This window comes from Oncorhynchus masou, chromosome 31 (assembly GCF_036934945.1).
Source record: "Oncorhynchus masou masou isolate Uvic2021 chromosome 31, UVic_Omas_1.1, whole genome shotgun sequence".
Taxonomy (NCBI): domain Eukaryota; kingdom Metazoa; phylum Chordata; class Actinopteri; order Salmoniformes; family Salmonidae; genus Oncorhynchus; species Oncorhynchus masou.
Genome location: NC_088242.1, coordinates 73,729,451 through 73,962,645, shown reverse-complemented (window position 1 = coordinate 73,962,645; position 233,195 = coordinate 73,729,451). Strand labels below are relative to the sequence as shown.

Sequence of the window (233,195 nt, the reverse complement as noted above, 5' to 3'; positions counted from 1 at the left end):
TTGGCACATAGAGCCACTGGGACTTTTGCCCATTCTTCAAGGCAAAACTGCTCCAGCTCCTACAAGTTGGAAGTGTTCCGCTGGTGTACAGCAATCTTTAAGTCATACCACAGATTCCCAATTGGATTGAGGGCTGGGCTTTGACTAGGCCATTCCAATATATTTAAATTATTTAGGGGCTTCTTAGCAAAGGGGGTGAAGACATATGCACACACCAATTTTCCATTAATATTTTATTTTTTACATTTTTGAAACAAGTTATTTTTTTCATTTTTGATTTCACTTCACCAATTTGGACTATTTTGTGTATGTCCATACATGAAATCCAAATAAGGTTGTAATGCAACAAAATAGGAAAAATGGCAAGGGGGATGAATACTTTTGCAAGGCACCTTGTGATCTTGTCTCATCACTGCAACTCCCCTACGGACTCAGCGAAGGTCGACAGCCAAGCCGCACTGCTTCTTGAAACACTGTCAAACTGATGACTGAAGTGAGCTTGCAGGCGCCTGGCACGCCACAAGGAGTTGCTAGAGAACGATGAGACAAGGACATCCCAGCCGGCCAAGCCCTCCCCTAACTCGGACAATGCTGGGCCATTGGTGCACTGCCTCATGGTTCTCCCGGTCACAGCCAGCTGTGACACAGCCTGGGATTGAACTCGTGGCTGCAATGACGCCTTTGCATTCATTGTTGAATTTGCAATTTTCAACTTGTTGTGTAATGTTTATGTCCAACGGCCGATGAGCACCGATACGTTTAATCCATAATTTCTCTTCATATGACAAGAATTGAAAAGGATTGCCAGTAGATTGCCGACTTGACGCATGGTGTGATGACTGCTTGTCTAGCTTGATAGGTAAGATTTTGAAAGTATGATGTTGACATGATCAGTCCAATCAAAGCTACAGTAGATATAACGTGATTTGGCGTCATTTGATCTGTGACCAATGACCTTGAGCCTTCTTGGATGGGCACTTCTAATTAAAGTCTATGACAACAGTCAAGGGGATTGAATTTAAACTTTGCAGTGATATAGTGTCCCCATAAGTGACAGAACACTGAGCCAATCATGGCGCAACTAGAGAACATTACCAGCCCCTACGCTCTGTATTCTACGCTGGCTGCCCCACCACCACAGAAAGTATTGTATTGCGATAATCTGTCACGCCAGCTCCCACACTCTCTCTCTGGCGCCAGGCTGCCCTTCATTACGCACACCTGTGCCCATCATTACGTGCATCGGCGCTCATTGGACTCACCTGAACTCCTTCACTTTGTTGATTGCCTTCCCTATTTCTATCTGCTCCTCAGTCTGTTCCCTGTGTCAGCATTAATGTCATTATGTTTTCATGTCCAGACGCTGTCCTGTCCTGTTACATGTCTGTTGTTAATTAAATGTTCACTCCCTGTACTTGTTCTCGTCTACCAGCGTCGATCCTTACAGAATGCTGACACCACCATACGAAGCATCAGGGAGGTTTGTGTTTTGTTGTTTTGTTGGTGACATCGGGTCCGGGTGCCACCGCTGATGGAACCGGGGGTGCCTCAGCTGGCTCGTCAGACTTTCACACCTTAGCTGGCTCGTTTGGGTCGGCAGGTTCCCATCTCATGTCATGCCTCAGCTGGCTTGTCGGGCTCCTACGCCTCAGCCGACTCATCAGGCGCCTATCCCACATCATGCCTCAGCCAGTTCATCGGGCTCCCACACCTCAGCCTGCTCGCGAAGCTTCCATGCCTCAGCGGGATTGTCAGGCTTTCAAGCCTCAGCAGGGTCGTCAGCTCCCATGCCTCAGCCAGCTCGTCGGGCTTCTACGCCCCAGCCGGCTTGGCCGGCGCCCATGCCTCGGCCAGCACGTCAGGCTCTCCCAGGTGGGATGCCGGGTGGCGCTCCTAGAGGGGGTGGGGGGGTACTGTCTTGCCTGCTCCCGCTCTCCCTCTCTGGCGCTTGAGGGTGCCAGGCGGCCCTTCAAGATGCGCAATAGCGCAATGTTTTTTTATGTCCAGAAGCTGTCCTGTCCTGTTCCATGTCCGTTGTTATTTAAATGTTCACTCCTTGTACTTGCTTCTCGTCTACCAGCGTCGATCCTTACATAAACGTGAATGCTGTGACACTCATCTTTTCCCATTGACTGCAATGTATTCAGAAAAAGGTCAATCCTGTGACATTCATATTTTCCCGTTGACTCCAATGTATTGAGAAAAACATCAGCTACTGTGACATTTTACCTTTTTTCAAAAACATGCCAGGATGACATTTTCAGTATGTCAATAAGCTGCTTATTAACGTTCTTCAAGAATATAGGCAAAATGAAATGATTGACTATGAAAAATGTTTTTTTCCCTTGTCATGACCCCTGTTATATGTTTGCAAACATTTGCACATTGCTAAATTATCTTTATGGAGTCAGATACACATTTTAATAGGCTAATTGCACATAAGTGGTTTAAATAATATGAATATATATAAAATATAACCCCACTACGGTAACATGCAATTTGTTTTTGACAAAACAAAAAGGAGAACAGACGAGGTACTTGAGCTAGCTACCGAGCTAGCATACGAACTCAGTAGCACCACTGAGTGCATTTTACTATCTGTATTTTTTCCCCTAAATATATTCCATAATCAGTTATTTGGCGCATTATTATTGGGTAGGCTAGAAAAGCTGCAATATGTGTAGCCATGTATGTGATAATATCACTCTAGGAACTGCTCCATCATCAGTATTGTGGAATAATTATAATATTAAAATAAGATTTGAATGGAGAAAGCATGTCTAAGACTAGAGATTCTATCAGTAGGCCTATCAACACATGCTGCAATGACGCATGAGTGAACGTTCTCCCTACATGGTGTTTTGGGAAACACATGTAAGTTGTTTGGCTGTTATATATCACTATAGGAATGATATATTGTTAAAATGCTATAAGTTTAAATTCCATTGCTATCAGGAAACCGGGCCCAGATTGTTATCATACTGATTGTGGTCCTGCAATGTAAAACTCTACTTCTGAATTTGTAGAGGGCTATCAGATCTGTATCAGGACCGTGTTCATTAAGGAAACGTTTCAGAAAGTTGCATTCCAAAATGAGCCGACGTGATTATTCTACATGTCAAAGAGGCATGTTTGTTCTACATATATTTCTATCTGAACTTAACAAAACGTTACGCAACTTTCATTATGTAACAGGGCAGGCGCCTTTTCTCAATTAGATTTGCTCAACTCGTGTGTTCTCTCTCCTCCGTCCTCTCTCGCTGTCTCTGTTGTCGTAAGAACGGGACGCAGCGGATATTGAGTTCCACGTATTTATTCCAAAAGTGAAACATAAGCCCAAACAATAAATTAAATAAACAAACAACAGAAAGTGACTACCTGGTGCACAAACACAAAATAATATCCCACGAACACAGGTGGGAAAAATATCTACTTAAATATGATCCCCAATTAGAGACAACGAATACCAGCTGCCTCTAATTGGGAATCATACAAAACACCAACATAGAAAACATAAACTAGAACACAACATAGAAATATTAAACCAGAATACCCCTAGTCACGCCCTGACCTCCTACACCATAGAGAAACAAGGGCTCTCTATGGTCAGGACGTGACACTCGACTCCTTTTGAAAAAGGTCAAAGGTAATGGTTGAGAGAGAGGAGAGGAAGAACATGGAGGAGAGAGGAGAGGAAGAACATGGAAGAAAATGCTCTTGTATGAAATGAGAAGCTCCTCCACTTGTGTGTCATCAAGCCAATTACGTTTACTGGGGTGTATCCCCCAAAATTTAAAGTGATAAAAATGAATAAGTTAGTTGTGAAAGACAATTTATATTGTAGATAAAAGGATAAGTTCCATATAGTTTTTCATGTGTGCATGCTTTTCTCCTTCAAAATATACAACATCTGATTCAAAGGGGGTGTGTAAAATACCAAACAATTAGGAGGATACACTTGTGCTTGTGTAGGATACACTTGTGCTTGTGTAGGATACACTTGTGCTTCTCCACTAAAAGGAGGCCATTGAGGAGGGGAGGACCGGCTTCTGTTTGCCTACTAATGAATTGACACACTCCTCGACCAATTGACCACTTATCGTTTCTGAGTCACGGAGGAGAGAGGACAGAGGAGAGAGGGCAGACTTTTGTCCAAACGTGTCACGGGTTTCTTCTGTTGAAGGAAAGGCGGACCAAAACGCGGCGTGGTTTGTGTTCATCTTGATATTTAATTAAAGAAAGAACTGAACGCTGAATACAAAAACAATAAACAAATGACGACCGTGAAGCTAAATGAGAACTGTGATGACACAAGCAATCAACATAGACAATCACCCACAAACAAACAGTGCAACCCAGGCTACCTAAGTATGATTCTCAATCAGAGACAACTAATGACACCTGCCTCTGATTGAGAACCATACTAGGCCGAAACATACAAATCCCCAAATCATAGAAAAACAAACATAGACTGCCCACCCAACTCACTCCCTGACCATACTAAATAAATACAAAACAAAGGAAATAAAGGTCAGAATGTGACAGTACACCCCCCCCCCCCAAAGGTGCAGACTCCGGCCGCAAAACCTTAACCTATAGGGGAGGGTCTGGGTGGGCGTCTGTCCGCGGTGGCAGTGGCGGCTCTGGCGCGGGACGTGGACCCCACTTCACCATAGTCTTGGTCCGCCTCATTGTCCGCCTCCGTGGCTTCCAAATACGGCGACCCTTCTAAATGACCACATTGAACAGAAGGACAGCTCGGAACAGAGGGGCGGAAGCTCTGGGCTGAGGGGCTCTGGCGCCTCTGGGCTGAGGGGCTCTGGCGCCTCTGGGCTGAGGGGCCGCTCGGGACAGAGGGACAGCTCAGGACAGAGTGGCAGCTCGGGACAGATGGGCAGCTCGGGACAGAGGGGCAGCTCGGGACAGAGGGGCAGCTCCGTACTGGCTGACGACTCTGGTAGATCCTGGCTGACTGGCGGCACTGGCGGCGCTGGGCAGACTGGCGGCACTGGCGGCGCTGGGCAGACGGGTGGCTCAGACGGCGCTGGGCAGACTGGCGACTCTGATGGCGCTGGGCAGACGGGAAGCTCCGGCAATGCTGGAGAGGAAAGCTCTGGCAGCGCTGGACTTAGGAGCTCTGGCGCCTCTGGACTGAGGTGCGGGAGCTCTGGCAGCACCAAACAGGCGGGAGACTCCGGCTGCGCTGGAGAGGAGGAAAGCTCTGGCAGCGCTGGAGAGGCGGGAGACTCCAGCAGTGCTGGACAGGAGGAAGGCTCCGGCAGCGCTGGACAGGCGGGAGCAGCTGTAAGGATGACACGGAGAAACAGCCTGGTGCGGGGGGCTGCCACCGGAGGGCTGGTGCGTGGAGGTGGTACCGGATAGACCGGACCGTGCAGGCGCACTGTAGCTCTTGAGCACCGAGCCTGCCCAACCTTACCTGGTTGAATGCTCCCGGTCGCCCTGCCAGTGCGGCGAGGTGGAATAGCCCGCACTGGGCTATGCAGGCGAACCGGGGACACCATGCGCAAGGCTGGTGCCATGTAAGCCAGCCCAAGGAGACGCACTGAAGACCAGATGCGTAGAGCCGGCTTCATGGCACTTGGCTCGATGCCCACTCTAGCCCGGCTGATACGCGGAGCTGGTATGTACCGCACCGGGCTATGCACCCGCACTGGGGACACCGTGCGCTCCACAGCATAACACGGTGCCTGCCCAGTCTCTCTCGCCCCCAGAAAGCACCGGAAGTTGGCGCAGGTCTCCTACCTGGCTTTGCCACACTTCCTGTGTGCCTCCCCCCAATACATTTTTGGGGCTGACTCTCGGGCTTCCATCCGCTCTGCCGTGCTAGCTCCTCAAAATGCCGCCTCTATGCTTTCGCTGCCTCCAGCTCGGCTTTGGGGCGGCAATATTCCCCTGGCTCTGCCCAGGGTCCTTTCCCGTCTAGGATCTCCTCCCAAGTCCATTTCTCCAAATAGTGCAGCCTCTCCCACTGCTGCTGCTGCTGCTCCTGCTGCTGCTGCCTCTGTTGCTTCTCCTGCTTCCGCTGCCTGTCACCACGCCGCTTGATCCTGTTGTGGTGGGTGATTCTGTCACGTGACAAAACGAGAAATGGCTTGGGTAGGATCCTTAATTTTTGTCAGTGTTTCTCCTAGGACCCTAATTAGAGAGGGACAGGTCAACAAGTATAAATCTGGAACAGACTCTTTTCAAGCCATTTAACCTGGTGGGCGATGCTACAGTGCCTTGCAAAATTATTAATCCCTCTTGGTGATTAATAAAAATAAAAATAAAAAATTAAGAAGACGTAGGTGCAGGAGAGCAAGGAATTCCAGTTTGCACAGCCGTTTATTTATAAGTCCCAACCCACCAACAACAGGCGGGGAAAATCACGAAACACAAGGAGGAGAAACCTCTACTCCTAACACAGTACCAACGGTACAACGACTGTGATGGAAAAAAACCTGTGGCGCAAACACGCACCCCTAACAGAGCTCACACAGCAAAATAATCCCGCACAAAGACTAGCAGGCAGCGGAGGTTAAAAAACCCACCGAAATTAACTAATCAGACATAGGTGATAACAACAACAGACAGAAACAAACTAAAAGGAAAAATGTATCGGTGGCAGCTAATAGGCTGGTGACGATGACCGCCGAGCACTGCCCAAACAGGGAGAGGAGCCACCTTCGGTGGAAGTTGTGACAATCCATAGGACTACTTTAAGCTGTACACTCCACAGAGCTGGGCTTTACGGAAGAGTAGCCAGAAAAAAGAAAAAAATAAGCAAACACGTTTGGTGTTCGCCAAAAGGCATGTGGGAGACTCCCTAATATAGAAGAAGGTTCTCTGGTCAGATGAGACTAAAATTTAGCTTTTTGGCCATCATGGAAAATGCTATGTCTGGCACAAACCCATCACCTTTCATCACCCAGAGAACACTATCCCCACAGTGAAGCATGGTGGTGGCAGCATTTTCATCGGCAGGGACTGGAAAACTGGTCAGAATTGAAGGACTGATGGATGTCGCTAAATACAGGCGCTAATGTTTCAGTCTTTCAGAGATCTGAGACTGGGACGGAGGTTCCCCTTCCAGAAGGACAATGACACTAAGCATACTGCTAAAGCAACACTCAAGTGGTTTAAAGGGAAACATTTACATTTCTTGGAATGGCCTAATCAATGCCCAGCCCTCAATCAAATTGAGATTCTGTGGTATGACTTAAAGATTGCAGTACACCAGCTGAACCCATCCAACTTGTAGGAGCTGGAGCAGTTTTGCCATGAAGAATGGGCAGAAATCCCAGTGGCTATATGTGCCAAGCTTTTAGAGACATTCCCCAAGAGACTTGCAGCTGTAATTGCTGCAAAAGGTGTCTCTACAAAGTATTGACTTTGCGGGGTGAATAGTTATGCACACTCAAGTTTTCAGTTTTTTTGGGGTCTTATTTCTTTTGTTTCACAGTAAAAAATATTTAGCATCTTCAAAGTGGTAGGCATGCTGTGTAAATCAAATGATACAAACCCCCCAAAAAATCTATTTTAATTCCAGGTTGTACGGCAACAAAATAGGAAAAATGCCAATGGGGTGAATACTTTCGCAAGCCACTGTATATGTCACGGTGGATGTAGATTTCAGCATGCATATGGATGCACACATTGTGGAATCTAGTCAACACTACATGACTCAAAATCCTAACATCGCTGAGCACCTCACATTAAATGACAGTCTTTCCTTTTGTTTTTTTGTCTTGTAATGGATGTTACTGTTTCATCAGGCAGCTACAAAGATGACGTAAACAAATGTCATCATATTATGTTTGCTATTTCAAATGATTTTGTATTCAAATTTGACATTGTTTAAGGTTGAGAGATACCATTCACGCAAAGTAAGGGACTGTACAACGAGACTGTGTGTGTAAGTGTGGCTCCAGGTTAATACGGTAAAGTTTTCCTCATGTATAGGCCCTGAACAAATAAATAAGACCAAGGACATCCAAAATTCATCATATTAACAGTTTTTAATGAAGGCAGCAACAATGATACCAAATTAATTTCCTAGAAGAGGAAAAAGTTGTCACATTGGGAGAGACAGAGAGAGAGAGAGAGAGCGAGAGAGAGCGAGAAAGAGCTTCATCAACTTTTTAGATTTTTTAGAGCACCGATAAAATAAAATATGCTAACTGTGAAACATTTACATTATAATCAGCAGTTCACATGATCACATCACAGCGGGGGTCTCCAAGAGGTTGATTGTGAGCTACCAGTAGCTTGCAGCCCACCTATGAGAGGTTCACCAAACAATTCTGAAAGTACATGAAATTTTAACCACCGCATACTGTCATGAACAAATATTACAAGTTGATATCAGACACTGCAAGCTCACAGTTACTATTTAATCTAGTGGAGGCTGCTGAGTGGAGGACCGCTCATGATAATGACAGGAGCGGTGCAAATGAAATGGCATCCAACACATGGAAACCATGTGTTTGGTGTATTTGATACCATTCCAATTATTCCACTCCAGGCATTACCATGAGCCCGTCCTCCCAAATTAAGGTCCCACCAACCTCCTGTGAACAATTTTGGGAGATTCTCCCAATCTTCTTTGCAGATCCTCTTACGGTCTGTCAGGTTGGATGTGGAGCATCGCTGCACAGCTATTTTCAGGTCTCTCCAGAGATGTTCAATCGGGTTCAAGTCCGGGCTCTGGCTGGGCCACTCAAGGACATTCAGTGACTTGTCCCAAAGCCTCTCATATGTGGTCTTGGCTGTATGCTTAGGGTCGTTGTCCGGTTGGAAGGTGAACCTTCACCCCAATCTGAGGTCCTAAGCCCTCTGGACCAGGTTTTCATCAAGGATTTCTCGATACTTTGCTCCCTTCATCTTGATGATGATGCCACCACCATGCTTCAACGTGGGGATGGTGCCAGGTTTCCTCTAGACGTCACACTTGGCATTCTCGTTCCTCATGGTCTGAGAGTCTTTTAGGTAAATTTTGGCAAACTCCAAACAGGCTGCCATGCGCCTTTTACTGAGGAGTGGCTTCTGTCTTGACATTCTATCATAAAGGCCTGAATAGTGTAGGCCTGCAGAGATGGATGTCCTTCTGGAAGGTTCTCCCATCTCCACTGAGGAACTCTGGAGCTCTGTCAGAGTGACCGTTGGGTTCTTGCTCACCTCCCTGACCAAGGCCCTTCTCCCCCAATTACTCAGTTTGGCCGGGCGGGCCGGTTCTAGGAAGAGTCTTGGTGGTTCCAAAATAGAGGCCACTGTGTTCTTGGGGAACTTCAATGCTGCAGAACATTTTTGGTACCCTTCCCCAGATCTGTGCCTCAAAACAATCCTGTCTCGGAGCTCTGCAGACAATTCCTTCGACCCCATGGCTTGGTTTTTGCTCTGACAACTGTAACCTTATATAGACAGGTGTGTGCCTTTCAAAATAATGAACAATCAATTTAATTTACCACAGGTGGACTCCAATCAAGTTGTAGAAACATCTCAAGGATGATCAATGGAAACAGGATGCACCTGAGCTCAATTTCGAGTCTCATAGCAAAGGGTCTGAATACTTATGTAAATAAGGTATTTCTGTTTAAAAACAAACCAAATATTGCAAAGAAAATGTTCAACCTGTTTTAGCTTGGTCATTATGGGGTATTGTGTGTAGATTGGTGAGGAAAAAAATATTTAATACATTTTAGAATAAGGCTGAAACGTAACAAAATGTGGAGAAAGTAAAGGGGTCTGAATACTTTGCAAATGTACTGTATATAATTTGTATTTATTATTATTTTATTTTATTATTTATTTTATTTCCCCCATATATTTTTTGGTAAATGTATATATCCATACACGCATGCATACATATACACATATATACATACACATACCTATATAGACACACATTCTTTTTAAAAGAATATACAGTGCCTTGCGAAAGTATTCGGCCCCCTTGAACTTTGCGACCTTTTGCCACATTTCAGGCTTCAAACATAAAGATATAAAACTGTATTTTTTTGTGAAGAATCAACAACAAGTGGCACACAATCATGAAGTGGAACGACATTTATTGGATATTTCAAACTTTTTTAACAAATCAAAAACAGAAAAATTGGGCGTGCAAAATTATTCAGCCCCCTTAAGTTAATACTTTGCAGCGCCACCTTTTGCTGCAATTACAGCTGTAAGTCGCTTGGGGTATGTCTCTATCAGTTTTGCACATCGAGAGACTGAAATTTTTTCCCATCCCTCCTTGCAAAACAGCTCGAGCTCAGTGAGGTTGGATGGAGAGCATTTGTGAACAGCAGTTTTCAGTTCTTTCCACAGATTCTCGATTGGATTCAGGTCTGGACTTTGACTTCTAACACCTGGATATGTTTATTTTTGAACCATTCCATTGTAGATTTTGCTTTATGTTTTGGATCATTGTCTTGTTGGAAGACAAATCTTCGTCCCAGTCTCAGGTCAGAGTCTCCCACCTCAGCTGTAGATCTCTGCAGTTCATTCAGAGTGATCATGGGCCTCTTGGCTGCATCTCTGATCATCAGTCTTCTCCTTGTATGAGCTGAAAGTTTAGAGGGACGGCCGGGTATTGGTACATTTGCAGTGGTCTGATACTCCTTCCATTTCAATATTATCGCTTGCACAGTGCTCCTTTGGGATGTTTAAAGCTTGGGAAATCTTTTCGTATCCAAATCCGGCTTTAAACTTCTTCACAACAGTATCTTGGACCTGCCTGGTGTGTTCCTTGTTCTTCATGATGCTCTCTGCGCTTTTAACGGACCTCTGAGACTAACATGTTTTATCTTGCTATTAGTCCCACCCTTCAGCTCCATTCAACCGCTCCCATCTATCTTTCAACATCATCCATTTTGGATTTCTATTTGCCATATATTTTTCAACTGTGCTGTGATGCTTCACAAACGAATTGAACCTTTCTTTTCTCATAGCTTCTACAGATTGTAAATTAAAAATATATATTTTTGCTAAAATAGTTATTATATTATTGATTGATTGACTATGGCTTTTCAAATCACCCAGTATTGCTATCTGCAGCGTTAGTTCTAGGCAAATGTTGCAATTCTTCAGCCATTCCTGCACCTGTGACCAAAAACGCGCTACATATGGACAATACCAAAATAAATTATCTAATGACTCTGCCTCCTCACAGCAGAATCTGCAGAGCTGGGAAGATTGTATACCCCATATATATAATATTCTATTAGTTGCAATAATTTTGTATAGTAATTTAAATTGAAAAATTTGAATTTTTGCATCCGGCGTTGTTTTGCGTATCAATTCATAAACCATGTGCCATGGAACATCGAAAATCTCTTCCCAACTATTTTGCAATTTATATGGCACAGCTGTCAGTTTTTATTTATCACACTTTTTTAACCATTTATGTTCTTTAATACAGGGCCGACATACAAGTTCCTTACCTTTTTCCCCTTCTACTTGCCTCTTCCATTTTTGTGGTAATGCTGCAATTAATTGGTTGTAATTTTGGGTAGAGCAGACATTTCCACCAGCCCTATTTATGATATCATTCATAGAAATTATACCTTTTTTAAACATTTCTTTTAAAAAAAACATTTTTTTTTTAATCAATGAGTATTTTTGAATTTAACAACAACATTTGTTGGATTATATGTTCTGTCTTTTCAGGTGGATTAAACTGAAATTGCAACCAACTTTCTAAGGCTTGTTTAAAAAATTAAGATATTTTGGAGATTATTTCCTTTTCAAACAATCGAAAGTGGGCAGGTGTAATCTGAATAAAGGGGAAAATGCCCTTCTTGAACATAGGATGAGACATTCGTACCAATTTACTAGAGAGCCAGTTTGGATTTAAGTATAACTTTTGTATGACTGATGCCTTTAGTGAGAGGTCTAATGCTTTAATATTTAATCATTTCTGCTCTCCGAATTTTAATTTTATTTGGCTTGCCGTTACAAATAAAACTGAATATTTTATGTTCATATAATTTAAAAAGCATGTCATGAGGTGTATGCATAACTATAAGCAAATAGGTAAACTGTGATATGACTAAAGAGTAAATCAGGGTGATTTTTCCACAAATAGACAGGTATTTGCCTTTCCATGGTAGCAAGATCTTATCTATTTTTGCTAACTTTTTATAAAAATGTATTGGAGTGAGATCATTTCTTTCTTTTGGGATTTTTATACCGAGTATGTCCACATGTCTGTCAGACCATTTTATTGGTAAACTACATGGTAATGTAAAATATTTATTTTTTAGTGATCCAATATCGTACATTTATCATAATTTGGTTTTAATCCAGAGAGAATAGCAAAAGTATCTAGATTCTCTATTATTCCGTGGAGAGACTCTAATTGTGGTTTTAAAATAAAACATGAATCATCAGCGTATAATGACACCTCAGTTTTTAAGCCACGGATTTCTAATCCCTTCATATTATTGTTTGATCTAATCTTAACAGCTAACATTTCGATAGCAATAATAAATTGATATGCCGATAGTGGACAACCTTGTTTACCTCCTTTAGAGAGTTTTAAACTTTCTGAGATGTAGCCATTATATACTATTTTACACCTAGGGTTATTATAAACAACTTTAACCCATTCTATAAGAGATTCCCCAAAATTGAAATATTCTAGGCATTTATATATAAACTCCAGTCGTACTTTATCAAAAGCCTTTTCAAAATCAGCTATGAAAACCAGGCCTGGTGTCTCCGATATAGTATTCATAGTATTCTATTTTTTCCAGTACCTTGTATTTATAATTTGCAAACTTTGCCATGAAATGAGCAACAGTACAGAACCATGGCTAGACCGGAACATCAGACTGCACAATCCTCACTTGCAAGATACACAATTGAAGGGGAATTACAGATTTAAAAAAAATGCGTTAGTTTTCTTCCAGACCTAAAAAACGTTTTTCTTCTGGTGTGATTTAAGCATTGGCATGGACTCAGAACTTCCAATGTTCTTGTTTCTCTGTAATTTGGAGAGTGAAAAAACAGCAAAAAACAGAATTCGGGAAAATATAAAATATAATTTTGGGTTCTGCGCAGGGGGAACAAATCACAGATTTTATATTTAATAACCCCCCCCAGTGTTTTTTTATTAACCGTTATCTGAGAAAACCAAAAGTAAAAGATGCAAAAACTAAACTTAAGAAAGGGAAGCATAGAAATAGGGTACATAGAACCGATCTACTGCTTCTTAGACTTCAATGAGAATGACACACATTTCTATGTGAATTTGGTCGGGTAGCCCAAAAAGTTAAATATTGCAGCTTTAATCTGATTTTGTTGATCGAAAAGCAAATAGAGCCGCGACGCTTGGTTGGAACATTAACAAGGATCGCTTACAGTTTTGCAAGAATAAGGACCTTATCTTTCATATCGAAGAGAAATAATAATAATAAAAAAAGGTGACATTTATACCTTTAGAAGGTTAAGGTTTCCCAAATGGCCGTTATTCCATGTACAGTGGAAGACAGAGTGGACTACCTGTTCTACTTAGCTATATGCGTCATCGAACACCTGTGTGTAAACGGAAGACGGATGCCACAAAATTGTTGTCACTGAAAAATTGTTGACTGCAACTATGTTAACACTGGTTTAAAAAATGTACAGTAAGTGTGTATTTTGCATTTCTGAAATGATTTTGATGTGATATTAAAGTAGAGGGATTTATGTTTCTAGAACCATACCACTGCAATTGAGAATTGATTCACATTTAGACTTACGTCCTCCAATCTATCAGAGCTCTTGCAGCGTGAACTGGCATGTTGTCCACCCAATCAAAGGATTAAAGAATGAATCTACCGTAATTGCTGGACTATTAAGCGCACCTGAATATAAACCGCACCCACTGAATTCTTAAAAAATATGTATTTTGTACATAAATAAGCCGCACATGTCTATAAGCCGCAGGTGCCTACCGGTACATTGAAACAAATTAACTTTACACAGCCTTTAAACGAAACACGGCTTGTAACAAAAATAAATAGGCTTTAACGAAACACGGCTTGTAACAAAAATTAAACAGTAGCCTACCAAGAAAGTCATTGGTCACTATCTTCCTCCTCCTGTGCACTGAAACCACTGAAGTCATCTCCTTCGGTGTCGGAGTTGAATAGCCTCAGAATTGCTTCATCCGATGTTGGATCATTTTCATTGTCGCTCTCGTCACTTTCATCCGGAGGCAAATACCCCACTAAGCTCATGCTGCCCCTTCAACACGCAGCAGTCCAGCCTTTCGAAACCCGTTGATGATAGTGGATTTTTGACAATGCTCCACGCTGTCAGGACCCACTGGCAGACTTGACCATAAGTTGCTCTTCGCATGCGGCCTGTTTTAGTGAAGGATTTCTCCCCACTTGTCATCTAAGCCTCCCACTGAACACAGAGCGCCACCTTAAATGCACGATTTACACTGATGTCGAGTGGCTGCAAATACTTTGGGCCATCTGCTTTTCTTCCCTCTGAAAGCTTTTGTTGTCTTTTTGCACTGAGTCAGTTCCTCACGCTGCTGTTTCCAACGTCTTATCATCGACTCATTAAGGACAAGCTCCCATGCAGCAGCTCTATTTCCTTTTCCAACAGCCAGATCGATCGCCTTGAAAGCTGCATCATATGCATTTCTCCGTGTCTTTGCCATGATGAGGGTGACAAAATTACTACCGTAATAAGAATGATGGGAAGTTTGAGCGCGCTCGATTTACGTCACATTATGTGACGGTGCTCAGTTTTTTGGCGGCATGAATTAGCCGCGTCATTGTATAAACCGCGAGGTTCAACGTGTAGGAATAAAGTAGCGGCTTATAGTCCGGAAATTACGGTTGTACTGAAAGTATAAGCTACAGCTGGCTAGCACTGCAGTGTCTGAAATATAGTTGACTCAAAGAGTGAAAAAGACAATAGTTGAACAGTTTAGAACAAATGTATTTATTTTAAAATTAAGGAGACGCAAGAGAGAGAGAGCAAGAGAGAGCACTAGCTATATTTCGTTCTATTTTTTTTCACTTTGACTTTCACTGAATGCAGCTAGCTAGTTTAGCCTACTCAAACACCCAGCTCAAGCAGAAAGGGATGCTGTGTTAGTTATCTGGCTATGGCTATCCAACACTCAAACTCTTCCAAGTCAAGGTAAGCTTTTAGTTTTATACATTTATTGCAACCGGGACCCATCGGTGTAACTGCTAAACTTCTTGCTGACTGTACACTGTACAGTGATTTTAGTGGGTTTACTAATGTGAAAGTTCAAGTAGCTATGTTGACTATGACGTTAGCTAATATGGTGACAATGATGTAGGCTGTGTATAGCGGTTAGCAGTTATGATATGAAAATTTGGCTTAGAAAGGTTTTTTCACCTAGTCACAGACAGCTGATGTGCTGTGCACTAAAGTCCACATGCAAAGGGAAAAGGTGAGAGGAGGAGAGTGCGTAGACGTGAGAAGGAATTATACAGCAAGCAAAATGATCATACTGTTTGTATGAGGCTGCTATGAAAGTGAACTATGTTGGCGTGTGATCAGGGGTGTATTCATTCTGCCGATTCTGTTGAAAAACGCTTCTTAAACGTAAGCAAACGCACCAAAATGGGGATAAACATACCTGAATTTGACCAATAGAAACTCTTGTTTGCAACTGGTGGACTAATGACTACACTCTAGATCAGTTAGATGCACGCAAGAGTGTGCCAGTTGGTATTGAATGTGTCACTGTCTGTCACATTGATTACTCAAATTTTTCTCTCAACCTGTGCACCTATGTTGTAAACTTTCATTCATAGGCTAGGTTGTAGCAACCTCATGATGGGTATAAGGAAAATCCGGGTATCATAGAGCCTAATGAGATGGGTGAATGGAATATGATTGATAGTCATCCAATATGGCTTAATAGAAATATGGCCATGCTTATAAACAAAATAATCGCCATCCCCATCTTAAATGTCACCGACCACCACTGCTGCATACGGGTCTGAATACCAACTACTGAGAGGTGCTTAAATCAAACTGGCCTAAATTACTTTAAATATGCACTCAGAATACTGAAGGTACATAAAGTAGTTAGGCATAGTGTTTAAGTTACTGTTGGCAAGTATGGATTCAGTGACAATTATCCATTAACATGCTCCAGATTTTTTGGGGGATTATGATTTCAGAACTGTAATTTTTTTTCTCTCCCAATCATAACTTCCTAAAATGTGTTTTCTCCTGCATGAGTGCAGTGAAGAAAAAACAGCCACTCATTAGCATATGTGACACCCTGGTGGTAAACACTTATTTCCACTTGAGTGCGAGGGCAGAATGAAATCAAACAAGTGGTGGTCAAGGTAGGTAGGCCATGCCGCCACTCTTTATGGGAAACTGTTTACAAGGATTTATCAAATGCAAGTGGACAGGCAGGTCAATAACTGGAGACCAGGGATAATTATGTAGGGATGACTCATCATATCTGCAGTCTGGGTGGCCAGATATCCTCTGCTTGTTTTTTGTAATATTTCTCAGTGAAAGGCTTAATCTCTTTGATACAGTTTGATTTTCTGATACAAAGGTTCTGCAGACACGCAAACAAATTACCAACATAAAATAAAGTATTTATGTTTTCAGTCATTACAACCAGAACTACTGTTTAACCTTTAATTAACTAACATGACCTTGGAATATTTTCCTTCAAAAGCTACTTCTACCTATTTGTATAGATTATTGCAGCCTCAGAAATCCTCCAAATAGAAGTGTTTGGGCCACACTACAAAGCTTCTATACACCTTTTCACAGGTTCTAGTTCGGATCAAAAGAACAAAGCGAGAGTAGCCTAGATTTATGACTGATTGACCATTTGGTCTATTGGCTTGCAATAATACTTGCAATACAACGGGGTTTCAGACAGAACAGACTCTGAAAAAGCTTTGACAGAGCAACACAGTCATGTACCCAACACAGTTTCAAATACCCTAGCATGAAAGTGCATTGTCCTCAGTGGTGCGTCAATACTATATTTGAAGCAACAGAGGGCGCCAGTTATAAAAATTGTGCATGGACAGAGCTCCTTGATTGCATGGCATAGAAGTGATCTAGACATATGGCAAAACAATACTGAAATGAATGGTTTGCAAATGTTTATAGGAGCAGTAGTTGACAGTAACATCAGTAGTGGTGGTATAATAGGGGCACAAGAGTGCCAGTAAAATTGCTTTCATTCTGTGTCTCATTCACTGTGTTATTCTTTTGGTTTAGAGGCATCTTTAAAAAATATATACAGTTGAAGTCAGAAGTTTACATACACCTTAGCCAATTACATTTAAATTAAGTTTTTCACAATTCCTAACATTTAATCCTAGTAAAGAATTCCCTGTTTTAGGTCAGTTAGGATCACCACTTTATTTTAAAAATGTGAAATGTCAGAATAATACTAGAGAGAATGATTTATTTCAGCTTTTATTTCTTTCATCACATTCCCGGTGGGTCAGAAGTTTACATACACTCAATTAGAATTTGGAAGCAGTGCCTTTAAATTGTTGAATGTTTCGTGTAGCCTTCCACAAGCTTCCCACAATAAGTTGGGTGAATTTTGGCCCATTCCTCCTGACAGAGCTGGTGTAACCGAGTCAGGTTTGTAGGCTTCCTTGCTCGCACATTCTTATTCAGATCTGCCCACATATTTTCTATGAGATTGAGGTCAGGGCTTTGTGATGGCCACTCCAATACCTTGACTTTGTTGTCCTTAAGCTATTTTGCCACAACTTTGGGAGTATGCTTGAGGTCATTGTCTATTTGGAGGACCCATTTGCGACCAAGCCTTAACATCCTGACTGATGTCTTGAGATTTTGTTTTAATTTTTCTTCCTCATGTTGCCATCTGTTTTGTGAAGTGCACCAGTCCCTCCTGCAGTAAAGCACCCCCACAACATGATGTTGCCACTCCCGTGAAATCACGGTTGGGATGGTGTTCTTTGGCTTGCAAGCATCCCCCTTTTTCCTCCAAACATAACGATGGTCATTATAGCCAAACAGTTCTATGTTTGTTTCATCAGACCAGAGGACACTTATCCAAAAGTACGATCTTTGTCCCCATGTGCAGTTGCAAACCGTAGTCTGTCTTTTTTATGGCGGTCTTAGAGCAGTTGCTTCTTCCTTGCTGAGTGGCCTTACAGGTTATGTCGATATAGGACTCGTTTTACTGTGGATATAAATACTTTTGTACCTGTTTCCTCCAGCATCTTCACAAGGTTCTTTGCTGTTCTGTGATTGATTTGCACTTTTTGCACCAAAGTGCGTTAATCTCTAGGAGACAGAACGTGTCTCCTTCCTGGGCGGTATGATGGCTGCATGGTCCCATGGTGTTTATACTTGTGTACTATTGTTTATACAGATGAACGTGGTACTTTCAGGCATTTGGAAATTGCTCCCAAGGATGAACCAGACTTGTGGAGGTATACCATTTTTTTTCTGAGCTCTTGGCTGATTGCTTTTGAATTTCCCATGATGTCAGGCAAATAAATCCACAGATACACCTCCAATTGACTCAAATGATGTCAATTAGCCTATCAGAAGCTTCTAAATCCATTACATCATTTTCTGGAATTTTCTAAGCTGTTTAAAGGCATAGTCAATTAAGTGCATGTAAACTTCTGACCCACTGGAATTGTGACACAGTGAATTTTCAGTGAAATAATCTGTCTGTAAACAATTGTTTGAAAAATTACTTGTGTCATGCACAAAGTAGATGTCCTAACCAACTTGCCAAAACTATAGTTTGTTAAACAAGAAATTTGTGGAATGGTTGAAAAAAGATTTTTAATGACTCCAGCCTAAGTGTATGTAAACTTCCGACTTCAAATGTCTATGTCTGTCACAATACATTTGATCAGACAGTATGTACTTTATGTTTATACAATTGTTAAATTCATATATCATAAACAATTACTGAATTACACCTGAGCAGTGGCATCATGCACCAACGGTTTTGGAGAGGGCACTGATGTTCACTGTGCATATACTGCTTAGGTGTAATTAAGTAATTGTTTACATATTTAACATTATTGGAGGTTTGGGCCCACCCAGATAGCTTATGATAGCAAAATGTAATGAATTGCAGGGAATTAGCTATAAAACTGCAACATTCTCTCTCAGCATCATGGCAAAAAATGTAGAATTGCAGGAAATTAGCTTTAAAACTGAAACATTTTCTCATAGCTTCTTGACAAAATGTTTAGAATAACATGATACAACGGCACCTTTTTCAACAACCTGGAGGTTGTTTGACCGGCCCTGATTCTCCACATTATTTATTTATTATTGCTGAACAAATATGCTATAAAAATATTTACTAATATTTCGTAAGTAACAAAATATGCTGCAAAATTAAATACGTTATGTAACAAATGCAAACAAGTGAAACTTTGTGAAACAAAAAGCATGCACCTGCAACATAGATGTCTCAGAAGTGCAAGTGCCTTTTGAATTTTGAAACAAAAAGCATGTCATGACGTATCTATAAGCTAACACCACAAGTTAAAAATAAGAATTTGTGACCTGTTTTGTTATTTGTATCCTATTCAAATTATATTGTTACTTTTGCAGAAATAACATTAATTATTTGAGCCCTGCCCATTGCGCGCTATCAATACAAAACAAGCGATAAAGAGAACACAGATGAATGAACGCTAATATTGAGTCCAATCCGTGCATTTGAATGATACGCCATGGCGGATTTTACTACTCCCTTTGGGCTATCGTGTGTCAGGCAAAGTACTGTACGTGCACATCAAAAATGTGGAACTGGGTAAGATTATCTATTTGAAAATGGTCAATATAGGCCATACAACACATACGGCAGTCTATTATAAGACTAGAATCAATAATCATATACATTTAATTCCAAACATAAAGGTAGGCTATATAAACCTACATTTCCATCCATGTACAACCAACATATCCCGAAAGAATCAAACGGGCACTGCGGAAAATAGACTAGCATAGGCTAGGCTATTTATATGTTCGGTGTAAATTTATAGGCCTACCAATAATCTAATATAACAAATTCTTTTGCATTGTAAAGACAATGCATCCAATAATAAAATGTTGTAGCCTACTGTGATTGTAATGATTTGCTTGCTAAATGTTTATCCCGAACATAGGATTTAGGCTACCTATTTTGAATTCAGAGGGAGCTGGATTCTAAAATGTTTTTACATTTCAAATAACGTTATAACTGTTAACTGTTATATAATTCACTACTCCCAGGGAATAACAAATCCATGAGCTCTTCTTCCATATATCGCACTTAGGCTACTACAATTAGGCTACTACACAAAATAATATATGGAAAGTAGATATAGCCTGTAGGCAGAATAATGTATATTTACTTTGCTTTTATTACCCTATGGACGAATATGGAACGTTATAACCCAATGACCACCAATCATACCAAATAGCTTAATTTAAGGCAACATCGTTGGCTACGTGATTTAACGTTATAAAGGGTTTAGCTGTATGTAGATTATAAACTCTTAATTACTAGTTAAGATATTATAAATGTAATGTAAATGTAATACACAGTTATAACACATTGGTTGAAACTGTGTGTTTGTTATCGTGCGTGCCCATGACTGCACGGGCAATAATAAAAGTAGCCTAATAATGAATAAAAGTAGCCTGGTCATATATCAACACACAATTTGGCAAATTCAGAAATAACGCTCTCACAAATGTTTATTACAGATTTACAAGTGTAGCCTATACAACGGGAGCTATAATTAACCGTTTACAAACGATGTATAACCTTTTGTTACACTTGTTTTGGAGGGATGCATCTTTTTAATAGGCTAAATTACATTTAAAATTACCTTAACATTGGTTATCCATGTCATTGGCTGCTTGCTCCATTCCAGCTTTTCTCCGTGACTTGCCGTATGCTTAGTGCTATGTGTTTCTGTGTGAGCGGAGCTTACTCTTGTTTACAGCAGTGATTCTACGGACTGGAGACCGACAACGAGGGCAAGTGATAGGATTGCTGCTTACTGGAGCTATACGGGAAAACAAAAAAATACACATCATCACCCATAAATGGCTCACAGGACATAACGGATGCTTGAGTTTGGTGCAAGTATACCATACTACACCCCAACCGAAGCTCTTAAACTTGATAGTCTACTGTTGCGTGGCATAAGTATTTTTTTTCAGCCGCAAAAGAGACGATTGACTGCGTTAACGGCGAAAACAGACAGTGCAGGGGGCGGGAGAAAAGGGGGGTGAGATTGGTGAAACAATTTCTGTTGTGGAGGATATTTTGGATTGCGCCCTGTTGGAAAGGCTCATTGAACGGAGTTACGTTCTCATTCATTTCCCATCTCAGCCACCACCCTGTGGAACTGGCCGTAGATTCTCCTTCTAATTCTCATCACTCAGACGGAAATGAATGATAGAAGATTGGAATTCCCTTTGGTCTACTACAAGTGAACGTTGTTCGATTGCGAGCCATAAAAACTCCTGCGCACAATTACTGGGGTTTCAAGAAATGGAGACTGAGGATGCGGATTACCATCATCTGTCGAGTGAAATCAGTGGCACGAATGTCTTGCCAGCAATCCTTAAATCATTGTGTCGTTGGCAAGAATAACGAATTGTTTTAATTTATTTAATCTTATATATGTATATATATTTTTTTTAACTATATAGGCCTAGGCTATATATAATTCCACCAAAACACAAAACTTGGAAAAATAGTAGGCTATACTCTGAACACGAATTTGTATCAACCTGTCAAACAGTGTAGCCTATTTGCTGGACCACGTTTTGTTTTACTTTTTTACTTTTTGTGAACTCGGTGGCATCATCTCCCTTTTCCACTATTTTGGAATTAAGTTATTTGCTTTTTAGAGAGGTGAATAATTAATTGATCAGGAATGAGATCTGGGACAGAGAGGAATACTTTGACCTTGTTTTGGGGTCTGACGCTATCTGTCTCCACTATCTACTTATGGACGGCAAATGGAGAAAGTAAGTGCCATTGTGATGTCCTACTCAAAATAATACGGTATACCTTGTCAGGTTTCTTCGGGTTTATCCTCATTCATGCGAGCCGTTACAATGCAACAATGTTTTACCGCCAATGGTTTAACATTGTAGCTATTTTATGTTATTATTATTTAGTTACAGCTGTATTGTTGGTCTGACTACAGTAGTAGTATCTTGTTTTGGTCCACATGACTGTAAAGAGATACATAGGCCTACATGCTAGGCTACATGTTATTGTAGGCTTCATCGCCAGGCTCACGTCAGTTCAGAGATGAATTAATTTGGGAGTAGGCTGAATAGCAAAAGCAAATTGATGATTTAAAAAAATCTAGCTTTATTTATATATGGAAATAGCTGAAAATATGGTCACATTGCACAATGTAAACATATATCACATTAGGCTTTGAGATTGTTGATTTTTCCACAGTAGCCTATATGTTTTTGATTTTGATTCAATCTTACAGGCTCATATATTTTAGCAATGAATTAGGCTTACACCCGTAAAAATGTGAGCCTTTATAATGATGCTTTCCCGCAAACGAACGAGGATGAATCCATGGATGAAGGTTAGCCTACTACTTTGACCATGTGGCCATTTTGCATTCGTAGCGGTGGTGGTAGCGCGCGGTTTCCGAGTCCACCAATGTCATTATGTGTATGCACATGCACGCGCAAAGTATAGGTAAATACTGTCCTATTGGTTTATCTTTGCTTTTGGCCTTTTATTTTAGCGACAAAAAATGCATATAGGACCTGATGTCACATCCTGGAGGACTGTGTTAAATTAAATAAGCCTAGTTTTTCTCCAGTTTACAATAGCCTATACAATGGACTAGTGTGTCTTTATCCACTTCAGTGCCTTCAAATAAAGGTACAGTCTTAGAAGAAAAAAGTGCTATCTAGAACCAAAAAGGGTTCTTTGGCTGACCCAATAGAATAACCCTTTGAATAACCCCTTTTGGTTCCGTGTAGAACCCTAACTGGTTCCACAGCTGTTTTTTTTAGTTTACTCAACTTTTGAATCAGTCTTACCTGAATGTAACATTTTTTTGTTGGCCCAAATTTAGCTCCACCTTGAGAAAATGTTGTCGATTTAAAGTTATGTGTTTGCTCAACTTGTCTCATATGCTTGCTCAACTTGTCTCATATGCTTACTCAACTATAAATTATTATTTGGGCATCTTCACTAAAAAATGCTGTGGAACAGGTTATACACACACAGTGCTTTTGGCATGCAATGTTTTCAACATACATGTTTGACACACTTTGACATACATGATGACATTGTGCATGTTCATTTATACAGTAATTATTATTCAATATCTCCTCACCTGGGATTTTAACTCATAATCTCTTGGTTCACGGCACACCGATCTTCCTGCTATGCCACCAATTCTGTGTCAATGACTGATTTCATCTGTATTGCTATACTTTGCACTTCAAAGTAAATCTCAGCTCTGTTAAAAGTACACTCAAGTAAAAGTATTATTAAAGAGTAACATTAAAACAAAGTAATATTCCCCAACAACATTAGACAACTATACAGGGAAAAAAACAAATTTCATAAATAAGTCAATCAAATCAATGATGAGAGAATAGTCAGATTAACTGCAAATTGACACAGACATGGTGGCGTAGAAGAAAGATCGGAATGCTGTGAACCAAAAGGTAGTGAGTTCAAATCGCTAACATGTTGAATAATAATTACTGAATATGAACATGCACAATATAATCATGTGTGTCAAATATGTACGTTGAAAATATTTTATGTCAAAAGCACTTTTTTGTCTGAAAATGCCCAAATAATATTTTTCTAGTTGAATGAACATATGAGACAAGTTCAGCAAACACGTAATTTTTGCCTAAGTTTTCTCAAGTTGGTGCTAATTTTTAGCCTAAAAATGTTAAGTTCAGGTAACACTTTGACCAAAAAGTTGATTAAACTAAAACAGGCTGTGGAATCAGTTACTTAATAACAATTAGTTGAAACTACTATATATATTTTTTGCAGTGTATGCAACCTCTTAAAAGGGGTTCAGTAGGCCTTTTCAGAAACAAGGATAAAGTCATTGGATACCCATGTATCCAAAATGATTGTTTATATGCCATGAGTAGGCAAACAAGTGGTGGAATGCATATGAAATGCAGACCTTCTCTGCTAAATTAAATGTACAATTGAGCTGCTACTCAGTCCTATTTCTATTGACAATGCCTCCAGTCTATTCCACATGCATGTTCTATGTCAAGGAAGTTTTCAACAATTTTCTTCAAAGAATTTATACATAGTTCACACAAGTGCACCACAATGACTTTGAAGGACTGAGCAGCTTGTAAAGATGTGGATTATTTTCCATAGCATAAAAATATCAATGTTTTGAGGACTGTTGCTGTTGTCAGATCAGCGTTATTCTTTACATTTCCTGTACCTCATCTGTCTTGCAATTATTTTACATTTTAGTCATTTAGCAGATACTCGTATCTAGAGCGACTTACAGGAACAATTAGGGTTAAGTGCCTTGCGCAAGGGCACATTGACAGATTGTTCACCTAGTCAGCTTGTGGATTCAAACCAGCAACCTTTCGGTTACTGGCCCAACACTATTAAGCGCTAGGCTACCTGCCAGCCATTAACTATTGCTTGCTCTAGTGGTTACCCTCAACAGCTCAGGGAACCTGGGCACCTGGTTCCTGCAACCTGTTATAGCATCTTCCAATTGTGCTGAGTTATGTTAATAGTGTGCTTCATCATGTTTTGAGAAGGCTATGAAAAGGCAATGGCTTATTAGTTAGTGGAGAAGACAACTGGGCTTTGCTATAGTTTCTGACATCATCATTTGGAGCCCAGTTTCCAGCCAGCCTTCAAGAAGGGTCAGGTGTTTTTGGAGAGTGAATAAAGGGTCAAATGTAATAAGGTTTTGGAGCAAGCCTTGCAAGGTTTGCGCAGTATCCAATTTTCTTGTCTCATTCGTTTACACCAGTAAAGACAGGTGGAGGTGTCTAACTAAATAAAAAATATAACAAATGTAATCCAGTCATGTGTTATCGGAATGGGAAAAGTCTAATGAGGCTCAATGCATTTCTGAAGACTGTGTCCCCTCTGAATTGATTATATGCCCAGTTTGTGACCATTAATAACATTTAGGCTACTGTAACAGCTCACTTTGATCATGTTTGATTTTGACTGCTGTTAAGCAACTTAGTGGAGTCTCTAAGGCTAAACACCATGTGGTGGAGCAAAGTGACCCAACAGTGACGGAATCATGTCTCCTGCAAAATCGATTAGGGGTGTAAAGGTACACATATTTGTACCGAACACGGGGAGTCAGTTCAGTCCGCACTGGGAACCCGAATGAATGCATAAAAAATATACTGAACAAAAATATAAATGCAACATGCAACAATTTCAAAGATTTTACTTAGTTACAGTTCATATAAGGAAATCAGTCAACTGAAAAAAATGAATTAGTCCCTAATCTATAGATTTCACATGACTGGAAATACAAATATGCATCTGTTGGTCACAGATACCTTAAAAAAAAGTAGGGGCGTGGATCAGAAAACCAGTCAGTATCTGGTGTGACCACCATTTGCCTCATGCGGCGCAACACATCTCTTTCGCATGGAGTTGATTAGGCTGTTGATTGTGGCCTGTAGAATGTTGTCCCACTCCTCTTCAATGGCTGGTTATGGAAGGAAACTGGAACATGCTGTCAATCCAGAGCATCCCAAACATGCTCAATGGGTGACATGTCTGGTGAGTATGCAGTCCTTGGAAGAACTGGGACATTTTCAGCTTCCATGAATTATGTACAGATCCTTGCGACATGGGGCCGTGCATTATCATGCATAAATATGAGGTGATGGTGGTGGATGAATAGCATGACAATTGTCCTATGGATCTCGTCACTGTATTTTGGTGCATTCACATTGCCATTGATAAAATGTAATTGTGTTCGTTTTCTGTAACTTATGCCTGCCTATACCATAATCCCATCGCCACCATGGGTCACTCTGTTCACAATGTTGACATCAGCAACCCGCTTGCCCACACAATACTATACACATGGTCTGCAGTTGTGAGGCCGGTTTGACGTACTGAAAAATTCTCTAAACCGACACTGAGGGGGCTTATTATAGAGAAATTTACATTAAATTATCTGGCAACAGCTCTGGTGAACATTCCTACAAAAAGCATGCCAATTGCACACTTGCTCAAGACTTGAGACATCTGTGGCATTGTGTTGTGTGACAAAACTGCACATTTTTGAGTGGCCTTTTATTGTCCCAGGACAAGGTGCACCTGTGTAATGATCATGCTGTTTATTCAGCTTCTTGATATGCCACACCTGTTAGGTGGATGGATTATCTTTGCAAAGGAGAAAGGTTCACCAACAGGGATGAAAACAAATTTGTGCACACCATGTCTGGGATCTTTTATTTCCGCTCATGAAACATGGCACCAACACTACATGTTGTGTTTATATTTTTGTTAATATAAAAACTAAAAACACTAGGCCTATAGGCTATGCTTATGCTGTGTTGTATGCCTTGAGTAAATCTGAGCTGACAAAAAATCAGGCTATTCCTTTAAAACAACTCGAGCCTATGCGCACGTTGTTATCAAAATTCAAATCTTAATTGGTGCATTTCATACTGTCCTTTTGTGAGGCGCAGCCGGGAACTAGTTCTGCACGATGGTGAGTGGTGGGGTCGATGAACCAGGAGGATTCTCTATCTTTGTTTAAATCTCCAGTTTGGGAACATTTTGTCTTCCCAGTAGATTTAATAGCGTTGGACAGAGAGTACGTCGCCACTGCTCAACGTGAATAACCTATACAGCTGCCAACACCTCAAACATGTTGATGCATTTACACCGACATCACTCTAATTTTCCTACCTGTGGAGCAAGATGGAAACGCAAAAAAATAACACAACTACGTCTCCCCTCTGCACTCAGGCAGCCATTCACAGCTGATTCTGACCCGGGACAAAGAAATTACAAGAGCAATATGTATGTTTATAGCTGTGGATATGCACCCATTCTCGGTGGTTGAGAAGAATAAGGGGTTTCAGCACCTCGTGAAAGTGCTCGAGCAACGTTACGAACATTGTCCTCACGGACCCATTTTAGCATGCATGTAGTACCTGCTCTATATAAGCAGGTTAAAGCCGAAGTTGTCAATGAATTGGCCAATGCATCCTGTGTTGCGCATACCACAGATGGATGGACCCTCAGGTCTACAGGGAGCTACTTAACAGTGACCATCCATCAACAACAAAAACAAACAAGTAAAACTACAGTAACTGTTGGCATTTAATTTCGCCCCTGTACCAGAACCGAACTGAACTGTGACCCCAAAATCACAATACCTACTGAACAGTGGGTTTGGTGAACCGTTACACCCTAAAATCAATACATGAAGGCCCTTCAGAAACTAATGTTCAGAATTGCTCAATAAGGGTGTGCCATTTTTGTATTAGTTAAACAATGACATGACAACTCACAGATTATACGTAAATACAGTCTTTATCGCTACTGTCTGTTAGTTGCTATTTATTGGTTGCCGGTTGTTTATTTTTGATAGAGGCCTATATCTGTAGTACTTTGGTGGTTGCATTTACGTTATATGTGAGTATGGGTATCTATCACAAATTAAACTTACAATTGGCTTCTTTAGGAGCGGTGCTTGTTTATCTATGTGATGTCTGGTTGATTTTGTATAGTTACTAGCTAATGTGTGTAGCCCTTTGGATGTAATTGATGAGAACGGCTGTGTTTTGTGCTACGAGGAAAGGAAGGGGATGTGGGATATTGCAGATGATTGTGACATGGAAAAGAAACAGGGAACAACCTCAATTAGCATTACAAAAGGAGGAGGACTTAAACAACAAACAATTGAGAGCTATTGTCCAGTGTGGTCAGGCCAGTGTCCTCGCCACTGTGAATCACAGAGTGGGGCATTTCTCAGCATCCTGCTGAGCACGGCAGAGTCCCACCGCCTCTGTAGGGGCATGACATTTTTTTACTCTTGAACTTTGGGATTCCATTGGACTTCAGTCCCTCAAGCCATGGGTGGAGTTTCTCAACATATAGCTCACGATCATGTGTAGGAGGACTGGAGACAAGTTCAGAACTTTCAGGTGTCAGACCAATACAGCCAAGATAATGTACCATTTCACTTAGAGCAACAAACCTTGGTCACTTTCATTTCATGGTAAACGTTTTTTTTTACCCTAAATTATTGTTGATGCCGGCCAATCTTTTTTTTTTTTACAATATACAGGGTAGAGGTCGACTGATTATGATTTTTCAATGCTGATACGGATACCGATTATTGGAGGACTAAAAAAGCCAATACCGATTAATCGGCCAATTTTCTATGTATTTATTTGTAATAATGACAATTACAACAAAACTGAATGAACACTTACTTTAACTTCATATAATACATCAATAAAATCAATTTAGCCTCAAGTAAATAATGAAACATGTTCAATTTGGTTTAAATAATGCAAAAACAAAGTATTGGAAAGTAAAAGTGCAATATATGCTATGTAAGAAAGCTAACGTTTCAGTTTCTTGCTCAGAACAAGAGAACATATGAAAGCTGGTGGTTCCGTTTAACATGAGTCTTCAATATTCCCAGGTAAGAAGTTTTAGGTTGTAGTTATTATAGGAATTATAGGACTATTTCCCTCTATACCATTTGTATTTCATTAACTTTGACTATTAGATGTTCTTATAGGCACTTTAGTATTGCCAGTGTAACAGTATAGCTTCCGTCCCTCTCCTCACTCCTCCCTGGGCTCGAACCAGAAACACAACGACAACAGCCACCATCGAAGCAGCGTTACTCATGCAGAGCAAGGGGAACAACTACTAGAAGGCTCAGAGCGAGTGACATTTGAAACGCTATTAGCGCGCTAACTAGCTAGCCATTTCACTTCGGTTACACCAGCCTCATCTCGGGAGTTGATAGGCTTTAAGTCATAAACAGCGTAATGCTTGGCGCACAAGGAAGAGCTACTGGCAAAATGCATGAAAGTGCTGTTTGAATGAATGTTTAAGCGCCTGCTTCTACCTACCACCGCTCAGTCAGATACTTAGATACTTGTATGCTTGTATGCTCAGTCAGATTATATGCAACACAGGACACGCTAGATAATATCTAGTAATATCATCAACCATGTGTAGTTAACTAGTAATTATGATTGATTGTTTTTATAAGATACGTTTAATGCTAGCTAGCAACTTACCTTGGCTTACTGCATTTGCGTAACAGGCAATCTCCTTGTGGAGTGCAACGAGAGAGAGGCAGGTCATTATTGCGTTGGACTAACTGTAAGGTTGCAAGATTATTTCCCCGAGCTGACAAGGTGAAAATCTGTCGTTCTGCCACTGAACGAGGCAGTTAACCCACCGTTCCTAGGCCGTCATTGAAAATAAGAATGTGTTCTTAACTGACTTGCCTTGTTAAATAAAGGTATAAAAAAAATATTGCCAAATCGGCGCCCAAAAATACAGATTTCTGATTGTTATGAAAACTTGAAATCGCCCCTAATTAATCGGCCATTCCGATTAATCGGTCGACCTCTAATACAGGGTACAGAATATACATGTATTTTACTATGATATTGCCCATTTCCCAAAGGTTTAAAAAAATCTGCAAAATGTAATCAAGGGCTATATTTTATGCATAGAATATACAATTATTCCGGGCATAGCAAATTAATGGCCATGCTCCATTAAGTCTTGTATACTTTCTACCCTATGCATTTTAATAATCTGTCCACGCTAATAAAATGTAATTAAGCTCGCTTTTAACTCTCACCACAGTAAACTTTCCATGCCATTGCTTCCAAGTATACATCAAACAAGGCTCAATGATACATTGAGAGGGAGGGAGAGAGAGAGCGAGCGAGCGATTTAGAGCGAGAGAGAGAGAGAGAGAGAGAGAGGGAGAAAAGGTGTGAGTGAGAGTTAGAGAGAGGAGAAAGTTGGTGTTTGGAAATAGAATGTGCAAAAATACTCCCACTAGGGAAACAGACATGGTTTTGTTGATTGAAAGAGTAGAGAGTTTGTGAACTGTTTTATTGGTCTTTGCTGTTCACACGGGCGGTCTCTGGACAGCCTGGCCTGGCAGCAGACAGATGCTCCTATCGAGCCCCAGCCACACTCTGACACACACACTATTTGAGGTACTCCTTTTGGCTAGCATGACTCATCATTTTACTCAGCTGCTTCCTTGCTGGAGCTCAAGTAAAGGTTTAAGTGAAGTGTGGGATTCAGGGCTAAAATCACAATTTAGAGTAATGACGCTATCCTCAACTGGATGGCCTTGAATGAAGACAGATCTCACTGTGTGCGTATTGTTAGACTCAGCTTCCACTGTTTGTTCATGTCCTGTGACTGCTCGCTCTTGTTTAACACAGACACACTGGCATTTCTATTGCATAGTTACGACAGGACCCATTCCTCCTGGAAAGCAGAATGGCATTAGCTGTCACCAAGGTTACACAGAATGGGGGTTAGATGTTCCTCTGCACTTGACATCCACGCTCCCTCTCTACCTTTGGCTGAGTGGTACAGAGGACTGTGATGCAGTGGTCCTCGTGACTAGGGCTTGGACTAATGACTCAGACCTGAATGCATCCTCTCTCTCTGTCTCATGGGTGAGACAGTAAGACTCAAGGGATGTAATGATTAACCAATACGCATCAGTCCCCGGTTCAAATGTTTAAGTTGCAAATGCATTCGGTTTGCGGGATCCCAAACTGATCCAAAATAAGCATGCATCGGAAAGAAACCCGAGTCAAACGTTACAAATCACCGGTTTATTAATGTTTTTTACTTCTATTGTTTTATTCTGAAAATAAATCAATTTTGTGACTGAATTGATGCGTCCTCTCCTTCAGTTCAGTAGCCCAGGGGTTCCAAAGTTTTCACTCACACCCCCCTTCCAGCATTGGGGAACATCCCACGCCCCCGCTGCGTGAGCTTGTGCCATATGGGCGCAAGCACTCTTCATGACATAAATTGTTCACCTTTTGTTGGCAGAAAGAAAATGTTGCAGGTTTAATGCTTATTTCCTGCAATTATGCACATGTTGTCATGGGGAACATAGAAAATGTTGCAGGTTTAAAATAAATTTTCTTGAAATTCTATGTATTTTGCCATGTTAAATGTGGATTCATGTGATATTTGAGTAACTCAAACATTACTACAAAATCTACGGGCTAAAAAGCCTAGCTAAAAAATGTTAGCTGACATGGGCTAGTTGATCTGGACATTTCTGACTAGTTATAAATAGCTCTCTGCGGTATACAATGACTGACATGACAAGAGGAATACTGATGTACTACTCAATTTAAAAATGTCATCTTGTGCGTTCTACTATTACAACGTTCAAGAGTAATTTAATGTACGCTACAGTCAAAAGTTTGGATACACCTACTCATTCAAGGGTTTTTCTTTATTTTTACTATTTTCTACATTGTAGAATAACAGTGAAGACATCAAAACTATGAAATAACACATTTGAAATCATGTATTAACCAAAACAGTGTTAAACAAATCAAAATATATTTTATATTGTAGATTCTTCAAGTAGCCACCGTTTGCCATGATGACAGCTTTGCACACACTTGACATTCTCTACTTTGAAGAATCTCAAATATAAAACATGTTTTAATTGTTTAACACTTTTTTGGTCATTACATGATTACATATGTGTTATTTCATGGTTTTGATGTCTTCACTATGCCCAATAAGGCAGTGCACAATTGGCCCAGCGTCATCTGGGTTAGGGTTTGGCTGGGGTAGGCCATCATTGTAAATAAGAATTTGTGCGCTGCCCTATGGGACTCCCAATCATGGCCGGTTGTGATAAAGCCTGGTTCGATTCCAGTCTATAGTCTATAGTGATGCCTATAGCAGTGAGATGCAGTGCCTTAGACCGATGCTCCACTCTGGAGCCCAAAATGTATAGAATTGTGTTATAAAACAGCAATTTTTGTCTCTGCACCATGCTAAAATGTGTTGAAATGCAGTAAGTTACCTGATATTTATTTTTAGGATGAATAAATCCCCTCCCTCAAAAACAATATAAACCACAAGCGATAGTACTGTCCTACTAATTTCTAACATGCTGACCGCACCACTTGCGTTGCAAAGTAAATTTAAACGTACATGTTATTAAATTTTTGCACCCACATTGCTCGTGCGCGCCAATGAGCGTCTGATTTGCCAAGCCCTAAAATAGAAGTCAGTTCTATTTGTGAAGCTGAACGCGATGCAAGTCCTGCCTCTTCCATCTCCTCATTGGTTTATAGAAGCAGATACCTACGTGCCATCTCCTCATTGGTTATTCCCCCGTGGGTGATTGAAAGATGACCTGAGTTCGGTCGGAAGTCATGGTAACTATGAAAGTTAGATGCCAATCGCCATAAAAGTCCAAAGAAGAAAAAGCCTGGAAGGAGGAGAGATGACTAGAAAATATTTGGTTTACCATTTTATTTGTGGATTAATTGTCAGAGTAGAGGACCTTGTGCATTTCAGATAAAATAACAACTCACGGTTTATATCCTAGGACAAATTAGCTATCAACAGCAAGCTAGCTAAATAGGACAAGTTAGTTAGCTAAATTGCCATAAATATTTAATGCTTTTCGACCTGTCCCCAAATGAATATAATTGGTTATATACATGACCTGCGTGTCATGATCGCGTTTGATGTGGGGGGACAAAACCAATTTGCGCAAGATGGCGCACGCGCGCGGCCGGTTTAGGTTCGCTGTAATTGTAAATGTTGACATAGTACTATCTAGAAAAAAAATGTATCTGCAAAAATGAAGAAGATGATTTCAGATGAAAGTCGGGTGGTATCTGATAGTGGGGTGGTAGATGCTCAGTCTGACCTATGGCTCAGCTCAGGTGCCTACACACACCATTGACATTGACACACACACACACACACACACACACACACACACACACACACACACACACACACACACACACACACACACACACACACACACACACACACACACACACACACACACACAGCTTAGAAAAGTAATCTCAGAACGATCCAGCTCAGAGAGGCCCAAGTCCTGAGCTTCCATCAGCAGCAGATATTAATTTAAAATGGAAAGTAATGTGTTCATTCAAAAAAATTGTGTGCATCGAATTGAACCGAATCACATCAATTCGTTCCCCTAATCAAACCGAATCGTACACTGAATCGTTTCAGACTAAAACGTATTGTTCCTGTATCGTATCAGAGCCCATGTATCTAGATGCGTATCAAATCATTCATGAAAGGAGAGATGCACATTCCTTTAAGACTCCCACTCTATCTCGTGACTGGAAGTGCTCGGTCTTTCCCACTGTGCCTCTGCCCATCCCTCAGCCCTGGTTCCGCTAAGGGGGCAATGATGCCGAAATATCGTGTCTCACCCCCAGCGAGGGAGTCAGCGCAGTTTGCATGCCTGTGTGTGTGTGTGTGCCTTGTGCTCAGCTCTGCTCTCTCACTGCAGTCCACACAGCATGGTAGGCAGCCTGACAGGGACTGTGCAGGCAGGGATGGGAAAGCGTGTCACTGTGCTAGTTTATGAGAGTGCAGTCAAATCCTCTCCTACGGCCTCTCCAGGCCACCAGCTGAGGTTTACAATGCTTAATTAAACACTTTATTTAAAGTGGGCTGTCAAGAGTATTTGCTCATATGCAATCTCTGGCCAGACGCATACATGATCATGTACTGTGGCCCACAGGTTTAATAGCCCATGGAGTATTGTACAATTTGCAGTATGATTGCAAATGGTATCTCTTCTAATAGATTGCACAGTGACAGGCTGCAGATCAAGAGACTGGCCAGATCCATATTGAAACAGTGACTTTCATAATGTTTATGATTGTTCTGGGGGAACATCCTCTCTTTGGTAATGTGCAGCTCTTTGATTTGTAACACTTGATATGGACAAACCATATAAATAAGCTGCAACATACTGTGGATGTCGTTTCAAATGGCTGGGGAGGTAATGTTTCAGCCTCAATAGCTCAACTGCTAAACTTAAGTGGTATTGGAATGTGACCTGATTGTGCAAACCCATTAAACGTGACTATAAACTATATTTAAAAGACGGCAGGTATGTGTGTGTTTACCCCTTCTCTGCCATGCTGCAGTCGGGCTGAGGTAAGGGTTTGGAGTGTGTGTAAGGGGGTGACAGTTTTGTGTTACTCGTCTGGGTCTGATATCTGAACCTGTGCTTTTGAAGTGAGGACCATGCAGGGGAAGTGGCCCACCAGACCACTGGTCAGATGACTTCCAGCATGTGGGGGATTAAGTCAAGTTGAGGTGTCAGGTGTGAGGGACAAGTTTCAAGTTTCATTAGTCGTATGTACAGGATACACCTGGTATACACCGTCCAATTAAATCCTTACTTGCACGTTCCTTCTCAGCAATGCAACAGCAATAAGAAATAAGAAAAGATAAGAATATGACCATAAAGTACATGGCTCAGAATAGAATAAACATCTGAGCACAGTATAAAAAAACAAACCAAGGTTGAGCAGGAACCGGCAAGACTCGTGCCCTCCTCTGCGCTGCCATCTTACATTAAACTCGGAGGGATGGAGGTGACCTGGTCCACTGCATTTGCAACTGCTCATCAGGCTCTCACATTTGTCTGCATTAGAGGTCGACCGATTATGATTTTTCAACGCCGATACCGATGCTGATTATTGGAGGACCAAAAAAAGCCGATACCGATTAATCGGACGATTTTTATATATATATTTGTAATAATGACAATTACAACAATTCTGAATGAACACTTTTATTTTAACTTAATATAATACATCAATAAAATCTATTTGGTCTCAAATAAATAACAGAATATGTTCAATTTGGTTTAAATAATGCAAAAACAAAGTTTTGGAGAAGAAAGTAAAAGTGCAATATTTGCCATGTAAAAAAGCTAACGTTTAAGTTCCTTGCTCAGAACATGAGAACGTATGAAAGTAGGTGGTTCCTTTTAACATGAGTCTTCAATATTCCCAGGTAAGAAGTTTTAGGTTGTAATTATTATAGGAATTATAGGAATTCCATACCATTTGTATTTCATATACCTTTGACTATTGGATGTTCTTATAGGCACTATAGTATTGCCAGCCTAATCTCGGGAGTTGATAGGCTTGAAGTCATAAACAGCGCAATGCTTGAAGCACAGCGAAGAGCTGCTGGCAAATGCAGGAAAGTGCTGTTTGAATGAATGCTTACGAGCCTGCTGCTGCCTACCACCGCTCAGTCAGACTGCTCTATCAAATCATATACTTAATTATAATATAATAACACAGAGAAATATGAGCCTTAGGTTATTAATATGGTAAAATCCGGAAACTATCATTTCGAAAACTTAACGTTTATTCAGAACTGTTCCGAATTTTATCGAATGGGTGTCATCCCTAAGTCTAAATATTGCTATTACATTGCACAACCTTCAATGTTATGTCATAATTATGTACAATTCTGGCAAATTAATTACAGTCTTTGTTAGGAAGAAATGGTCTTCACTCAGTTCGCAACGAGCCAGGCAGCCCAAACTGCTGCATATACCCTGACTCTGCTTGCACAGAATGAAAGAGTTAAAATAAATTCATGTTAGCAGGCAATATTAACTAAATATGCAGGGTTAAAAATATATACTTGTGTATTGATTTTAATAAAGGCGTTGATGTTTATGGTTAGGTACATATTGGTGCAATGACAGTGCTTTTTTCGCAAATGAGCTTGTTAAATCATCCTGTTTGGCGAAGTAGGCTGTGATTCGATGATAAATTAACAGGCACTGCATCGATTATATGCAACAAGGACAAGCTAGATAAACTAGTAATATCATCAACCATGTGTAGTTAACTAGTGATTATGTTAAGATTGATTGTTTTTTATAAGATAAGTTTAATGCTAGCTAGCAACTTATCTTGGCTCCTTGCTGCACTCGCATAAAAGGTAGTCAACCTGCCACGCAGTCTCCTCGTGGAGTGCAATGTAATCGGCCATAAGCGGTGTCCAAAAATGCTGATTACCGATTGTTATGAAAACTTGAAATCGGCCCTAATTAATCGGCCATTCCAATTAATCGGTCGACCTCTAGTCTGCATATCTGAGAAAAACAAACTATGTAAAAAATAGACTAGAACTGAAAAGTGTACAGGATAGCATAATGTGTTCTGATGGACAGAAACTTGTGGGTGAGTAAATTCAAAAAGGTCCAGCCCAATGTTTTTTCCCCATCACATTACATTTCAGAGCCCAACAAATACTTCCTCCTCTTAACAACTTTTCTGGAGTTTACAGCGGGAAAATATACAATTAATCCCATTCTGAGAATGGTCTCATAACAGTCTTTTAAATGGTTTCAATAACCTCTGATTAACAGATACTGATCTTGAGTTGGGACTGACATCCTCTCCTGTTATGGGACGCAGCTTAACCGTAAAAGTTCAGTTAACACAGAATGTGCATTTTTTTATCTGTTAAAAGATTGCGGCTGATATATTGTGATAGTCAAGTGGTTTACTACACTTGGATTTTTTCTTTGTTTGAGGATAGCAATATGCTGCGAAATGGCCATGTCTTGATTTCACTCTTTCACAGGGTCACCTGTGTGTGTGTTTGTTTGTGTGTGTATGACTGTGTGTGGAAGACATTCCTATGTAAGGTCAGGGCAAGGTTATCAATCATAACCATGAGCCGCTGGATTCCATTACACGTTGGAGATACGTGTGTTTACTCAGCAGTGTGAACAGTGCAAAGGGACAGGAAGAAGCACTTTATTCTATGTGTGCTTATCCCACTGTGAGGACAGTGGCCAGAGACAGCTGTTACACAACAATAGGAAATGACTCCTGTCATGGTTGGCATTTTATTAATTTCCTCCATACTCTCTGTTCAAATGAATTTGGACAAATATGAAGATTGTTTTAGATATAAAATAGAGTCAAAAGGGATGTCAGTGTAATGCACCTTAACTCACCTTTATTGCTTATTAAGTGATAGATATCACAACATATGGACCAGGCTAAGCAGGATGCACAGATCCCCGATGGCTTTTACCTTTGAAGCAGATCCACTCAAGCTTTTTCCAAGGAAATGATTGGAATTCCTGGTGCTTAACACAGTTAATGACTATAACAAGTGTGTGAGAACGGAGGGAGTAGGAGTCTCTTTCTCCTGCTCTCTCTTTCCCCATTTGTTGGCATTATGTGGGAGAAGAGGATGTGGTGTTATGTTGGTTTGAGAACAGAGATGTCGCGACATGTTCAAGTGGAGGATTGACACAGGTTTACTAGCACTATTAGACATTCTGCTAGTGTGGTCTTTTGTCAATCAATCAATCAATCAATCAATCAAATGTATTTATAACACCGTTTTTACATCAGCGGTTTTCACAAAGTGCTTATACAGAAACTGAGCCTAATACCCCAAAGAGCAAGCAATGCAGATGTAATTGCCACAATAGCGTTCCAAAATAATTTAATTCACCTTCTCTTTTTATCGCCGACGGGTTTTACATCAAGAGCAAGGCCTCAGATAGTCTTGCCTGGCAGAAACCCTATCTCCTCCGTTGCCACAACCACTGCCCCTGCTCCTGTCTCTTCCCCACCAGACTCCCCCTGATTCTATTAATGCCTCCAACAGGAAGTGAGGCCAAGAGTTTCTCTTTACTTAACAAACAAATTAGTCTTTGTGTTTGAGTTGCTCCACCCCTCCTCCCCTCTCTCTGGCTGGTCGAGGAGCAGGGAAATTCTCAATGAAACAAAGAGGACACGCAGCTTGGTGGCTCAGAAGTGGATCCCCAGAGCTTTAGTGTCGATAGGAGAAAGCAAATACTATTTTCAACGGGAGTAATCATTTCCGTTCTAAATTTGAAAAAAGACTACCACACTGACAGGAGAAAATAAAGTCCATTCATCCTGATAAACAATGTGCTCACTATTTTTGGCAGGATAGATTGAAAAAGCAACTTCAAGCAGGATATTTTGTCATTACTGAAGTCGAATGTCTTTTAGGCTAGCCTACTGCTAGAAATCATTTGAGAGTAAAATGTTTGGCCTGTGGTGCAGTATGTGTTCTATGGATGTCATTCATATGAAAGTAGAGATGGCATCTTTTGGCTTCCATTCAATTTCAATAAAATTCAAATCTAAGTAGCAGTAGATCAACATGATTCAACTGGGAAGCTTTTGTTATGGTCATTAATGTGAGGGTAGATACAGTTTAGCTCATTGTTCAACTTTGTGGAAATTAGCAGAAAACATAGCGTCAATTAAATGATGTGTTGACATGGATCAGGACCGGGCGGTTTAAAGCAGGACTATTTGTCACTGCACAGGCCCTGTGACGCTGACACTCATTGAGAGGGTGTCCTAAGCCTCTGTAAGAACATTACAGGTTTAGCCAAAGGAGCTCATATGTCAAGACATTTCTCCTACTGATTACTTCACCTTCCAAGTAGCATTTCAAACCTCTTGTAGATCTGTCGGGTTTTCTATGTTTTTTTTTGTAGTGTTTAAAATGTTTATATCACACATTACTGCCTTGACCAATACCTGTCTTGACCAATACCTGCCTTGACCAATACCTGCCTTGGACAGTGAGTTGCCTGCCTTGGACAGTGAGTTGGTAATTAGTGTAGCAGGTCTCCCTCCTACTGTGAAAGGGCATATGTTAATACTGCTTGTTTTGTTTTGCCTTTGTACTACAGTCCTGAGAATCTTAACACATTCCATGGTATGTCATGGCTACAATGTAGCTCTGCTTCCCTGGTGTGAATGGACTGTTAGAAGAAATCATCATTACATACTGTACGTATCAATAAACCCAGAGGAGATGGCCTGCTCCAAGTGTTACAGTGAAAGGATTATCTTGGGTTTATAGGGAGACAGGGGCCAAGCAACAGCCAATACAGGTAGATGTGGGACATATAGTTTAGTTTACATTCTGACAGTACATTTAGTGTTATCCATGAAACACTTAGATAAACAGGGACTGGGTTTTATTTGGTTTGTTATCATAGCAGTCTTTCAGTGGTGATATCCCATTATGTATGCTTGTATCCATTCCCACTTGGAGTAATTGACAGACACAATTAAAAGCAGAGATGATTGTCATTAATGAATAATAGATCAAGGTGTCTGTGTGTATGAGTGTGTATGTATGAGAGAGATAGTCAACTTCGGGGACTTTGGTTTCGTGTGTTGCTTTTTGTGTGCTGAGCTAAGATGGATGGGATCTTTTTAAACACGGGTTATCCCGGTAAAGGAGAGGAACCTAGGATCCCAGATCTTACCAAAATATATAGCAATAGAATCTCAAAATATTGACCCTTGTCATTGAGAGAGAACTTCCTACGCCTGCTCAGAATGAAGAGCACACTCTCCTCAGATGACCCTGTCTGTTTGTCTCTCTCTTTTGTCACAGTAAAATGAATAGTTATATCCATAAAACAAAAGCAAAAATAAACTTTTGTACATGAAGAGAACAACATAACATAAGACATCCTGTTTTAAGCACTTTCAAGTCCAGATATTTTCAGAGATGATCTCAAGAAGATTAGATTACATCCTATTAATGGCTGCTGTGCTTGTTATTTTGGTGCTGTCATCTTACAGTATGTCTGGGACTGGCTGACAGTGAACCTTTAAGCCAGGTCACTACCTGAAAATACTTGAAATTGGATTTACATGATAGACATGGTAAACAGATTAACACAATGAATAGGTATGCAGACAAATTGATAAATACATTCTAAAATCAAATTAAATGGTACATTTTATTTAGGTACATTGAATAAAGGAAAAACAAATACTGTGTTTTAAAATGATAAAATAAGATGTGTAATAATTATGTCGTGTGATTTTTCTTTCTCTTTCTCTCTCCAGTCTGTGGTCCAAGTATTGACATACGTAATGACATCAGTGAGTTCAAGCGTCTGGAGAACTGCACGGTGGTGGAGGGCTTCCTGCAGATACTCCTCATCGGAGACAAGACCAACAACCTCAACCAGGAGCTCTTCCGCTCCCTCAGCTTCCCCAAGCTGACCGTCATCACTGACTACCTGCTCCTGTTCCGCGTCTCTGGCCTGGACAGCCTCAGCACGCTCTTCCCCAACCTCAACGTCATTCACGGACGCAACCTCTTCTACAACTACGCCCTGGTGATCTTCGAGATGACCAGTCTGAAGGACATCGGCCTGTACAACCTGAGGAACATCACGCGAGGGGCCATCCGGATCGAGAAGAACCCGGAGCTCTGCTACCTGGACTCTGTGGACTGGTCTCTCATCATGGACGCAGAGTTCAACAACTTCATTGCGGGGAACAAGCAATCCAAGGAGTGTGGTGATGTGTGTCCAGGCATCACGGAGGACAACGCTCAGTGCATCAAGACCAGCTTTAATGGCAACTTTAACTCTCGCTGCTGGACATCCAACCACTGCCAGAAAGGTAAGGAGCTCTGAGCTTTTCTCTTTACAGTGTGGGCAGCAGAGACCCAGTCAGGGTCACAGAGGACAGCCTGTACACAGAGCTCCTGTTTATTGCTAGCTATTTTTTTTACGATCTTTGTTTACACCTGCAGAAAATGAGATTTAAAAAAAATATTATTTTAAGGTTTTAAGGTAGATTATTTCCCAAATACCTGGGATATTTGTCTATCCCACTTGTGATGCAAGTCTTGCATAGGTCTCTGACATCAGTAGGTGGGTTCCAGTCTGGCAAACATTCTCAAATTGTGCATTTCTTCCCCAGTGAACAAATTCCATGAATCTATGTAGTGTTTTCCCTTCATATTCAGCAGGGAGAAGGATTGTCCCATGTCCAGTAAAAACCTTTCCTCTCTATTTATTATGGAGGCATTTTCTTTAGATCAACCTATTTGCTGAGACAGAACTAAGGATGGGTGCATTATACAGCTCTTGGTATTAAATACATGTTGAGTTGAGGTTACTTTTGCTCTTCCTGTCTGGACTATATCAGGTCAATATTTACTATATCTTACCTGATGTGATGAATAAGTTATGACACACCACACTACACTAATACTAAGTATTTAAAGGCTATGAAAAATGAAGGATACGTTTCAGGTAGCCTCTTTATAGTTATATTATTAAGATGTATATCTGTCTATTACTCACAGATATAACATTTGAATTTAGTAAATACATATAATTATATTAACAGCTAACAATTGACTTATTTAGGACTGGACTCCTTAATTGGTGAAACTGACATGCCTGTTTGGGATATTGCAACAAGAAAGATGTTTCTACAAACAACAAACAGTCATCATTGCACACACGATAGGACAGCAAAATATGCGCTGCAATGCTCCTCTTCTTTCTTTTCATCAACACAACAATAACAAAGACACTGGGCGAACAGTGGTGCTGTTTACTCTAATGCGGATTCCGTCTTTAAGGGCCAGGCATAGTGGAAAAAGTTGTTATGTTGTCTTTCTTAGGCATAGTGGGTGTTGTTGTTGATGTTGATGTGTGGGTGAGAGGGTGACAGCATTGACCAAACACACTCCCACCGTAACGTATTTATTTGTTTAGTCTAGACTATTAGTGAGAGCTTGATGGAGATGGCGCCTGTTCAAAGCCTGTTTAGAGTGTCTCTCTGTGTGGACAGTTTCTGCAGAATCTCCCAGGTCCAAATCAAAGGGGTTCAGATAAATTTGACAGGTGAAGAAGATGAGGTCGACCTTGACTCCCAAAAGGTTGGGAGGAAAACAGGGCTTCTAGGCTGCTACTCCTCCTGCCTGCCTGTCTGCTCCCATTTCCACTCATCAACATGGAATAATGGTGGGAAAATGTCCCTTCAGCCCTGGCCTTTTGAAGACCTGTCTACAACTCCCATGGATAACTGGTAGTTCTAAACATCTCCCCTTCCCTTCAGACCCAGAAAACAAATAGAGGAAATCAACCTCTAGCGACTTCCTTAGTGACCATTTATGTTTCTATAAACAAGGAATTGTCTTTATTGTTGTGATTATTGTTCTTTGAATGCAGAATTAAATTATTCAGGATGTTGAAGTTATTTGTTGGGCCTCTGGTGTAGCTAACAGTATAGACAGTCGTGACTGGCCGTGATGGACAAACAGTTGAAGTCGGAAGTTTACATACACTTAGGTTGGAGTCATTTAAACTTGTTTTCAACCAATCCACACATTTCTTGTTAACAAACTATAGTTTTGGCAAGTCGGTTAGGACATTTTTCCAACAATTGTTTACAGACAGATTATTTCACTTATAATTCCCTGTATCACAATTCCAGTGGGTCAGAAGTTTACATACACTAAGGTGACTGTGATTTTAAACAGCTTGGAAAATTCCAGAAAATTATGTCATGGCTTTAGAAGCTTAACACAATTTGAGTCAATTGAAGGTGTACCTGTGGATGTATTTCAAGGCCTACCATCAAACTCAGTTCCGCTTTGCTTGATATCATGGCAAAATCAAAAGAAATCAGCCAAGACCTCAGAAATAAATTGTAGACCTCCACACGTCTGGTTCATCCTTGGGATTAATATCCAAACACCTGAAGGTACCACGTTCATCTGTACAAACAATTGTGCGCAAGTATAAACACCATGGGACCACGCAGCCGTCATACCGCTCAGGAAGGAGACGCGTTATGTCTCCTAGAGTTGAAAGTACTTTGGTGTGAAAAGTGCAAATCAATCACAGAACAACAGCAAAGGACCTTGTGAAGATGCTGGAGGAAACCGGTACAAAAGTATCTATATCCATAGTAAAATGAGTCCTATATCGACATTACCTGTAAGGCCACTCAGCAAGGAAGAAGCCACTGCTCCAAAACCACCATCAAAAAGACTATGGTTTGCAACTGCACATGGGGACAAAAATCATACTTTTTTAAAGAAATATCCTCTGGCCTGATGAAACAAAAATAGAACTGTTTGGCCATAATGACCATTGTTATGTTTGGAGGAAAAGGGAGGAGGCTTGCAAGCCAAAGAACACCATCCCAACCGTGGCAGCATCATGTTGTGGGGGTGCTTTGCTGCAGGAGGGACTGGTGCACTTCACAAAATAGATGGCATAATGAGGAAGAAATATTATCTGGATATATTGAAGAAACATATCAAGACATCAGTCAGGAAGTTAAATCTTGGTCGCAAATGGGTCTTCTAAATGGACAATGACCCCAGGCTTACTTCCAAAGTTGTGGGAAAATGGATTAAGGACAACAAAGTCAAGGTATTGGAGTGGCCATCACAAAGCCCTGACCTCAGGGGGGCAGAACTGAAAAAGCATGTGCGTGCAAGGAGGCCTACAAACCTGAGTTCCACCAGCTTTGTCAGGAGGAATGGGCCAAAATTCACCCAATTTATTGTGGGAAGCTTGTGGAAGGCTACATGAAACGTTTGACCCAAGTTAAACAATTTAAAGGCAATGTTACCAAGTACTAATTGAGTGTATGTAAACTTCTGACCCATTGGGAATGTGATGAAAGAAATAAAAGCTGAAATAAATCATACTCTACTATTATTCTGACATTTCACATTCATAAAATAAAGTGGTGATCCTAACTGACCTAAAACAGGGAATTTTTACTAGGATTAAATGTCAGTAATTGTGAAAAACTGAGTTTAAATGTATTTGGCTAAGGTGTATGTAAACTTCCCACTTCAACTGTACTTAAGTGACCATCCACTGGGCACAGACATCATTTCAACATCTAACTTTGATTTACGTTTGCTGGAGATGTCAACAGAAAATACAAAATTCCCTTACATTGATGACTTTTTGCAAATCCAATCAGCTTTAGATGTTGATTCAGCATCATCAGATTTCATTTTTGGCTGAAATAACATGGAAACAACGTTGATGCAACCAGTTTTTGAGCGGTGGGCTATGTGGAACGAACATCCCTGATGTACAAAGACGTGTTTGTGCTTCACCTGATGTTGGTTGGAACCAATGGACAACATCTTTGTTTTTCATAAGATTTGTAACAGAAAGTAGACAAAGGGCATTTTTGATTTGCTCTCATAGATCCATTTTCCCACCTTAAAGCAGGATAAATCATCTGAGCTTTGTGGTCTCAACTCTGAAGGTAAAGGCTATCAGAGATAGACTGTGTTGTGATATCACGATAGAATGGCTTATTTAGAGGGTGTGTGATTGTGGTTTAGTGGTTATACTGCTAGATTTGTAGGCTCAAGTCTCACCCATACAATGGTCAAGTCTTTGAGTCTAGCAGAGATGAGACTTTCTCTGGCCCTCACTGAAGGGTAGATACTCCACTCTGCATAATTGCCTTGTTTTTCTCCAGTACAGATGTTTCTTCAAGGGCATGCAGTGCAGTGGTTTCCTAGTCAATCCAGACCAGTCCTCTACTTTGAATGCCTCTCTTTAATTACAGTACGTGACTAGGAGATGCTTTTTGCTAGTAGGACTAGTTTAGCCTCCGGCGGATGTTTTTTGGAGCACTATTGTTTGTCAGGTCAAACAGGCCTTTACTCTATACTTGCCTTGCCTGCTTGTATATACACGCTGTGTACAGATTTAAACAACACCAACACCATAATGTTAGATTAAAAGGAACAGATAGCCTCAGAGATGCGCATGAAAATAGCAACACATGACAGGTTAATTCCTGGCTCTATGGCTGGGCGTGGGTAGGATAGGATAGGGTTACCTGGCTGGTATTTGGCTCTTTGTCTGGGATAAGGCAGAGCCGGGCCGTGGAGATTACTGAGTTCTCTTTAGTAGCAGGCTGCGGTGTGTGGCGAGGCGCTAACGGAGGGCTTATATGAGGAGAGGGTTGAGGGAAAAATGTCACAGAAATGTCAAGTGCACAAGCACAATGGCAGGTTCTCACTAACACCCCGGAGGAGGCATAACACAGCCCAGCGCCCTCCTCCTCCAATGTTCCCCCTTTCCCTCCTTCCCTCCCTCCTTCCCTTCATCAGGTTTGGTCCAAACGTCTTCTTTTATTGCCTTCTTGATAGTTTTTACCAGTAATTTCCCTTCTTTCTTCTGCCAGCCTTTCTTCTGCCAGCCTTTGACTGTGCGATATCTCTTGACTGTTTACACACTCCAGCCACCATACAGTGCAGTTGAGTGGTTTGGCTGGCCATGGCCCTGTGATACTGCGTGTTGTCGGTGTGTGTTTTTGGGTCTTGTGACTGAGCGTGCTCTCTGGCCTGCTTCAAATGGGCCCCTCAGGTTGCTCTGTTCTAGACAAGCATGTCTTCCTCCCCCAGAGGAGAAGGGAGCAAAGCCAGCCAACAGGAGAGAGACAGGTAGCATACAGGTGGGTAGGCAGGCTGTCCCAACTAGAGCTGTTGCGGTGACCGTATTACCGCCACACCGGCGGTCATGAGTCATGAAGGCAGTCAAATTCTACATAACCGTTTAATCACAGTAATTAGGCTTCTCCAAACTCTGATGCTGCTGATGGTCATTAGTAGCCTACCAAACTTGCTAACTGCCTGGTACTCAGCACTCTATTGTCCCTCTAATCACTCTGACAACAATGCAAATGTAATCGGAAATCTAATAAAACACTTCACGAGAACCCATGAGTTCAGGAGTATAGTCTACCTGGCTGGCATGAAAATGAACCACAGGAACAGCGTCCTTCATGCTAGGGGGCAGTATTTTGACATCCGGATGAAAAGCGTGCCCAAAGTAAACGGCCTGTTACTCAGGCCCAGAAGCTAGGATATGCATATGGTAGATTTGGATAGAAAACACTCTAAAGTTTCTAAAACTGTTCAAATAATGTATGTGAGTATAACAGAACTGATATGGCAGGCGAAACCCCCGAGGACAAACCACCCCCCAAAACAATTCAGCTTACCACTTTTTCCAATGGCTATTACTTTAATTATAAGGCCAAGTCCTCCCAGATTGCAGGTCCTAGGGCTTCCACTAGATGTCAACAGTCTTTAGAAAGAGTTTCAGGCTGGTTTTTGGAAAAATGACACAGGAATTGTAGTTTTTCTAGGTGGCTCCTATTTTGGCTGCAGTGTTTCCAAGCGAGTGGAAGAAATAGCGTTATTTGGTATTTTCCTCCGGTAAAGACAATAACGATTCTCCGTCTTAACTTGTATAGTTTATTTGCGTATTAGGATACCTAAGGTTTGATTATAAACGCTGTTTGACTCGTTTGGAAAAGTTTATTAGTAACATTTGGGATTAATTTTGTATGCATCTTGATGGAGGGAAAATGGGTGGATTATTGACTGAAGCGCGCCAGCAAAACTGAGTTTTTATGGATATAAAGAAGGACAATATCGAACAAAATGACCATTTGCGATGTAACTGGGACCTTTTGGAGTGCCAACAGAAGAAGATCATCAAAGGTAAGGCATTTTTTATATCGCTATTTCTGACTTTTGTGTCGCACCTGCCTTCTTGAAATATGATTTTCATGTGTTTGTATGCGGGGCGCTGTCCTCAGATATTCGCATGGATTGCTTTCGCCGTAAAGCTTTTTTGAAATCGGACACGGCGGCTGGATTAACAAGAAGTTAAGCTTTATTGTGATGTATAACACATATATTTTCAAGAATGTTAAATATTTTAATTTAGTATTTTTGTATTTCGCGCTTTGCAATTTCACTGGATGTTGGCCAGGTGGGATGCTACCGTCCATTCAAAATCATAACAAATTTCACACATATATTATTTAGTATATGTAAAGACAAGATTAAATCCAGAATAGTCTGATGGATGACAATATTAGCCTATCACTTGTGAGTTATATATTATCACTTGTGAATTATGCCCAGCATAAGAAACAACATTTTTTTGTGACTTTTTCAAATCTTAGTCACACACCTCATGTAGCCTAGCCCATAGGCCTATATGTTTTAATGAGGTTTGTATCAAAACGAAAGTGACCAAATAACTTCTTAACATTAAGCACGTTAATCCGCTTTACAAGTGGTGTAGAGCCTAAATAAGCAGTGCGTGAGGTTCAAGTTTGAGGAAGATAATATAACCATAAAAATGCACCTTTATAATAAAAGCATTACACGCGTAATCACATTTGCGGTATCTTTTGATAATGGTGTTTTGTCACTCATCGAACATTCGCTGTTATACTGCCCTAACAAGCAACAAGGCAGTAACTGCTCATTTGGTCGAAAAATTAGTTAATGTCATTTCTGCTACATTAAATACATGCTTAATCATGTGGACAAGTATCCTGCCTCTATTGTATTTTGGAGCAAATGGGGGTCATGTTTGCAGTAACTGCACTCGGTTACTGTGAAACCAAGGTTAATAAAAGCCATATTTCTCAGTTCCATGATATGAGCAGTTCCTGCCTTTTTGCTTGGTAGGGCAGTATAGCCTGCTGCCATGTGCGGATTGCTGTGCTTATAATGTGAAGAAATAGCCAAATAGTTATCAATATTTTAAGCTAAACGTTCTGATCTGTTGCGTCAGCCACATTGAATAAAACATGTTTTTTTTATGCCAGTGGTTGTATTCATTTTGGATTTATTGCACCGCACAACTGTCCCAGACTATGTTTGGGATATTTATTTCTCACACAGGATAAAATAGGTTGACTTTTGTACTATGGGGGATAGTAGATTGACATAGGCTAGTACTTTTGCTGTTCATTAGGCCTACTTATCTTGTTGGCTGACGAAAAGTAAATGTGGACAGTTCTTCCAATATCTTCAATATGCACCTCGGAATTGGATAAGGACGCGCACAGTTTCGTCCCCGATGTGTCTGTCTTCACTTGTAGCCTGTGAGATAGACCCGATCATGTGACGGAGAGCCATGTGAGTGAGAGGCGCCTCAGATTGTGCAGCACTCAGGGAGAAGGGCACAACACAGCACTCCGGGCCGCAAAAGGCATGGATTTTTTTTTAGGGTGCATTACGGCCACAGAGGGGATGCCGCCATGAAATTCGATGTGTACAGCCTTTGCAAAAAACATGACAGAGCTCATACCTTTCAAGTTACTATTTTCAAATCATCATTAGAATCTCATCATGCAGCCTTACAATGTATTAAAAATCAAAACATATTGTATTCTTCATACTATAAAATAAAATAATGCCACAGAATTTTAAGAAAATCTTGTCTGCTAAATTACCTAGTGTAGCCCACAGCCATTTAGCATAGCCACATCAGGAACTAACTCCAGAGTATGCTATTATTTTCTTCTGAAATAGAATACATTTTCTTCATATCATGCTTCTTTAGACCTGTCTAAAATACATAATGGATTTATTGTGAAGGTGAAGGTGTACATGGATTTATTATACTTTTAAAAATGTAAATATTCCAAAGGTCTGCATCAGTGGAAGCCAGGAGATGATGGAATGTTTTAATGTTTCCATCATCTGTCAATTACCGTGAGACCGACAGTTGCTTGACAATCACCGGCGGATGAAATTTTGTGACCGCCACAGCCCTAGTCCCAACCAGTGTTGCTCTATAAGGGCAGGTCACACCACACAGCTCTGGAGAAAACTACTGAGTTACAGTAACAAGACACTCCTCGTCTGACCTCACATATCTAACATATTTGTGTTTGAATAATTACTTAAAAATTGCTCAGCTCCAATGAAACTCTGTTGTCTGGTCTCTTAACCACACTGCCCTTGACTTACATATTATTATGCAATAATGCCCGTGGAGGTGTGGTATATGGCCAATATACCACGGGCTAAGGACTATTCATAAGCATGACGCAACGCGGAGTGCCTGGACACAGCCCTTAGCCGTGGTATATTGACAATATACCAAAAACCCTCTAGGTGCCTTGTTGCTATTATAAACTGGTTACCAACGTAATTAGAGCAGTAAAAATACATGTTTTTTCATACCCGTGGTATACGGTCTCATATACCAAGGCTGTCAGCCAATCAGCATTCAGGGCTCAAAATACCCAGGTTTTAGCACCTGATAACACCCTATTGGTTTGTATCTTTCATTTTTTCCAAATGTGTCAACTGTCCATGGCAGCTGGTTTGTGATTTGTGATAAATCATCTGTGTGTCTACATGTTTCTACTATGCCCCTTTAGTCTGCATCTTGCAAGACTGGTTGTGTGCTTTCCTCAGTCTACGTAGTAGTAAAACTAGGCACTTGCCTTTCCTCGTTTGATGAGAAGGTTGATAAAGGGTCTTTGTGTGAGTTGATATGAGGGTGGGTCTTGGGGAGTAACTGTGGTATTAACTCAACTAGTGTTGTTGTGTCAGTGTTAGGGTCAAGGTTGGAGTGACTGGTCACAGAGAAAAAAATCAAATGGCAGCTGATTTACAGTTTCAAAACATCATCATTTCTAAACAAAATACCTTTTGGGGGGATTCTAAATGAGACTACAATGCTTTTTTGGTTCATTGTTTGAACAGTCACTGAGATTATATTTGGTTATCAATTAAAAAATAGGCTACTTTGATGCATGGGCTATATAGATCAGCTTAAGGAACCAAGCGAGTTGGTGGTAAAATACAGCGTCATTGCCTACACAACAACTGCCTCCACTGCTGCGCAAACAATTATACGGTGCGTTCCAAATGTAATAGCACTTAGGAGTACATAGAATGTTTGCACGTACTACAAGTAGCCACCCCTTTTGTGACGAAAAACGACATTGCAACACTGCGCTACGCCCCCATACTTCCGTCTCCATAGGGTGTAAATACTCCCTAACAGAGTAACAGACACTCATCCTCATCTGACCTCACATAGCTAACTTTTCCCTTGAACGTGTTTGAATATTTACTTACAATATGCTCAGCTTCAATGAAACTCTGGTGTCTGGTTTCTTACATCTGGCCCTTGACTTTCATATAACACCTGATAACAAACACCCTGTTGGTTTGCATCTTTTACTTTGCTCCAAATGTGTCAACTGTCCAAGGCAGCTGGTTTGTGATTTGTGATAAATCATCCCTGCATGTGTGTCTACACGTTTTTACTATGCCCGTTAGTCAGCACCTTGCAAGACTGGTTTTGTGTTTTCCTCAGTCTACATAGTAGTAAAATAAAAACGGTGTCAACTTTTTAGCACTTGCGTTAATAAAGGATCTTTGTGTGAGTTGATATGAGGGTTGGTCTGTAAGAGTAACTAGTATTAACTCAACTAGTGTTGTGTCAGTGTTCGGGTCAGGGTTGGAAAGGGAAATTCCTAGACAATTGTACATCTGAATGCATTCAACTGAAATGTCTTCCGCAGGGTGGCCTAGTGGTTAGAGCGTTGGACTAGTAACCGAAAGGTTGCAAGTTCAAATCCCTGAGCTGACAAGGTACAAATCTGTTGTTCTGCCCCTGAACAGGCAGTTAACCCACTGTTCCTAGGCCGTCATTGAAAATAAGAATTTGTTCTTAACTGACTTGCCTAGTAAAATAAAAAAAATAAATCTCTGAATCAGAGAGGTGCGGGGGTTGCGTTACTCAACATCCATGTCAGCGGCGCCCGGGGAACAGTTGGTTAGCTGCCTTACTCAGGGGCAGAACAAAATATTTTTACCTTGTCAGCTCAGGGATTCGATCCAAAAATCTTTCGGTTACTGGCCCAACGCTCCTACCAACCAGGCTACCTGCCTCCCCTAGTGACTAGTGTTGAAAAATGTATATATTACACATTTAACCAAAGTAATGCGTTAATTTACAAAATCACTTTGCATGGAAAGGAATGCCTTATATTACTCGTTATATTACTTTGCCTTACTTTCATGAAATAAATCTCAAACCTCACCTTCTTGACTGTCTGAGGGAGTGAGGCACACTCTATCAACGATAAGCTACTTACTAACTCAGGTTTGATCACTAGTTTCTCTTTCCATCTGTGGTGCTGCTTTCCTGTGCTAAAGTGCTGCACAATCATATGGGCTGCATAATTAGACATACTGTACCAGTCAAACATATTAACCAAAAAAGTATTAAAAAATCAAAATATATAATATTTTAGATCCTTCAAAGTAGCCACCCTTTTTTGCCTTGATGACAGCTTGGCATTCTCTCAACCAGCATCATGAGGAATGCTTTTCCAACAGTCTTGAAGGAGTTCCCACATATGCTGAGTATTTGATGGCTGCTTTTCCTTTGCTCTGCAGTTCAACTAATCCCAAACCATCTCAATTGGGTTGAGGTCGGCTGATTGTGGAGGCCAGATCATCTAATGCAGCACTCCATCGCCCTCCTTCTTGGTCAAATAGCCCTTACACAGCCTGGAGGTGTGTTTTGGGTCATTGTCCTGTTGAGAAACAAATGATAGTCCGACTAAGCGCAAACCAGATGGGATGGCGTATCACTGCAGAATGCTGTGGTAGCCATGCTGGTTAAGTGTACCTTGAATTCTAAATAAATCACAGACAGTGTCACCAACAAAGCACCATCACACCTCCTCCATGCTTCACGGTGGGAACCACACATGCGGAGATCATCCATTCACCTACTCTGCGTCTCACAAAGACACGGCGGTTGGAACCAAAAATCTCAAATTTAGACTCAGACAAAAGCATAGTTTTCCTCCAGTCTAGTGTCCATTTCTAGTGTTTCTTGGCCCAAGCAAGTCTCTTCTTCTTATTGGTGTCCTTTAGTGGTGGTTTATTTGTAGCAATTTGACCATGAAGGCCTGATTTAAGCAGTCTCCTCTGAACAGTTGATGTTGAGATGTGTCTGTTACTTGAACTCTGTGAAGCATTTATTTGGGCTGCAATCTGAGGCTTGTAACTCTAATGAACTTATCCTCTGCAGCAGAGATAACTCTGGGTCTTCTTTTCCTGTGGCAGTCCTCATGAGAGCCAGTTTCATCATAGCGCTTGATGGTTTTTGCGACCGCACTTGAAGAAACTTCAAAAGTTCTTCAAATGTAACGGATTGACTGACCTTCATGTCTTAAAGTAAAGATGGACTGTCGTTTCTCTTTGCGTATTTGAGCTGTTCTTGCCATTATATGGACTTGGTCATTACCAAATAGGGGTATCTTCTGTATACCCGCCCTACCTTGTCACAACACAACTGATTGGCTCAAACGCATTAAGAGGGAAAGAAATTCCACAAATGAACTTTTAACAAAGCACACCTGTTAATTGAAAGGCATTCCAGGTGACTACCTCATTTAGCTGTTGAGAGAATGCCAAGAGTGTGCAAAGCTGTCATCAATGCAAAGGTTGGCTACTTTGAAGAATCTCAAATATAAAATATATTTTGATTTGTTTAACACTTTTTTGGTTACTATGTGATTCCATATGTGTTATATATGTGTTATATATATATATATATATATATATATATATATATATATATTTCAAAATCTTTCCCTCGAGCCTCCAGTTCTGGTTAGACCGCACGTACACGGACCCATAAAGATGTATAGATGGCATACTTGCCACTGTACGGGAAAGCCCTCTATGCGGGCTTTGCTATCAAAGAAGTGATCAATGGCAAAGATCAGATGTGCGCCCTCTATACATTTTTATGAACAGCAGCTGTCATGACATTTCTCCAAACACTCTTTCTCCTCTCGCTTGAGAACTAAATGAGGAAGCAAGTCGAGATTGGATCCTGGACACATGCACCCGGTAGAGATATGATTCTGAAAGTAACACACGTGTTACTTAACAAAGTAACTATAATTATATTACCCAGTTTTCAAAAGTAACGCAATAAATTACTAGTTACTCATAAAAAATCATCCGATTACATTACGTGTCACTTTTGTAACAGGTTACCCCCAACACTGGGAGTGACTGGTCACACAGGGCTGATCACAGCATGTCCCAGCCCTGAACCCCTACAGAACCCAGAGGAACATCATTCGGAGCCTTGGCAGTTGGCACCATTGCTCTTTGCTCTCTCCTGCTCTGGGAGACTTAATCTATTTACTCCCTGGATGCCAGAGACACACTTGATATCACTGCTCTGTGTGCTCTGACCTGAACTAGGCCTATGGTACAGAGGACAGACTGTGGGTGTCATTGTGGTTAAGGTTTTTAAATTAAATGTTTAGTTTGTGGGATCTGATACATTTAACCTACCTCTACAGCAGACCTAGAGGGTGTACTGGACAGGAGTTGGGAAAGGGGCTTGTGACTGTCTCTTGAAGTGAGTATATAAGTTAGGAATTCCTGCTGGGTAAGTCATTGCAGCTCTGAGAGGATAAAGAGGGGAAACACACAGAACAGCCTGTATGAAAAGAGGCCATGTGGTATGGTGGATAAAGAATGTTTGTGAAAAACCAAGAGATCACTGAATGGAAGTATGGATGATGATGGGGGTGGCAGAGACAGGCGCTGGGAATGTGTTTGTGTGTGTGCACAGCGTTAGGTGGACTGTGTTATGCGATCGGTTGTCTTGTTTTTGTTTAACCAACGTAATACCAGACCTTTGCCTCGACATGCAGGGAAGGCTTTTCAATTTTTAATGGCTTCTCTGAGGCTTATCAAAGGGCCGTGGTGAGGGACAAAAAGCAGGAAGGGCTCCAGTTTCAGCAGCCTCGCCTGCCCTGGCCTCCAAGAGGCCTGTGCTTTCCTGGGGGTATGGTATTGCTGCTGGTGACTCACTGCCTGGATCCATCTCCCTGCACCAGGCCTGCCTGGCTCTGCTCAGGCAGTGTGCCACAGTGACGACAGAGCCATGCCACTCTGTTGATCAACCTCACACCGTGAACACTCCCTCTCTCTCTACTCCCTCCTCCCCCACAGTAAAGTCGGCATAATCAAATCCATCATCTTATTCTCCACTGCCCTCAGCCCTGCAGCATTCTCAATGGGTCACGACAGTGAAAGAGGGAAAAGCCATGGGAAACTGGGTCTGCACTACACACATTAGCTAGCTAGCCTAACCGCCATGTTTGTGTTGTGCCTCAAGGACCTACCCACCAGTTTATCTGAGAGCAGTACAACAAAGCATTACAGGAGAGGTTCCCCATATGGAATCTATCCCCGATAGGTGTGAGAAGGGGGGTATTAATCAACACGTGAGACACAGTCCTCCTGTTCAGTTAACCCTGGGTCTACTACTGCTGTGTCTGCCACTACACCCTTGTCTTTATTATTTTCCCAGAGGACTGAGCACGGTTGATTCCTGTTGCTACTACATGGTGCCATTGAAAATAAATACGTAGAGAAGGTAGACAAGTCCCTCCCTCTATTTGTTTTCTCAGACTGTCTTTATAAAGAGTGGTCGGGGGCAAGCACACTAACAACAGGCTGTAAATAGGGTTATATGGTAGCATAGAGAGCTGCTTTATCAGTGGACCGAGGTTCTCCTCCCACCTCACTACTGCCCCCTGTAGACAATAAAATCAACACCGTCAACTTGACGACAGTGAGACACTACAACTTGTATCTGTATGAACACAAATATATTATAGAGTGCTTATTAATGTTTAGGACTTGTGCAGGCACAAGTACAAAGTTTTGTTGCCCTAGAGTGGCTCTGCGTGTGTGTGTGTGTGTGTGTGTGTGTGTGTGTGTGTGTGTGTGTGTGTGTGTGTGTGTGTGTGTGTGTGTGTGTGTGTGTGTGTGTGTGTCTGTGAGTACATTCCATGCAGCTCTTCCCTCCCTCTCACCCCTCGCCCTTCGCCCCTCTTCTGGCCTCTGACACGTTTTCTCTCATCTAGGTCACATTCATAAATGTCATTCTTGAGAAATGTGAGCAGGAGATCTTAATATGTTTAGCTATTACAGAGCCGCTCTTCAGTCGACCCCAAGAACCTGAGACCTCTGAAACCAAGGGAAAAATCTATTTGGTTACAAATAGTTTTTCTTCACAATTGGTTTTATAGTTTTCCTTTAGACTTTTGCTAGCCATAGAGGTTGAGTGGCGAGTGTGATTGGTCGGACAGGAATTATTTTACCTTAGTGTTTAGTATGTTTTTAGTTCTCCCCAAAAGCATAAAAAAACATATTATATACTGTTTCACTGCATTCACTGTTTGTAGTGATGAGGGAAGAAATCAGTAGAGTAACATATCGGGTTATTATTTTTGATGATGTCTTGTATCGTTTTGACAATATCGCAATATTATGTTTGCGCTAGTTGGCTGTACCTGTACCTGCACCAACACTTCAGTATTCTTCCTTCGTAGATTGTTCTTCATTTCCTTTTTAAATAGGGAGCCAATTTCTTTTCAGCACTTTTATTTCCATGACTGATCAAAACTTGTTTTCTCATGACTCTCTCATCCCTCTGCAGCAGACATACTGTTTGGACCATTGGATCACAGATAAAAGCACAGTATCGAATCGCAATAGATTTAGAATGGTGAGAATCTCAATACATATTGCATCAGCACCAAAGTATTGGGACAATCGTGAAGTCCCTACTAGTAAGTCCCTACCACTTATATGCCTGCCATGGTTGTGTCAACAACAAGTTTACTACAAAGTATTTTGAACATTAATGTCTTTCAAGTTTTATCTGCTGTTTATTTGTCAAATGTGAATACTTTTTTAAATCAAAATACTGTCCTCAATGCCCTTCTAAAGATATTAAAAAGCTGGACAGTGTAGCTTATGCTGCCACTCCGGAAACACACACACACACACACACACACACACACACACACACACACACACACACACACACACACACACACACACACACACACACACAGGCACACACACACACACACACACACACACACACACACACACACACACACACACACACACACACACACACACACACACACACACACACACACACACACACACACACACACACACACACACACACACACACACACACAGTGTTTGCGAGCCACTCAGTGCCTGTTCTGATGGGCTGCCTTCTGGCCGCTCCGCGCGGCAGCTGTGACTCATCCGGCGCTCTCAACACTCATTCATAAATCTGTGTGAATACTATAACTTCCTCTCTCAGCGCCATGGGGCCTCCGCTCCGTGGTATATTCCGCTCAATCCTATTGTAATGGCAGGAAGGATGAGGCCTATCTCGTCTCCGCCTGTTAGCATTGCTACTTGCTAGCTGCTCCATACAGAGGTGAAAGGAGTAGCCGTGCCATGCCACCCTGCTCTGTTCCTCTCCACGCTGCTGGGACTGCCTGCCTGAGCTCTCTGCCCGCTGTGGCCACTACTCACTGCTGGGCAGGCTTGGCATTGCCAGTGAGATAATGCGTCATGCCCGCAAGTAAACTCTTAAAGCCCAAGTTAATTCCACCGTTAGAAAAATAATATCTCATGCCGACAAATCTCTCCTGCAGAATTGAGGGTGTGTGCAATGTTGGTGCCTTGCAAAAGTATTCAGACCGCTTGGATTTCTTCACATTTTGTGTTACAAAGTGGGATTAAAATTATTTAATTGTAATTTTTGGTGAACAATCTACACAAAATACTAGGTAATGTCAAAGTGGGTTATTTTTTTGGGGGGGGGGGATATATTCATCCCCTTTGTTTAGGTCAAGCCGAAATTGGTTCAGGAGTAAAGTTTGGCTTACCAAAATCACATAATAAATTACATGAATTCCCTCTGTGTAAAATAATAGGAGTTGACATGATTTTTGGATGACAATCCCTTCCTCTGTCCCTCATACATACAACATCTGTAAGGTCCTACAGTCAAGTATTGAATTTTAAGCAAAGATTTAACTACTAAGACCAGGAAGATTTTTGAAAGCCTCATAAAGAAGGGCAGTGATTGGTAGATGGGTAACAATAACAAATCAAACATTGAATATCTCTTTAATTATTATGCTATGGATTATATATTAAACAACTCAGGTACAGCAAAGATACAAAAGTCCTTCTGAACTGAACTGTAGGAGACGAATGAAACTGCTCAGTAATGTTACCATGAGGCAAATTTGTGAATTTAAAACAGCTACAGAGTTCAATGTCTGCGATGGTAGAAAACTGAGGATGGATCAACAATATTGTAGTGACTCCACAATAATGACCTAAATTACAGTGAAAAGAAGAATACAAATATACGGAATACAAAACTTGCATCTTGTAAGCAAAAGGCACTAAAGAAATACTGCATAAAACACAGCAAAGGAATACACTTTTTGGCCTAAATGCAAGGCCTTATGTTTGGTTGCAAATCCAGCACAACACATCACTGAGTACCTGCCTCTTTATTTTCAAGCATGCTGGTGACTGCATCCTGGTATGGGTATGCTTGACATCAGAAAATATACTGGGGAGTTTTTCAGGATAAAAAGAAATGGGATGCACAGTCAAAATCCTAGAGGAAAACCTGCTTCAGTCTGCTTTACCCCAGAGATTGGGAGAGGAATTCACCTTGCAGAAGGACAATAACCGACAACACAAGGCCAGATCTACACAGGAGTTTCTTATTAAAAAGACTTAGAATGTTCCTGAGTGGCCAAGTTACAGTTTTCACTTAAATTTGCTTGAAAATCTATGGCAAGATTAGAAAATTGCTGTCTAGCCATGATCCCCAACATCTTGACAGAGTTTGAAGAATTAAAAAAATAATAAAGGGAAAATATCGTACAATCCAGGTGTGCAAAGCTCTTAGAGACTTACCCAAGATGACTCACAGCTCTAATCAATGCCCAAGTTGTTTCTAACATATATTGACTCAGGGAGCCGAATACTTACGCAACGACTATTTTTTTGTTATTTAATTTCTAATCATCTAAAAAAAAATAGAATGCTTCCACTTTGACATTACAGAGTATTTTGTGTAGATTGTTGAAAAAAATGACAATTAAATACATTTGTCCCACTTTGTAACACAATAAAATGTGTAAAAATACTTTTGCAAGGCATTGTATTTGACATACCGCAGAGAAGGAATATTTTTCTGCCATGGTTGAATAGCTAGTTTCAAGGGGCAACAGGATCAGATACGTCTCTCTGCTGGCATCTTCCCCTGCTCCCTTTATGGTGTGTGTGTTTGTTTATGCGTGTCACGCCCTGACCTTAGTTCCTTTTTTATGTCTCTATTTTGGTTTGGTCGGGGCGTGAGTTGGGGTGGGCATTCTATGTTGTTTTTCTATGTTTTCTTTTCTATGTGTTTGGCCTGGTATGGTTCCCAATCAGAGGCAGCTGTCTATCGTTGTCTCTGATTGAGAACCATACTTAGGTAGCCTTTTCCCACCTGGTGTTTGTGGGTAGTTGTTTCCTGTTTTGTGTTTTCACCTTTCAGGACTGTTTCGATTTTCATTTCTTACGTTCACTTTGTTATTAGGTATTTTCGTGTTCTGTTATAAGAAATAATCATGGACACTTACCACGCTGCGTTTTGGTCCGATCCTTCCTACTCCTCATCCGATGAAGACGAAGATCGTTACAATGTATGTCTTTTCTGTTCATGTATGAGCCCCCTCACATTGCATAAATGTGAAGGCAGAAGCTTATGACAGACGCACTGAAGGGACAGTGTGTGGATGTGGAACGTGTGATAACTGAAAAGCAGGTGGGTCCATCCTGAGATGCCCAGTGGAGCTACATGGATCTGGGCCCTGACCCAGTCCCTTTGGGTAGTGAGGAGATATCAGGTGGTAGGTAGATGAAGGATGAGACCCCAATGATGTCTCAGTTCCAGAACAATGTTGATCGCTCTCTATCCTTTCTAATGTCTTTTCTAATTTTGCTTATTATTTTAGCTAGAGTTTTTGTTACTCTTTACAGCTGGATGTGTGATAAGATAGGGTAACAGAAATCACTGGTCAATGCCATCATGAGTTCATATCATGAAGCAATTTGGCGAAGGAGCAGTAAACGGACACTTTAGGAGTGTGGGGAAATTTAAATAATGCTCTTCAATGACAGTAGGCCGCCATTGTAAATGAGAATTTGTTTTTAACTGACTTGCCTAGTTAAATAAAGGTAAAATCAAGTTTAAAAAAATTGCTGTAGCTGGTCTTCATCGATAAATCATAAAAGTATGTACATTTGTTCTATCTCTTTCAGAATGAAGTGGGAAGGAACTTCTTTGAAATAACAGAGGTTATTATAACAACTTGCTCTGTCACTTCTTAAGAGTTAAAGAAAAGCCACATGAAGGAGTGTGTGGTGTGTGTGTGTGACAACAGGCTGCAACGTGACAGCAGCACCAACGTTTATTCTTATGCTAGCTTGTACACACTGAGGAGATGAAACGGTGTCATAAAATTACAAAGGGAATCTTATGGAGTTACTCAGCTCATTGAAATGCCTCTTCACTCTCTTCAATGTGAAGAGAGAACAGAATACCTTGTTGATATAGACAGGGCTCACTCAACATTTATAGGTAGCTAGCCTCCAGAGTCCTTTAGGTTCTAGCTTCAAATCAAATCTAGCTTCTGTCTATCTTAGCATTGTAATTCATGTGTGCTCTGTCTGCGATTTGTTGGTGTTCGAAGGATGATCTTGACACCATCTGGGAGGAGAAGGAGAGTGCTTCCTTTTCCTCTGTCCCCCGGTCTGTTTGAGTGTAATCCCTGAGCAGTTGTTAGCACCCTGGGTAATATGCTCAGGTGTCTGGGGCTCCTGTGGTCTGCTGCTGCTGGCCCTCATTCTTGGCCTGTCTGTCTCTCCTGGTCCTGGCAGGCCCACTGCCTCTTGGCCAGACGCCCCACAGGGCTACTCCGACAGACCAACAGGCCTATAACCAGTTGGCGCTTTGCTAGCACCAGGGTGGCCAAGGATGAAATATGTGATCTTCAATGCTCTGAGTTGCTCCTGTTCAGAGAACTCTGTAGGTGTCTTTGGGCATACAACATTTTTTCTTGAGGCAAGCCGAAGTCAGTAGCTGAAGTCTACGCCCCTTCGTGGGTGATTGGTCAACAGTAGGGATTCGTCAGTAAAGTCTTTGTTCTCATTCAACGAGAGACGACTCGTTTTCATGTACATTTTTTAATTGAGAAATAATGCACCATAATTTCGTGACTAAGATCTCCTAAACTCAAGAAATCTTTTTTTTGTTGCTATCTTAGATTAATTCTGATTATTTTGAGGAAGGGTATACAGATTACAGCATCTCAAAATGGACAAACAGTAGTATTGCCATTTCTCTTCTCATTTTTCATGCGAAGGTCTTTTAACGGAGCGTGCAAGCACAACTTTGGGTAACTGCCAGCCGAACTGAAGCATGCTGACTCCTTAAAGAGGAGTTAGACAGTGCTGCAGTTTGTTTCAATATAATTTCAGGCTGATCTTGTTGGAGGTGTAAGTGCTCTTCATTTTTGGAGGATGTTATGTTATTTGATATATGTTTATGTCTGGGGTGTATTTATGTGCCATATCCTCACCCCCGTTCTCACCCCCATCCTCACCCCTTGCTGCATTACTGTAGTAAGGTCGGGGGGCTGAGGAGGTTCAGCACAGCTGCACTCCAGTTTCATCAGCAGACGGAAGGACGGCCAGTGGGCCGTTACTGTGTCAGTTAAATATAGACCATCTCTGGAGCAGCAACAACAGCAGCTCTATCTCAGCCTGTTAGGAGGCGAGGGAGAGGCCACGCCACCTAGGGAACCTCCCTGTCCTCATTCATCCAGCCGGCTATACACTCATTTAGTGTTCCTTATTGTCATTTTAAGGCTGTAGTTTAGGGTTAAAGAGGGGGTAAGGTTTAATATAAGGTGACACCAGGGGATAGTCTCTCTTTTTCCTGTTACGTTTTCCATATTTCCACAAAGTATCCGAAGGTCACCCCTGGTATCACTACTGGTAAATAGTTGGAAAACAGCCTATTTGTAAGTGACATCATGGAGATGGACACTGTTCATGCCATGTGTGGCCATCTCTCTACCATTCCAAGATGGAGTTGTCTATTGGGTATCTGTTCGGATGTCCTACTGAACCCCCCCACACTGTCTGGCCTGTTTCCCTATTTCATGTCGTTATCTGGCTCCCATCCCCAGGCCCAGTGCTGAAAGAGCATAGTAGAGTGTAGCTTTGGGAGCGAAGGTGCATTAGTCTTCCTTTCATCTGCCCGTCCTCTTGTGTCTGAGGAGAGCACGTTTGTTGATAAGTGTCCAACAGGCCTTTGAAGTCCCAGCCTCCGTTACTCTCTCCCCAGCCATCCCCAACCCCCCTATCCCTCCCATTAGTGTATCAATTACTGAGACATGACCAGCCGAGCCAGGCTTGTTTGCACTTGAGTGTGTTTTAGGGTCCACCTCTCTCTGGTCTTCTGATAAACATGACAGCGCTAGCCCACAGCGTTCATGTAAACACCTCTGATTCTCATTCATGTTTTATTAGGCCACATTACTTACACTCATTTACACAAGGCTGCCTCATGTTGCTAAACAATGTTTTTGGAGGGTTTTTGTTATACTTGCCTTTGGATATAATTGTAACATTGACTGCACAAACATGAATTATTGTGGATACATGAGTTAGAATGGTCTTTTCCGTCACGATACATGGCATCATAATCTCCTCTGCTGTGTGGTCCCATCTCCCATCTCTCCAGTCAGGAGTTTTTCTCATGTACTGCAGTTAGCTCTGTTTCTTGGCCAGGCATGTACTAACGTGTTAAAAGGCTTGTTTTTACATTCCACCCTCTTCATTAGGTGATATATGGTTTATCTTGCTGTTTTGTTTAGTTTTTCCCTCCATCCACATGTGGTAATAATACTGATGCTCCAGTTGAGGAAAGCCCCTGGAATCTCAGGCTGGTGGTTTTAGCTGTTACAGTTATGTAACTGCTCTGTCTGTCTACCCAACCAAACTACTGCTCTATCTGTCCATGTACTGTATCTGCTGTTGATACTGGCACTGAGGGTCGTTAAGATGTTTCTGAAGAATTTAAAAACAATTATGAAAAGATATGTTACATAAGGTTGCTTTAGGGATGCACAGTATATCGGTTAACATCGGAACCATCGGAACACCGGAATCTAGTTTAACGCCGATGTTAAAAACCGATGTCAAAGCTACTGTGCAAACCTATATAACGTAGGTGTTATGCCCTGGCCATAGATGCTTTAATTCTCTATTTTGGCCGAGTGTGGTTCCCAATCAGGGGCAGCTGTCTTACGTTGTCTCTGATTGGGAATCATACTTAGGCAGCCTTTTTTCCCACCTGTGTTTTGTGGGTAGTTATTTTCTGTTATTGTCTGCACCTGACAGAACTGTTTCGTTTTTTCACTTTGTTATTTTGTTTGAGTGTTTTTGAGTAATAAAGAATCATGAACATTAACCACGCTGCGTTTTGGTCCATGCCTTCCGACAAGAGACTTAACAGTTCTGGTACATGACGTAATGTACAATTTTGCGCTATGTGTTGCACGCAAAATTGTACATGGCGTCATTTTTTATTTTTCCTTTATTTAACTAGGCAAGTCAGTTAAGAACAAATTCTTATTTTCAATGACGGCCTAGGAACAGTGGGTTAACTGCCTGTTCAGGGGCAGAACGACAGATTTGTACCTTGTCAGCTCGGGGATTTGAAACTGCAACCTTTCGGTTACTAGTCCAATGCTATAACCACTAGGCTACCCTGCCGCCCCATTATGTCATGTACCAGAACTGTTAAGTCTCTCGTCGGAAGGCATGGACCAAAACGCAGCGTGGTAAGTAAAAAAATAAAACATATTTTTTCTCCCCAATTTCGTGGTATCCAATTGTTAGTAGTTACTGTCTTGTATCATCGCAACAACTTCGTACGGGCTTGGGAGAGACAAAGGTCGAGAGCCATGCATCCTCCCTGAAACAGCGACGGCTAAGAAGCGGCACTGCTTCTTAACACAGCGCGCGTCCAACCCAGAAGCCAGCCGCACCAATGTGTCGGAGGAAACACCGTACACCTAGCCGCCTGGTCAGCATGCATTGTGCCTGGCCCGCGACAGGAGTCACTAGTGCGTGATGAGACAAGGATATCCGTACCGTCCGACCTAACCCGGACGACGCTAGGCCAATTGTGCGCCGCTCCATGGACCTCCCGGTCGCGGCCGGCTGCGACAGAGCCTGGGCTCGAACCCAGAGTCTCTGGTGCCTTAGACCACTGCGCCATCCGGGAGGCCCGCAACACAGCATTTCTAACTTAGCCCACACAATGTCTGCAGTGTGGATCGAGCAGTCAACAAGTCGAGCAGTCAACAAGTCGAGCAGTCAACAAGTCGAGCAGTCATTTGAAAGAACATTTCAGTGAGACAACTCAAGGTGAAATCCATTAAAGCCAAGATAATGGAATTCATCTCCCTTGACAATCAATCGTTCTCTGTCGTGGGTGATGTTGGCTTTCGCCGACTAGTCGAGCACTGGTACACACTACCAAGTGGGCTACTTTTCAGGTGTTGCCCTACTGGAGTTACACAATATTAGCGTCACTGCTATTAGCTTCACGACATACATACTATGGAACGCCGTATGGGTCTTTGCATGTCAAAAAAGATACAGTAGCAGAATCAAAGATGCACAAAAAAAGTCTGCAAACAAGAAAACCCTGGACACGAACGATGTGTTTACAGTACCGCGTTGGTAATAAAGCATCATTTGTTTGACCGCAACTTCTGGGGTAGCTAGCTAACCTTGGTACCTTGCTAGCACCAATACAACCAGACTGAAATCAATGACCAGTAGAAACTGCAGTCATTTTCATTATTCTTAGCAATGATTTAGGAATCCTTGTGAGTAAGTATTAGCAATGTTGCCACCTATTGAAATTGAACTTCAGTTCATGAAAATATATAGCTAGCCACCTACTTAACCCTGTTGCCCAAAGCTAACGTTATAATCAGCCAGCTAGCTTCATCAAATAATAACTGTCTTATAAATTAGGGTTATTTTAGACGATGACACGCTAGCTAACTATAGGTACTGACACATTATGTCATTTTGCTGTGTTTTTGGGAAAGAATATTGCTTACATCCATCAGCTAGCTATCTTTTTTTATGACCAGCACTGTAGGTGTGTGAGACAGTGATAGTGTAATCAATGTGTAATAACTACATAAATGTATGAACACGTTAAATTACTATGTGATGTGCAGTCATATTCAGGTCCTGATTGGTCAACAAGCTTATTTGACACGCCAAATAGTTGTTTTTTTTGACACACCAAAAACCCAAACGGCATTCCGTAGAAATCCTGGTTGAGGATGAAACGACTAAACAAATGAACAACGAAATAGCACAGCATGTAAGTGAAAGAAATAGGTTTTGATTATGTTTTACTGGTAATGGGAACATACGTAAATGCCAACAAAATAACTTTTCGGTCAGCGCGTGTGTGTGTGTGTGTGTGTAACCTTTGTTTAACTAGGCAAGTCAGTTAAGAACAAATTCTTATTTACAATGACGGCCCGGACTACGCTGGGCCAATTGTGCGCCGCCCTATGGGACTCCCAATCACAGCCGGATGTGATACAGCCTGGATGTGAACCAGGGACTGTTACGCCTCTTGCACTGAGATGCAGTGCCATATACCGCTGCGTTCACGTGTGTGTGTGTTAACTATGTAACTGTACTAGAATGCTTAAAAGGCTGCAAAAAATGTTAAATATCGGTTATCGGTATTGGGTTTTGTTTGGCAAGGAAAATATTGCATATCGGTATCGGCCAAAAATGTCATATCGGTGCATCACTAGTTTCTTTACACAATTATTTTGTTCAGAACCACATTGTGTTCTCTCCGGCCTGGTGCAGTTGAGAGCTGACAGACCTTTCGTCTGTTACCAGCTTGAGAGTGGCTGTCTGAATAACTCTAGGCCTACATACTGGATGCATGTGTTTAGACAAATACGGCCTTAAACGTCAAAGCCCAAAGCCCAGCTCCAGATGTGTGTCCTCCAGCTAGCTGGGGTTTGGAGGCGTGGTGTGATAGGAAGTGTGTGTGTGTAGCATGCCTGTAGCATGCAGGAACACAAAGTGGCTTTTGTTCAAGGGGATTGCAGCATTGCTACTCTGATGTTTTTTACTCTGCATACGAAGTCATTCATCCGCACCATGGAATGCTGTTTCCTCTAGGTCATATTTATGCGTGTGGAGTTATTTTCTCTCTTTCGCTCTATTTTTCTCATTTGCTAATTTTTCAAAAGACTGGCTAATTTTGTTTATATCAGAGTCATTAAGGGTGAATCGTGTCCCCAGCACCGAAGAGGGTCTGCATTGTGCCACACAAATGGCCAATTGTAGTCGATGTTGATTATTAGATTAAGCACTTAGTTGACCCCCCTTTCCAATGTGTTTTCATCTGTTCTCGTTAACTGTGGATTCATTCACTCTCTGCTTCCATTGCTCTGCTTTGTGTTTTATACATGGGCAGAAAATGGAATCCAATATGTTTTTAACTGTGGGCTGTCCCACAGGGACTGTGAATATCACTGGGCTGTGTGAGAGAACGAGACCATGCAGTATAGATGGAACTGAAATAAACCATAAACAAGGCTGTCTGTCAGTCCAAGAACTCTGCTTTCCTTTGTTTGATTACCACTGGCTGACAAGATGCTTGATCAAATAAAACTGATATGAGAGGACATTGAGTTTCATTGGCTGGCAGTGGGAGGATTATATTACGTACAGTACCAGTCAAAGGTTTGGCCACACCTACTAATTTTTCTTTATTTGACTATTTTCTACATTGTAGAATAAATAGTGAAGACATAAACTATGAAATAACACATATGGAATCATGTAGTAACCAAAAAAGTGTTTTAAAATATATATATTTTATATTCTTCAAAGTAGCCAACCTCTCTTTGCCTTGATGACAGCTTTGCACACGCTTGGCATTCTCTCAACCAGCTTCACCTGGAATGCTTTTGCAACAGTCTTGAAGGAGTTCCCACATATGCTGAGCACTTGTTGGCTGCTTTTCCTTCACTCTGCGGTCCAACTCATCCCAAACCACCCCAACTGGGTTGAGGTCGGCTGATTGGGGAGGCCAGGTTATCTGATGCTGTACTCCATCACTCTCCTTCTTGGCCAAATAACCCTTAAACAGCAAGGAGGTATGTAGGGTTATTGTCCTGTTGAAAAACAAATGATAGTCAGACTAAGCGCAAGCCAGATGGGATGGCGTATCACTGCAGAATGCTGTGGTAGCCATGCTGGTTAAGTGTGCCTTGAATTCTAAATAAATCACTGACCGTGTCACCAGCAAAGCACCCCACACCATCACACCTCCTCCTCCATTCTTCACAGTGGGAAACACACATGCGAAGATCATCCGTTCACCTACTCTGTGTCTCATAAAGACACGGCGGTTGGAACCAAAAATCTCAAATTTGGACTCATCAGACCAAAGGAAAGATTTCCACCAGTCTAATGTCCATCGCTCGTGTTTATTGAACCAAGCATGTCTCTTCTTCTTATTGGTGTCCTTTAGTAGTGGTTTCTTTGCAGCAATTCAACCGTGAACAGTTGATGTTGAGATGTGTCTGTAACTTGAACTCTGAAGCATTTACTTGGGCTGCAATTTCTGAGGCTGGTAACTCTAATGAACTAATCTACAATGTAGAAAATAGTCAAAATAAAGAAAAGTAGTAGGTGTGTCCAAACATTTGACTGGTACTGTATCTTATATTGCTGACCTTGTATAGCAATGTGTTCTGTAGATCCTGGTGGTCCTTGGCTTTATCTAGTGTGCAGCACAGTGAATGTTGATGTAACATGATCTCGTTACAGCCAGGCAAACGGACTGGCTGAACAGAGGAGAGTGGACGTCTCGCTACCTGACATTTACCCTCCACTCTGCCGTTGCCGTGGAAGACAGTGCTGACATTAGTGCCATACCACAGGATTCCTCAGCACAGCACTTGCTGACCGGGTGGAAGAGCGGCAGGTGCAGCCGGTGCTAAAGTTCACAGGTTTCCCAGCCAGGGCTGAGGACTGAGGCCCCTATTGGTGCTAATGTATTATCTGCTGCATCTCACTCCCTGTCTCTCTCCTCCCCCTCCTCTAATCAACAGAGAAGCTAGGAATTGGGGTTAGTTAGAGTCCGGAGTGCTTTTTGTGTGTGTTTTTGATGTTGTCCTCAGCCAGTTGTGTTGGTTATACTCAGTACAGAGTAGCATGGATAGTTCAGGCTTGAACCCAAGCAGTGATACGGGTTGAAAGGGGGAGTATGTAGAGGTTTTTAAAGTTGCACATAGTTGCACAGCACAGGAGGTTGGTGGCAACTTAATTATGGAGAACAGGCTTGTGGTAATGACTGGAGCAGGATAATTGGCATGGTATCAAATACATCAAACACATGGTTTCCAGGTGTTTGATGCCATTCCGTTCATTGTTATGAGCCGTCCTCCCCTCCGCAGCCTCCTGTGGTGTACAGGATAAAACAGGTGTAAAACAGTACAGTGAAGTTCTTACCTTGAGCTCTTTCATAACAATGCAATGATAATAATAATAATAATAATATAGATACTATAATAAAGTATAATCAAAAATATAAATATAAACCACACAAGAACTACGATGTGAGTTAGAGACACAAGAATGCAAGTATATAGAGGTAAGTGCCAGCACGTTCCTCAGTGGGGTGGCAGGTGGCCTAGTGTTTAGAGCGTTGGTCGGTTGCAAGATCGAATCCCTGAGCTGACAAGGTAAAAATCTGTCATTCTGCTCCTGAACAAGGCAGTTAACCCACTGTTCCTCGACCATCATTGAAAATAAGAATTTATTCTCAACTGACTTGCCTAGTTAAATAAAGGTAAAAAAATAAATGTGCAGGGGTACTGGAGTGGTTGTGGTGGGTTTATACATAACAAGTGACTAGTAGTAGGAAATACAGTGCCTTCAGTAGTCCCACCGCTTGACATTTTTCAAATGTTGTGTTACAGCCTGAATTTAAAATTGATTAAATTGTGGTGTGTCACTTGCCTACACACAATGTCCCATGATGTCAAAGTGGAATTATGTTTTTAGAATTGCTTAGAAATTAGTAGAATATTTTAAGCTGAAATGTCTTGAGTCAGTTTGTATTCAACCCCTTTGTTCAGGAGTAAAAATGTACTTAACAAGTGATAGGAGAACGCTGAGGATGGATCAACAACATTGTTGCTCCATAGAACTAACTTAAATGACAGAGTGAAACTAAGTAAGCCTGTACAATTCCCCCCCCCCCACCCCAAAAAAACAAACATGCATTCTGTTTGCAATAAGGTACTAAATTAAAACTGCAAACAATGTGGCAAACAAATCATCTTTATGTCCTGAATACAAATACATATTTTCAAGCATGGTGGTGACTGCATCATATTATGGGAATGCTTGTCATGGGCAAGGACTAGGGAGTTTTTTAAATAAAAAGAAATAAAAAGAATAGAGCTAAGCACAAGCAAAATCCTAGAGAAAAACCTGGTTCTGTGCGCTTTCCAACAGACACTGGGAGACATATTCACCTTAAAGCTGGTCAATAACCTAAAACACAAGGCCAAATATACACTGAAGTTGCTTACCAAGGCGAAGTTGAATGTTCCTGAGTGGCCAAGTTAAAGATTTTACCTAAATCGGCTTGAAAATCTATGGCAAGACTTGAAAATGGCTGTCTAGCAATGATCAACAACCAACTTGACAGAACTTAAAGAATTTAAAAAATAATAATGTACAAATATTGTACAAGATTCATGGTTGTAATCACTGCTAAAGGTGATTCTAATGTGTTAACTTAGAGGTGTGAATATGCATGTAAAAGAGATATTTCATTATCAAAAATGTACCAAAACGTCAAAGGTTTTTACTGTGTCATTAATCCATTTTGAATTCAGGCTGTAACACAACAACATTTGAAATAAGTCAAGGGGTATGGATACATTCTGAAGGCACTGTACATGTGAACACTAAAAGTGACTGGTAGCAGGAATATATAAATACGTATGGTAAAATACTAATGGTAATATATACATGTAAATAGGAGTACTCGTGACCAGTAGCAGGATAATAGATAAATACTAATGCTAATTTCAATCAATAATTGTATTTATTGAACCTTTATTTTGAGAGAGAAGACATATTAAAACCTAGGTCTCTTTTCCAAATGCACCCTGTATCATATAAAATACATATTAAACACACACACAAAAAAGAAAACATATATATATATATATATATATATACACACATGCACATTTAAAAAAAATTCAGTCATGGTAAGCACAAATAAACACCACAAATTACCCAGAAAAACAGTTACATTCATCCACAAATCCCCAATCAATATTTTAAATTGCCCAGACAGGAATGTATTTTACATTTTGTTCCAGCAATACGGTGCTTTAAAACTAAAAGCAGATTTACATAACTCGGTGTAGACCCTAGGAACCTCAAGCGTTAACCAACCCTGTGAACGGGTTAGGAACTTTAGGTGTCTATACTTCAACAGCAAATTTAGATAAGATGGAAGTTTATGAAGTAGGGGCTTGTAAACAAAAAGGTAGTAACATAGAGATCTATGGGTCTTTAGCAAAGTGCAGCCAACCTTTTGATACAGGATACACCGCTGAGTGTCAAAACTGTTGCCAGTAATAAAATAAAGGACACTATGTTAGATGGCATCCAAAGGTTTAAGAGTAGTAGCAGCTGCACTTTGATAAATAATATCACCATAATCAATAAGAGATTAAAAGGTTAACTGAATAATCTGCTTCCTACTGCTTAAAGAAAGACACAATCTATTTCTGTAGAAAAAGCCAACTTTAAATCTTAGCTTCTTAACCATGTATATGTTTTTTAAATCAATGGACAGCAGTTTAATGGAGTAATAAATCAAATCAATAATCATTTTAGCAGCAGTGTAGGTTGTGTCTGAGTGGGCAGAGGCCTGTGGATAGTCTGTGGGGTAGGAATAGCAGTAGTTGTTAGCCATTTATACTGAATCCTGGTTGGTTAAAATCTCATTCCAGCCGGTGTCTTTTCGACAAGTCACCACTGGCTAAATCCATGACGTTAAAATGTATATTTGTTCTGTTCCATCTGACTGTGCAATCCACTGTCTCATCAGCCCAGCCAAGCAATTTATAAACTTTATCTCCACCACAAATAGCATTATCTCACATTTCTTTTAGATTAACATTTAGTTTTCAACAGTGGAGATTTGTATACACCTAGCTGTCTGTCTCCGACATTTGCAACATGGTTTCAATATTCAAATTCGATCTCCATCTGTCCCATAGTAATGAACGTGTCTGGAGTCGGGACGAGACAGACAGGCAGGCAGCATTTCTCATCCAGTTGAAATCATGAATCAGTTTCATTTTTATGGATGTTTGTAAAGAAATGTCAATTGAAAAAAGGTCAGACGAAACAAAGTGCATCTAGTTTGCAGTCTTTCCATCTTCAGTTTGAAGTGATTGTTTTAGCTGTGTTGTTGGCTAGCTCCTCTGAAGAACTGTGTCCTGACGAGTGAGCACATTTTCTATGCCTGGCGAAATCGCGCCTCATTAGCTCGTTATGGATGTGTCCAAATAAATGTCACTAGTAAACAGCTTAAACAAATGCAAATGCAGCTACTTTGTTGTTATTCTGACTGCACTTTTTGAAGTGACTGTAAGTTAGCTGTAGTTGGCTAGCAAGCAAGCAAGGGATAAGAACGTTGCCAGCCAGTATAGATTTTTGTCCGGACTATATCTTGTGGAAGGATGAAATAGTATGAATAAATTCATCAAAATACTGTTTTTTTACAAAAATATGTAAATCATAATTTGAATATGTAAATAATTACTCGACTTTGTCTCGGGCCTAACAACACACGTGCTAATATAACCTCTAAACGCTGGCTTCTCGGGCATTATCACTTAACAGTCTTATTGTATTGATCAGGGTTGTTTGTGACATCTCTACTTCAGCCTGACAGAGAAAAGGCCATGTTCAGGGTTGTCTGTGTCTGTATGCCGCACAAGCCCACTCACTGGGGGTCTGCTCTAGCACTGACCCTGAACTCACTATAATCTGCTCATGCGGCTTGTGTGAGTGTCTGAAGCTGCGATTACACAGGCAGCCCAATTCTGATTTTTTTTCCACTAATGGGTGTAATGACCAATCATATCAGCTCTTTTGACAAAAATTGGGCAAAAGATCACAATTGGGCTGCCTGTGTAAATGCAGCCTGAGTGTCTTTGTGTTGAGAGTTCATCTACACTCCAGAGAGCACAGCTAAGATGGAAAGATACATACTGCACTAGGACATTCGGTGTCCCCCCCCTCCCGGAATAAATGTTTAACACTTTTCATGAACCATCCATATTGGATTCCTAGTATGTCAGATGGGCTACTGTAAGAAGGAGAAGGTTCAGTCAGCCAGGAGGAGTCAGATGGCGAGGCACTATGTTTGCATGACTGGAACATAGTCAGACATGCTGGACTCTGTCCCGCTCCCTGAGTTAGTCAGTGTTACCATTGGTACACTAAAAATAAAGTGCTTTGTAACACTAAAACTAGTTGCAACTGAGCTGCCATGACCTTAAAGGAGACAAAACCTTAATTTTGCTGGAGTATTGAAAACACATGGTTGTGAAGGTATTGGGACAGATTTAAGGTGTACTTAAACATTTACCCTGAAGTCTTCTGAAACATGACATGGTTTGTTGTAACAAACCATAATCAAAAGTTGTGCAACACCTTGCCAGAGACTGGGAGCCCTAACCCAGAAAAGGTTGTGCACACTTATGTTGTTTTGAGTTCTATATAGTGCAGAATTAGATCTCTTCTGGAGTTTCCAAATACTGTAAATGGGAGTCTCTCCCTTATTGTATATTCCCTGCTCTTATATGGTGTTTATAAATGCCTCAGTAATTCTAAAAGGTCCAATGGACAGTATTATGCTCAAAAGACACACAAAAAATGACATGTCAATTAACAACATGTAGCATCAAGAAAACGGATGAATTAATCAAAATGTCTGAAATGCTACACAAAACAAATGTTCTTATCGAGCGAATTCCTTTTCAGTTTCCTTCAACGTAATAACATTGTGTACTCAAGTTTTCATTGACGCATCATTTCTTGGATTGTTTTGGAGAGTTTCATCTGATCGTTTGGCGTGCTCTCGGGTGTCTGAGTTCGTGAAGAACCTGAATACAGTGGAGTTGCTCGCAAACTTGCCTGTTTTTATACTTGACCATAAAGTTTGCTAAATGGCACGAATGGACTCCCTCCACCTCTATGCCTCAGACTGGGGGAATTCTGACCCCTACAAAAGCACATGTTTGAAGTCACATTTTGTCTTTAAACTAAACATTTGTCTTCTGATATGAAGGTATGAAAAAATGAAGGTAGAATTTTACACAAAAAACATTCTCCCTAGGCCCTATTCAGACATGAGATAATTTGATTTAACGTGGACTAATTATGACTGTAGTCCATTTTTCTTCAGTTCATGTAAAGTCTACTTATGTCAAGTCTGAATCAGGCCCTATGTGATCAGTGTAACAAGGGTTGTTCAGCACAACCGTTTACTCCTGAAGACTGGCTGAGTGGACTAAAGGCGCTAGAATGCTTCAATTCGCCTAGTGGCTAGCTGAAGTTGGCTAAGCGAACCAAACGAGTGTGCTTGCATACTCCCTTAAAAGACTTTAAAAACTAGAAAAAAGTGCAATAATCTTAGAATTAATCTAAAATAACTCTTAATTGCGCAATTTTACATCTAACTAAGATGTTTGGTGCAGTATGAATCAATGTAAAAATGTGCATGAAAATGACTCGTCTCTTGTTCAATGACAAAGTGTTTTTTATTTTTATTGAATAATCCCTACTGTTGACCACTCACCGGCGAAGAGCCGTAGACTTCAGCTTCGAACTTCAGATTGCATCCTAAAAAATGTTTGTGTGCCCAAACAGCTAAAAAAAACTCACAAAAAAACTCACAAAACATTACAAAATGTCCTCAGAATATATGCACAAACTCTACTGAACTGTTTCGACTTGGAGGCATGCGGTCTCCCGAAGGCAGTGTTTTGACAAGCAAGAGACCTGGGTTCACATCCACCTTCTCACATGCATACCAGTGATGAAGGCTTACTTTATACATGTCACCTCTGCTATAATTTACATAGCCCTAAATAACATTATTTATAATCTCACAAAGTTGCCTGGCAACTGTAGCTTGTAACTAGTGCCAAAGTCTACCCTAGGAAAAGTATTACTTTCCCAGTATCTTCTTTAACATGTTAAAATCAAATCAAATCAAATCAAATTTTATTTGTCACATACACATGGTTAGCAGATGTTAATGCGAGTGTAGCGAAATGCTTGTGCTTCTAGTTCCGACAATGCAGTAATAACCAACAAGTAATCTAACTAACAATTCCTAAACAACTGTCTTATACACAGTGTAAGGGGATAAAGAATATGTACATAAGGATATATGAATGAGTGATGGTACAGAGCAGCATAGGCAAGATACAGTAGATGGTATTGAGTACAGTATATACATATGAGATGAGTATGTAAACAAAGTGGCATAGTTAAAGTGGCTAGTGATACATGTATTACATAAGGATGCAGTCGATGATATAGTGTACAGTATATACGTATGCATATGAGATGAATAATGTAGGGTAAGTAACATTATATAAGGTAGCATTGTTTAAAGTGGCTAGTGATATATTTACATCATTTCCCATCAATTCCCATTATTAAAGTGGCTGGAGTTGAGTCAGTGTCAGTGTGTTGGCAGCAGCCACTCAATGTTAGTGGTGGCTGTTTAACAGTCTGATGGCCTTGAGATAGAAGCTGTTTTTCAGTCTCTTGGTCCCAGCTTTGATGCACCTGTACTGACCTCGCCTTCTGGATGATAGCGGGGTGAACAGGCAGTGGCTCGGGTGGTTGATGTCCTTGATGATCTTTATGGCCTTCCTGTAACATCGGGTGGTGTAGGTGTCCTGGAGGGCAGGTAGTTTGCCCCCGGTGATGCGTTGTGCAGACCTCACTACCCTCTGGAGAGCCTTACGGTTGAGGGCGGAGCAGTTGCCGTACCAGGCGGTGATACAGCCCGCCAGGATGCTCTCGATTGTGCATCTGTAGAAGTTTGTGAGTGCTTTTGGTGACAAGCCGAATTTCTTCAGCCTCCTGAGGTTGAAGAGGCGCTGCTGCGCCTTCTTCACGATGCTGTCTGTGTGAGTGGACCAATTCAGTTTGTCTGTGATGTGTATGCCGAGGAACTTAAAACTTGCTACTCTCTCCACTACTGTTCCATCGATGTGGATAGGGGGGTGTTCCCTCTGCTGTTTCCTGAAGTCCACAATCATCTCCTTAGTTTTGTTGACGTTGAGTGTGAGGTTATTTTCCTGACACCACACTCCGAGGGCCCTCACCTCCTCCCTGTAGGCCGTCTCGTCTGAACTACTGTATATAAGATCAGCGTCAACTCACCATCAGTACGACCAAGAATATGTTTTTCACAACGCGGATCCTGTGTTCTGCCTTACAAACAGGACAACGGAATGGATCGCATGCAGCGACCCAAAAAACGACTCCGAAAAAGAGGGAAACGAGGCGGTCTTCTGGTCAGACTACGGAGACGCGCACATCGTGCCCCACTTCCTAGCATTCTTCTTGCCAATGTCCAGTCTCTTGACAACAAGGTTGATGAAATCCGAGCAAGGGTAGCATTCCAGAGGGAGATCAGAGACTGTAACGTTCTGTGCTTCACGGAAACATGGCTCACTGGAGAGACGCTATCCGAAGCGGTGCAGCCAACGGGTTTCTCCACGCATCGCGCCGACAGAAACAAACACCTTTCTGGTAAGAAGAGGGGTGGGGGTGTATGCCTTATGGCTAACGAGGCATGGTGCGATGAAAGAAACATACAGGAACTCAAATCCTTCTGTTCCCCTGATTTAGAATTCCTCACAATCAAATGTAGACCGCATTATCTACCAAGAGAATTCTCTTCGATTATAATCACAGCCGTATATATCCCCCCCCCAAGCAGACACATCGATGGCTCTGTTAATTCAAATATTGACTGAAAATGCAATGAATATTTATAATCAATCAATATTTATGTTATGTTTATATGAGAGACAGTCTGCCAAAACATTTGTGCTACCTTTTACATGCACTGAAACACCAAAAAGTGTTTTCACAACACTCTTAAAAACACAATGATTCAGAATGAAGAACCACTTTGGGTGGCTCAGAATACTTCCATTCTGTTTCGAAATCCATTCAGTGTATCATAGCACTTCCATTGAGTTTACATTCAAACACCCTCCAAACGCCAAACATTTCAGCTTAGGTGCATTACTTATCATGGTTTTACTACACAATGATGATGTTTTGAGTTATTCTACTTTAACAGTGTATTATATTAGCCCGTAATCCCTCAGGAAGGCCTCGTTGTAATAAAAAGACTCCCTTGCCCTACTGGTTATGGTATCGGAGTGACATGGAATGCTCTTGAAGTGATACACCGGCCAATGTTTGAATTAACTGAAAGCAGTAAATGTTGGTGGAGTTGTGTAAGTATTTCAGACCACCAGGGATGCTTTTGACTCTTGACCTTTTTCCACTCAATGCTTCCTTTGCCACTTAAATCAAGGATTACAGTAAGACTTGATTTTGAGCTCTCTTGGAATTCAGTTTTCCTAGTTGGTTTCACTAGGCAATTGCACTTTATTAATGTTCTCCGCTTAAGTGCTTGGTAGTTTTAAGATTTGTATTAGGGTCTTTTGTTTGTGTAGATTTTTATTAATAGTGTAAAGAGTCATGCTCCACACGGTGTGAGTGAACTGCTCCTAGGCTATGGGGGAGTACAACCTCCCTCTACCAAGCTTGATACATTAAAAGTGTTTTAAGTGATGTCCTCTTGGTTGTTTCTCTTCAAGCTGCACAGCAGAACACACGAGCCCATTGTGATTTTGCATTGAAGTGTATGTAAATATCAAAGGCGTTTGCTATTTCTTAGCGTGTAAGTACGTGCTCCGGATAACGCACTCCCCACACTGCCATGGAGACAGACACCTCTGTGCACTGTACGGCACTTTGTGCCTGCAAGTGATGAAAAGTGCTGCACAAAAGTATGTGCTTTAAATCTTGGCTCCTCACAGGCCAGCGCAGTGGGAGGAAGCGGCCTCTTGGAGTACAGCACAGAAAGGCAGCGCTGCAGCCTCTTTTTTTTCAACTGCACAGTGGAGACGCGGCCTGTGATTTATGGAGTGAGTGGGAGCTGGGCAGGTCATGTCCTGCCGGAGAGCTCTGCTACTGGGGAGGTGGATGGACAGTCAAAACTTTGGACGGAGGGAGGAAGGGAAAGAGAGAGAAAGTAGAGTGAGAGAGACAGAGAGTGGGAGAAAGTAGTCTCTCTCTGTCTCTATCTCCCCACTGGGCTCAGAAGTTTCTGGCCTGGGTCACACACAACACTAAGATCTCTGGTCCCAGTGTTGGTTCTCAGGGTTGATACTGTATATGGGCCTTTACTAATCACCAACTAAGGCTGCTGAGAAACTCACAGGAGATGGAACTTAATATCAGAAGGCCCAAAACACTTCTGTTTGATAGAATCATTTTCTTTCAAAGTAGGCTTACATGTAATTAGCAACGCGCATGCCCCGCCCACCTGAGGATCTTTCCTTTTCAGACACTTCAATCTTGCTGGATTGACGGCTTTCATTCTAGTCTGGTGACTCTTTCCCAATCTTGATTGTGCCATTCGTTTCTTTCCCTTTAACGTAACGACTGTGGAAACATTTGTAATGACCTGTCAAACACACTCAAACACACTCCAGTAATGGTTGAAATGGGCTCAATTGAATACATTAGGCAGGTTTCCATTGACCCAGGTTTATTCAACAAAAGCAATGTCGCGACATTGCGACATGTGTAATGGAAATGGCAGCTAAAGGAAAAATCTTAAATATCTGTTCAACAGGGTTGGATTTATTTTCTCAAACTTTCTTTATTGCAACAAATTATGGAAAGTGTTTTTCGAATAAATGAAGACAGCAGAATCATTTTGAAGATATGCGGTGCACGTGATACCATCATAGAGGCCTAACTATAAAGCTCCACTCCACATGCAATTCTGAATGCCTATTGCTTCTAAATCTATTTTTAACTCTAAAATAATGTTTCTGCAGAACAAGAATTGTCATGACTTTCACGAATTTCAGATCTACAGGAGTGCAAGTTTCCCCATGGCACGGTCTGTGGTGATACATTGTTGGTACATGAGAATTTTTAGAATATGGCAAATATTAGTCAATTCTTGCATTCTATCCATGGTGGATTTTGCGAGCTACCTGAGAAATGAAGCAGATTATAATGACAGAGAGCGAGACCCAGATGCAGACACAGGAGGCAGATGGTTTGAGTCTCTGATATTTATTAAACAACAAGGGGCAGGTTGAGGACAGGCAAAAGTTCATTAACCAGGTCAGAGTTCCAAATGGTACATGGAGGCAGGCAGGCTCAAGGTCAGGGCAGGCTGAATGGACAGGCAGGCGGGCTCAGAGTCAGGGCAGGCAAAAGGTCAAAACCAGGAGGTCTAGAAAAACAGAGACAAGTAAAAAGCAGGAGCACGGAAAACCACGCTGGTTGACTTGACAAGACAAACTGGCAACAGACAGAGAACACATTAATACATATCCTGGGAGTAATGGGGAAAATGGGTGACACCTGGAGGTGGGTGGAGACAATCACAAAGACAGGTGAAACCGATCAGGGCGTGACACAGAAGGTGGAAGGGCATACAGGCTGTCACCAATTGATACATTTTTTGGTGTGTGATGTCATTATGTCCAGGTGTTTTAATCCCATGACAGTTCAATGGAAATGCACTGTAGCAGGTAACTGACACATCTATTTTATTTGCAAACTTTTGACAAAAAAATCATTGGACAAGTTTGTTAGGCGTAATGGAAAAATAGCTAATGGCTTTCTGTTGCATCTATAAAAACACTAACACTTCATCAGGGATTTAACACCGTCTCTATACCAACTTCACAAAAAAGAGAAGAAAGATAGCTTTATTTTGGTGGTTGTTCTTTTGTGCAACTGAAAAAAGTAATGATTTAATACAGTTGAAATGTTTACAATTTATATATGCTGAAATTAAGCATGTTCCGAAAAGGAACACTCTGAATAAAGGGATATTATGTCTTATCTCGCAAACAATTTAAAGTATGTATCGGTAGGTATAATCAAGAGCGAAGTGTTTGGTTTTAAATTGCGTGGGTTTCTTTCTCTTGACACACTTGTGGAATTATGAAAGTGAAAGTGACAACAACAGTAATGAATAATGAATGAGGCAGTTTAGACAGTGCAGGTGCCATAGGTTAGCCTAGCCCTAGACCTGGCCCTAGACCTGGCCCTTGCCCTATACCTAGCCCTGGCCCTAGCCCTATACCTGGCCCTAGATCTGGCCCTAACACTAGACCTAGCCCTGGCCCTAACCCTAGACCTGGCCCTGGCCCTAACCCTAGCCCTGGCCCTAGCCCTGACCCTGGCCCTAACCCTAGCCCTGGCCCTAGCTCTATACCTAGCCCTATACCTAGCCCTGGCCCTAACCCTAGTCCTAGACAGAGCAAGTTATGTTCCACCCCTTTATATTAATTTAGTCATGTATGCAAATACATCCAGTGTATATGCAAATGAAGCATGTATAATTGTCTTTATTTTATCCCAAAGTATTCAAAAAAATACCTGACATATGAAGACATTTTATATTTGAGTGTATATGAGAAACATTTTAAAATTTTACAATAAATGAAACATCTGGATTCCCACCAAAATGCCTGAACTGCATTCGTTATTCGTCTGTGTCAGTACAATGCTTTATGTGCTATATTTCAGTCAGTATCTGATACATTTTTTAAATTCTAAATGTTTGTAGTATCTTTGTCCATTTATTCAAATTTGTATTCAAATTCAAATGTTTAACCTTTAACTATTTTGATGACCGTTGCTTGATGACCGTTGCTGATGTACCTCAGCCCATTGTTGATTATAGCTGTGAGGCATAGCCTAGATGCTGTGGGAGAGAAGAGCAGCTCTGTCTCCTCACTGTTTGCCATCTGTAATTGTAGTGAGGGCATTGTGCTGAGAAGAAGTGCATCCGTCTTTGACATTTTCTCTCTTTGTTATGTTTGTGTGTGTAAACGGACACACCCATTACAGGAATCTGGTGGTTTTACTGAGTTGAACTTTCCCATCTAATTACATCCCCTTTGACTGGGGGAAGATTAGGGTTATCATAGATTGATTAAAATATTGGCAATAGGCCAAGGTAGGGATGCTTATAGTGTGGTATTCCCTGGCAGCACTCGATGGAGGAGGTCTTGTCGGTCTCCTTTTAGGTGGTGGGGGCAGGGGTTATGAAAAAACAACAGACGACAGCTCTGGGGTCTGTCGCCTGTTCCTAGCCTCTTGGCAGTGAACTTGATCCGTGAAGAAAAATACACACTCTGCCTTTACAATGAAGCCCTTTGTCTCGGGTCGGCATCAGAACCGTCAACCATTTTAGAAATAGTTTCCAGCTTATTAAAACGGTTCCAGACCGTGACTGTTGAACCAGTGAGTTTCCATTTAATTGCTTGGCATCCATCTCCCTCTTGGGCTGCGGGCATCCTTTGAGAGCAAAGGCATTCTCATTCGGATTAAAGTCCTGAGAATGGTGGTGTCACCTCACTGGTATAAGCAGCAGAAAAGAGCGATGGCATGATGACTGGACTACCCCCTCAGAGGAAAGGCACATCGTCACTTCAATCCCCTCTGCTTGAGCCTTTCTTTCTCTCCTTTAGTTTACCCTGCCTAATCTTCCCTTCTTCCTGTCCTCTCCTCTTTGATCAACTCTAACATATTTGAAGTGTGGCCTCAGTCTTGAGGACTCATCCTGACTGTGAGTGTTGTAAGCTAAAGCTAGGCTATGTTACTCAAGAGAAATGAAGCAGCTCTCTGTGCTAATGGCCTCTTACAACTGGGGATTAATGAGCTGTTTGTTTAGTTTGGAATCAACACGGGGAGAATGCACTTATTCTGGACTTATTCTGCTCCACGCAGTTTGACACTTGGCTCTCCCATTGGAGGCCCCAGACAAAAGGCCCCAGATGACCTCACATTGGTTTCTTGAAATGTACATTGGAATGGAGAAGTAATTATTTCGTAGTCTTGTTGTTACGTTGGTTGACATTTGGCAAAGTAGCACCATTGCCATTTTATTAAATCTGAATATTTAATATTTCACTGCTGCTATCATTGTTGAATTGGTTCCAAGACGTAAATGAGCCTATTGTTGTATAATCCAAGGCTATTCCGTGTCCATCTGGGCAGCCCGGTTGCCCTCTCTCTCTCCCAGGCCATGTGTGACTTGAGGCTGAAGGGCTATAAATCTGTTAATTGAGTTTTCGAGAGTGTGCCGCTCTGTTAAACGCATAGAAGCAAATGTCTCAACCAGGAATAAACAAGCGAGCTCACAGACGTTATTGAAAAGAAGCCTCTCCCATGATTTCATTTTGCTCTGGCTCTTTTGGCGTTTTTTCCTCTGGGAGGGAAGTACACAATGCCTTGTATAAACTCTAGGCAATAATGCTCTGTCATCTACAGTGTTCAATGGCTGTGAAAACTGAGGATGGATCAACAACATTGTAGTGATTCCACAATAATGACCGAATGAAAGAGTGAAAAGAGGAATACAAATAAAAAATATTCTAAGACATGCATCCTGTAGTACTGAGAAGAATAAAAAACACAGCAAAGGAATACACCTTTGGGCCTAAATGCAAAGCCTTGTGTCTGAGGCAAGTCATGGTGGTGGCTACATCATGGTATGCTTATGCTTGACATAGGCAAAGACTGGGGAGTTTTTCTGGATAAAAAGAAACGTGAAGGAGCTAAGCACAGGCAAAACCATAGAAGGAAACCTGTTTCAATCTGCTTTCCACCAGACACTGAGAGAGGAATTCACCTTTCAGCAGGACAATAACCTACAACAACAGGCCAAATCTACACTGGAGTTGCCAAGTTACAGTTTTGACTTAAATCTGCTTGAAAATCAATGTCAAGACTTAAAGATTGCTTTCTAGGCATGATTCCCAACACCTTGACAGAGCTTGAAGAATTTTGAAAAGAATAATGGGCAAATATTGCACAATCCATGTCTGTAAAGCTCTGAGAGACTTACCCAAGACGACTCACAGTTGTAAAGGTGCTTCTAACATGTATTGACTCGGGGGTGAATACAAGGTATATTGGGGCATTGGTTAGAGCATTGGACTTGTAACCGAAAGGTTGCAAGATCAAATCCCTAAACTGACAAGGTAAAAATATGTCGTTCTGCCCCTGAACAAGTTCAGTTAACCCACTGTTCTGACTTGCCTAGTTAAATAAAGGTAAAAACAAACAAAACATTTTGGTTATATTTGTCACTAATCTTTCATTTGACTTAAGAGTGCTTTAGATTGTTGACAAAAAATGACAATGAAATAGATTTTAATCCCACTTTGTAACACCTTTAAAAAAATAATTCCAACAGGGGAGAATACTTATGATAGACACTATTTCTGGCGACTGACCATGATCAAACAGACACTCATAAAGGTTACTGTGAGACCCAACAGTATATGTTTCTTGGAAAGAATACTGGCATGGAGAATAGGATATGAGCTTGGGTGGGTTATTCTTCTCTAACCTGCTATCTCCTGTTGGAGGATCCTTGATCTTCCTCAGAGAGACTCACCTGAGGGGTCAGTTGACCCAGGGCTGGCCTAAATTGTGGGCATTCCTGCTGTATTCTGGGGATTCTTCTGTCTGGACCAGAGATAAGGAGACGAGACAGACAATGGTGCCTGGATCTGAGAGAGACAAAGCGATGAGGGATGAGGCACTTCAAACCAAAGTCAAACAAAAGTCAGATTCTTAGTTGGGACGGGTATGTGGTGTTGGTTGGTATTGACCCAGGCTCTCAGAGTGCCCCTACTTGATTGTCATGGCTTTGTCGTTATTCATCGCCAGGTGATGTCATGTCTCGCTTATGGCAGTTTGTTTCTTGTTATTTTTTCAAAGCAGCGTACGGTACGACTTAGTTACAGCTTACATAACAGCACAATAGGAGACGGCTAGCTCCTCACTGTTATTGCTTTTGTAGGCCACTGCTGTGGGCGCTCATTTCATTGGCTTCAACTCAAATCCAATGTTATTCGTCACATGCTTCGTAAACAACAGGTGTAGACTCACAGTAAAATTCTTATTTACTGGCCCTTCCCAACAATTCAGAGAGAAAGAAAATAGAGAAATAATAGAAAAGTAAAACATGTAATAATAATAATTCTCTCACAGAGAGAATGATTCCAGGAATGTCTATTGTTTTCTCATGACTTGTCTGATGAACTCTGGGACAGCTCCATCTGGTCCAAAAACTGATAGCCTCTCTCTTCATCTGCCCTATTTATTGTTTATTTACTCGCCCCATCTTCCTCATTATTTTCCTTCGGCTCCCCCTGGTCTGCTCATCTTTAGTAGAACAGCTGCAGAGCAGGGAGACCTCTCCTCACCCTGTGGGCACTGCTGGCCCGCTTACCCAGGATAAAAAGTCTTGATCTGGACAGGATTACGTAAAGGATACTTTGTCTCTCTCACGTCATGGCTGCTGCTGTTGTTGTTACTCTTCTATTGTTACAGAGGGCACAGTGTGTTTGTGTGTGTGTGTGTGTGTGTATGTGGCGCTTTATGTAATTACATAGGGAAAATGAGGACACAACTTCTGTCCTCCCAAGACCCTGTTCCTCAATCCACCCTCAATCCAGACAGACAGCTGGCACTCCTCTGCCCATCTTTCCTACCCTCATTTCACTGGATAAGTACAATTAAACAATGTAAGCCGGCACATTTAAGCTATGACTTAATGTTTTTCCTTGTGTCATTTTGTCCAGAGAGTGCAAATGGAAAATTTGGAGTTCTGAGAGGGTATCATCTGGAATTTTCTTTGTAGTCTCTAATAAAAGAGAGCATTGGGGATGTGGAGTTCCTAATTGGCTAGCAGTGTGTTGTTGAAGAACCAGAGGGCCTAGTTCTGGTTCTGTCCTGTCACCATGACGATGCCGTAGCATGCGTTAGATTAGTTTAAACAGTCACAGGAACACAGCTCAAATAAAGAATGTATGATGGGAAATTAGCCTCCCAAAACATCACTCCCTATTCAGCTCACACCAGGGCGTCAGAACACAGCTACTCTATCATGCCACACTTAGCCTCTTAGACCCCAACAATCAAGGTATTTATAGCAAATTCCGCCCTTCTTATGTTTTTTTAAAACTGTTAATCGTGATTAGCGGATACCAAATGTATTTGGGATTTCCATTGTTTCTCTCAATGCATTGGAGGTGATGGGGAATCAGGGTGAAGAGTTAAGGGCTATGCTAGGCTGTCATGCAGGTGGTGTCATGAGTTGGCAAGTTTATGCTGTTTTAAGGAAGCTGATCTGGTTTGGAGGAGCATTGGTGTGCTGGTGCTATAACTCATAGCCTGCCCACCATCTGTGTGTCGTTCTAACCCGGGAGAAAGAAGAGCTGGCCTCATGGCCTGCTACTCCTCACTCTCCCATTGGCTCAGTGCCATATTGCACCTGTTCCCAATCTCACAAGACCCTCTCTACACCCTTTATTGTAAATGAAGATAAAGATAGATTTATCCACCTCCTCAACAGCCCTCGGTCCCATCTATCGAACCCTGCTGCTAGGTGGTGTCTGTTTCTTCAGAGATTTTGAGTAATGGCTTGGAATGCACTCATGGAACGGTTGCAATTGAATTCCAAAAATATTGACAAATGTTTAGACTGTCGTAAGCTTTGGCGGCATACCGTATCCCAGGGTATTTATATATATTTTTTTTAGGGGGAGGGGGTTGGGTGCCCCCTAAAGCTCGGTTGCGGGGGTGTGTGCTATACTACTGCTTAGAAGTTAATTTATTTTTCTTAGATAGTTATCTTCAGCTCAGGGCTCCAGTTATGCATTTGGTTTGCCAACTTGCTAACTAAGTGGCTAGATTGCTAGATCAAGCTTCTTGTTTACAAGACAATCAATCCCCTCCTTGATCAAGATCCCTTTAGCGTCATTTATCAAAGGCACGTCACTCCAAACCCTGCCTGCACCAGTTTTTCCGCAAAGGTTGGTATTTATCAATTTTGAACTCGACGTGAAAGTATGGGTATCTCCACGCAAATCTCAGATCATGCGTATGCACAACTTCTAGTGGTTGATCAACTGTATTGCAAGCAAATATTATTATTTTTTGGGAAATGGAGGTGTTTGATGTACACAGGAATTATGATAATGATAAAACCGATACATTTGCTGTTGGTAAGAGGATGGCATAGCAGCATGTCTCCTAAAATATTTTTGTTCCCTTTCATTATATAGGTCTAAATTATAAGCATATTGCAGGGCATGTCTCTCCTTTTTTGATATGACTGGTTCATTCCTGCTACACAACAAATATTATGCTACCATTTATCGATCACTCATTCAAATGCCAAACATGCTTGAAAGTAAATAGACTGGTAGCCTATGGCAGTATGGGTAGGCTACAGTATTGCTGTGCGATGGGAGCGCAGCATAATATCCTATTTCATCTCAGAGCCTATACCAAGGCAGGATATTGTAATCACAATAATGTATTGATAAACAAAATATTGAACAATTTGTCTTAAACATTTTTTTTTGTAAGTGCGGGCTGTATGCAACATTTATTTTTGAATTGTTCAATAGACAATCAGTCTTGCAAAATGCGTGGCCAATTTTTGGCACTCGCTATAGGCGGCATGCATTTTCTATTTAAAAAGTCACTGCAAAAGATGAAAAGATTCTGCCCACACCTCTACAGAAATGTCATAACATTTGCCATTGTGCTTTAGAAACTGTCGTGGCCCAGTTCCAACATCTCCACATCATACAGCAAGTGAGCACCTTTTTCCTTTCATAAAAGGTGAATGGAGGGCAGGGTTGTACTCTCGTTCACAAGCGCAGATTTATCAATGAAAACGTGGATGTTTGTTGTGTGCGACAGTTTGATAAATCCCAATAATATGTTGCGCATGCAAATCCTAGAATCTTCACATACGGCAGAATTTTGTGAGAAATGTTATGCATGGTTGATAAACGAGGCCCTTGCTGGTTAAATTTGTTTTGTGTGTAAAAATAAATGCAAACTTTTTATAATAGCACCCCTTGGGTGCACTGCCGGTAATGCTGCATACCCGGGTTTGGTACAGGAATGGTATGCACATCTGGATACCGGCCAACCCCAGACTGGTGGAACCTTTTTGAAGTCCCTCACGAGTCTATAGTACCTTCTTTTCCTGTTCTGCTTGTGATCGGAGGATAAGTGGGATGGATGACTTGGAACCATTATCCCTGTTTAATTCACTAAATGGATTAGAGGTACCCTCTGGAGAAAGGTGTCAAAATGATATTTTTTTTCAACAGAACATGGAGGTATTCCCACAATAGCCCGTGTCTCAGCTCTCTCATGGCTATTAATCACATACCTGTATATGTATGTGACACATACCTGTATATGTAGGTGAATGGGTAGAGAGCCTAGAGCCTTGTGACAGAGGAACTCTGCTGGACAGCTGTCTAGAGAGCCAGCCAATCAGACAGGTTACCAGTTAATTTCCTCTCATAACCACTTCTTAACCTGCACCCTGTGGAGGTAGCCTGGCAGGCAGGCTGGCAGTTTAGGGAATGTATGATAGAAGCTCTCTGCTCTGCCCCCTATGTGAGCTTAGTAAACAGAACACTCACTCTTCTGGGCCTCCCTGACTGCTTCAGCGATCTGAGAACTCTAGGAGTCAGGCGACTGGGAGGAGGGGTGTAGGGACACACCTTACAGAAACAGCATCGAGCTGAGGAGGGACAGAGAATGAGGCATAGAGAGAGAGAGCCATGTGTCCCTCTTACAAAGTGGGGTTAAGTGCCACCCTGCCATGTTCTATTATGAGTTGCATTTCGAGGAGGAGAAAGAGGGAACACAGGGAATTTTTCCCATCAGGACTGGGTGTAACTGAATGGTTTGAGTAATGCCTGGAAATAATGTGCGCGCGCACACACACACACACACACACACACCAGTCTTTCCGTTAGCCGGCAATAACCAGCTTTTGGGCACTACATTTTTTTAAAGGCCGATAAATACAATTGGCCCCTGAAAAAATCCCATTGCGAAATAATGCTTTTTAGCCTATTCATTGATGGAAATAGCAATTGATATACATACATTTGACTGGTCATGCTTATCAGTCTATGGGCAAATTTGCATATTTAGTGGAATTAAATTGGCGCCTGTGTAGAGTATATACGTTATGTATCTTATTTATCACACTTGTACAGCATACAGATACAGAGCATTTGAGTGGAAAATCTGCTGCAACAGCATCTCAAACAGCAAATGCAAAGACCACGGAAGTCAGGCTTCATCAGCACGTCACAAACCACTTTGCAATGAGCTGGAGGCAGTATGCATTTTGAAAAAATATACTTAATTGATTGACACCTGAACGTTTTACTACATATTATGAGGCATATCTAAACAATCTTCAAAGTAGCCTAGCCAAAATCACCCCATATCCGTGGGGGCAATTATTTTATATCAACTTTCTTTCATTGTCTTGTAGCCAAAGGCACAATCCTAGTCATATTGGCATTGTTGCATATTAGATCTCCCCTCTTTCTAAATGTCTAAAGGATATTTTCATCTCCGTCACATGAAACCGCTCACATGTGCGGTGTGCGTTTGACAGCTGTGTTTTCCCGCAGACTATATGGACGAGGTCAGAGACCTGGCCATGTGGTTCCAGGACAACAACCTCTCCCTCAACGTGATCAAGATAAAGGAGATGATTGTGGACTACAGGAAAAGGAAGACCAAGCACACCGCCATTCTCATCGGTGGGGCTGTAGAGGAGCAGGTTGAGAGCTTCAAGTTCCTTGGTGTCCACATCACCAACAAACTATCATGGGCACAAAATAATCTGAAACACAACCAAAACAAACAACAAATGCATCCAATGAATTTGTGGAGTCACAAGCTTGATGTAGTCATTGCATGCTATGAATATGGGACCAAATACTTAACTTTTTACTACCTTAATACACATACAGTGCATTCGGAATGTATTCAGGCCCCTTGAATTTTTCCACATTTTGTTATGTTACAGCCTTATTTTAAAATTGATTTAAAAAATTGTTTCCCCTCGTCAATCTACACATAATATCCCCAAATAGATAGTTTCTTTTTGCGCAAAAAAACCCCAACTTAAGTATCACATTAACATAAAAATTCAAACCCTTGACTCAGTACTTTGTTGAAGCACCTTTGGCAGCAATTATAGCCTCGAGTCTTCTTGGGTATGATGCTACAAGCTTGGCACACCTTTATTTGGGGTGTTTCTCCCCTTCTTCTCCGCAGATCCTCTAAAGCTCTGTCAGGGTGGATGGGGAGCATCGCTGCACAGCTATTTTCAGGTCTCTACAGAGATGTTAGATCGGGTTCAAGGCTCTGGCTGGGCCACTCAAGGACATTCAGAGACTTGTCCTGAAGCCACTCCTGCATTGTCTTGGCTGTGTGCTTAGGGTCGTTGTCCTGTTGGAAGGTGAACCTTCGTCCCAGTCTGTGTTCCTGAGTGCTCTGGACCAGGTTTTCATCAAGGATCTCTGTACTTTGCTCCATTCATCTTACCCTCGATCCTGACTAGTCTCCCAGTCCATGCCGCTGAAAAACATCCCCACAGCATGATGCTGCCACCACCGTGCCAGGTGCCAGGTTTCCTGCAGACATGACACTTGGCATTTAGGGCAAAGTGTTCAATCTTGGTTTCATCAGACCAGATAATCTTGTTTCTCATGGTCTGAGAGTCCTTTAGGTGCCTTTTGGCAAACTCCAAGCGGGCTGTCATGTGCCTTTTACTGAGGAGTGGCTTCTGTCTTGCCACGCTACCATAAAGACCTGATTATTGGAGTGCTGCGGAGATGCTTGTCCTTCTGGAAGGTTCTCCCATCTCCACAGAGGTACTCTGGAGCTCTGTCAGTGACCATTGGGTTCTTGGTCACCTCCCTGAGAAAGACCCTTCTCCCCCGATTGCTCAGTTTGGCCTGGTGGCCAGCTCAATGAAGAGTCTTGGTGGTTCCAAACTTCTTTCATTTAAGAATGATGGAGACCACTGTGTTCCTGGGGACCTTCATGCTGCAGAAACGTTTTGGTACCCTTCCCCAGATCTGTGCCTGGACACAATCCTCTCGGAGCTCTACAGACGATTCCATTGACCTCATAGCTTGGCTTTTGCTCTGACATGCACTGTCAACTGTGGGACCTTATATAGACAAGTGTGTGTGCCTTTCCAGATCATGTCAAATCAATTGAATTTACCACAGGTGGACTCCAATGAAGTTGTAGAAACATCTCAAGGATGATCAATGTAAACTGGATGTAAACTGGAGCTCAATTTCGAGTCTCATAGCAAAGACTCATTATGGGGTATTGTATGTAGATTAATTTAAAAAAGATATACAGTGGGGCAAAAATGTATTTAGTCAGCCACCAATTGTGCATGTTCTCCCACTTAAAAAGCTGAGAGAGGCCTGTAATTTTCATCATAGGTACACTTCAACTATGACAGACAAAATGAGAAAAGAAAATCCAGAAAATCACATTGTAGGATTTTTAATGAATTTATTTGCAAATTATGGTGGAAAATAAGTTTTTGGTCACCTACAAACAAGCAAGATTTCTGGCTCTCACAGACCTGTAACTTCTTCTTTAAGAGGCTACTCTGTCCTCCACTTGTTACCTGTATTCATGGCACCTGTTTGAACTTGTTATCAGTATAAAAGACACCTGTCCACAACCTCAAACAGTCACACTCAACTCTACTATGGCCAAGACCAAAGAGCTGTCAAAGGACACCAGAAACAAAATTGTAGACCTGCACCAGGCTGGGAAGACAATCTGCAATAAGTAAGCAGCGTGGTTTGAAGAAATCAACTGTGGGAGCAATTATTAGGAAATGGAAGACATAGAAGACCACTGATAATCTCCCTCGATCTTGGGCTCCATGCAAGATCTCACCCTGTGGGGTCAAAATGATCACAAGAACGGTGAGCAAAAATCCCAGAACCACACGGGGGGACCTAGTGAATGACCTGCAGAGAGCTGGGACCAAAGTAACAAAACCTACCATCAGCAAGGGCATTGAAGATGAAACGTGGCTGGGTCTTTCAGCATGACAATGATCCCAAACACACTGCCCGGGCCACGAAGGAGTGACTTCGTAAGAAGCATTTCAAGGTCCTTGAGCGGCCTAGCCAATCTCCAGATCTCAACCCCATAGAAAATCTTTGGAGGGAGTTGAAAGTCCGTGTTGCCCAGCAACAGCCCCAAACATCACTGCTCTAGAGGAGATCTGCATGGAGGAATGGGCCAAAATACCAGCAACAGTGTTTGAAAACCTTGTGAAGACTTACAGAAAGCGTTTGACCTCTGTCATTGTCAACAAAGGTATTGGGATAAACTTTTGTTATTGACCAAATACTTATTTTCCACCATAATTTGCAAATAAATTCATTAAAAATCATACAATGTGATTTTCTGGATTTTTTTTCTCATTTAGTCTGTCATAGTTGAAGTGTACATATGATGAAAATTACAGGCCTCTCATCTTTTTAAGTGGGAGAACTTGCACAATTGGTGGCTGAATAAATACTTTTTTGCCCCACTGTATATCCATTTTAGAACATGGCTATAACGTAACAAATTGTGGAAAAAGTCTAGGGCTCTGAATACTTTCCAAATGCACTGTATAAATGAATTTGTCTCGATACTTTTGGTCCCCTAAAATGGGGGGATGATGTTCTAAAAGTGCTGTAATTTTCACCTGATATATAGTTCTGCCCACAAATTGTCTATAGGATTGAGGTCAGGACTTTGTGACGGCCACTCCAATACCTTGACTTTGTTGTCCTTAAGCCATTTTGCCACAACTTTGGAAGTATGCTTGGGGTCATTGTCTATTTTGAACACCCAATTGCGACCAAGCTTTAACTTCCAGAGTGATGTCTTGAGACATTGCTTCAATATATCCACATAATTTTCCTCCTCATGCTGCCATCTATTTTGTGAAGTGCACCAGTCCCTCCCACAACAAAGCACCCCCACAACATGACGCTGCCACCCCCATGGCATGGTGTTGCCACTGGGGTGGCAGTCAATGTTCCTGGATGGTTGGGAGAAGTTGTTCTCAGAGGATGTGTTGGTACCATTTTTTATTCATGGCTGTGTTCTTATGCAAAATTGTGAGCGAGCCCATTCCCTTGGCTGAGAAGCAACCCCACACGTGAATGGTCTTGGGATGCTTTACTGTTGGCATGACACAGGACTGATGGTAGCGCTCACCTTGTCTTCTCCGGACAAGCTTTTTTCCGGATGCCCCAACCAATCAGAAAGGGGATTCATCAGAGAAAATGACTTTACCCCAGTCCTCAGCAGTCCAATCCCTGTACCTTTTGCAAAATATCAGTCTGTTCTTGATGTTTTTCCTGGAGAGAAGTGGCTTCTTTGCTGCTCTTCTTGACACCAGGCCATCCTCCAAAAGTCTTCGCCTCACTGTGCGTGCAGATCCACTCACACCTGCCTGCTGCCATTCCTGAGCAAGCTCTGTACTGGTGGTGCCCCGATGCCGCAGCTGAATCAACTTTAGGAGACTGTCCTGGCGCTTGCTGGACTTTCTTGGGCACCCTGAAGCCTTCTTCACAACAATTGAACCGCTCTCCTTGAAGTTCTTGATGATCCAATAGATGGTTGATTTAGGTGCAATCTTACTGGCAGCAATATCCTTGCCTATGAAGCCCTTTTTGTACAAAACAATGATGACGGCACCTGTCTCCTTGCAGGTAACCATGATTGACAGAGGAAGAACAATGATTCCAAGCACCACCCTCCTTTTGAAGATTCCAGTCTGTTATTCGAAGTCAATCAGCATGATAGAGTGATCTCCAGCCTTGTCCTCATCAACACTCACAACTGTGTTAACGAAAGAATCACTGACATGAAGTCAGCTGGTCCTTTTGTGGCAGGGCTGAAATGCAGTGGAAATGTTTTTGGGGGATTCAGTTCATTTGCATGGCAAAAAGGGACTTTGCAATTAATTGCAATTCATCTGATCACTCTTCATAACATTCTGGAGTATATGCAAATTGACATCATACAAACTGAGGCAGCACACTGAAAATTAATATTTGTGTCATTCTCAACTTTTGGCCACGACTGTACTGTACTGTACAGCTGACAAACAGGCTCCATCACACTGTTGTTGTTTTCCTCCTCCCCTCCACATTGTTTGGATCACAGTAGCTCTGTAGCTGTTATAAGCTGGTGTGGAGGGAAATGGCTGCTCTGTCATACTCACTTTCCTCTGGTGGATTATGTCTCTTACACCATAGCAATGCCATAAATGACCGTTTGAACAGCAGGAGACTAAAGACATGGCTACTGCAGAGCTGCGAAGTACATGTTTGTGTCATACACAGAGAGAGACAGACGTGTGTGTGTGTAGCTGCAGTCCGATCTGTACATCAGTCACCGTCTGCTACACACCCACCCACCTTCTACAGGAGGCTGTGGGCGGTAAAGATGGCGGCTGATCCTGAAAGTCCATAACGAAGGAAGTCAATATTGCCTTTTGTTCTGTTGGAGGAGAGGTTGGCGGTTGGTGGCGTAAATGGGAGGAGTGGCCACTGCACGGGAGTGTGTTTAGTCTTTCAGAGCACTCCCTTAAGTCAGTGCGTGAGTGAGGCGCTCTCTAGCCGTCTTTAGACAACAGACAGCTGGTCAAACAGGGTTTAGGAGAGCAGTGGGCAGTCTGGACACTCACTTAAACCCATTAGGCCTCCTCCACTCCCCATTGGTCACAAGGCTCAGTTCAAACGCTGCTCCCATGTTTTGATGGTAACGTGGTCTGGATGATGGGTGGGTAGGTCTGTAACCTTGACCATATGGAGCCTCACCAGCTCACCAGCACAGGAACATAATAGATATCACAAATCAAAACATTTGGGAAAGGCTTCAAAACCCTTTTTTTAAAGATATATTATGACATGGCATTGTTTGTGGAAAGGTCTTTGTATTGAGGCCATGCATCCTGTTGTGATTGAGTGCTATTGGTTGTGCTGGGACTGCCCCATTCCTGCCATTGTGTCTGCCCAGCTAACAACAAATGTTACCACAACTTTAGAGAACGTTCCCTTATGAGTCTCTTTAGGTCATTCATGTTTTCATAGGAATGTTCCCGTGATGTGCAAGGAATGTTTCCAAGAGACCATTCCCTTAATGTCAATTAGAACTTACACAGAACATGGTTGCCATGTTCTTAAAACATAAGATATTAATGATCTAGACACGTTTCATGGGAACCTTGCAGGAACATTTCCGTGTATCAGTTTTACATTGCCCGATGGTCCCAAAGAAACATTCTCCCTCCTCAGTGTTTCATTACCTATACCCTTACTGTTGCCGAGCCAATCAGTGTTTTCGAGTTACATATTTGACGATTACATTGTCCTTGTTCTTTCATACAGTAATTTTTATTCAACATGTCCTCTCCTGGACATTGAACTCACCAATCTCTTGGTTCACAGTAGTCCAATCTTCCCGCTACACCACCATGTCTTCGTCAGGTGTCGGTTAATCTGACTATTCTCATTGATTTGATTTACTTATTTCAGCAAGGGCTTTCAGTAGAGTTGTCTAATGTTGGTGGGGTATGTTAACCTGTTTTAATGATTCTCCTGAATCACTATGATCAGTAAATGTTTATCTTGAGTGTAAACATGGGACCAACACTTTACATGTTGTGCTTATATTTTTGTTCAGTGTACATAAGTGCCTAGAGAGGAGGGGTTAGGGTTTATTATGGACAGGTCCTAACTATACTGACCCAATAAGCACATGCTTATTGATATTCCTTATTAGTACAGTGGTTAGGGTGTTTGACATTGGTGTAGGTGGTTTGGGTTTGATATCCACTATAAGGAATATCAATTCCACTACTCTCTTGTATCTCAATGTCATTATTTGGCAACAGTTACAACACACATATCTGATCTAATTTAAAGTAGTTTGTCAATGGTACTTTTGTATATATAGTGTATGTGGACACCCCTTCAAATTAGTGGATTTGGTTATTTTAACCACAAACATTAACAGTAGATTGGCCTTACGGAAGAGCTCAGTGACTTTCAACGTAGCAGCGTCATATGATGCCAACTTTCTAACAAGTCAGTTTGTATAAGTTCTTCCCTGCTAGAGCTGCCTTGGTCAAATGTAAGTGCTGTTATTGTGAAGTGGAAACGTCTAGGAACAACAACGGCTCAGCTGCAAAGTGGTAGGCCACACAAGTTCACAGAACGGGACTCGTAATGCGTAAAAATGGTCTTTCCTTAGTTGCAACAATCACTACCGAGTTCCAAACTGCCTCTGGAAGCAACGTCAACACAATAGCTGTTCGTCAGGAGCTTCATGAAATGGATTTTAATGGCCGAGCAGCCGCACACAAGCCTAAAATCACCATGCACAATGCCAAGCGCCGGCTGGAGTGGTGTAAAGCTCGCAAAATTGGACTCTGGAGCAGTGGAAACGTGTTTTATGGAGTGATGAATCACGTTTTACCATCTGGCAGTCCGACGGACGAATCTTGGTTTGGCAGATGCCAGGAGAATGCTACCTGCCCAAATGCATAGTGCCAATTGTAAAGTTCGTTGGAGGAGAAATAATGGTCTGGGGCTGTTTTTCATGGTTCGGGCTAAGGCCCCTTAGTTCCAGTGAAGGGAAATCTTAACGCTATAGCATACAGTGACATTCTAGACGAGTCTGTGCTTCCAACTTTGTATTAACAGCTTAGGGAAGGCCCTTTCCTGTTTCAGCATGACAATGCCCCCGTGCACAAAAGGAAGTCCATACATAAATGGTTTGGTGAGATTAGTGTGCAAGAACTTGACTGGTTTGCACAGAGCCCTGACCTCAACCCCGTCGAACACCTTTGGGGTGAATTGGAACGCCGACTGCAAGCCAGGCCTAATCGCCCAACATCAGTGCCTGATCTCACTAATGCTCTTGTGGCTGAATGGAAGCAAGTCCCCGCAGTAATGTTCCAACATCTAGTGGAAAGCCTTCCCAGAAGAGTGGAGGCTGTTATTACAGCAAAGGGGGGACCAACTCCATATTAATGCCCATGATTTTGGAGTGAGATGTTCGACGATCTGGTGTCCACATACTTTTGGTCATGTAGTGTACTTTTTTCCTACATGGTATATGGGGTGTAGATTTCAAAAATATGGTAGAGTTGTATTTGAGATGTTCAGGTGTATAGAATTAATAAATACTGAATTCATGTTGAAAGTGGAAATGTAGTCATAATTCATCCTAAAGGGGAAATCGTGACCTTGGGACTGTATGGTTCAATCTGCGCAAACCAGAGTTCTGAGATAATGAGCATCAAAGTTTTCACAGCCCAGATCTCATAACTGTTTTGTAGTGAATATTTTTATCAACCATTATTAAGGTCCTCACCTTTAAAGGCACCTAAATTGCAGTCTATCAACATGTGTTTTAGGGATGTGCAGATAGAGCCTTATGGTTCTGAAATGTCCATCTGGGTTCAGCCCTAAGGTTCTATCTGGCACAGAATGTAATAATTATTTAAATTTCAATAGAAAAGTACAGACATTCATTATTAAATAAAGAGAATACCCTTCCTTAATTCTAATTACATCATCAAATATATTATTTCTTGTTCATAACACATTTGTTAAAGTGAAAGTTCACTAAAATTACAAGTACACAATATCAAAGGAAAACTAGCAACATTGCTGAAGCTTAGCACTGGATGAGAACTGATAAATCTGGCCTCTGACACTCAAAGTCAGTAAACTACTTGCTACTTATCAATACAATTTCAATTTTTGTGAAATACTCCTTCCATGGAGGTTTTCATATTGCTATAGAACAGGGATGGGCAACTCCAGTCCTCGGGGGTCTGATTGGTGTCCCACTTTTTCCCCCAGATCCAGTTAACACACCTGGCTCCAATAATCAACTAATCATGATCTTCAGTTTAGAATGCAATTTGTTTAATCAGCTGTGTTTGCTAAGGATGGACAAAAAGTGTGGCACCACTCCGGCCACCACGGACTGGAGTTGCCCATCCCTGATATACTGTAGAACCTTAAACATAATCTCAGGGACCTGTATTTATTTGTGTTTACCATAAAGAGTTTAAGTGATGGCCGTTCTTCTGAAAAAGTGGTGAAACAAATCAAAGTAATTGCAAAAGAGGACAATAACCTATGATATGAATAATCAAGGATTTGGGACTATAAGGTTCTATGCTAAATGTATGGTTTTGGGATAATGAGCATTTTTCAAGTCCCAGATCTCAGAACTTTTTTTTTTATGTCTTCCTCTTTTATGACTCAAAAAGTACATCACATTACACACAATTATTCACAACCCAGCATTGTGTGATTGAATTGCAGATAGAACCAAGTTCAAAGGTGTTTGTGCTGATAGAACTTTGATTATTCTTTTTTTCATTGTAAATCAACTTTTTTTTTACAAATCTGACATCTCACGTGAGGGACCTCCTAAAGAGCAACTCTATGTGACTAACTATTTTTTTTAAACCAAAATATCAGATAGAAATGTATATTCCCAAAGTCTCGAAATCCTACATATTCCCATCTTTTAATTGAAAAACTCAATCAGATAGGTGTGTTGTAACTGTGGTCAAATAATGTCAGTGACATATATTTTGGTAAGAATTTTAGAGTAGGGTGATTCCCTCAGCAGGTCTCGAGCCCAGGGCCAGAATAGTTTGGCCCTGTCCTGTACAGAAGAAAATCTACCCCCTCCTCCATAGGCACTTGTATAGATTTGAAACAACTTAATAGGTGTAAGGCTGTAAGCAGTAGGGTGAATGCTCTTTGAAGTAAATCTCAGCTCTGTTAAAAGTACACTCAAGAAAAACATTTATTGATCATAGTGATTCAGTATCCCTAACCTTGCCAACAGACAAAGAACTATAAATGGATCAGTGGTTCACCAATCAGGACCTTGATTGGCTCGGCAACAGTAACAAGGCGTGATGTGTAATAAAATATTTTGGGGTAGAGAACGTTTCTTTGGTTCCATCATGCAACGTCCTGACGACTGATGCAAGAACATTTATGTGTAACGTTCCCATGAAACATGTCAAAAATATATATATTGTATGTTCTGATGGTAACCACGTTCTGGCTATGTTCTGTTTCACATTAAGGGGACTCTAATGCCAAAACATGCTAAAAAAGGTTCTCAAAAAGTTTTTGCTAACATAGAATGTTCCCCTAACTAACGGAAAACTGGACACTCAAACATTAGGGGAACATTACGTGAAACATTACAAAAACGTTCCTTCTACCTAGAATTGTTAGCTGGGTATGCTGTTGTGTGGTGTTGCAAGTATCCCTGTGGAATGTCAGACCCTGCTCATGCCGGGTGGCCCTAGGGGCGGAGTCCCAGACTGAGGCACAGGGAGTCTGCAGAGGGAGGGATGGAATGCACTCCGAGGTGTATGTTTATGTGGTTTTTTTCTCTCTTTCGCTAACCCCCTTCTCGCAACCCAGAGCTACTCCCCTTTGTTTCATTCATCCAGTCATATCTAGACAACTCAGTTGAGCGGCAACAGGATGCCATTTATTAGTTAACGTATTACAATATTAACCCTGTCATTGTTATCCCTCACTGGACAGAGCTGGAGTACATGGTTGCTGTTTTTATAAGGAATGTTGACTTAAAGAAGTCAGTTACATGATTTCATTTGTAGAGACTCGTTTTTCCAATTTGACTTGACTTTGATGTACATTGTATCTCCCCCTGTTTATTTTTTTTGTGTTTATTACTATACACTCTGCCATCCTTATCTCTTCTCTGTAAATATAAGTCAGCACCCACAGGTCAACTAGACGCAAGTGTTTCTATGCTTGCACTGAAATATTGCTGCTTTATTTTGCTACTCTAATCAAAGCTGATCTCACTCTCTCTTATGGTGGGCCACATTTTCAACATGACATCCAGACAGTTTTTTCCCTCTTGTTGAAACCAAGTCCTTCAGGCTCCTGGTCAAAGCACACATCTGTTGACGTCACACGGGCCGCTTGCGGGCTGACGTCGTTGTTCATCTCTGGGTATATCAGAGGAGAGAGTGGGCTAGAGTGTGGCTGGGATCTCAATCCACAATGGCTCCTGTTCAGACCTCATAGTGACTGAGATACCACAACCACACTAGTTTGTGTGTGCGTGCTTGTTTCTGCTTTCACAATGCAGGCTGGTACAAATCTGATGCAACACTGGATCAAAAGTTCAGTATGTAATTTCTGAGAATACTGAGCTGAGTATACTTAAACTGAATATTTTTCTGTCCACATCTGAAAATGCATGGGAGTACTGTACTATGATTATAGAGCCAGAGGTGACTGGATTACTGGTTGACCAGATTCTTCATTGTCCACAGTCTGAAAACCGCTCTCTTGACTGGACATCACGTGTGTGTGTGTGTGTGTGTGTGTGTGTGTGTGTGTGTGTGTGTGTGTGTGTGTGTGTGTGTGTGTGTGTGTGTGAGACCCTCTCCTGGCCTATGTGGCCCTTCCAACCCCCTGCGAGCTGTGTCCAGGGATTGATGATGTGTCATTGGTAGGTTGGCCACTGGCAATTCATCATCAGGGGTCACAATACATTTAGCCATGTCTCACAAGTACTCATTGTCATTCAAATGTTGTGGTCCTGCAGGGGCGGGGAGAACTATGCTGGGCTAAACTTTTCAGATGAGCACACACTTTACCCTGACTAATTCTTAAAATCTCCAATGCAGCTTGACCAGGGCCAATGAAATATTTAAAAAAGGTTTACCCATTTTTAATGTTATGTTGATTTTGAGTGATGTTCTATCGATTCCCTGGGTAATTTAATGTTTTGATGTGTATCTGCATTATTGGCATTCAAGTAGGCAGAAACCCGTCAGGTATGACGTAGCACTGTAATAAAGTCTCTCTCAATACACTGGAAGTTAATAGGAATACTACTTTTAGATCACAAAAACGTCTATCATACATTTCAGATTTCAATACTGGTCGATTTCATAAATCGGGAGGATGTCTTCTCTCGATTAAGCCATTGGTCATATTTTTTTGCGATATTCCTACCTAGAGAAATGTGTAATTTCACGGAGGGTCTAGCATATAGTTCCTATTTGTCTATCTCTTTAGTCCAGGGTGCATTGCATGGTGCAGTTGCTATAGATATTATAGAAAGGAGGTAGAAATCCAATGAATGAAGGAATTTATAATGCCCCCCACGTGTAATCGTGTTCACGTTGTCATGCTGCGTCACATGGTTGCTAAGTTAATCGTCACGCAATCCCTTCTCAAAGTCAGTGTATATGTCGAAAAACGTGCCTATTTTCCTCTAAAGTAGGGAATGTCACAATTCCTAAGCTATATGATACTACAGATAGCAAGTTAATTGTCTCACATATCGGAAAAGATTTGTAATGTTGTACTTCTTGTTGACGAAATTCGTGCTAATGTTAAGTTTTTGTGCTAGCGCCCAATCGACTGCCATTCACTCCTTGAAGGAGTGTAACGATCGAAGAATTGGAACAAGTTGCAGCTTGGAAAGTGTTCATCCAGTTTTATTAATGTGAGCCAGCAACAAAACAATAAAGGGTAACAAAACAAACGTGCATCTTTGTAGTGCAAAAAGGCTACAATACAAAAACAAGATCCCACACACAACAGGTGGAAAAAGGATGCCTAAATATGATCCCCAATCAGAGACAATGATAGACAGCTGCCTCTGCCTAGAAACGAAAAAATAGAATGTCCACCCTAGTCACACCCTGACCTAACCAAATAGATAAATAAAAGGATCTCTAAGGTCAGGGCATGATAGTACTCCCCCAACGGTGCGGACTCTGGCCGCAAAATCTGACTCTATAGGGGAGGGTCCGGGTGGGCATCCAGCCTCGGTAGCGGCTCCGGTGCGGGACTACGACCGCGTTCCGCTTGCGGATCCGCCAGCTCAGGTGGCGACTCTGGTGCGGGGATCATCGCCGGAAGCTCCGGACCATGGATCCTCGCTAGAGACTCCGGACCGTGGATCCTCGCTAGAGACTCCGGACGGTGGATCGTCACCGGAGGAACCAGACCGTGGATCGTCGCCGGGGGCTCCGGACCGTAGATCATCACCGGAAGCTCCGGACCGTGGATCGTCGCCGGAGGAACCGGACCGTGGATCGTCACTGGAGGCTCCGGGCTATGGATCATCACTGGAGGTCTGGAGCGCAGAGCCGGCACAATATGTCCTGGACAGATAACCACGGCAAGAAGAAAGTTCTTTGTTTCTGGCCATTTTGAGCCTGTAATTGAACTCACAAATGCTGATGCTCCAGATACTCAACTAGTCTAAAGAAGGCCAGTTTTATTGCTTCTTTAATCAGGACAACAGTTTTCCGCTGTGCTAACAAAATTGCAAAAGGGTTTTCTAATGATCAATTAGCCTTTTAAAATTATAAACTTGGATTAGCTAACACAACGTGCCATTGGAACTCAGGAGTGATGGTTGCTGATAATGGGCCTCTGTACCCCTGTGTAGATATTCCATTAAAAATAAGCCGTTTCCAGCTACAACAGTCATTTACAACATTAACACTGTCTACACTGTATTTCTGATCAATTTGATGTTTTAATGGATGAAAAAGTTGCTTTTTTTCCAAAACAAGGAAATGTTTGTGACCCCAAACTTTTGAACTGTAGTGTATGTGTGTGTGTGACTGATGATGGGTGATGTTTTGAACAAGTATGTTTAGGATGTTGGTATGTGCACTGTCCCGCCCTACACATCACACGGTACTGTCCAGTCTCTCTTTGTCTCTACATATTTGTAACGTTATAGGAATGTATGTGCCTGTGAACTCTTTGAATGTTCATATTTCCTGTCTTAAGTGTGTGTGTTCATCTGTACTTGTCCCATATATGAATGTTACGACTCTCTCCTCCTTGTGAACCCATGTTGAGGGAGAGTGACATTGATCTCCTCTGGTCTCTGTCTAACTTAGTATCATCTCCTACCTTTTTTGTGACTGAGTGTTCCTTGTTCAGACACCGTAGGCTGCCACTCTGGCCCAGTCTGTCTCCTCCAGCTCTGGTTCTGTCTTGTGCCTTCTGTCTGTCCTCTCACATCTGGATTCAATAGGTCCAGCTTCCTTCTCTGAAGAAGAGACACATATAAATAGCCTGGCTGCAGTAACCACACTATGCAGCAGGGCCTGTGTGTTAGACCGGCCCTCCTCCCGTGTCGGCCCCTCAGATATGTGTGACGTCGCCATGCTGATGCCTGCCCTCTGGAGTCAGGCTGTTGTCTCCTGGCTCCTCCCCTGTGGCAGCCTCTGGTCCCCAGGCTGTGGTGTGGCTGACGCAGGCTGCGTGCTAAACGCACCGACCGCCACAGAGCCCTTGCCCAACTGTGGAAAGTTTGAGTGGAGCTGGGCCAGGGCTGAGAGACAGGCAGGCGGTGGGTGGGTGGGCTGCCGGTATCCTGCGTGGGTAGTGGGTTGAGGAAGGGAAATGTAATATCCTGGTTGTAGCTCAATAACTCAACAACTGAAAATACTGGCTTTTTAAGATGTGTAACACAGTACAGTACATACAGTGCCTTCAGAATGTATTCATGCCCCTTGACTTATTCCACATTTTGTTGTGTTACAGCGTGAATTCAAAATGTATTTAACTATGCAAGTCAGTTAAGAACAAATTCTTATTTTACAATGATGGCCTACCCCAGCCAAACCCTCCCCTAACCCAGACAACGCAGCGCCAATTGTGCGCCACCCTATGGGTCTCACGATCACGGTCGTTGGTGATAGAACCCGGGATTGAACCAGAATCTGTAGTGACGCCTCTAGCACTGAGATGCAGTGCCTTAGACCGCTGCGCCACTCGAGAGTGCCCAACAATACTAAACCCATCTAAACACAATACTCTATAATGATGAAGAAAAAACATCTTTTTAGAAATGTTGCTAATTTATTGAGAATGAAATATCTAATTTACATACAGTACCAGTCAAAAGTTTGGACACACCTTCTCATTCAAGGGTTTTTATTTATTTGTACTATGTTAAACATTGTAGAATAATAGTGAAGATATAACAACTATGAAATAACACATGGATCATGTAGTAACCAAAAAAGTGTTTAAAAAAATCAAAAAATCAAAATACCTGTATATTTTATGTTTGAGATTCTTCAAATTAGCCATCTTGAAGGAGTTCCCATATATGCTGAGCACTTGTTGGCTGCTTTTTCTTCACTCTGTGGTCCAACTAATCCCAAACCATCGCAATTGGGTTGTAATCGGTAATTGTGGCTGTCAGGTCATCTGATGCAGCACTCCATTATCCTTCTTGATCAGATAACTCTTACATAGCCTGGGGGTGTGTTGGGTTATTGTCCTGTTTAAAAACAAATGATAGTCCCACTAAGCGCAAACCAGATAGAATGGCGTATCACTGCAGAATGCTGTGGTAGCCATGCTGGTAATGTGTGCCTTGAATTCTAAATAAATCACTGACAGTGTCACCAGCAAAGCATCCCCACACCATCACATCTCCTCCTCCATGCTTGACGGTGAGAAATAACATGCGGAGATCATCTGTTCATCTACTGTGGTTCCTCCTTTAAAAGTTGCATCATACTGCAGCACACCTTGCGGGCTGCTGCAGCATTCTATGGCACACTAATTCATTGTCAGCCATTTTTTTACGTTAATGCAAGTTAGTGCAACTTGCGGGCAACAGAGGGCAACTTTGAGAAGCATTTGATAGTTTCCCATATTGGCATTATTAGAGAATTTAAACCCTTTTTTGTAATAACATAGTACATGGGATTGATTTAAAAAAAATGCCTTAATTCATTTGATTAATATTGTGGTGTTTCTATTCCGAGAAAAACGAAACCCTCAGGGTTTCCGTTAGGAATGGAAAATATTGCACTGTACAACACAATGGTCAGGAGTAGGCTACAGCATAAGAGGATTGGAGGATTCTAAATGAATATCCAAGGGACATAACATTTCCACACCCTAATTGTAGTGTAACCAATACTCATTTCGCCTATGGTAGGCCTGCAGTATATCTACAAATATTTTTTTAAATGACGTGACTCTCTGCCAATAATTACATTTAGAGGATTGGAGGATTCGAAATTAATATCTAAGGGGTATTTTCCGTTAGGATCTGTGAGAATATCTAAGGAGCTGTTATATCATTCTAGATTCATTAATAATAATAATAATCGCTTTGTTTAAAAAGTAACGTTATTTTGGAGATTTAGTTTTCATTTAACCTAAAGTGAGTGAGAAAAAGACAATTCTTGAACATGGGGTGAGACATTCTCACTAATATGTAAATAAAGCCAGTTTTTTTATTTAGAATGATTTATTTCTGGAGAGACCTAACTTAAGCAGACATCACTTGCTTATATTCAGTCAACCATTTATATTTCAATAAGTATTTTTCTACGGCTGGCCATGCTACCACAAACCCGGTCAACAGCTCTGCACTCCCCACAGCAACTTGCCCAAGCCTCCCCCATTTCTCCTTCACCCAAATCCAGATAGCTGATGTTCTGAAAGAGCTGCAAAATCTGGACCCCTACAAATCAGCTGGGCTAGACAATCTGGACCCTCTCTTTCTAAAATGATCCTCCGCAATTGTTGCAACCCCTATTACTAGCCTGTTCAACCTCTCTTTCGTATTGTCTGAGATCCCTAAAGTTTGGAAAGCTGCCACGATCATCCCCCTCTTCAAGGGGGAGTCACTCTAGACCCAAACAGTTACAGACAGTTTCTATCCTACCCTGCCTTTCTAAAGTCTTCGAAAGCCAAGTTAACAAACAGATCACCGACCATTTTGAATCCCACCGTACCTCCTCCGCTATGCAATCTGGTTTCTGAGCTGGTCATGGGTGCACCTCAGCCACGCTCAAGGTCCTAAACAATATCATAACCGCTATCGATAAAAGACAGTACTGTGCAGCCGTCTTCATCAACCTGGCCAAGGCTTTCGACTCTGTCAATCACAGCATTCTTATCGGCAGACTCAACAGCCATGGTTTCTAAAATGACTGTCACGCCTGGTTCACCAACTACTTCTCAGATAGAGTTCAGTATGTCAAATCGGAGGGCCTGTTGTCCGGACCTCTGGCAGTCTCTATGGGGGTGTCACAGGGTTCAATTCTTGGGCCGACTCTTTTCTCTGTATACATCAATGATGTCACTCTTGCTGCTGGTGATTCTCTGATCCACCTCGACGCAGACACCATTCTGTATACTTCTGGCCCTTCTTTGGACACTGTAAACCTCCAGATGAGCTTGCCATACAACACTCCTTCCGTGGCCCCAAACTGCTCTTAACTTAGTTGCCTAGTTAAATAAAGGTTAAACTATGAGCATAACATTTCTGCACCCTCATTTGTTTATTCTAGTTTAATCAATACCCAAACGGAGATTAAGTGCAAATAAAAATCTCATTGATTTAATCTCTAGCGTCGAGCAATCCCGTATCCGGGAGCGTAATCATAGCCTCAAGCTCATTAGCATAACGCAACGTTAACTATTCATGAAAATCGCAAATGAAATGAAATAAATATATTGGCTCACAAGCTTAGCCTTTTGTTAACAACACTGTCATCTCAACCATAGCTACACAAGCATTTGTGTAAGAGTATTGATAGCTAGCATAGCATTAAGCCGAGCATTCAGCAGGCAACATTTTCACAAAAACAAGAAAAGCATTCAAATAAAATCATTTACCTTTGAAGAACTTCGGATGTTTTCAATGAGGAGACTCTCAGTTAGATAGCAAATGTTCAGTTTTTCCAAAAAGATTATTTGTGTAGGAGAAATCGCTCCGTTTTGTTCATCACGTTTGGCTAAGAAAACCCCCCAAAAATTCAGTCATTACAACGCCAAACTTTTTTCCAAATTAACTCCATAATATCGACTGAAACATGGCAAACGTTTAGAATCAATCCTCAAGGTGTTTTTCACATATCTATTCGATGATAAATCATTCGTGGCAGTTGCCTTTCTCCTCTGAACCAAATGAAAAGTGGATGCAGCTGGAGATTGCGCAATAATTTCGACGGAGGACACCAAGCGGACACCTGGTAAATGTAGTCTCTTCTGGTCAATCTTCCAATGATATGCCTACAAATACGTCACAATGCTGCAGACACCTTGGGGAAATGACAGAAAGTGTAGGCTCATTCCTGGCATATTCACAGCCATATAAGGAGACATTGGAACACAGCGCATTCAAAATCTGGGGCATTTCCTGTATGAAATTTCATCTTGGTTTCGCCTGTAGCATTAGTTCTGTGGCACTCACAGATAATATATTTGCAGTTTTGGAAACGTCAGAGTGTTTTCTTTCCAAAGCTGTCAATTATATGCATAGTCGAGTATCTTTTCGTGACAAAATATCTTGTTTAAAACGGGAACGTTTTTTTTATCCAAAAATGAAAAGAGCGCCCCCTATATCGAAGAAGTTAACAAAACTGGTCCCCATGCTTGTCTCAGACCAGGACGAAACGTTGTTAAAATCGTTGTAGGCTTTTGCTTCAAATCCTATTGCTTCTAACTTCAATATGCTCTTTAAATAAATAAAAATATTTCTCAACACTTGTGAGACTCATGTCACCTATGGTAGGCCTACAGTATATGTAGGCCTATGGTAGGCCTATAGTATAAAATATGATGTGACTCTCCATAATTACATATAGAGGATTCTAAATTAAAACCAAAAGCCACCTCATGGGTCTCCCGGTGGCGGCCGGCATGGGTATCGAACCTGCATCTGTAGCAACGCATTTTGAACTGCGGGAGCCCCAATCCACTCCGGAGCCCCCATCCACAAAGTATCAAAATACAAAGAGGTGTTGGTGAAGGTATATTGTCCTTCCAATAGCCCATTTTCCTTGCCCCAAAAAACGATACTAATAACCGATTTTGAAAAAGTTTTGCTGTCTTTACAGCATTCTAATACAGTTAAATAGTTAAAACACACACATGGACGCATCACTCAAGGCACTGCATCTCAGTGCAAGAGGCGTCACTACAGTCCCTGGTTTGAGTACAGGCTATATCACATCGGGCTTTGATTGGGAGTCCCATAGGGCGGCCCACAATTGGCCCATCGTTGTCCGGGCCGTCATTGTAAATAAGAATTTGTATGTTCTTAACTGACTTGCCTAGTTAAATAACGGTTACACACACACACACACACACACCACTTACTTGCTGTGCTGTTTCGTTGATCATTTGTTTCATTCTCAACCATGATTTCTATGGAACGCCGTTTGGGGTTTTGCGTGTCAAAAAAGATACAAGTCAACATGACATCTGTTCAGTAGCTATAGTTAGCTAGCTAACTATATAGCTGGGGGTCATCATCTAAAATAACCCTAATTGATAAGAAACTTCTTATTTGATTAATGGTGGTCGGACCCATCTATGTGAAGCTAGCTACAATAAAGGATTAGGCACAAATGAATTTGAGGTTTGCCTTCAAAATAAAAGTATGGCATGATTCTGCTATTTGTATTCATTTGCATCACTTTCAATGACATACTTTTATTTTGAAGGCAAACCTCAAATTGCATTATTGTGCCTAATCTTTATTGTGGCTAGCTTCACAACACATAACCCGGGTCAAGCCTCACAAGCCAGATGAAGCTAGCTGGCTACTTATAACGTTAGCTTTGGGCAACAGGGTTAAGTAGCTGGCTAGCGATTTATTTTCATGAACTGAAGTTCAATTTCAATAGGCGAACAAGAAGTAGCAACCGAGCTAATACTTACTAATAACAATTTCTAAATCATTGCTAAGAATAAGGAAAATGACTGCAGTCATTGTTTTCAAGCTGGTTGTATTGAGGCTAGCTAGGGATGAAGCTAAAGCTAGCTACCCCAGAAGTTGCGGTCGAACAAATGATGCTTTATTACTAATGCGGTATTGTAAACACGTCGTTTGTGGCCGGGGTGTTTGCTTGTTTGCAGACTTTTTTTAGTACAGGAAAAATAGCTCACTTGTTAACCGGTGCTCGACCAGTCGGCGAAAGCCAACATCACCCACGACAGAACGATTGATTATTAAGGGCAATTAATTCCATTATCTTGGCTTTAATAGATTTTGCCTTTGAGTTGTCTCGCTGAAATTTTGTTACTCTTTTAAATGACTGCTTGGCATGTTTTCTTATTTTATTTCATCTTTATTTAACCAGGTAGGCCAGCTGAGAACGAGTTCTCATTTACAACTGCGACCTGGCCAAGGTAAAGCAAAGCTGTGTGTCACGGTCGTCATAAGGAGGAGTTGCAGTGTGGTATGCGTACATTCTCTTTCATTATATGAATGAACACTGAACAAATTAACAAAAAAAAAAAACCTGTGACGCTATATAAACGAATGCTGACAGGCAACTACACATAGACAAGAACCCACGAACCCAAAAGGGAAAATGGCAACCTAAATAGGATCCCCAATCAGAGACAACGATAAACAGCTGCCTCTGATTGGGAACCAATTCAGGCCACCGCAGACATACAATTACCTAGACTTACAAAAAACCCTAGATATACAAAAACCCTAGACAAGACAAGCATACGTCCCTCGTCACACCCTGACCTAACCAAAATAATAAAGAAAACATAGATAACTAAGGTCAGGGTGTGACACTGTGCCACAAAATCAAACAACACAGAGTTACACATAAACAAACGCACAGTAATAAAAAAAATTGTGGATATATTGAAGAAACATCTCAAGACGTCAGTCAGGAAGTTAAATCTTGGTCGCAAATGGGTCTTTCAAATGGACAATGACCCCAAGCATACTTCCAAAGTTATGGCAAAATGGCTTAAGGACAACAAAGTCAAGGTTTTGGAGTGGGCAGAACTGAAAAAGCGTGTGCGAGCAAGGAGGCCTACAAACCTGACTCAGTACATTTAGAATTTGCCAAAATTCACACAATTTATTGTGGGAATCTTGTGGAAGGCTACCCCAAATGTTTGACCCAAGTTAAACAACAAAGGCATTGCTACCTAATACTAAATGAGTGTATGTAAACTGACCTACTGGGAAGGTGATGAAAGAAATAAAAGCTGAAAGAAATAATTCTCTCTACTATTATTCTGACATTTCACATACTTAAATAATGTGGTGATCCTAACTGACCCAAGACAGGGAATTTTTACTATGATTAAATGTCAGGATTTGTGAAAACCAGAGTTTAAATGTATTTGGCTAAGGTGTATATATAATTGTGACTTCGACTGTGTATTATTTTGTTCAAAAGGAGACTCAATTCCATTATGAAGTAATGGGTCATACAGGGGCTGGTATCCATATTGGCTCATTAGAGAGTAGTGATGATATGAGGGGTGACAGCAGGTGGCAGCAGGGTTTGTTTTTGTCCTCATGCATCTTAGGACTGGCCCTTGTCAGTCACTAACTCTGTGTGTGTCCCCTTATGTTCCGTAAACACATACCCCTTTGTGTGGCACACATGTTGTGTCCTGTCCTGCCATAGAGCCCCCCCCCCCCCCCACACACACACACTGTCTGACAAGGGGGCTGCAGTAGCAGGAGGGAGGAGAACGGGAGTGGAGGGTGGTGGTGGGGGAGGGGGGTATAGCCAAGCCTCTTGCTTGAGCGAGTTTTAATTTTATCTGCTTACAGCAGAAGACACTGCAGTGTGGCGGAAAGGAGGAGGAGACGCAGTACTGCTCATGCACTCATTCACCTCATATACACACGCATGCACATGCCTATACACACACTGGCTGATGCAGGATGTCTGCCTGAGCCCTGTGGCTTTGTCTGAACTCTTTTGGTGCTGCTGTCTCAGTCATCTCCCCTGGAACTCAACCCTGGTACCATCCCACTCCCTCTCCTTCTGATTGATCAATTTATAAGGCTGTGTGGCAGTAGCGAATGAGCTGCTCAGGGACACAGTACATTGGTGCTCCTTGCCTTGTCTGTTTTCTCTTTTCAGATGCAATCTCTCACTGGATCTAGATCAGGGGTGTCAAACAAATGTTGCCTCTGGTGTTCGGTCTTCAAGGATGTCTGGAGGGCCGCACTGAAAATTGGCTATATTTCCTCGCCGTTAAAATGTGCAGAAAATAGTCCTCTATGAATTTCTGCGGGAATTTTCAGTGCGGCCCTCCCATAGAATCAAGAAACAGAATACATGTAGGTCCATTATCATTTCTACACAGTTTGATTTGGTTTTAGTCATTCTAAAGTATATTGAGTTTGTTTATAAAATAAAAAGTAAAAAACAAACAGTTTCTGTAGAGAGAAACAGCAGAGCATCATACAGTAACAGTAGGTTATATGTTTCCTTGCCCCAGGGCTCAGTGTGTGATGTAGTAAAATGGCAGTCACATGAATGTTGTGTTCCTGAGCTGGAACGTGAGAATGTCCCTGCCCCCTCTCGCTGGCCTCTGAGGAGGAGCCACCCACTCCCACTCCTACCCCCGCTCCTGTCCCCGCTCTTACCCCTTTTACTGCCCCCTTTTTCCTTGCTGGAGACAGAGCTTCAGTTTCCCTCCCAGGCCGTTGGGGTATCAGGTTTGTTTTGGTGTGGAAGGGGGCTAGGACTGGCATATGCATAGAGAAGAAACTGACTACCGGTGGGAGAAATCTTTACATCGTGCGTAATGAAAAAAGCATGTGTAAAATCAAACATACAGAGCGAAGAAAAATACAAACACCACTTCCTCCCTCCCTCCCGTTCCGCCACTGATGATGCCCCTTCATCCATACATCCCATGCCAGCCGCTGGAGTTGTGAAGCGGCCATTTTATGAATGAGGGTGGGAAGGAGGTAGGAAAAGAGAGGGGGAGGTGGAGTTGGTCAGGTGGTGTGCCTGACGCGGCTCAGCGAGGCGCTAGTGGGGAAGTTCTGTGTGTTTGTGTATATTCACTGGCTGAGGAGGAGTCTGGGCTCGGCCCACACACTCTGCTTCTCTACTCCGCAGGCTTTATATGCGTTTGTGTTTTGTTCCTGCCTTTTCCGAGGCACAGAGCAGTGTAACAAAAGGCCTAGTTTGGACTGAGCTTCCCTTCCGCCCCGAGCTGCCTCCGTCTGAGGTGTTGAAGGAAGAATGGCCCACTCCAGCGCTCTCCATTTTCCATTCTCTAATTCACATTGTGAACACCTCAATGACTTACAGGAATGGTTTTATGTATCTGTTTGTGCATGTTTGTGTGTGAGGTGTTGACGGTCGGGCTCAGCCTGTTCAAAGCCCGTTCTCTCCTATCATGTCCCCCATACATCACCATCTGAAGATTAATTTATCTTTTTGCATATACAGTGCCTTGCGAAAGTATTCGGCCCCCTTGAACTTTGCGACCTTTTGCCACATTTCAGGCTTCAAACATAAAGATACAAAACTGTATTTTTTTGTGAAGAATCAACAACAAGTGGGACACAATCATGAAGTGGAACGACATTTATTGGATATTTCAAACTATTTTAACAAATCAAAAACTGAAAAATTGGGCGTGCAAAATTATTCAGCCCCTTTACATTCAGTGCAGCAAACTCTATCCAGAAGTTCAGTGAGGATCTCTGAATGATCCAATGTTGACCTAAATGACTAATGATGATAAATACAATCCACCTGTGTGTAATCAAGTCTCCGTTTAAATGCACCTGCACTGTGATAGTCTCAGAGGTCCGTTAAAAGCGCAGAGAGCATCATGAAGAACAAGGAACACACCAGGCAGGTCCGAGATACTGTTGTGAAGAAGTTTAAAGCCGGATTTGGATACAAAAAGATTTCCCAAGCTTTAAACATCCCAAGGAGCACTGTGCAAGCGATAATATTGAAATGGTAGGAGTATCAGACCACTGCAAATCTACCAAGACTTGGCCGTCCCTCTAAACTTTCAGCTCATACAAGGAGAAGACTGATCAGAGATGCAGCCAAGAGGCCCATGATCACTCTGGATGAACTGCAGAGATCTACAGCTGAGGTGGGAGACTCTGTCCATAGGACAACAATCAGTCGTATATTGCACAAATCTGGCCTTTATGGAAGAGTGGCAAGAAGAAAGCCATTTCTTAAAGATATCCATAAAAAGTGTAGTTTAAAGTTTGCCACAAGCCACCTGGGAGACACACCAAACATGTGGAAGAAGGTGCTCTGGTCAGATGAAACCAAAATTGAACTTTTTGGCAACAATGCAAAACTTTATGTTTGGCGTAAAAGCAACACAGCTCATCACCCTGACCACACCATACCCACTGTCAAACATGGTGGTGGCAGCATCATGGTTTGGGCCTGCTTTTCTTCAGCAGGGACAGGGAAGATGGTTAAAATTGATGGGAAGATGGATGGAGCCAAATACAGGACCATTCTGGAAGTCTGCAAAAGACCTGAGACTGGGACAGAGATTTGTCTTCCAACAAGACAATGATCCAAAACATAAAGCAAAATCTACAATGGAATGGTTCAAAAATAAACATATCCAGGTGTTAGAATGGCCAAGTCAAAGTCCAGACCTGAATCCAATCGAGAATCTGTGGAAAGAACTGAAAACTGCTGTTCACAAATGCTCTCCATCCAACCTCATTGAGCTCGAGCTGTTTTGCAAGGAGGAATGGGAAAACATTTCAGTCTCTCGATGTGCAAAACTGATAGAGACATACCCCAAGCGACTTACAGCTGTAATCGCAGCAAAAGGTGGCGCTACAAAGTATTAACTTAAGGGGGCTGAATAATTTTGCACGCCCAATTTTTCAGTTTTTGATTTGTTAAAAAAGTTTGAAATATACAATAAATGTCGTTCCACTTCATGATTGTGTCCCACTTGTTGTTGATTCTTCACAAAAAAATACAGTTTTATATCTTTATGTTTGAAGCCTGAAATGTGGCAAAAGGTCGCAAAGTTCAAGGGGGCCGAATACTTTCGCAAGGCACTGTATATCTTCAGTTTACCCACAAGTGGAGTAAAAATCTGCATGTATTATTACAATATATTGGTGCCTGCTTCTTTTCAACAGTTTCCCCAGTAGAATGACATCAATATCAGTGTCTCCTGAAGGCATAGAAGGAACAAGGAAAACTGTGAACACTTGAAGTGCTCTCTTTGTCCCAATCTGAGGGAACATTGTTAGTCACACACAGTTTTCTTATACATTGCCAGTGTAACGTCACAGCGAGGTGAAATATCTGTTATCCTTTGTGGAGGCAGGATATGGGGGGTCCTGAGTGGTGCAGCACTCTATAGCACTGCATCTCGGCGTCACTGAAGTACCTGGTTCAAATCCACGCTGTATCACATCCGGCTGAGATTGGGAGTCCCGTAGGGCGTCGCACATTTGGCCCAGCATCACCCGGGTTTGGCCAGAGTAGGACATCATTGTAAATAAGAATTTGTTCTAAACTGACTTGCTAAATAAAGTTATATTTTGCGGTGTGTGGGTAAAACCACTGAGGAAGCCAAGCCAGTAAAAAGGCCATATTACAACCTATGTTGTGATAATTGCATCTGTCCTTTCAAGTCCACAAAGCAAATATAGCATGTAACAAACAGTTACATGACCTACAGTTACATTTCCAACAAAACAACCACAGATTTAGATCCACCGAGAGTTACCGCAAGTCAGCACAAAGAAATCAGGAGCACTGTTTCCACTATTCCATCACCATTTCAACATCATTAAATCAACTAGGCTATATTCACTGAGTGTACAAAACATCCATGACATAGACTGACCAGGTGAATCCAGGTGAAAGTTATGATCCTGTTAAATCCCCTTCAATCGGTGTAAATGAAAGGGAGGAGACAGGTTAAGGAAGGATTTTTAAGCCTTGATACAATTGAGACATGGATTGTGTATTTGTGCCATTCAGAGGGTGCATGGGCAAGACAAAAGTTTTAAGTGCCTTTGAACAGGGTATGGTAGGTAGTATGTGCCAGGTGCACTGGTTTGAGTGTGTCAAGAACTGCAACACTGCTGTGTTTTTCACTCTCAACAGTTTCCCATGTGCATAATCTAGGCTACATATTGAACTTCAATCGTCTCAAGCCAGTGGCACAATATATGGATGTATGGTTCGATTAGAATCTCCGTTGTAATCATTGGCCTGTACGGAGAATAAAAAATAAAAAAGTCAAAATCCCCATCTCTATCCATGGCTTAGGAAAGGGCAGATTTAGCTTGCTAGCTACAGCGGGACAAAAACACAAGCAGACCAGATCATTCTGACAATGATGTTTTGCTTTTGATGTTATTTGATTGGTGTGAAGCCAAATCCAAACTGGCCTCCCTCAGGGGGTTGTTTTGCTCGCCAGGATGACCCACTGTTGAGCTCAGCTCAATGCTGATTGGCTAATTATTCATTTTTTTTTTGTCAAGGGAGGCCAAATGCTTGATGGCATCAATCAATCAAATGCTACAGCGGCAACATGTCATACTATTTTGTTCCAGACAGCGTCAGATACATGGTCTATACATACTGAGACAGATGGGTCTGTTCCCCTCGATCTGATCATTTTTCCAGTGAGAGAGATTCAGCAAGTTGAAGGAAAATTATGAAAACACAGACTAATATATTTTTATTGGTCTGATATTTGGGAAGCCTGGCTCCCTCTGACGTGGTGTTCAGATCACAACTTATCGATCCATGCACCCATTACAAGTTGACTTGCATCCATCCTTAAACTGCCAACAATGCTAACATGGCTACCACTCCGCCCCGAGAAGTCTGAGAGGCATGCAGCCTCTCAGGGGAAATGGGTCAACATTCACCACCCCCCACCAGCACTCCCTATTTTATTTCCAGATAACTCAGTTCTGCTGTTAAATACCCAGACAGGGGCTTTTATGACGGCAGAAGGCCATTTTGTTCAGGTGAAGAGACGTCTGGGGGAGTCATTTTGATTCAGCCTGTCCCCTCCTGACACACACTTGTATTTATCTCCCTTTTGTTCCGCCTCTGAACATTTTAGCATTTGTTTTTTCCTTAATTAAAATCACACCCCGTAAAAAGGAAACTACCTAGCTCATTGAGAAATGAGAAGACATAGTGTGAATATGGAAGGGTAGGCTAATGCTTGATACACTGTGGATGAACTGGAGGATATACTGTAGTGCCTCAGCAGAGTTAGATTTACCTGAGACTTGGCAAGCTTTCCATGAAAGCTGGTAACTCAAGAGGTGAACAAGGTTGTGTTTTTCCAGGGCCTGTGAGTTGTCGTGGTGATCCCCCCCCCAAAGACAGTGCAGGTGCCATTAGACCGTAATGGCCAGTAATCAGAGCTGACACGGAGTGGCACAGTAGATAGGAGGACATGTTGCCGGCCGGCCCAGGACATGAGTAGGACGTTCCCAGTGTTGTTTTCTACTCACCACCTGCACTTACTCAACAGAGGCTGCCCTTCCTCTCTTTAGCCTGACCTTACACTGAGGCCATGGAGACAAACAACAGACCCTGGCGCCATTACCATGCTCTGCACACTGTTTTAGAGATTGTCTCATTCAAAGTTAAAGCCATATTAATCAAAACACCAACTGCTAAGGTGTGTGAGCTCACAGGTTGTAAGGTTTTATTTGGTCTGTCTAAGTTCCCTCCAGAGAAGGTAGGCGGGCGGGTAATAAAATGCTTCAGGTGTGCCTTGTGTTGCATGTAGTCAGTAAGAATGTCCTCCTGCAGGCAGAATAGGGCTGGAGCTACAGAGGGAGGTTGGAATGTGCCTTTGATCTGCAGGCTGTCTGGTGCTAACCTAACCTTCAGCTGGGTTGTGTTCCTTTTCCCCCTCTCTCTCCCACACTGTAGAATACACAGACAATCAATCCCACCCCTCCCCTTCCCAACCTTTCCCCAAACCCATACTTTCCTTAAAACAAAGTGGTGCAAACCCCTACTTGTCTGGAAGCCCAGTACAGTGTTGTGGTGGGCTGGGCAGTAGCTGGATATAGCCTAGAAGCAGGTACCACATCAGGCTGCAGGACAGAGGGAACTCTTCTCGGAGGGGTCACAGCGCCAGTGGTTCTAATCAAATCACCACAAGTGAAACCAATGCTTGGAAATTTGACCGGAAAAATCTGAAGTCCTAGCCTGCTCTTTGAGGGGTTTCTTTTGAGTGCTAGTTAAAGGATATGGTTTCTAGTTTCCTGTTTTTGCTCCCTCTCTCTCCATCTCTTCTCTCCCTCTCTCTCGGTGTGATTGATGGATCATAGATTGAGCAGCGTGCTCACACTTCCTCTCTGAGCCAGGCAGCTATCTGGTCCCTGTCTGCAACCCAGCTCAGCCATCCAGCACTCACAGCCTGTTAGGTTCGAAGGAAACATGTTAGTTAGAGGACCTAACTAATTGATCTAGCAGGTGGGATTTGACATCTCACCCAGTCTCTACACAGTTATACCATTGTTAAACAGTCATATAGTTCTAATATGTGACTAGCAGCAATGCAAAACCAGGGCAATGTTTAACACATTGGGGAAATATCACTTGGTACAAAATCTGTCTCAACTGACAAGCGAGAGAAAACGACTTTTGATGAATCAACTTGAGCTCCTGTCCAAGTCAAGCACTGCACACTACACTCTTAAGCTCTTGATGGGTGCTAGGCAGCGCCCGTTACTACTATCCTCCGGGCAGTTCTAAATTTGCGAGCCACGTCACTTTACCAATCTCTTCTCATAGCCCACCATATGCACTGTTTTCTTAACCACAACTTTATGGATCCATAAAGAATAACTGTGGGAATAAACATCAATTCATCAAATTGTTGCTTACTGAAACTCCCAAAGTCATCCAATTGTCATCCAATCCAAGTTTAGAGACTCACCTTGATAAATCAGTTAATATCAGATTTTTCTTTTCATTGATTTTCCCTTTGGATATTGGTTGGGCTACAATTAGGCTGTGGAAATAAAAATTGAGGTGAGTGCTGCTCATGATCCTCTTGTCTGGTTGGCTTATTTATTAGCACTGATCAGGACATTTAAATTTAAAAAAATGGTACCCCCTTTTTGGTGATATCCAATTGCTGGTAGTTACTGTCTTGTCTCATTGCTACAACTCCCGCACGGACTCGGGAGATGCGAAGGTCGAGAGACATGCGTCCTCCAAAACACAACCCAACCAAGCCGCACTGCTTCTTAACACAGCGCACATCCAACCTGGAAGCCAGCCGCACCAATGTGTCAGAGGAAACACCGTACACCTAGCGACCTTGTCAGCATGCACTGCGCCTGGCCCGCCACAGGGGTCACTAGTGCACGATGAGACAAGGACATCCCTGCTGGCCAATCCCTCCCTAACCCGGATGACGCTAGGCCAATTGTGTGCTGCCTCATGGGCCTCCCGGTCGCGGCCGGCTGCGACAGAGCCTGGGCTCGAACCCAGAGTGTCTGGTGCCACAGCCTTAGACCACTGCGCCACCCGGGAGGCCTGATCAGAACATTTTGCCAGCATATTATGTAGCTTAACAAGTGGATTATGTTGCTCTTCACTCGCAGTTGCTTAGTAGCTTAGGCCTACTCCTGACAAAAAGCCTGTGACTTGTCTTAATCAATTATTGTGGGTTTGTTTCACCAATCAATGTGATTTTGTTTAATTGAATCTCCGCCTGTATATTTGGTTAATTCGCTGGTTGGGCAGATAAGTGGAGGTGGTATCGCTCATCTATTCGTTTGCTCATCTATTCGTTTGCTCATCTATCACTGATCAGAAACATTTAGCATGTAATAATGTAGCCTAAATCAAGTGCAGGCCTATTATTTTACTCAAACTCCAAAAGCCTGTTGAGGTTGTAAAATATGAATACGAGACTCACATGCTTTTGAAAATATAGATTGCTACTAGGCCTATTTTCTATGGGCATCATGATAAAGAAACTGTCAATGTAAGACCCTACGCCTGCTCCCTAACAAAGTGGAGTGAGGGTAGGAAAGAGATGAAACATGGATAAAGAACAGCATAGTCTTGCCTTGGCCTTTGTTTCAAAATATCTATTTTTTTATATTACAGTGTTTCTAAACGTTGCCGTGGCGCAAGTTGTGTGGTATTTAAAAACTTTTTTTTTTATTATGTATTTGTTTATGTTATATTCTTACCCTACTATTAAATATATGTGTGTTGACTGTGATCAGGGTAGCCTAAGTGTGTCTGTTTAATGAACTAACTAACTGTTGAAGTCCTGTGCATACCGAAGCCATGTAGCCTATAGGCTACACAGATCATTAAACCCGCAATATGCCATTCTATTCCTTTCAAAATACATTTTATTAGTCTTATAATGTTTCTTAGAACCTGCCTAAAACAAATTCATAATAGATTTCATTGTGATGGTGTATATTCAATGGATTTATTAAAATAGAAGTCCACCCACATCGACCCACGTCTACTTATACTCCTAAACTTGTCGCCATGTGCACTGGAGAAATAAAAAGCTTATCCCAGCAAGAATGTGGTAAAAATGGGACTGTATGAATTGGGTTAAAAAAACAGGCAACATGCCTGTAAAGGGTATTAGGTACTTGGTTGTGGTAGGCTAGGTTTGGGACTTGTGCTGAAAGGCCAGGTCAGGTGCAGGAGACTCCCTTTTCAGGTTCACACTGGCATTTGAGTGGAACAAAATATCCTCCTTTTGATTGAAGGGAAAATAGAAGTTAGCGATGTGTTAGGGAAAGCCCCACAGGCAGAATGAGGTAAGCCATAGACTGTATTGTTTGAATGAGAAGAAGTCTGATGTGGCCAACAATTGTTCCATCTCAGACAAGCCCATTGAGTTGACTCAATGAGGAATTGTTAGTTTGTTATTGTGTCTGATCGTGTAACGTGATTGGCTGGTAGTGACTCACTGTGACCTTGAGTGTGACTGGAGAACCTGGGAGTCATTTTTCACTTTGGGATCATGTATGGAAAACAAATATTTTGTTTTATTTTCATCAACAGATTAAGATTAAATACTCTAGGGACCATATACAAATATGCTGTAACTAAAAACACCATGAATCTTTATTATAATATTGCAGGCTGGATCTAGGGGTCTGGTATTGGTAATAATCCTCATGACTAGGAAACAGTTGCTTCCTACGTTTTTGTTTCGGTTGTTCACATGTAATCATGTGGGTAACATTACTCTGCTTCTCATTCCCCTGTCGTAGAACAGTACAAAGTGGCAGCAGCAGCTTGTTTTTCTCCTCAAGTCTAATCTGGTGTAGTCCAACCCCACAGCCCCCCGCTGGTTGGCAGCGGTAGTGCTGCTGAACCTGGGCCTGCATGGCTGTTGAGCTGTGTGAGGTCTCTGGCGACAAGAAGACAAAGGGCATATTTTTCAGAGCAGGGGCCCCGGAGTGGGCTGGGGCATTGCCTGGCCTCGTCAATGTCCCATCTGAGAGGGAGAGGGTTTGGAGAGGGGAGAGCCTTTTTCAAACTGTGTCTTTATGTCTCCCCTGGCTGTGAGTGTGCCACAACATTCCACAATGGCTCCATTGTTTGTTTGGGGGAGAGAGCGTGGGTATTCCGTTTCAATCATTTCTGGAAGTCTAATGTTTGACGTGGTGGGGGCTAAGCACTTCCTGTGGCTCGGACTCTTGTTTTTGCCCCCTGCTCCTCCTCCTCGCTCAGTAGAGGTTAGGGACTGACTGACTAACTGACTGACTGTTGCCTGTGTCGTGCCGTGGTGTGCCTGTGGAGTGGGAGCAGAACTTTGGCCGTCTGCCCCTGGCCCAGCGGCCTACTCCCTGAGCCCCCCGCTGTGCTGCACTCCTCACTGCAGTGCAGCCCCTTTGACTTCTCCTGCAGTGCTCTGACGACATTTCACCTCTCCTACGTGGATCTAAAGTTGACTCCTCCTTAATCCGACTAAGGGCTAATCTGTCACGGGGGGATGTGGGTTGTTGGGCCAGGCCTCAGAACAGAACAGAGCAGAGCTGCCTAGTAGACTGGCTGAGTCACTCCTCCCCTTCCCCCTATCCATCCCTCCATATCTCTGTCTCTCCCTCCCTGCCCCGCCAGACAAGAGACACCTGTCTGGTACAGAGATCAATCCTTGTGATTCAGAGACACCTAAACCCCACATGTCGCACAGTCTCTCTGTGTCTCTTTTTCTCTGTCTCATTATTGGGTTAACTATATTTTTGTGAAACTCAGCTGGTGTTGAAGCAAGTTAACACACCATAACACATCTACTTTCAGCTGGGGAGTACTGGCCAGTTGTTAGATTGAGGAGCGCTGTGTTTGTGTGCGCGCGCGCTCCTGCCCTGTCCAAGCTGACCACACACTGACTCTTGGGAGCCCACACTGACTATGAACATTAATGTTAACTGAGTGTGATGTGGCAGAGGGCGATCACTGGGGGTGGGCTCTGCAGCCCTGCGCACATGCCACATCCTGTGAGTGTCACACACACAGAGCGTGCACTTTCCACACCAACGCACGAATGCTGGCCTCGCACAACTCAACCACCAGCCAGCTCCACCAAGAGGCACAGTATCAAAACAAGGGGAAGCACGGAGAGAGAAAACGGTTTAGTTAAGCCTTTCTACATTATGGGCTTTTGTAGTTCTGACGCCCATACCAGTGCCTACAACTTCTCTTTGTCTCTCCTTTTTCTCTCTTGTTCTTTCACTTGTTCTTATTTCTCCTCTTGCACTAGGGTGGTCACATGAGCTGCTGGGGGGGGGGGGGGGGCTGAAAAGGGGGAATAAAATGATGATGTCACTGACAGCCAATAGGAAGTGTGGGCTGCAGACTGTTTAAGGGCTGTCAGCTGTCCTGCTCCATCCACATCAGCTGCCTGCTTGTACTGTTGGAGGGCTGACTAGGCCAGGCTTTCTCTGGCCCTGGCCCTTATCCTCAGTCCCGTGATCCCTGTGTCAGACTTCGTGTGCCAGCCAGGGGACCTCACAGTTTGACCCTCTTACTGACTAACAACAGGACTTGGGTTTTTCCCAGCAACCCCCTCCATGAATTAGATAGGAACAGAGGCTACACACATCCCTTTTTACTTTTAGCCCTTTATATTGCTCCTTCAACCTTATATCTGAAGCCAGTAGTGCAAAAGGTGTGGTATAATACCTTAGATTAACTTCAGCTCTACTGCAAAGCTACGACTGTGTTTACTCAGTCTGGGAGAGAAACTTAGGTGACGTAACCCCCAATTTGTTCAGAGACTGTAAACAGTGACATTTTTTATACTCTACTGCATATGTGTAACTGTAGAGCCTTATTTGGTTCTGTTGTTACCCAATGCTTAACGAGGACAAGCAATTATGAGTTCATTGTTTACGGCAATGTAATAGCTTCTTAGTGTAATCAAATCATTTTAATGCTCACCGTAACCCATACCGGCTGTTTTTATTGTCCTCTTTAACAAATGAGAATAAAGAAGAGTGCTAATATCTCATCTGTACAGTTTGTATTCTGATGTGCCCCTTTGATACAACATGATCAAATTGAAAACAGGGGAGGCTATAATACTCGTAAATCTTTCCTGTGTAACCTATACAAAAGGAGTATATCTTCTAACATGATTACATCTCTATAATGTTATCAGTGTGTCAACATGGCAATAATTGAGTATTAAATACCTTTTTCTGCTCTGTATGTTTGTTCAAGTGTCCATGAATGGCCAGGGAGCCCTGGGCTTTAATATAGATAGGCAGGTATGAAATGAACAAAACAAGCATTGAACCCTTGATATTCCTGTGATGTGAAAGTCTCTTTCATGTGAAATGAAGCTAATGGTACTTTGTGTTGGATACTTGGTCTATGTTATCATGTCCTACCTATTGATACAGTCAGGCTGCGTAGAACCTTAGCAGGCCAATACACTTACGGTCTAAAACACAAACAAAGTCCTCAGTGAAGTTGAGCAGACTGCTGGAATAGTCTTTCTACCCGATCTGGACAGATGTCAAGACCAGGCACAACTGCACTTGTTGACCCTGGGCTTGCCCTTATTAGAAGAAAAACAGCCACACACCTCCCCTATATAAGTCCCTGAGAAACAGAATATGAACATGAAATGACACTGGGAAAACAGGGCTCCCTGCCAGATGTCAGATCTTAAGTGGCCACCAGCGTTCTCTTGAAGATCGGAATGCCAGCCGGAGAGGTGGCAGATGCATGCTGGCATCCCCATAACAAAATGAAACCAAGAAAGCCAGTGAAATGGGCAGCAAAACAAAATGTCTCTCGCCACAGGCTGGTCTGGGTGTGCCAGCTGCCTGGCCACGCTCGTACGAGAGAGAGGGAGTAAATAGAAAATGGGAAGGAGAGAAGAGGGAGAGAGAGAGAGGAAAGAGATGAAACTGCAGAGTCTGAGGGGCTGCAACCTAGACTGTGCAGTCACACATATCGCCCCTGACAACCTCTGTTAAAGAGTGGCTCAAGACAACAGTACTGTCATCTGGGTTATAACACACACAGCTTTATTTTCATGAAATGTCTGTACTTTTTGGGGAGTAAAAATGTTTGACCATTAAAAATTATATTTTTCCTAAACATATCCCTACCTTTAACCTAACCCTAACCCTAACCTTAACCCCCAAACCCTAAACCTAACCCTTAAGCTAAAAATAGCATTTTAACAAATTTGGACATGAAAAAAGTCCAGACTTTTCTAAAAAAAAAAGTTTTTGTTTTCCTACCTTGACAGGACATTCAAATTAATTGTTAGGACACCGGGGTCCTGGTGAACTAGGAAAACAAGTACAGGATTTTATATCCATCAGCTGACCCATTTTAGTCGACTGGTCGATTGTTTGGTCGATAGGTTGTTAGTCGACTGAGATTTCTTTAGTTGAGTAGTAGCAAAAAAAAGAAAAGAATTGTCATGGTGTACAAGACCTGTCTGAGTCACACCTGTCTGAGTGGACTGATCCATTGTGGAGACTGTGGGAATGGCACAGTCCATTACTCTAAGACATGTGCTACTGAAATTGTACTGTATATGGCTATATTACAGTAATTTAACCATATACAATTTAGGTAAAAATTATATTATTTGATAACAAATGCGCGTTCTCCCGCATCGGATAGCTGTTGCTGTCCACGGTTCTGAAACACATCAGTGCACTGTTGAATTAGCGTCTTTTCCTTGACCATGTGCATAATAGCAAAGTTAACCAGCAAATGCGGAGAAGGCAGCAGCTGAGTTAGGAGACGACAAAACAGCCTTTTCATTAATTGTCTAAGAAAAGTGAGGAAAGAGGAAATCCCAACTTAATAGTGTCTATAATCAATATCCTAACCTTTAAATGTGCCTTGCTTTATAAATCATGCATATAAAGTATATCTACAGAAATAAGACAGATCCTGCTTCTGTTGCCTGTTTGAGTGTTTTTTAAATAGCTTACTGATTCCTTGAGCACCAAGCCTCATGTAACCACAACATTCACAAACTGTTCCAAATTGTCGAAAAAAGAGTGCATCCGGTTTAGTCTTAATACCGTAACTTACTTAGGCCTATATTTCAATACTTAAATAGGCTACTGTATAAATAAATCATTCAATTAGTTTAAGTCATCACACAGCATACGAGTCATTCATGATTTGTAATTCTATCAAGGATTTTAGTTTTAAAATAAAATAACAAAGTGAAACTTGAATAATTGCGTAAACAATAAATACATTGTTACATTTTTTGTGTTTTTAGTCTTTGCTATAATGTAGGCTTTACAAAAAAAAAAACGTTACAATAGACTTTCTGGTATGCTTATCATTTATTTAGTGTTTACATTATTCCAAACGGTCTGATAAATTATATTGTAATCTAGCAGCACCTGTTTGGCACAAATATGCACGCAGCTCTTGCGCCTTATCCTATTTTTCTTGATCTCCAGTATTTTCCACAACTAGTCAAATTTATCCCACATATCTGACTTCCCCTTTCCCTCCTAAGCAACCAGTAAACATTCCTCCGTTTCGACATCCATTTTGCTGTCCCATGTGTTGCTGTGTTCAGAGTTTGTTATAACCTATTTATTGATGTGATTATTTTATGCTATAGGTTAGGCCCTATTGGTCACACATAAAGAGAGCAAGGGTTGAGGGAATAAGGAATGTTTTTTCTAAACAAATTAGGGATTTTGGTAACAGAACTTTTCAGTCAGAAATGGCTATAACATCGGCCTCCCGGGTGGCACAGTGGTCTTAGGCACTGCATCTCAGTGCTAGCTGTGCCACCAGAGATTCTGTCGCAGCCGGCCGTGACTGGGAGGTCCATGGGGCAATGCACAATTGGCCCAGCGTCGTCTTGGTTAGGGAGGGTTTGGCCAGCAGGGATATCCTTGTCTCATCGCGCACTAGCGACATCTGTGGCGGGCCGGGCACAGTGCACGCTGACCAGGTCACCAGGTGTATGGTGTTTCTTCCGACACATTGGTGCGGCTGGCTTCCGGGTGCATTGTGTCAAGGAGCAGTGCGGCTAGATTGGGTTGTGTTTCGGAGGACGCATGGCTCTCGACCTTCGCCTCTCCCGCGTCCATATGAGAGTTGCAGCGATGAGACAAGACAGTAACTACTACCAATTGGGGAGAAAAAAAGGGGTAAAATTAAAAAAGAAATGGCTATAATTACGTTGCAGCTTCAACAACGCGTACAGCGTGATAAACTGTTGATCTTCTGTGGTGATCACTGCAGCAAGGAGGAGAGCCCAGCACAATCACATCAGTTACGGTCAGACTCCCTCTAGTCATTTGTGTTTCTTAATTTTTTTCATCAAACAGTGCACTTAAAAGCATCAGACAAGCTCAGTGCATGTACTGTAGTTGATTTGATTAAAAACGCATGTCTATATATGGAAAAAAAACACGTTTACATTTTTTGGGGACCAAGACTTGTCTATTCTTTCAACTAATCGATTGAAAGAAATTTTTTAAATGTCTATTTTTCCATATATAAACACATCCTATGTGTTATAATCAAATCAACTACAGTATATGCACTGAGCTAGTCTGATGCTTTAAGCGCACTGTTTGATGAAAAAATTAAGACAAAAATGACTAGAGGGACCAAGATTTTTTTTTAGTCGGGGAGAGCCCTAATATGAACACAGATTCATACACTTTTTAAATGAGGGTAAATGTTTGTATGCTTAATCAGGATTAGGGCCTCCTTGAAGTAAATGTAAAATACTGATGTGTCGTTTTAAATCCAGATGTTGTGCCAGCAGAGAGAGTGTGTGCAGGCCGCAGTGCCAGGATGAAGTGTGTGTGCTGTGTGCCAATCGTACTGAAGCCTGCCGCAAAGCTGCAGATGGCTATCCACAAAAATAGGGCTTGGCAGCATCAGAACCACCACAATCCAGAGACTCTGATTGGCTCTGTGCTTGTGGACTCTCAGTCTCTGTTCCGTGCAGACAGCGTACTTACAGGCAGTGTAATAATCCAGTTAATGAAAAAAGGACCGGTTTGCAGCCAAGGTGTTGGCCTGTTTTAGTATTAGCTTTTGTTGTGATGTAATGTTCCCCTATAATGCTCCTAGTCTCTGACTCCTGCAGTCTGGGGATAGGGAGGTGCAGAGCCACACTGAAGTGCGTCACTCATCCCTCCTTCAGTCAAAATGTAGTAGGGGACATAGGCCATGTGTAGTGATATTGTTGTGACGGGAGTCTTATGCATCTGAATAAAATATGGGATATGCTATAGAATGTGTCGAGTAGAAGTATGGGTCATGTTTTAGGTGAACATGCAGACTCGTGGCCAGAAATCATGGGCTTAGTTGTTTCTTCTCTTTTGGAAATGGGGAAATAGTACAAGTACATAGTGTGTGGCTGTAGCGCTTAGAGGTGTGATGGTTGGACTCTTCACTGCTGGCATATCTGGAGGGAGGCTGTGGCTGGTGGTTCTACCCCCAACCAGTCAGCCAGCTAACTAGCCAGCCAGCTAGTAAGCCAGCCAGCCAACTCGCCAACTAGCCAGCCAGCCAACTCAGGGCTGCCAGGAAACACAGTGCATTTAATGAAGCAGATCTGGGAACGCAGGTATTTTTAGAAGCCACTTACAGTGAGAGGAAACACCTCTGAATCTGTGAAAAAAAACCTGGTTTCTCTCCGAGTTTGCCTTTTCCCATACTAATGTGGGTTTAAGCCATGGAGAAGGCATGGCTGCTTTGGCCCTGCCAGATAAAACCTTGAGTGCCGGAATGCTTCCCATGTTTGTGTTCTACCAATAATGTCATCATCATCATGCCTGACCAGAAAAAAAATGGACAGTAATTTGATTTGCTCTTGTTGACAGTCTTAACATGGCTTTACATTCTTTTGTGAATGGGTTTACCACAGAAATGCAGTATGCACTATATTCCCCCATAGTTTATTTCATGATACACTTTGCTGGCTGTCTAGAAAGGAAGTTCACAAAACAGGCATCTCAATAAAACTCCTTGATTTAAAAGTGGTCTACAGTGGAGCAGAGTGGAGATCAAATGTTGTACAGTTGTGAATTTGAGCAATGTCATAGTGGGCATGTTAGTCACACTGGGAGGTGACAGACGAGAAAACAAGACCAAAAGGAGAGTGTTCCATGCCAGCGAACACAAACAGTTTTTCACAAACACGCCAATTCAAGACAGCCAGAACCACCATGAGGACTCCTTAGATGAACTTGGAGAGTTTTCTGAATTAATAAGGGAGACTGCTGAAGCCACTGTTTGGCCTAAAAATAAGATCCAGATGCGTCCTCTCTGTGTATCTGGGGATGAGCTGGGAGACTGGGCTGAGAGACTGGGCTGGGAGACTGGGCTGGGAGACTGGGCTGGGTGACTGGGCTGGGAGACTGGGCTGGGAGACTGGGCTGGGAGACTGGGATAAGAGACTGGGCTGGGAGACTGGGCTGGGAGACTGGGATAAGAGTCTGGGCTGGGAGACTGGGCTGGGAGACTGGGCTGGGAGACTGGGCAGGGTGACTGGGATAAGAGACTGGGCAGGGAGATTGGGATAAGAGACTGGGCTGGGAGACTGGGCTGGGAGACTGGGCAGAGAGACTGGGCAGGGAGACTGGGCAGAGAGACTGGGCAGGGAGACTGGGATAAGAGACTGGGATAAGAGACTGGGCTGGAAGACTGGGATAAAAGACTGGGCTGGGAGACTGGGCAGGGAGACTGGGCTGTTTCATCTGTGAACCCCACGACCTCACACAACCACTATGATTAGACAACACATTTAAGGTCCAGAAAGGTTCCGGGTCAGATATTCGATTTTTTTCACTATCTGTCAATTATGACAAGAAAGACTCCCTGTATATACTGTACAATGTGATTGTCTGGATTTTTTGTCTCATTTTGTCTGTCGTAGTTGAAGTGTACCTATGATGAAAATTACAGGCCTCTCTCATCTTTTTAAGTGGGAGAACTTGCACAATTGGTGGCTGACTAAATACTTTTTCCCCCCACTGTATGTGTAAGTACATATGAACAACACAACAACAACATCAATAACAACAGCAGCTGCAGTGGGTTGAGGCCTGAGGGTGGAAGGAAGGGTGTGTGTTGTTGTGACTGAACGCGGGTGATGGGAAATGCCATGCATGCCTGAACACACAGACCAGCACATACCTCAGTGAAAAACACAGTGCTGGTCTTTAGTGTGCATGGGAGTGGAAGAGACCCAAACACACTGGGCTGGGAGGAATGAGTTCACATACACCTATTTGTGCAAAACACTGAAGATACATTTTTCAGGCTTACCAGCCTAGTTTCCCAGTCAGCAGCTGTCTGCATGAGAAAAATAGATCTGGAATGATTGTAGATAGTACAGAGTTTGACCATGAAAAATACTGTTTAAAGCAAAACATGTACAGTAACTCCATAAATGTGCAGGGGATGTTGTGTCTCTAAGTGTACAAAACATCTGATTAAATTGTCCCATTTAAAATAGTCCTTGAAAACTCTTTTCTGTAATAGGTTAAATAAAGGTGAAATCAAATAATATAACAGCAACAGTAGTATTGGATTGGTGGTGCGGTTTTTCTTTCGGCTGTGCTAGTGTAGGAAGCATCCTCTCCCTGGCTCTCTGTGCTGATGTGGTTTAAACAAGTGTCTAAAGTGATCCGATGGGGGCTCCAGGGGAGAATCGGGTTGCCGAATGAGGATGTGGCCTGATGGAGGCCAGGGAGCTGGGGGTCGGGGGGGAGCTACACAGCCAGTCAGATGCAGACTGCTGCTCCTGCTCTTGGCTCTGCTGGTAATCTGAGACGCAGAGCTTTGACTGTATACAAAATGAGGGGCTACCGTACCTGACTGCTGGGGCCAGCATTGAGCTCACTATTTTCAACCTTCATAGATGGCCTTGGTGTGCAGGCTGAAAAATGCAATAAATGGATGCTTGTGCAGATTACTTGAAACATTAATGAATCTATGTTAATAGGGCAAGGAAGGAGATAACCAATCTGATCAAACATATGGTACATTTGATTTGCCACAGATGTAGGTCTGTTTCCAGGTCAGATGAAATACAAAGATCTTGGTTTTCTTCCAGCGAAAGCAAATTAACATCCTCTACAACAAAGAGGACTGGCCTATTGGGTTTAGGAGAGTAATATTGTATTGTATCGTATCAAACAACATATTTTCAGGCTTTTCCTGAAGGAATAAAGACACTGCATGCTGAAAAGGGCATGTTTAATCACCATGGTTACAGCTCCCCCTCCCACTCCCCTCACCAGAGAGGACTTGTTTACCATCTCTACTCCAGACTCAATAACATGTCAATCATCCAGAACCGCCCCTGCAAGCCTGCTATTGGTCCACAAGAAATCTCTCCCAGTTACACCCCTCAAACTCCTCCCCCTTTAATAATGAATTATTTCCAAACAGTCTGTCCTACATCCTATTCATGACACTGGTAAATTGGATATTTATGATTAGAAAAATATGTTAAATAATACTTATACTAATAATAATCCAATGTGTATAATAATAAGTTATTTTTGTTATTACTACAGTATATATATATTTTTTTAAATATTTTTTATTTCTGTTTCTAATCTAAATCAGCCTTGAAAAGCATAGATCAGTTGAAATAAAAATCGAAAAGATATATGATCACCTCACATTTTGCCATCTTCATGGCTTTAAATTACATTCCTTTGAATCTGTATCCAGTTCGATTATTTTACTTTCACCTTATGACTTTGTGAGATAGCAAATACAGCAGTAGAGGTATGCACATAGAATAGGCTACTATTCCACTGCAGCATCGTGCGTGTGGGCTGCAAATGCGTCACTAGTCTCCCCAGATGTAAACACTGTCGTAGCCGACGCAAGCACCTTGGCTAGAGCGACATGCCACGCATTCAAATAACCCAGAGAAGGATTGTGGTGCATCATGCTCTCTGCAAGGATCAGTCTTTGAAGAAAAACTGAAACTCTGTGATAAAATATTAGGATTATAAATGTCAAACGGAGAAATGTTGTTCTCCCGATCAACGAAGCGTCATGTGGGAGAAAAACAGGCATCAATTGAAACCTCTCCTTTTCAGATCAGAACGGAGCAGAGCATATTGTGACAGACAGACAGACAGGGTGAGAAAGAGAGAGAGGGGAGGGGGCGTTGGCATGTGGGGGGGACACATGATGTTCCCATAGGCTACTAAACCCAAGATCGCAGATTCACAACAGCTCCCCATCGCATGTCCCCCACCAGCCAAGCAAGGCGAGTCCTCTCGATGCAGGGATCTGACGCTCTCTCTCTGATGCAGAAGCTGCGTGTCAGCAAACCTCCGTTTGTCTCAGATCACTTATCGGCATCCTGGCCCTGCAATCACATTCCTGCAGCAAAACAAGTATTCTAATTCTTCTTCTACATCCATAGCCCACTACAATATATCCCGGATTTATGACATACAGTATTTGAGTCAAGTCATAACAAGCTAAGTGTGTTATTGTATGTTGGTGAAGAGGACAAAGGAATTTACATTCTACTCCTTGATTACTAAACTGATAGATATTCTTTGTATACTCCACTGACTTCAGACCACAGGCAAACAACATGTCACAGGAAAAACATCCAAGTGGGTCAATGGGCTTTTAAACAGCATGTAGGTTTTCCAGTCTGTTACAGCACTGTTGTGACAGTAGCTCTTCGTTCATTCTCTGTTTGTTGAGGGTACAGGAATGTGTGATTGTCTCTGTGGGGAGCCGACTCTGTCGCTATCTCTGTGTTCATTGTGTTGTTTACTACAGAGGAGATGGACCGTGCCGCTCCTTACATTGCAGTAATTTTGCTGCCTGCAGCAGGGGCAGGCTGGGCAGCTGCAGTGTCTATGGTGTCTGACCTGTCAGTTTTCTCGAGGAGGGAGAGATTGTGCAGAAATGAGAGTGTGGTACATAACCCCTACACCAACTCCCCAACCCTCTGGATCTCTGCAGCAGGAGTGTGTTGTCAGCTGTACGAAGCCTCTCTCCTCTACTGACAGTCACACATGACTGGGCACAACCACAACATACCGCTATCTTAGCTTTCTTAATGGGGCCATACAATCTTATCGGAGCCCAGTGTTTGGCATTGATTATTCCAGTATCATAATCAACTCTTGAGTTACTAATTTAAAGATAACAGTAAGTGCACTATTTACACTGTATCTATTTACATTTTATCCTCAATTCATTGATATACATAAATTGCCTATAGATACAATACTTTGCAATATAGACCATTACCTCCTGATAAGGACTATTGGGCCTAACTAACTAAACTGATGAGACATACTCTCTGATCAGTTGTGCATTTCTTGTTAGGTAATCTGGTGGTCCCTTCCCTTTCCTCTGAAGCAGTGGAAACCCACGATGCCATGCATAGCTGTGTGTAGAGCAGAGCAGCGTGGAAATAGGCTGGCTGCACTTGGAGCGTTTATAAATATAGGATTGTATTCTTGATACCACATTTTGTTTGGTCACACAGGGAAATTGTCTTGACTTATATGGATTGTAAGGCAGCAGCTACCCCTTCTTCTTCCCAGCGAAAGGTATACACGTTTGGAATTTCTCTTCATTGAGGGATCTGTTCAAATGGTGCGGAACATCTCCTAACGAGGCCCCTTTGAGCTTGTCTGGGCTGCCCCCTTTTGGTGGAATTCCAAAAAATGAATGGCTTCCAGTTTTTTTCTCCCTCTCTCTGCTTTTCTCTCTCTCTGCTCACCTCCATCATGGGATTCAACTTCTAGATCAATGCCTAGTATGTGTTGGTATTGGATAGGCTAGTTAAATTAATGCTTTTGTCTTCATGGGCTAGGTCCAGAATGGCTAGGTATTTATGGAGCATTGAGCTAGAGCCTGGTTAGAGAGTTGGAATTGGAACAAGGAACTGTCCATCTATATATAGCTCATAAAAGGGCCATATGGCTATTTAAGGAAGTGCAGTTCTCATTTGCCACCTATACTCATTCCAACACACCAATCCTGTGTTATGGTTTAGAAAAGGGTTTCAATCAATCCTGTGTGTTAAAGGTGATGAGTGGATTAGTAATAATGGATGGCAATAAATAGAGTGATTAGCCCAAGTCTTGGCTTAAGATATCAGCAGAATTAAGAAGGATCATGCTGTGTTCTTTTGACCAAATAGCTGATTTTTATTTTTCTATTGAAAAAAACAACTTACATTTTCTGTTGGTTACAGAACTCTAATGGAATGTTTGATGACTAATTTCACCTCTTGTATGTTCAGCTTGTGATTTGACCAAATGTGAGAAAGAATCTCAACTATTTGAGAAATGGTTAAGAGTGGGAATGATGAGTCTCCTCCCTTGTGAAGAAGAGAAGCACTAGGCTAGTTGGTACTGTGGGAGTATGATGTGTTTGCTTTGCAACATTGCCGTAGTGCATTGTCACATTCTTCTTCACTTACACAGATGTTTGCTAAAGCAGCATGAAATATTCATGTTTAGATTAGTTTAGCAGCCCCACTCCCTCTCTCCCCTGGTTCATAAAGCACCGCTGATCTTCTGACACCAGACACATCTTACACAAGCAAACACACATATCGAAGAAACACTCCTACTCTACACACTCTCTCTCTCTTTCATTTTCTAGTTCTTTCTCTGCACCACACCCAGTATACACCTAATATGGAGGAGGCTGGTGGGAGGAGCTATAGGAGGACAGGCTCGTTGTAATGGCTGGAATGGAATCCATGGAATGGAGTTAAATGTAGTTTCCATATTTTTGATATGTTTGATACCATTCCATTTATTCCATTCCAGCCATTACAATGAGCCCATCCTCCGATAGGTCCTCCCACCAGCCTCCTCTGACCTAATACAATAATCATTCTATATGTCAGTATGCAGATTAATTACCCCAATAAACACACAATGGGTGGGTTTTCTTATTAGTGCGGAGGCTAATGAACAGACAGAATGATGGAGACGTGTCGTGTGTGTGTGTGGTTGTCCCCCCCCCCCCAGCCTGCAGGGCTCGGCACCAAGAGGCCGTTGCCTAGGAACCAGGAGTGTCATCGTGTCGCTCGGTGGCATTCTCAGTTGGAGTTAGATCCTCTTCAGACAGGGGATAATCATTTGTAAAAAAGCACTAGATCACCAAGAGCTCCTCCACATCCATTCACTTGGGCCCACACCCAGGCCTGTCTCTGTGTAGTAGACGTCCCTTGGCCTCCAGATTAGAGCTCGTGTCATTCAGTTACCATGGAGACATGTTGCCTCACCTTCCCTCATGCATACCTGGGGCCCCTGATAAAGTATTTTTGCCTTTCCTGTCCAAATTCAGGTGGCACTTGATACATTATAAATAACTACTGAGTTTCCTCACTAGACAGAATCACCTCACGTCCTCTTCCCTTGCCAGGGACAACATCACCAAATAATACATAAGGATTATAATACACATAATAACTATGGGTTAATAGCACTTAGGTCTAAACATCTAACAGCATAGGCTTAATACCTGGTCGGATGGTCAGAGCTGATTACAGGCAGATTAAATGTATAGAGTTCATAGGGCAGCTACTCCAAATGAACTGTTTGAAGCCTGTCTTTCCCACCATTGTAACCAAAGTCAGTGCATTTCTCAACCAGAGGTAATGCTGGTGTTATTGATACCACATTTCTGTGTGGTTTAGTCCCTTTGCTATCCTCAGTAAACACTGACAATTGTTATTCGTGAAGCTAAAATCTTAATTTGAAACATGCCAGTGTTCTCCACATAATTGTCTTGCTGTTGATTTTCTCACGATCTTGAAGGAAGTTCATATGTCTTGGAAGCTAATCAGGAGTTCTGATTTCTGTAAGTGACATCATTTTTGTCCAGTTTTTTTGCACAGTATTGGTAAACCAATGAAATGTTGTTTCTCAAGCAATTGACTGAAAGTGAGCTATCAGCTGAGGAGTTTTCTTTGCTGCAGTTTTTTTGGGTGGTAGCTGCTTTAATAAAATCTACACTTGAATAAAGGGGTGCACTGTAATCTGGTATGGGTGCACTGTCCATCGGCAGGTTCTTGTCACTGGGACCTGGTCCAGGTCTGCTCCCCAACTGCCATGTAGATGTAGTATTAGAGAAGCTCAGTCTGATTGGAGCCCTCCTCTGCTCCTGGAGTCAACGGCAATCCATCTACTGGCGATACAACTGCTTTACTTCTCCCCCCTCTCTCTACACCCTCCCTAGAATTCCCTTAATAGTCCCAAACAGCAATAATATTTATCTGTAGTGGGTCCAGCTCTGCAGTTTACTAACAAGGCTGGCATAGAGCAGAGTGGGGCCCTGCGCAAACATTCAACGCCCTGACGGCACACCACTTCCTCTCTGAGAGCGTTCTCCAGCTCCCCAGCTCTGCTCAGCGATTACCATTTTACAGCCCACTAATCCTAAAGCCTGCCTCTCCTCGACCTCCAACGAGCACAGTACAGGCTAGGCATGCACACACACACACACACACCGTCCAGCTTAATCAGAGTCTCATCATGCCACCCATCCTCACTCCTGTCCTCAGAACTTGATATAGGTCTAATAATAGTTAACACATTTAACCCTTTATCCTCTCCAGGGAAAGAAGCTCATACATGTATTCCAGTATAAAAACCTTTGAATTTATTGTAATTTGACACTGTATATAAGCTAATTAGAGTGATCGGTGCTTTATCTGTTAACTCCATTAGTGTGTTTCCTCTCAGACCCTGTCATCCAGACCTAGAGTGATATGGTGACTGTTTACTCTGACCCTGTCATCCAGACCTAGAGTGATATGGTGACTGTTTACACAGACCCTGTCATCCAGACCTAGAGTGATATGTTGACTGTTTACTCAGACCCTGTCATCCAGACCTACAGTAATATGGCACTGTTTCCTCTCTGACCCTGTCATCCAGACCTACAGTAATATGGTGACTGTTTACTCAGACTCTGTCATCCAGACCTACAGTAATATGGTGACTGTTTACTCTGACCCTGTCATCCAGACCTACAGTAATATGCTGACTGTTTACTCTGACCCTGTCATCCAGACCTACAGTAATATGCTGACTGTTTACTCTGACCCTGTCATCCAGACCTACAGTAATATGCTGACTGTTTACTCTGACCCTGTCATCCAGACCTACAGTAATATGCTGACTGTTTACTCAGGTCCTGTCATCCAGACCTACAGTAATATGCTGACTGTTTACTCTGACCCTGTCATCCAGACCTACAGTAATATGGTGACTGTTTACTCAGGCCCTGTCATCCAGATCTACAGTAATATGGTGACTGTTTACTCAGGCCCTGTCATCCAGACCTACAGTAATATGCTGACTGTTTACTCTGACCCTGTCATCCAGACCTACAGTAATATGGTGACTGTTTACTCTGACCCTGTCATCCAGACCTACAGTAATATGCTGACTGTTTACTCTGACCCTGTCATCCAGACCTACAGTAATATGCTGACTGTTTACTCAGACCCTGTCATCCAGACCTACAGTAATATGCTGACTGTTTACTCAGGCCCTGTCATCCAGATCTACAGTAATATGGTGACTGTTTACTCAGGCCCTGTCATCCAGACCTACAGTAATATGCTGACTGTTTACTCAGACCCTGTCATCCAGACCTACAGTAATATGCTGACTGTTTACTCAGACCCTGTCATCCAGACCTACAGTAATATGGTGACTGTTTACTCAGACCCTGTCATCCAGACCTACAGTAATATGGTGACTGTTTACTCAGACCCTGTCATCCAGACCTACAGTAATATGCTGACTGTTTACTCTGACCCACTAACCTGTTTCTTTCTGTCTGTTTTGCCCAGTGTGCCCAGAGAAGAAGTGTGAGCGGCAGGCATGTACGGACGGTGGTGAGTGTTGCCATGCCCAGTGCCTGGGAAGCTGTACGGAGCCGGACGACGACATGGCCTGCGCAGCCTGCCTGCACTACTACCACGAGGGCCGCTGCGTGCAGGACTGCCCCCCAGACACTTACAAGTTTGAGGGCTGGCGCTGCATTACCATGGACCTGTGTGAACATGTGCACCTGGCCGGTGACTTTCACTTTGTCATCCATGGAGGGGAGTGCATGCCTGAGTGTCCATCAGGCTTCACACGCAATGAGAGCAATAAGTAAGACAGTAGAGATCACACTTCACCTCAAGGGCTCCCCAGTATCAGGCATGGTCCTGGTTATGGGTTGTCTACAGTATTATATTGAGTACTATCATGATTTCACTCCAGTCATTGTTACTGTAAACAGTCCTCTGACATATTGATTGTGGGGTGACTTTCTGGCAGTGTGTGTTTTGTTGCATTACGAATCTGCATGCAGATGTCTTCTGAATAATTCACCTCTATCTCAACACCTCCTCCGCCTGGTCCTTTAAGAGATAACATTCTTAAAAACAAAAATATGTGTTTTATTGTCACATACACCAGATAGGTGCAGTGAAATGTGTTGTTGTACAGGGTCAGCCATAGTAGTATGGCACCCCTGGAGCAAATGATGGTTTAGTGCCTTACTGAAGGGAATATCGACAGATTTGTTCACCTTGTTGGCTCGGATATTCAAACCAGAAATCTTTCAGTTACTGGCCCAATGCTTTAACCCACGTGTCAAACTCATTCCACAGAGGGCCGAGGGTCTCCAGGTTTTCGCTCCACCCTTGTTTTTGATTGATGAATTAAGGTCACTAATTAGTAAGGAACTCCCCTCACCTGAATGCCTCGGTTTTAATTGAAAGGAAAAAACAAAAACCTGCAGACACTCGGCCCTCCGTGGAATGAGTTTGACACCCCTGCTCTAACCGCTAGGCTGCCTCTCCAAGGAGAAGCTTCAGAGCTAAACATGCTTCGGGCAGAATGTAGTGTTCCGTCATGAATGATCGAAGCCTGTGGACTTTCCAGGTAATTCTGAATCAGAGGAAGATGCTCACCTCAGTACACAAGACTAATCCATTGGGGAATTTCCGTAAATGACGTCCGGGCCCGTAGGGTGTAGTCATACTGTAGCAAGCATAAATGTAAACATCAGATACAGAAGGGACTTTCTGAACATTGCTTGAATGCGTTCAGGAGGGATTTATCATAGCAGCGCTGTAACTCAGAACATTTCCATTGTTTGACATTTCCCCGTTTGACATCATTAAGTTTGAATAAGAGAATATCTTTGTTAATGTCTCAGGGTAACTTAATCCGTATTTAGATTTTTTTATTCTCCAAACTTTTGAGTCTTTGTTGCAGGTTTCATCATATTGAGTAGGGCTGTTGCGGTGACGTTATTACCGCCACACCGGCGGTTACGAGTCATGAATTTCCACCTGACTGTTTAGTCCCGGTAATTTTCTCCAGGCATTAGTAGCCTACCAAACTTGCTAACTGCCTGGTACTCAGCACTCTATTGTCCATCTAATCACTCTGACATCAATGCAAAGGTAATCAAAAATCTAATCAAACACTTCATGAGAGCCCTATGCAATTGTGCAAAAAAAAAACACAGAATGATGGCCTCTAATAAAAAGAGGAGGATCCGATCAGCTTTCTATAGATTAGGCCTACTATATTTATTTCTCAACTTTCCTAATATTAAGCACATTGTTTATCTTTACAACAGGTGTATAGCCTACCTGACTGGCATGAAAATGAACCACAGGAAAAGCGTCCTCCATTCGCTATTTAAGTGCATTTATACAGGTGCATGATAATGGTCCATTCTAAATCAAAACAAATTTTACACATATATTATTTTGTATATGTAAAGACAAGATTAAATCACAAATAGTCTGATGAGTGACAATATTAACATATCACTTAAATATTATCACTTGTGAATGATGCCCAGCATAAGAAACTGCCTTTTTTGCGACTTTTTCGAACCATAGTTGCACACCTCATGTAGCCTAGCCCATAGGCCTATATGTTTTGATAAGGTTTGTATCACAACTAAAGTGGACAAAATTAATCACCTTAATCTGCTTTACAAAGGGTTTATAGCCTAACTGGCACACATAAGCAGTGCGTGAGTTTCAAGTTTGGAGAAGATAATTTTCACCATATAAATGCACCTTAATAATAAATGCATTACATGCATAATCACATTTGCGGTATCTTTTGATAATGGTGTTTTCGCACTAATGGAACATTTGCGCTTATGGCCTACTGCCATGTGCTTATTGCTCCGCTTATAATGTGAAGAAATAGCCTCGTAGTTTATCAACATTTTAAGCTAAATGTTCTGTTCTGTTTCATCAGCCATATTACTTTAAAAAACATGTTTTTTTAAATGATGCTAGTGGATGTATTAACTGTCCCAGACTATGTTTGGAATATTTATTTCTTGCACAGAATGAAAAAGGTTGACTTTTGTACTATGGGGGATAGTGGATTGACATAGGCTAGTACTTTTGCTGTTTGTTAGGCCTACTCATCTTGCTGACCAAAAGTAAATGTGGACAGTTCTTCAATATCTTCAATATGCACCTTGGAATTGGTTAAGGACGCGCACAGTTCCGTCCCTGATGTGTCTGGTGCTTTCTCACAGGCTACAAGTGAAGACAATCACGTGACGAGAGCCATGTGAGTGAGAGGTGCTTTGGATTGCGCAGCACTCAGGGAGAAGGGCACTACGCAGCACTCAGGGAGAAGGGCACTACGCAGCACTCAGGGAGAAGGGCACTACGCAGCACTCAGGGAGAAGGGCACTACGCAGCACTCAGGGAGAAAGGCACTACGCAGCACTCAGGGAGAAGGGCACTATGCAGCACTCAGGGAGAAGGGCACTACGCAGCACTCCGGGCCTCAAAAGGCATCAATTTTGTTAGGGTGTATTACGGCCACAAAGGGGATACCGCCGTGAAATTCGAGGCATTATCAAGTGCTTGTCAAATTGTGAATGAGAGTGGAGTGTGTACAGCCTGCGCAAAAACTAAGCAGAGCTCATGCCTTTCAAGCGACTTTTTTCAAATCATCATTAGAATCTCATCATGCAGCCTTACAAAAATATAAACATACAGCCCAACGTTTTTAGAACAACTAAAGTTACATTAATATCTCTAAATTAAGCATATAGGAGTACCTATTTCTTTGTTAACCGCTCAACACAGAATAGCCGCATGAGCACACAAATATGATATTTGATATCAGTGGCTTGTAGGCTATATGGGGTGGCAGGGTAGCCTAGTGGTTAGAGAGTTGGACTAGTAAGTTCAAACCCCCGAGCTGACAAGGTACAAATCTGTTGTTCTGCCCCTGAACAGGCAGTTAACCCACTGTTCCTAGACCGTCATTGAAAATAAGAATTTGTTCTTAACTGACTTGCCTAGTTAAATAAAGGTCAAATAAAATTTGTGGATGCCAGGAGATGCTAAATGTGTTTATGTTAATTCACTGTCACAGTGAGACCAACAGTTATTTGCTTGACAATCACCAGCTGACTAAATTTCTTGACCGCCACAGGCCTAGTCATGAGGGTTAACAGTGTGTTTAAAGTTAAGGTTAAGGTTAGTGTTAGGTTTATATAAGATTTGATGACATTGTGGCTGTGCCAGCTATTGACCACTGCAGAGCTGCCTACAGAACAAGATTCATGACGAAAAACGACAACTTGCTGTATTTTTTACCTTATCAGTCTTGTTTTGTCTTTAGGACTGTTTAGTGAGTCATTTTCTCATGAAACCATGGGTTCATATGAGGACTTGTAAAAAATACATAGTTCACAAAGAAAGTGTCCTTGTATTTTAGAAAGCTAAAATTAGACTCATTTTTACTTCTGGAAGTTTGGAATTTTTAAGGTGAGTTGGGGTGAGGCGTCTTAATTACGTTTCTTGGAAATTGTCTTTTTTTTAAAAGTTTTATTTAGTTAAGGTCATTTCTTGAATGTTTTCCCTCTTCTCTCCCCCTCCTTTCTCTCCCTCAGTCACAGTATGTTCTGCAGTGCCTGTGATGGCTTGTGTGATAAGATCTGCGACTCCAAGACCATCGACTCAGTGGATGCTGCTCAGTCTCTAATGGGCTGCACAGTCATCAAAGGCAACCTGCAAATCAACATCCGCCGTGGCAGTGAGTACCAGTACCAGTACCAGTAACCAGGACCACTCAGTCTGTCTGTCTCCCCAGAGACTGGGAGGGGAACACAGAGCACGGGGCCACTGGGAGAGCTAGTGTGTGCCACAGAGTCAACATTACATCAGCTGCCTTCTCTGTGCCCCAAACCAATTATCACATTATGCTATTATGCTATTTATTTGCTCAACTTGACAGAGTGACTTACAGCTTATCTTTAGATATGAAAACGTTTGTACAACTCTGGATTTGCTGGAGCCAGGGTTATTCTCCTCTAGAGCATTGAGTATAGTCATATAGTATAGTCATACAGTATATTATATAGTATAGTCATATAGTATAGTCATACAGTATAGCAGTACAGTTGCCTGTGGGATTTGATGTATTCAGAGCTGTGGTTCTTACTCACTGGCTGTTGTGTCTGACTAGTGTTTGCTGACTCTCTCCTCTCCCCAGATAACATTGCCTCAGAGCTGGAGAGCTTCATGGGGCTGATCCAGACAGTGACAGGCTATGTGAGGATCCGACATTCCCACACACTAGGATCGCTCTCCTTCCTCAAGAGCCTGCGCTACATCAACGGGGAGGAGCTCATGGAAGGGTACGGCAGGCTGCTCTCTGAGTCTGAGATGTGTTTGGGGACGTGTCAGCCTTGAACCACAGCCTAGAGAGGAAAGATGTTGTCACTCCAATATCAGCGGGGTTCAGCCATATTTCTGAACAGGAAAATTGACACATGGATGATTTAAATGGATTTTTGGAATCTATCTCATGTCAAATGTATCCCAGCAGCAGGTTTTGAATGTTTCACTCATGATTTATTTATGAGTAGAGGCGACCAGCCATAACATTTACAGTACAAAGGAATTCACACAAAACCACCATAACAAGGCACCTCTCCAAGTTGTATAATGAAAAGGTGGTGAACTATCCCACTGGGCACACCATGTTATTTCAATGTGGATCATTGGGTATTATTTGGTTGAGACGTTGATCAATGAGATTACAACCTACAGTATATTCACTCAAAAAGGCAGCCAACAGTTTGTTGAAGTTCCAATGTGTTATCACTGTGCTTTCAACCATCTAAAAACACAACCAAATTCCAATCAAAAAACAAAGCCAGAGTTTTGATTCAGTTGTCACCCAAATGTCTATCACTGTGCTTCCAACCATTTAAAAGCACAGAAAAGTTCCAATGGGAATACAATGTCAGATATTTTGTTTATTTATACAACAGATGAATATCACTGTGCTTCATCTAATAGCAGAATCAAAGAACTGGATTACAGTTGAAGTTACATTAAAAGCACATGGTGCAAGTGATCAATGCTATTCACGATTCTGTGCAGAATATGACAGCGATTGTGCATGCTATCTTGAACATGCACGTGGTCACTTTATATGATTACATAAGAAAGGTTTAGTTACAGCAACTTCAAAATGTGGCCGTTGAAGTTTTACTCATTTTAAGGTTGAATGTTACATTAGTTTTTAAGACTTTAAGCTATTTACTGTATTACAAAAGTAATATTGTATTTGATTGACAACACAACCAAATATCAACGTTTAAAAGAGGCATATCTCCTGCTTGGATAGTTCCAGCTGAGCCACTGGCTTAATCCTATTATTTAACTGTTATTTTTGGTGGAGACTCGTACCTATAATTTGTTACATTTTCGGCAAGTTAATAGGCTATACATATATTCTATATCAAAAGTGATATTGAATTGGGTTTAGTTGTCAATGCAATAAGATATCAACATTAGAAGGAGATCTATCTTCTGCTTGGATAGTTCCATCTGTGCCACTGATTTAGTCTAGCTTTAAAGGAGAATTTAAATTTAGAATAAAAAAATATATGTAGGGTCCAGAAGGGTCCAGACATTTTTTCCCTCACTATTTCACTTGTTTTTGAGAAACTTAGCCCAACCAGTGTTTCACTTCCTCATCCTCATTGTGCAGTACGAGGGCTCTGAAAAACATGAACAAACAGAAAGGCTCTCAGTATAGTGATGCAGGTCTTTAAATGTTGTACACATGAAATTGCGTCATTCCAAACTTTATCCGCAACTTATATTCCATTTTGTTGCGACTCGAGCGATACCTCTGTCCATTCTACCAGCAGCCTACACGCGGATGAGGAAGTGAATCGCTGGTTTGGGTAAGTTTCTCAAAAACAAGGAGAAGATGGAAAACAAGTGTTTGGACTCTGGACCCTTCTATAACATGCCATTTACATCAGAAATAGAGATTTGGTTATTAAAATGCAATTCCAGTTGTCGATAAATTAGAAATAGATATGTTAGATTCATGTCTTCTCAGTTACACAATAGGACTAAATCAAATAAAATAAAACTTCAAATGCACTTTAAATAACATTTCATTTTATTTAGTCTTATTCTTTAACTTGTATTTTTGGTTGAAATGGAGATGTGAATCCAACATATCAATTATTAATTTGTAGTGCATATAACAATGAAGGTCTGACATCATCTATGTTGAAACTTGGTTACCATGATGGCATAATCCTGTGGTTTAAATTTCACCGTAAACACAGCAGTTGATTACTTTAAAAAAAATCAAATGTGCATTATTTTCCACGTCACAATACGCTGACAAATTACATTGAAACAACGTTGATTCAACCAGTTTGTACCCAGAGGGCTCTATCTGAATGGAAACCCAGGTGTACCAGCCTATTCTGGCTGTAGCATGACATCACCAGGGTCCTATCCCCTGTCAGAGATAGGGAGAGTGTTTCTGGAGATGACCAGGAGGGTCGTGGGAAAGCCTCTCAGGTCTCTTGTTGTCATCCCTCCCAGGCTAGAGTTACAGTGCGAGCAATGCTCTAGAGAAGGGCTGGCATTCCGCTCGTTCCCAAGGTATTCCATGTAGCTGAGAGGCTCTGAGTCGCTCTGTTTCATCTCTGGCCCTCTCTGTGTGCACAGCTCTGTGTTAGACAGACACACCCACGCACACTGAAACACAATCCGCTCTGACGTCTTCTCCTCCTAACACTTTACATATCCACCAGATGGAAAACTAGGCCAACCACTCTACAACATTTGGACGACTTTATCCTCAGTGCTCTATTGTGTGCTTAAAGTAAATAAACTGACTGATTTAAAAAGTGGTTTGGTCCCATCTATGCCAGCACAGCTGCGAGGTGTGATAGTAAGTTAACACCTGTCTGTTGTCTCCCCTCAGGATGTATGCTTTTTCTGCCATTGACAACCAGCGCCTGCAGTACCTGTGGGACTGGACCCAACACAACCTGACCATCAAGGCTGGGAGGCTATCCTTCCGCTTCAACCCCAAACTCTGCATGTCTGAGATCCACAATATGTGGGAGAAGACGGACATCACTGAGAAGTTTGAGGAGGGCGATTTCCGCAACAATGGAGACAGAGCAAGCTGTGAGTACACCTATGTGATTTAATAAGAAGTCTTAATCTAATGCAACACTGTTATCACAACTAAGTTTTCTAAATGTGTTGTGACAAGATTATATAAGACAGGGGTTCAGAACTTTTGTGAAACAGCACAATTAAAAATATATGGCAAATAGAACTGGAAGAACTGGAAGGACATCAGAAACCGATGGGAGAGGTTGAGGGTAGAGGAAGGACAGGACTAGAAACAAACAAAATATAACTATTGTAAAATAGATTGTGTCTGTAAAATATATATAGTGTGTATTAGAGGTCGATCGACTATGATTTTTCAATGCCGATACCGATTATTGTAGGACCAAAAAAAGCAGATACTGATTAATCTGACAATTTTATATATATATATATATATATATATATATATATATATATATATATATATATATATATATATATATATATATATATATATATACACACACACACACACAGTGGGACAAAAAAGTATTTAGTCAGCCACCAATTGTGCAAGTTCTCCCACTTAAAAGATGAGAGAGGCCTGTAATTTTCATCATAGGTACACTTCAACTATGACAGACAAAATGAGAAAAAAAAATCCAAAAAATCACATTGTAGGATTTTTAATGAATTTATTTGCAAACATTTTTTATGGCAGTTTTGGAGGAGTGGCTTCTACCTTGCTGAGCGATATAGGATTCGTTTTACTGTGGATATAGATACTTTTGTACCTGTTTCCTCCAGCATCTTCACAAGGTCGTTTGCTGCTGTTCTGGGATTGATTTGCACTTTTCGCACCAAAGTTCGTTCGTCTCTAGGAGACAGAATGCGTCTCCTTCCTGAGCGGTATGACAGTTGCGTGGTCCCCATGGTGTTTATACTTGCGTACTATTGTTTGTACAGATGAACGTGGTATCTTCAGGTGTTTGGAAATTGCTCCCAAGGATGAACCAGACTTGTGGAGGTCTATAATTTTTTTCTGAGGTCTTAGCTGATTTCTTTTGATTTTCCCATGATGTCAAGCAAAGAGGCACTGAGTTTGAAGGTAGGCCTTGAAATACATCCAAAGGGACACCTCCAATTGACTCAAATGATGTCAATTAGCCTATCCGAAGTTTCTAAAGCCATGACATAATTTCCTAGAATTTTCCAAGCTGTCTAAAGGCACAGTCAACTTAGTGTATGTAAACTTCTGACCCACTGGAATTGTGATACAGTGAATTATAAGTGAAATAATCTCTGGGTCTTCCATTCCTGTGGCGGTCCTCATGATAGCCAGTTTCATCATAGTGCTTGATGGTTTTTGAGACAGCACTGACATTTTCCGTATTGACTGACCTTCATATCTTAAAGCAATGCTGGACTGTTGTTTCGCTTTGCTTATTTGAGCTATTCTTGCCATAATATGGACTTGGTCTTATACCAGATATGGCCATCTTCTGTATACCACCCCTACCTTGTCACAACATAACTGATTAGCTCAAACACTTTAAGGAAAGAAATTCCACAAATTAACTTTTAACAAGGCACAACTGTTAATTGAAATGCATTCCAGGTGACTACCTCATGAAGCTGGTTGAGAGAATGCCAAGATTGTGCAAAGCTGTCATCAAGGCAAGGGGTGGCTTTTAAGAATCTCAAAAATAAAATATATTTTGATTTGTTTAACACTTTTTTTGGTCACTACATGATTCCATATGTATTATTTCATAGTTTGATGTAAAGAAAAACCCTTGAATGAGTAGGTGTGTCCAAACTTATGACTGGTACTGTATATTTACAAAATATATACAGTGAGGGAAAAAAATATTTGATCCCCTGCTGATTTTGTACGTTTGCCCACTGACAAATAAATGATCAGTCTAAAATGTTAATGGTAGGTTTATTTGAACAGTGAGAGACAGAATAACAACAACAAAAATCCAGAAAAACGCATGTCAAAAATTTTATAAATTGATTAGCATTTTAATGAGGGAAATAGCATCTTATGCATTCTACTATTAGCTACAACTTTCAAGAGTAAGTTGAAAGCTGGACTGAATTCCTTTTTGGCAGGGGCGGGGGGACCACCACACACCAGTTTGGGAACTACTAATCTAAGGTGTGGTTTGTGTTTGTAGGTGAGAGTCATATCCTGAAGTTCAAGTCCAACAGCACGATGAGTAACCGCATCAAGCTGACTTGGGAGCGCTACCGACCACCAGACTACAGAGACCTCATCAGCTTCATCGTCTACTACAAGGAAGCGTAAGTATTCTCATGGAGATATACCATTCCCTATTGTACTGCGTAGAGCCTTTATTTTTATATTTTTTATTTAACCTTTATTTAACTAGGCAAGTCAGTTAAGAACAAATTCTTATTCACAATGACGGCCTAGGAACAGTAGGTTAACTGCCTTGTTAAGAACAACAGATTTTTAACTTGTCAGCTCGGGAATAGCAACCTTTCGGTTACTGGCCCAACGCGCTAACCACTAGGCTACCTGCTGCCCCAAATACTTATACTTGTAGACAGGACATTATCTGCTGTGTTTGTGGATTCAGAGTTGCTGTACTAAATTGACATAAGGTGTCTTAACCATGCAATCCAGACCGCACCAGAACATCACAGAGTTTGATGGCCAGGATGGGTGTGGCTCCAACAGTTGGAACATGGTTGACGTGGACCTACCGCAAGACAAAGAGATAGACCCTGGTGTGCTGCTGTCCCCACTGAAGCCCTGGACCCAGTATGCCATCTTTGTCAAGGCCATCACCCTGGTGGTGGAGGACAAACACATCCCTGGAGCCAAGAGTGACGTGGTCTATATACGCACCAGCCCCTCAGGTAAGACACTGTACAGCTGCTGTACACAGACCAGACTACAGTACAGCTACTGTACACAGCAGCAGGTCACCTCAGCCATGAACATGTTTTCACCCAGGATAAACTGAAACACTTCTTATCAGAACTTTCAATAAGGAAATGTATCATTCTTATATTAAGCTTCATGAAAACAACACATGTAAAACTTTATAGATTGAACAAAAATATATATAAACACAACATGTCAAATAAAAGCTCCCAGAAATATTCTATAATATGCACGAAAAATGTTGTGCACAATTTTGTTTATATCCCTGTCCGTGAACATTTCTTTGCCAAGATAATCCATCCAACTGACAGGTTTGGCTTATCAAGAAGCTGATTAAACAGCATGATAATTACACAGGTGCACCTTGTGCTGTGGACAATAAAAGGACATTCTAAAATGTTCAGTTTTGTCACACAGCACAATGTCACAGATGTCGCAAGTTTTGAAGGAGCACGCAATTGGCATGCTGACTGCAGGAATGTCCACCAGAGCTGTTGCCAATGTATTTAGTGTTCATTTCACTACCATAAGCCGCCTCCAACGTCATTTTTGAGAATTTGGCAGTGCATCCAACCGGCCTCACAACCACAGACCAAGTGTAACCACCCCAGCTCCGGATATCCACATCCGGCTTCTTCACCTGCGGGATTGTCTGAGACCAGTCACACGGACAACTGATGAAACGGTGGGTTTGCACAACCAAAGAATTTCTGCGCAAACTGTCAAAAACCATCCCTGGGAAGCTCTTCTGCGTGCTCATTGTCCTCACCAGGGTCTTGACTTGAATGCAGTTCAGCGTCATAACTGACTTCAGTGGGCAAATTCTCACCTTTGATAGTCACTGGCACACTGGAGACGTGTGCTCTTCACCAATGAATCCCTGTTTACACTGTACTGGGCAGATGGCAGACAGCGTGTATGGCGTTGTGTGGGCGAGCGGTTTGCTGATTTCAATGTTGTGAACAGAGTGCCTCATGGTAACGGTGGAGTTGTGTTATGGTATTGGCAGGTATAAGCTATGAACAACAAACACAATTGCATTTTATCGTTGGCAATTTGAATGCACAGAGATACCGTGACCAGATCCTGAGGCATTGTCTTGCCATTCATCCGCTGCCATCACATTAAGTTTCAGCATGATAATACACGCCCCATTCCGCAAGCTGAAAATCTCCCAGATCTTCCATGGCCTGGACACTCACCAAACATGTCACCCATTGAGCATGTTTGGGATGCTCCAGATCGACATTTACGACAGCGTGTTCCAGTTCCTGCCAATATCCAGCAACTTCGCACAGCCATTGAAGAGGAGTGGGACAACATTCCACAGGCCACAATCAACAGCCCGATCAACTTTATGTGAAGGAGATGCACTGCATGATGCAAATGGTGGTCACACCAGATACTGACTGGTTTTCTGAGCCACACCCATACCTTTTTTTAAGGTAACCAACAGATGCATATCTGTATTCCCAGTCGTGTGAAATCCATAGATTAGGGCCTAATGATTTCATCTCAAATGACTGATTTCCTTATATGAACTGTAAGTCAGTAAAATCTTTGTAATTGTTGCATGTTGTGTTTGTATTTTGGTTCTGTGTAGTAAACACCACTCACAGCATTTCAACATTTATGTGTTTTTGTCACAGAGCCGTCTATGCCAATGGATACCCGGGCGTATTCAAACTCGTCCTCCAAGCTGGTGGTGAAATGGTCACCTCCCCTCAACCCTAACGGCAATCTCACTTTTTACCTGATCCGCTGGCAGCAGCAAGCTGAAGACAAGGAGCTGTACCAACACAACTACTGCTCCAAAGGTCAGCATTCCAACTCCTCCTCTTTCTCTTCCCTTGTCTACTTTTCATCTTTGTGCATTATGGAGTCCAAACTGTAGGTATCTCTCCTCCTCTAGTATTATAATGCTCTGTACACTCTGGTGGAAATTCAACACCAGGGACACCTGAAGTCAATCTTAAATTAATCACTCTTTATTATCAGCAAGCTGGAGAGGTTTACAACAAATTCTGCACAACATACAGGTCTATCAGAAACTCTGCTGAATCATTCCTAGCAGTTGTCTTATATACCGCTATACACAGACAAGTTATATATGCATGATTTAGCATTATTCATTCATCATTACTGGTGGCTCGCACATGTGACTGACCAATACCTCACAAGGCTTTCTCTCTCCAAGTTGAGACCTTAACTGAGATACCTTGGTTGTTCTCATAGCAATATTCTGGGTGTACTGCCAAGTTGCTTATCAGTGATAGTGAGGATTCCTCCATACACGATCAGTCAGTTACCTGCATTAACCCAGCTAATTAGTTATTAGAAAAGTAGCATTGATTTGATACACAAACATAAGATTTCCCTCACAACACCACCTAATCCCTTTTCATTTTTGCTTTCATGGGTGAATGCTGTCATTTGCTAACGGGTCCTGTTCCCCTCCAACTCTCAACAAAAGAGCTGAAGATCCCCATTAGAATCTCAGCCACGGGGTTGGCAGACATGGAGGACGACACCAAGCCCACCAAACCTGACCTGTCTGGGGGGGACAAGGGCCCCTGCTGCCCATGCCCCAAGACCAAGGAGGACCTGAAGGCAGAGATAGATGACGCATCCTACCGCAAAGTCTTTGAGAACTTCCTGCACAACTCCATCTTCACCCCCAGGTAGGTGCCAGGCAGCAGGCAGTCTTTCTCTATGGTGAGAGATCATTCAACAGTGTGGTAGTAAAGCGCTGGCTATAACCTCCCCCATTTGATTACAGCTTTTGGACCAAACCCTTCTCTGAGACTTTGTCGATTATTATCAAAGAGCTGAGCTCACAGTCTGGGTCCTGTTTGCTTTAATAGCCCAGAGAGAGATCCAGGATCAGGAGGCAGTGGCGCTGTAATTACCCAGCCCTGAGACTGGGACTGACAGGATCTAAACATCATGAGGGTTTGGAGGGAGGGAGAGTGTAGGGCTGCTGGGCTGTAGCTGTGTCAGAGGACCCTGCCTGACTGGGAGAAACATGGGGAGCAGGAATTCAATGCCTGCTTACGGCACTTGTGGCTTTTCCATCGCCATGACGACGGCGGCGGCGGCGGATATTAAGGCCTAGCAGGCTGTAATTTAGGCAGCACAAACAAACCCAGGGAGAGGGATCTGATTAATGAGTCTGAAGGGCCTGCGCTGCGCTCTGCTCGCTGGGCTGGCTGCACCCTTTCAGCCCGTTAGCCTTTTGTTTGCCAGAATGGGGAACGACATCTGTGTTGTGTTATAATTTTACCTTCTCATGGCTACGGATGCTTTACAGTTTCAAAGACTCCAACCCCTTCCCACACACACATTCACTCTATGTCATACACACACAAATGTACTCACTGTGTTTTGAAATTGATCATTTTTCAGGGTAAACTCAGGCCACTTGTTTCTCCATACCAGATGGCAGATCAGGCCCTGTGTGTGTCTGTTTGTGTGAGGTGAATGAGTGCATGAGCGATACTGCGTTTGTATACTCAGTGTATTCAGGGTACAAGTTTGAGTATTCACTGAATTAGTACCATTTCATCGCAAAACAAATTGAATGGAAAACTAATTCTAATGCACTTGTTAACCTCCATAGGTTTCTCTGTTGCTTGATACATTCCAGTGTTTATATCTTGCCCTGACGACAGCCTGCTTAGTACAGTATGCTCTTCATCACCTGCTGGACTGAGCTCATGCATTTATGTAATGTTATGATGCCCTTTCCTTTGCCTCTGTGATGCTCTCTTTCACAGTATTAAAACAAACAATAAAACAAGACCACTATTCTGCCCTACCAAGCAAAAAGGCAGTATCTGCTCATATCGTGGAACTGAGAAAAATGGCTTTTATTAACCTTGGTTTCACAGTAACCGAGTGCAGTTACTGCAAACATGGCAACCATTTTCTCCAAAACACAATAGAGGCAGGATACTTGTCCACATGATTAAGCATGTATTTAATGTAGCAAAAATGACTAACTAATTTTTGTCCAAGTGAGCAGTTACTGCCTTTTTGCTTGGTAGGGCAGTATTGTTACTAATTGTTTTCTTTCACTCTCTTGTTGATTTGTTATAGTTGTCTAGGAAACCGAGGAGTGCCAGGTCTCTGGCCTGCCGCTAAGGACTATGGTTGTGTATGCACAGGTACTCCACCACAACAGAGCCAGCATTATCACAAAACACTCTAGGGAAGTGCCTCTGAATGAGTGCAATTTTTTTTCTCAGAAGTCCAGGGTTAACAGAGAAGGCGAAAGGGAGGGGGGAAACAGAAACAGAGAGAGAGGAAATGTTTTCCATTCTGTTGCCCTCCTTGCTGCTCTCCCTCCTCCTTCCCTCACATGCTCTCTTTGTCCGCGGCATGGTTCGGAGTGACCTGCTGCCAGGAAATGTACAGAGAAGCCATCTGGAATTCAAATGAATGAGGAGAGAAAGGGAAGATCCCCTTAAAGCTGGCCAGACCAGTGAACACCATTCAGCAAGGCAGACTGACTGGCTGGAGAAGTAGACGAGAGTAATCAGGGGACAGGGATGGGTGACAACCTTTCCGATTCACCGAGTGGACATCAGCTGATTGGGTTGTTGCAACCATGACGTCACCTAACTCATGATGTACTTCTCAATGTCCTTGTCCAAGGACACACAGAAACACATTGAGAAGTACCGCGAAGGTTCCTGTGTTTATCCTGTTGATGGCAGTTGGCACTGCCCTTACCATCTGGTTATCACCCTGTATGTCCTTCAGAGAGCACTCGCCATCACAGCTGTGCTTTCATATTGTATATGATCATTAAGTAGAAAAAAAGTGTCCTTTCTCTGGCCTCTCTTTTCACTGGCATGAGAGGCTGCTATGTTCAGCTGCTGTGGTAAAAGAGTACCGCTAAATCACGCTGTTCTGGCTCCAGACAGAGAGTGCAGTCATGTCTCTCTTAGGATCCCTCGTATAGTGTAAAGGTGAGAAAGAGGGAGGTATTTTTTTAGGAGGGGAGCTGGGGAGGGAGTACACCAGCTGCAGTCAGCAGCGCCTGGTTAGAAGGTCACACTTCAGTATCAGTCCTCTGTCTGCAGTTCATTTGAGGACAGGTCTGCTTTACTCTGCTCTGCTCTGCCTTGTAGCTCTCTGGCAACCCAGCCATCTGTCCCCTCTCCTGGGCAAATTGGCACAAGGGGGCGTCTACCCATCACCCCTCTCATTCATCTTGGGGCGACCCAGTCTTCAATGGCAGGCTGTCTCGTGCTCCCTTCCATGCACTTGTTTCTTATACAGTCCTCAGTGCTATTGTGTATTGTTAATCGTAACTGATCGTTTTGGAGTGCTGTGCACCGTGGACTTTGCTGGAGCAGTTAAAACTTTCAGGATGGAATGTTGACAGAGGTGTGCGATGGCTTCTGTTTTCTTCCCACAGATCTGTGTGCCTGTCTGTGCCTGTTTGTGTTTTTCCACTCACCGTAAATACTTTTTCCCAGTGGGTGCCCGGTCAGTCTCAAGGTCTTTTGTCACCCGCTCATATTAGTTATTTGTTTTTGTGGAATAGTTCTGAGAGAACATTGGCTTTGTACAGCATTTTTGAAGGTCTAGATGTTGTAATGTAAAATAAAGCAGAAACCACATTCTCTTGTATTGCTGAGTGAACCCTGCTGGTCTGTACTGTTAGGTGGAGTTAGAGAGAGATACTCAGGAGATCACAGTCCTTTCAGACACACTCATCCGTCACTTTTATTCACTAATGAATTTATCTCTCCTTAAAGACTCTTTACATATTTACTCTGTCTTGTTCATGTGTACTGTAAACACCCTATGAATCTGAATATGTTCTGGATTCATTGTTGTTTAAGCCAACATACACACAGCACATCCCACCACTGTCAGACAGTCCTGTGTTTTCCTTACCTCAGTTGACTGCACTCTGGTCTGACTGCACAGGAGGCTGCTGAGGGGAGGACAGCTCATAATAATGGCTGGAATGGACAGATCGGAATGGTTTCAAACACATGGGAATCATGTGTTTGATTAGTTCAATACCATTCCATTTATTCTGTTTCAGCCATTACTATGAGCTCGTCCTCCCCAATTAAGGTGCCACCAGCCGCCTGTGGCTGACTGTTGAATTCTTTCAGAGACCCAGAGAGAGCCAGTCGTTACACGTCTCCTAAAGGTGACTCTAGGTAAGGTCTGCTCCTCTCGGTATTGGCACAGTGCCCCGTGTGTTGTGGAGTCCCAGTGGCCCCACCTAGTAGTGTCTGGTGATCTGCTACTGCTACCACTGCCTGCATGTTGTCAGTGGCTCCAGCCAGGATCCACTTGCAGCCGGCCGGCTCTCCAGCTTCTGTGGCTCACACCGTCATCCTCATCATTGTGTTTACAACCATCTCCATCACTCCATGAAAGAGGGCTGCAGTCCTGTTGCAGGTTCTCTTGTTTGCTCTTTTTGACAGAATGTACCATTTGATTTCGTGTTTATTGCTTTATTTGCCTTATTTTAGTATCATGCAAAAAAACGCCTCTCTATGCTTCAAACAGGTGGTCATTATTCTCCCATAACTTTCCCTTGAAAAGTGCATTTGTCCTGTGGATGGGGACATGTAGGCTAACAGAGTAGACAGGCAGGGTGCTGACAGTGTGTGGATGTGTGCTCTCTCTGCACCTCTGTCCCACCTCTCTGACCTCATCACACCACACAGCTCCACAGGGAGCAGACCGCTGCAGCTGGACAGACACACTGCAACAACAAATACAACCAGACCACTTCAACATAATGTACTCTACTCTCAGTTAAGTTGTATCCCACTGGTCATTTTACTGCTTGATAGTACTTATTACTACTTCTTATTCCCATATTATATTCCTGTAGAGGACCCTGCCCTGTCCAGTGAGGTTGAAGGGAATGCTTTTGCTCAGTGTGACTCGTGTCAATGACATCATGTGGGCTCGGTATGAAGGCTACAGTATACTGTATGTACAGTATGGCGTTCCAGAGTATATCACTGCAGCGATTCTCAACTGGTGGGTTGCGCCCGGGAGGTTTTGGGTCGCAGAGTTCAAAAATAAAAACAGCAAGAAGTGTGTAGAAATAATAATGAATTTAGTAATTTAATTTAATCTCAGATTTTTAAAATTCTATCACAGAATTTTCAATATAGAGCTATTAGCAGCACTATTTTGGTTGATTTTGTGCTCTCAAACCAACTTATTGTTTATTGACATTCTTCATCAAGAACATGGGAATGATTTCATTATTGACAATGAAAGAGGTGGAAATGTTGTTCCCTTGTCATATAATTGCTCCATTTACTATAAAGCATTAAAAATAGTTTTCCATTTTTATATTTCGCAATATGAATATTAGGTCGCGACGGAGACAACCTTGTTCAATTTGGATCCCGAGGCAAAACCAGTTGAGAACCACTATATTACTGTATGGCTAGCTGACTTGATATTCCCCTCTCTCCTCTTTAACTGTGCCTCAGCTCCCTCCCAGAGAAGTTGAAAGCCCACACATCTTCTTCACTCCTTCTTCTCCTCAACCTTTGTCGCTTATCCTTTGCCACACATGTGCCTTTTCTGCTACAGTGAGTCAGTGGGTCTCTCTCTCTAGAATTTCTTTATGCAACCCCCTTTGTCATTCAGGCCCCCAGACCGGCGGCGTAGGGATCTATTTGGGGTGGCTAACAGCACCTTGTCGCGGGGTGGCAACACCACAGGCCTGGAGGGTAATGGGACAGACGGAGAATCCCCCGAGAGGGAGTTCCCCTTCATGGAGGACCGGAGCAAGACAGAGTTTATAGAGATCCCCAACCTACAACCCTTCACTGTCTACCGCATCGACATCCACGCCTGTAACCAGGAGGTCCGTCGCTGCAGCGCTGGAGCCTTCGTCTTCTCCAGGACCAAACCTGCAGGTGAGGCAGTCACACACACAGACACAGACAACACTAGACACAAATGCTTCAACAACAACACCTTGACCATGGCCATCTGCATTGCGTTGTTGTTCCTTTTTTGGAAATGGCTTATGTGTAGGAAGCCATCTGATATTTAGTGTCTGTGTCTCTGCCCATCAGACAAAGCGGATGACATGCCAGGCACGGTGAATCAGGAGAGGGATGAGAAGGTGGAGGGGTCGGTGCTGCTGAGGTGGCCGGAGCCTGTCAACCCCAACGGTCTCATCCTAATGTATGAGATTAAGTTTCGCCAAGGCACCGAGGTGAGTCTGTATGGGCCAGGGCCCCTGGGAGTTCTGCAGGGCCTCAACCCCTCAACCCACTGTGGCCATCAGACATCAGGTTGACACTTTGTCTGTGTGTGTGTGTTTTCCAGCCTGAGAAACATGAGTGTGTGTCACGCCAGCACTACAGAGTGCACAAAGGAGCTCGTCTGACCAACCTAGGCTCTGGGAACTACTCTGCCCGCGTGCGTGCCACCTCCCTGGCAGGAAACGGGTCCTGGACTGAGCCAGTGTCCTTCTACGTAATCCCACACACACGTATGGAGAACACGTGCTTTTCCTCATTAAAATGCCTTTTATATGGATGATTTTCATGCCCAGAAATTATATTTCTGTTTAATCCTCCTTTTCTCATTGGTCAGATTTGAATAGTTGTTCTGTTATCATCTTGTTGCAGGGGACTACGACATCACGTTCTATCTGGTCATCATCATCCCCATCATAGTGATAATTCTTATCGCCAGCCTCATTACTGCACTCTTTTTTATCAACAAAAAAAGGTAAGAGGAGCTGAATGATCACTATAACAAACAACTGTGTCTCAGTAACAAAATGTTTGACTAGTGCGATATTAATCAGTTTAATAATATAATAGTGCTATTGTGATCATTTTCCTGCCTTAGGCAGTTCATAAGATTGTCGGCTTTTCTGCTGAATGAACGATCCCATTTATCTGTTGCCGAAGCTGCCTCCACTGGCTCACACAGATGTGTTTGTGTCCACAGGAACAGTGACAGGCTGGGGAATGGTGTCCTCTATGCTTCTGTCAACCCTGAGTACTTCAGTGCTGCTGAGAGTAAGAACCATCTGAAAACCTACAGTGTCATTATAAATGCAAAATATCCGAATCTCCTCGGGGGATGGTGTTTTGTGTCTGTCTCTGACTGTCCTCTACTCCTGTGTTCAGTGTATGTTCCAGATGAGTGGGAGGTGGCCAGGGAAAAGATCACCATGCACAAGGAGTTGGGCCAGGGTTCCTTTGGCATGGTGTACGAGGGCCTGGCTAAGGGCGTGGTTAAAGACGACCCAGAGACGCGCGTGGCCATCAAGACGGTCAACGAGTCAGCCAGCATGAGGGAGAGGATCGAGTTCCTCAATGAGGCCTCTGTCATGAAGGAGTTCAACTGTCACCACGTGGTGAGAGAGACAAAACACCAGTTAACATCAGGGACATTGGCTCAGAAACACTAGCTTTGAGTGATGAGATTATTGCTGGCTGGCTGACACCTGGCTGGTTGATGAGGTCAGAGGTCAAAGCCAGGGCAAACTACCCAGGGCACAGGGAGCTGCAGTATAATTCCAGTATAACCTGAGGCCAGCTGTAACTGTGTGATCGAGACCTTTGTGCTCTATCACAGCCGAATCCTCATTAATTCAGATAAACGGAAATGTTAAGGATTTCCCCCTTGGAAAAACTCTGTTACAACCTTTTAGCATGTCTGGGTGATTAAAAGCCGAACACTTAATTATTAAGCTCAATTTGAATAATTTAGAGGCAAGGAGGAGGTTTTTTTCTGCTTTCCTCAAAGCTCCACAGTCGTTTTAGTTAAAAGGAGCCAGAGTAGTTTCAAAAGCAAGAACATTCCACATCACTTCAGTCACTTAGTGAATATTAGCACTTAGATATCTGTTTCTTTCCCAAAAGTTTCAGAAGGAATACTACATCACTGAGAATTGTTTGTGCTCATCTACCCTGATACCCTCTCGGTGCTGTGTTGTGATTGGTGTAGGTGCGTCTGCTGGGCGTGGTCTCTCAGGGACAGCCCACCTTGGTGATAATGGAGCTGATGACCCGTGGAGACCTGAAGAGTCACCTGCGCTCGCTCCGTAAAGAGGTATGTACATTACCCCTCCTGCTCTTTATAACATAGTCTCTCACAGAACTCAAGTCTGTGTGTCAGTGCATTAATCATCTATTAATACGGCACACACACACACCTCCGTCAGTTGGTCTCTCACATTGTGTGGTGTGCCCTGGCCATGGTTCAGTGCTGCAGACAGCAGGGAGAAGGAGGTTGGAGGGAGAGACTGAATGGCCTGCTTGTGCTCAGGTCTCTGCCTCTCTGCCACAGAACACGTCCAGCCAGGTTCTGCCCCCGCTGAAGAAGATGATCCAGATGGCAGGGGAGATTGCGGACGGCATGGCATACCTCAACGCCAACAAGTTCGTCCACAGAGACCTGGCTGCCAGGAACTGCATGGTGGCGGAGGACTTCACCGTCAAGATCGGGGGTGAGTGCCTTAAAATACAGTATTACTTCTACTTCCCCCTGTTTGTTTAATGCTAAACTCCCTCTGCTCTGCTGTACTCCAAAGTAAGTATTTTGAGATCACTGAGTGCTTGAGGGAGAGGAATAGCTTGCAGATGTAAATGGACAGAAGAGAAGGAGAGGTGAGGAATGGATTAGGCCTCATGAGCATCCACTCCCTCACATTAGTGGGATATTTAGTGGCCACTCAAAATTCTCTTCTCTTCTTCTCAGACTTTGGCATGACGCGAGACATCTACGAGACGGATTACTATCGGAAAGGAGGGAAGGGCCTTCTGCCAGTCCGCTGGATGTCCCCAGAGTCGCTGAAAGACGGAGTGTTCACCACAAACTCTGATGTCTGGTAAGAGCTCCTCGCCTCTGACTCATACACACACGCGCATACACAGACCTGCGCAGTACACTAGCTGTATGTGTGCTAGAATATTGCATGCTCTCTCCGGGACGAGCATGGGGAAAACAGGCCTATCACTTCACACACACAGTCCATGTCCTAAGGAAGTTAGAAATTCATCTGGATGCTATTATAGTTAGTAGGTACAGTACATTTTGTCAGTGAAAAGTAGTTCCTGTTTAGTCCAGTTCCTCTGTGCTTTCAGGAACATAGAGTGAGTTTAGAACAGCAGATCAACGCTCCTTCCAGTTCTCCCTCTGGAATGGGTTGCTTTAGAGAACTATAGCTGTTTCCTAGCTCCTTAGTTTTTGTTTCCCAACCGAAAGTGTCCCACAGGTCTGTCCCTACAAGCACACTTAAACTCCTCCAGATGTTTTCAAATGATGGTTTAGAGTGCCAACAGAAATTCACCTCCACGTCCCATTCCCTATCTTCGTCTTTGAAGTCACGCAGATGAAAACAAGCATTGTGGGAACTTATTCTGGGCTCCTATGAAATTACCAGTAGGTGTCTTTTCTTGTTTATCTAAAAAAAGTATCTTTCAACACACTCCTGTTTCAGCCAATTATATACAATGTAATAAAAGGCTTTTTTAACCCTCATACTACCAACATCTACCAACATCAACATCTACCAACATCTTTTACATACATGGATTACCAACTGGGGTCATTTTGACCCGAAGAAGAAACCATTGGAAAAAGCAACAAACATAGCAAAATATCAACATATTTCTTATTAAACATTATTAGGCATGTAAATAATGTGTATCTGAAATTTAACAAAATAGTCAAAACAGATTGTTATTCTAGCGATCATTTTAATATTCTGTAAAACAAAACTATATATATTTTCCCTTAAATGATATGCAGCTTTTTTTAGCAGTACAAACCACATTTGTACTAAAAAGCTGATTTACCATAATTTGGTTGAAGTATAATTTAGTTCTTAGAATTTTGAAGTAAATACTAATTTTGTCATATTTGGTCAAATCGACTCCCATTTAAGGGGTGGTACACCAAAATTTGAAGTATTCTTAATTTGATTCATCCATTGATCCTGAGAGACAATGAATAAAAAATATGGCATAGTTTTATTTATTTATTTACCTCACAGATAGCATTTGCATCGCTGCTAGTGAAGCAATGGGAGTGGTAAAGCCTATGGCAGGATGCTTCAAAAAGCATGCCCAAATCCTCAATGTCACGTTAAACCAAATGTTATAGCAACCAAAGTACCATAACAAGTTGCACATATAACATATAGTATATAATTTCTGCTATTTATGTAACATTTCCTGGAGAATAACTATTATTCGGAGAATACACACCAATACAGTACTATGTGTACATTCGGAGGGTAGGTGATTTCTTTACTCTAGTTCTATTAAGTATTCCTACCACTGACAGACTTTATATGAGTTGTTTTGACTGCAACTAAGCATATATGTAAGGTCATTTTGATTCTGTACACAGTCATACCTAATTATAAACAGTAATAACCATAGGTGAGTATATAAGGTGCTCCATCTCTGCAGGTGATATATTTATCTGGTCAAAATCACTAATACAGGTCACCCTTCACCCTATGTAGAACTTAATATTATGTCTCCATAGTATTCTGGATTCAAATACACTCTGAATCTACAGAGAAAAGTCTTGAGTTCTGTAATTGCAGTTCTATCAAGTATTTATATGAGTTTTATATGCACAAAAAGAAGGTCATTCTCCTTCATTTGATACGTGATATAGAAAAGTACAAACTATGTACATGGGGAGCTATATCTCTGCAGATGATCTGTCTGTCTGGTCACAATCGCTGATACAGGTCCCCATCCAACCTCTGGTGGTAAGGATAACTTGTTCTTACGCCTCCAGAGAAACCTAGATTCAAATAAATGTCCTGTTCATCAAATTACTATCGGTGGAATTATGTGTGGGTTTTTAAAAGTCCATATTGATACAGGAACACTTAACAATTGATTTATTGAGAACAAGCTGACTGACAAAGTCACGATGATGCTGTCTACACATAATGCACAAACAAGGCCGATGGAGAAATGTTGTTTTTCATCACAAAAGGGGCGGCTCTTGTAATGCGCTCCAGTATTCAACGCAGTTTTTTCCTACCTGGAAATTGAGACCCGACATACTTTTCCTTGCAAAGACTGAGGGGAAGTGTGAGGTGAGTTTTGCACTCTTTCATGGAGAAAGATTTGGGACCGGTATGTTCACAATCTGAAAAGGGTCAAGGAGACGAGGAGTGGGGCTGCCTCTGGTGTGTCCCCTACCGATTTTCAGACAACTGGATTGGCTTCATGTTCACGGGAGACATCGCCAGACAGACACAGACACAAATATGCCAGAAACGGTATGTACTCGTCATGCAACCAAGTCTTTTTGTATAGTCAGTGTGTGTGTTTGTGACCTTATGTTTAGCAGACATAGTTAGAACATGTGAAATCAGTTATTCTCTGGATGGGAGAAATTGTGAGTGGGAAATATTCCGTGCCTGTGTTATCATAATGAATAGCAGGCTAGTTCAAACATCAGAAAACAGACCGTGCGTTGTGTTAAGTAGATTGAGATGTTGATGAAATCAGTTATTTGGGGTAAACATTTTAACTCAAAGGAGCCAATGGAGATGTTTTTAAGATTGCTTACATTGTATTCTAATACATTCGCCATCTTCTTGTTGGTGTTGGAGGGAGTGGTGTTTTGGACACTCCAGAGCCAGAGCTGAGCCCTCAGGGCCCATCTACAGGTGGTTCATCATGCCTTCTCACCTACACCCAACCCACCGTCCAGGCGCACCCTTTTCTCTTCCCTGTACCTCCATCAATCTCTACCCCATCTCCCCGACACAGATCCAATCGCCGGGAGAGGAAGGCAACGGAGGATCCTTTAGACACTGACATTATGCAACGGGTGGATGACTTAAAGAAACAGCATCGGTGTCCAGAAAAGGCCGTCTACAACGTCATGGTACCATGGATGGTCTATTCCTGCTGATCAGTCTCCCATTTGTCTCACCCCAAAAATATGTTGTTGTTTTTTCTTATTCATACGTTAAGGCCGTGGGTAATTTCCTAGATTTTTGTTGGTGCATGTTCCTTATACTTGCAGTGCTTTTGGAAGTGTTCAGACCCCTTTGCTTTTTCCACATTTTGTTATGTTACAGCCTTATTCTAAAATGGATTACATAATCCCCCCCCCTCATCAATCTACACACAATACCTCATAATGACAAAGCAAAAACAGGTTTTTATAAATTTTTGCAAATTTGTTAAAAATAATGATATCACATTTACATAAGTATTCAGACCCTTTACTCAGTACTTTGTAAGCATCTTTGGAAGTGATTACAGCCTTGATTCTTCTTGCGTATGACGCTACAAGCTTGGCACACCTGTATTTGGGGAGATTCTCCCATTCTTCTCTGCAGATCCTCTCAAGCTCTGTCAGGTTGGATGGGGAGCGTCGCTGCACAGCTATTTTCAGGTCTCTCCAGAGATGTTTGATCGGGTTCAAGTCTGACCTCTGGCTGGGCCACTCAAGGACATTCAGAGACTTGTTCCGAAGCCACTCCTACATTGTCCTGTTGGAAGGTGAACCTTCGCCCCGGTCTAAGGTCCTGAGCGCTCTGGAGCAGGTTTTCATCAAGGATCTCTCTGTACTTTGCTCCGTTCATCTTTCCCTTGATCCTGACTAGTCTCCCAGTCCCTGTCACTGAAAAACATACCCACAGCATGATGCTGCCACCAGCATATCTTTACCATAGGGATGGTGCCAGGTTTCCTCCAGACGTGACACTTGTGGCATTCAAAGAGTTCGATCTTAGTTTCCTCAGACCAGAGAATCTTGTTTCTCATGGTCTGAGAGTCCTTTAGGTGCCTTTTGGCAAACTCCAAGTGAGCTGTCATGTGCTTTTTTACTGAGGAGTGGCTTCCGTCTGGCCATTCCACCATAAAGGCCTGATTGGTGGAGTGCTGCATAGATGGTTGTCATTCTGGAAAGTTCTCCAATCTCCACAGAGGAACTCTGGAGCTCTGTCAGTGACAATCCCAATTCCCCACTTTGGCCGGGCGGCCAGCTCTAGGAAGAGTCTTGGTGGTTCCAAACTTCATCCATTTAAGAATGATGGAGCTAACTGTGTTCTCTGTGTTCAATGCTGCAGAAATGTTTTTGTACTCTTCCCCAGATCTGTGCCTCGACACAATCCTGTCTCGGCACTCTACGGACAATTCCTTCGACCTCATCGCTTGGTTTTTGCTCTGACATGCACTGTCAACTGTGGGACCTTGTATAGACAGGTGTATGCCTTTCCAAATAATTTCCAATCAATTGAATTTACCACAGGTGGACACCAATCAAGTTAAAGAAACATCTCAAGGATGATCAATGAGGCCTCCTGGGTGGTGCAGTGGTTAAGGGCACTGTACTGCAGCGCCAGCTGTGCCATCAGAGACTCTGGGTTCGCGCCCAGGCTCTGTCGTAACCGGCCGCGACCGGGAGGTCCGTGGGGCGAAGCACAATTGGCCTAGCGTCGTCCGGGTTAGGGAGGGCTTGGTCGGTAGGGATATCCTTGTCTCATCACGCACCAGTGACTCCTGTGGCGGGACGGGCGCAGTGCGCGCTAGCCAAGGTTGCCAGGTACACGGTGTTTCCTCCAGGACATTGGTGCGGCTGGCTTCCGGGTTGGATGTGCGCTGTGTTAAGAAGCAGTGCGGCTGGTTGGGTTGTGTATCAGAGGACGCATGACTTTCAACCTTCTTCTCTCCCGAGCCCGTACGGGAGTTGTAGCGATGAGACAAGATAGTAGCTACTACAACAATTGGATACCACGAAATTGGGGAGAAAAAAGGGGTAAAATATATATATATATATATATATATATATAAAAAGGATGATCAATGGAAACAGGATGTGAACTCAATTTCAAGTCTCATAGCAAAGGTTCTGAATACTTATGTAAATAAGGTATTTCTGTTTTTATTTTTAATTACATTTGCAAAAATGTCTAAAAACCTGTTTTCACTTTGTCATTGTGGGGTATTGTGTGTAGATTGATGTAGATTGATGTGGAAAAAATTAAATGTAATCAATTTTAGAATAAGGGTAAGGAATAAGGAAGGGGTCTGAATACTTTCTGATTGCACTGTATTTCCTCATTCACAGGTTACAGGTGTTTACTTAGTTTTTTTCTTTCATCACACTTTTCACCTGTATATTGCATTGTTTTACATTGCACTATTTTCCTGTTGTGATAGTAAATGCATTTCTAAAAGGCTTACAAATGTATTTGTCTGGTTATTTGTACTTGTGGCAGAAAATATTAGTTTTGAATCATTCACTCAGTAAACTTGCACTGCGTTGTACATGAGCTATGTAGATGAGGTTAATGTCTTGGGGGCGGGGGTCTGTCCTTGTTGTCCACATTTGGACACGCCCATGTACCAAAGCAGGAAGGTCTCCATTGAAAGGCCACCACACAAGACCATGTACAAACTTGTGTTATGTAGATGAGGTTAATGTCTGGAAGGCCTAGACCTTTTGTCTCCAGCTGGATGGCCTTTCTCACCCATTTACCATAGCAGGAAAGTTCTCATTGAAAGGCCACTTCACATAACACAAGGTGAGGTAAAACGAGAACAAGGACAACGTGATAGTACTCCCTATTGTGATTTGTAAAGTGTGAATAAGAAAACTCCTAAATCCAAACAGCAAAATCAAATTGTGTAGCTCACAACATGAAACAAACAGTCATCAACCAGAAGAAGAGAATGTATGTGTGCTTATGTTTTCCAAACCACACCAACATTTACTGTAGTGTAATAGCATGTGTAATAGCAGCATCTTGAAAAGACACTTGACCAGCTGGTGTGAGGAAGTACTCCTTGAGGTTGTTGAACATGCCTATAGCCATTCTGCTGACATGTTTCTTGGGTCCAGGAAGCTGGTGTCCCCTTTGCTGTGTGCTGCCACTCGGCAAAAACCAATGGTCACAGACAGCCTTTCTGCAGCACTTACGGGCAAGCTGTGAGTTCTCTCGTGCGAGATGTGAGAAGCAAGCCGCTGAAGCAAGTCGTAAAATCTGGCAACCGGCATCTGAAAGTATTGAACATGTCTTTCCTCGTCAATGTTGGACAAGAGACGTGCATTCTCCATCGTTCCCTCTTGTAGTGTTCAGTGGACAAATGTTCTCCGTCTTTGTGTTCTTCACCTCCTTAGTAATAGTAGCAGTTCAAGCTCTAGCAATTTCAATTCAATAAGAGTGTCACGTATACTCCCTTCACCTGTCACCATCGTCAAGCGCACCAGCACCTCATGACACTCACCTGGACTCCATCACCGCCTTGATTATCTTCCCTACATCTGTCACTCCCCGTGGTTCTTTCCTCAGGTGTTATTGACTCTGTTTCATGTCGGTGTGTTGTTTGTGTTTCGTGTTTATTGTTTTGTTTATTTATTAAAAACACACACCCTGTACTTGCTTCCCGACTCTCAGTGCACTCATTACAAAGAGACATGTTTGCTTCTGTGGCTTAAAAAAGCATAGAACACCAGACTAGCCTGACATGTAGCTATTATTTGTAAACAGGTATATAACACCGGATCCGGAAGTTCAAACGTCGTCGCTAGCTAGTCAAAAAGAGTTCCTCGGCCCCTCTTGCTTGGAAAGCTTCTCTGGTTCCCCAAGCCCCTAGTGGATTTACACTACACAAGGTGGACTTTCTCTCTGGGAGAAACACAACGAAAACAGTCTGCTGCCCAAAAAATGACTCCACCCCCGTGCATGCACGCACGTCGATCAACAGAGTGGAGCTTTTAGCCGCCTTTAGATCCCACAACAGTGGGGGAAATATGGCTTAAGAGAGCTAACAAATAATCATTGGTAATGATGAGTTATTTTGTGTCAAGCTTAGATTTAAGTTTTGTTTTCTGTTGCAGTTCCTTAGTGGTCTCTAGGTAGTATACAGGCTCATTGTATGGATAAAATATGGATAAGGCAAAATTACACAAACATTTACATTTGTCCATTCGATTAATATATGTAGCATGAATTTATGAATAAACGTTTCTTCTGTTCTTTGCACAATCTGCTTCTCACTGTTAGAGAACAGTCCTACTCAACATTACACAATGCAGCACCATCCTTGTAAAGCGCTGCCAGAGGTTATTTACATGCCCTGCTGGGCCCTGTGTATGGATGGGTTTGCCTGAACTCTAGTCAATGAACAGCATTTTCACATACTGTAGGTGTTCCTCTTGTCCAGGCCTAGTGAAAAGTGATGAAAATGGCATCTTCCATCATCAGCAGCATACTGTAGTGGACCATACTGCATGGTCCTACTACAGTATGCTGCTGATGATGGAAGATGCCATTTTCATCACTTTTCACTAGGCCTGGACAAGAGGAACACCTACAGTATGTGAAAATGCTGTTCATTGACTAGAGTTCAGCATTCAACACTATTCTTCCATCCAAGGTCGACACCAAGCTCAGAGCCCTGGGACTGGAAACCAATGTCTGCAACTGGATCCTGGACTTCCTGATGGTGGTCTGCACAGGCTGTGTGGATTGGAAACAACACCTTCTCCACACTGACTCTTAACACAGGGGACCCCCAGGGTGTGTCCTCAGCCCTCTGCTGTACTCCCTGTTCACCCACAACTGCATGGCTTTGCACGACTCCAACTCCATCAAGTTTACTGGTAACACCAGAGTTGTAGGCCTGATAACCAACAATGACGAGTTCGCCTATAGGAAGGAGATAAGTGAACTGGCATTGTGCTGCCAGGACAACAACTTCTACCTCAACAACAGCAAAATAAAATATGTTGATTGTTGACTTCAGGAAGCAGAGGGAACATACCATGATCCACATCAATTGGACTGCAGTAGAGAGAGTCAGCAGTTTTAAGTTCCTCGGCGTCCACATCACCGAGGACTTGAGATGGACCAACAACACCACCACTCTTGTCAAGAGGGTGCAACAGATAACTAAAGTTTAAATTAAACAATTAAAATAAGAACAGCGTGTCTACTTCCTAAGGGCGGCTAAAGAAATTCAGCATACTAGCCCTGGTCCTCTCCAAATACTACCACTGCACAATCGAGAGCGTCCTGACCGGTCGCATCACAGCCTGGTATGGGAATTGTTCGGTCTATGACCGCAAGGCCCTCCAGCGGGTGGTGAAGATGGCCCAGTACATCATGGATGGGTGGGACCATGCTCCCACCCAGCCAGGACATCTACTTGAAGCTGTGCCCGAGGAAGGCCAGCAGCATCATCAAGGACCTCACACACCCCAGCCACACTTGAACTGGACTGACCACCTGCACTGACTCTCCGCACCTTAGCTTAGCTCACATGCACTCACTCATGCAAACTCCCACACAGACACATGCATGTACGCACACACGTCACATCACATGTGCTGCTACCAGACTTGTATTATTATTGCTAAATACTGCACTTTATACACTTGCCCCCCCCCATCCCCAAAACGGGTAAATAATGGACAATGAATTGTGCTTTCCTGTATTATACTTTACAAATATGTATATATTCTACTGAGCCATTTACTTTATGTTCGTATTCTTATCTTGTATTATTTGTTATTGTTGTTGCATTGTCAAGAAGGAGCCTGCAAGTAAGCATTTCACTGGACGATGTATACCATGTCTATCCTATATATACAACGAATAAAACTTGACATTTTAAATTTGTGTTGTTTCTAACATACCTGTCTCCTCTCTGTCTCCCCCTGCAGGTCATTTGGGGTGGTACTGTGGGAGATTTCTACCTTGTCTGAGCAGCCATATCAGGGCATGTCCAACGAGCAGGTGCTGCGTTTCGTCATGGAGGGAGGACTCCTGGACAAGCCTGACAACTGTCCTGACATGCTGTGAGTCCCCTGCTCTTTCTTTCAATGTCACTCTGGGACTGAGTCAGACGCAGGAGAATTTCTCAATGACAGTCTTACCCACATCTTTCAATATGTGGTGTTTTTCCTATTGTCTGTTCCACTGTTAGGCTTATTCCTTAGGTGCATTTTCTGAAGATATTGTCCTCTAGTACCAGCTCATCTAGTACCAGTGTCATTGTTAAATAAAGGTTCAATTGAATAAAGGTTCCCTTGCTAAATCTGCCAATATTTCCCTTGCAGCTACTATTTAGAGTTGAGGGGCCAAATGTGCATACTATATCATGAGAGCCATAGGCCAGTGGGGAGCCAAGCGAAGGCCTGACTGGTGACATTTACATCATAGGTTAAATGGAGCACAGTGACATCATGGCCCACATGCTCAGCTGGTGTTACGGGAGCTCCCTCCTCAGCAGTAAGCCAAGGTCCATAGAAGGGATGCCACGGCCCGTGTGTGAAAGATGGCGCTCATTCCTGATTAGTGAGGGTTCTGTCATTTTTTTTAATGTATATATATTTTTTCCCCCTTTACTTAACCTGTTGCGTCGCGCAATCCCGGATCCGGGATTCTATTTATAGCCTCAAGCTCATTAGCATAACGCAACGTTAACTATTCATGAAAATCGCAAATGAAATGAAATAAATATATTTGCTCTCAAGCTTAGACTTTTGTTAACAACACTGTCATCTCAGATTTTCAAAATATGCTTTTCAACCATAGCTAAACAAGCATTTGTGTAAGAGTATTGATTGCTAACATAGCTATAAGCCTAGAATTCAGCCAGCAACATTTTCACAAAAACAAGAAAATAATTCAAATAAAATCATTTACCTTTGAAGAACTTCAGATGTTTTCAATGAGGAGACTCTCAGTTAGATAGCAAATGTTCAGTTTTTCAAAAAAATATTATTTGTGTAGGACAAATCGCTCCGTTTTGTTCACCTTTGGCTATGAAAAAAACCTGTATACAGTTATAGCCTCAAGCTCATTAGCATAATGTAACGTTAACGATTTCTGAAAATCGCAAATAAAATGAAAATAATGCGCCTGCTCTAAAGCTTAGCCTTTTCTTAACAACACTGTCATCTCAGATTTTCAAAATATGCTTTTGAACCATCGCTATTCACTAATTTGTGTAAGAGTATGCTAAGCTAGCTTAGCATTTTGAGTAGCATTTAGCACGCAACATTTTCACAAAAAACAGATAACCAAATAAATAAAATCATTTACCTTTGAAGAGCTTCGGATGTTTTCAATGAGGAGACTCTCAGTTACATAGCAAATGTTCAGTTTTTCCTGAAAGCATCTTTGTGTAGGAGAAATCGCTCCGTTTTGTACATCACATTTGGCTACCGAAACTAACCGAAAATTCAGTCACCAACAACGTCAAACCTTTTCCGAATTAACTCCATAATATCGACTGAAACATGGCAAACGTTGTTTGGAATCAATCCTCAAGGTGTTTTTTCACATATCTCTTCATTGATATATCGTTCGTGGAAGCCTGCTTTCTTCTCTGAATTCCATGGAAAAATACTTGCAGCTGAGGTTTGCGCACCAATTTCGGCGCAGGACACCGGGCGGACACCTGGTAAATGTGGTCTCTTATGGTCAATCTTCCAATGATATGCCTACAAATACGTCACAATGCTGCAGACACCTTGGGGAAACGACAGAAAGGGCAGACTCATTCCTCTCGCATTCACAGCCATATAAGGAGACAATGGAAAACGGAGCCTCAAAAATCCTGCTCATTTCCTGGATGCCGTTTCATCTTGGTTTTGCCTGTAGCTCACGTTCTAGGGCACGCACAGAAAATATCTTTGCAGTTCTGGAAACGTCAGAGTGTTTTCTTTCCAAAGCTACCAATTATATGCATAGTCGAGCATCTTTTTGTGACAAAATATTGCGCTTCAAACGGGCACGTCTTTTTATCCAAAAATGATATAGCGCCCCTAGAGTTTCAAGAGGTTAACCAGGTAGGCCAGTTGAGAACAAGTTCTCATTTACAAGTTCTCATTTTCTCATCTACAACGGTGACCTGGCCAAGATAAAGCAAAGCAGTGCGACAAAAACAACAACACAGAGTTACACATAATTAAATGTACAGTCAATAACACAATAGAAACATGTATAAACAGTGTGTGAAAATGTAGAAGAGTAGATAGGTAAGGCAATAAATGGGCCATAGTGGTGAAGTAATTACAATTTAGCATTAACACTGGAGTGATAGATGTGCAGATGATGATGTCCAAGTAGAAATACTGGGGGGGCAAAAGAGTAACATAGGGCTGAGGTAGTTGGATGGGCTATTTACAGATGGGCTGTGTACAGGTACAGTGATCAGTAAGCTGCTCTGACAGCTGATGCTTAAAGTTAGAGAGGGAGATATATGACTCCAGCTTCAGCAATTTGTTCCAGTCATTGGCAGCAGAGAACTGGAAGGAAAGGCGGACAAAGGGAAGGTTGACTTTAGGGATGACCAGTGAAATATACCTCCTGGAGCGCGTGCTATGGGTGGGTGTTGTTATGGTGACCAGTGAGCTGAGATAAGGGGGGGCTTTACCTAGCAAAGACTTATAGATGACCTGGAGCCAGTGGGTTTGGCGACGAATATGTAGTGAGGGCCAGCCAACAAGAGCGTATCGGTCGCAATGGTGGGTAGTATATAGGGCTTTGGTGACAAAACGGATGGCACTGTGATAGACTACATCCAGTTTTCTGAGTGGAGTGTTAGAGGCTATTTTGTAAAGGATCGGTAGGATCGTCAGTTTTACGAGGGTATGTTTGGCAGCATGAGTGAAAGAGGCTTTGTTGCGAAATAGGAAACCGATTCTAGATTTAATTTTAGATTGGAGATACTTAATGTGAGTCTGGAAGAAGAGTTTACAGTCTAACCAGACACCTAGGTATTTGTAGTTGTCCACATATTCTACGTCAGAACCGTCCAGAGTAGTGATGCTCGTCGGGCGGGAGGGTGCAGGCAGCAATCGGTTGAAGAGTATGCACTTAGTTTTTCTAGCATTTAAAAGCAGTTGGAGGTCATGGTAGGAGTGTTCTATGGCATTGAAGCTCGTTTGGAGGTTTGTTAGCACCGTGTCCAAAAAATGACCAGATGTATACTGAATGGTGTCGTCTGCGTATAGGTGGATCAGAGAATCACTAGCAGCAAGAGAGACATTATTGATATATACAGAGAAAAGAGTCAGCCCGAGAATTGAACCCTGTGGCACCCCCATAGAGACTGCCAGAGGTCCGGACAACAGGCCCTCCGATTTGACACACTGAAGTCTATCTGAGAAGTAGTTGGTGAACCAGGCGAGGCAGTCATTTGAGAAGCCAAGGCTATTGAGTCTGCCGATAAGAATGCGGTGATTGACAGAGTCGAAAGCCTTGGCCAGGGCGATGAAGACGGCTGCACAGTACTGTCTTTTATTGATGGCGGTTATGATATCGTTTAGGAACTTGAGTGTGGCTGAGGTGCACCCATGACCAGCTAGGAATCCAGATTGCGTAGTGGAGAACGTACGGTGGGATTCGAAATAGTCGGTGATTCTTTAGAAATTCAGGGCAGGATTGATATAGGTCTATAACAATTTGAGTCTAGAGTGGGGATGACCTCTGCAGCTTTCCAATCTTTGGGATCTCAGATGATACGAAAGAGAGGTTGAATAGGCTAGTAATAGGGGTTGCAACAATTTCTGTGGATAGTTTTAGAAAGAGGGGGTACAGATTGTCTAGCCCAGCTGATTTGTAGGGATCCAGATGTTGCAGCTCTTTCAGAACATCGGCTGCCTGGATTTGGGTGAAGGAGAAGTGTGTGTGTGTGTGTGTGTGTGTGGGGGGGGGGGGGGAATGATCAATTATCGTAGATTTATCGGTGGTGACAGTGTTTCCTATCCCCAGTGCAGTGGGCAACTGGGAGGAGGTGCTCTTATTCTCCATGGACTTTACAGTGTCCCAAAAGTTTTTGGAATTAGTGCTAATAGGATGCAAATTTCTGTTTGAAAAGTTGCATAACGCGGGGGCTATTCAATGGTAATGCAGAACGCCACAGGATGTTTTTGTGCTGGTCAATGGCAGTCAAGTCTGGGGTAAACCATGGGCTATATCTGTTCTTAGAGAGAGGCTGTCTGTCTGTCTGTCTGTCTGTCTGTCTGTCTGTCTGTCTGTCTGTCTGTCTGTCTGTCTGTCTGTCGATCTTGGTCTTGGTCTTGTCTGGAAAAGTGGAATGGAACAGCTTCCCTAGCTATCAGGCAGCTCTGCTGTGTACATGCATTTCTCCTCTCTGCCTCTCATCTCAATGCGAAGGCATTCCCTCTTTCCCTCACCTTACAGAGAGGGGAGAGAGGGGCTGGTGTTATGCAGACACAAACCTTGGGTTTCTATGGCAGCCTCAGAGTGGTGTCCTGATTGCAAGAGTGTGTGAATTGTGTTACGCAGGGGAGGGAGAGTGTGGGGTGGGAGAGGGTTTGTACTGGAAAGGTTGCCGCTGCTGGTAGTTTCTCCTGTAGTGAGTTAGTGGAGAGTTACAGTACGGAGACCTGCAGAGCCAGGAGCAAACAAGGGCTGCAGAACAATGCTGTAGTCAGGCTGAAGAAAGAGGGGGATTGAGAGAGAAGAGAAGAAGACAACGATAACATAATTTTTAGAAGTATGAGTCATATTTGAAAAGTTTTCCCATCTTTACCATATACAGTTGAAGTTGGAAGTTTACATACACTTTGGTTGGGGTCATTAAAACTCATTTTTCAACCACTCCACTAATTACTTGTTAACGAACTATAGTTTTTCTACTTTGTGCATGACATAAGTCATTTTTCCAACAAGTGTTTACTGACAGATTATTTCACATATAATTCAATGTATCACAATTACAATTGGGTCAGAAGTTTACATACACAAAGTTGACTATGCCTTTAAACAGCTTGGAAAATTCCTGAAAACAATGTCATGGCTTTAGAAGCTTCCGTAAGGCCAATTGACCACATTTGAGTCAATTGAAGGTGTACCTGTTGATGTATTTCATGGACTACTTTCAAACTAAGTGCCCCTGTCACAGTTGTTGAAGGATGAGGACCAAGGTGTAGCATGGTTAGCGTACATTTTACTTTATTTAAGAAATAACGGCGACAAAACAATAAACAATACAAACCGTGAAGCTTAAGGCTAAGTGCCATCAAACAAAGTTAACTTCCCACAAGCACAGGTGGGAAAAGGGGTACTTAAGTATGGTTCCCAATCAGAGACAACTATAGACAGCTGCCCCTGATTGAGAACCATACCCGGCCAAAACATAGAAATAGAAAATCATAGAAACACAAAACATAGAATGCCCACTCCAACTCACGCCCTGACCAAACCAAAATAGAGACATAAAAATTATCTCTAAGGTCAGGGCATGACAGCCCCTTTGCTTGACATCATGGGAAAATCAAAATAAGTCAGGCAATACCTCAGAAAAAAATTGTAGACCTCCACAAGTCTGGTTCATCCTTGGAAGCAATTTCCAAACGCCTGAAGGTACCATGTTCATCTGAACAAACAATAGTACGCAAGTATAAACACCATGGGACCACGCAGCCGTCATACCGCTCAGGAAGGAGATGCGTTCCGTCTCCTAGAGATGAAGGTACTTTGGTGCGAAAAGTGCAAATCAATCCCAGAACATCAGCAAAGGACCTTGTGAATATGCTGGAGGAAACAGGTAAAACAAAGTATCTATATCCACAGTAAAAACGAGTCCTATATCGATATAACCTGAAAGGCCGCTCAGCAAGGAAGAAGCCACTGCTCCAAAACTGCCATAAAAAAGCCAGACTATGGTTTGCAACTGCACATGGGGACAAAGATTGTACTTTTTGGAGAAATGTACTCTGGTCTGATGAAACAAAAATAGAACTGTTTGGCCATAATGACCATCGTTATGTTTGGAGGAAAAAGGGGGAGGCTTGCAAGCCGAAGAACACCATCCCAACCGTGAAGCACAGGGGTGGCAGCATCATTTTGTGGGGGTGCTTTGCTGCAGGAGGTACTGGTGCACTTCACAAAATAGATTGCGTCATGAGGGAGGAAAATTCTGTGGATACTATGAAGCAACATCTCAAGACATCAGTCAGGAAGTTAAAGCTTGGTCACAAATTGGTCTTCCAAATGGACAATGACCCCAAGCATACTTCCAAAGTTGTGGGAAAATGGCTTAAGGACAACAAAGTCAAGGTTTTGGAGTGGCCATCACAAAGTCCTGACCTCAATCCTACAGAAAATTTGTGGGCAGAACTGAAAAAGCGTGTGTGAGCAAGGAGGCCTACAAACCTGACTCAGTTACTCCAGCTCTGTCAGGAGGAATGGGCCAAAATTCACCCAACTTGTTGTGGGAATCTTGTGGAAGGCTACCCAAACCGTTTGACCCAAGTTAAACAATTTAAAGTTAATTCTATCAAATACTGAGTGTATGTAAACTTCTGACCCACTGGGAATGTGATGAAAGAAATGAAAGCTGAAATAAATAATTCTCTCTACTATTATTCTGACATTTCACATTCTTAAAATAAAACGGTGATCTGAACTGACCTAAGACAGGGATTTCTTACTAGGATTAAATGTCAGGAATTGTGAAAAACTGAGTTTAAATGTATTTGTCTAAGGTGTATGTAAATTTCCGACTTCAACTGTATGGGTATCAAATCAGTCAACAAAAAAAAAACTTACCTTGAAATGCTTCCTTACAAGCCCTTAACCAACAATGGAAAAGAAAGATAAGAGTTAAGAAAGATATTTACTCGATAAACTAAAGGTAATAAAATAAATTAGCAACAATAAAATAACAATAACGAGGCTTTATACAGGTTAGTCGAGGTAATTGAGGTAATATGTACATGTAGGTAGGGGTAAAGTGACTATGCATAGATAATAAACAGCGTGTAACAGCAGCGTAAAAAATAAATACACATATGCTATACTATACTGAACAAAACTATTGGTCCCACTTTTCATGAGCTGAAATCAAAGATCCCCAAAATTTTCCATACACACAAAGAGCTTATTTCTCTCCAATTTTGTGCACTAATTTGTTTACAATCCATGTTGGTGATCATTTATCCTTAGCGTACCAAGATAATTATTCCACCTGACAGGTGTGGCATATCAAGAAGCTGATTCAAAGACATGATCATTACACAGGTGCACCTTGTTCTGGGGACAATTAAAGGCCACTCTAAAATGTGTTTTGTCATACAACACAATGCCAAAGATGTCTCAAGTTTTGAGGGAGCGTGTAATTGGCATGCTGACTGCAGGAATGTCCACCAGAGCTGTTGCCAGACAATTGAATGCTAATTTCTCTACCATAAGCTGCCTCCAATACTTTTTTAAAGAATTTTGCAACCACAGACCACGTGTAACCATGCCAGCTGAGGAGCTCCACATCTGGCTTCTTTACTCACCTTCGATGGCCACTGGCACGCTGGAGAAGTGTACTCTTCACGGATGAATACCGCTTTCCACTCTACCAAGCAGATGGCAGACAGCGTGTATGGTGTCGTGTTAGCGAGCGGTTTGCTGATATCAACTTTGTAAACAGAGTGCCCCATGGTGGCGGTGTGGTTATTGTATGGGGAGACATAAGCTACGGACAACGAACACAATTACATTTTATCTATGGCAATTTGAATGCAATTTATCCACCGCAATTGCCTCATGTTTTAGCATGATAATGCACAGCCCCATGTCGCAAGGATCTGTACACAAATCCTGGAACCTGAAAATGTCCCAGTTCTTCCATGGCCTGTATATTCACAAGACATGTCACCCATTGAGATCGTTTGGGATTCACTGGATCAATGTGTACGACAGCATGTTCCACTTCCCGCCAATATCCAGCAACTTCGCACAGCCATTGAAAAGGACTGGAACAACATTCTACAGGCCACAATCAACAGCCTGATCAACTTTATACGAAGGAGGTGTATCACACTGCATGAGGCAAATGGTGGTCACACCAGATACTGACTGGTTTTCTGATCCATGCTCCTAGATTTTTTCTTTTAGGTACAATTGACCAACATGTGAAATACATGTGAAATCACAGTCATGTGAAATACATAGATTTGGGCCTAATGAATTTATTTTAAATGACAGATTTTTATGTATGAACTGTAACTCAGTATAATCTTTGAAATTGTTGCATGTTGGGTTCATATTTTAGTTCAGTATAGATAGAATTATGGCAACATCTAAGATACTGTTCTATGGTGAAATATGACTAGACCTTTGGTCCAATGTTAGAAAGCTGCATGAAAAGAACAGATTTTCTGAGTGGTGATATTGTGGAACATGTTACTGGTCAGGCCTGCAGCTGCAGATTCCTGTTTATTAATGGTCTGTCATAGCATAGGTTGCTCTCTTTTGTTGCTCTCTCGATCTCTACTCTGGTAGAGGCTTGCATTGGTATTTATAATGTTGTGAACGATGCAACATTTACATAACGTGATGTGAGTGAAATGATGTGAAAAGTAAAATGTGTTTGTGTGTGATGAGGAGCTGGGTGCTGACATGATTTATTGTAGCGTATTTTCTCATTTCACATCAGCGAAAGTTATACACAGCGACAGATTGTCCAGGAAGAATTTTCAGCGTGCCAACGTCAAGCAGGTACATGGGCCCAGCTCCAAGCATTACGACCATTTTCATGGGAGGTCTTGCAGCCGGGGTTTAGTTTAGCCATCTAAAAGGCAACTTTAAGAGACTCACTCACTGAGAGGCTAAAGAACAAGCCATGACCAACCCTCCCTCCTGCTGGCTGAAACTTAGTTTGAAGTGAAGTGTCTTCTTCAGAGAGAACTACCCAGAAAGCTTTGGTGCGGAGAGGCTGAGATACCCAGCTGTACAGGCTGTTGTGGGATCGGACATAGAGAGGTGGCTGCTGGGAGAGAGGGAGATGACTAAGTGATTTATGTCAGTAGGCTGTAGAAGGTATTCTTAGCTTGTTTGTGTATAATGTAATATGTGGTGTGTGGTCGAGCACCACACCAAACTGTAATGAATCTCTTTTCATGGTGTTGTTTTGATGTTTTCTGTGTTCTGTCGCTAGCCTAGCACAGTATACTCATGTATGATTTACTGTATATTTGTACACATGCTGTAGTATGATATATGATGGTAGATTCTTACTGACGTTCTATGCATAGTTGGCAGTATTTGTTTGTGTAGAAACCTCTGGAAGTTGTTTGTTTCAGTGAGTATCAGAAACATTTTCATTGGCTCTATCTTGGTGCACTCTGCCACTTTATGGTGAGAAGATGCAATGATAGATTTATTGGATCATATTTTAGTTGAATCCTTCATATTATGTATAATAAATTAGATAATGTGTTTGTGCCCTTAGGTTTGAGCTGATGCGGATGTGCTGGCAGTACAACCCCAAGATGCGTCCTTCCTTCCTGGAGATCATCAACAGCCTCAAGGAGGAGCTGGAGCCTCCGTTCAGTGAGATGAGCTTCTTCTTCAGTGAGGAGAACAAGCCCCCGGACACTGAGGAGCTGGATATGGAGGTGGAGAACATGGAGAACGTGCCACTGGACCCTGCACCCAGCAGACCCCCCACTGCTGTTCCTCTACCCTCCCAGGGACCCATGGGGGCCACAGGGGGCTCAGCACCCCCTCCTCCCCAGCAGTTATCCCCAATGCAATGCCCTTCTAATACCCTGAAGGGACCTGGCTCTCCCTCCACCTCAGTCCCGGCTGCCTCTGTCTCGGCCTCCCCAGGCCTGGCCTTGGACAAGCACTCAGGACAGATATCGGCCAACGGGCCAGTGGTGGTGCTGCGGCCCAACTTTGAGGACACACAGAACTACGCTCACATGAACGGGGGGCGCAAGAATGAGCGGGCGCTGCCTCTGCCCCAGTCTTCAGCCTGCTGATCCCCTCCTCCCCCCTCAGCCAGATCACCCCACTCCTCTTCTCACACAGGGTAACATAAACTTCTCCCCTGTTTTAGTTATAATGGGGTGATGGATGAGTGAATAACTGACACATTATACTACTCTACTGCAGTAGGAGTCTTTCATTTTTAAATAATATTATCAAGATTTATTATTGAATACCAAGACTGAGAAACAGCACAGAAACCTGCTAAAGCGTTTGGAGTATGGTGGCTCAGAACGAACAACAACACTGGGAAGCTCTAGTGTTTACTTCTTGTTTAGTATTTGTTACTTTAAAAACATCATTAAAGAAAGACATCATCAAATATTCCCTGACTGACAGGTATTGTAAGTGAGAGACAATAACTTTTAAAAAAGAATTTGAAGCATATCTGCTAGAAAATCCAACAGACGAGCACATTTAGATCATTTCTGAAAGAATAATGTGTATATCTGAGTGTGTTTATACTGCCTTCAGAAAGTATTAAGACCCCTTGACTTTTTCCCCCAAAAAATTACGTTACAGCCTTATTCTAAGATATTTTTACCCTATAATGACAAAGCAAAAATAGATTTTGCAAGTATTCCTGCCCTTTGTTATGAGATGCATACTGTTTCCATTGATCATCCTTGGGATGTTTCTACAACTTGATTGAAGTCCACGAGTAGTAAATTCAATTGATTGAACGTGATTTGGAAAGGCACACACCTGTCTATATAAGGTCCCACAGTTGACAGTGCACGTCAGAGCAAAAACCAAGCCCTGGGATCGAAGGAATTGTCCGTACAGTTCCATGACAGGGTTGTGTCGAGGCACAGATCTGAGGAAGGGTACCAAAACAATTCTGCAGCATTGAAGGTCCCCAAGAACACAGTGGCCTCATCACTCTTCCTAGAGCTGGCTGCCCGGCCAAACTGAGCAATCGGAGGAGGTGACCAAGAACCGGCTGGTCACTCTGACAGAGCTCCAATGTTCCTCTGTGGAGATGGGAGACAACAATCTCTGCAGCACTCCATCAGACATTTATGGTTGAGTGGCCAGACGGAAGCCACTCCTTAGTAAAAGGCACATGACAGCTCGCCTGGAGTTTGCTAAAAGGCATCTAAAGGACTCTCAAACCATGAGAATCAAGATTCTGTGGTCTGATGAACCAAGATTGAACTCTTTGGCCTGAATGCCAAGGGTCACATCTGGAGGAAACCTGGTACCATCCCTGCAGTGAAGCATGGTGATGGCAGCATCATGCTGTTGGGATGTTTTTCAGCAGCAGGGAGACTAGTCAGGGTCAAGGCAAAGATGAACGGAGCAAAGCACAGAGAGATCCTTGATGAAAACCTGCTCGGGACAAGTCTAAGCACGCAGCCAAGACAACTCAGGAGTGGCTTCGGAACAAGTCTCTGAATGTCCTTGAGTGGCCCAGCCAGAGCCCGGACTTGAACCCTGAACCTGAAAATACCTGTGCAGCGACGCTCCCCATCCAACCTGACAGAGCTTGAGAGGATCTGCAGAGCAGAATGGGAGAAACTCCTCAAATACATTTGTGCCAAGCTTGTAGTGTCATACCTAAGAAGAATTGAGGCTGTAATTGCTGCCAAAGGTGCTTCAACAAAGTACTGAGTAAAGGATCTGAATACTTATGTAAATGAAATTACATTTTTAATAGATTTGCTAAAATGTCTAAAAACCTGCTTTTGCTTCGTCATTATGGGGTATTGTGTGTAGATTGATGAGGATTTTTTTAAATCCATTTTAGAATCAGGCTGTAACGTAACAAAATGTGGAAAAAGACAAAGGGTCTGAACACATTCCAAATGCACTGTATTTCTATACCAACACATGATTCTCTTGACAGCAAGATATAGCTCCTCTTAAAAACCTATTTTCATCGGTATACTTCTCCCACATTTCAGACATTGATGTGTTCTGGACTAGGATAATTGGTTTCCCTGTAAATATTCCTGGAATGATTTCAGGAGTGGGTAGATATCATAGAGGGAGGGCAATTGTGAATTGGACACATTTTTTGTCAAATCAAAGTTAGTAGTTTTCTCCTTCTTGCTCATCATTTGTCCTATTGATTTGACATGAAGAGAAACATAATCAAGCATCCTTAAAAACCCAAATTGCTGTTTATTTTGTTTTCTACTTCACAATTACAATCAAATTGTAAAAGGAATTTGCCTGTTTTTTCTTGTTTTTTTCCCGAGTTACATCAGAGCCCTTATTGGATTCCTCTTCTATTGTCATCTGAGAGATGAAAACACCAACATCACCAACAGAGACATTGAGCGAAAAGGACTTGGCGCAAAAAATGCAACACATACAGAAACAAACCTGAAGTGGAAGGTATTGGATCAGTTCTAATACAAGAAGAACTAAAGGACTCAACAGAACTCCACCTTGTGACTATACATATGTCTGCTAAAAGCATGCGAGGCATTGTACGCAGCAGATCTTTTTTAGGCTTGTCATTAGTCTCTCTGTACAATTCAAACATTTATATAAAAGGTCTTACAGTTGTATGTTAGACCTTAGGATCATTTTCACACACATCATTGGTTTGTCACTTTTATAACTTTTGTACTGTTCAGATGTTCACCTGTACAGAATGAAGCTGCTATTTTATTATTTTTCTTTTTTTAGATGTTTTATATATATATATATATATATATATATATATATATATATATATATATATATATATATGTATATATATAGATATATATATATATAAAATGAATCATATATATATATATAAGGAATCCTTCAGGTTTAATAGTTTATGATCTCCACTACAGTCCATTTCTTATGCATCATACTTCTCCAAGCAAAGAAAATGATCATTTAGATATAAAATGACTTTTCTCTCTTCTTTACCCCAGAAGGTTGTCTGTATCACCACATATTCTCCATTGCCTTTAACTTTTTTATGAACATGTTTTCCTTTGCATTTGTAGATTTCTATATTATTATTGTTATTATTATTATTAGTTTGAATGGACACCTTAGCTCCATGTGTGAGCGTGTACATTTGTCACCCTTCTTGTACCAGTTGTCTAGCACTGCGCCTAGTTATTCCCCCCTAGGTGCAACTCAATCTCAGGTCGAAGTAAAGGTTTTGCTTTCTCCATACATTCTCATTACTGTCCTCTGCTTGTTTCACCTCTCTGTCGAGTCCAATAGTGCCCCCTCCCCTCCAGCCCCACACTGAAATGTACAGTACACCTGCCTCCCCCAGTGCCTCCTTTTGAAGTCAGGATTAGTTACACAGAGTTTTATTTTTTTCTACTGCATCTGGTGTTTTAACCCATCCATTTTCCTGCCTCTCAATTAATAGGGCTAATTGGGTTGTCTTGTTTGCCTTAATTATCCCAACCACTCACCATCCCCTCAAAGAAGACTCATCCATAATCATGGTTCTCTTTTTGTGTCTTAGATTTCAAACGCAGCATTACTGCTTATTCTCCTTTATCGTTCGATTCATTTCTGTTGTCATACTCATTTTCTTGTGATGAAAGTGAAAACAGTTTCTGTTGTTATTCTCCTTAAACATGGCATCTGTAAACCAAATAAGGATGGGTTAAAGTCCAGGGAAGTGGTCACATTTCAATGTCATGAATGGAATAGGTCTTAGTGGGGGTGTCGGTATGAAAAATGTTTTTGAAGCACTTCTCCTTTTGAAAAAGTGTTGCTTGGTGATTATTTTTTCCTTCTTTGAAGGTTCTCTCTGTAGGATTGTTATTTATTTTTTAATTTTCCTTTTGTGATATCAGTTTAAATCACTGTATAAAGGCCCCATGATTCAGTATAAAGTTGGATTTTTTTATATGTATTTTCTTTGGTGTCATGACTGGGGATGTTTTTCTTTTTTTCCCTTCAAGTATATATCTACCTCACTCTTTTAAAGTATATGTATGTGTATGAAAACAAAAGTACATCTCACCTTTTCTCATTAGTCCGTATAAGGTAACCTCACAGTCCTCTGGATCCGGGTAGACCTCATTATCAATACACACCACACACACACCTAGGTTGGAGTGGAGATGGGATGTAGCTCGAGTGGTTCTAATTCTATTTAGTCCCGTATGCTTAACGATTGCTGTATCAACAACATTTTCTGCTGGTCCAAAGATTTTAAATAGAAAATAAAGTATGTTGGTAGTATGAGAAAGTATGAGGATTTTTAATGTATGTGGTACAGATTATGTTACAGGTTTGATTTAATAAAAGACATTGACTGGCCTGTATTTCTCAGGAAATGGCTTAAGTCCAACTCTCATGGTTTGAGCGCTAACATGCTAACCTGGTTACCTAATAATGCTAACTTAGAATAACATCACATGACTATTGTGATAGGAAGTGTTTACAGTAGGCTACATAAAGTCACAGTACAGTATGTATTGGTAGAGAGAAGGACACAGCTAACTCAGACATCCAGGGCCATAGCCAAGACATTTTAATAAAGTAGAATCTCATTTACTGCAGTTCTATACAATTTAAAAACTGCCAAATGCTATTTGGAGAACAGCAAAAACAACCATTGTCATATTGGTTGCTGTAGCTTCATTCACCTCAGTTGTTCTACAAATACATAGCCTACTCGTTATACAATTAGATGAAAAACTATCATTGAAAATGTACAGAGTTGTGTAGCAGAAAAAGTATTTTATTAACAAAAGGTGAACAAATACGTTTGCTAAACAGAACTTTTTTGTTGCAGTTTTATAGTTCATTTCCTGCAATTCTACACATGACTTATGCCATGTTAATATGATATCTGAGTGAGAGTAACTAACTAAATCAATGGAGACCCCTTGGAGGTCTGGGCACCTGGGCACATGCCCTGCGTTCCCGGTCAGTAATTTGGTCATGATTACTACAAGTCTAGATAGCTAACTAGAGTAATTTACCAATCTACAATGATTTCTGACATGGGCTGATTGAGTGACTGTCAGTGACATATACATAAGAGAGACACTGCTGATGCACAGACAAGTTTCAAAATGGCACCTTATGTATTCTATTATTCTAACTCTCAACAGTAAGTTGAGAGATTCTTTTTTTAATTCAAAATAATTACTGAGGTCTGGACCTCGGTGTCCTCATATGTAGCTACACCCTGCAGAAATCCCATCTCACCTCCTCCGCAAACAAGGATTTCGCAACAAGAAATCCTCAGATCATACAGCTGCCAAGAAGGGTGAAGCTGAACGATAACTTCTTTATTTTCAATTGTATCTATGTATTTAGGTAGATGTCAAACAAATCAGTATGTTGGAGTCAAGCAATTTGTTTTAAACAAAAAATGGGAAACATTGCATTTATCATCTTTAATCATTCAAGACATTTTGTAAGACAGAAATCCTTTGCTATTGTAATGTACTGTATAATGGAAAACAAGGTAGATCAGAGGATGTTTGGCTTTAGCCTGAATTCTGGATAACTAAACCACTACTGACATCGAAACAACTCCTGTAGACTGTTTGCCAACACTGGCTTCTGGTTACAGCTTACACATTTCTTCTTGTAAAACTGGTCATTGCTAATATCCTATGTAAAGTACTGATTTCCCCTAAAGTAAAACTGATGGCACTTATTTCTGTGAAACCCTCTTAGTGAAGACAACATAAACCATACTCACATACTCCTACACTCAATAGCCCCACAAGTTTTCAAAGTCAGTGCTACAACTATGAAAATAAGCTTTGTCCCTTATTTTGCTGGGAGCAGTTGAGTGTGGAAATAACTGGCGTTCAAGAGATATTAGGTCAATATGGAGTCATTGTGGTACATGAAGGCAAACACAGGTTAAGACACCACATACTCTGTCCTGGGAGGGATGTCTCAAAGCAGACCAACTGTAGAAAGAACATCTACAGCCGTCTGCTGCTGCTCCACCTCCTCATGCATCTGACAGACAGGACACTGTTGGTTCCTCTGTACTCCTTCATCATCTAATCTCTCCATCCTATCCACCTGCTCCCAATGACTAACTTTTCTAAATAACACCTACAAAGCTCCCACATTCAAATATTGTAGTATTTTTTTGTCCCCTATTAAGATTTTTTAAACTGTTCCAATTGGCTTGGAATAGACTGAACCTCTGAATAGACTCAGATGTTGAGGTAGTTGATGTTAATATCCCTTCATTGTAATCTTCATGATCCTCCTCATTGTGATTAGACTCAAGACTGCACCCCCTGCTTTCTCTATTCTACTGCTGCTGATAATGGTGCTGCTTCAAAAAGGGTGTCTCAATCTGTGGGTGTAAATCCTCTAAGACTGGGCCGATATCAATGGAAGTGTAGTTGAGATGGCATGGTTGGATTTAGACCTCAAATTCTCATCAAAGGTCTTTGTCATTAAGGTTCATAGAAAGGTGAAGCTCTGATTTTGTAGAGCAAAAGACAAGTGGAGTCGAGGGCATATAAACATGATTCTGATTTATGGAGCGGAATGGAGAAAGGTTTTTGGGTTCACAGGTCAACAAAACCTGGAAGGCTTACATGTTCAATATTCTGAAATTGTACTTTTTTTAGGCTGTAAAGCCAAGCGGGGGGGGGGCGGGGGGGGTGCAGCAAAAGAGACCTGGTTGGATGAATTGGCAGAAACAAATGGCATATATATATATATATGCCACCAGATTTTAAAGAAATAATTCAGGTCACCGTTTTAACAAGGGCCCTGTGCTACTGTTGTTAAGTACAGTATAATGGATGGGAGTGTTTCACATTTAGATGTAGTGTTTCAAGTGTTGGTGTGTGTAATGATGAAAGATAGAGATATGTGATATGTATTTCTTCTTTTTTCAGTTATCAAAATTGGTTAAAGGGTTGGCCTGTTGCGAAGTGATTATTTGTTTTCTTGGAATGCTGGCTGTGTTTCTTAGTTACCAGAGGGTTACATACCTATTATAACCACAACTCAAGTAGATACATGGACATAAATAGGACAGATATGTTCAGTAGAATACGGGTAGTCATGGCAGAGAGTAAATAGCATGACTAGAGTTTTAAGAAGAGTTGTTTACGGTAGAGAGATGATTTCTTTTTGCATTGCCAATTTGCAAACATGGAGATAAGATTGACTGAAAAGGTTTCATTTCAATTATTATTAATACAATTGTAATTGTATTTTCTTCAGAATGTCCTATATGCAAACCTCAGGTTTATAGAAGATGCATCCATGCAATCAAATGGCAATAATGAGCTTGAGGTTTATCAGTATAATTTTTCAGGCACTGTTGTTCTGCTTTGCATTCCGACAACTTCAAAAAGGGGCCTTGATCTACTGAGAAGATTTTACTTCGTTTTTATTTACCTATACTTTCACAAAATCTGAATCTCTGTGTCATTTCAATGATTGGCAAATAGATTTGGTTAAACAGCTTGGCGAGACTGTCTTTTTGCAAGTTCTGTATCTGAGGCCTCCTGGTTTTTTCACACGTATAGTTGAGATGGTGTATTTTTGACATGCCATTCTCTTAATGTATATCTATGAGAATTTCTTGTATTTTTTTTCTTAAAATTTGAATAAAAAAGTGAATGAGAAAGATGACTTGCTGTCATGACTGATTGCATATGAGTTATACATTATCCACATCTCAACATACCTGACTATATTCCATATTTGTATATTTAGCAGAATGACTTACTGTTTACAACACATTGTTACAGTATGAATAGTAACAATACGAGTGGGATGATCTAACCAGTCATGGATCATCTCCTATGTGCACTAAGCCTGAGGTAGCCATGGTTGGGTCTTCGGGAGTCTTGGAGACAGTTGTCATGTGGTCTTTGGCTGTTTGTAGGGCCTCCAGCTGGTTGAGCATGGCCTGAATGACAGTCTGCAGCAGTGGTACCAGTCTTTCATAGATGAAGGCTGCCCTCCCATGGCCATGGTGCAGAGAGCAGTAATATACACAATCACACAGGTACCTGGATAAGAGGGAATGCCTTACAAATCATTGTCTTTACTATTGATGTACAGTATGTCTGGGATATATGGAACCCTACCTTCCTGCGTCCCTTGAGGAGATGACCTCCAGACCCATTTGTTTGAGGTCCTAGGAGAGGGACCTCATGTCTATGATTGAGTCTAGTCTATCTGATCCTCCCTCAATGCAGCAATGATTAACAGGACAAAAGGCACACATCTCTATCTCTGTAACCATGGTTCTTGCCTGTCTGCTCCAGAGAGATGCCTCTAGAGCCCGGGTCTATTCCAATGTGTATGGCAAACTGGGAATCACAGAGAAAAGTCAGTAAGTCAACCTTTACATGTGATTACTGTGCTGTAATGGGGCTGGAAAGCAGTATAGACACAGGTAAAGAAGCAAAACATATTTTAGTTATTTGACTGTTCGAAGGGGATTGCACTCTTGTTCCAACCCCCCCTCCCATCATGGTATGCATATTTATCTTTGGGTTAACAGTTTCCCACATGGCAACTATCACCTGCGGTGATTTGATGTAGCTCACTGGTACCTCTTTAATGTAGATATTAATGTTCTCTCCCCGTCCAACCTTCTCCAAACCCTATTGCAAATGCTCGACATGGTACAGTGCCTTGCGAAAGTATTCGGCCCCCTTGAACTTTGCGACCTTTTGCCACATTTCAGGCTTCAAACATAAAGATATAAAACTGTATTTTTTTGTGAAGAATCAACAACAAGTGGGACACAATCATGAAGTGGAACGACATTTATTGGATATTTCAAACTTTTTTAACAAATCAAAAACTGAAAAATTGGGCGTGCAAAATTATTCAGCCCCCTTAAGTTAATACTTTGTAGCGCCACCTTTTGCTGCGATTACAGCTGTAAGTCGCTTGGGGTATGTCTATCAGTTTTGCACATCGAGAGACTGAATTCTTTTCCCATTCCTCCTTGCAAAACAGCTCGAGCTCAGTGAGGTTGGATGGAGAGCATTTGTGAACAGCAGTTTTCAGTTCTTTCCACAGATTCTCGATTGGATTCAGGTCTGGACTTTGACTTGGCCATTCTAACACCTGGATATGTTTATTTTTGAACCATTCCATTGTAGATTTCGCTTTATGTTTTGTATCATTGTCTTGTTGGAAGACAAATCTCCGTCCCAGTCTCAGGTCTTTTGCAGACTCCATCAGGTTTTCTTCCAGAATGGTCCTGTATTTGGCTCCATCCATCTTCCCATCAATTTTAACCATCTTCCCTGTCCCTGCTGAAGAAAAGCAGGCCCAAACCATGATGCTGCCACCACCATGTTTGACAGTGGGTATGGTGTGTTCAGGGTGATGAGCTGTGTTGCTTTTACGCCAAACATAACGTTTTGCATTGTTGCCAAAAAGTTCAATTTTGGTTTCATCTGACCAGAGCACCTTCTTCCACATGTTTGGTGTGTCTCCCAGGTGGCTTGTGGCAAACTTTAAACAACACTTTTTATGGATATCTTTAAGAAATGGCTTTCTTCTTGCCACTCTTCCATAAAGGCCAGATTTGTGCAATATACAACTGATTGTTGTCCTATGGACAGAGTCTCCCACTTCAGCTGTAGATCTCTGCAGTTCATCCAGAGTGATTATGGGCCTCTTGGCTGCATCTCTGATCAGTCTTCTCCTTGTATGAGCTGAAAGTTTAGAGGGACGGCCAGGTCTTGGTAGATTTGCAGTGGTCTGATACTCCTACCATTTCAATATTATCGCTTGCACAGTGCTCCTTGGGATGTTTAAAGCTTGGGAAATCTTTTTGTATCCAAATCCGGCTTTAAACTTCTTCACAACAGTATCTCGGACCTGCCTGGTGTGTTCCTTGTTCTTCATGATGCTCTCTGCACTTTTAACGGACCTCTGAGACTATCACAGTGCAGGTGCATTTATACGGAGACTTGATTACACACAGGTGGATTGTATTTATCATCATTAGTCATTTAGGTCAACATTGGATCATTCAGAGATCCTCACCGAACTTCTGGAGAGAGTTTGCTGCACTGAAAGTAAAGGGGCTGATTAATTTTGCACGCCCAATTTTTCAGTTTTTGATTTGTTAAAAAAAGTTTGAAATATCCAATAAATGTTGTTCCACTTCATGATTGTGTCCCACTTGTTGTTGATTCTTCACAAAAAAATACAGTTTTATATCTTTATGTTTGAAGCCTGAAATGTGGCAAAAGGTTGCAAAGTTCAAGGGTGCCGAATACTTTCGCAAGGCACTGTATATGTAGTTTGCACAATAATTAAATGTATTGAATGAAATGTACACATTCAATTGAGATATCCAACATGTTACCTTAGCTGAGCTGCCTGCCAACTAGGATTTACCAAGTACTCTCTGAAAGGTCCGAACCCTGATCAAAAATAAAAACAGAACTGTACAAAGGGGAACACCAGCGCTTTCCATTCCAGTAGCCAAACAATAGCCTACATAGCAGAAGCTTACATTTGCTTAGCTGTCAATACAACAGCCTAATATAACTTCGAAATAAAACTTTAAAAGTAACACAGACCAGTTAATAATACCACGGAGACTTCATCTGCGTCCATTACGCGCGACTGATACTCTCCATTTTAAGCAGGCAGATGAGTCAGACATATTCTGTACGTGCAGAAATTAGAATCCCTACCAATGAATAACATTTATATCTGTGAAGTGTAATCAAGAACAGTTTGTTTTCAAAAAATGGTTACATTTTGATTTTATTTTATTCGTAGGGTGTAGTCAACTGTCTCTGTTGGAACGGGTGTGCGGTTGCATCGTAAATTTCTCTCCACTTGGTAGAGCTATAGCCCAACATAGGAAAAGCAAATAAGAATTTCAACCCACTAACATCTGCCAGGGTAACGAGCCGCTGGAAGCCTTGATTAAGCCTCCGCCCACCTTCTGCACTTATTATCAAGTCAAGCCCTCATGCTGAGTTGCATCACAGCTCTGCTCCCAGACGCACTCGCAAACAAGACCAGAATAACATTTTCTCCGTACTGAAATATAAAGAAGCGAAGGAGTAACATTTGTAAATGACAAGATGTTACAATTCAGGAGAAGCGTTGAAGCCGAAAAACATCAATTACAGGAGCTCAACAACAGACTGGGCCAGTACCTGTCAAGAACAATGCAATTGGAGCATGACAACGCAATCCTCATAACTGAAATAAACAAGATAAGACAAGAGAAGACAGTGGAATGGGACAACCAATGTATGGCCGAAATGCGGGACCTGAGGAGAATGGCGGGGCAACTATCTTTTGAAAAGTCCCGAGCCGAGACTGAACGAGAGAAGCTTTGGCAAGAGTTTCAGATGTTACAGTTGATGTGTTGTGAGGAGCAGGTAGTATGCAAAGACATAGGTGGAGAGCTAAAAGGTTGCGAGAAGCAGCTTCATAAAGCTCAACAGACCAATGGGGAACTTGAAGAACGTCTGTTCCAGCTTGAGAACGAGTACAAATTCATTGAGGATGCACACAGACAAGAAATGACCAAGCTCCGGAGCCAGGTGCATTCACGACCTATTGTTACCCAAACCTACCATGGTCCTTCAGCGGTCTCGATGGAAGAGATGCAACATTATGCCCTCAGCCTGTCAGAAGGATGGACTGACACCTTAGAGGTGTATCGAAGGAAGGTCGAAGATATGGAGGAATCGATCAACGCGGACCAGACGAGGCTGGATGATCTCCAAAGGGAAAAGATGCAGTATGCCTCAGAGTTTAACAAATTGCGTAAAGAGGTTGAAAAGCAAGGTCAGATTCAAATACACCTGGAGGAACAGCTCATATATATGCAGGAGAACTTCCACGCGGACATCACCCAGTATCAGGTCAGCAAATGGGGTTTGCATCCAATGTTTAGACACCATTCAGTGTCTGTCTTTTGACAGTGTATATATACAAAAGTCATAAGAATGCAGAAATATGTGTTATATTTTTGGTTCTGTTCATGGATTATATAATGCATGCATTTCTACAACATGATTGATACTGCGCACAGATCGCACAGACTTTCCATTAGCGATGACTGCCTCCTCCTCTAGGTGCCACACCCACTATTTTAGGAGAAGGAGCTGTAATTGTTACTCCATAGTAAATTAAATTGCTGCAATCTCAAACATCGTTCGTTTTTTCCAGTTATTTCTCATTATCACATTTTATACTATGATGCATAATTATTATGATGAGTGAGATGGATCCTTTACCTCCTTATAATAAATTATACTGCTCTGAAGTTTCACCATATGACTTTATTGATCAGATATTTCTTCAATGATAATGTTCACAGTATGCTTCAAAGTCATGTTTAAAGGACACAAAATATGCATATATTTGTGCATGTACTTCAATCACATTGGCCCACAGGAATTAAAATGGGAGCAAAGGTTACTGCAGGAACTGAGAAATTGATACATGAGCCTCACCTCCTTGTGAAGTATCGCTTTCCTACTTGGAGGGGCCTTGTACTACTTTGCGACTCTAAATGAGCACAACTACTCCATATAAACTATCAACCAGCACCTGTTCCCTGACAGGCCTGTTGGGACCACAGTGAGGAGTGACATTTGGTTGTATCACACCCACTGCCTACAATCCATCCACTGGTATCAGCCTCTTATAGATGATATCAACACTTGGTCGATGGTTCTGAAGCCAATAAATCTTGAAAATAATCTCAGCAGCTTTGATTTATAGGCCTGTGCCATTAAAATGGCAACCCCAGGGTGGTGGAAGGCCCATAACTTCCCTCATAACTACAGAGAAACATGCATTCTGCACCAGTTCAGTGTTTCAGGCCAGACTAAAAGGATTGAATGGCCAAACATATTACGGCTGTTAGCTGTACCAGCCACTTAAACCAATTAGCTGTCACAGAGACTAATCCTCAGTATCCTACTAACGATGGAGCCCTACCAAGCAGATCAAGCATATTACTCCCATGCACATTTCCAAAATAATTTCAAGGTACATCATGCATAATGTGGTCATAACCTCTTAAGTGATGTTTAATTGTTCAAAATAATAATACAATTCCCGGAAATGGGTTTGAAATTGAACCTGACACTCATTCAGTGGGATGCATATGTCAGGGATCATCAACTAGATACAGCCAGGGACCGTTTCTTTTTGAGTGGATGGTCAGGGGGCCGGAACATAATTACCAATAATTTGTAGACTGCAAATTTACCGCAAGAAGCCCAAACAGATATAATATTTGACTAAAACATAATAATTTGAAACCTTGCTTATATTTGTATAAAATTACGTCTCTTTATTATGCATGTAAATACGTGAGAAAAAATTCCCAAAATTAAAATCACTTGGAGCGGATATCCTGGTGTTTTTTCATTTCCAACAACAAACGTTTTTTATTTATTATTTTTAGCTCAGAAAACCAAATAAAACCATGGGACAAATTTCACCTGCGGCCTGCAAGTTGGGGAGCCCGCAGGTGAAACATCAGACTAGACATAAAGGGACAGTTGTTTACCTAGCTGTTTAGTCTGATGCGTTTGAGGGATCACCCATGATTCAGCCAGTCCATCCTGCTTATCCTTTAAATGAGAGGTGACTAGGAAAGGTGTCTCAAGGGCCTTTAAAACAGGTGCACAACACAAACAGCAGTGCCACATTCACCTGTACACACTCAATACAATTGGATCTGTTACCTACTGAGGGAGAAACGAGGGTTAGATGGTGATGGTGAACCAAAATACCTTATTGAAACTGACACGTAGTACAATGAATGATCATAAAAACAAGCTCTTTCATGTGTTAAAAACAAAATCACTCATTTGACAGTAGCTGATATATTAGAGCATATGAGGATGTGGGAGGAAGATTCTCCGTGCAAAGTTAACCACTTTCAGGTACATTAGAGGGTCAAATCTGGACAGTAAATTGTGGCCTGAAAGATGGGTTTATATTCCTATTCAGGGTACCACCTCTCATCTGAATTCCCTACATCTGATATTGCAATATATAATGAGCAATGTACATTTACATTTACATTTAAGTCATTTGGCAGACGCTCTGTAATAAATATATTAATATGTAATCCATATAGACCAACCCTATAATTATAGTCTCATTACAGTATTTGAGAAAAATGTATGACTGAATAGAAGACAATGCACATGCTCACAATTCCATTCCATCGTCTCTTTGCAGGTGATTATTGATCAGTTGGAGCGGGAGCGGGAAATGTTGGCCAACACCATGGCAGAAAAGGTCAGTGACCACCAGCAGCTACTGCAGGTCAAGATGGATCTGGGCATGGAGGTGGCTTACTACAGGTATGTCTTCTTCTGTACTGCTAGTCCTTTCTGAGTTCTACGGTGGCCACTATGGAGAGTTTTAGCAGAGATTGCTGTTATGCAACCAACAGTAATTACCAAGACATAGTACTGACAACCTTTACTTCCCACATGATCCAAGCACAGTTAAAAATGTCATGTTACATTATTCTGCCTCATGGGTTAGATAGAGCTTGTGTAGTGCTCTTTTTTACCATAGTAAATCGGTGGAGGTGGCTGAAAATGCTGATTCTGAGGAAATGCTGAGAGAATTGTGGTGTAGTGCTTTTGTAATTACACTCAGTTTATTATTGCGGCTTAAAAGTACCATAGAATTACAAAGCAGACTTTACAGTATAGTATACATCGGTTTTGCCTGTCGAACCAGAAATTTGATTTGATTCTGTCATGTTAGGCCCAACACTGACCCTTCAATGCTGCAGTGTTGTTGGACTTGAAATGTATTCATAGTGATTTCACCTTTCACTGTAGCTGCAAAGCAACTGCTCTGCTGCCCTCCCATTTGGCAGGGGCACTTAGCATTCCTCCAGACAGCCTTCTCTAATATTAACTCCTGATGTTATCTACAGTGTGTCATGTCCTGACCATAGAGAGTCCTTATTTTCTATGGTGGAGTAGGTCAGGGCGTGACTGGGGGGTTAGTCGAGTTTATTATTTCTATGTGGGGTTCTAGTTTTGTTTTCTATGTTGGTGATTTTGTATGATTCCCAATTAGAGGCAGCTGGTAATCGTTGTCTCTAATTGGGGATCATATTTAGGTAGCTTTTTCCACCTGTGTTTTGTGGGATATTGTTTATGGGTAGTTGTATGTCATTGTCATCACATTTTGTTATTCTTTATTGTTTTGTGCGTTTCACTAAATAAAGATGTGGAACCCAGATCACTCTGCAGCTTGGTCCGATAATTATTCCAGCGAACGTGACAGTGTAATTGTCACTCCCTGGCCATAGAGAGGCTTTTATTCTCTATTTTGGTTAGGCCAGGGTGTGACTAGGGTGGGCATTCTAGTTTCTTTTTTTCTATGTTTTCTGTTTCTATATTTTTGCAGGGTATGGTTCTCAATCAGGGACATCTGTCTATCGTTGTCTCAGATTGGGAATCATACTTAGGCAGTCTGTTTTTCCACCTTAGTTGTGGGTAGTTGTCTTTGTTAGTGGCCTGTATAGCCCTAGAAAGCTTCACGTTTGTTTTTGTTGTTTCTTGTTTTTGTTTGTGACATTTTTAAATAAAAATAAATGTACACTCACCACGCCGCACCTTGGTCCGGTCATTTCCCTGACGACGTTCTTGACTGTGATATCTGTAGGGATATTTTGCTCATTTGTAAACAGCCAACACCTAAACAGTTTGGTCTTAGGTGAACAGTAAATATTTGCTATTTATATCTCTGTTAGAAAAAAAGTATTAAAGTGATTTGTGTTGTTGAGATATGGCAATGGCAGACCACGTCACTACAATTCACATTGGACCACTTCAAGAACACTTCAATATTATCATAACAGAGGCTAGTTTAGTCCCACAACACTAGTACAATCCATGCACATAGTTATATCAAGCAATGGCATTTAAGATAGCCATGTCAATACTTACTTGCTTCACAATTGTTATCCTGCTTTATTTTATTTATTTTAAATTTAACCTTTATTTAACTAGTTAAGTCAGTTAAGAACAACTTCTTATTTACAATGACTGCCTATACCAGCCAAACTCGGTCAACGTTGGGCCAATTGTGCTCCTCCCTATGGGACTCCCAATCACGGCCAGATGTGATACAGCCTGGAATTGAACCAGGGTGTCTGTAGTGACGTTTCAAGCACTGAGATGTAGTGCCTTAGCCTTTTACCATGTCTGATATCCATGTCTTTACCATGCTTCGCCTCGTTGCTATGACCACATCACAGCCATGATAAAAATGTCATGGTAAAACACATGGCTTCTCACATATTATTGCTTAATTCAGAAATCTAATACAAACACTAGTCTCTTTTTGGTCTCTTCTGGGGTCTCTCTTTGTGTCATCTGGTCTGTGGCCTATATAAAGGATATTATTTACATAATATTCCCTTGTCTCCCTAGGCTCTTTATGTCTTCCTTGAAGAGTTAGCGGGAAAGCTGGTCTGCCAACTAGGTGCGCGTGCCTGTGTTCACATTAGAATAGTAGAGAGCAGACAGCAGCACATTGTAGCTGTTATTTTTAGGTCAGCCTTTCGGGAGACACACCGGGGACTTTCACAGGGGTTATAGCTTCAGCAAAGTCTCATAGCTTTTGTTTTCCAACTCTTATTTTGTGGAGCCATTACTTTGCAGAGGTAGGTGAGCTGTTCAACTTCACTGGTACAATGTGTTTGTTGTTAGATGTCTTTTGGTCTGTTGTGGTAAAGTGCTGTTGTTGACCTCTGCTCTTTTGTGTATATGGCCAGATCCATGGGTTGTGTTCATCGTTTGGTAGCCTACCTCTGTGTTTTATTTGAGGTTTGAGATGGCAGGGCAGAAAGATCATCCTCCTGTGAGGTGATTTTGTGTGAAAACAAATCAAAATACAGAACACAAATCAAATCATTCCAATGCCATGTATGTACCCTTGGTTTTAATGCCATTTTGTTTTTGTTTCTCTATAGGGCGCTTATTGAAGGAGATCATCAGCAGCATCTGCAGTCAAGAGGAAGAGTCATAGGTATTGTACATAACTTTCAAATAAGTCATACTTTCAGCCGAGACGTTCGTGTTACTATACATTTGAGAGTAGATTTACTTTAGACATTTTTTCTATTGCTTACATCGTTTTGGCAGTATTTTATTCGTTTTACTCAATTCTACAAACTTACTGTATATACAGGGAATTTCCAAAATAAAGCAAACATCAACATAGAACTTTGGGCCACGACGACCCAGAACAGTGTTAAATTGGGTTGATATCTGGTGACTGAGATGGCCATGCCATATGGTTTATATAGTTTCATGCTTATCAAACCATTCAGTGACCACTCGTGCCCTGTGGATGGGGGGAATTGCCATCCTTTAGGGGCATAGCTATGGTAGCCAAAATAATGGCCTACCCTGCAGTTTTTAAACATGACCCTAAGCATGATAGGATGTTAATTGCTTAATTAACTGAGGAACCACATCTGTGTGGAAGCATTTGCTTTCAATATACTTTGTATTCCTCATATTTCCATGATTTTGTCAGTTACCTGTATATACACTGAGTGTACACAACATTATGGACACCTTCTCTTTCCATGACATAGACTGACCAGCTGAATCCAGGGGAAAGCTATGGTCCCTTATTGATGTCACTTGTTAAATCCACTTCAATCAGTGTAGATAAAGGGGAGGAGACAGGTTAAAGAAAGATGTCAAAGCCTTGAGGCAATTTAGATATGGATTGTGTATGTGTGCCATTCAGAGGGTGAATGGGCAAGACAGATATTTAAGTGCCTTTGAAAGGGGTATGATAGTAGAAACTAGGCGCACCGGTTTGTTTCAAGAACTGCAACGCTTGCTGGGTTTTTCACACTTTTCACGGGTTTTTCCTGTGTGTATTAAGAATGGTCCACCACCTAAAGGACATCCAGTCAATTTGACACAACTGTGGAAAGCATTGGCGTCAACATTGGCCAGCATCCCTGTTGAACGCTTTCAGCACCTTGTAGAGTCAATGCCCTGATGAATTGAGGCAGTTCTGAGGGCAAAAGGGGGGATGCAACGTAATATTAGGAAGGTGCCCATAATGTTTTATACACTCAGTGTATATTCAGTGATAGACATTTCCCAATTTATAACAACATTCATTTGGTGCTTCACTCTCCACCTCAGATATTAAGATGATGCCTCCACAACAGTACAAACCAAGAGTTTTCACATCAACCAGACAGGATGTAAGGAAGCATCTGGATGTGAAATACATGGAGCCAACCTCAAGCTTGAGAAGATCGCCTGTTCCATCTCAGTATGGTCGCACCAGTCCTTCCAGGATCATACCTATCTCAGTCAAAGGAAGCAGCTACAACAGGAATCAGAGTCCTACCACCAGAAGGGACATGGTCTCATTCACTAAATCCCAGTCTGCATCCTCAAGCTCTTCCTCCACTACCGTTAAACCTGTGGCCCAGAGTACGGTCAGGAAAAATATAGATGCTCAGAAGAAAGGTGTGGAGGAGAGGAGTGTGAGAAACAAAGAGGTGTCACAACACTCAGCTAAGGATTCTCTTGACCATTCTCGAGGCACAGCAAACACATCCAGTCCCATTGCCTCACCCACTGCTGACCCCAATTCAGTAAGAATAGTGTCACCACCAATGATGAGTCTTAGCAGAAACACAGAGGACAGCAAAAAGAAAGCAGAGAGGCAAGTTGAAAGAGAGGTGAGAGGAGATGCATTTGGTCTTCAGAATGTCAAGATGCATGCCAAAGATGGCAGCATTACAGCAACCACGACAAGTGATAAGATGGTCCTAGACTCTGTGTCTATGGAGGAACTCATTGAGAAGGTCATGAAACCTGCTGGTTTGGATCGAAAGGTCTGCAGCTCCTCTCCAGACTCCAAGATCACTTACCATGTGGAGAAAACGGAGAAGGAGGACGGGTCAACAAAGACACAGATTATCCTGGAGTCCAAGGTGCAAGAGGAGCTGGATATGTCAGAGGACTTTGCACTGGAGGAACTTCTCAGCAAGGAAGTGAAACACGTGTCACTGGAGGATATCAAGGGCACTGCAACAGGAAACATGATTCAGAATCTGCTCAGCCTTGGGCTGCATGGAGGAGAGGACATGGGAAACAAGTCTGTCAATGTGGAGATCATCGAGGAACCAGTGGAGGATTACAGTGACGAGGAGTACGAGTTTGAGGAGAAGTCCACACCCAAGTTCTCCAAGCCCTCTTCAATGTTCTTTCATATTGAAGAACTAGAGAATGACCCTCACGGCACCATATACCATGAGAGTGGTGCTGAAGTAATGAAAACCTCCATGACAGCAGCAAACTATGGCAGTAATGGTGGATCTGTGAAGGTCCAGGAAGACTTCAGAGATAGTGAATCTCAATACTACAGCCACAACCAAGAGTCTCAAGAGTATTTTGTCTCCACACCTGATGGAAATCTGTCAGAGCCTGAGGAGGGTGATGGTATAGCATCATATGGACATGGTGAACGACCCTCCAGTGGTGGACGAATGGTGGACGACTTTTCAGATGAAAGGTACTACCAGGAGGAGGAAGTCTCAAAGAACAGAGTTTTTGTTGAGGAAAGCGATAGTTACAGACCTGCATCGGACAGCCAGTACATGAAAGATGACAACTCCTTGGCCCAAAATAGTTACTCAGAGTGCATCATTGAAGAGGAGACCATCTGTGTCTCCCCCACAGTGCAGGAGTCAATGCTTGGATACCTGAGAGAGGAAACTTTACACCCCAAAGAGCAGCTGAGGGGAGCCCTAGAGCAGCTCCAAGGAGCAGTGTCAGGGAGCCTGAAAGAAGAGTTGGCTCTCCTCACAAGACGCGGCAGTGATAGTGCTCAGAACATATCTGTGGACATAAAAAAAGTAAACCAGTCCTCTGACAACGGAACCACGACTATTGTGGCAGAGCTCAAGAGCTCAACAACTCTAGAGGACTCTGGGCAGCTGGGGGAGCAGGGGGATGATGTATCTGAGGAGCAGATCATGGCGGCTCTATGCGCCTCCAACCTTGGAGCAGAGGGAGGATACACCCTGGACACAAAGGAGATGTGCTGGGTGACTAGCAGTGAGGGACAGGGAGGCGAGTCCTCAACGGATGTCACTGAGAAGCACATCAAGCTGGGGCAATCAGAGAAGTCATTCCCCTTCCAGATGGATGTAAATAATGGCCAAGGACAGGACCCCCCACCAAAGGTCACTCATAAGAAAAGAGTTGCCACAGTCTATCTTGAATCTAATGAAGATGAGTTCTGATTCAAATGAGATATTTTTATTATAATACTCCCCATATTAAGTCACACACCAGTCAATCAGTTGCAACGACTGTGATGTTATTCGATGTGATTCATAAATTGCTATGCCTACAATTGCGATAAGAGTACAAATTATAGCCACTGCATATATATATATATAAGGTTTTAATAGCATTTGTTACCCATTTTCAAATGTCTCTCTGCTTCTTTTTAAGAATATGTTGTTATATTCATTTCCTGCTATATTTTTGTACTAACCTGTACGACAGAAGAGGGCTGTCTATTTGCCTGAGATACTATAACCAAATATGGAACAATGCTAATATATCCTCCATTGTTATGGTTAATGTTGCAGTCTTAAAACATGTTCAACATTTACAGTATGTATCTAGAAAAAAACCATACCTATTGTTTCCTGTAATGCCATGTTATTTTTAACCACATTTAAAGCCAGTGGTTTGTTACTGAGGGAGTTCCTATTGTTGATAAGGTTGTTAATGCTTATTAATTGTTAATGCTTGTTAATGCTAATGATGGCTAAATTTGAATGTGTTTATGATCGGGGACAAAAGTATGTGTATCATGTCTTGTCAGATGAAATCTACTCACTATTAATCATTTGAATTGGAAAGAAAAAAAGAAAAAAATCAAATGCAATTCTAAATCAGATGGGGTGTAATCGAGTGATTCTGATCACCATTTAGCAAAACCACTAAACGTTTTCTACACGTTTGACATTACTATTAAGTTTCAAAACTTTGTACCGTCAAAATGGTTTTATAGTTCATCCTTCCGGTTCCCTCGCCATGATCTTTTAAGCTGGAGATAAGCATATGGTTAATGTCTGAGATAAGACCTGTACATCTACACTGAACAAAAATAAACACAACATGCAACAATTTTAAAGATTTTACTGAGTTACAGTTCATATAAGGAAATCAGTCAATTTAAATAAATCTATGGATTTCACATGACTGGGGATACAGATATGCATCTGTTGGTCACATATACCCTAAAAGAAGGTAGGGGCGTGGATCAGAAAACCAGTCAGTATCTGGTGTGACCACCATTTGTCTCAATCAGTGTGACACATGTTCTGAATGTTGTCCCACTCCCCTTCAATGGCTGTGCGAAGTTGCTGGATATTGGCGGGAACTGGAACACGCTATCGTACGCATCGATCCGGAGCATCCCAAACATGTTCAATGGGTGACATGTCTGGTGAGTATGCAGTCCATGGAAGAACTGGACCATTTTCTGCTTCCAGAAATTGTGTACAGATCCTTGCGACATGGGGCTGTGCACTATCATGCTGAAACCTGCTGAGGTGATGGCGGCGGATGAATGGCAAGACAATGGGCCTCAGGATCTCGTCACTGTATATCTGTGCTTTCAAATTACCATCAATAAAATGCAATTGTATTCATTGTCCATAGCTTATATCTGCCCATACCGTAACCCTCCTCACAACATGGATATCAGCAAACCGCTTACCCACACGACGCCATATACTCTGTCTGCCATCTGCGCGGTACAGTTGAGACTAGGATTCATCCATGATAAGCACACTTCTGCAGTGTGCCAGTGACTATCAAAGGTGAGCATTTGCCCACTGAAGTCAGTTACAATGCCGAACTGCAGTCAAGACCCTGTTGAGTACAACGAGCACACAAATGAGGTTCCCTGAGATGATTTCTGATAGTGTGTGCAGAAATTCTTCAGTTATGCAAACCCACAGTTTCATCAGCTGTCCGAGTGGCTGGTCCCAGAAGATCCCACAGGTGAAGAAGCCAGATGTGGAGGTCCTGGGCAGGCGAGGTTACACGTGGTCTGCGGTTGTGAGGACAGTTTGAAGTATTGTCAAATTCTCTTAAACAATGTTGGAGGCAGCTTATTGTAGAGAAATGAACATTCAATTCTCTGGCAACAGCTCTGGTGGATATTCCTGCAGTCAGTATGCCAATTGCAAGCTTCCTCTAAACTTGAGACATTTGTGGCATTGTGTGATCAAACTGCACATTTTAGAGTGGCTTTTTAATGTCCCCTGCACAAGGTGAGCCTGTATAATGATCATGCTGTTTAATCAGCTTCTTGATATGCCACACCTGTCAGGTGGATGGAATGTCTTGGCAAAGGAGAAATGCTCACTAACAGGGATGTAAACAAATTTGTTCACAACATTTGAGAGAAGTAAGTTTTTTGTGAGTATGGAACATTTCTGGGAGCTTTAATTTAAGCTCATAAAATATAAAACACTTACATTTTTGTTCAGTGTAATTTCAGTAAACCACAGTACATATGAATTCCCTTGGCTTGAGCCATGTTGTGATGGTGACCAGTGATTCACCTTGGCTTAGAGGTGAGTCAGGGATCTAGTCAATCAGATCCGCTTTAGCCAACATCCACATAGCAGTTTTGAAGGTGTCAGAAGTGGAACTGCATTAGAGCTGTCAAATCCACGGCATTATTTTTATTTTTTTATTTTACCAGGCAAGTCAGTTAAGAACAAATTCTTATTTTCAATGACGGCCTAGGAACAGTGGGTTAATTGCCTGTTCAGGGCAATTAGAACAACAGATTTGTACCTTGTCAGCTCGGGGATTTGAACTTGCAACCTTTCGGTTACTAGTCCAACGCTCTAACCACTAGGCTACCCTAAAGCCGACATTACCAATCATTTCTATATAGCCTACACTTTCTCATTCTAAACTTCTTAACGCAAGTGGGGGTGTGGCTTCGAGACAATGATTGCAAGAGCAGCTGCTCACTGATTTTACCACTCCAATGCAGTACCACCTCCAACACCACTTCCAACACCTCCAAAACATCCTCTTTGTGAGAGTGTCTGCTATCGGTTAATGCTTGATCTGATTGAATTTAGACCTTACTGTACATGCTGATCTCACTGCTTGCATTGTGTGCTCGAGCATTGCAAAGTAAATGTACTCATACAGTACCAGTCAAAGGTTTGGACACACCTACTCATTCAAGGGTTTTTCTTTATTTTTTAAACTTTTTTCTACATTGTAGAATAATAGTGAATATGTGAAAACTATGAAATAACACATATGGAATCATGTAGTAGCCAAAAAAGTGTTAAACAAATACAAATATTTTATATTTGAGATTCTTCAAATAGTCACCCTTTGCATTGATGACAACTTTGCACACTCTTGGCATTCTCTCAATCAGCTTCATGAGGAATGCTTTTCCAACAGTCTTGAAGGAGTTCCCTCATATGCTGAGCACTTCTTGGCTGCTTTTCCTTCACTTTGAAGGAAAAACTCATCTCAAACCATCTCAATTGGGTTGAGGTCGGGTGATTGTGGAGGCCAGGTCATCTGATGCAGCACTCCATCATTCTCCTTCTTGGTCAAATAGCCCTTACACAGACTGGAGGTGTGTTGGGTCGTTGTCATATAAATAATAGTCCCACTAAGCGCAAGCCAGATGGGATGGCGATTTACTGCAGAATGCTGTGGTAGTATGCTGGTTCATTGTGCCTTGAATTTGAAATAAATCATAGACAGTGTCACCAGCAAAGCACCCCCACATCATCACACCTCAACCATGCTTCACGGTGGGAACCCCACATGGGGAGATCATCCATTCACATACTCTGAGTATCAAGAAAACATGGCGGTTGGAACCAATTATCTCAAATTTGGACAGATTTCCACTGGTATAATGTCCATTGCTCGTGTTTCTTGGCCCAAGCAAGTCTTCTTATTATTGGTGTCCTTTAGTAGCGGTTTCTTTGCAGCAATTCAACCACGAATGCCTAATTCACACAGTCTCCTCCGAACAGTTGATGTTGAGATGAGTCTGTTACTTGAACTCTGTGAAGCATTTATTTGGGCTGCAATTTGAGGTGCAGTTAACTCTAATGAACTTATCCTCTGCAGCAGAGGTAACTCTGGGTCTTCCTTTCTTGTGGTGGTCCTCATGAGAGCCAGTTTCAACATAGCACTTGATGGTTTTTGCAACTGCACTTGAAGAAACTTAAAAAGTTATTGAAATGTTCCATATTGACTGACCTTCATGTCTTAAAGTAATGATGGACTGTCATTTCTCTTTGCTTATTTGAGCTGTTCTTGCCATAATATGGACTTGGTCTTTTACCAAATAGGGCTATCTTCTGTATACCCACCCTACCTTGTCACAACACAACTGATTGGCTCAAACGCATTAAGAATACTACTACTACTACTACTACTACTACTACTACAACTGAAGGAGGAGAGATTACTAGAAACTAACTAGGTTTCCTGTTTTGTCTGTGGATTAAATGTCGGACTAGAGAACACACACTTTTGTGTGACTAAAATTGGTCAATATTCTACAAAGGTCCAGAAAATAAGAACCTTGTACATTTCAGGTGAAATAACAACCCAATGTTTATATCCCAGGACAAATTAGCTAGCAACAGTAAGCTAGCTAGCTAAATGCCCATGAGTGTTTCATTTTTTTTTCAACCTGCCCCAAATTAATATATTTGGTTCAGAGTTCGTTTTTATATTTCATCCTGCGTGTCTTGGATCGTGTCTCGTGTGGATGTACAAAATCAACATGTGTGCGATGGCACACATGGACGCACATGCGTGTCCGGTCTAGACAGCATGTTTGTATGTGTGAGTTTGCATGTGTGTGTGAGTTTGTGTGTGTGAGTTTGTGTGTGTGACTACGTGTGCAAAATAATAAATACCCCCAATATGGCTTCACCCCACAAGCCCCTTTCTTTTTTCTCAATAAGGTGCTTTAGAGTTCTATGCAACAGTGCAGAAACACTGAACACAGGTCATTCACATTATGCTTCCTTGGTACTGTCTTGCTATAACAGACTATAAAGAGCATGGAATTACAATATCATTGCTTTACAAATGCTATTGCGACTAAGCTACATGCAAATTAGGTAAAGTAGAGCACTTTGGAGTTGAAAGATTTAGAACTGATAATAGTTTGTTGCACTCAGAGGCATCATGTCCATAGGGGGCACAGGAAGTTTAGGAAGTTGGCTTTAGCTAGCTAGCCCTTTAGCTTTAGCTAGCCCAGATAGGTTTCCAACCTCCTAACTAGCTACTAAGAAGACATTTCAGGCTATCAATCAGGTTAGAGTAGCTAGCTTGTCTAACTATCTTAACTGGCATGCCTGCTGGCAAGGTTGGTAGACTTTAGAAAATCAAACAATAACTAAATGTACAGAATAAGACTCACATTCCTTTCAAGCTTTTACCCAGATTTTTTCAGAGAAGCATATTAACTTTAGTTTAAAAAAATAATCAGTCAGGAGGATACAGACAGCTCTAGGCATACGCTTAGATATGCTGAATTATTATTATTATTTGTTTTACATAGAATTAAGAATAATGATTATGGCTCTTGATGAAGCTGAAAAAATAAAACCATCCTCACATACTTTGTGCCCTTTCAGATTTTTGGGGTGCATGACGCCCCAGGTTGCACTTGCACTTAAGTGCCCAGATACATTAGGAAACAGGTGGCCTTTCACAGTGTTTCAAAATCTCTTTAGAATGTGAAAATGACAAACACTTTTTGATCAATTCACATATATTGTAGGTTAATTTTGGGCTTAAGAACATTGTCAAAAAGGCAATATTTTTGATACAAAACATTGTAGGTTAAATTAAATCTCCAAACTATCCAATGTGCTGTGTTGCATTTTGTTACACTTGCAATTACATCTGCTAACCATGTGTATGTGTCCAATATAATTTGATTTGATTTAAACACACTGCGGTGCCCAAGAGCCTTTTATGCCGCCATTCTTTATGTTTAAAAAGGGGTGTGCTACTCTCTTGACTGATTGGTGTAATTCATGTATTGAAAGTAAGTGCTTCATGAATTAGCATACATTGTTTTTCTTTTATGGAAGATGGGTGAAAAACTATTAAATTACTACTTGAGTGTGTTTTACTGAGTTTGAGTTTTTATTAATAAGCCTCGAGTCATTTATTTGACAAAATCAACAACATTGGTACAGTTAAGTACAGAAAATATAACATGGAATCTCTTCATTGTATACACAAAGAGGAATGGAAGAGACAGATGGTGATCTGCTGCAGCTCTTCTCTGAGCAATAGATCCCTCTGCCACTTCATTCTGAAGAGTTCTGTCTGCGTGGTCTTAACAACAGCCTGACACCAATTTCTCAGAAAATGGACTATGAAAACAGAGATGATTGTCAGGGGTCTTCTTGGTCCACTTCAAGTGTATCTAATTTCTACTTGCTACAAACGGAGGGTATCTATTTTCTTAGTGGGCCCAAGCCCATTCATCCAGCTCAGCTCTGATGGTATGTTAGGAGTCAGACATTTTGCCGTTTCCTCCTGCCTTGCTATAGGAAGGTACTACTGCACACATAGGAGACCTTGTTTTCAGGCTGCCTTCCCTCTGTCTCCCAGCAACATTGGGTACCCTGGAAAAAAAATACAGTTCAACAAACGATATGAAAAGTTAGAGCTACACTCAGACAGCTGAGGGGTAACAAAACACTTCCTGTCCAGTTCTGTAGAGAGCTCTTCCCATCCAGAAATAACTCCTCCTGTAAACAGGGTTCAGTTAACACTCGTCTGTCTCACTCACCCCAGTTAGTAGACACTGACCAGCACAGACCGGCTCGTCGCAGGGTATTTCTAGAGCCAAACATTAATAACCCTGACATCTGCTCGGGTTTATACTGGTTTACTGGCTCATCACTGCTAACACAAGTAGCAGTGATGGGCATCTTCCATTCCAGAATGACTTGGCTTCAACCAATTAAAGTAAGAATGCCATGACCACGTCTATTTGTTTATTTATGTTGTCAGAGCATACTTGCTGAATGTACAGGAGCCATGTACCCAAAACACTATGTTGTTGTTGTCACACACAAGTTTGATGAAGCAACAACAAAGATTATTCAACATTTCCACAATCAACATAAATCACAGGATGTCAGCAGAACTTTGTGAAAGCAAGGAATGTGAGTGCTCAATGTTTCCTACCTAGCAATGGAGGAGTCCGAGTAAAGGACTCAGGGAAAGTTTTACAGATGACCTTGATTCATATTTTTATCCGTTGTCCCTGCTGCATTATTTAATGGAAGAAATACAAGATGGAGGAAAACTACAAGTGTGTGTGCAAGCCATTGCTTTCCCCTTTCATCAACATGTCATGTTGGAGTCAGGTTTCCTTGGTAGCCCCTATAGAGGAAAAGGTTTAGGATAAGAACAACTCTCACTGCCAGCTTTTATGTATTTTTCCCTTCTGTCAAATCATCTTTGATCCCATCCAGAATCCTAAATTGAACATCATGGCTCCATAGAGCAGCTGTTGTCATGATTTACTGGAGGAAGAACATGATATCACTGCACATTATCTGTCAGGGGTACTTCAGAAAGGTTATAAGTCCCGTCCTGACGACGAGCAGCAGAGTGTGAGAGCTCTGATTCACTCTGGGATACTTGGACCCCCTTCGCACTTGGATACAATAACAAAGCAACATAGCAACGAGGCTCCTTCATTTACAGGCATGTTTTTACTGGTACTCTGAAATCCCCCTGAACTAGGCTATTTCAGTGTCTTTCTGAGGACGGAGAGACTGAGGTCGCAAGGCCAGGACGAAGAGAGTGTGTCAATGTGTATGTGCATCATACTTTGTACATAAATATTGATGGTGGGTATTTGCTATAAGCATTAACTGTGTCTTTTATAAATCAAACATAATTGGACTATAATGACAATGGTGTTGCCAAGGAACTTGTAACACAACTTTTTGTCACTTGTTTGCTAACTGAGTGAATGTCATCATATACAGTACTTCTCACTTTCCATCCATATACAGAGCCATATTTAGGAATGTCACTTTTGGCTTAGAAGGACGTAATGGCTTGCCATCCTAATTGAGGTCAGTGGTCCTTTAATTGACAGCAGTCAGAAAGGTTCTACTCTCCATCCATCCTCACCAGGCCCATCTCTCTGTCTGGCTGTATCCAAAGAAAAAGCGGCACAATGTCATTCTGTATGACATTTTACACCAGAGATTGACTGGCTGAGCCTGGATTAGCGCATGTTACTCTCCACTGAGTCTTAGAGACCTTGGTGGAAATAGTTGCTCTCACAATGACAGGGACTGTGTGTGTGTGTGTGTGTGTGTGTGTGTGTGTGTGTGTGTGTGTGTGTGTGTGTGTGTGTGTGTGTGTGTGTGTAAATAAATGAGCTTCATAAACATACTCTCAGTGGTGTATTCATGTTTAGGGTGCCGCTCCCTGTGACTCCTGGCCTTTAGCAGAGCCCTCTCAAATAGCTTGGCAATAAGAAAGGTCAATATTCTATAAGTGGGTGAGAGAGAGAACCCCACTTAAACACAACATACACATTTTTCCCAAGCTGAAAATATAGTCTATCCAACTGAACGGTAATACAGAATTGATGGCAAAGTTAAATATAACTGTGTCTGCCCTACTACCTAATTTACAGAATATTGCCCAGAGATCCTCAAACCACCTTAAATCAGTGTTGGGAAACAGAAGTGAATGGGGTGTATGTTGCCAGTGTTAACCTGTGTCATCCCCACCCCTCCAATCAGCTGCAGGGTGTCAGCCACCTTAGGACTCAGGTCACAAAAAGTCTCTCTCTTCAGGGGCAGTGACTCCCTCTGGATCTCTACACACCTCTAACATAGTACATTCCAGTTGAGAACATCAAACTTCTCAGAGCGGTAGAACAGAGTCTGTGATGCTGTAAACACATGGAAGACATGTGTTACAGGTTTTGGTTTTTCCATTTATGTTTTGAGGTTGTACTTTAGCATGTATAGCTCATTAGCACATAGGGCATGCCGATTGGTGTCACCTCGTTAGTCAGTATGTGTTACACCTGTGCTGGTTGCCATCTCGTTAGTGGGAATTTGTTTCACCTGTGCTGGCCCAGGTACTATTTAAGAGTGGCTGGCCCTGTGCTTCAGTTGTCTTGAGAGGTGTGGAGGGTTAACACCTTTAGTTGGTGTGCCCTATTGTGATGTCTAGAGAAACCATCCTTTATCTGATCTTCCCTGTTTTTGATTTGCCTTAACTTTTTGTTTTCCTTTCTGTCTTTAAATTTGTTTTTGTTTTTTTCTGTTTTCCTCTTCTTGGACAACTTTAGTGGGTGTTCATGGTGGGCGTCTTTTAGGTTCCAGTTGTTGTTACTAGTCAACTTTCAGTGGACACCCCCATGAGTGTCTTTCAGAACCTCTCCTGAAAACCCACCTGTTTCATTTTGATTGTCGCTGACTTTATTGGTTTCCCCTTCTGTTTGAAAGATTATTTGGTTTTCTTGCTGGGAAATGTAACACATGCTGTTAATGGGGTTAGACCAGTGGTGTTGGGTCTATTGGGGTGTGTGAATGCGAGACTGACCTCTTGCTTCCCTGTAAGGAGGAGGAGTCAGTGACTGTAGTCATCCTGAATGTTTAGTGACTGCATCCTGTGGGCTCAGGGAGCTCTATATGTACTCACAGATGGAGGATCACAATCACTTATGATCTATAACCAACATACACACAGTATTTTTTTGCTTGTTGGTTCTGTCTGCATACACTTGTGTTAAGTAGTTTGTCCAACCCTCCACTACATGTACATTTCTGTAGCTGATAATTCCTGGTTGTTCATATACTGTCAAATAATCATTTTATTTGTCACATGCGCTGAATACAACAAGTGTAGACCTTACTGTGAACTGTTTACTTACAAGCCCTTAACCAATAATGCATATTACATTTTTTAAATGTTTTTCTCATCAATTTCATGGTATCCAATTGGTAGTTAGTCTTGTCCCATCGCTGCAACTCCAGTACAGACTCGGGAGAGGTGAAGGTCGAGAGCCGTGCGTCCTCCGAAACATGACCCAGCCAAGCTGCACTGCTTCTTGACACAATGCCCTCTTAACCCAATGTGTCGGAGGAAACATCGTACACCTGGCGACCGTGTCAGCATGCATTGCCTGCCACAGAAGTTGCTGGAACACAATGGGACAAGGACATCCCGGCCAATTGTGCGCTGCCCCATGGGTCTCCTGGTGGCGGCCGGAACCTGGATTGGAACCAGGATCTCTAGTAGCACAGCTAGCACTGCCTGAGACCACTGGATTGGAAACAGGATCGCTAGTGGCATAGCTAGCACTGCCTTAGACCACTGCACCACTCGGGAAGCTGCCATTTGTTTTTTCAAGTGAGAAAATATTTGCATAAATAAAGTAACACAAGGCAATGTGCTTAGACAAAGTAATAAACTCAGCAAAAAAAGATTTTTTTTTTTCAGGACCCTGTCTTTCAAAGATAATTTGTAAAAATCCAATAACTTCACAGATCTTCCTTGTAAAGAGTTTAAACACTGTTTCCCATGCTAGTTCAATGAACCATAAACAATTAATGAACATGCACCTGTGAAACGGTTGTTAAGACACCTACAGCTTACAGGTAATTAAGGTCACAGTTATGAAAACCTAGGACACTGACTCTACTGACTCTGGAAAAACACCAAAAGAAAGATGCCCAGGGTCTCTGCTCATCTGCGTGAACGTGCCTGAGGCATGCTGCAAGGAGGCATGAGGACTGCAGATGTGGCCAGGGCAATAAATTGCAATGTCCGTACTGTGAGATGCCTAAGACAGCGCTACAGGGAGACAGGACGGACAGCTGATCGTCCTTACAGTGGCAGAACACGTGTAACAACACCTGCACAGGATCGGTACAAACAAACATCACACCTGCGGTACAGGTACAGGATGGCAACAAAAAACTGTCTGAGTTACAACAGGAACGCACAATCCCTCCATCAGTACTCAGATGGTCCGCAATAGGCTGAGAGAGGCTGGACTGGGGGCTTGTAGGCCTGTTGTAAGGCAGGTCCTCACCAGACATCACCTGCAACAACATCGCTTATGGGCACAAACCCACCGTCGCTGGACCAGACAGGGCTGGCAAAAAGTGCTCTTCAATGACGAGTCACGGTTTTGTCTCACCAGGGGTGATGGTCGGATTCGCGTTTATTGTCGAAGGAATGAGCGTTACACCGAGGCCTGTACTTTGGAGCGGGATCGATTTGGAGGTGGAGGGTCCGTCATGGTCTGGGGCGGTGTTATCACAGCATCATCGGACTGAGCTTGTTGTCATTGCAGGCAATCTCAACGCTGTGTGTTACAGGGAAGACATTCTCCTCCCTCATATGGTACCCTTCCTGCAGGCTCATCCTGACCCTGACCCTCCAGCATGACATCCTGACCCTCCAGCATGACAATGCCACCAGCCATACTGCTCATTCTGTGCGTGATTTCCTGCAAGACAGGAATGTCAGTGTTCTGCCTTGGCCAGCAAAGAGCCCGGATCTCAATCCCAATTGAGCACGTCTGAGACCTGTTGGATCGGAGGGTAAGGGCCAGAGCCATTCCCCCCAGAAATGTCCGGGATCTTGCAGGTGCCTTGGTGGAAGAGTGGGGTAACATCTCACAGCAATAACTGGCAAATATGGTGCAGTCCATGAGGAGGAGATGCACTGCAGTACTTAATGCAGCTGGTGGCCACACCAGATACTGACAGTTACTTTTGATTTGACACCCCCTTTGTTCAGGGACACATTATTCCATTTCTGTTAGTCACATGTCTGTGGAACTTGTCAGTGTAGGTCTCAGTTGTTGAATCTTATGTTCATACAAATATTTACACATGTTAAGTTTGCTGAAAATAAAAGTTGACAGTGAGAGGACATTTTTTTTGCTGAGTTCATGGAGGTAGGGGTAAAGTGTCTGCATAGACAAACAGTAGCAGCAGTGTAAAAAAGGGGATCAATGCATATAGTCGGGGTAGCCATTTGATTAAGCGTTTAGCAGTCTTATGGCTTGGGTGTAGAAGCTGTTAAGGAGCCTTTTTGGACCTAAACTTGGCACTCTGGTACCGCTTGCCGTGCAGTAGTGGAGTGAATGGTCATTGACTAGGGTGGCTGGGGTCTTGGACAATTTTTAGGTCCTTCCTCTGACAGCCTGGTATAGAGGTCCTGGATGGCAGGAAGCTTGGCCTCAGTGATGCACTGGGCCATACGCATTACCCTCTGTAGGGCCTTGTGGTCAGATGCCAAGCAGTTGCCATATCAGGCAGTGATGCAACCATACTCTCAATGGTGCTGCTGTAGAACCTTTTGAGTATCTGAGGACCCATCTTTTCTGTCTAATGAGGGGGAATAGGTGTTGTCGTGCCCTCTTCACGACTGTCTTGGTGTGTATGGACCATGATAGTTTGTTGTTGATGTGGACACCAAGGAACATGAAGCTCTCGACCGGCTCCACTACGGCCCCGTCAATGTTAATGGGGTTGTGCTCGACCCTCCTTTTCCTGTAGTCCACAATCAACACTTTTGTGTGGTTCACATTGAGGGAGAGGTTGTTGACCTGGCACCACACAGGCAGGTCTCTCACCTCCCTATAGGCTGTCTCATCGTTGTCAGTGATCAGGCCTACCGCTGTTGTGTCGTCTGCAAACTTAATGATGGTGTTTGAGTCGTGCCTGGTCACGCAGTCGTGGGTGAACAGGGAGTGCAGACGTCATGAGCCCGTACCAGAAGCACCCACATGAAATAAGACAGATCACACTAAGGACTGAGGGGAACATTAGTCAGTGACAGGTCTCAGAAGTATTCAAACAGCCCCAAGCTCATCTTAAGATAATATGGTCAGTATTTGTGCAATATTAATATAGCAATGTTGTGTGTGTTGCTGTTTTGTGCCCTCTTAAGCCTGTGTCCAGATTTCATATGTCCCTTACCTTGGAGGTGCTTTGTGGCTCTGTCCAGCCTTCCTTGGGTCTGTGCTATAGCAACCATGTCCTTATAGACAGAGCAGGCCTGACCTCTCCTAACCCTCCAGCAGTCCCACACACCTCTCACACTAAGAAAGAGTAAAGCAGAACATTAGCAGCCTGGCCCTTTATGTAGGCCTGTTGCAGTGTTGAGAGCTTGGCCCAGTGCATTAGTCGGAGCTACTGCCTGATGCTGGGCCAAGCGTGGGGCCTGAAGAGGAATCTCGAGCTAGGCCTGGCTGTGTCTAGCGGACTGGTGCCTCTGAAGTCTGATGCAGTGAGTGCAGACTATAATAGGGAATTCGCATACAAAGCACTGTTTACTTTGTCAATAGTTGAAGGTCTCTATTGGTCTCTCTTCTGGGCAGACTGAGGAGTGTGTTGCACTCAGAGCCACATTATAAATAGACTTACTGACATTGCCAAATAACTCCAGCACCTTGCTGAACAACCACACTCCTCTAGAACTCCACACCAGGATGTCTAAATTAGATTAGTCCTGGTAGTCGCAACACAGTGATCCATCTGCAACAGCAAAAACTCCAGAGACAGTCCCTTATAGAGGCTCTGTGGATGTGACCAGAAATATAATAAAACATCAAGATAACGGTAAACATTCCCCTATTCTAAAATATTGTATATTATATATATATGTACGTGTCGTTGATATGAGCAGCATGTACTGTAGGTGGTTAATATTATGCCATTCAGTACCAGCACACAATACCAGCTCTAAATCTCTGTACAATAGGCCTTACACCCTCCCTCACAAACAGTCCTACACCCTCCCTCACAATACTACGGTGAGGTGGGGGATCTCTGCTGAAGCAGAGAGGAGACTTGCATCATCATCAGCAAGGGCAATAGTCTGACTCCATCAATCTAGCCTGCTAACGGCCTCAACTCCGCCACAGGATTCAGAATCTCTAATGGTGTCTAAATTCAATTCAGCTCCACTGTCAGAAGGTGGCCTTCCTCAGAAGGCATCTTACACATACAGTATCAATACCACGCTACAGTACCGCCACTGCAGCAGGAAAATTCCCCATTGATAATCAATCCCTCTACATGGACATTGCACAGTAAAGCAGGGAATTGGTGTCGACAGTAATTATCTATTATTTACCCCAAAAATACTGGTATAAATTACAACAAATCAAACATCAGTGTGTATAGTTACTGCAGTAGAATATATGGTGGTAGATGGTAGTACTAAATCCATCTCTTTCTGAGTTTTCCCATGGATGCCAGATCATTCAAACCAGCCTTGATAGGAGCTGGCCTACATGGGATTAGGACTTTTCCACCCATCTGCTGTGCATCAGAAATTCCAGGGAACGGCACAACCTTTTAGGACAGCTGGGATGGTTGGTTACAGGAGCAGCTTTGTGTGTGTACTGCTCAGGCCAGTGTAATGCCTTCCTGCCCACATAGACAGACCTGTGGACAATGCCACTGTATCCCCTCATCCAGCAGCCGATGACATCCTCACATGCTTCCTGGTGCAGGAGGCAGCATGTCATCTGCAGCTGAAATCGAATTCACTGTCCACAGAGCGGAGTAATAATGTAATTAGAGATTTTGCCATGACCTGCCAAGCAGCCCACACGGCCCTCTGTTTAATAATGTTTACCAGACCAATGCTGACGTAAGTTGTCCTATGAAGGTTTGCGCTTTAAACAGGGAAAATTATAGTGTTCACAAAGCCAGTAAAGTAACTATTCAGGTGAAAATATAGGAAAATGAATACAGAAAGCCTGCTCTGTTAGACTATGGTGCTTTGGTAGGCTGAGGGTGCCCCATTGGAACATAACACAATCGTTTTGTCATTTTCTTTCACTGTTACATCACCTAGATATGAGAGCCAAACATGACATGTAGCCATAGGAATGCAACAGTCAGTGGGCGATGAGAACCATAATCGCCGCCTCAACTGTGAACGTCCAATGTCAAGGTACAGGTGGCAAAATAAACTCTATAATACTGTGACTATGATCAGTATTTAATATTGTGCTCATCACACTCCCACCTTCAATGGGTTAAATAGAAAATCTCCACCTGGACCCAAAACGGTGTAAAAGCTTGTTCCATTGTTCAAGGCTTTTGTGGGTACATTCACACTAGTCACAACACTACAGTCCTATTGACTAAGATGCTATAGAAGCCAGCCAAGTTCAGAGTCATCATCCAACAAAAGAGATTTAGCAAGCTAACACACCAGCGAGTCTGCACATTTTTCCAATTTCACAAATCGCGTAAACAAACTGTCAGTCATAAAAACCTTAAAAGGATGACCTCACCCCCAAATACTTTCTACCTCTCTGCAAGTTGAAACACTAATGCTACTATTCCAACCTGAGTATATATTCAGAATTACCAAGATCATTATATTCAATTCTATATATTGGTACCACATTTGCATCAGCCATGTCTTGTAATTAATATTGACTTGTACAGAAAATGTTAGGCATTCATTAATTACACAAATTATCTTTGGACAAATCCATAACACTGAAGCCAATGCAACTCCCAGACAGGGGTATCAGATGTTCATGTAGAGGTTGTATTTGTGTTGAAGGTATCCAAAGCTCAACCTCTATCTTTCCCTGAGCCAATGTCTCCTGTGAGAGCTCCCAAACCCTATCAATGCCATGCTGGTTGTAACAACACATCTTCTTGAGTGTAGAAGGGTGGGAAGGCATTCATGTTTTGTGGCTAAAACAATGTTGCCTGTAGCACCTTGCGGTTGGATGCCAAGCAGTGCTCTGCAGCTGTATAACTTTTGGAGGATCTGAGGGCCCATGCAAAATCTTTTTAGCCAACTGTGGGGGAAGAGGTGTTGTCGTGCCCTCTTCACGACTGTGTTTGTGTGTTTGTACCATGATAGATCCTTAGTGATGTGGACACCGAGGAACTTGAAGCTCTCTACCCACTCCACTAGAGCCCTGTCGAAGTGAATAGGGTCATGCTCAGACCCATTTCCTGTAGATCACAGTCAGCTTCTTTGTCTTGCTGACGTTGAGGGAGAGGTGTTGTCCTGCCACCCCAGTCCAGGATCCAGTTGCAGAGGGAGGTGTTCAGTCCCAGGGTCCTTAGCTTAGTGATGAGCTTGGATGGCACTATGGTGTTGAACGCTGAGCTATAGTCAATGAACAGCATTCTCATGTAGCTGTTCCTCTTGTCCAGGTGGGAGAGGGCAGTGTGGAGTGCAATGGAGATTGTATCGTCTGTGGCTCTGTTGTGGCGGTATGTGAATTGAAGTGTGTCCAGGGTGTCTGAGATGGTGTTGATGTGAACCATGACCAGACTTTCAATGCATTTCATGGCTACAGATGTGAGTGCTATGGGGCGTTCGTCATTTTGTCAGGTTACCTTGGCATTCTTGGGCACAGGGATGATGGTGGTCTGCTTGAAACATATAGGTATTACAGACTGTCAGGGACAGATTGAAAATGTTATTGTAGGCACTTGTCAGTTGGTCAGCGCATGCTCTGAGTACACACCCTTTGTAATCCGTGGCAGTTTGCAAGCCCTGCCACATCTGACGAGCGTCAGAGCCGGTGTAGTAGGATATGATCTTAGTCCTGTATTTATGCTTTCCCTATTTGATGGTTCATCAGAGGGTGGGATTTCTTATAAGTGTCAGGGTTAGCGTCACACTCCTTGAAAGTGGCAGCTCTGTCCCTTAGCTCAATGTGGATGTTGCCTGTAATACATGGCTTCTGGTTGAGATATGTATGTAAGGTAAATGTGGTGACGACGTCGATGCACTTATTGATAAAGCCGGTGATTGATGTGATAAACTCCTCAATGCCATCGGAAGAGAACATATTCCGGTCTGTGCTAGCGAAACAGTCCTGTAGCTTAGCATCTGCTTTGTCTCACCACTTCCTTTTTGAATTGTTGCTTGTAAGCAGGAATCAGGAGGATAGAGTTATGGTCAGATTTGCGAAATGGAGGGCGAAAGAAAGCTTTGTACAGTATGTGTGTGGATTAAAGGTTATCTTGAGTTATTTTGCCTCTAGTTGCACAGGTACTGGTAGAAATGAGATAAAACAGATTTCAGTTTTCCTGCATTATCACCAGCCTCTAGGAGCAGTTTTGTGTTTTGTGCAGTTTTGTGCGAAAAATGTCCCCAGTACACAAGGGTTAACTCTTACAGCCAGAGCATTGAGGGGAATCATGAATCATTAATGCAGGGTATGGGGATGTGTTGTCCTCCATGCTCCTGCTCCACTGCTCCAGCAGACATTGAACGAGTGGGACGGGCAGTAACCCCACCCAATGCTGGCCTGCAGCTGCGCACACTCTCACCAGTTTTGTACTTGACAACAGGCCTGAGAGAAAGCTTGATGTTGACAAAAAAATTGCAACTTTAAGGGTACTAAATCCATGGGGCGGAAGGGTAGACTAGTGGTTAGCGCATTGGACTAGTAACCGAAAGGTTGCAAGTTCGAATCCCCAAGCTGACAAGGTACAAATCTGTCGTTCTGTCCCTGAACAGGCAGTTAACCCACTGTTCCTAGGCCATCATTGAAAATAAGAATTTGTTCTTAATTGACTTGCCTAGAAAAATAAAACTTCTAATGTGAAGACTTTCCAAGACATTACAGGCCTAAACTAGAGCAGAAAATACCATATTGTCTGAGCTAACTGAAACATTACAATTGATCTCAGGGATCATCAACAAGATTCAGCCGTGGGCCTAAACATAATTACAAATCATTTGTAGGCTGCCAATTGAGCGCAAGAAGCCCAAACCGATCCAATATTTCTCTAAAACAATAATTTCAAACCTTGCTCACGTTTCCATACGATCACATCATTTGTGCATTCAGACCGCATCCCCTTTTCCTCATGTTTTTACTCTACAGTCTTATTATGGAATTGATCAAATCAATCTACACACAATACCCAATAATGGCAAAGCAAAATGAGGTATTTAATTTTTTTTGCAAATGTATTAAAAATAAAAAACAGAAATACTTATTTTACATAAATATTCAGACCCTTTGCTATGAGACTCGAAAATGACCTCAGGCGCATCCAGTTTCCATTGATCCTCCTTGAGATGTTTCTACGAGTCCACTTGTGGTAAATTCAATTGATTGGACATGATTTAGGAAGGCACACATCTGTCTCTATAAGGTCCCACAGTTGACAGTGCTTGTCAGAGCAAAAACCAAGTCATGAGGTCAAAGGAATTGTCCATAGAGCTCCGAGACAGGATTGTGTCAAGGCACAGATATGGGGAAGGGTACAAAAAAATGTCTGCAGCATTGAAGGTCTCCAAGAACCCAGTGGCCTCCATCATTCTTAAATGAAAGAAGTTTGGAACCGCCTAGACTCTTCCTAGAGCTGGCTGCCTGGTCAAACTGAGCAATCTGGGGAGAAGGGCATGGGTCAGGGAGGTGATCAAGAACTTGATGGTCACGCCGACAGAGCTCCAGAGTTCCTCTGTGGAGATGGGAGAACCTTCCAGAAGGAGAACCATCTCTGCAGGACTCCACCAATCAGAAATATATACAGTACCAGTCAAAACTTGACACACCCACTCCTTCCAGAGTTTTTCTTTATTTTTACTAATAAATCAGGTGGCGTGCTGGGAGTTTGCCACAAGGCACCTAAAGGACTCTCAGACCATGAGAATGATGTAACCAAGATTGAACTCGTTGGCCGAATGCCAAGCGTCACGTCTGGAGGAAACTTGGCACCATCCCTACGGTGAAGCATGGTGGTGGCAGCATCATGCTGTTGGGATGGTTTTCAGTGGCAGGGACTGGGAGACAAGTCAGGATTAAGGAAAAGATGAACGAAGCAAAGTACAGAGATATCCTTGGTGAAAATCTGCTAAAGAGCGCTCAAGATTCAACCTTCCAACAGGACAACAACTCTAAGCACACAGCCAAGACAACGCAGGAGTGGCTTTGGGACAAGTCTCTGAATGTCCTTACATCCAAAAAACTGTTTTTGCTTTGTCATTATGGGATATTGTGTGTAGATTGATGAGGAAAAATAACTATTTAATCTATTTTAGAATAAGGATGTAACATACAAAATGTGGAAAAAGTCAAGGGATCTGAATACTTTCCGAATGAGCTGTATATCTCTATTATGTGTGGGAATATTTTGTAACAGATGTCCTAAGTTAAAATTACTTGGAGCTGATTTACAATCTTTTATGTCCCAAAAGAAATATATACAGCACCAGCACATTTCTTCTCATCCCAGGGATTTAACAATGGTGTAAAGTACACTATATATATACAAAAGTATGTGGACAACCCTTCAAATGAGTGGATTTGGCTATTTCAGCAACATCCTTTGCTGACAGGTGTATAAAATTGAGCACACTGCCATGCAATCTCCATAGACAAACATTAGCAGTAGAATGGCCTTACTGAAGAGCTCAGTGACTTTCAGCATGGCACCATCATAGGATGCCACCTTTCTAACAAGTCAGTTCGTCAAATTTCTGCCCTGCTAGAGCTGCCCCGGTCAACTGTAAGTGCTGCTATTGTGAAGTGGAAACGTCTAGGAGCAACAATGGCTCAGCTGCAGTGTGGTAGGCCACACAAGCTCACTGAATGGGATCACTGGAGTGCTGAAGCGCATAGCGTGTAAAAAGCATCTGTCCTCGGTTGTAACACTCACTACCGAGTTCCAAACTGTAACGGCTTTCTTCCTGGGAAGGAGAGGCGGACCAAAACGCAGCGTGGTTAGAGTTCATGTTCTTTAATAAGAGGTACATAACATGAACTAACTACAAAACAATAAATGTGAAAACCGACTTCATGGCTCCTGGCAGATTGAGAGGTAGCTCAGGCTGGTTGACGGCTCTGGCAGCTTCTGACTGACTGGCGGCTCTGACAGATCCTGGCTAACTGGCGGCTCTGGCAGATCCTGGCTTACTGGCATCTCTGGAAGATCCTGGCTGACTGGCGGCTCTGGAAGATCCTGGCTGACTGGCGGCTCTGGAGGATCCTGGCTGACTGGCGGCTCTGGCGGCTCCATGCAGATGGGAGACTCTAGCGGCTTTGGACAGACAGAAGACTCTAGCGGCTCTGGACAAACGGGAGACTCTAGCGGCTGTGGACAGACAGGAGACTCTGGCAGCGCCGGACAGGCGGGAGACTCTGGCAGCACTGGACTGGCGAGGCGCACTGTAGGCCTGGTGCGTGGTGCCAGCACTTGTGGTACTGGACCGAGGACACGCACCTCAGGGCGAGTGCGGGGAGCTGTCACCAGAGGGCTGATGCGTGGAGGTGGTACTGGATAGACCGGACTGTGCAGGCGCACTGGAGCTCTTGAGCACCGAGCCTGCCCAACCTTACCTGGTTGAATGCTTCCGGTCGCCCTGCCAGTGCGGCGAGATGGAATAGTCCGCACGGGACTGTGCAGGCGAACACCATGCGTAAGGCTGGTGCCATGTACGCCGGCCCAAGGAGACGCACTGGAGACCAGATGCGTAGAGCCGGCTTCATTGCACCTGGCTCGATGCCCACTCTAGCCCGGCCGATCCGAGGAGCTGGTATGTACCGCACCGGGCTATGCACCCGCACTGGGGACACCGTGCGCTCCACAGCATAACACGGTGTCTGCCCGGTCTCTCTCGCCCTCCGGTAAGCACAGGAAGTTGGCGCAGGTCTCCTACCTGGCTTCGCCACACTTCCTGTGTCCACCCCCCAAGAAATTCTTGGGGCTGACTCTCAGGCTTCCTTGCCAGCCGTGTTCCCTCGTATCGCCGGCTCCTCTCTCTGGCTGCCTCTGCTCTTCTAGCTGCCTCCACCTGTTCCCATGGGAGGCGATCCATTCCCGCCAGGATCTCCTCCCAAGTGTAGCAACCCTTGCCATCCAACACATCATCCCATGTCCATTCCTCCTTGCGCTGCTCCTGCTGCCGCTGCCTGTCACCACGCCGCTTGGTCCTGTTGTGGTGGGTGATTCTGTAACGCCTTTCTTCCTGGGAAGGAGAGGCGGACCAAAATGCAGCATGGTTAGAGTTCATGTTCTTTAATAAGAGACACATAACATGAACTAACTACAAAATAATACATGTGAAAACTGAACAGTCTTATGTGGTGCATAGACACAAAGACAAGAAACAATCACCCATAAAACCCAACACAAAACAGGCTACCTAAATATGGTTCCCAATCAGAGACAATGACTAACACCTGTATCTGATTGAGAACCATATCAGGCCAAACATAGAAATAGACAAACCAGACACTCAACATAGAATGCCCACCCAGCTCATGTCCTAACCAACACTAAAACAAAGAAAACACAAAAGAACTATGGTCGGAACGTGACACAAACTCCCTCTGGAAGCAACGTCAACACAATAATTGTTTGTCGGGAGCTTCATGAAATGGGTTTCCATGGCCAAGCAGCTGCACAAAAGCCTAAGATCATCATGTGCATTGCCAAGCGTTGGCTGTAGTGGTGTAAAGCTTGTGTCCATTGGACTCTAGAGCAGAGGAAATGCGTTCTCTGGAGAGATGAGTCTGGGTTTGGTGGATGCCAAGAGAGCTCTACCTGCCCGAATGCGTAGTGCCAACTGTAAAGTTTGGTGGAGGAAGAATAATGGTCTAAGGCTGTTTTTCATGGTTCGGGCTAGGCCCGTTAGTTCCAGTGAAGGAAAATCTTAATGCTACAGCATACAATGACATTGTAGATGCTTTTGTGCTTCCAACTTTATGGCAACAGTTTTGGGAAGGCCCTTTCTTGTTTCAGCATAACAATGCCTCCGTGCACAAAGCGAGGTCCATACAGAAATGGTTTGTCGAGATCGGTGTGGAAGAACTTGACTGGCCTGCACAGAGCCCTGACCTCATCGAACACCTTTGGGATGAATTAGAAAGATGACTGTGAGCCAGGCCTAATCGCCCAACATCAGTGGCTGATCTCACTAATGCTCTTGCGGCTGAATGGAAGCAAGTCCCCACAGCAATATTCCAACGTCTAATGGAAAGCCTTCCCAGAAGAGTGGAGGTTGTTATAGCAGCAAAGGGGATCCAACTTAATATTAATGCCAATGATTATGGAATTAGATGTTCGACGAGCAGATGTCCACATGGTAATGTAGTGTACCTCAAGCCAATGCTTACACCTATCCAATGCTTGGCAATTAATGAGGAAAGGGATGGACAATTGTCATGCAGCCATTGATTTCAGGTGACTTCATAAACAGATGGAATATGTCCCAAATGGCACCCTATTCCCTTTACATAGTGCACTAATTTTGACCAGGGCTCATAGCGCTCTGTTCCGAAGTAGTGCATTATAGTGCATCTGTTGAGCCCCACCCTGCCTATTGTAAAAAATATTCCCCCAGTTAAGCAAATTAAGGGGAAAGGCTATAACTATAATTTATGTAGTAAAGTACTTTTCCTGTCAATGACTTTATTTGACAAACTTCCTTTATTGTGTAGGTTTGTGTCAATTGTCGAAGGTTCAGTAAAACCTTTATTCAGCCAAGAAATCCATATGGAATATTCAATAGACTGAACAGTCATGTACCAATGAAATTCATTAGTTGCATTTCAGTTGTGTGTGTTGCTGCCCCATCTAACCTTGGTATGGAATAACCAATGACTGACAAAATACCTCAGCCTTAGGAAAACATTGGGGAAAGAAGTCACACTTCCAATTTGCAATCATCTTTATTTGAATTGCTGGAATAGAGAGAAACAAACTGTATAAAAAATAAACCCTGTAGGTGTGTTGAGTCATTGTTCTGGTCATCTTCCTGTTGAAAAACAAATAATAGTCCCACGAAGCACAAACCAGATGGGATGGCGTATCGCTGCAGAATGCTGTGGTAGCCATGCTGGTTAAGTGTGCCTTGAATTCTAAATAAATCACCAAAAGTGTCACCAGCAAAGCACCCTCACCCCATCACATCTCTTCCTCCATGCTTGACGGTGGGAACCACACATGTAGAGATCATCCTTTCATGTACTTTTTGTCTCACAAAGACACAGCCGTGAGAACCAAAAATCACAAATATGTACTCATCAGACCAATGGACAGATTTCCACCAGTCTAATGTCCATTGCTCGTGTTTCTTGGCCCAAGCAAGTCTTTTCTTCTTATTGGTGTCCTTTAGTAGTGGTTTCTTTTAAGCTTTTTGAAGCAATTTGACCATGAAGGCCTGATTCACACAGTCTCCTCTGAACAGTTGATGTTGAGATGTGTCTGTTACTTGGATTCTGTGAAGCATTAATTTGGGCCTCAATTTCTGAGGCTGGTAACTCTAATGAACTTATCCTCTGCAGCAGAGGTAACTCTGGGTCTTCCATTTCTGTGGCAGTCCTCATGAGAGCTAGTTTCAACATAGCGCTTGATGGTTTTTGCGACAGCACTTGAAGAATCTTTATAAGTTCTTGAAATTTTCTGTATTGACTGATCTTCATGTCTTAAAGTAATGAGGCAAGCAACACTGAACTATGCATGAGAGCACCAGCTGTTCCGGACTAATGTGTGATTTCACTCTCCGTAGTAAGACCAGGTTAACATGCACAAGGCCGCAGGGCCAGACGGATTACCTGACCACACACTCAGAGCATGCGCTGACCAGCTGGGAAGTGTCTTCACTGACATTTTCAACCTCTCCCTGACCCAGTCTGTAATACTTACGTGTTTCAAGCAGGCCACCATAGTCCCTGTGCCCAAGAACACTAAGGTAACCTGTCGAAAACACAAAAAGATACAATAAATAAATGTTTTATTGTCACATACAATTGAAGTCAGACGTTTACATGCACCTTTACATGAAACACTTTGAAAAGCTGTTCATGGCTCACATCATCATTCCTGGACCCAGGGTAAACAACTGTTGATTTAGAACCAAGGAGTGTTACTACAAGTCGCAAGGAAAACAATAGCTTTCTCCGCTATTCCAGTACCATTTCAACTTCAGCATTTTAACATCATCAAATCAGCTATGCTTAGTCTAATACAGTGACAAATAAAATATACCAAAAACAATTTAGTCCAATCAACATAAGCTAAATATGATGTAGCTGTCCATGGGACTGAATTATGTGTATATGTATGTGTTTGTGCATGAAAGTAGAAGAAACATTTTGACTCACCAATGCCATCCTCCTCTCTTTCATATCGCCGAAATGCTCTATGACTGTCATAGAGTACGGTACACACGTTCAGCTTTTGTTTTCCTGGCTAAAATGTTTGCTCGCTAGCCTAATTTCCTTTCATGGGCAATGATGAGCCAGCTAGTTGACATTCACCTACTACATCTAGCTACATATTGAACTTCCATCCTCACAGGCCAGGGGAACAATTGTATTCAGTGGCCAGTACAGAGAATTAAGTAAAACCACAAGTCCAAATCTCTATCTCCATCCACGGCTAATTTAGGAAAGAGACAGTTTTTGCTAGCGAGTTAGCCACTGGAGGACAGCAACACAACAAGATGCAACAATTCAATTTTTTTTGTCAATGACATTTGTTTTTTGTTGTGACGTGATTGGTTTGAAGCCAAATACAAACTGAATTCCCCTTGAGACTTTTTTTTGGTGCGCCATGACCATTCACAGTTGAGCTCGCTCAGTTTTGCTCAATGTTGATTGGTTATTGGCTGTTTCGCTCGCTTGAATGCTTTCTCCGGTGAGATACATTCAGCCTCTTGAATGAAAAGACAATTATGAAACACATATGAAAGACATTTTTTTCTTGGTCAATTTTTGGGGGAAGCCTAGCTTCCCTTGGCATCCACTCTAGTTGAGTAAAATAAGTAGTTTTGTTTTGGTCACAAAATAATCTAGAAAATTGCAGTAAACAGCGTCACACTCAGGCAGAAAACAGAATGTTCTATTCTCAGCCAGGCCCATCTTTTCAAAGAAAACACCATTTAATTCTATCAGTATTTGAGCAAAATAAGTTGTTTTTTTGTGATCACAAGAAAATCCTAACAATTCAGGTAAAGAGTGCCACAGTCAGGCAGAAAAATAGGAATATTCTATCAAAGTGAGGACATTTAGTTTCCCTGGCTGCTACTTATAAATACTATAATAATAGATGACATTCACTGCTATAAACATGTCTCCGATATAATCACATAGTTTACACAGATCCACCACAAACCTTTGATTATTAAATCTCTGTGTGAAAAGGCATCCCATGTTCTGTTTTGTCGACAAACTCAATGTATTCCAAACACTGGTGGTAACCTGATGATGTCAATAATTTAGGTAGTAAACGATGCCCCCCTCTGGTATGTTCTACTGCAAACTATCTGGGACTTACTACTTACTCAAATATATTTTACTTATTAAGTCAAAGACAGTTGCAACCTGGTCTCAGAGCATTTCATATGATTTTGTATGTAAAGCCAAGACACTCCATTTAGTATATGTTACCTTTTGTATGGTTTGTATTAATTTGTGGTTTTCCATCACTCATTTCACATGATATGCTACAAATTACAATTCGTATGATATGTTACAAATTTGCTAAATGTACAATAATGTTATGAATTTGAAAAACATATGATATGTTACGAATTCAAATTTGTTGTGGCTACACAAATTTTAGCCAGCTGGCTAACTTTAGCTAGGCTAGAGCTTAGCGTTAAGGTTAGGGTTAAGCTTTGGAGTTAGGTTAAAGGGTTGGCTAAAAGGGTTAAGGTTAGGGGAAGGGTTAGCTAACATGCTAAGTAGTAGCAAAGTAGCAAAAAATGTGTAAGTAGTTGAAAAGTTGCTAAAATGCTAACGTTTTCCATGATGAGATTCGAAGGCGCAACTTTTGGGTTTGTAATCTTCTGTCTTATGTAACAATACTAAATGTAACATATCATACTAATTTCAGTGTCCCAGATTTACATTTCCTATGTTACATCTAGCCTATGAGACCAGCCTGAAATACACTGGTCTCAAATATATTAGCATAACTAGGCTACACATTACATTTTACATTACATTTAAGTCATTTAGCAGACGCTCTTATCCAGAGCGACTTACAAATTGGTGAATTCACCTTCTGACATCCAGTGGAACAGCCACTTTACAATAGTGCATCTAAGTCATTAAGGGGGGGGGGGGGTGAGAAGGATTACTTATCCTATCCTACACAGAACCATAGTGGACCCATTGATGAGAGGCTTTTCTCCATATGAAAACATGTCCAGTCCAACATGCCTAGCTCTGCCCACTGGGGCGTAGCTTACAGAGCACTTTGAAATAAGCTCTACAAGTAAGCAGGAAGCAGCGACACAAAACAGCATTGAGTGGCAACCAATATGCCCAATTAACTGTTAGGTTTTGACACACCCTCTTGTGTTGGTCCTCCCATTTGTTTCACAATGACCACTTTCAGACACACTCTAATTATGCAGTCACCATTACTTGAAACTTCCCATCACTAATTTACAAACGGCACACACCGCAAACTCCAGACTGAATTTAGGAACGCGCTGATTGGCTGTGTTCTGTAATTGGATGAAGGAGGCTATGTGCTGGGGCACGTTTTTGTTGTTGTGCCGGGTGCGTTACTTGTATTCACCAGTAGGCCTTCACTGCCTCAACATAGATTATGTTAAAGTATATGTTTTGATAGTAGGCCTATGTATTCTTTTTGAACTCCATAAAGTTCAAAAGCAAATTCTGGATTTGCCACTCTTGAGCCATTTAAACCACAAACACCAAACCAACATTATTTATTTATTTATTACAGAGCATGTAGTAAAGCTTCATATTACACAAATTCTTGCTTTGTAGTACTCACGGATGAAACATTATCCTGGGTAAGGCCAAAATTCTATTAATTATTTCTCAACAAAACATACACATTTCAAATATGTACCAAACATCCTTGCTCCAAAGGACTTTTTCCTGTATTACATTTCAGAAATATATAAAAAGTTATGGTCTTATTTGACCATAAACCATTAGCCAAATGTGGACCGTGTGCTGATTGTTAAATGTGTGCCAATTGACTGTCCCTCATTGTTTTAAATACAGTGTTCGAAACAACTCCAAAATACCCCAAACAACCACAACATATTGGGTTTTGGCAAGACTCTAATGGTCTGGTGTTTCAGGACTTTTAAGTGTCAATCTAAAAATCTGCCAAAATACAGACATGAAAGTTGCTTAGCCAATGACGGGTTAGACCCAACCTTTGATCTTCAGGGAATCTAAGGCAGCCAGGCACAGTCCACTCACTGACAAATCAACTTTAAAAAAATATTATCCGTGGACCACCTTGTCGTGGTGGAGAGAGCAATCCAAAACTTGCTATCAGTTTGTCAAAACCCCTCTTACTGCAACATAGTCCTTAAGCCGAATTTATACCCAACGTAAGTACGCAACACAAAAACGAAGTGCTTGGAGCTGAAGACAAACAGAATTGTTTGTGTAACTCAGTAGAAAAATATGTTGTTACATGCCATGTTGTTGCTTCATTCCGATGCACCCCTCCCTGGTGTAAAGAACCTGTGTTTTGGTGCTAGCTCTGAGGACCTCGCCTCATGATACAAAACGGTGGGGTTGTATCAAATGGCTACATGGGACATGTCTGCTTATTGTTAAATCCCCTATGAAAAATATAGCTTTTCTAGGTTCCACATTTTATCTTCCCTCTGTTTTGATGACCAACTTTACAGTATGCATACTGTCATAGTTGCAGCATATAAATAATATGCTTTCTTATTATCTGATTCATAAAATTCCTTATTTCGGTTGGGATCTTTGAAGGACACTAGGGAAGGAGGAAATTGCTCCTTTGACTACTCCATAAATTTCTAATGTGAATGATCTTTGTGGGTTTATTGGTTTATAGTCAATTGTCCCGGAGTGTAAGGATATACAGACCACCTTGCTGTGGTTCCACATGGGACGGGGTAATCATTTTCCAATTGAGACATTTAATAAAAGCTTTCTCCAGCCAAGTGGAAATCCAGTTAGAGGAATCCCTATCCATTATCGTTCCCCAGTGTCTTTGGGTCTGTGTATTTGCACATTTTTCCATGGGCTATACCAAATCCTTTTCTTTTGCTGTCTGATGATGTAAAGAAAGGCAACTTGACTGAATTCAAACTAATATGTTATTTTATTAGGGTTGCTTTTAAAGCAGTGAACAATACACAAAATAGTGCCACAATACCAGGAAGCCTATACTAATTAGAGTTTTAAAGGTGCACTATGCAATCGCTCCTCCATTTCTTGTTTACAAAAATTAGAATTGTTTGCCTAATTTCAATTTGTGTGACAAAACAAACAAGTGTAGTGAATCATTGTACCATCTAAACTGATTTGAAATATATTTTAGATAACCAAAAATATTTTATTTTCAGCTGTTTTATGCTGGTGTACAAAACCAAAATTAAAAGACACAAAAACGGGAAGCATAGAAATAGCGCACATCGAACAGATCTACCACTTCTTAGACTTGCTTTCAATGAGAATGACAGATCTATATCTCAAGTTTCTATGTGATTTTGGTCAGGTCACCCAAAAATTTACACATTGCAACTTTAACATTACTAGAGTTTGGATTGCCAGTTTTGCAATAGAAGTTACTTCAGATAGGTGCTTCAGTATACAGTTTCATTCTTATCGTGTTATAATAATAATGTGGGTGCTTATTTGTCCTATTTTACACATGTATTAATAGGAAACGTGTTTTTTTGCATATCCCACTTTTTTTATTTTTTTATTTTACCTTTATTTAACCAGGCAGGTCAGTTAAGAACAAATTCTTATTTTCAATGATGGCCTGGGAACAGTGGGTTAACTGCCTGTTCAGGGGCAGAACGACAGATTTGTACCTTGTCAGCTTGGGGGTTTGAACTCGCAACCTTCCGGTTACTAGTCCAACGCTCTAACCACTAGGCTACCCTGCCGCCCCTGTTGGCCTTCTTTCCCTGAGACAGGCTCGGAGAATGGGGTCACGGCCTGCCACTATCAAAGGCGACTCTGGAGCAATTCGGGTTAAGTGCTCATCAACAGGTTTTTCAAGTTGTTGACTTGGGGGATTCAAACTTGCGACCTTTCAGTTACTAGCCCAACACTCTACCTGCTGTCCGTGTTTTAGTCCATGCTGTCACAACAGTCTCAAGGTGTTGAATTTATTCTGAGTTGACTGTATCAAGACAGATTAAATCATTGACCATCCTCTTTCTCAAATTCCTGTAATAATCTACACATGCTATCATTATTCCTTCCCTGATGATTGTGGCTTCTGGACCGTAGACTGTATTGGAGAGCTGGATAAGTTCTCTAATGATCCAATAGATGTCAGTAAAGTACCAGACATAACTTCCATTTTCACTGTGACAGTCCTTGAATATGGTGTGTGTTGTGATAATTCAACAATATTTGGAAGGGATATAGCCTACTGGCTTTAGACTGATAGATTATGGATTTAAATGTTTATTTTATCTTGGGGATTGAGTCATAAAATCTTATTAAAGGTTACTAAAGAAGAAAATATTTGACTTCTATGGATGTTCATTAAATGTCTGCACTGGACAAGCCCCTCGGATGTAAACTGTATCAAGTTCTGTCTGTATCAAGTTCTGTCTGAGCGTGATGTCCTGAAGGTCAGACCTAAGTAAACTCTATTTCTATCAGTAATTAAAATCTTATTAAAGGTTACTAAAGAAGAAAATATTTGACTTCTATGGATGTTCATTAAATGTCTGCACTGGACAAGCCCCTCGGATGTAAACTGTATCAAGTTCTGTCTGAGCGTGATGTCCTGAAGGTCAGACAGGCCAGGTAATGGCTTGAGACCACCCTGTTCATGCAGGTTGGTGACTCTAATTTAAGCAGATGTTAGAGGGCCTTTTTACTGAAGAATGTGTTTGTTTCATATGATTGTGTTTTGCTTTTCGTGTTTTGTGTTTGCTTTCATGTATGTGTAATTAATGTGTATATACAGTGCCTTCAGAAAGTATTCATTTAAAAAAAAAAAAAAAGTTTTTTAACCTTTATTTAACTAGGCAAAACAGTTAAGAACAAATTCTTATTGACAATGACGGCCTACCCTGGCCAAACCCGGACGACGCTGTACCAATTGTGCACCGCCCTATGGGACTCCTAATCATGGCCAGTTGTGATACAGCCTGGAATCAAACCAGGGTTTTTAGTGATGCCTCTAGCACAGAGATGCAGTGCCTTCGGGAGCAGCGGTCTCTTGACTTATTCCACATTTTGCTGTGTTACAGCCTGAATTCAAAATGGATTAAATATTTTTTAAATGTACCCATCGACACATAATATCCCATGACAACGTGAAAACATGCTTTTAGAAATTATAGCAAATTTATTGAAAATGAAATACAGAAATATCTCATTTACAAAAGTGTTCCCACCCCTGAGTCAATACTTTGTGGAAGCACATTTGGCAGTGATTACAGCTGTGAGTCTTTCTGGGTCTCTATTAGTCTCTATTATTTTCAAAATTCTTCAAGCTCTGTCAAATTGGATGTTGATCATTGCTAGACAGCCATTTTCAGGTCTTGCCATAGATTTTCAAGTAGATTTAAGTCAAAACTGTAACTCAGCCACCCAGGAACATTAACGGTCTTCTTGTTAAGCAGCTTCAGTGTAGATTTGGCCTTGTGTTTTAGGTTATTGTCCTGCTGAAAGGTGAATTAATCTCCCAGTATCTGGGGGAAAGCAGACTAAATGAGGCTTCCTCTAGGATTTTGCCTGTGCTTAGCTCCATTCCATTTATTTTTTTATCCTGAAAAAGTCCCCAGTCCTTAATGTTTACAAGCATACCCATAACATGATGCAACCATCACTATGCTTTAAAATATGAAGAGTGGTACTCAGTAATGTGTTATATTGGATTTGCCACAAACATAACACTTGGTATTCAGGGCAAAAGGTTAATTGCTTATTGCACTATTAAGTATTCCTCAGGTTTCTCCTATCACTGCCATTCAACTCTGTAACTGTTTGAAGTCACCATTGGCCTCATGGTGAAATCCTTTAGTTGTTGTTTCCTTCCTCTCCAGCAACTGAGTTAGGAAGGACGCCTGTATCTTTGTAGTGACTGGGTGTATTGACACACCATCCAATGTGTAATTCCTAACTTCACCATGCTCAAAGGGATATTCAATGTCTGCTTTTTTTAATCCATCTACCAATAGGTTCCCTTTGTGAGGCATTGGAAACCCATGGTCTTTGTGGTTGAATCTGTGTTTGAAAATCCCTGCTCGACTGATGGACCTTACAAATAATTGTATGTGTGGGGTACGGAGATGAAGTAGTTATTCAAAAATCATGTTAAACACTGTTATGACACACAGAGTGAGTGAATTAAACTTATTATGTGACTTGTTAAGCAAATATTTACTCCTGCACTTGTTTAGGCTTGCCATAGCAAACTTGTTGAATACTTATTGACTCAAGACAATTAATTTTTTCATTTTTAATGAATGTGTAAAAATATTGAAAAAAGTTATTCCACTGACATTATGGTGTATTGTGTAAGCCAGTGACAAAACATCTACATGTAATGAATATTAAAAGCAGGCTGTAACACAGCAAAATGTGGAAAAAGTCAAGGGGTGTGAATACTTTCTGAGGGCACTGTATATGTATAGTGTAATTGCTGTTTATTGATGTGTTCATGCAGGGTTCATCTGAGGAAGAGACTGTGGTCTCAGCATGACTCCCTGCTTAAATAAAGGTTAAATAAAATCCATTGTCAGGAATCTTGCCTCGGAGGCAGTTCTGCAGAGTGGTCACCAGCTGGCACAGCCATAAAGTCATACAATCTGATTGTATAACTAACACTAACCTTTAACCTAACAGTAACAACACTGCTAACCCTAATGTCTAACTCTAACCTTAAATTAAGACCAAAACGCACATTTTTATGATATAGCAAATATTACTTTGCAGCTGGCACATCTCAGTTCAGCCTCCAGGGCAAGATTCATGAAAATAAACGTCAACCTGCAGTTGGCATTCTGCTTCAGCATACTGATCTCCAGGGTGGCGTTTTAGAAATATGTTTCTAAACAGAAATCCATGTCCTATTCCATACTTACAGATCAGACATAATGCCAACTGCATGAGAGATGAGGAAATGTACATTTCCTTTCATAAATATCCATCTGAACATTTCTGCCTTAAAACCATGCCAAACTAACAAGAAGTTATGTTTCTGTGGCTGCTTTAAGAAATTGGTCTCTAGAGAGAGTCTGTATTTTAATTAATTCTCTATCAGGTTGGCAGTGTGCACGCTGTCACCAGGTTTAAACCTGCGGTCGTGCTCACCTTGTTTGCAGATAACTTATTACAGCTCCTTAGGGTGGCTGCTGCCGGTTGACTCTGGCAGTGCAGAAGAAAAGCAGTTTATTTGTTTGTTTATCCTGTGAGTATTTGGCCAGGGTGTCCTGGGTCCTGTTTGGCTTAGGTCCCTGTTGGCCTTCTATTTCTGAAACCCAAGTGAGTCTTAATGAACCTGGCAGGGCTGGCACTGGCCCTCAGCAAACCCAGGCCTGAGCAGACCCTTTTTCTTCTGCCTTGGCAGACACCCTCCGTTCGCTCTCTCTGGATTCCTAATTTAGCAACGGCGGGTCAAAATAAGCACTAACGAACAAGGTCTGGTATGTCAGGCTGGTGTCCAGTGGAGACAGAGAGGGGAAGCGAGAGAGAGAGAAAGAGAGACAGAGAGGGGCGTTGTTTTCAAAGCAGAACCCAGTGACGGAGGAGTGAAGCCACGACACAGACTTCTACATCTGTATGTGTGCTCTGAATTTCTTCCCCCAGCCAAACACCATTCCAGATCTCTCGCTCCCCCCTTTACCTTCAAATCCCACCGTTAGTAGCTTCACAGTGAGTGCCAATGTTACAGTGAGTCTACAATGAGTTTGGCCTCCAGGCTGTATTCATAACAAGGTCTAATGTGAAGATGCTGGGTGGTCTCTGGCCTCTCTGGGTCTTTCCAGGGCATCATAGAGAATTCTAAAGGGGAACTGCAGTTTGATTATTTTAAAACTTCTTCAGGATTGGTGGGTCCCCTGCGGGACGGTTGAGCAAACGTAGGCTAATGCGATTAGCATGAGGTTGTAAGTAACAAGAATATTTCCCAGGACATAGACATATCTGATGTTGGCAGAAAGTTTAAATTATTGTTAATCTAACTGCGCTGTCCAATTTACAGTAGCTATTACAGTAAAATAATGCCACACTATTGTTTGAGGAGAGGGAACAGTTTTGAACATGAAACGTTATTAATAAACAGATTAGGCACATTTGGGCAGTCAAAATTTGGAACAGAAATGCAATGGTTCATTTGATCAGTCTAAAACTTTGCACATACACTGCTGCCATCTAGTGGCCAAAATCTAAATGGCACCTGGGCTGGAATAATACATTGTGTCCTTTCTCTCCAAATCAAATCAAATCAATTGTCTTTATATAGCCCTTCTTACAACAGCTGATATCTCAAAGTGCTGTACAGAAACCCAGTCTAAAACCCCAAACAGCAAGCAATGCAGGTGTAGAAGCATGGTGGCTTGGAAAAACTCCCCAGAAAGGCCAAAACCTAGGAAGAAACCTAGAGAGGAACCAGGCTATGAGAGGTGGCCAGTCCTCTTCTGGCTGTGCCGGGTGGAGATTATAACAGAACATGGCCAAGATGTTCAAATGTTCATAAATGACCAGCATGATCAAATAATAATAATCACAGTAGTTGTTGAGGGTGCAACAGGTCAGCACCTCAGGAGTAAATGTCAGTTGGCTTTTCACAGCCGATCATTGAGAGAATCTCTACCGCTCCTGCTGTCTCTAGAGAGTTGAAAACAGCAGGTCTGAGACAGGTAGCATGTCCGGTGAACAGGTCAGGGTTCCATAGCCGCAGGCAGAACAGTTGAAATTGGAGCAGCAGCACGACCAGGTGGACTGGGGACAGCAAGGAGTCATCATGCCAGGTAGTCCTGAGGCATGGTCCTAGGGCTCAGGTTCTCCGAGAGAAAGAGAGAATTAGAGAGAGCATACTTAAATTCACACAGGACACCGGATAAGACAGGAGATATATTCCAGATATAACAGACTGACCCTAGCCCCCCGACACATAAACTACTGCAGCATAACTACTGGAGGCTGAGACAGGAGGGGTCAGGAGACACTGTGGCCCCATCCGATGATACCCCCGGACAGGGCCAAACAGGCAGGATATAACCCCACCCACTTTGCCAAAGCACAGCCCCCACACCACTAGAGGGATATCTTCAAACACCAACTAACCATCCTGAGACAAGGCTGAGTATAGCCCAGAAAGATCTCCGCCACGGCACAACCCAAGGGGGGGTGTCAACTCAGACAGGAAGACCACGTCAGTGACTCAACCCACTCAAGTGACGCACCCCTCCTAGGGACGGCATGGAAGAGCACCAGTAAGCCAGGGACTCAGCCCCTGTAATAGGGTTAGAGGCAGAGAATCCCAGTGGAGAGAGGGGAACTGGCCAGGCAGAGACAGCAAGGATGGTTTGTTGCTCCAGTGCCTTTCCGTTCACCTTCACACTCCTGGGCCAGACTACACTCAATCATAGGACCTACTGAAGAGATGAGTCTTCAGTAAAGACTTAAAGGTTGAGACAGAGTCTGCGTCTCTCACATGGATATGCAGACCATAGAAATTTGAGGGACAATTAGGAGGCCTGCATCTTGTGACTGTAGCGTACGTGTAGGTATGTACGGCAGGACCAAATCGGAAAGGTAGGTAGGAGCAAGCCCATGTAATGCTTTGTAGGTTAGCAGTAAATCCTTGAAATCAGTCCTTGCCTTAACAGGAAGCCAGTGTATTATCTTTTACCAGATCTATTCTGTTAAATTCTCCTACATTCCATTCACATTTCCACAAATGTCAAACTGTTTAATTTCAAATGGTACCAAGAATATGTATATCCTTGCTTCAGGGCCTGAGCTACAGGCAGTTAGATTTGGGTATGTAATTTCATGCGAAAATTGAAAAAAATATATTTTTTAAATATATTAATGTGTTCATTAGGCTTATATGAAAAGTTATATAAGTTCCATAGTTTTTCTCTGATTGTAATTAATTCATCCTCACCTTTAGACATTGTCATTGCAATATCCTGCAAGCACTTACTCTTCCGGTTCACAGTTCAAGGGGCTCATGGCAACCTTGTTGACTTGCACATCCCCCAGCTGCAAATTAAATCAGAAAACTCCTAGCATGTGATTAAAGGTTGCAATACCACACAGACACACATTATTTTTCTAATGTTACATTTGAAGGCAGCGTGATCATCATGTAGCATTCCGTTCTTGGAAACGTAGCTCAATGAGTGACTCAATAAGAGATTATTAGTGTCTTAAACCAACCTGTGCTATACGTTTGTGGAGAATAGAGAAGAGAATAGGGACTGCTGGTGATTTCCCCTGGGCTGCACTGTAGGTATAAGGCAGCACCTCTGTGTTTGTGATGTTGTCAAACCACTCTTTCTGCTTCCCAACAGCCCCTTTGCCACCCCCCACCTGGTGTGGTACACTGAGCTCTCTGCCACACAGACACCAAGCTGACAAGCCACATGACCTCACTGTGCCCAGTATGTGCATAACAGCACACAGAAATCCCTGTAGACTTGCAGTGTGAGTCACGTAATGGAGACAGCTTCCACAACAACATTCTCTTTATTGGTCTGACTCAAAGATGAAAAGACCTTACACGCCATTAAGAGTTTTATTTTTTAATTAATCTAATTACCATGCACCATTTACAGATTTGAACCCGTTTACATCTCATCAAGGAGGGTAATTTGTTTTTGATTTACCCTCAGATTTCTCTGTTTAATTGTTTCACAATTCTGGCATCATGTGGCATGCAGTTTGTAAATTCATTTGTAATTTTGAAACGATGCAAGCATGAGCATAACCCATTACATGAACATAACCCTTATGTTTGTAAGTAAAAACATAAGGAATGGAAAGGAGCATGACAGTAAGATCTTACAATTTCACTAATTTACATATTTTAGGAATTTGTCTAATAATTTTCAATAAGAGTGACTTATCATATACTCATGTTTGACAAGGAAGTCACGGTTGTTTGACAGAGCCACAAACTAACACCTCACTTTCAGTCATACAGATGTCCCTGCTTCCTGTGTGAGTTTACCCACAAACATTCACCCCTCAGCACTTCATATGATCCCCTGCAAGGCTCAACCCACATTCTCTAAGGTTTCTCCAATCATGAAACTTTAGATGTGCTTTTGGAATAGAATACAGAACTTGGAGTACTGTGTTAAACATTGAAGTCACCGTTCCAAGTAAAGGGATAGTTTAACATATCATTTAACATATTATTTAAAGTTGTATTTGTGTTGAGTGCTTAGACTATGTGTTTGTATTGTTACATGATACTGTACTGTCATTTTGCTTGGATAGCCAAGGCTTTGAAGCAAGGTAAAAAAAGATTTAAAAAAACTCATCTAAGGAGCCAACTGTTTTCCTAACCTTGAGGTAAAACAATGTTCAAGTGGAACAACATAGTACTGTCTGCCAGAGAGAAGGAAAGATTTCCAACTTTCTCATATTGTGTCCTATTTCATTGCTTTTACAATGCTCTGCTCCGAGTTTATCTCCATCTTATGATTATTTATAATGAACTGAAACTACTTTTTCGGAAAAAGATGGAGCACATTCTTGGCTGTAAAATTGCATAAGTAGTTTAACACTTTAACAAAGGTGTCTTATTCTGACTCACAGAACATATGCTAATGTATTCACAGCTGCTGCACTTCAGATAAAGCCCACTATTCACGTGCAGAGGGAGTAATGTGTCCCAGTACTTTAATCAAAGTGTTTGTGCAAGAAATGCAGCAGTTAAGAAGAAGAAACAAAGCCAACCCCGTAAGTCAGGCGTCCCTAGCTTTGAATCGGAGTGAGGCTGTCCATAGTAATAGCATGATACAGTTATGATAAGATAAGCTGTATTTCCATCCAGCAGAACATCATTCCATGCCTGCATTTGGGAACATTTTAATTGTTCTATGCTATGGCCAAGTCTTAGAATGGCTTAGACTGCTGTTTATCCTCTCAAACCTTGGCCTAAATTTGAGGCGTATGCCGAGAACAAATATCCCATTGTTTCAGAGCTAAAGCCTCCACTCACACTCCTATTCAGTGTAAAAATCTAAGATTATAGAAAGCTTTGGAGGTGATATTGTCTGCCTTTGTTTAGAAAATGGCGCAGTAAACCAATAATCATGCATGTTTTGTTTGCTGACAGTTTGTAAATTATTTTGTAATTGCAGTTTTAGCAGTGTTGTGACAGGGAGATACATGTATTGGGGAGTTTTGTCAGCGAGCGATGGCTATGTAGCATACCCAGGCTTAACTTTGCTCAGATACAGTCTATTTAGTAAACGCACAGCATGCTGCTCCAGGAGTGTGCTCAGGAATGTGTCTGCTTTGTGAGGCTCCCCTGAACTGTCTAGCAGAGGTCAGTGCTCCAGGTAGAGAGGGGGTCTAGTAGCCCGCTGTGTCCCTGGAACACCCTGCTACAACCACAGCCCTCTGTCATCCTGGTGTTAACCACAGGAAAATGTGAGAGATGCTTGTTCGCTCACTGGGGGAGCAGGAATTCACAGTTTATTATGCTAATGCCACTGAGAGGTCCAGTGTCAAAACATCATATTGCGGCCACATTTCACCTGTTTGTTTAACCAGAGTTGTCCAAATGGGTAGGAGTTATCCAGGTGATAACTAATACTCTTTTCTTCCAAATTTGTATAATTTCCCCCAGTTTGTTTTGTAGGTTTTTGTCCACACTTGGTTTATATAACAACATCTGAGATGATAGACCTCCAATCTCTCACAAGCATGGCTGCAGGCTTTGTTGCCAAGGAAATAAGACTTTCCGCTGTGCTTAGATAGAGGCTCTTTTGAGTACTCACAAGTATTCTTGTACATCAATACACAATCAGTTCACTTTGTTGAAGATACTGGACACAAATAGAAACTGTATTTTTTACAGTTCCTGTTGTTTTGACCTTGTGTTAACTACTGAAACTATGTATCTGCACCATCATTAGTTGAGTAAAACCATTTTTTGTCAAAAATGTCAACCATGAAGTTTTCAACAGAACCATATCTGTACTTTTGTGTACTGAAACCACAAACGGTACAAGTGATCTCAGGGGGCGTTTTGTTAAATCAAATCAAATGTTATTTCTCACATGCGCCGAATACAACTGGTGTAGACAATCGTTAAATACTTGCTTACGAGCCTTTCCCAATAATGCCAAGTTTAAAAATAGTAATACAAGAGGAATAAAATAAAATACACTAAAATACACTCTGTGAATGTCAGTGAGAGACTAAATGTCTGCCTGTGGTCCTCTGACCTTTGTGACTCCTCTGCTGTGTTGGTTGAGGCAAGTGGTGATCGTGTAACGCAGTGGTATCAATAATGGAGTAAAGGCACCCCCCTGCAGCTGCTTGCTATGTGGGTCAGAGGAGGCTCTCGGCGGATGGGAGAGATTGATGAAGAGCACCGGGGAGAGCTCCTGAATGCCCGCCTCAGCGCCGTGCGGCCCAAGCCTCTCCCCCTGCGCTCACTCACAGCCCCCACACTGAGCAGCACAGGCTGACGCTCTTTAAACGACCTTCAAAATAGCCTTGTTTTTTCAGGGACCCGAACCCCTTCGGGGCCTTCCTGGAAAGATGCTCGTTCGGTTTGCTTTATTCGCTTTTGTTTCTCTCCCATCGTCAAATGACACATGGCACATTAGTGGATGTCTGGAGTGTAGTGGATGGGAGGGGGCTGTGTGGTAGACTGGATGTGAGGTAGACTGGCTGTCTTTGGGACTGCCAGAAGTCAGCCAGTCTCCAGGGAGTCTTAAGGCGACTTTACATTTACATCCACTGTACGAACCATACATGTAACCCCCGAACTGCACCAGAATGAATGTAAGCTGAATTCTGTCAATATTGTATCATGCATCAATATCTATGAGCCACAATGTTCCATTATGCATATGTCTGACCATCTGTGGTGTGTCTGGGTTTGACCATGGAGAGAAGTGTGTGATGGGATCTGAAAGAGAGAAGAGCTGGATGTGTGTGGACACAGTGGGAAATCTCCTCAGCTGAATGACACAGCAACAGTCTGACACACAGACCATCCATCAGTCCTCTAGTTTATGCTCACACAGCAGGCCTTGTTAGTCTGCTGTCCAAGCCATGTGTTACAAGCCCTAATCAGCACTTGTAAGAGACATGTCTCCTATACTGGAAATAATATTTGCCCCTAGTGAGGGATGCTCCATTCTGTGGTATGGTTTTCTGTTAAGGTTTTAGTTTTTCGGAGAAATTCAAGACAAGGTGCTGTCATACAAGTCCACATAACAAAGTTAGAAACATTTTGTTCCATATCCCTCAACAATCTGAAGAAGTTTGAGTGCCAACAATCATGTAGGTGTTGATTTGTATGGAAGCTAACACAGAGGCTAATTGACACGTCGACAGACCCTTGTATCATCTCGAGACACAGTGGCAAGAAAAAGTATGTGAACCCTTTGGAATTACCTGGATAAGTTGGTCATGACATTTGATCTGAGCTTCATCTAAGTAACAATAGACAAACACAGTCCACTTAAACTAATAACACACAAACAATTACACATTTTC

General features: G+C 42.2%; 2 protein-coding genes, 1 long non-coding RNA gene and 1 pseudogene across 3 annotated transcripts; 2 read left to right on the top strand and 2 right to left on the bottom strand.

The window, feature by feature from the left end:
* Window positions 1-20,948: 20,948 nt before the first annotated feature.
* On the top strand, window positions 20,949-176,144 carry LOC135524404 (insulin-like growth factor 1 receptor). The gene is made up of 21 exons (XM_064951909.1): window positions 20,949-22,002; window positions 39,967-40,530; window positions 133,237-133,543; window positions 137,328-137,470; window positions 137,930-138,074; window positions 140,684-140,892; window positions 143,007-143,133; window positions 143,480-143,715; window positions 145,393-145,560; window positions 146,217-146,424; window positions 151,391-151,662; window positions 151,825-151,967; window positions 152,081-152,246; window positions 152,386-152,488; window positions 152,714-152,784; window positions 152,896-153,125; window positions 153,719-153,823; window positions 154,061-154,220; window positions 154,472-154,601; window positions 163,430-163,564; window positions 172,969-176,144. The coding sequence occupies exons 1-21, from the start codon at window positions 21,909-21,911 to the stop codon at window positions 173,501-173,503; spliced, it is 4,251 nt and encodes a 1,416-aa protein (XP_064807981.1). The 5' UTR covers window positions 20,949-21,908; the 3' UTR covers window positions 173,504-176,144.
* LOC135524406 (uncharacterized) lies at window positions 98,585-100,258 on the bottom strand. The gene is made up of 2 exons (XR_010452948.1): window positions 100,039-100,258; window positions 98,585-99,272 (listed from the first exon to the last, which is right to left on the bottom strand). It is a non-coding gene; the product is annotated as an uncharacterized LOC135524406 (long non-coding RNA).
* Window positions 176,145-181,221: 5,077 nt separating the features above from the next.
* Window positions 181,222-184,028, bottom strand: LOC135525009 (pyroglutamyl-peptidase 1-like; annotated as a pseudogene).
* Window positions 184,029-184,375: 347 nt separating this feature from the next.
* LOC135524403 (synemin-like) lies at window positions 184,376-199,647 on the top strand. The gene is made up of 4 exons (XM_064951908.1): window positions 184,376-185,299; window positions 187,641-187,765; window positions 190,405-190,460; window positions 191,603-199,647. The coding sequence occupies exons 1-4, from the start codon at window positions 184,508-184,510 to the stop codon at window positions 193,717-193,719; spliced, it is 3,090 nt and encodes a 1,029-aa protein (XP_064807980.1). The 5' UTR covers window positions 184,376-184,507; the 3' UTR covers window positions 193,720-199,647.
* Window positions 199,648-233,195: the final 33,548 nt, after the last annotated feature.

Bases quoted from the DNA above. Each gene is read 5' to 3' on its own strand.
- LOC135524404 (XM_064951909.1), top strand. From the start codon at position 21,909: ATGAGATCTGGGACAGAGAGGAATACTTTGACCTTGTTTTGGGGTCTG. The intron at 133,544-137,327 runs GTAAGACAGTAG...TCTCTCCCTCAG, and splicing joins ACACGCAATGAGAGCAATAA to TCACAGTATGTTCTGCAGTG. The intron at 153,126-153,718 runs GTGAGAGAGACA...TGATTGGTGTAG, and splicing joins AGTTCAACTGTCACCACGTG to GTGCGTCTGCTGGGCGTGGT.
- LOC135524403 (XM_064951908.1), top strand. From the start codon at position 184,508: ATGTTACAATTCAGGAGAAGCGTTGAAGCCGAAAAACATCAATTACAG. The intron at 185,300-187,640 runs GTCAGCAAATGG...GTCTCTTTGCAG, and splicing joins CGGACATCACCCAGTATCAG to GTGATTATTGATCAGTTGGA. The intron at 190,461-191,602 runs GTATTGTACATA...TCTCCACCTCAG, and splicing joins GTCAAGAGGAAGAGTCATAG to ATATTAAGATGATGCCTCCA.